At 40.3% G+C, this 206,321-nt stretch overlaps 3 protein-coding genes across 3 annotated transcripts; 1 reads left to right on the forward strand and 2 right to left on the reverse strand.

Annotated features, from left to right (window-relative positions):
- Positions 1-18,109: 18,109 nt before the first annotated feature.
- ARSB (arylsulfatase B) lies at positions 18,110-93,642 on the reverse strand. Its single transcript, XM_063295557.1, has 8 exons — positions 93,331-93,642; positions 86,332-86,518; positions 84,633-84,823; positions 83,788-83,995; positions 63,967-64,210; positions 62,083-62,153; positions 21,522-21,647; positions 18,110-19,078 (listed from the first exon to the last, which is right to left on the reverse strand). The coding sequence occupies exons 1-8, from the start codon at positions 93,589-93,591 to the stop codon at positions 18,813-18,815; spliced, it is 1,554 nt and encodes a 517-aa protein (XP_063151627.1). The 5' UTR covers positions 93,592-93,642; the 3' UTR covers positions 18,110-18,812.
- A 2,830-nt stretch (positions 93,643-96,472) lies between these two features.
- DMGDH (dimethylglycine dehydrogenase) lies at positions 96,473-149,323 on the reverse strand. Its single transcript, XM_063295561.1, has 16 exons — positions 149,055-149,323; positions 145,760-145,931; positions 138,168-138,266; positions 136,701-136,865; positions 135,529-135,733; positions 127,193-127,441; positions 126,702-126,900; positions 124,834-125,003; positions 122,636-122,789; positions 121,522-121,687; positions 119,903-120,033; positions 118,631-118,848; positions 118,285-118,442; positions 115,244-115,303; positions 100,987-101,121; positions 96,473-99,140 (listed from the first exon to the last, which is right to left on the reverse strand). Exons 1-16 carry the CDS (start codon positions 149,162-149,164, stop codon positions 98,925-98,927), a joined length of 2,607 nt encoding a protein of 868 aa, XP_063151631.1. The 5' UTR covers positions 149,165-149,323; the 3' UTR covers positions 96,473-98,924.
- Positions 149,324-150,238: 915 nt separating this feature from the next.
- Positions 150,239-182,629, forward strand: LOC134491661 (betaine--homocysteine S-methyltransferase 1-like). The gene is made up of 8 exons (XM_063295558.1): positions 150,239-150,407; positions 157,609-157,741; positions 160,443-160,561; positions 168,582-168,773; positions 169,445-169,592; positions 170,451-170,633; positions 172,787-173,015; positions 181,270-182,629. Exons 1-8 carry the CDS (start codon positions 150,372-150,374, stop codon positions 181,454-181,456), a joined length of 1,227 nt encoding a protein of 408 aa, XP_063151628.1. The 5' UTR covers positions 150,239-150,371; the 3' UTR covers positions 181,457-182,629.
- The last annotated feature ends 23,692 nt before the right edge of the window (positions 182,630-206,321 follow it).

Here is a 206,321-nt window from a genome sequence, read left to right on the forward strand (position 1 = left end):
GGGGGGGTTTGGTTTGCTGACCTTGGTTGTGGTTTGTCGGGGTATGCCCGGTGAAATGCTCTGGTCAGGTCAGGCGCGTTAACGTTGTGCGCCGCCACCCATTCCGGGTGGGGGAAGTGTTTCCACCTGACCAGATAGTGTAGAGTTCCTCGTTGCTTGCGGGAGTCGAGAATGTCCCTTATCTCGAAGTGGTGTTGCCCGTCGATCATCACCGGTGCGGGCTGTGGCGTGCTTGGGTGCCATCGGGAGGTGGTTGCCGGTTTCAGGAGGCTGGTGTGGAACACCGGGTGGAGTCTCCGGAGGTTGTGTGGCAGGTCCAAGCGTATTGCTACCGGGTTCACTATTTGCGTGACTCGGAACGGCCCGATGTACTTAGGCCCCAGTTTTTTCGAGGGTTGGGTTGACTTTAGGAACTTGGTGGATAGATAGGCCATATCCCCCGCCTGGAACGTCGGTTGTTGGCGCCGGTGCTTGTCGGCCTGCTCTTTGTAGGCTGCCTGTGCATCCTTCAGCGCCGCCGTGATTACTGGCCATGCTTCCGCGATCTTCCGTCCCCAGTCGCTAGCGTCCACCTGGGGTTCCGGGGGTTGAGGTAGCTCCGGTATGGGGACGAAGTCGCGCCCCGAGACTACTTCGAACGGAGTTTTCCCCGTGCTCGTGTGGACGGCGTTGTTGTATGCGACTTCGGCGAACGGGAGCAGTTCAGCCCAGTCGTCTTGGTGGTAGTTAGTATATGATCGTATGAATTGCTCTAAGGTGGCATTAAGAACCTCTGTGGCTCCGTCCGTCTGGGGGTGCCAAGCTGTAGATAGGGCCTGTTGGGTCCCCGTCAGCTTCAGGAAGGCCCGCCAGAATTTGGAGGTGAACTGTGTGCCCCTGTCGGTCACCACACGTGCGGGACATCCGTGTAGCCTGTACACGTGGATGAGGAAGAGTTTGGCTAGCTGTTGTGAGGATGGGACCGACGTGCAGGGGATGAAGTGGGCCTGCTTTGAGAAGTAGTCCTTCACCACCCAAATGGCCGTTTTCTTCTGGCTGGGTGGGAGGTCCACTATGAAATCCATAGAGATTTCCTCCCATGGGCGGGAGGGTTCTGCCACCCGTTGCAATAGCCCCGCGGGTTTGCCTGGTGCCCGTTTGGCCCTAGCGCACGTTGGGCAGGACGCTACGTAGGTTTTTACGTCTCGCCTGAGCGCGGGCCACCAGAATTGACGCCGTGTTAGGTGTAGGGTCTTGAGGAACCCAAAGTGTCCCGCTTGCTTGGCGTCGTGTGACCTATGCAAGATCGCCTGGCGTTGCGAGTCCGGGACGTAGATTCTGCCTTCCCCCCATGCCAGGTCCTGTGCCATCGTTACCTTGTCGGGGTTTGCCAGGAACCAGGGGTCGGTTTTGAGGGCGGCGGCGAGGTCCGTGCGCATTCCCCCTGGTAGTTGCGGTTGGCTTCTTCCAGTCGCCGGTTGTCCCACCGTCGGCTGCGCCGTAGAGTCGAGCTGCCTCCGCGCGCCGCTTCGGGTGGTCACGGCCATCCCCAGTTGCGAGGCGGATAGGACCGTCCCAATGGTGTCTGGGGCGGGCTCTTCGTCTTGGGGCAGTCGGGAGAGGGCGTCGGCCAGGAAGTTCTTTTTGCCCGGCATGAACTTCAGCTGGAAATTAAAGCGGCTGAAGAATTGGGCCCATCGGACCTGTTTTGGGCTAAGGCGTCTAGGCGTTCGTAGGGCCTCGAGGTTCCGGTGGTCAGTCCAGACCTCGAATGGTTGGGTGGCTCCCTCGAGTAGGTGTCGCCATGTCTCTAGTGCCGATTTCACCGCGAAGGCTTCTTTCTCCCAGACGTGCCATCGCCTCTCTGTCTCGGAGAACTTCCTTGACAGGTAGGCGCATGGTTTCAGGAGTCCCGTGGGGTCTTTCTGTAGCAGGATGGCTCCCAGGGAGAAGTCTGAGGCGTCGGCTTGGACCACGAACGGCCGTTCTGGGTCCGGGTGCGCGAGGATTGGCTCCGTAGTGAACAGCGCTTTCAGCTTGTCGAATGCGGTCTGGCACGCGGGAGTCCAATTCAGCACTGTGCCTGGGTTCTTGGCGCGTCGGGTGTCCCCCACCCCTTTGGTTTTAAGGAGGTCCGTTAAGGGGAGGGCTATCTCAGCGAACCCCCGGGCGAATGACCTGTAAAAATTCGCGAATCCGAGGAAGCTCTGTAGTTGGCGTCTGTTGCGGGGCCGCTCCCAGTTTAGCACCGCTTCGACTTTTGCGGGGTCCATTTCGATGCCGTCCCCGGAGATTCGGTACCCCAGATAGTCTAGGCGCTCTTTGTGAAACTCGCACTTTGTAGGCTTGGCATAGAGCTGCGCCCTTCTGAGCTTGTCGAGGACTTGCCTGACTAGGGTCACATGTTCCTCGTGCGTTTTTGTGTAAATAAGGACGTCGTCGATGTAGACCAGGACCCCTTTGAACAGATGTTCATGCAGTACCTCATTGATGAGCTGCATGAACACCCCAGGGGCCCCCGCGAGTCCGAAGGGCAGTACTTTGTACTGGAAGGCGCCTAGGGGGCAGTTGAACGCCGTCTTCCATTCGTCCCCCTCCCTGATTCGGATGCGATAGTACGCCTCGCGAAGGTCCAGTTTGGAAAAGACTTTGCCCGTGGACAGGTGGGCGAGCATGTCCTTCACCAGGGGTAAGGGGTATTTGTTGGACAGGGAAGCCGCGTTTAGGCCCCGGTAGTCGGTGCAGAGCCGTAGGGTCCCGTCTTTCTTCTCCCGGAATAAGACGGGGGCTCCGACCGGTGAGCATGCTGGCTCTATGAATCCCCTGTCTAGGTTTTTATCGATGAACTCCCGGAGGGTTGCCATCTCCTTCGGGGTCATCGAATAGATCTTTGGTCTAGGTAAGGGGACGTCGGGCAGTAGGTCGATCCGGCAATCCGTCTTGCGGTGGGGGGGTAGTTGGTCAGCTTCTGCCTCTCCGAAGACCTCGGAGAAGTCGGCGTATTGTTCTGGTAGGTCTGCTGTGGTAGCGGCGTTGTCTTGTGTGGTCGCCTCCGCTCGTCCTACCGTGGGGTTGGTTCTGCCCGCTGGAACTGGTGCTCGATACTCGCCGTCGCCGAATGTGAAGGTGCGGGTCTCCCAGTTGATCCGCGGGTTGTTTGTCGCGAGCCATGGCATCCCCAGGACTGCAATGGGCCGTCCGATGTGCGTGACTACGAACGATGTGCGCTCGGTGTGAGTGCCCATTTGCAGGGTGACCGGCTCGGTTTGTAGCGTGGCTGGTTTCCCTCCCGCTGTAGAGCCGTCCAGCTGGTGGAATGCCAGCGGCGTGGGGAGGGGGAAGCAGCGGAGGTCGAGTTTGGCGACTAGGTCGGGGTGGATGAGGTTTTTTGAGCACCCAGAGTCCACTAGTGCCGCGGCCGTGGTGGCTCCGTTGCTGGCAGAGAGTTTAATTGCTGCCATTATTACGGGGCTTTCGTCGTTTCGTCGAGGTGGTCCGCGCTGTTGTCCCACCGCCTGCCTCGCCACGCGTTTCAGGGCAGGCGGTGAGCATTTCCCGCCGGCTGGTCGGGGTCTGCGTTGTCCTCTTCCCCCCAGTAAGCGTCCCAGCCCTCCTCTGGTGTCGCTGTGGCCACGGTCATTCGGCGGTGAGGGGGCGGCCCCAGGTTGGGTGGTTTGGGGCTAATTTTCGGGGTGGGTTTGGGCGCGCTGGTCGGCGGTCGGTTGGCGAAGCAATCCACCGTCTTGTGCCCTAATTTGCCACACCTCCCGCAGGGCTCCCGGTTGAACTTCTTTTTTGGGTATATGGGGCCGCCCATGCCCCCGTGTGGTGCGGGTACCTTTTTCCCGGCATAGTTTGTGTCTTCCGTGGTTGTCATGAGGAAGGTGCGGTGCGCGTGTTCGGCTTTCCCCGCGAGGTGGATCCACCCGTGTAGCGTTTCTGGGTCGTCGCGGTAGAGGGCCCATTGGAGAACGTCGCGGTTGAGCCCCCTTTTGAACATTTCCAGCAGGGTGGTCTCGGACCAGTCGCTGACCTTCCCCGCGAGGGCTTTGAACTCCAGGGCGTAGTCAGGGACCGTGCGTGTGCCCTGTTTAAGTCTTTGGAGTGCGCTTTTCGCCCTTACTTTGGCTAGGGGGTCTTCGAAGTAGTTTTTCATCTCATTGATGAAAGCAGGGAAGGTGGCGAGGGCGGGGGAGCTGGACTCGTACAGTTGGACGTACCAGTCCGCCGCCCTGTCTTGGAGTTTGATCGCCACGGCGGCGATCTTGTCGGCCTCGGAGTCATAGGAGTGTCCGTGCCTCCCCATGAACTCCCTAGCGTTCGTAACGAAAAACGAGAGTTTTGTGGGGGTCCCATCGAAGAAGATGGGGAAGTCCTTTGGGGCCCGGGCGTTTTGTGCGGCCCCGCCTCTCGCTTCCCGGGGTGTGGTGTCGGCCGCCTGTGCCGTCTGCTGACCCTCCGCTGGCCCGTGTGGGTTCGGTGCTTCGCTCGGGGTGTGGGCCTGTGCGGGGACGTCGTTGGGTGGCGCGGGGGGCATAAGCGACTGGGGCATGGTCCGGAGTTCCGTCAGTTGAGCCCGCATGGCCGCGAGTTCAGCTCGTGCCTCCTCGTCCACAGCCCGCGCCGCCGCTGGGGCCGGTTCCGTTGGCGCGTCCTCGGGGGTGGGTTGCCGGCGGGGTTCATCGTCCCTCTGCCGCAGGTCCGCTTCCTCCGCCGTCTGCTGGGTGTCTCCGTCGTCCTCCTCCGTGTTGACCGCCGTTGGGCTGTCGCTCCACGCCCGTTGCTGGGGTGCGATGTGGGGCGCGGGGTCCTCCGCTGGTTTCGGAAGTCGTGCTGCTCCCTCCCGCGGTCGGGTTGCCTCCGTCGCCATCTCCCCTTGGGGTTGGAGCTGAGGCTCGGGTCGGGTGGGGTGGGCGTCCATGGCTCCGGGAGTCCGCGGTGCCTCTGGCCTTGGTCGGTCCTCCTCTGTCTCTTGCCGCGCGGCTCGCCCTCCTTGCCCGCGCCGCTCCGGCCTCATCTTGCTGGTCTTCTCGCCGTCTACTCCTCCCGCGGCTCGTTGTCGTCCGGTGGGGCTCGGCGAGGCTGAGTTTATGACTCTCAGCTTTATGTCATGCGCTGCCTGCCTCTGAATAACACTCAGACACTGGTTCGTGGATCAGGCTCTGATTTATTTGCAGGGCAGGTACAGCGTTGGTAGAAAAAAGCTGAGAGTGACAGGAGCGCGCCGGTGCGGGGTTTAAATACCCCGCGCCGGTCAGCGCCCCCTCGCTCGCGGTCACGTCACCCCCCTTTGTCCAATACGTTGCCCTGCCGGTGGGTGAGGGTTTCCGGGATCGCCCATCATCAGGTTTTCCATTCCTCTGCTGATTGCTTTCAGCTGGGCGATCCCCGTTGTATTGGCGCTGATGGCTTGGGTGTGCTCCGTGATCCGTTTAGTTATTGTTTGTTGGCCGTTAGTCGTTGTGGGTTGATGGCTACTTATCTTGCACCCCTTCACCTATTTCCTTGCCATTGTCATGTGTGCCATTGCACTGATGACTTTAGCTCAACGGCACTCATGACATACTATTACAAACATTGGCTTTAGACTCATTATATGAATAAACTGTGATGGAAACTTGTAACTCTGCAAGGCAGCTTTAAGATGGGTAGACTTAACTCCACAGAATTCCCCAGCCAGAATTCTGGGAATTGAGGTCCACGCATCTTAAAGTTGCCAAGGGTGAGAAACACTGATCTGCACAGTAGTGGGAATTGGACCCAGCAGAAGATTGGGTGGTGGAGAGAGACGGTGGAGGCATTCTCTCTGATTTTCTCACCCCACCCCAAACATGACACTGGTTTTCAGACAGGACCAGCCCAAGGTACTTTTCAAAGAGAAAAACAGTATCTCTATAGCAATTTCATGCTATAGTGGCTGGACTGGTAGCTGAATTTTAGATCAACAGAGATGGCAAGCAGCATCTTCCACTACACAAGGAATGCATCTTAGTGCAGAGCAGGTTCCATGATGTACAACTCTCCTGCAGCATTGTGTATTGTTTCCTTACATTCACTGTCTAATTGTCTCCCTCTGCCTAAAGATGGGGATAACTGTTTCAGATTTTTCTCTGCAAGTATTAAATCCCTCTCAAATGAAGTATTAAAATAGCATGTGGACCAATTCTATTCTTGTTTTCTGAAGTATAAGTTCTGATTAAATGGGAATTAGCTCCAGGTACACTTGCACAGGATTTCAGGGTAAGTTTCTTGATTTCATTGGATGAGAACAATGTATTTTGTTTTGATGATGCAGAGGTACAGTGCCTACACACTGTATAAATTCACTGCCAAAAGAAATTATTAATTTATAACCTTCACCTAATGTAAACCATTACAAAGAAGAAATTCAGGCTGAATTACTTATCCAAAGGTCAGGATGTTAAACAAAATCAGCTTTTGGATAACACTACAATGCAGTTGATCCAGGAATATAATTATCAATATAGTAAGAACTGCATTTTTTTTCAGTTTTAATCACTATTTAATTGATTTGACATAATTTTCAACTCTGATAATTTTGATACTTTTACACCCACTTTTTGCTTACAGAGATTTTCTCTCCCTCTGCCCCCAGCCCACACGTTCTAGACATTAATCAGAACAAAAGTATAAGCAGGACGTACAGCCTAGAACTCAAAGATGCAGAATCTGTGATTGGGGTGGCATATACATTTTGTAAAATTAATAGATAAATACATGTATTAACAGTCACTGCAGAATGTCACATTGTACAGTAAAAATCCAAAATTCAAATAATGACGCAACACGTAGTATGTCAGACTTACCCAAAATTATTTGGCTGATTGAAAGGACTGAAATGGAAAAAAGAACAATGTTTGGAAACTAGTTTAGATTCTTTGGAGGAGGCACAATATCTATACAATGCTTAGGCATGCTTTCAAAAGGCTTGCACACAAGTTGTAAAATATTACTTTGGAAGTGGTTTTACTGAGAACATTTTCCATTCCTAAATTTATTAACATGATACAGTATGAGGAAACTTGGATAATCTTCAAAATGTGAAATCAGCTTAACCAGCTGATTCAAAATTGTGTATCTTTCCATATAAACCACCCATTTGGTCAAGAAAAACAATAATGGTAAAATTAGGAGTCATAGGTGGCCTGTGTGGAAAAAAAAATGAATCAGGAAATGCCTATAAATGCACATCAAGTAAAAGATTTTTAAAAATTATGCAAATGCTGATTTCTGCAAACATTTTATAACAAGGGTTTTATCTTTTTTTCTTCTAATGGTTCCACAATAATGTTTGGCATCAAGGTCAAACCTAAAAGAAAGAGATTAGGAAGCCCATACGCAGGGGTCAAGATGGTGCAACATCCATACAAAACAAGTGGAGTTTTGATTATACCATCATGGCCACCATCTTGACTTTTCTTAACCACACCCTGCAAACACTATGCTTCCTTTATCTCAAAGGTGAGATATCTTAAACCCAAATAAGATCTTGAATTGAGAAGGTAAGCAACCAAAGCAGCAGCATCTCTCTCAAGAGCGGTGTTTCTCAACTTTGATAACTTTCAGATGTGTGGACTTTCTGGGAGTTGAAGTCCACACGTCTTAAAGACAACTGTAGAGGAAGGAGACCAATAGGTCAGGACCAAGGGAGGGCGGGACTAAGCAACTTTTCTCCTTGCTTTTTCTTCTCTGCACACTTGCAGCTTGAGTGGAACGTCAACTAGGAGTGTGTAATACTTGCTGAAGTTCTTGTAAAATTTGTATAGCTCTTTTATGCATGTCTGATACAAGTTTTCAAAACTGTTAAAAGACAATGACAATCCCCCATAGTATTTAAGGTGGATAAAGTAGAATAATCCTAAAATAAGCAATTCCTAAAAACAATACTAGACCATTTCCTTTTACACATTTAGTAACACAGCCAATAAGACAGAAAACAATTTGGAATTATTCCTAGCAAATGACTCATTCATGAGAAAGAATAATAGCTATTATAATAACTAATAATAGTTGGATGATACATTGGAATTGAAGTTTGGATTGTGCACATGTAATGATGGCATGCTTTGTTTAGGTATTTCTCTGCCTAAGTAGGTCATAACCTTGTTCAGGCAATAACACATTCTCTTTGTTGTAGAGATGTTCTCAATATGCAATTACAGAATTGTATAAATCTCAAGTTTTTGTTTTCTTGATATCAGCATTTCAAGCTGAAATGTTTCACTGATATCATTCACCGGGTATCACATTGGATGCCACATTGTCACGTAATGGTAATAGGTTGAAAACTTATTCACGTATTTGAACAATATAGTCAATTCCATGCCCCTCAGTGTTACAACATTTTGTCATTGGAAGAATGCATATGGCTCAGTGACTGACACAGTTACTTTCCATGCTAGCATTATCTTGCAAAAAAGGAAGTAATGCGGTTGGTACGGGAATGACCTACTGCAGACTAGATTTCAGAATAGCCATTGCTGTAGAGACCAAAGAGTCAAGATTAAAGCTTTTGAAGGTTTTCTTTGCAGGGCTGAATACTGTTTCCCATCAAGTGTTGCAGTTTTTCTAACTGGTGGAGACTGTTAACAGAGATCTCCATTGTTTGGAGCATCTACTAATATGTCTACTAACCAACTGTAATTAAATGCACAAGTACCTCATTTTGAGTAGGATAAATTATTATAATCCCAGATAATTGTCAACTCTGTAAAGACTGCCCATTGCTAAAAACTGCATATTGGAATTCTGGTTAATAAGCCCATCTGACTATCCGGCTATCAGAGAAGAAACAAATCAAAGAGGAAAGAAGAATCTAGATAATCTTAGCTGTGAATGGACAAAGGGGAGTCATAGCAGTGAAGCTTAGTGATAGCAACAGGTAGGAGTCACATTTGATAGGAAACCAGGCTCTAGAAGAATGGAAAAAAGGGTATGATCTGACCTTGAGGCTTTACAAAAAGCAAGATAGAAAGGACAAATATGATAAAAATCAGGATTGGCAATAACAATGGCAATAAATAAAATATAAAATCACAACATTAAAGTTCTGGGAAGCTCAAGAGTTGCACGTTATTTTGTCACTTCGCGGTTGGATTTATTTCTGGGGAAAATCTATGTGGTGGCTAAGAGTTAACACTGACTTGATGGCACATAATCAAAAAGTTGGATTTATAAAATTATGACTGTAATATGGGTTGCTTTTATTTCATCCAGAATGCAGTTGTTTTTAACATAAGTTTCTTACTCATGAAAATTATTGGCTTTCAGGAATTTATATAGGGATGGAGATAGGAAGTTTTGTCACATCTAAGGAGCAAAGTAAGTTGTAATGTCCTGTTACTATCTATGTTATAGTTTGTTGTATAAACAGAATGTTTCAATTTGCACTCATATGCTCTGCAGCCCTCCTTATGCATAAATAGGCGGCAAAATCTGGTTGACTGTGTGTCAATCATGGTTATCTCTTGGATGGGAGACTTCCAGAGAACATCAGGGTTGTAGTTTAGGTTGGGAAGTAAAAAATAAAATTACAGAAGATAGAAATAGCAACCACAACAAAAAATACTAAGCTGAAGGACTCCTTTTAAACAATAACTTGCTGTTTATGTGGATGAACTAGATGAAATGATGATCATTAATTTAATTAAGAGAGCCAGTCTGGTGTAGTGGTTAAGGCATCAGGCTAGACACCAGGAGGCCATGAATTCTAGTCCCACCTTAGGCACAAAGCCAGTTGGGTGACCTTGGGCCAGTCACTTTCTGTCAGCCCTAGGAAGGAGGCAATGGCAAACCACTTCTGAAAAACCTGCCAAGAAAACTGCAAGGACTTATCTAGGCAGTCTCTGAGAATCAGACATGATTGAACGGATTAAAAAAAAAACTAATCAAGGCTAAATTATATGTGTACCTGGATTGAGAAGGGCAGCTGGAAAGTAAGATGTAGCAATCTGGATAGATTCTCAAATCAATGCCATCAGTATACTGAGCAAGGAGACAGACTGGGAACAGGGTGTCAAAATTACACAGATATTTGCACCCCACTTGTAAGTAGAACAGTATTGTGATCTAAAGTTGTATTTGTACCAGCTAATGATAATTAAAATTTATCATGAGTTTATCAATCTGGTGGGTATGGGTGGGAGCTGGGGAAAATTTGCTGGACTGATTCAACTGGGTATGTGAAAGCTTCAGCAGCAAGAACTAAATCTGTTTCTGACTTTGTGAGCCATTTAGAATGCCAAAGGCTGATACTTCAACACAACTGCTTTGAGCTGTTTCCACACAAAAAATGGGAGCGAATCCTGGCCTTCAAACAACAGACTTTTATGCACACAGATGGCCAATGATGTAACTGGGAACAATTCACAAAATCCCAAGCTTCTGTTTGAGACAATGAAAGCTTTCATGTTAGTTCTTCATTTAGCATGCAAGAGCCATTCTGGAAGATCATGTAATTTTGGACTATGTAAATCTTTATTTCTACTAAACAGTATTCCAAAGGATTGTTTAAAAGCTTTTACCCTAAAGCAAACATTAATGTGTTTCCTTTGCAATATATCCTTTTAAAAATAAGGAATGTGCTCCCTCTGCCAATAGTAAGCCATAACTGACTTCAACTACATTCTTAATACACTTAAAAGGAGTCATTCCAATTTAGCAAGTCTTCTGTATCAGAAGGGGATTTCTACATACATGGTGGATAAGAACTGAGACTGCAAAGACCATCCTTTGTTTTTTGAAGAGCATAAGCACAAGCTAAGGAGCAATACTGTAATCACATCTATATATGTGGGAGGGAGAGATAACCAGAACATTAGCTCAAGTGTGCCACTTATCTTACATTAAGCCAGTGTTTCTCAACCTTGGCAACTTGAAGATGTGTGGAGTTCAACTCCCAGAATTCCCCAGCCACACATCTTCAAGTTGTCAAAGTTGAGAAACACTGCATTAAGTGATAAGGAGGGCAGAACTCACAGTGAAACCCCTTCCAGGTATGAGACAACAATGGTGGTGTCATTCCAAACTCAAGTTACTTCTCACCAGGTGTATGACACACAGTACAACGCAATAATTAGAATGCAAGTACAACATGCACACTTCGTACATTTGGGAGAAGTAGGACATGCTGGAAGTTTTTGTACAGTTTTTGAGGAGCAACATCAGCAGTTTTCAGATGTTTTGAAAATAAAAATCTTTTCTTACAATCCCTCAGAGGATGTAGAGATTGGGGTGCCGCTGCCCCCCCATCAACCTCTTACCAATTTGACTAATGCATTTCAGAAGTTTATTTTATCAGCTAACCCAAAGTTACCCCCCCCCCCAACACACACAATAGTTAATGCCAACAGATGATTCCCTGGCCTAATTTTCACACCTTACGCAAGAATGTATCTTCACCAAGCTCCATCTGACAAGTAATGCAGCTGTTATAGTAACATAGTTCTGAAATTAACTGAACTCAGCAACTCATGGAAATTCGCGATTGAGCTGAATCCATTATAGAAAAAGGGGAGGAAAAATCCTACAGTTTTGAGGGATAGTAACATCCCAAGGTGTGTCTATGAGTTTCTTGAGTGAGAAAATTGACACTCTGATGGGATCTAATGCATCAGTCCACATGATACTGTGTTCCCCTTTAGTGTGCCAGAATGGTACTGCCTGCAGTAGAAATTTTGCAAAGAAACTGTTTGCACTTCTTAATAATATCTGAATGTGGAGATATGGCTGGATGGGGAAGTTGTTCAGGGAAAGCAGTAGGCAAGGAAATGGCCAAACATTTCATTTAGCACCGTAGCACAGGAAACTGTCATTCTGAGTCGGACAATTAATCTGTCTCAGGGCTTTGCACCTTTCTTGTGGCTGGGAGACTGCACTTTTAATTTTGCTCCAAAACTGCAGGGAGTGGAGTTGATGACATAATTGGACTTGAGGGATTAACATTTTTGGCCTTTTTCATATTACTAGTGGATTTGGGGATGATGTTGTTTATTCGTTCAGTTGCTTCTGACTCTTCGTGACTTCATGGACCAGCCCACGCCAGAGCTTCCTGTCAGTCGTCAACACCCCCAGCTCCCCCAGGGACAAGTCCGTCACCTCTAGAATATCATCCATCCATCTTGCCCTTGGTCGGCCCCTCTTCCTTTTGCCTTCCACTCTCCCTAGCATCAGCATCTTCTCCAGGGTGTCCTGTCTTCTCATGATGTGGCCAAAGTATTTCAGTTTTGCCTTTAATATCATTCCCTCAAGTGAGCAGTCTGGCTTTATTTCCTGGAGGATGGACTGGTTTGATCTTCTGGCAGTCCAAGGCACTCTCAGAATTTTCCTCCAATGCTACAGTTCAAAAGCATCTATCTTCCTTCTCTCAGCCTTCCTTATGGTCCAGCTCTCGCAGCCATATGTTACTACGGGGAACACCATTGCTTTAACTATGCAGGCCTTTGTTGTCAGTGTGATGTCTCTGCTCTTAACTATTTTATCGAGATTTGTCATTGCTCTTCTCCCAAGGATTAAACGTCTTCTGATTTCCTGACTGCATAGAATGGGTATAATCTGCAAAGCTTTAAGGTACCCTTTAAGATTTGCCCAACCCAACCTCTCCCTAAAAATGAGCTGAATTTGGTCCTGCCAAGTCTGGAAATGCTATTGTCCTAACAGCCAGGAACCACGCTGAGACAAGGAATAGGTCTCTAGTGTTTATTACTGCTACTTTAGACAGAAAATCCTAACAAACTGAAGAAGCGTGGGAAAAACCCAGACAGATAAACCCCAAAGGTCAAGCAGGTCTGATCTGTGTCTCTTTGAATGGCTGCTTAACTCCTCAGTACTACGCATGCGTTTCCCCCCCTGGATAGGGGCCCCCTCCTGCTCACCTTCAGTACTCATGACAGCTATGGTGTTGATGACTGGGGCTGCAGGTTCCCTACCCTTGGTCTTTCTGGTACAGGATGGTCAACACTGAGTGGCAGTGGCTTTTCCTGAGTTCGGGCAGGATTCTTCCAGCCCTGCCTAGAGATGCCAAAGATAGAACTGAGAGCAATTCCTCTTCTGCCTCCTTTTCCTGGAGCTCAGAATGGCTTACATGGGGATTTCCTTTCATTTTATCCCCACAAGAATTCTTTTAAGATACTGTAGATTGGGCAGAGATGTTGGCCCAAAATCACTCAGTGAGTTTCTATGGCTGAGAATGCTGAAATGTTGTTTATTTACTAAGGGTTTACTGAGTTTTGGCCCAAGGATCAAGGGAGACACTGAAGATTTCCGGATCTCAAGCAGCCTGCACTGTATGAAATGCTACCTCCATCAGTAAATCTTTCGCTTTTTAGCAGCACCTCGAGGTGGTGGTGGAGTGTTTGCCTAGAAACAGTCTGCTGGCAGTTTAATAACCACACAGTAGCATAGTACTAGCAATTCCTGTCTGTATCTAAACTTTTATCCATAATAATTCAGGTGGACTTCTTTTTTCTCTCTGTTGGATTTTGTCTGCTTTTTTTCACAGTCCCACCAAGCATCAAAGCAATCAAAGTGTCAGCAATACTGAATTATGTATGATGAATTGATACATGGCCCACACTATACAGCTGAAACACGAATCAGGTTTTCTGTTAACATAGTTAAACTGATGCTATTGATCTCAGTGAGATACCCAACATTTCTGCAGTTATGATGGATTCCTCCATGGGGTTGCCATAGGTGAAGCAAATGCTAGAGGCAATTTTAGTGTTCAGTCAGAAGGAATTCATAAGAGACTGATTTTCAAAAACTACGAAGTCAGTGGTGTTTGGGAGAAAATTAGACTGTGTACACTAGCTCTTAATAGTAATTCTGGGCCAAATGTTTCGATAGAAAGCTAACTTTTGCATATTTAAGCCATCATCATCATCTAACTAACCTTGGGAAAACAATATTTGGAAAGGATACCTTTCATTTTGTCTCCACCACTGTCAACAGTGCAATTTTAAGTCATGAGGGGGAGTCAGGAAGGTGTTGGATTCTCTGTGCACCCAATCTGCTAGGGTTTTCTGAAGTAGGATGTTGCAACCTTAGAAATTACCATGTGGATTAATTGATGTTGAATTCTGGACTCCAAGTTTGCAATCCTACCTTTGATGTTGGAGGGGGTATCCAAGGAGGAAACACAGGACCATACCTAAGTTAAGTGTAGAGTAGAAGAATACATTTAATATTTAAATACTAACAGCACAATCCTATGTACATTTCTGCAGAAGTAGATGTACATAAATGCAGTACATTTATACATGTAAAGCTAACTTTATTCTCAAGTGATTATGCACTGGGCTATTTCAATGGTTAATTGAAAACCTAGTTGGAGCAGTAGTAGAATGGAATGAATTAGGCACGTTTTACTAGATTACACTTTTCTGTCTAGAAGAATGTACTTGTGAGCTGGCAAGAAATCAGCATGTGAAATAAAGGGAAACCATGAAGCCACACCGCATTTCTCGTTTGCTTTTGAATCTGATTCTTCCCTTGTTGCTTGGGTAAGTTTGTACATAACCTTTACCTCGTGTAATTTATCTCTAGCTGCTGTGTTTTAAAGGGCTGATAGAGAAAAATCCTGTGATGCAGAATGGCTTCCCAGGGATTGTGCTACAACTCTTAACTTTTTGTTTGATTCAATAACATTTGGGAATTGAAGTCAGATACCCTTGGACAGCCACATATGGTGTTGGTGTTAATGTTGCACTAGGACAAGAAAAAATTTGGTTCAAATTCCTGTTAAGCCATGAAATGTCCTGACCATCTTAGCCTAAACCACCTGATGTGGCTGTTAAGAGAATAAAATTGGAGGAGGAATACTATGAATAGTGAAAGCCAGCTTGGTGTAGTGGCTAAAGCATCAGGCTAGAAACCGGGAGACTGTGAGTTCTAGTTTTGCCTTAGGCACAAAGCCAGCTGGGTGACCTTGGGCCAGTCACTCTCTCTTAGCCCTAGGAAGGAGGCAATGGCAAACCACTTCTGAAAAAACCTTGCCAAGAAAAATTGCAGGGACTTGTCCAGGCAGTTGCTAGGAGTTAACACTGACTCAAAGGCAGCCCCCCACCCCGAACATTATCTTGAGTTCCCAAAGGAAAGATACGAAGGCAACAACAAATAAAATTTACTGAATAACCATGCATGAGGTCTGGTTATTAAGCACAAACTTAAACCTTTAGGCTTACAGATATATCAAGTGTTCATCATACCAGTTACTTCCTGCATGGATGTAATGTATAAATGCAAGAATTTCAAAACAAAGCAAAAAAATGACAACTTCTACTAGAAGAAATAAAACAAAATACTAAACATCTGCTGCAATTTTTTTTTAAAAAAGGAAACCCTCCCATCTGCTTCTTATCTTTTCTTCTGTTTGGACCTGTGGTATAAAAAGCGGTGTGTTTTGTCTGCATAGCTATAGTTAGAGTAAGTACAGTCAAGAAGAAACACTAGATTTAGATATATAGAACATACTCTTCAAAAGCCACAACCAGCGACCCTAGCAAAGCCACAGTTCACTGTGGACACATGTTGGCATCTAAAGCAATGACAAAAATATGGGGTTGATTTTTATGAAGGGCCTTTAATTCTTAAAATATCTGAAGGTTCTGTATAAAGTTATGACTTATATTACAGTCCTCTGTGCAATGCTGAGTCTCTCTGATGGGGCCGAGTGCATATTTTGACTTCAGTACATTTTACTTTGCTTCCTGTATTCTATTTTAGCAATCAGCTCTGACCTTCAGTATGACGACAAGTAAGTTATACTTTAAAAAAACTAGATACCTGTTTTAAAAACTACACCAGTTAAACTGAACATACAAACATATATAAGCATAATCCACCTTGATTCCTCTCTCTATACGCTACCTCAGGTTCTACTGATGAAATACTGTAAAGGTATAAAGGACCTGAATAAATAAAATAACTGAACATAAATGATAATAATTTAATTATTTATAATAAAATCTAAGACTTTAACCCTAGGCTTTAAGAGACAAAAGTTGAGGAAAAAGAGTTTCACCATCTATCTATCTATCTATCTATCATCTTTGAAATCTATTAGAACTTTGACAAGACGTTTGTTTGGAACTACCACCACAAAAGTAGAATCTGTGGAAATAAGGTTTATTTATCAAATATCACTAGACCATGAAAACAATGCAAGAATCATTTTGGGCCTGTAGGTATAAATATATTCACTCCTGATGCTTTCAGAGCAGTGCATTGTGGTATATAGCTTTGATATAATGCTGAATTCTAACAAAAGAGCTGATAAAAACATTTACCTGTTTTCAATGTGCCTTTTGCCTTTGTTTCCAGTTAAAAATTATGTTCACATTTCTAAAGAAATTACATCAGCAGAAATGTAAGAATTAAAAATATAGGTTTAAGTTGTTTTCAAGATATTTGATTGCTACTGTTTCCAGACAGATCACATTATTGGCAAGATGCTGAATCCGAGAAAGCTTTCAGAGCTTCACAAGAAGTCAGAAACTTAGCTGAGAAATGTATTAGTTAATAAAAATATCACTACTTTTTGACAATATGCAATTTTAATGTTGGGGTAATTATTCTGTTGGGGTGGGGCTATGAACAGCACCGAATATCTTATCTGAAGCCTAAGAAGGAAGTAAAGTAATTTAAAAAAAAATTACGTTGCCAAGCACCATTTGAAAACCCAATACCTACATTCCAGAGAACCCTCAAAGATTCCATTTCTTTTCTGGACCATGCTGATCTGGCCAGAACTAGGGGTGGTCCATAGGAGTAATGGAACATTCCAGAATTCTCCAATACATTCCATTTCTTGGAGTAGGTTTTATATATCCCTAGTTAGAATTATTTACTGTAATAAGAGTCTAATTGATCAGGCAGATAAAAGCCAAATTTAGTTCTGTGTTTTATTCCCAGAGTGGCCAACCTAATGATAACAGGAAGCCCTCAACAAGACATTCTCACTCTCCTAATTTCAGATGCATATTACTTAAGACAGGCTGTTATTTTGTTTCATATGCCATGAAATCTCATAGGTGCATGTCATTGGTTGTAAAAACAACGTAATTACTAAGAACTTCATTGCCTTTTTATGACATCCAAAATTAATTGCCTGAGATAGCTACCTTCACTGCTTAATGGGAGTAGCAGCCTTGGCCCTCAAGTATTGGTCTGCCAGATCTGAATTTCCTGTATCACTTTGCTGCTACCTACTGGTCATCCAGATTTTTGTAGCCCACATCTGATAGCCTGACTCGAGTAAGACACAGGGCAACAGCTCTTCCAATTAATATCCTCATCAACTGGAATTCAGAGATACAGGATCTTACCTGTAATCATCTTAAGTATCCTTGGAAAGCTTTAACTTCTATGAATTCAACTAATCCCCTTTTGAAAGCTGACCAACTTGGGGATTTACACTATCCTAACTGGTTGTAATTTCCACTGTTTAACTAGATGCTGTGTGAAAAACCATTCCTTTTGTCCTGAAATTCCGATTATTCCATTTAATTCAAGAACTTAGGTCTTGGTATTTTATTTAATAATCGTATTGACCATTGCATCCACTGCATACTTTTTAAGACTCACGGTGGTTTATAATAAAAACAAGCAATTAAAAATAACAGTAACAGTATCACCTACCTAATGGAGAGAGACCCTTCAGGGTGCCCTCTTAAAGAATGCATGTGTTGCGCCGAATCTATCTGGGAAAAGTATAGGTACCTCTACTAATAGGCAACTGTGTGCCAAGCCACAAAGGACCTTGAAGATAAACATCAGCACTTTGAACTGGATCCAGAAGTTGACCAAGAACCAATGCAGTGACCACAGCATATATGTAAACATTGCTAAATCTTCTATTTCCAGTTAGCAGGTAGGACACAGTATTTTGGTTCAACTGAAGCTTCTGAATTGTCTTCAAAGGCAGCCCCATGTACAGTGTGTTGCAATGTAGTGATGGGGGCATGGGTCATTACTGTCAGGGTCCCCTGGTCCAAAAAGGCCTACAACTGCTGAACCAACAGCAACTGGGCAAAATCCTCCTTACCCATACCCATGTCATATTCTAAAAAGTTAATAAGGCCAGGGTTAAAACATGAAATCAGAAAGAAGGTTATTGAAATTAAAATATTATTTAATAATTTTCTACAGTTTGGCAGCAATTTTTAAAGAGGTTCTGTGGGTTTCCAGGATAAGAAGTTGTACTCATGGGGAAGTTGAAATGCTCTTCTGACTGGAAGTGTGGGAAGATAAAGTGAATAAAAAAAAATACCAAGACAATGCAACAATCTGCTTCTTTCACTTTTTCTTCTCAATTTCTTCAGCATCCCCCCCACCCCCCTAATGCTGACTGCTTCAGGCAAATACCGAAATCCAGGATCTGACTTCAAATGTGAAAGAATTTAGAAGCCCATACCTGCCCCCCCGCCACCCATGACTCAGAGCTTTCCAAATGAAATAATGTTTCCCAGCTGCTGCCCAGCAATTTTGGAAAGGCAGCATCACTTTATCCTCTGCTTTGAACAAAAACTAACTTCCAAATGACATACTTATGATTTCAATAGAACTTAAAGACCAATCAGATATGAAATTAAATTGCTCAGATTCATTGAGTAAGAAATAAATCCAAGTGACTGAAATTGAAGCTTCCAAGATAAAATAAAATGATCCCAGAGTCCTTTACCTGTATCCCTGAGTCTATGGAATGGTTAGTGTATCGTTATGCAAGAACACATGCATCTTATGTACACAAATGTAGCATGGCAAACCATTTTTCAAGTCCACTGCATATATAATAACTCTTGCTGTGCAAGTTCCTACAACCAAGGCCCCCAAGCAGCCGATGCAGATGGATCACAGCGTGGATCCTCATCTGGGAAGAACACAGGGACAGAGTTCTTATAGTAGTGCTGAAGTCGCAACAGCAGTTTTTTCACAATGTCAGGATATTGTTCTGACAAGTCATTCCTTTCTTCAGCATCATGAACAATATCATACAGCCAAAGCTTCTTTGTGGGTGGATCCAATGACAAAGTGTTTGACTCATTGAATAAAGATGGTGGTGGAAACCAGTGGCTGCAGCCTATAAACAGGGAAAGAGAAGATCAAAGGTTAGTTGGGAAAGTATTAGCCCCATAACTGGAATCCAACATGTTTGCAGATCTGGGTTCTTCAATTTCATTGACATGGAATTGAATTTGTCACCTAGAATGTGGTTCTGTTGTGGTGGTAATGGGTCAGTTCAGATCTGCCAAATGAACAAGAGAATATCAGGTACTATGAAGAGAAATTAAACATTAATATGAATAAGGATTCCTGATATAAAATGTATGAAAATGTGTGTGTGACAAAGCCACTTGGCTGCAGTTCATTACTTTTTGGCTTGTTTTGATATTTTCCTTTATATCTCACTATACCTCATTAATTCCCGTGTGTGTGTGCACAGGAAAAAGCAAGTCACACGATAGAGATAAGCAATGTTTTTCAAGATACAAGAAAAGGAACTTAAGTGCCACCAAGTGCACAGTCTCCACATTAAACTGCATAGTAATTTAGCTCTTCCCTTTTTCAGAGTGCTACCATCATCAACATTCAAAAGAGATGGCTTTTCCATTGATATGTTCCAGGTTATGTTTGTCTTTTCCACTTGATACTATTTCTTCAAATCTTGAGCATTTTAGAGGAAAATATTTTTAGATCTGATGGAAACAGAAGATACATTTAAACACTGGAACAAGAGCCCTTCTATTTGGCTATCTGGACTGGTTTTGAAACTTTGGTGAATTTTGAAATGAAGACAGCCTTTTAATCATATAGTTGTATTTTACTGTGAATGACATCCTGGAGTATATTACACTGAAGAGTAACATATTAATGCTTTAAGTCAGTGTTTCTCAACCTTGGCAACTTGTAAATCCATACATCTTAAAGTTGCCAAGGTTGAGAAACAATGCTTTAAGTAAAGTAGGCTGAATCCTGCATTTTTGTTCTCCTGTTTCTTTCAACTCTATGCATCTGCAGGGGAATTGATTGGGAAAGAAGAGGTTGACTTACCTTTTTATTGTGGCTGAAAATGTGTCCTTCAATTTTTCTTGTGTTTTTTAAAAAAGACACCCATGTGAACACTCATATTGGCTTTCATTCATCCTATATTTCCATTCACTCCAGTAATTATGGTCTCACAAAGCATAGCTACTGTGTGATCAGATACTCTTTGAAAATACAGGACGAAGGAGAACCCTGCACTGCTACAACTGTGCATGCACAGCTGTTGGGGTTGTTTTGTTTGTTGTGTTTTCTGAGTAAAGGCAAGAATGAAAGATGAATTAAAAGAGAGCAAAGAGTTTCAAAACAACACTGACATAAATAAGACACTTTTCTGCAAGTATATTTACTTATAGGTAATTACAGTTCAAACTTGGTGCTTGAACTACAAAGAAGTGGTTGCTACTATTGAGCAAACTTGCTTACAATAATAACCTCCTGCAGTTTCAATGGATACATTTGAAGAAACTGTTCCATATTTTCTTCAGTCAAGAGCTTATTAGCAGGTTGATAGGTAGATAAAAATTCAAGTTGAATATATGCTATATTCACCTCCAGAGTATATTGTGTAATGTGTCACAGGAAATATAGATGATGAAACCATATGCTTATGGTGATGGAACACTGATTATCTTATCCAGTCAATTAGTTGCTTCTTTACCCAGTTTTTTGGGCTGGTGGGCATATAAGAGTCTCCCTTTTGGGGGGAGATGGGCGGTGATAAAATTTGATAGACAGAAAGACAGATATCTGGGATAACGCAAGCACTGCTGTCTTCACACAACAGGTGAAGTTATAATGTTGTTGCTCTGGTTTATGGCAATGAATGTTGTATGATCCTAATCAGCTGTATAAATACAGTCCAGGTTGTGAATGCTCTTTTAAAATGATGGGTATGGCTAGTCACAAAAAATGTTATTATCAGAAAGCAAATGGCCCCTACCCTCACCTTCCCAGATGCTCTGTTCCATTCCAGCTAGCTTTGTCTTTTAGTCAAGGCGTGTGGTCACGCCTTCTGAAAGAGTGGTTGGCTACAAGAATGGTTGTGAGGCCTATACAGGGCCCAGATGCATTTTTGCAAACAAAGACCATGCTAAGGGCAGGTACTTTGTTCTGGTCAACTTCCCCTTTAATTTTGTTTAATTAATTAATAGAACGTAAAAATAATTCAACTCAGGGAAGGCAGAGAATCCAGCAGGAGCAACACAGGCTCTCAAAGGAATCCACATTGCCAAGTCCTGCTCTGAAGCATCGACTGCTGTCAAAATGAGTATTGTCAAGCAGGGCCGCAACTAGGGGGGGGCAACCGGGGCATGTGCCCCGGGTGCTGTGCTGGGGGGACGCCAAAATGAGCGCTGCGGGGGGCACCAAAATGGGCGTGGAATCCATATTTGCCCCAGGTGACACAGACCCTAGTTGTGGCCCTGTTGTCAAGTTCCCAGTGTTCAGCAAACATTTTTCAAGTACTGCTAAAAATTTACCTGGATTGCCTGTGAGTAGTTTCCATTTTCCATGTCGAATTGCAGCATGTATGGAGGTATTGAAAATCGAATCTTCCCATGAAAAATAATTATTCTGTGATGAAGTTCTGTGGCTGCTGCCAGTACCTAAAAGGACATGGGAAGCTAGGTGAGGATAATTCTGCAAAGGTGTTGTGTGAATTCAGATTAAAATTAGGTGGCAATCAGTATTAAGTACTTCAATTCTATGTGTATTTTGAAGGAAATACTACGAAGTGTTTACAGATATATTTTGTCTAAGGACAGAAGAAACAATTGTACAATGTTCAAATTAAGCCTTCCCTAACCTTTTTTTTAGATTTTTTTATCCCTTTATTATTTTTATAAATAACTCAAAGCAGGGAACATATGTAATACTCCTTGGCACCTTTCAGAGGATTAACAGTACCAGAATTCCCAACCAGCATGTCCCTGGTCACCCTGATGGTGGTTAACTATATTCTTAATATTTAGTCAACTAGCATCATCTTGAAGCCTAAACACTTGGAAAAGCTGTCATATGTACAAATGTATATGCAAATGTGAGAGGTGGACGCACCCTCTCAAGGATCTAGTTTACAGAGTTCATAGAGAAAATATGTCCATTAATAAGCAGCAGTGTGGGAGGCTTGAGAATATATTTCAGCCTTCAATCTGGCCCTGCCAATAATGTAAATATTATAATGAACCTATGTTCCAAACCTTGCAGACTAAGGAGATGGATGCAGCCTGGGCTAACCACAATCCAATGAATGCTAGAAAAATGTACACACAAACCAAAGTTTAAACAATTCTCAGCAACCCTATTCTTTCCCAGTTTTACAAAGGGCTACTCAAAGCAGCTTGCAGTTTATCATTATAGTAATTATTATTCTGCCCTACTTTTCAAAATTCCAAAAATGAACCACAAATGTGTAACTACCAAACAGTAATGTAAAAGGCAGAAGACTAAATCTTAAGAAAATAATGCATCTTTGAATTCTAAGATTAGCACCTGTAACTAACATTTGGACAAAGGTAATGTATCAATTGGTAATGAGTGAGCCTGGGTTCTCCAGATAAAGATTTTTGCTGCAGGTGAATTGGAGGAGATACATCATGCTTAATCAGGTTTTGAACTCATCAATCATGCTATTCTCTTGGTCAACTCTGGATTACTAGGTAGGGTTATAGTAAGAGATACTGAAGAATTCCTGCATATCCAAGCCATCAGAGGATTTGGGGTGAGATGACACCAAGGTAGATAAATCCATCTATCTTGTCAAATGAGTCAGGTAAGGCCATGCAGATGCTATGTAAGTGCCTAAAGGTAATAATGAGTTGTATCATGGTCAATAGACTGGCTGCATCACAGCAAAATATACAACCCCATAAAACAGTATTTTGTAGGGGCAGATAACTAGAGGGGCAGAATTGGGTTATGGTGCCTCTGAAGGAGCAGAGGCGAAATTAATTAAGGTTAATAATGGAGGCTCTGTGGCACAGAGTCCACTGGTGTTGGGCAGCCAATAAATTTATATAAATAAATATTTATTTATATAAATTTTATTTATTTATATAAATTTATCAGCTTTGGCAGGTGGTAGATAAGCTACACCTTATAGCATAGTCTCAGTGAACTGTGCTCCGGTAAACTTTCATTTAGATTATTTTAGGGCATCCTACAGAAAACTCTGAAGACAATCTGAAAACCACATTTGGAGCAAAATGCAAGGCTACTAGGATGCTGAGAGGAGAAGTACACAGGGATGATATATTAAAGTGATCCTGAAAAAGCTGCATTCATTTTTGGGGCCAACTTTAAGATGGTTGTATTGAATGGTAATCTCTACATGGTAGTCTATGTTCTTAAATCTTGGAGTATGTGATATTCTTCCAGACTCCAAAATCAAAGTACATCATACCCAAACTAACCTAATTTTTTGGGTATGTGAAACAGAAGATTCCATCAGTGTGATTTTCATCCTCGGTAGTAAGATAGATGCACAAATAACAAATGAAACATGATTTGTTGCATTTTCATGATACTCAAAACTTGTTCCATTAACCCCACTGACATTTTATCACCTGGATAGATCTTCTTACTTCCTTCATGTATTCATCAACGTAATCAATATGATGGAATCTTGTTTACTTTGATGTTGGATGTATAGGGATTAGTTGGTTTTTAAGTAATGTTCTATATTTAAGTGGTTTTATATTATTGTTACGTCCTGTTTTTAAGGAAAGATGGACTGCAAATAGTAACATAAATGAATACAAAACAAATCATACTATAAAAATACAGAGAAGCCAGCTGAAAAAAAATATCCAGCATTTAAACCAAAACAAAAGCTAAATAAAAATGACTTCAACAGCAGGCAGTGATCAGCAAAGCAGGAACAGTTTTCAATTCCCCCAGGAAATTGCTCTGCAGAGTGGAAATTCTTGTGTCTGATCACCCTTAAAATTAAGAATCTAGGTTCAGGCTATATTTTGTAAATGTAGAGTTTTGTTTAAGTTCCTTTTTTGCATACAGCTAAAGACATGTTGCTGTTCTTCCTTCTGAATTTCACTTGTCATTATCACTGTATTATGCATCCTGGAGCAGAAGAGTCCTATGCTTAGCCCAAGATATTCTTAAATCTTGTCCAAGATCAAAGAATGGAACTGTGGTAACATTAGATATATCACAACTGAGATGTCTGTTAGATTCTCAAAAACCACATCATGATTAAGGCAAGATACATAAAGGAGCTAGTCTAAATAACTTTTGAGAACTGTTAGGCAAGGAATGAGACACTATTGATTCCTTAAATGCCATAGAACTACAACTCCCAGCATCACCAGCCAGTATGGCTAAAGATGGGAGAAGCTATAGTTCATAGAGTCCTCTAGCTAGCTAGCATTAGCCTTGCTGGTGTGATCAATGGTGCAGCACGACATGAGCTCAAGTCTAGTAATATCTGGAAGACCACGTATTGCTCTCCCTCATGCACCCTTGTAAGCATATATACTTTACAAGCCAAGACTTTTTACAGGCTAGTAACTTTTTACTATCTTATTCTGAGAAGGCAAACACTTCTCTCTCTCCTGAAATAGCTCATTTCATTTCCTCCTCCTCACAACCTGTGTGTGGAAGCATAACAGGGATGGAATGCCTGTGGGCAGTTTTTTGTCACTTAGACTTAACAAGCCCAAGCTTAATTATAAGGCTATGTTAAAGTTATATAATATGATCTTAGCAATTATGGAACATTACATTACCTTCAAAACATTTCCCATGTGTGCTGTTACTAACACACAGAACAGATTTGTGATGTGGGTTACTATTATCACCCAATATTATAGCTTTCCCCAACTTGCTGGACCTCCCAAGATGTGCTGCTCTACAACTACGACAATTCACAGCCAACAACTGTGCTTGCCGGGAATTATGGAGGTGGTAGTCCAGTATATCTGGAAGGCCACCATATTAACATTGGAGAGTTGAATTGGAGAGGTCACTTGCCTCAGGCTAGTTCAGGAGGGGGTCAGATTTTCTCCTTTCTGACTAAAAGCAATCTATCTGTATCTTTATATATAGTGCTTTATTAAGGTGGTATGTGAAATCATTGGTGAAGAAGTTCCTTTTCTGAGGAGTACTGGCAATTAAACAATTCCAGGAGATTTGACATGTTCTTTTAGAACAGGCACTTTCCCACACAGTTTATAAATGTAACATAAAGGCAGTCCAGCCCATCCTAAAGTTCCAAGATAGATTATGCTAGTTTGTGCCTTTTTCTTGATCTCTAAATTTCATTATACTTTTAACAGTCTTCTTGCTCCTCTTTTAACACAGAACAGGAATGAAGGGAAAAGAGTGCCAGATACCAGCTGACTGAGAAAAATCAGCAACAGTAAAATAGCACATGGTATTTATTAGCAGAGCTGGAAAAGTCAGATCCTCTTTGCATCCATTCCATGTGACTTGTTGCAAAGCAATTGAAACTTTCTTATTTGCAGTGTAGAGAAGCAAACATCATAAACACTAAACTGTGATCACACTTCAGATTTAAAAGATTTCAAGATTGTCAATATCTATTCTGGGCGGGGGGGGGGGGAGTTTCAGGGCAGAGAAAAAAAAAGATACAAGCTAAAACCTCAACTTACGTTATCTAGAAACAACGGAACTACAGTCAGACAGTAGTTCATCCTTAGCCATAACAAATTTGTTATTTTCCCATATTTTTTTAAAGACCCACTCAGAATCACTCTTTAGATGGCAGTCTTCTTTAATCTGGCACCCTCCAAACTACTATGCTATTGTCCAGGAACTGTAAACACTTCCTATTTATTTACTTAGGTGTTGGAGGGCCTCAACGGGGGGGATAGAGACAAACTTTGGGCCTTTTTTTTTTTTTTTTACTTTACAGGAACTGGAAAATTAAGGCAAATAAGTAAATTAAGCAAGTAAGCGTATGATATACCTATTTTCTTTAGAGTGCATTTTTTTGTGGAAACCAAGGCAAACTGGTGTTTGATGCTGAATTTTAGTGATACGATCTGCAGAGTTCCAGAGGTCAAAACGATATGTCCAGAACTTTCCAGATTAGGAATGGCTATTTTAGGGATAGAAATTAGTTGTAGCGTTGCGTTACAGCTTTCATTTGTCTTATTAACATACTTACCCACCATGTGAAATCCAGCAATACTGAACAATCTGTTTCCCCTGCCTCTTCCCCTTCATTGCTTCTTACAATACATTCAAAAGCTGGGGATCTGGTGGGGGGGTAGGGGGTGGGATTTTCTGCCTCCCATTTTAAAGCTACCTAAGTACGGAACTATTATCCCATCCTAAGGTGGTTCTGGAGAGACATACTTCCTAAGACTATGCAGTGATCCAGATACAAAGGGAAAAATGTGATTCAGAGCATGTGTGGGCACGCAGGTTGCACCTGTCGGCAAAGCGAAGCCATGTTTTTCCTAGGTTCATCTTTGAACTGCACAACGCTAATCCTTCCTTTTGTCTGTTCTGCACCAACTGCCATCAATTTCATTCGTGGGCCCAAATATTAGTGTCATGCAGAAGGGGAAAATCCTTTCTCCCAATACCATGCATAATCATGTAGACATCTTCCAAGTTTCAGAATTTGTATTAAGTTTTTTACACACATATACCCAATTCTGATTATTTTGTAGATTTTAAAAATTTTATTGTTTGGGCATCTTGATCCAGCTGCCGCTTTTTCAACAAGTTACTCAGCTTATGCTTCTATTATATGAAGAATCAACAAAACTCTCCCTTTGGATATCCAGGTTATCCAGGACTGGTGTATACTGATCCCACCAAATTACAATATAATGAAATGTATTGTAAAGAAAGATTGTAAGAACATCAAATATCATGAACATTAGCATTCTCACTTTAGACTTTGTAAGCTACCATCATGCAAGGATATTTAAACATCCCATTCATAATGTGAGATTGTGTGATGGAAGTCAAAACCAAATTAGATTGCTGACCTCTGTATTATAGTGTACTCTATACTCTATGAATAAATTTATTTATTTGTCACATTTCTTTACCACCCAATTCTCATATATGACGACTCTGGGTGGTTAAATAAATACTCTATGAGTAAATAATTAATGACAAATTTTAAAAACTCTTTTATTGCATCTTGTAGCCTTTAATAATTAAAGATGGAGATTTTAATCTTATACACTCTTATTTGGGGATAAATACAATTGAAATCGGTGATGGTTAATTCTGAGTACACCTACACAAATTTACACCTGAACTGTGTATGGAATTAGTAGATTTAGAAATGTTAATAGCCCTGCTTCGGGCAACTATGCAGGTTATAGCAGCCATTCCCAGTCTGGCATTCTTCAAGTTTTGTCGGACTACAACTTGCAAGACCAAAAGCCCTTGGCCATGATAGCTGGAAATTTTGGGAGTTGAAGTCCCAAATGCAGGAGTGCCAGCTTGGCAAAGATTAAGTTACAGTTTCACAGTTGCAGCATTTACTGCACCTTAAAAGCTCATTATTTATTTTACTCACATTCACTCAAAACTCCAACAATATTATTGGTACAACCAATAAAAGAGACGATATATAAATATTCAGTATATAAAGAAAAGAAAAAGAAGGGAAGATAACCAATACATTCTTTAGTCTGTGATTAAAATGATGAGAGAGAACCAGGCGAAGAGGGATTTTTTTTCTCCTCCTATATGGCATCTGATCAAAGGGCACATGATTTTGGTGTAATTTAGTGAAAACTCAACCACAAAGCTAAGGCATTCTGTATTGCAGGAGATTTGTAATCTCTTCTGCCAATGAGTGGACAGTATATTTTGGGGCCTGCAAAGAACACTGAAACCATATAAATGTAATACTTAGTTTGGAAGGCAGAGCTATGCCCAATCATCTTTCCATAATGCATTTCATATGAGCAGAGTTTCCATAATATATATTTTTCTTTTTAGACTTGCTTGCTGCCCCCACCCCCAAACTTCATGGAAAGGATGGTAAGGAAAGACATTGCTAACAGTATAGATTATTACATGATTGCAACTGCCAAAGTATTATGACTAACAAAATGGGGCAATTCATCTGCAAAATTTAAGTAGCAAATAGTTTATTCTGCAGTCTTGAAGATAGAATTGGTCCAAGCTTGTCATAATAGTTCACAGTACAATCCTTTTGGTTGCTTTTGGTGGAGAACGTTTGTGTGTTATTGTTGTTTATTTGTTTAGTCGCTTCTGACTCTTCGTGACTTCATGGACCAGCCCACGCCAGAGCTTCCTGTCGGTCGTCAACACCCCCAGCTCCCCCAGGGACAAGTCCGTCACCTCTAGAATATCATCCATCTTGCCCTTGGTCGGCCCCTCTTCCTTTTGCCTTCCACTCTCCCTAGCATCAGCATCTTCTCCAGGGTGTCCTGTCTTCTCATGATGTGGCCAAAGTATTTCAGTTTTGCCTTTAATATCATTCCCTCAAGTGAGCAGTCTGGCTTTATTTCCTGGAGGATGGACTGGTTGGATCTTCTTGCAGTCCAAGGCACTCTCAGAATTTTCCTCCAACACCACAGTGCAAAAGCATCGATCTTCCTTCACTCAGCCTTCCTTATGGTCCAGCTCTCGCAGCCATATGTTACTACAGGGAACACCATTGCTTTAACTATGCGGGCCTGTGTTGTCAGTGTGATGTCTCTGCTCTTAACTATTTTATCGAGATTTGTCATTGCTCTTCTTCCAAGGATTAAGCGTCTTCTGATTTCCTGACTGCAGTCAGCATCTGCAGTAATCTTTGCACCTAGGAATACAAAGTCTTTCACTGCTTCTACATTTTCTCCCTCTATTTGGCAGTTATCAATCAAGCTGGTTGCCATAATCTTGGTTTTTTTGAGGTTTAGCTGCAAGCCAGCTTTTGCACTTTCTTCTTTCACCTTCATCATAAGGCTCCTCAGTTCCTCTTCACTTTCAGCCATCAAAGTGGTATCATCTGCATATCTGAGATTGTTAATGTTTCTTCCAGAGATTTTAACTCCAGCCTTGGATTCCTCAAGGCCAGCTTGTCGCATGATGTGTTCTGCATACAAGTTGAATAGGTAGGGTGAGAGTATACAGCCCTGCCGTACTCCTTTCCCAATCTTAAACCAGTCTGTTGTTCCGTGGTCTGTTCTTACTGTTGCTACTTGGTCGTTATACAGATTCTTCAGGAGGCAGACAAGATGACTTGGTATCCCCATACCACTAAGAACTTGCCACAATTTGTTATGGTCCACACAGTCAAAGGCTTTAGAATAGTCAATAAAACAGAAATAGATGTTTTTCTGAAACTCCCTGGCTTTTTCCATTATCCAGCGGATATTGGCAATTTGGTCTCTAGTTCCTCTGCCTTTTCTAAACCCAGCTTGTACGTCTGGCAATTCTCGCTCCATGAACTGCTGAAGTCTACCTTGCAGGATCTTGAGCATTACCTTACTGGCATGTGAAATGAGTGCCACTGTTCGATAGTTTGAACATTCTTTAGTGTTTCCCTTTTTTGGTATGGGGATATAAGTTGATTTTTTCCAGTCTGATGGCCATTCTTGTGTTTTCCAAATTTGCTGGCATATAGCATGCATTACCTTGACAGCATCATCTTGCAAGATTTTGAACAGTTCAGCTGGGATGCCGTCGTCTCCTGTTGCCTTGTTATTAGCAATGCTTCTTAAGGCCCACTCAACCTCACTCTTCAGGATGTCTGGCTCTAGCTCACCGACCACACCGTCAAAGCTATCCCCGATATTGTTATCCTTCCTATACAGGTTTTCTGTATATTCTTGCCACCTTTTCTTGATCTCTTCTTCTTCTGTTAGGTCCTTGCCATCTTTGTTTTTGACCATACCCATTTTTGCCTGGAATTTACCTCCAATGTTTCTAATTTTCTGGAAGAGGTCTCTTGTCCTTCCTATTCTATTGTCTTCTTCCACTTCCGCGCATTGCTTGTTTAAAAATAATTCCTTATCTCTTCTGGCTAACCTCTGGAATTTTGCATTTAATTGGGCATATCTCCCCCTATCGCTGTTGCCTTTTGCTTTCCTTCTTTCTTGGGCTACTTCTAGTGTCTCAGCAGACAGCCATTTTGCCTTCTTGGTTTTCTCTTTCTTTGGGATGTATTTTGTTGCCGCCTCCTGAACAATGCTGCCAACTTCTGTCCAGAGTTCTTCCGGGACCCTATCTACTAAGTCCAGTCCCTTAAATCTATTCTTCACCTCCACTGCATATTCCTTAGGAATATTAGTGAGCTCATATCTAGCTGATCTGTGGGTCTTCCCTAATCTCTTTAGTCTGATCCTAAATTGTGCAAGAAGTAGTTCGTGATCTGAACTACAGTCAGCTCCAGGCCTTGTTTTTACCGACTGTACAGATGTCCGCCACCTTTGGCTGCAAAGGATGTAATCAAACTGATTTCGGTGTTGTCCATCTGGTGAAGTCCATGTATAAAGCCGTCTCTTAGGTTGTTGGAAGAGAGTGTTTGTTATGCAGAGTGAATTGTCTTGGCAAAATTCTATCAGCCTGTGTCCTGCTTCGTTTTGTTCTCCCAGGCCATACTTACCTGTAATTCGAGGTGTCATTTGACTGCCCACCTTAGCATTCCAGTCTCCCGTGATGAAAATAACATCTCTTTTAGGCGTGTTGTCCAGTAGGTGCTGCAGATCCTCATAGAACTGCTCTACTTCAGCTTCTTCAGCATTTGTGGTTGGGGCGTATATTTGGATCACTGTGATGTTAGATGGCTTGCCCTGAATTCGAATTGAGATCATTCTGTTGTTTTTTGGGTTGTATCCAAGCACTGCTTTAGCCACTTTACTATTAATTATGCAGGCTACTCCATTTCTTCTGTGGTCCTCTTGTCCGCAGTAGTAGATCTGGTGGTCATTTGATGTGAAGTGGCCCATTCCAGTCCATTTCAGTTCACTGACGCCCAGAATGTCTATCTTTAATCTTGACATCTCACCAATAACCACATCCAATTTGCCCTGGCTCATAGATCTTACATTCCAGGTCCCAATGGTGTGTTGATCCTTAGAACATCGGATCGCCGTTCACCACCAGCACCGTCGGCCACTAGCCGTCCTTTCGGCTTTGAGCTAGCTGCGTCATCACGTCTGGGGCTAGTTGAGCTCATCCTCTGTTCCTCCCCAGTAGCATTTTGACCATCTTCCGACCTGGGGGTCTCATCTTCCGATGGTATACCGACATATCTCTGGTTGTACTGATCCATTTAGTTTTCACGGCAAGAATACTGAGGTGGGTTGCCATTACCTTCCCCAGGGATCGCATTTAGTCTGACCTCTCTGTCATGACCTTCCCGTCTTGGGTGGCCCTTCACGGTTTAGCTCATGGCATCATTGAGGTGCTCAAGCTCCAGCACCACGACAAGGTAACGATCCTTTGTGTGTTATAGGTTAGGATTATAAGGGAACAATTTTGTAATTTCTGGACATGTCTACACGTGGCAAACAGGTGTGCTATCCCATGCTAGCAGAGATTTAAGGGATTCTATCAAAAACAAATGTATTAATGCTTTCTAGCTTACCTGTACATCATCTCTAATGTTTGTGTACCTATCAGGACTGTTAAATCCATCCAAAATTGTAGGTGGCTTATCTAAGTAATTATCCAGTTAACTAATGGATTTATACACTGAAACATGCCTCACTTTCAAAGAATTACATTTTTTTGTCACCACTGTACATTTTATTTATTTAGTTTATTTTCTATCCCGCCTTTATTATTTTTATAAATAACTCAAGGCAGCAAACATACCAAATACTCCTTCCTCCTCCTATTTTCCCCACAACCACCACCCTGTGAGGTGGGCTGGGCTGTGTGTGTGTGACTGGCCCAAGGTCACCCAATCAGCTTTCATGCCTAAGGCGGGACTAGAACACTCAGCCTCCTGGTTTCTAGCCTGTTGCCTTAACCACTGGACCAAACTGGCTCTTCGTGCTGTTTATTTTAATTATCCTAACTTGCTCAGACTTCACTGAAAGTAGTCAAAGTGAAGCTCTATTCCTTTCCTTAAGTTTCTTAGGTTTCATTGATTCTATGCCCCACGTAGTCTGATGGTATACTGTATATTCATACCAGGGCTTCCATAGCATTCTTCCTGTTCCTTATTTAACAAAAACAAATTCTATCCCATCTTATTCTCTGACTCTCATCCAAGAGTCTCTAGTGGCCTTCAGGGGTGCTGCTCTACAAGTCGCCAGTTGTGAGACCCTGTTTTTCAAGTTGGGTTCCCGAGAACAGTTGGGAGTGTTGCTACTGTACCAGCCTCCCTGCTGTGTAGCAACCTCCCTGCCTGAGCTGCTGGAGACCATCTCAGGGTTGGTGGAGTTGCCCAGACTTATGGTTTTGGGGGATTTCAACCTGCCATCCCTGGGGTGTGCCTCGGAGACAGCTCGGGAGTTCATAGCCATGGGCCTGTCCCAGATTCGGGACCTGACTCAAGACAATGGTCTCACCCTGGACATGGTTTTCTTGTTGGAGCACTGGCAATGTGACCTGAGGGGAGAGTTACAGCTGTCCCCATTGTCATGGTCAGATCATGCCCTGGTAGCCTTGAGATTCTCCTATGCTGCCCCCCTCTGCAGGGAGGCAGGATCCATTCTATTGGTTTGCCCCTGGTGACTGATGGACCCGGTAGGGTTCCAGAGGGAGCTGGGGGTTATACCTGAGAGTCTGCTGCACGGTCCAGGAGAGGCCCTGGCTGTCATGAGCACTGATGGTGAGCAGGAGGGGGCCCCTATCCAGGGGGGAAAATGCATGTGTAGTAGCGAGGAATTGAGCAGTCATTCAAAGAGACACAGAACAGACCTGCCTTGACTTTTGGGGTTTATCTGTATGGGTTTTCTCACACTTCTTCAGTTTGTTAGGATTTTCTGTCTAACGTAGCAGCAATAAAACACTAGAGATTTATTCCTCGTCTCAGCGTGGTTCCTGAATGTTAGGACACTGGCTGCTGCCTGGCTGGGGCCTTGGACAGGATCGCGCCTGTGCAGCCTCTCTTGTCTCATCGAGCCTGACACTCCCCATGCTTTACGGAAGAGCTGAGGGTTCTAAAGAGGGTTAAGAGACGTCCAGAGCACTGCTGGAGGAAGATGAAGACTGAATCCGACCGAACACTGGTTAGAGCCACTATTAAGACCTACCTTGTGGCGATAAGAGCGGTGAAGCGTCAATGCTTCTCCACTCTTATCGCATCTGCAGAATGCCACCCCATGGCCCTGTTTAAAATTACTCGATCCCTTTTGGGGAAGGTGGGCCCAGTGACCCACCTACAGGGCTGTGCAGAGGTTTTCTGAGCACCTGCAGGATAAAATCGCTCGGATCCATTCCAAGTTAGACTCCAAGCATGAGGCATGGTCCGTGGAGGTACCAAGGGAGCATACTTACCCAGTTATCTGAGAACAGTTTGATCCTGTTGGACCCGAGGAAGTGGACAGGATCCTCTGGACAGTAAATGTCTCCACTTGCCATCTAGACCCATGTCCCTCCTGGCTGGTGAAAGCAGCCTGGGAGGTGACATGTGGTTGGGTCCAGGCAATGGTTAGTACATCCTTGAGAGGGGTGTGTGTTTCTGGCTGCCTTTGAGGAGGCACTGGTGCACCCCCTCCTCAAGAAACCATTGCTGAACCCTACTGTACTGGACAATTTTCAACCAGTCTCCCACCTCCCCTTTTTTGGGGAAGGTGGTTGAGAAAATGGTGGTGTCGCAGTTCCAGAGGGTTCTGGATGAAACAGATTATCTAGACCTCTTTCAGTCAGGTTTCAGGCCCGGATATGGGAAGGAAATGGCATTGGTCGCACTTATGGATGATCTCTGGCAGGAGCAGGATGGAGGTAGTGCATCCATCCTTGCTCTTCTTGACCTCTCAGCAGCTTTCAATACCATCGACCATGGTATCCTTTTGGGGTGGCTCAGGGAGTTGTGGGTGGGCGGCATGGTTTTGTGCTGGTTCACCTCCTTCCTCCAGGGCAGTCCCAATCGGTGGTGATAGGGAGTGAGAGATCTGACCCTTGACCCCTCCTTTGTGGGCTGCAGGGTTCGGTGCTCTCTCCGCTCCTTTTTAACATCTACATGAAACTGCTGGGCGAGATCATCCATCATCACGGGATGAAGTATCATCAGTATGCTGTACATCTCCATCCCGGGTGAGATAGGTGATGCTGTGACCACCCTCTCTCGTTGCCTGGGGGCTGTTGGGGTCTGGATGAGGAACAACAGGCTTCAGCTGAACCCTGGTAAGACAGAGTGACTGTAGGTTAAGGGCTCTTCCGTATCCAGGACTTTGTCATCTTTGGTTCTGGATGGGGTTGCACTGCCCCAAACAGACCTGGTGCATAATCTGGGGGTCCTCCTGGACTCACGGCTCCTGCTCAAAGAGCAGATGGTAGCCGTGGCCAGGAGAGCCTTTGCGCAGCTTTGTGTTGTGCACCAGTTATGCCCTTTCCTGGATCGGGAGGCCCTTCAAATGGTCACTCATGCCCTTGTTATCTCCCACATAGACTATTGCAATGTGCTCTACATGGGGCTACTCTTGAAGAGTATCCGGAAGCTACAGCTGGTCCAGAATGCGGCCGCATGGGCTATCTTTGGTGCCCCTAGAAGGACACATATAACACCTCTGCTACGCAAGCTGCACTGGGTACCAGTTTGCTTCCGGGTCCAATTCAAGGTGTTGGTTATCACCTTTAAAGCCCTACATGGCATGGGGCCAGGCTACCTGAAGGACCGCCTCTTTCCCGTTATGTCAACACATCCCACCCAATCGTGCAAACAGGGCATGTTGCGGACCCTGTCGGTAAGAGAATTCCATCTGGCAGGGTCCAGGAGGCGGGCCTTCTCTGCAGTAGCTCCCACCCTCTGGAATATCTTACCCCTGGAAGTGAGGTTAGCCCCATTGCTCCTAGCCTTCCTGGCTTGAGGTGGGGCAGGGAACAGTCATGCCTGGGGATGGCTAGTGCCCTAAAATGCTCCTCTAAAGCAAGGACTGAATTGGATCATGGCCATCCAGACTTCATTTTTATCTATATTTATTAGTTATTGTAATTGTATTTTATATAGAGTATTTTTATTTATTGTAATTATGTATTGTTTTATTGACCAATTTGTTGTAAACCGCCCAGAGTCCCTCTGGTGGGAGGAGATGGGCGGTGACAAATTAGATAAATAAATAAAATAAGATAAAATAAAATAAATATTAGGAAGAGTGTGCCAGACCATGTGCAATGAGGCTGGCATATTAAGCATCCTTCTTTTCTGTAAAATACCTCCTAGTAAAATATTATGCTACTTTAACCTTTGTAATTGTATTGATTTCCCCCTTTTTGTCTCTTTTCTAGACTAAAATGCATGCATTATGTGCTGGGGATTATCTATAATTTCAAGTGTACACAGATCAGTTCATGTAAGTCTTAATGAAGATGGACAGTAGCAGCAAGCAACAGCATTAAATATGCAAGAGATATTTGATTTAAATGTCAATTATCTGAACAAAAAGGACCTGCTAACACTTACCAGTTCAATATTTAATAAATGAAGGACATTCTTCAAATACCTTATTTCTTTTTTTCACAATAATCGTATGTATTTATAAAAAAAATAACGGTGAAACAAACAAACAAACAAATGAATGAATGAATAAATAAATGTATTCTTTTAGCCATTTATTCCATACTTCTTAAATAATCTCTCTATCCCAAATCGCTCTTATTGTTTCTAGTTTATCATTCAAAATCTATTATTAGAAAATGTCTTTTTAAGGCAAGTTTCTAATTCTTCTTTATAGGAATTAATATACTAAAAAGTTTCTAAAAGATTTAATGGGAACTTGTGGTCAACTACATTGAATTAATTAATTCATTCATTCAATTTATATAGCTGCTCTACCCAGCACACGACTATGGGTGGCATTAATTTGATAATACCTTTCAATATTTCAGAAGGAATTAGCAGTCCCACCACATATTATCTTGCTGATCAGTGGATAGCAAAATGAGGAAAAAGCCAGACTCTGCTCCATGCTTCTTCTCCCTTCTTTCCCTCAACCAGCAACCTGATCCCCCTCAGGGGCTAGATTAGATAGGTGAGCAAAGATCAGAGTGCTTGCCTGACTGCCTTTAATGGCAGCAACTTGCTCCCTACTAGCCAGCTAACCCCGTAGTCAGTGGGAAGGGCTCTCCACAGTTCTTCAGGTCACCTTATCTGTGGCTGGGAGGCATATGTAACCCTAAGAGCTGACTGCTCATCTACACCCTACTGTAACTGAGCCTGTAAGCCAACTCAAGTCTACCTGGAACAACTGTATATTGCTTCCCTGAGTTTATATAGCTGGTTCTTGGTCTTCTGTAAGTTATCCTGAGTCAAAATTTAGACTGTAAACTCCTGGAGAGAATGGTCCCTGATACTGGAAAGAAAGCTTAAGCAAACCGACACAGTTTCTTAAAAAGTTCCCAAGACTTTGGAAAGACAATAAATTAAATGTATTGAAATTTTCATGAAAAATAAATGAAAACACACTATGTGCACATACACACATAATATAGATACACAAACACACAGGATTTCTATCAAAACTGGGAAACACAATATCTACTTTGCAGATTCTTAATGTAACAAATGGAAGACAACTGTTTAACCATACTCTAATCCAAAACAAAGGAAAAGTGCTTCAAGCTCAAAAGATGGTAAAGCTATGTTTGAATGGTGCTTTACAGAAGTATGCATGTTCCACACTCTCAGACATAGCCTTGATGTTATGCGACCCCCTTTCCCATTTTTTTTAAACTTCAGGAATTCATGAAGTTCCGTTGTATAAGACAATATAATTGAGAGCAGGAGGTATGAATGGTCTAAAAAAAATTAAGTACATTCTTCCATTGGCTAATTAAAAACATTCGAATGTATTACAGTACTTAAGCCAAAGATAATGTACACAAAATGCCTTGTGTGTACAAAGACCAGAATAGTGGGACAATTAGTTCAGGCTGGTTAATTGTACTTTATTGAATAGATGCTCATTAACAAATAAAGGCAAGTTTCTTATTTACCCTGTCATACCTTACCCTACCCCAAGACTATAAATTCTGTGCAGTAGTAGTAGTACATCAGAGGCATTCAGCCTTCCTTTATGTGACCCACTGTACCATACTATTGAATCCCAGCAAAAGCAAATGTCACACTCTATCATTACCACCATAAAATGCCACAGACCAATGCTGCCACTTCTTGAGCTATAGCCATAGACTGGTATTATCAGAGACTCCATAATCACAAGTTGTAACAGTCTTCCTCAAATTAGTGTTCTCACTATGCATGGGGGCTGCTGGCCTGATGACATGGCTAACAAGTCTGTAGCTGTCTAGCCTATGGCATGCCCTCCTAACCCCTGCCCATCTTGGCTTATCTGAACTAACCAGAAGGGATTGACAGCATGAATGGTGAATGCCTCCTTGTGTAACGAAATGGTTCCACCAGCCCTATGGAGGTGGTAGTCTAATCACTCCTAAATAATCCTTCCCTGACTCAAGAAGATTACACCAGTGTAATTAGCATTACTTTTTCCGCAGTGCTGCTTAACAATGCTTTTTATGAAGCCACTGGGGAGAGTCATCAGAAATGTTGGGCAAAGTATTATCAAGATGTGATAACATTCAGCTCTAGTTCTCTATAATATCTGAATCAGGAAAGGCTGTGTGCGTTATTAACTTGTGTCTAGATGCAGTGATGGAATGGATGATGGCCAATAAACTGAAACTGAATCCTTGCCAGAGCCCCTAAGTTTGGAACTGGGGGATTTGCCAGTCTTGAATGAGGACTGCTTTCCTCAAAAAGACTATAGATAGTTTGGGGGTGTTCCTAGAGTCTTCAGTGTGGGGGGGGAGGGAGATCCAAGTGGCCTCTGTGATCACCTTTATCACCTTTAATAGCTTCTCTGTTATGCCTTTTCCTAGACAGGAACAACCTAGCTATCTTGTTAATACAGAGCCAAACCCATAATAAGGTAATTTGCTGTATGTAACTGATTACCCTTGCCCTTGGTCTGGAAGCTGCAACTAGTGTAGAATGTGGTGGCCAGGTTGCTGGGGGTGGGTGGGTGGTACTTGGCCATACACATGTCACACTTCTGCCAATTAGCTACCAGGCCAGGTTCGAGGTATTGTTTCTGAAATATAAAGCCTTAATCAATAACCAGATTATTTGACCAACTGATTTCATTCTTACAGATCTGGTTGGTCATTAAGATCATCAAAGGAGGTCCTACTGTGTGTGCCAAGGTTGGCAAACACCTTATGGTTATTCAAATGACAGCTTTCTCTAATGCTGTCTGCCACCTCTAATGCCTTCCACCCTGAAATTCATATGGAATTGTATTGTATAAACAATATTGTATCTTGTAGGTGTCTCTTCACTTTCTTTGTACACCTACTGAATGAAATGGTTGTTTTGCTTTTGCTTTTGCTTTCCTTCCTTTCCCATCTTTAAAATATATTGTTTGCTTTTATTTGTTGTTTTCATTATTTTTTATTGTAAAACATTTCAATATGGGATTGTATCTGAAGTAGTATATAATCATATAATATAGAATGTATTAAATAAATATCAAATAAACAAATATATCTTGTTAATCTTTGCCTAACATGGGCTCTTCTGCATATAAAATGTGTTAGGTAAACTGTGAGTCACATAAAACTTCCAATTTCTTATTTTCATCCTCTGGAGTTCTTCAAAATTATACTGGTGAAATTCACCAGCAATCATTAAGTTATGGTGCATGCCATTTATCACCAATATTCTGTAGGAAATTAAACGAAGTATGTGTGTTTGGCTAACACTTCAATAAGTTTAATGAACCTATTAATGTTAGAAATAGCATTCCCCCACAAACACCAAAAAAACAGACTACCCATATAAAATGGGTCCAAAATACCTGTCCTGTCCTGTATGGTGATCTGCATCACCACCACGAGTTTTACAAATCTAAGCCACCCCAAAAAATGAATCACGAAAAAGTATTGTGGCCCCTCGACACAAAAAGGTTGAGTGGTCCTTAGTACGAGCCACATATTCGACCAAAGTCATTTATTTATTCATTCATTCATTCATTCTTCAAATTTCTATCACCACCCATCTCTCCCAAAAAGGGGACTCTTTTCTTGTACTTCTGCATAGGCTGAGACATGCAGACTTCTCTTTCAGTCTTCCTCAGTTTGGGCTGCTCCAGCTATGCGGTCATACTTGCTGGGGATTCTGGAAGCTCAAGTCTCAGCACACTTGGAAGGCATGAAATTGGGGAAAACCTCTCTATTATTTGTTGGAAGGCTCTGTTTCTGCTGGTTACCAAACCATTTAGGGCACTTCATATAGTTTGTATTGATAAGGAAGGCACACAGACACTATAGCTGAAAACAGTTGGCTTGGGGGTGAAATGAGCCTATGCAGCTCAGCTTTTAAATATTTGCCAATATGGCCTATTATTTTTCTAAAGGGCAAAATTAAATTGGATATGGTAGTGTTCTAAACTTTGCCACTACTGAATTTTCCACCATGAACATTTTCTGCCGTTGTTGTTGTTGTTTACTTTACATACTGCTGATCTACAGTTCCCAGCAATTCTGACCACCATAGCCAATGGGGAGTTTTAATTCAACAACATCTGGAACACTATAGGTTCTCCTGCTGTGTTTTATTCAATAAAGTTTTAAACTTTACCCTTGTGTTAAAGTTACACCATAATTTAGCAGTTACTGTAAACTAAGATTACCCTTCAAAGATTACAATAGCTTTTCCCACCTGGTGCACACCAAATGTTTTTGACTACAATTTCCATCATCTCAATCCTGGTATTAGGGAAGGTTACATTTGCATGACACAGTTGCTGTCTTCAGCTTAACAGATCTCAAATGGTGTATGATGCAGAATTGCAAGGATTAGTTTGTTTCAATGTTAGCTTTACATCAGATATGCATAATTTAAGGCACATCACATATGCATAATTTAAATTTAAAAAATGGGGGGGGGGAGAGAGAAGGAATAAGCTCGCAATCAGACAAGTGTTGCAGTCCCAGACAGATATTAAAAGACGTTTTATGAAGCTCTGCATGGACTGCCATATACTATTCGTGGATTAATTTTTCCTAGATTATTTAAACAGATCTACCTACTTGCCGATTTGGTTTTCTTATTTTTTCCAGCCTTAAATATGGTTCATTCTATTTCCCCATCTGAGATTTAAAACAAAAATTACATTCATACATGTTTTTATATGCATTTTCCCCAATATAAGCAACTTCACATATTATTCTCTCAAGTATAAGAGTAATTTCAAGGGATGACAGTGTTTTTCTTTGCAGCATTGTTCGAAAGAGCTGAACCAAACCAAAAAAGGTGAGCATGAGGCATTCTTTGAACACAGTCACATGAACACACAAGCACACACACAAATAACTAAATGATACCATTTCCTAACTTATATTTTCTACATAGGAACAGAGGTTCGGGTTGGGGAAAGGCCAGGAAAATGATGTTCCCTCTGGAAACTACTGCATCAATTAACTGTACTGCCTTTTCTCCAGGGATGAATGGCCTGACAGTGTTTGCATCAACAGTTTTTTATGTCTTCAAAGGAATAAACTCTACAACCAATTTAAAAACAACAAAAATTAAACCAATCTCAGAAACTTCATACAAGCACTGTCCTTTCCATTGTACTGTATACCCTTCCTAAATACTGGTGACCCAAAAGAATGCTTAAAACTAATGATTCCATGGACATCTGAGTTCTAAGATGTGTTGCTGCTTCAGATATCCTGAACAGACATTTGGAAACTAAGAGGAAAATAAAAAACAAAACAAAAAAAACTTTGCAAAATAATTGCTTCCAGAATGTTTCCACTCATTACTTCAAGATTTCAGTTGTACTCTGCCAACAGTTTTCCTGTTCCAGTTACATTTGTATAAAAGGATGAAATATTCATCCTTTATTCCTCCTTTTCATACATCTAATAATAAACTCCTGAAAAAGAAACTTGAGAAGACCGAGATCATACTATAACATGCTATTTCACATGAAATATTGTCCTTCACTGGGATTTTACAACTTCAAAGATCAGACTATAAAGTGATATACTGTCACAGGATGGCAAATCAAAGAACTGCTTATTTAAAAGAAGCATCAAGCAAAAATTTTCCTCCAAGTGTAAAATGAACAATCCACAGAGAAAGTTCTTTTACTCACCTTTACTTAAAAGTATTTGTTTTCATACTTTGGAAAGATTACTTTTGAATGTTGGTATGAACTCTAAGGAGAGATAACTTTTGTGGCAGGATGGCGTTACCACTTTGATTGTGCTTTTGAAGTGCATCTCAGATTACATCAGAATTTACATGTGGATTTCTATACTCTCCAGAAAATTTCAGAATTAGTATCTGGAACTGAGGGTAATTATACTGTCTGTGGCACAAACAAATAGTCATAAACAAACAAACAAACAAACAAACAATAGGCATAAATAAATAGTCAACCCTGGCCCTGGGAATTTTTACTGAGACTGTTGTTTCACCATCTTGGATTTTATATTTATATTTTTATAATGAATCTGTTTTTATGATATTTTAATCTTTTATTATCTTAATTTGACTGTAAACCACCCAGAGTCGCTTGCTGAGATGGGCAGTGAAGAAATGTGATAAACAAACCAACAAACAAACATTACAGCAGCAGAAACACCATGGCACTCTCTTTCTTGCTAGCACGAGGAGGCTGTTCGCTGTACTAACAATCTAAAGCAGAGGAAGTGCATTGAAAGTATCACTATGTCTGCTGATGGTCTCTTTCCACATGCTGGCACCCTGATAGTGCCATCACTGTGCTTTCTTCATGGCAGGTTTCCCAAGAAGACAGATCTGCAGATACCAACGTGTGAGAAATTACAGGTGTAATTCCTGCCCTTTCATAGGAAAAAGGAGAGAGTGTGGCAAAAGAATTATTTCTTTATCCACAGTTGATTGAAAATAGATGTCTCTGTCCTAACAGCCAGGAACCACGCTGAGACAAGGAATAGGTCTCTAGTGTTTTATTACTGCTACATAAACAGAAAATCCTAACAAACTGAAGAAGCGTGGGAAGAACCCCGACAGATAAACCCCAAAGGCTAAGGCGGGCCCGATCTGCGTCTCTTTGAATGGCTACCTAATTCCTCAGTGCTACGCATGCGCTTTACAGCCTGGATGGGAGCCCCCTGCTTGCCATCCTTACTCATGACAGTCTCTCTCTTTTTACTTGGACAGTACTAGCATACAGTAAGGACAATAAAATAGAAAAAAAGCCAAGCAAAATGGCAAGTCATTAAATGAAAATAATCAGACAAAGCAGCAATAAAACTACAGCAGAAACAGAAAGATTTTACACCAGCAATGGGAACTCATGCAGTTGAGAAAGCAGCTTCTAGAGGCCCAAAACTGTCCTAAGAGAAGGTCTTAATGCTGAGCCAAAGGCCAACAAGCAGAAAGCTAAATGAATCACCTTAGCCAATGCATCTGGGTACAACAGAAAAGCCACAGACCTAGATCCTTCTCAAATACTCTAAGCCACAGTTTCCCAAACTGTGAGGTGCACCTCCCTTGGGGAGGTGCAGACAGAGTCCAGGGGAGGTGTGAAAAACCTTTTAGTGAGATTGTTACAATAAATCCACCTTTCCCAAAGCTTCATTGTATTGTATTGTCTTGTTTGTGGTGTTCATTTTGGTGTTGGGATTTTTAGGGAGATATGTACATTAAGGTTACACTAAAGGGAGGTATGATGGCAAAAGATTTAGGAAGTCCTGCTCTAGGCATACAAGTAGTCCTCGCTTAATGACCACAATTGAGACTGCAATTTCAGTTGCTAAGCAAAGTGGTCACTGAGTGAATCTGACCTGATTTCACAACTTTTGTGGCAGTCATTAGGCGAATCACTGTGGGTGTTAAGCGAACCAAGTGGTTGTTCAGTGAATCATGCAGTTCCCAATTGGTTTTGCTTGCCAGAAGCCAGCTGGGAAGGTTGAAAATGGCGATCATGTGACCATGGGACGCTGCAATGTGAATCAGTTGCCAAGAGCCCAAATTGTGATCATGTGACAGCGGGGATGCTGTGACAGTCATAAATGTGAGGACAGATCGTAAGCCAGTTTTTCCAGCACTGTCCTAAGTCTGAACAGTCACTAAATGAACGGTTGTTAAGCCAAGGACCTGTAACAACATGCAGTTTTACAGATATTCTTGAGTGAGCATCCTAGATTAGAGAAGATCAGACCAGTTTATACTCAAGCATATCACAAGGGTGGCCTGCTGTATGTCAACAGGAAAATTTGAAGTCCAATATATCTTGAGGCCACAGGCTAGAGAAAGCTTTGTTAAAACATCAGCAATAATAGATAAGACTAAATGGACAATTTTTGCAATAAATACTATGATCCCTTTAAAAAAATTGCATGAATAAATGTTAACGGAACAAGTAATAGATGAGATAGCCAGGTTTGCAGATTGCATCAAATTATTCACAACTGCGAAGTGTAAAGTAAATCCAAATTGATAGAAAAATGCCATGCATGTAGTCAAAAATATTTAGAAGCTTTCAGTCTCCAAGCACTGTAACCTGCAATAAACATTCTGACCTTCATATATATTGTAATGGGATTGAAAACAGCTGTAATTTCCAAGCAAGATCTCAGATCTATGATGCAAAGTGATTATGAAGTAAACTGCAGCAGGATAAATGGCAAATCCAATGGCTTGACTGGAAAAGAAATTTAGAATACAGCAACTGGTATTAGCCAGTGTGCTGGATAGAGTAAGTTATCTGTATTTAGTCACATTAAAATTGGTGTGAAAAGTCAGGTACAATTTAAGTCCTACTGATTCCAGTAGGAACTATGCAACTATATTAACTGTTCTAGATGCAACGTAATATAATTATATAAATAAACAGTAAACAAATTGAGAAATCATATATAGTTCTCACCATCTCATCTTCCAAAACATTACCATAAAGCTATGAACATCTGACTACATTCTCAGAAATTCTGGCAATTTTCTTTATAAAATAAAAGTCTGCCATTTTTAAAGTTTACATTAATAACAATAAAAGAGAAATGGAAAGCGTGAGCTAGTATTAAGAACAATATAATACTCATTGGTAATTGATGATCTGAAGAACAATCGTATCTTCATGTAAAAGCCTCATTGGGAGTCACGTAGCAAATAAATTTAAATAAATATTATTTATTTACAGCCCAAGACCAAGTCACAGAATTTAAAAAGACAGCACACCATTAATACATACATAAGTGCAATAACTACATATAGTACATACATATGTAAAAGGAAGAAACTCTATAAAGTTGACATTTCATTGAAGAGACCAAATAGTTTCTATAAGCCAGTATTTTTCTTTTAAAAATCATGGAAGACCCCAAAAGAGCTTTTGTCTGTATGGGTTATATTTACTGAAATTTACTGTATTAAAAATTAAAATGGACACATTTGCTGCTGCTACCACTTCTCACAATTGTTTGATGGGATTTTAATATTGTCTTATTTTTCAACATAGACTGGCAAATAATTTTGATTTCACATACCCTTGAGAGGGTTCTGGGGGACCCCCAGGGGTCCTAGGACCACACTTTAAGAAACACTGCTATAAGCTAAGGCTATAAATAAAGAATTCACTACTGCCTTCAGAACACCTGGACATTGGTCATTTAATAAGATTTGAATTGGAATATTAGCTTCAAAGACTTTCATAATCATGAAAATAAGGTTATCAATAACTTAGGTTTATGCTCAGAGATAAAATACAGGGAACTACTAAGTTCATCTAGATCAGTACTGTCTGGAAATGATGCTTCAAGATGTCAAACAGAGGCCTCCTACAACACATTCTATTTGAAAAAGGCAGGTATCGTATTGAACATGGAATTCTGTATGCAACACATGTGTTGTGTAGTCATTCCTCAAGAACTTACCCAAATATTGAGTAGTGTGACTACATAATTTGAAAGTAATGGTGAGCAAGCTACAAGCACACGTTGCCCCATTGACATTTCTGCTGCCTCTAGAGTTTAAAACCGTGCTTTTGAAATGTGGAAAATAATGGCAATGTTTTGAGGGTACAATGTTTTATTTCTCTCTCCTCCCTCCTGCAAGTATACCCTAAACTAGATAGGTTAAATCTCTGCTCACTTAGTACAGTTATTTTGATCGGTGTCCCACAATCCAGCCCCACCCTCTTCAGACACATCACCACCACACTGCTTGCAACCTTTGTTGGCTAGAATAGAATAAAATAGAACAGAACAGAACAAAAAATAGTAAAATAAAAATAATAAAAATGTGTTGTGAATGACTAGAGAAAAATTCCCCACCTCACCACAGATAGCCTACTAATGTATTTCCAGAAGCCCTTGGTTGTCCTATACTGGAGGCAAAATGCTGGCATAGCTAAATGTTGGTTCTGTTCCAGAAAGGAAAATACTATATTCTGTGGACCAGAAAGTTATTCCAAGTGTCTTGCATACTGCAAGGTCTGAATATACACTGGGAGAGATCTCATAGACACAGCTTCCAATTTTGCACGAGGAGATGCAGAAGGCATCCATGACAGCATTGGGGGTGGGGAGCTTAAGAACAAAAGGTAATACAGATGGTTCTTAGACCAGAAAGGTTTGTGTTTGTTTTTCACTAATTTTTCTGTCATTTTCTAAATCATGATATATGAAAACAATTATTTCCCTTGAAAAAGGAGGATGCTGAAATGTCAAAAGCTCCTTTAGGCTCTACTGTGATAATGAAGTATTGGAGAAATAAAAAAAATTTTTTGCTACTTCAGTGAAGAAAGACATTTTGTGACCTTTTGCAGCTTTATGGAGATAATGAATTTTCTGCAGGACTCAGACAATTTCAGTTACTCTATTAAAATAAGAATGCTTGAGGAATAGCTGTGACCTTGACCTTTGAAAAATTAATGGAAAACTGATTTTGAAGGAACTGATAAAAATCTAGTTATTATCTAGACTCTGATTCATTACTGTTATGGCGATAATGCACAGATAATATATGATAAATATTTTTATAATAACCAAACAATGTTATTCAACCTTCTTCACTCATCAGTTGAACTATTAACACCTGATATTTAGATATAAATCCTCTACTCACTTCTTTTCGTGGTGACAGTTATCAGTTTTATATAAAGATCTTTTCTTTCAAGTTGAAAGACTTTGCAAGTCAGTAAAGTAACAGTAGCAAGGTGAACAGGATTAGCTTCAGGCCTTATCTTCTAATGTTAAGTGAACTATAAAATAACCAAGATTTGTCCTGAGCTCAAGCTTATCTAATTCAAGTTTTCAAGTAGCCTTTTGTTATTATTTTAAGAGATCAGGTTTAAAAAAATATTGTTGAGGGGGCTGCTGTGCTGTGTTTTAATGCGATTTTTAGTCAGGGCTGTTTTGTTTTGTCTATGCTTTTAATTGTTTTAATTATCATTAGATTTTGTAAGCCCCTCCCCCCGTCTGCTGGAGCGGGCGGCTATAATAAATGTAATGAAATACATAAATAAACAAATACATTTATATTTCAGGAAGATCACAATGGGCTATTTTCCAAACCCCAAATTTTATTAGTAATGTTTCTAAAAGAGAAAATCAGAAAAAACACCACCAATTTATCAGTTTCTGGCAATGCCACATAGAAACCTGAAGGAAACTTACAGTGAAGGAAATTATACATAAAAATCAAAGCAGAAAGTTAGGCCCCGGACTAATTTGGAACATCATTCCCCCTAAGGTGAGATTTGCCCAGACCCTATTGGCCTTCTGGAAATTTCTTCAAATGTGATTTTTCCAGCAGGCTTGGGGATCCCAGGGAAACAGAGAGCCTGTGAGACGGTTACATTGTGTGTAGGATGTTGGTCCGTTCTCCGGCAGTCTTATTTATACTTATGTTTAATTGCTTTTAATGGTTGTTTTTAACTGTTTCTTTTACAGTATTGTATGCCACCTACAGTCACGCGTGAGATGGACAGCTATATAAATTTAATAAATAAAGGAAAAGGGATGCCTTTGTCCATCTAACTCAGGCCAGTCTAATTCTTGAGAAGACTCTGGGAACAATATCTAAATTAATTTTATTTGATTTAATGAGTCTGTAGTCATTCATAAACACATCTGTACTAGTGGAGAAAAATCTCTCTCCCCATTATTCCTATGTTTTCCAAATCTGCTGTGGAGGCTTGGGGTACATTCGGAAAATATTTGGTAGCTTCAGGAGGAAAAATGCAAAGACTTTGGCAAGGCCAATGAAATTTTATTGACCGTCCCTCATTCTGTATTTATTTTCTGCCCAAGACGAATGGGTAAGCAAAGTACACCAAATATGGTAAATAAAAGAAAAAATAAAACAACACAAAAAACTGAAGCAGTTAATAATGTGGAGCTACCAATAGGTTCCTAAAAGACATGGCTATCAATAGGAATTTTGCCACCTTCTTAGAAGTTTCTCAGAATTGATGATGTACAACAAGAACAGTAATCTCATAATGATAGGAGCAATTAATGTTACTGACAAATGGACCTATGAGTTTAGATCGCTGCTTGTTATGTAATTGGCATTTTAATAGCACACGTGATGAAAATTCATCCTCTGTATCTGAGCACAGGCAAGTGTGACTTTTGTGTAGAAGGTTAGCATTTATTGATGGCTATCCTAATTGGAAGTTCCCCAATTTATGCCAGAGTTTCCTGTGAGGAGCATGTAGGATATTTAAAAAAATATTTAGGCTAAGTCCCAGGAGGAGAGGGGGCAATTATGCTGTAGAAAGGATGGGAAACATAGCCTCTCGTAAAATCTTGTATATCCACAAAGTTGCAAGCAGAAGTCTTCCCACAGCTCTTAGGTTAGTGGAGCTTTTTAAATGGAACCTGAGAGCTCACACCTATGAGTATCACTCATATATAGTATCACTATATATGGTATAGTATATATAGTATCACTCTCCTTTCCAAGCTTATATTTTGTAATGAGCAAATGGGAAAAAGAAAAGGTGGTTTATTAAGTTTACTTGATTCTCAGGAAAGTAGGAGTGAACACCCTGGGGTTTCAGGACCATAGGAGACACCCAAGTGTGAATACCTTCCAACTGCACTGATGATTTTGGTTTCTCACCACTTTGCTATAATTACAACTTAAATACTATTTCCCAGTATTTGTATAATAAATTTAATAACATTTGAACAATCTGAGAAGAACTCCAACCCAACTCCCTCTCCTCCCAAAACACTCAGAGGGTGAGGGGAAGAGGAAAATTGGGCCTCTCCTATGGGTATGATATGGCCATGCCCACTTTCCACCACTGTCTCACCCTCTGCAGTCCTCAGCCTTTCACCATTAAGTGCTCTCTCTGTCACCAAAATGTTGGATGCTCTGCAATAAACATTTAATATAACATTAATACACTGCCATTTATGAAAAAAGAGGTGGGAATTATATTTGTTCTTCTGCAAAGACAAATATAGGGCATTTATAAGGAATAATTATATTTTGTTCATTCTCATTTAAAGTATGTCGCCTACACTGTTTGACTGGGCTATCTTTCCTTTTTATTGATGTTCCAGACTAAATATAGTCCACCACCAAGAAATGATGACCTCTTTAGAGTTTGATATTCATCCAAACTCTGCAGTTCCAGAAAAGAAACAAAAACCTGTGATCTGAGGGACCGCCATTTATGGCTGCAAGTCTTAATTTGGCATGATCTGCTACAACATCTGTAGACATAACCTATTTCTGGGATCTCTACTCTTCTGGAGCTGTTGAGAATATCTGCTGTAATGAGAATGTCCACCATGAGGCAGAGCCTTGCCCATCCACAAAGTGGCTGCCACAGGAGACAGAACCAAACACAGATACCGATCTACTAGAACAAGTCAACACCTGCTCTATCCCAAAGGCCAGAGCACTATCCCCTACCTCTGCTTATCTTTTTCCGGAGATACTTTAAAACAAAATACTGGGCTGCAGGCACCCATTATTTTTATTTTCTAAAAGAAATGTTATGAGGTGATTTGGAACCCAGAGGCATTTTTGGAAATAAAGATGAAACTGGAATTTGATACTCTGTTTTGCAGCATACCACCGCCTCATTTTTAACATTAAAGTATTTTTAATCATGTAAAAGTAAAGTCTTGGAGGGAGCTGTGTGGACACATTGGTTTAGGCAGCAGAATGTAAGGAGAGTTACTTCCTTCAGGTTCCTTAACACCAGAACACACACCAAATGATACTGGTAACCTATCTATCACTGACACTATGATCCTGCTACCAAGTATGGCTCTGGGGGAGTATTTAGAATTTTGTGCTTATATATTAGAACCCACTGCTACCATGGAAGAATATTAAAAACTATTTCTTCATCACACATGGCTTGGTAAAGTTGTAGTTTATTGAACTCTTTCTCAATAGGATATCATGATCAAGTGTAAGGATAAACAATTTTCTTTTGAGAGTTTTGGATTAGATAACCTGTGTGTACTTGACATTTCCAAAGTTTAAATGCACTAAGTTAATAGCAGGAGATCACATGGGACTTATGAGTTTTGTTAACATTTTTTTCCTCAAATGATGTCATTATCTACATGGGTGTAAAGAAAAACAAGTTTGCTTCTTTATAAGAGGCTGTATAAATGCACCCAACCCAAAAGCAGTTCATGCCATTTCCTTACACTGCATGTTTGTTCTCTTTACATAATTTTATATTCCCCTAATATTGAAAAAGAAGTATGAATGGCACAAATCAACTTGGCTGTACAATAACTCATAGAATCATTTCTAGCTCCTGTGCACTGGATGAAAAATGGAGCCCAAAGGAGATAAGTGTCCTGTAATCAAGACAAATTCTTCTGGTATTCTTGCAGATGCAATATATAATGTCACTAGAATTCAAATGTGATTTATTATAAACTAAATACAGTACCCACATATTATAAAATATTACTTCAAAAGGTAATGGGCAATTCCATAATAAAGAAAGGTACTGATTCAACAGAATATAGATATGCATAAATACTGTATCACATAAACTATATTCAGATATTATTAGAAGTGTTTACCCCAGAACATGAATATAATTGTTAAATATAGTATTTGTTAAATTGTTCCTTTGGGCAGCTCCACAGACCTTTGATTTAATTCCTGCTGTATCTTCAGTAGAGGGTGTGCTGTCTCCCTCTTTCTCTCTGAATACTGGTCAGTGGTAGTCACCAGCATCTCATAATCAGTTAGGGGTGCCAAAATCCTCATAAAGTGAATGCAAACACAAGCAAATAACTGAAAATAAAATTGTAGCCAATGCATTCTGCACTTTACCACATAAACACTATACAACTATGCATGCATGTGTGCAAAAAAACCCCTACCATGCAATTATTTATTTTGGAATAATAAATACTACAAAATTTATGAAGAGCTAACCTTCATGACGGCTCTGGGGAGCTCACAAGAAAGTAATTAATAACATCAATAGAAATAAAAAACAAAGGTATAAGATATAAGCTAGCAGTGATGGAATTTAAATTAAATTAGTTTATATTAAAAAAGAGCTTATTCTACAGTGTCTCCTTTACAACTGTGTCATAGATCTATGGCTTAAAAAAAAAATTGTCCAAGTTGCTATCGGTAGACATACAAATACAACATATCTGATTTTTCATGTAGCATCTTTTTTATTTTTATTGACTTTATTACTTACTTACTTTGATTGTTGTGAGCTGCCAGAGTCACTGAGAGTCAGCATACAAGGTTAATAAATTATTATTAGTAGTAGCAGTACAGAATTTAGATTGGAGAATGTTTCTTCCGCAGAAACATGCATGTAGCACATCTATTCTGAGTTCAGTACTCAACTTTAGACATACTTGATAAAATCCTGTTTTAAAAATTCTTCTTAAAATTTTTTAAAAGCTTTTAAAGTACTAAGTATATAGACAAATTCAGATTAACAACTATGAGTGCCAAGCATTCAATTATTTTCATCATCATTCAATTCAGATTATGAAAAATAAAACTGGCTACAGTAGAACACAAAGTTCTAGTGCTTGTATGTGACAGGCCACCTAGCAATGTCTGTGTGGTTAGGCATATGTTTGGTTTAGCAGTTAAGGGAATTTTGATTCAAAGCCAGCTGGTTTTTAATTCAGCTGAATCACTGAAACTTGATGAAATGCCATAAGACAATCTAAAAGAAAGCAGATCCTTCACAATGGAAGAGCTGACGTCACCCTCAAAGCTGCCAAGCCATCAATAACTTGGAGAGCTGTACTTTCAAAAGGAAAGATGCAAAGTTATAACAAATGTGTATATGTACATTTTGAAATATTGTTCCAATGCATGTAAGTGCACTTAATTTAAAGCATATATTATGTGAGTCCTTAATACGGTTAATTCGGTTAGCGTATTCATCAGGGAATAGTTAGTCTTTTCTTTAATTTGGTGTTCTGTTTGAAATTCTGAATCAACAGAAGGTCAAGAGAATCTGCAAATGTAGATTATTGATCAAGAAAAAGGGAATTCAGTAATTGACGTGAGTAACTAATAGAACTTTCATAAACTTGATTGCTTCCAGATATTTTAGATTTCTTTTTTTATAGTAAATTTTATTAGGTTTCAAGAGAAGAATAAAAACTACAAAAAAACAAAAAACTACAAAGAAATTTTAAAAAACTAAAAAACTGCAGAAACACAAGAGAAAAAAATTTCAAATTTACAAAAAGATGTGGCTTCTGACTTTTAACAGCAAGAATATTCAAAAATTTCCATAATCAATCTCTTACTCTATATTAAACCAAAACACCACATTATTTCTATAAGTCATTCCACTTTAACACATAATAAAAATCACTCAGTACAGTTACTCCTCCCCCTTAAATTAAAATAAAGAAAACAAAGTTCATATAAACCTCCTAAACATCTTTCTCCCCTCCAAAAGATAAAACATATTTAATTATCCCCTTCCTACCACTATTCTATACATTTCTGTCTACTATAAGAATCAAATTAAAAAGCACACAAGTTCTCTATTATACTTAATCATACAACAATAATCCCAATCTTAATATACCCAAAAAACAATGACAATTCAAAACAGTAATTCCATATCTTTAAAAGGGAATAACATCAATCAAATCCTTAAAGCAAACGAGATAAACATTCTTTAACCCTAATATAACAGTTCTCATAATTTTCATCTTAATAAACCCAAAAAACAAAGCCAATTCAAAACAGTAAATCCAAATCTTTAAAGCCAAACAGCATCAATCAAATCCTTAAAGCAAACCAGATGAACATTCTTAACCCTTATCCCACTTCAGAATAATCCAAAGCAGTTACACATCCCCACAATGTGCACAGAGCTTTCCTCTTGAAAGAATCAAACAGCCCAACTGCCCCCCTCAAAGATTTCAGGTTCTTTTCATGGCATTCCACCAGAAAGTCAACTTCACTTGTGGCTTGCAGATCACTCTCTCCCTTAGATTTCTCCAACTCCATTACCCAATCTTCATCCAGCATCTCGATAAAAATCCCAATCTCAGTCTTAAAAAAAACCTTTCTGTCACTCTTAAATTCCTCAATTTCATCCACCACATCCCCAACCTGATAGCACATTTTAGATCTCATATATTCCACAATGTCCTGGATATCTTGCATAAAAGCTTGATAGAAGTCAGGAGAAATCTGTTTAAAATCCGGGTGAAAGTCAGAAAGAATCTATTTGAAATCCTCCATGTCTCACGCAGTAGATTATGGCACCCCCTAGGAGCTTAACCGGCAAGAGTCGAAGATATGGAAGAGTTTCAAAGTGTGTTTACATAAAGTGAGAGTGAGATAGCAGACAGTTCTCAAGGGAGAGTGAAAACAGAAAGCTGAAGGTTCAAATCAGCCTATTGAACGTGTAGGAAAATGCTAATATCTTCAAATTTAATACAAAAATAATAACAGGAAGACAATTGTTTACTCTCAATCTTTGGAATTTCCTTTGGAAGGAAAACAAAATCCAAAACTTAAAAGAATTCTTTTAAAAAGAAGTAATCCTAAAAATAATGTTAAGTACCAAGAGAACCAGCTTCTCCTCGCTGTAGAAAGCCTCTCTTGGGGTATATATACTTAAAAAAAAATACAAATTGGTGATTTAGAAATGGGGTGGCTGGTCTTAGTGTCCCTTTAAGGCTACAGCACGGCTTGGAAAGTGATGAAGTCCCTGCCTCCCAGCTGGCTCTTACCAGTCAAACGTGAAATGCTGTTTGCAATCTTCTGGCTGCAAGCAGCCGTCCAGAGGACAGATGGGATGATTCCAGGTATTCTCCTTGACCCGGAGAACGTTTCTGGGCTTCAGAAAAAACTGCCTCAGCCCAAAAAGTGTTACCATGTTGTCAGCTCTGCCCGCTGAACCAGCGGGCACAGCCATTCAGTCCGCCATTCCCACCAGAAGCCCAGACATTTTAGATTTCAATTGTAATGCTGACCGGGAGAATAAATGTGAGTTGTTAAATTTTGATTTCTCTGTTTCTCGTTATTGCAAATAAATGAAATTCAGTTTTTCTTACCTGTAAATCTGTGAAGTTTGTTGAATATGAGAATTTTTTTCTGTCAGGTCCACATTAAAATTTGGATGTATATTTTTCAAATATATTTATTTACAATTTGCCAATCAACAAACTTTTTAAAAATATTTTTCTCTAATATGATGGATATGAGACAGTGCCAAAGATGTGCTGTGTTGCAGAAATGGAGTTATTTTCTGTTTTTTGTACTCAATGTACTATCATCTCTCTGAAATGTCCTGCCCTAGATCCTTTATCTTTGATGTTTTGCTGCTCCATTATTCACTATTACCCACTGTTGTATTTATTGTTTTTATTACTGTAAGATACTTTGGATGCAATTGCTGGAAAACCAAGTCTGTATTTCTAGGTTGCAACCTTATGTATGTCATCTGGATGAGAATAGTTTCCACTGAATTCCAAGTAACTTAATTCTGAACAGACATACAAAGGATTGTAGCTTAAGTGTAGGTGTGTGAAATTCTTAAGTCTGTTTTATATATAATGTAAATATGCAAATGGTCAGCATTCCAATATTTTTATTAAATTTTGCTAGCTTATTAGAACTTTGAGGAAAAAAAATCCAAAAACAGCAGATCATCTGCTAAAATCAAGATAGCTATTAGACTAAGAACTTTTCTCTATCTCTTTGCTGTTATCTAGCCATCATCCATTTAACTGCTTGACATGCTAAGGAGACAACTCTGATTCATCAATTAAATAGTTACAGTATATGTGAACCCCTCATTTCCAGTTTGATTCAGTACTGAGTCCAGTTATATATTGCAGAACACACCAGGAACACATATGCAGCTTTCACTAGACCTGATGCTCCTACTAAGGGGGCAGGTGTCTGTGATGTTGTCCTTACTTTATTAAAGATACAAACAGGGAAGAAGGAAAATATCCCAGTTTAAATTATGAGCCAAAAAGGGTTAGGGGAAAATTTGTCCACGATACTAAGCATTACGGATGGACCACTTCATATAATATGTCCGTGTGTATGTGTGTGGCTGTGAATGAAGGACTTTTTAGAATTCCAAGTTGGAAAAGGGTAGTTTAGAACTGAGTTTTTCAGACTGGGTGCTGCAGAATCTTAAGAGTTCCACAAGAACCTAAATGGGTTCCATGGGAGAATGGAAACAATAGACCAGTGTTTCTCAACCTTGGCAACTATAAGATGTGTGGTTGGTTGGGGAATTCTGGTAGTTGAAGTCCACACTTCTTAAAGTTGCCAAGGTTGAGAAACACTGAAAAAGACTCTTCTTAAGTGACTAAGACTTAGTCCTTTACAGAGGAACTAATATTTTTCCCCCTTAGTCCCTCATGCAATTGTTTTTCCCTCAGTCTAGTGTTTCTTAAACTTCTTGTTCTCAGGACCCCTTCCCATTTTAAAAAATTATGAAGAACCCCAAAAGAGCTTTTATTTGTATGGGTTATATTTATCGATATTTACTGTATTAAAAATTGAAATTGATGCATTCATAGAATATTTATTTATTGAAGAATCATGTAAAAATAATAATTATTAAACCCATTAGATATGAACATGTTTTTATGAAAAAAGCACTATATTTTGTTAACAAGAACAACAAAAGATAATGAGAAGAGTGACATTGTTTTTAAAGATACAGCAGAAAGGCTGGAGCTTTTCAGCTGACATTCAAAGCCCTGTTCAGGAGTTATGGGAATTATTATTTTTTGAAACAGTTTTGGCAGCTGGAAAGTTTGAAACCCACTGGTTTAAAGCATCATGACTCTTTCAAAATTTGGTCTGAACAGAAAGTCAAAAGAGGGTACAAAAAAGTATTGCACCCTACAAGCAGACCCTTTCCTTTGTTCCCTTCATGTGAATAATCCTCTGCTTTTAAATTAGGAAGGAGAAGGAAGAGATTGCTACGGAATCCATGTGTTACTACTCAAATCATTTTGCCAAACTTCAAGCTTGATTACAAAACTAGAAAAGATGAAGAAAAAATGTCACAGTGATTTGTGTCTAATGATAGTTGGGGATGGGACAAATACAGCCAGGGTTCCAATAGCTCTGAAGGCCACATCAAGATCAGTGGGAGATGCACATGGTCCACTGGTTGCCTAAACAAGAAAGTAGGAGCTGGCAAAGGGGAGAGTCGAATCAACAGTTTTAATTGCAATTATTAAAGTAAGCTAAAGCCGATGAAAAAACAAAACATAATAGCAATTTAACATTACATTAATGAAATGGAGACAGCAATGAATAGTAAAAGAAGGAATTTTGCAATCCTATATGCTTAGCAAAATATAGAACCTTTCATCAAAGGCCAAGCACTTTGAGAGATAAAACTTAAATGGGAATGTGAAAATATGCTGCTCTTCACTACAACAGCAAAAGAATAAGAATATTTGTTTTTAATTGCTGCATTGAGCTACAGTAAGCTACAATGTGGTTGATTCGGGCTTAGTGTGTTTCATGAACACAACTGTGATTTGCAAACAATAGTTTATGACATCATACAAAGAGTGAACAGGGCCATTAAGCAAACCATGGTGATGCATAAACCTTATCAGTGTTTTAAATATTTAAAATAATAGCACAATAAATTGGAACGGAGGAATAATAGAATAATTTTTTGCAGTGGATTACACATTTGCAGTGAAAACAGCAAAAATCTTGTGGCACCTTAAAAGCTAAGTTTAGATCCGCAAATAATTATAAAAAATAAATCTGATACTCTTTAAGTTAACACAAAACTATTGTTTTTACTGGTAGAAACATTCAACTGTGAGGAAAACATTACTTAATGGGGAAGCACTTTAGAAAATTAATCTGTAATACTAAAAGTAATGCAATTTCTTGCATTGTGATTGCTGAAACAGCATCCATGCCATCATTTTTATTATCATTATAAAACTGACATCTCTAAGCTGTTTTTTTCATCCATGCAAAGGGGAGAAATGGGGATCCCATCTCTTTTTTCCTTTTCTTTTTTGCAGCTTAAAAACAGTGCTTTTTTAACTAAAAAAGACAGAAGCAGCCTTCTTCATGTCCTCCCATCAGTCATAGTTTTCCCAGGCTATAAAAAAATATTAAGTGTGTAAAATCATACCAACCCTGAATTTGTAGCTTGAACATCTGTTTTAAAGGAAAAGGTTTGGCAATATGTGTCTGTAACGCTTCAAGTACTGACATTCTTTCCAAGGGAAATTATCTTGAATGAATCACCAGTGGAAGACCCTCTAATCTGAAGATGTGTTTCGGAAATAATGATTATTTTAGCAATGTTTAAAACTCAGCATTTGAAAGATACTTAACCTTTCAGACAAACACTTCCCATTCTCAGCACTCAAAGATAATCAGCCCATTTGCATATAAAACAGGGTGAGTGGGAGTACTTCCAGACAAATGCTTTTGTATCACTTCAGGATTGGCTCCAGTCCTAATTGTTCTCATGACATTATCTGTTTTGAAGCTGAGTTTATTTATTCCTTACTCTGCTCTGGTTTATTGGAAATTACAGCAACAAGGGCTTTGAATTCATTTGTCCTTTGAAGTTTCCAGGGAACCTTTCCTACAGTTCTGCAGAACGTGTGGGTGGTCCATCTTCCACTGCAGGGAATTCTCACCTCACCCTGCTTTTGGGGCTCAAATCAACCAATGCACATCAGTCCCCCACCACAGAGGTTCAATATCCTGTTCCTGAAGCCTGTTTCTATATGCATAGTTGAGAATTTATCTTTTCACCCCACCTCCCCTAATTCAGTCAACACAGTAATATGCAATCATAGTAATACCCTAACAGAGAAATTGCCAAGTTGCAAAATTGCAACTATCATGCCACTTTCACAAATTTCAGGGGATTTTAAAACAGCAATCAACCAGCACCAGACAAACAAGATACCTGAGTGGCTTTCAATAAATCTATTGGCTTTTAATAAGCTACCTTATCCTGCATGGGCTCTCTTCACTGTAATCTCTCAAATGCTTTTGCAAAACATAGACAAATCTATGAAAGTAAGATAAAGTCTCAGTTTGATTCTTGGCAACTTCGTGGCACATTCATGTTGCTTTCTCAACAGCAACACAAAAATGGTTTGGCACTACCTTCTTCCAGAATGTTTTATCAGTTAAAATGTCTACCACTCTGGCATTTCCTGGTGGTCTCCTGTGAAAGTATTATCCTATCTGATTCTGCTTAGCTTTTTTAATACAGAAATTTTGTAACACTGGTGGTACTACTAGCAATTTATTTTATTTCTTTTTCTGTTTACTCCATGATCAATAACATATCAGGAAGCAGGGCATTATTTGAGACCACAACCCTGGGGGTGGTTGAACAGCCTAAAAGTTCTAGTACAACCTACTCTTGGCCTGTAATGGCATAGCCTCAGAAGAAAGAGACTTACTCTTGTACAGGCAATTATGAACACAGGTATTTAAATGCACAGATACAAATCATCAGGGTCCAGTGCATTTTAAATAATGTTACTTTGCATACCTTTGACCCAATCTAATAGGAAAAAATACAGTGGTGCTTAAAAGTTTGTGAACTCTTTTGAATTTTCAATATTTCTGCATAAATATGACCTAAAACATGTTCTGTTCTCCACACAAATCCTACAACTAGATAAAGATAACCCAATTAAACAAACGAATCAACAACATTATAGTTGTTCATTTATTTATTGAGGAAAATGACCCTGGAGAAAGATAAATGATGAAGTCCTTTTGTAACAATGAGGTGGACTTTGTTTTCAAGTGACAGTATGTCTGGGAAGACATGAATATATTCTTTCTGCAGCAGCATTACAGTGGCTTGATATGTATTCTATTGATCAAAATTAAAGTAGAAAGAGTATTTCTTTCCAGTTATCTCTATCTAGAAATGTTTAAGAAATAGAGGTATCTTGGAGTAAATGTACTGAAAAAAGCCTCACCAGCTTGAGCACAGCTGAATAAATGGCAGAAGCAAATGTTGCAACACCTGGTCTTCATATCCACCAGCTCTGAGCTTCCTGTCTTTCATAATGGAGTATGTACTCAGTACTGAGAAACAGCCATTCTGTGCCAATAGGGTTTTTCTTTTTTTGTTTTTGCTTTTGTTTTAATTGTGGCTAATACCTAAAAGAGTGACAGTTTGTTGTAGTGGTTAAGGCACCAGGCTAAAAACCAGGAGACTGAGAGTTCTAGTCCTGTCTTAGGCACAACTCTCTGAGCCCTAGGAAGAAATGGCAAACTACTTCCAAAATCTTGCCAAGAAAACTGCTGTGACTAGTCCAGACAGCTGCCAAGAGCCAAGACTGACTTGAAAGCACAAATAAAATAAAATAAAATCTAAAAAAACTAGCAGTCACAGTAAGATTATGATGGTTTGAGAAAACCTAAGTCAAATCCCCACTCAAATATAAAACTCACTGGATAACCAGCCACTACTTCTCAGCCTAACCTCATCCATAGAATTGTTGTGAGATAAATGTAGATGGGTAAGAAAACCACATACACCTCACTGAGCTCCTAGAAGAAAGCTGAAATAAATGCAATTACTAATAACTAAATTCCTATGGCTCATACCTTCTAGTTTAGGAACAGCTCAATCCTAGGGGCATGAGTTTGTTGTAGAAGTCAGTTGTGAATGAAATGTACTTTATATACTTAGGATTAAGAAGCCACAGCACTAAAAACTGGTTCTCGAGCCAAGGCTGATCAAATCTGGCTCATATTAGACTCTGCATAAAGAATCTCATGTGTTTTCCATAATGACCTCCAAGTTATGAATCAGCTACAAAGGAGGTCCTTTATCTAAACTAACTATTCTCTGTGGAGTAGCTATGTTCAAAGAACTAATGTACAAGATGAGTGGGAAAACTGCCATCCACATGAGCCACATTACTGAAAGCTGCTTCATTGTCAACATGGGTCAGTATGCCTTATTACAATATATCTAAGTTCAGAACTGGATGGTCCACAGCACTTTATGTAAGGTGATTCTTGCTCCCAAAACAGCACTTATGTGTCCCCCCTTCCATTAAAATAACAAATTAAAAATGATTCATACAAGCTCACTAAATCTTGGGAGATCTTTATGATCTTATACCTATGATCTTATCATACTGTATCTTTAAAGAGAATGCCAAAGTCTCACAAACCTCAGGATCTCATGTGAGAACCCAGTGAGATCATCAGAATCTAGGAATATTTGACAATCCTATGAAATAGTAGGTGATTGCACATGGTGTACAAACCTTGCTGAAAATGCAAGTAGGGCCATGCTAGTCAGGGACTAGGCATAGAAATCCTATATATGCCACCTTTAGTTACAGTTACTGGAAACAAAACAGATATGTTTGGAGAAAATCAAAACCTTAATTCATCTTGCAGCTGTCTTTATCTCCTCCAGAGCAACTGCTTTCCTTGATTTTAGAGGCCCTGTGCACCATTTGGCCTATACAGAATTCAGAGCAACCGATTTATCTAGCACGTGGCTCCCAGGTAATATACAGCACATTAACTAGCTAACCTAATATTTCATAAAACTTTTTTCGACTCCCAGGAAGACCAAAATATATGCCTGGAATGCTCAGTATGACCTTGATAGTGATCTGCTTCTTGTTCTTCCAACCCTTTATCCACTTTCCTTCTCTCATGCATGCACAATTATTCTTCTCCTACCCAGCTTGTACAGTTGCATTGGGAAGAAGGAAAAAAGGCAGAGCCCAGGCTGCCATATAGCGCAGTCCCGATTCTGCCTCCCAACCTTTGTTTCTTGCACTTCCAATCAGGAGCGCTGCTGACCTGTAAGGCACCTCTGTGCACCACATGGCAGCTGCACTTTCCCACTGCTTTATTCTCCCTTTTCTTCTATAGCACATGTGCAGATGCACAGAATAGTAGCTGGGTGGGCTTCTTCCCCTACCGTTCCCATCATTTGATGCCCCCCATGCCATGGCACCTTTGTGCAGTGCACAACTTGCACACCTGCTTGCATCACCTTGCACACCTGCTTGCACACCTGCTTGCACACCTTGCAGTGCACAACTTGCACACCTGCTTGCACACCTGCTTGCACACCTGCTTGCACACCTACTTCGTTTTGTAGAAGTGGGAGGTGAAAAAATAGCACAAACCCACAACCCTGCAAGGAGAACTGCCCTCTGTAGTTTGGGACACCATTCTCTTATTCCATAGCAATTTTATTAAGAAATTTAGAGAGAGTGCAAAACTGACATGTTCCAATGAATTTTTTCTTTAAACCATCCCCATATTGAAAAGCTTAGTTTCTGGCAAAGAAAAAAAAAGCTGAAAAGAGTTGTAGAATAGACAAAAGTTTACTGGAGAAGAAATCTGGTGGAATCTCCAAGTCGTATTATTACAGTTCAAAAGCAACCAGAGGACTTGGAACTTCAGAGGTACGGATGGGCTCAGGCTTCCCTCCGACCCCCCCCCCCACTTTCTAAGAGGTCAACGAAGGAACTTGATTACATATGAAACAGCCTATGCTTATACATACACAGCTATCAGAACAAAACCTCTTCATTTCATTTCATTTCATTTCATTTCATTTCATGGGTTTATGGGCCACCCCAATCTGTTACAATTCTGGGCAGCTTATAAAAATACAATAAAAACAGAAGTAAAAACAAGAAATTACATAATTAAAATGAGAAAGTCCATAAAAAGACTCCTACCATTCAAAATACCACATCACACAAGGTGTCCATCACCCACTCTGACTCAGGCCTGAAGATAGAGCCAGGTTTTAAGGGGTTGTTTAAATAGGGCTGGGGGTGGGGGCAGCCATGTGAATCTCAGGGAATGGTATTCCAAGGGATAGGTGCCATGACAGAGAAGGGCCATTTCCAGGGTTCTGCCAGCTAACATTATTTGATAGATGGAGTATACTGACTCTGTCAGATCATGTGGGGTAGGCAGAAACTACAAGGGATAGGCAGTCCCCCAAATAACCAGGCCTAATGCTATACTCTTCAGGGCTGGAGGTGGTTATACCTTTGGCCTGAAATCTCACTGTGTACCTGGGACATGTGTTTATCTATCAACAGCTGTTCCACATTCTGGTCTATATTGTTTTACAATTGAGTAACTTGAGAGCATTGGTGAGGACAATCATTCTGGGAATGATTTAGAGTGGTTAACTGTGCTATGTAGATACAATCACTGTAACACTTTTATGGCAAAGAGGTAGAATGGCTAGTACTCATCCATACTTATGGGTTCTTCCCAGTGGAGAGGGGAATCCTACCTTGAGGGGGAATCCTCACTTGGTCTTCAGGAGGACTCCAAGATTGCTATTATATACACTCTTACCTGGGAATAAGTCCCACTGAACTCAACAGGATTCATTTTTTAGTACATCTGCAAATGTTTGTAAAAGATCCAGTAATTTATGTCAGACTTACATGGAGATGGATCCATGAAAATTGGATCTATGTTATGAAGCAGCTCCTTCCTGGGTGATGGCTTTCCTTCACTGAAACAAAGTTTATTATAAAAGGATTCAATCTCCTTCCATAGTTCAACAGAAATTTATTCCTCCTATTTCAATGTTTGCTTTTGTGCACATTTGAAGAAACAAAGGAATTCATGATAACCAATTACATTTGCAAAGTTGCCCCAAAACAAGTTTAAAATAATGTGTGTCCCTTTCATTGCATTGGGAAAACAGTACCTACTTTATTTCTTTATTTTAGGGAGTATGTCTGGTTTTCCTTCCATAAAATGAAAATCACAGAGATTTGTACCAATCTTTTAAAATACAATAAGCCAATTCAAGAAATTTAAAAAAGCAGTCCTGGTTCATATCTCTCACTAAGTCATAGTTGGATTTAAACAAGGTTTGTTCAATAAGATAAAATACCAGGGTTTGCATTTTGTGCTAAACCCTAATTCATGGTTTATAAACCACAATGGCTAGCTTCCTACAGCATGGTAATCTAAAATAAGAAACTATATTATGGCTTAATACAATACACCCGTTCATTTAGGAGAACTACAAGATGAAATTAAGAACACCAAACCATAAAATCTGTAAAACAAGCAAACAAACACCTTGCTTCATCTTTAAACACTGTTTTCTAAATAGCTAAAGGAAGAATCTTAGACCACCTTTTCTGGGAAAAAGTTCCAAAGCTGCTGTGCCACTTACTGAAAAGGCTCCTGTCTATGTTCTGCCTCCCTGACTAGAGCTCTCTTTCTGAACCGCAATCCACAGCAATCCTTCATGCAAAAGAAGATGTTCTGGAAAGTACCCAGCGTGCTCGTTTTCTCTCTCTCTTCCAAACACTGCTCAAGGAGCGCGTCACAAGACTGTGGCTCAGCAAATCTCTGTGAGATTTAGTTTTACTCGGTTTATACAACATTGGTTGCTATGGTGTCATTTTATTTAGACAGCCTTGTCAGATCAGAATCTTAGTTGGTCTGCTGCACTTAGAAAAGTTCAGGGACACCAGCTGCCAGAGAATGCCCAATCATTCATAAAATACCACCCTTGTTTCAGATACTCAGTACCTAAAAAATCTCCAGAGATGCTTGTCTGACCAGAGAGAATAATAAAAACATTACCCCAGCAGGCAAAATAGTTTAAATAGCTCTAATAGAAAGCTGTTGTAAGTAACTGATGCATGACAGAATCAAGCAGGGAGGAGAGTGGGGTCAATTTCATGTATTCTGCCTTACTGCAAAACTGTAAATGCAAGAAATTTTTTCCCATGGAGGGGGGTCTCCCAATACAGTAATCCCATACCCAAAATACATGTATCATACTTTAAAAACCAATCAATTAAAACCTAGCCATTATATTTTTCAGTGAGAAGTTTTTGCTGGAACAATTTTAGCAAGTCAATTTATACTGCTGATAGCTTATTAAGCAATTATCATCCCTCCACATTTACTTCCTGATTCTGAAAACCAGTTACTTTTCTACTACGACAAAATTAACCTGGTTACATTTTTAAAACTACCAGCTTTCTGGAGAAATCTGTTTGTACTGTGAAGTGCTATAAGAGGAAATGTAGAAGTGAACTCCTCCTCCATCCCATTTTCAACATACTTCATTTCCCCGTCTGCTGTCTAAAAGTGCTCATGAACATAGCTTCCCTCCATCTCCCACCCAATTTTGTTCAATATCTCTTCTTTGCTTTAACAATACATTAACATTTTCAGAGTTGAACAAACCTTTTAACAAATTCATTTTTTTAAAAAAAGTCCTGTCGTATTAATTATATATATTTTAGAAGCATACTTTGCTTCTTGGGCTTCATCAAATTCTGCTTCAAGCGTGTTACCTGAGTGTTTTCCAGATATCAAAGCCATCTAGAGGCTTTGTGCCGTTGGTATGTCCTCCAGCAAGCTTCACCAAAGTTGGCAGCCAATCAGAAATGTGGATCAGGTCATGGCTTTCTACTCCCTTCTGTTTCAGTAAAGGACTGGCAACAAATCCAACTCCTCTCACTCCTCCTTCCCATAAAGTCCACTTTCTTCCTCTTAAGGGCCAGTTGTTTCCACCTCCCAGAGTTTGGCCTCCGTTATCTGAAATACATTTAACAATATATGCAACTGATTCTTATAACATCTTCTTATATACATTTATGTAATACTTTATGCATGAAACAGTAGGTTGGACTTGACAACCAACTCACTCCATCCCATTTATGATTCTATGTAAATTTTATTGATCAGTAGATTAGATCAACCTTTTCAATAGGAAAGCAGAAGGCAGTATTAAACAGGGAGGGCCTACAATTCAACACATGGGATCACATATTGCTGTATGCCAAAATGTGTTACTTCTAGCTTCTTCTGATAGTCTGAACCCAGCAGCTATGGTTTGTACATCAGGGTTTAAGGCTTAATTTTATAACAGCCCACTGTTATTTAGTCAACAAACCATGGCTAAACAAATAATAGTTTAGCACAATATGTGAGTCAAACTTATAACAAGGAATAGTAAAGAAAGGGTCAGTCCCCAGCATCTCCAATGAAAGACTCTGGAAGTGTACAACAGCAAAAATCCCTGCCTTCAATTTCAGAAACATAATCAATGAGAATAACAGTATTGGGCTGGATTGATCAATAGTCCAAGTCATTAAAAAGCAGCATCATTTATGATATGAAATATGAGTTACATCCAATAATTCGGTTTCAGAATATATAACTACAGACAGGGTTCCTCACAGAATGCTCCAGAAAACATTGTAATTTACTACATAATTAGATAGGCATACATGTTCATATCTTCATACAGCACTGATAAGTTTTTAAGATATTTGCAGAGTAAAACCAGTTTTTTTCATTAGTGGAAAAAACAGTATAATTAATTTTCTTCTTGCAATCTAATATTCATTAAAACAAATATTTTGTGCTGGTGCAGGTGGATCATTGGTAGGGCTACAAAATTTAATCAAGTACCTGGTTGAATAAATCATTTTTAAAATACTTTAATTGATTATATAATAGTAATTGACTAAAAATTTTCCCAATTAATTGGGAATCAGATTTCCAAAAATACAAAGTATTTATAAAACTGGCAAGGACAATTTAAAAGAGCCTACTCTGTGTCTTATACATCAATGCCCAGTGTGACAAACACAGTAGATGCATATATCAAGAGCAGGCCTGCAAATGGCAAATGGTACATCTTCTCTGGGATAACTACTTCTATGGAGAAAGCAGCAAATCAGGAGAAGGGATTTTAGTAATTCCTCCTACCTTCTGAAGCTTCTGCCTTTCTGAACTGCTTTGAAATATCCTACAAGCCTATGTGCCTATGCTCATGTGCAAGGGGCTACAGAAGAGAAAATAATTATGAATTATTGCTGTAAGCAGCCCAGAGTCACTTTCTGTGAGATGGGCGGCTATATAAATTTGAGTAATAAACAAACAAATAAGCAAAACTCTCCCTTCCACACCCATATGTGACATTAACACTTATAAAAATGTAGTGAATAAATTAATCAATTAATTTTTGAAAGAAATGCATGATGTCCCTAGTTGATGAAGTCAAATTACAATGACTAGGATCTACATTGCCTTTCTTTTACTGAAAATATACTTTTTTTAAAGTTGTGGCTCATAGCAAGTTGTTATATAGTCTAAAAAACTACAACAAAATAGGCATTTCTTTCTTAATTTGGGATTCTTTCTTTAGAGACCATAAGGTAAGTAATTATACCGCAATACACTGATACCTGTGGTATCAGCAGATGATACTGAATTGTGCATATCTATTCCAGGCTGAGAAAGAGATATGGTAGATGTCTTGACTTGGGGCTTGGATTAGATGTATCCCAACAATGTGGAAGTGCTGTATGCTCAGAAATCTTCCTGTTCCATGGAGTTTCACTTCTAAACGAGGTGGCAATATACCTGAAGGAGCATGTGCACTACCTGGAAATCCTTCTGGACTTGCAGCTTTTGCTAGATCAGCAGGTGGAGGTCATATCCAGGAAGTCTTTGCCTGGTTTCAGCTGGTGCTCCAAATGCAACCTTTCCTGGCTCAGTTGGTTGGCAATGTTACTGATACCCTTATTACCTCATGGCTGGAGCACTACAACTCACTCAAATACAGCTGTCCTTGAAGACAATTTGGAAGTATAAGTAGTCCTCAGTTAACAACCACTTGTTCAGTGACTGTTTGAAGTTACAAAGGTGCTGAACGAGTGGTACTTACAATGGTCCTGATAGAAAATGTGAGAAGTTACATATCCTCTAAATCCCACTGATTTCAATGTGAGTCAAGCACAATGATTTCACTGGGAAGAAACTGAAAATATTTCTGTGTGAATCCATAAGTTTATTTGAAAGTGTTAACATCAAAATAAACAGTTCGAACTCTTGGGATTATAAGGTAGGGAAGATGACTAAAACCTTGGCTAGCTGCTCCTTGTCTATGTACAGACAAGGAGCAATATAATATAAACAATATAATATAAACTAGAGGGACTAATGGCCTGACTGGATAAGGGCTGTGTCCCCAGGCACTGGTGTGGAAATATAGAAACCGGTGGACATGGTAGGGAGGTGTCCACAGGCGCCAGTGTGTTGATAGACACCTCCCTACCATGTCCGCCAGTTTCCATATTTCACTTTTATTCTATGCTTACATTCTTTTAATTTAAAACAAAAATTGTATTTAAGGATGGTGTGTCTTTTGATTCAGACTCAAACACCCAAAACTAGTTATTCTGTTCTGGAAATTAGATTGGCCCTGACCCTGCTGGCCTTTCATAAGACCTTAAAGACATGGTTGTGACATCAAGCCTGGGGAACTGGATGTGTGGCGGAACCCATGCAATGCTTATGTTGATTAGTTAGTTGTTTTGTTTTTCACCTCTGCTGCTGATTGTGTTTGTTGTGTTTTTATTGCTATGTGTTTGATGATGTTTTTAATGTTGTTAGCCACCAAGTCATAAATTAAAATGTACAGCCATATAAACTGAAATAATAAATGAATTTCAGTCCACAAAACCAAGCCAGCTTCTTTAAGATTTATATTGTTCCCTTTTCCCCTTAGTTTCACAAACACTCAATGCATTCATAGTTTCCTTCATTTCATACATTAACTAATGCTTTTTACCACTTACTCCTCTTATATTCCAATACACAATACTCCATATGTTGTGGTTGTCAACAGATGAGCCTGCAAGGCTTTGGTCAATTGAGGCTTGCAAAAAATGTTTTTTAGTAAGTTAAATGGGGGAAGAGTCTAAGATATTAGCTTCAGTACTACTCATGATGCCCACATTCCCTGCTAATGCTAGGGATACAATGCCAGTCAGTTCTGGCATACTTTTGCCATTATACCACAACTGCAACCCAAGCGTTCTCACAATTTTTTAAGCAAGCTAGAGTCTTTGATCTAAAGACTTTCTTGCAAGCCAACCTCATATTGTCCACATCTCATCAACTAGGAGCTATATGCAGTGTACTAACATACACAGGGTGAAGTACGCACACATACACACAGAAAAATAAACTCACTAAAAACAAGACTGATTTCTGATGACAAGGGCAAATTCTTATAGTTTGTTTGCCATAACAGAGCTACCAAACATGAACAATTTCATTTTGCTTTGTTATTTGACTGTCATAATTCTTTTATAATCTGGTCTTTGGATTGATAGGATGTTAACCAATTTGTTAATTCACTCATGGGAATCCTGTCCTTCTGATTATTTTCAAAACAATTCACTAACATGTCCAGACAGACATAGCTCAACATTTCAATCATGCAGGAGTTCAAGGAAAACTGAGATTTCTGTATCTTTAATTACACTAAATGCAAATGTGTAGATAAATATGTATTAAATATACAGGCACAATATCATTAAAAAGAAAAATACCCCGAACCCTCCCCCACCACAAACTCTGAATTTTGAATGTCAGTGTCTCTGATACTTTGTACCATCTTCTGCCCACTAAGATACTTATCCTTCCCCTCCCCCCATGCTAAATATGATTTATAGCAGTGAGAGGTTTGTTCACAACAATCAAGTTTCTCCCATTTCAATGTCCTTCTCTAGTTCTTTCCATTTCTTCCAAATTTAGAGAACAGAGATTAAGTCCCAGATATTTGGACATTGGTTGGGAAAGGGAGATCAAATGTCATACTTACATATCAACAGATACAAGTATTAAGATAAAAGATAAATATCCAATAATCTGTTCCAAGTCAGGCACCTTGAAAACCATAAACAGGCATTTTAAATCTTTTTCTAAGGTAGCCTACACAATTTTATTATTCTTTGGCACAGCACAACTGAAGAATTAGAAAAAAAAATATGCAAAGAATAATGGAGGTGATATGAGGTGTCAAAATGCCATTCCCTGCATAAACATCTTGATAGTCTGTTCATGGTTCAAGATGATAAGCTGTAATAAAATGACAATTTTAGCAGGTAAGAAAGCTCCAAAGGCCTCTTAAAGAATTTGAAGTATATCTACTTTTATTAGGAAAATAAACCAAGTTAGCTTTTTTAATGTTTTGTGCATATCGAATGATTCTTGTGAAATAATTGGATTTGTAAACCCATAAGATTACTCTGATGACCAACACTGCACTTTGGCTGTGGCATTATCTAGAAACATTGTTCCACTGAACTACCAGTGAACATAGTCATGGCTTGAGTTAGTACTCTTTTTAAAATTCATCTAACTAACTGGTTTGCCTGAGCTTGTGTACGGCACTAAGTCATACACCGTTTGCCTGAGCTATATAGAATGTGTGATAATTAAACTGTGGGTTGAATGAGGATACCTGCACATTTTGGTTGAATGTGGCAATTTCAGAGTTTCTGTTTCAATATGGAGCCTTTTATTTTAATATCCAGGAACAGAAGTAATAAAAATCATTCTTTCTTTGGCTATTGCAGGAATAAGAATTGCTGATGCATTAGCTTTGTCAGCTGAGTATAATTCAGTACAGACTATGTGCACACAATGTACTGAGGAACACTGGATGAATAATAATCACACTGGCTTGGAGAGCCAACTTTCATAGCTAGGATAACTGCTGTTGTAAGTTTACTGTACTTTATGAAATTATTGAGAAATAACTTGTAAATCTCTCAAGCAGAAAGTCTCCTCTAAATTACTCCTAAATATTATCTGGTGATGGAAAGGCAGTAGCTTAACATGAGAGAAAAATTATACTCATGTCTTAATCCTAAACACATTAGTTGGTACAAGAAAAAGAAACATCCACTGATGACATTCTAGTGAAAAAACAGCAACGTTCATATGCACTGTGGGTGACTAGTTCTGTGTAAAAAAAAAAAGCGCTTCTGCATGCAGAAAAAAAAAATCTGAATGCAACTTGATTTTCTCATGCCATGTTCTTCTGCAAAGTACTTGTGTGAGGCAAATTTATTTATCTGATCAATTTATATTGCTGTTCTACATATATAACTCTTTTTTGAGTGTAGAAGTACATGCCAACCAGATTTTTGGAAGGAAGGTCCACTGATTTCAATGGAATTTACTATCGCACATTTACTTAGAAATGGAGCCAAAGTCTTGTATCTGTTGCCAAAACCTTGTATCTACTGAATGAATACTCAAATGCTGCAAAATTGTGATTGGAGAGAGGGAGAGGGAGAGGGAGAGGGAGAGGGAGAGTGAGTTTAGCCACTAAAGGAAGTTTATTTTGAATACGCTGTTTGGGCATTCCCCAAAGCCTTTTGAAACACTATGTTCTTTTACAACAGGATCTACTCATCTGATTTTTTTTAAGTTAAGGATCAAATTGAGATGTATATTTATAATGTCTTCAAAAGGGCCAAGGAGGAAATGAGGCCACTCTTATGTACTTTTGCAGATGTTGGGTAGGAACTTCAAACAAACAAACCTCACTATCTTACACTCCTAGCAACATGAGAAAAAAAATCTTGTATAGTCACAAGTAAAAAGTCTGCTGGAGAGATACGATTTTTTGTCAAGGCTGAGGAAAATCCAGGATCTCTTGCTGTAATTGTTCTGACTACCTTTGTGTCTTTCCTGTTTGTGGATCAATGTCACTATTGTCACTTTCATTTTACACATGAGAAATCAGGGATATCTGGGTGGTGGGTAGGTTAAAAAGTCAAGCTGGTGGCCACAACTGCATATTTGAAGCTCTGTCCCTTTTTATGTGCATCACATACACAACACATGTTTAAAAAAAAAAAGTGTGCAGTCATGGCCACCAGCTTGATTTCCTGTGAGAAAAGTTACCTTTTAACATTGGGATGTGCAACAGAAGGTTCCCTTCCAACTGCAGCCAAACAGGCCCTTCAGGAAATGAGCCAGATTCCTAGCAAGGTAGCCCTGCAGGAGAGCAGCTTCCTTTAAAATAAATAAATAAAAGCTAAACCCCACTCTCTGTTCCTTCCTTCCAAATATACTTTGGGCGGGGGAGGCTTGACAAGGCGGGGCGGGGGGGTAGGGAGAAGAGAGATGGAGAAGGGACCGTCTCTATGGTTGTACTTTTGGGGCTTGGGAATGTCGACCCGCCCCTCCCCAATTCACTTGAGGCTGCAGGCGAGGGCTGCAGGTTGTCACTTATCCGACACAAAATAAACAGAACAATCTGGAGCAAATTCGAGCTGGATCACGATATGCCTGGGAAAGGCTTCAAGGGGGTGGGGAGCGAAAGGGGGGAGGAGGCGCAGGGGGCGAACAATGGCTCTGTGAAGCCGAACAGCAGCTTGGACAGGAAGGCTCTGCAGACAGGCTGGCAGACAGCTGTCAGCCATTCCAACAACATTTCCTGCAGCCAATGAAAACTGGCCAGCACCTAACCTCCCGAGCCAGCCCAGGAACACCAACAAAGGATTAAACATTTCAGCATTGGCGGCCTGAGCGTCACGGACATATTTCAGTGTCAGGGATATTCCAACTGCACGTGGCTTCTTTTTCCCCTTCCTCTCTCCCCCTCCCCATTCACAAATAAAGAGCAGCTGCAATTAAAGTACCGTGTCTGCAAACCACAGGCCAAAAGCCAATAAACTGGCTTTATTTAGTGTGAACTATAACTGGGTTCAGGCAGTCAGACACACAGCATGGACATCTGTTTTGCAAGTCAGTGCTCTCCCCAGAGTGACATGTATTTTTAGCTATTAAAGAAGCAATAATGGAACACCAAGCAAAAGAAATTAAAACCTTGCATTTAAATGTTCTACAACAGACCTAAGAATTACTCTAAAATAAATAATTCATACCTAAATACCGGGAATACTCATTCTTTACATGACTTCAAATAACATTTAATGTTGATCAGCACTTTGCACTTTTAAACATTACACAAATGACTTCTCAGTGAAATAATTATTTGTCCACCTAATTTTTTCCCTGTTAAAGCTAAATTGGTCATACTGTGTCTTTGTCTCTTAAAAACCAGCCTAAGGGAAGTACATTTATTTTACTTTTCCACTATAGTTTATGGACATCTGCATTGCTCTTAAGAGATGGATAGTAATTTCCATATATTTAGGAAGAAACTAACAGCAAATTCTACAGATGTCATATAACAGACCGATATAAGGTACAGATTCAGTGGCAAACTATAGGTTATCATGTCTCTGATTTCTTAAAGAACTGAATTCCAAAAATTTAGTATCTTAGGACTGGTTCCAAAAAACTGATAGGTATTTACCTTGAAATAAACAGCAGAAATAATCAACATTTCTATTAGTTTGGCTTAGCTGAAGATCAGATATCGCTTTAATAACATCTGATACAAATTCTATTTAATATTCACATGTTATCTGAAGCAGACAGCAGAACTGAGCCCTCGTTGACTCTTTAGAAGTTTCTCATCCCACTTGAAACATATATTCCAAGACCAATCTTGAAATATTCTCAAACATTTCTTTTCATCTGGACTACGGTCTCACATGTCTACTTGTTCAAAGTAAAGCTGACCTAATTCTGCTTTTTGAAAAGCATGCTTAATGTAACAAGTACTTTGGCTGTTTCTGATTTTCAAGAATTCCTCATTTGGTTCAGAGCAACAAAGAAGCAAAGACACTTTGTCTCTAGAACTTTTTCCTAACATTTTTTTTCTAGCAGCCACTGCAGCATATAGCACAAAGGCACTAGGGACCATGTTAGGAGGACTTTCAGAGTAACTTAGCATCATACAAAAACGTATCAGTACCCATGGAAATAACATTCGCTTCCTCCCACCCCATCTCCATAATGTAAATATTTTTAAGTACTCTCTTAAGTGTACTTTTAGCTGACTCTTTCCTGATTTGGAAGCCACAGGCTAAAAAGCCATACAAGAACTTTCCCTAATCTGATGGTCTCCAGATGTACTGTGAGTATATCATCCAGAATTCCCAGCCAACATGGCCAAAATTGTGTCACCAAACACCTGATGCATTTAAGCCTGGAAATGGCTGCTCATAGTAAGGCTATTTCCATCCTAGTGAGTTCAGACATCTGTTTCCCACATTATTATTAAAGTCCCAGACATAATATAGGAAGGTACAGAGGAAAATAATGAGGGATGTAAGGAAGGAGATAAAGGGGGTTTAAGAGAGAGGGGTTATGGAAAATAAAGCAGCAGCAAAATGGGAAGGAAGCGATACAGACAAAATAGGATCAGGACAGATCCCTGAGTAGGAAACTTATGAGTTTCACTAAAACTTTTAATTCCTCTGTCAATGATCTTAATGCACGTTAGGGAGAAAGTATTTTTTTAGATAGCTTCATGGCCATTTTTACAGGGACACAATCCATGCAAAATATAGTATTTGAAATGATCAGATGGACCCATATTGTTCATTCATGACTGAAAAACTAATAATTATAATGTTATAGTAAAGTCCGTATTTTGCATTTCTCTATTTACTCATTTTCTGGGCCAGGGACCTAAATGGACAAAAAACAAGGGACAGAAATAATTGGATGCAGTTAGGAGAGGGGATCAAATGAACTTAAAAAGGCCCTGGACCTTTTTATCTTAAAGCAGAGAGGTTTGGGGCACTGGTGATCCTCAGCTTAATTTAATGTCATCCTCAGCTTGATTTTAAAGGCTGTTTGTAATTCAGACCTCTGTAAAGAGTGAACTGTTCCTGTGCTGACAACCTACAATAGGAAGAAGAAGAGCAAGGAAAATGTATATACAGAAAAAGAATGGAAAGCAATATAAACAAGAGTTAATGCCAACAAGAGAGTTTGGCCTGCTTTGTCCTGGTTCAGCCCCATCTACTGTCGGCATACACTCCAGCTCCCAACAGATTATTCCCGCAGGAATGTGGTCCTTGAAAATAAATTATATATGGTCTTAACAAGAGGGCTTTAAATTGGTCCCCCAAAAGATGAAGAACCCATGTAATTATTTCAGCAGGGGCATGTTGACATGAATTATATCCCACTGAAATAAATCATGATTCAAGCATACAGGGAATGAAACTTAATGACCCACGATACATGGAACTTCGTGCTTTCAAACCTTCATTAAAGTGCTAAGCATTTTAACTTCCAATTAAGCACAAGAGAGAAAATAAAAATCATTTTTTTCTTAAAGTCACACAAACCTGTAACTTAGTTATAATATTTTCTTGCAATTTATTCAACCTGTTAAACAAAACCAGCAGTATCCAGACAAATAAAATTGACTAGAATATTCTGCGAGAAAGAAGACATTTGTAGTACTCTCCAAAATGTTTTGTTTACATATTATCATCTTACCCAAATAACTGAAGATTTGTACCCTTGGATTTTCTCCTTATTTATCCAAAACATGTTATCTGAAACTGACCCATTTTGACAGTACATAAAGATGGTTATGGTTGAAATGTCATTGCTAAATGTTGAAATCATTAGAAAATGCAAGACTTCCAGAAATCACCTAAATGACCGTTTGTAAATCATATGAGTTACAGTATATTTTTTCCTGCCTAATATTCAGATTTTATATTCAAAATTATACAGGGATGAGCCATTAGCAAGTAAGAACTATTCTCGTTGCAAATAAAAAAGGATACAACTTTCCAACAGACACAGCTGTTGTTGAGAATTCTAGGAAGTTCAGACACCTGGAAAGCATCTGCAGAAATGAAAATTCTATTCATAGTGAAACATTTTGGTTCAGTTGGTTACCTATGAAGGAAATCTCTAGTAATATAAACCTCGATCTTAAACAATTGTGATGCTGCTTGAATACTAGTGAACAATTTCCAGAATGGCATTTATTGTCTCAGAGTGAGCTATCACATTGATAAAGGAAGCGTTTTGAAAGATGAGACAGCAACTTTCCTTGGTTGAAACCAAATGTTGCTTGGTATCTCACTTTTTCCAGAATTCTCTCCACAAACTATCTAACCATTAAAAAAAGAATGAACAAGCTGAATGTGCATTTTGTATCTTAGATGGCAAGTCACTGTAAGGTATCAAATGTTGTGATAGGAAAGTGATACATAAATGCAGTCAATAATGGATGAAAACAATTGCTTAGTATTTATGCATTTGTCTCTAAAGCAAATACAGATTCTGCAACCTGATCTGCTTCGTATATGTAAGAGCGCACCACAATAGATAGGTAATTCAGGCAGACAGGTAGATAAACATCTATGCTGTCTGGTCTACCATGGAAAAGTAAATACAAAGCTGTTTATATTTAAGTTGCTTTGAAGATCATGCTCCTTCTTTATTTAGCCAACTTTTCTAGAATATATTAACTGTTGGCTGCTATTTAAGGAAAGAAAAAAATGGCTTAATGCTCTGAGAGGATCATACTGTACATGCACAGCTCAGGAATATGCAAAAATTGTGGGAAATTATCTTTCCGAATTTCAAATCAAATCTGGATTGGATTTAATATTGTACATTTCTTAAGTGAATTAGTAAACTACTTTGAAAGGGCTTGGAAATAATCTTTCTAGCTTGTCAAATCTTCAAAAGTTTAGAGAGCTGTGTGGGACAGATGAGTAAGAACAAAACAGAAAGAAAAGTATCCACAGAGCAAAGCCTGTTTTATTTATTTTCTCAGGTATTATTCATGTTCGGCTGCCACATATTTAGAATACCTGTCTGAAAAAGAGCTTATGCCATCTGGATCCAAATAATTGCCGGGTACTATATGCATCTTAGTAAATTTAATTCAGATAATTATAATTTAATAATTATAATCTCAAATCTGTGGCCTATGCAAAACATATTTTTAATGTGGCTTTGGTAGTAGAAAAGCTCCATGTATCTGCAGAACCTCAGTATCTTAGCTTTCTGACAAATTGTGATAATATTGATGTCAGGTTATCTTATCTGGCCACTGATGTACTGGGGTTCTTAAAAAAGAAGTAATAAATTTCTTATCCTACCTTTTGGGATGGGGACATTATATATTTATATTTTATGTATTATTGTGGTTTTATTGTATTTTGATTTTTTAGCTTTGTTGTAAACCGCCCAGAGTCCCTTTTTGGGGGGGGGAGATGGGCAGTGGCGAAATTTGATAAATAAATAAAATAAATATTATGGTTTTTCCCCCCCACCATCTTCCTATCAACATTTTTTCAAAGGCTGGTCATGTTTCAAAATAGGATCATGTTGCAAGGCTTTGGCTTGTTGCCAATGCAAGTCAAAATCCAATATGTTAGGCACAAAGTTGGAAAAAGATGCTCTAACCCATCTAAAATTAAGTAGAATGTCTCTGTCAATGCTACCCTAGTTTAGAAGTATAACAGCATTGTCTTCATTAGCGCACACCAAAGGAGGTTGCTATATGAGAGAGGGAATGAATATTTGGCTTATTTATCGTAAGCAATTTGTAGCATTAAATGCAGTGAAGCACCCAATGGTAAAATCTGACATAAACTTGAGGCCTAACTAATCAAATAGTGACACAATCAAAGTTTCAATAGTGATGACAGATCGGCTTGTTACCTGTCAAGAAAAAGACAACCCATTAATTAACTAGAAAATCATTTGCAGGTTTAAAATCTCTGCAAGTTTGTAGCAAGCCTCAACATTTCACTGTCTTCTTCCACACCACTTACAATATCTAAAAAATTATAAACACCCAAAGGTTGGGTTGCTTTTTACATGGGGAAAACAAAATAATACCTTGAAGTATTATAAATCCCAGAAACATTAGCACAGTGAAAATAAGTTATTTTTACAGAACATGCCACATTTAATATTTATCAGCAAAACTGTGTCATGGGGCATTCTGTACTGTACACTGTATTCCATATTTAATTCTAGCAACGTTTGTATTAAAATACTGTATTAGTGATCATATTTGCCTCAATATTTATTGGCAAGGAATTCACCTTTTTCTCTTGAGAAGTGATTTCTCACTTTTTAACTCAACATTGAGCTAAGCATTCTCCCCTTTCAGATCATTTTATTGATCTAAAAAAGGGAGGCTTAGAAAAATACCTCTCCTCATCCTTGTTTCTGGATTTTATCAGCCACTCAGAGGAAAAGAGCAAAATCCTTTCCAAAAATCTTCCCAAGTGCTCTTGCTACATTGTGCTGCTGTTCTTTTGCTGAAAAGGGGAAATATTTTAAGGGAAATGATGCAAGTGAAGAGAGACTGACAGGAGATGGTTATTAAGTTCATGTCCCCTTGGAATAAAATTTATCCAGCCTCCCAACCACTTTTAGACTTATGCACAGTGAAGCCCACCAACTTCTTAGCTGGCTCCTCCAACCTCAAGATTTTCATAAATACACAGTTAAATTGGATTCCATTACTGCTCGCCTACATCCCCTGCTATATTCAGTGGAGCTGGAATATTAAATCCTGCTTCCAAACCTCAGAGTGCCTCTTCCAATGAGTATTTTGCCAACCATATAATGTGTCTCATTGCCAAGCCATTTTCATGCATGTTGATGTAAGAATCTCAAATGCCATCTGCCAGTGCAAAATAATTCTTTCTCATGTTGAACTTAGACTGCCAAGTCAGGGTATTGGAGGCGTTATTACCAAGCAATCCTCTAAAGCTAGCAAATTGTTCAGACTTCCTATATTCTCTGTTGTTTTATGCAATCTACAATCTTTTGCATCTTATGATAGATTGGAATGCTATATAGCATAGCTGTGCACACAGTGCTCAGACATGGTTTGTTTCAATCAATCTGCTGAATAATAAACCACAACTGACATGTTTTACACACACACTGGTTGGATTTGCACAACATGCAAAGTATAAATCATGGTTTACAAGTTTTAATGGCTGGAACTGTGCAACATGCTAAGCCTTAGATAACAAAGCACATTTTAGCTTAGTGGGATGTGTGATCCCAGCCAATTTCCTATGTGCACATCTTCCTTAGTCTGTTTCTTCTCTACATTCCAGGGGACATCTTGTGATGGATATGAATGGATGAATACTGTTCCAGCTTCAACCAGAAAATGTATAAAATAAAATAAAATCATCATATGGAAGATAAGAGTGTTGAGTCTCATAATTTGGGTTGGTAGTATGGGATCCTACTAATATTTTTAACTACATCTCCCAGAGTTTCCTACCATTGGCCTTGGTGGCTGGGCCTGAGAGCAATTGGGGTCTACAACCTTTGGAAGACACTCAGATGCCTTTTCTTGGATCAAAAGAAAGAGGAAAATCTTGGGGAATTGACAGTACTGCTTTAGGAGGATTGATGATATGCTTATCTTTTTAAAGCAATTTCACATTAACATAAATTTAGTTCCTTAGTAAGAGCTAAATAAGCTAAGAAATCAACAGCAAGCAGCACACTGTAATTGTATGAAAAGAGGAAATCTGCTGAGCCTGGAGTTTGGCTATATATATATATAAGGAGCAATAAAAGGGATAGTAATATGTCAAGAATTATATGGGATGGTACCAATATGGAAGGTCTGAAACATGTACTTATTTAAAAGGCATGAGGCTGTGAACTGAGATTAAGCAAGGGGCAAGCCTACCAACAATTCAAGTTGTTCTTCTGCTCACATCAACTTGGAGCATTTAGAAATGATTGCCAAAAACAGCAATGGAAGCCTGCCATTTCGATTTCATTATAAATTTTTAAACTGTGAGAGTGAATTCTTCCAGAACTTATAAAAGGGAAGGATTAGTAATATTTACTATATTTACGAGTTATGCAGCCTCTATGAAAGCTTTAATTCAGAGCTTGACTGAGCCACTTCCTTTCTAACTTCGGGCATTCCCACTGAACTGGACTCTTGAACTTCTGTACTTCAAGGATTAAGCACTTCCCTCCTCTCTCCCTTTTGCTCTTTATGTGTGGTGTGTTTCAGTGTTGTCCATAAAGAGTAATTTATTTGATAAGTATATTCTTCTCTGAGCAAGATTAGCTCCTTCCCACTCATCCTACTGAACGTAATGCATCAGAAACCTATACAAACTTCTACAGTATACATTAGACAAATTCTGCTCCCAGACTGAACTCCAAAACCATCCATACATCATGTATTTTAAAACTTTAATTTTAAAGCTTACTTGTGATACATTTGAAGAGTATCTCCTTGTCTCTCAACAGTTTTCAGAAAAATCTTAATATGATGCCAATGTATGACTTGACCATTGCAGATACAGTATTTTAAGCATTTAATTTATACCCAATCCAAACCTGAGTACATGGACACATAACAACAGAAAAAGTGTTAATCTTCTTTGAAAAATTAACCAGTTCATTGAAATTCCTCTATTTTCAGATTCATCTCCAAACAGGTGGGACTAATTTTTTTCAAAAGAGGCCCAAAGATTATAAGAGACCTGTAGGGGAGAGATGTTCTCTACTGCTGGGATGAAGAAGGTTGAGAAGCTATCAAAAATACCTTTCTTCACATTCTTGCTCTCTTTGAACTTTATTACAAAGCCAGTAATAAGCTCTCTGACCTCAAATATCACATTGGGGAAAGCAGGAACTATGGATCCAGCAAACTCTAGCTCACATCTTACCCCATCAATTATAAGTTGCCCATTTGAACAAGTGAGGTGATAATGCTGACTTTGATTACTGTCACCACTGCCCTATAACTTTGGGAGACTCCAGTATTAATAACTATACCCAAGATCCATGTGGATGTGTTGCTCTCTGTGTACAATAGTGGTGGCCAGCCTGACAGCACCTGTGCTATTTATAACTTCAAATACAGTCAACAAAGAGATAAAGCATCTTGGGAGGGAAGGAGGGCAGGGACCTGTGAAATAATCAGATCATAGGCTAATCAAAATGGAACTCCTTTATCTCTAGCTGAAAAAACAAGGCTTATGGACTGGAACAAGAAAGCAGATCGCAAGAATGGAAAACTGGGGACAACATACAAAGCAAATACTTAGTAAACAACTGCACTTGTAGTAATATATCTCAACTGGAGACAGGCACACAAATAGTGTGTTAAGGAGGACAAGTTCTGGGGGGGGAAAACTGTTTTCTTGCCATCAGGCAGACCAACTGTTTGGGTTTTTTTAAACTGCCTATTCTCACTGGTAAGTTAGAATGAATTCTTTCTCCTTCCATTTTCTGATTCTATTAGATCAGTGTTTTTCAAACTTGGCAACTTTAAGGTGTGTGGACTTCAACTCCTAGAATTTCCCAGCCAGCATGAGGTTGAAGTCCACACACCTTAAAGTTGTCAAGTTTGAAAAACACTGTATTAGATAGAAGGAAATTCATTCCTAACAGCAGTTCTTCAAACTTGCTACCATCACTCCAGTTTCTTACACTGGCTTGCCATAGAAGATTATGGAAATGAGATAGCATGTAATACATTTGTATGTATTATATTCATTATTATATATATTATGTACATATTATATTTCAAGCATCTGAAGGATAAGTGTTAAATTACATGTAAGTAAAGAGTAAAAATAAATTTAATTCTTGATATGGGGATGTATTCTTTTGCCATTTTATTTTCATAACAGTGCTGCAAGGTAGATTAAGTTGAGAGAGTACCCGTGAAAATCTGAACCTTGGATTTTTCAGTCCTGTTTGAGCGATGTAGTAACCATACAACTGGATTCATGATTTCAACTAGACTTACTCACTCACTGGCACTACTGAAACAAAAAGGGGGAACTTACGTCTCCAGATGTTGTCGAATTACAATTCCCAGCAACTCCAGCTAACATGGCTATATAAGGGATGTTGAAAGCTACAGTTCGGCAACATCTGGACGGCAATGTGTTTTTCACCCATGCACCAGAAAGCCTAACCCAGACTACAGACAGCATGCTAAAGAGGAATGGGATGTTTACTAAATTGTACTAGCTGCTGATGGAAGAGAACGTACTCAGATTTATTTCACTTCATTGTTTTTGTGAGGAATATTGTAACAGCAGCGAAGCAATAAAGACGAAAAGGTTACACTTAAAAACAAAGAAAAATTTAAATGAAATGAATTTCTGGCCGTGGAAATAAATAAATCTTGTATCTTGTAGCACCCTCTTCTGGAAATTATCAGATATAGTGTGTACAGCCTTCTCCATAGTTTTATGTTTGGACTTAGAACACAGAATGTGCTGAATTTCAACATTTCACATGGTTGCTAAAGATACAGCATCTGTCAAGTCGCCACCTTATTTATGGGTTTCCATTCTTTTGGTTAGGATGAGCACTAAAACAGAAATTGGTCTTTTTTCAATAGCAGAATCCTTTTTCTATATGCAAAAAGCCCCAGGTTCAATCCTTGGTATCTCCTATCTGGAACTCAGGAGAGCTGCTGAGTTGACAATATTGAGGTAGATTATCTAACTCGGTGCAAGGCAGCTTCCTATGAAAAAGGAACAAATCTATGTAAAGATTTGTACAATGATCTCCTGTTGGAACTGTGAAAATTTTCCTGTTAATACTAAGAGTGCTCTATGAGGGTTAGTATGATGCTACATTTAACAAGTTATTTTTCCTTAAAAAGAGGGATTCTTAAAAACACCAGGACTACTTCAAAAAATCCTTAAAAACTATACAAAAATGTACTAATGAATAGATAATCTTCTGGTAGAATCCTGGCAGATTTATTAATACTTTACCTGAAGATGCTGTTAATGTATTTTAAAGTGTACCTGGACTCCTTTTGCCTTTTTTACAGTACTTTTAAAACTGGAATAAGTCAAGGCATAAACTGGAATGTTCTCAACATATTATTAGGCCAGACATTTCTTCCTTCTTTACTATTCTCCCTGCTTGAGAGGTGGGGTATATGTGTCTCAGAAGTAAGTCTGGCTCAATTTCATTGGGCTTACTGCAAGGTAAGGTCTAGGTTTTTGTAACCACGTCTGTCATGGTTCCTGTTCCAATGTTCTTGTGAATATCGTAACCAGTTCCCATGCCATGCTGGTGCTGACACATGTCACTGTTCGGGAGGGCGCTGCTCTTGTTCTTTTGTACCAGGCACTGATGTAGAGACTTTGGAATGTCTATGTGGGCTATCTCACCTGTTCAAGGACACTTCCCTGAAGACCGGCAGCAACAGTTAGGAACACCTGCAGGCTGCGGGGAGTGGACTCTTACTGACTCTGGGGGGAGGGATTGGAACTGTCTAAGCTTTAATTGTTTGAAAGACCCGTGCTTTTGCCATTCTCAGCTTTGCTCTTGAACTTGCATACTATCCAGTAATAAATCAGATATCCATAAGCTTTTTGTGTGAGTCTGGTTGGAAACTTGGGTAGGTGTTCATCACAATGTCTCACTCACTCTGATGCAAGAGAACTTGCTTTTGAAACTTCTATGAGAGAGAGGAGAATTCTGGTGAAATTCTCATTAGTGCTGTTCTTGCATGTCTTAGAGGCCCTGTGTGGGGGTCTATATGTATGTCCTGTCTTTTTCTTGTATAATCATCTCTCCAGAATCATAATGGGTAGGTTGGTCTTTGATGTGGTTCCCTTGATTTCTCCTGTTTCAAGAAGCACAGAGTGACATGCAACAGAAAACTACAACTCAGCAATAACACTCTCCATTACTTTCAATAATAAGGTAATCTCAAAAATGCCACTAAGAGAAATTAAAAAGCAAATCCTCAAAGACGCTTAAATATGGAAGAAAAACAGAAGCCCATTTCACAATGGAAGACATCTTTTGAGAAACTGCATGGCAAAATTGAGAAAGTGTTACATAAAATGAACTGTTCATCCATGTAGTAAAAAAAACTGGATAGCGATATTGTACTGTATTTAAGAAATTACCTCACAATGTCAGTTTTGTAAAGAACATGCCAAGATGATATTTCAAACTTTCCATGTATACTTTTCCAGCACCTGTATACAGCAAAGCTGGGCAAAACTAATGCATGCCCTAAAAACAATATTTAGTCAGCTGTATTTTAGTTTATTATAAGTACACACATTAAAAAGGCATGCTAGAGAACAAGTCCTCAATACATCCATATGCAGTAAACAAACAAGCTTTGCAATGTGTATGTTGCACAACTGCATCAATTGTTTGCATGTATTGCATCACTTCCAGGTGTTCGGGGAAGGGTGAAACATGTTTCTTAATATTTGTAAAGAAAAACGGAATGCGTGAAAGGTAGCCCAGAAAATTTCCAAACTAAAAAATCATTTCAGCTACAAGTAGGATTAATGACAATCATATTTATCCATGTAAGTATATTAAATGTTGCAAATTGCCTTATCATATCAGGACTGCAGCAAAGCAAAGCAAGGAAGAATTCTGCTGTTGATATCATACTCCAATTATCCACTTATGGTGCCTCATTTCCTATAGATTTAATTAACTTCCTTATTTATTTTGATTATTTCTATACCACCTGATCATGTCAACAATAAGGTGATGTACAGAAAATGTACAGAAAAAGTAACGCACAACATCCAAAACTATCAGGAACACACAACATCTCCTCTGGAGGGAGATGGGCAGTGGCAAAATTTGATAGATAGATAAATGTACCACTCCCAACTCACATTAAATAAATTAAACAATCTCCCGCCCCAGTAAATAATATGAAAAAGTCACTGGATATTCCTTGGTAGGAGCTAAAAGCCTGTTGAAAAAATAAAGTTTTTAATGCCTTCTGAAACCTCAGAAGGAGCCAAAGGTACCTGGGGGGTCAGCAACATGTTCCACAAAGGGGGAACTACCACCAAGAAGACCTTCCTTGTGGTCCATACCCCTTATATCTCATTTGAGGTTTGGACGTGGAGCAGGCCTTGTCTGATCATTTATATAGGATGGTCAGTATCATAATCAGTAGGGTGGTCTTTGATGTAATCTAGTGCCATGCCATATAGGGCTTTACAGGTAATGACTAGTACCCTGAATTGGGCCCAGAAGCCAACTGGTAACCAGTGCAGTCATTATTCTGCAATAGCCATTTTCACAGCAATCTGGCCTCTGAATTCTGTACGAGAAGAACATATGAATATTGGCCAAGTCATGGTTAAAAAAAAAAATCCTAGTGTAACTGTAAACATGCAAAAAATCCTTTTTCACTTCATGACTTTACCTGTCATGTATATGTGCTGGCAACACATCAGTAACCTGAACAGAGAGAGAGTAAACACACACTGAACTACCCCTTAAACTGCATTTACACCAAGTCCAAAGTTAATGTTAAAAACCTTCTAGATTAATCTAGAAAGCAGAAAGAGCAAAACGGGCCAGAGTAACTTAAAGGTAAGAGAAAACTGCCAGTGTGTGGAGCTATATGTTTAATTATTCATTCTTACCTGTAGAAAAGACGAGAATGGTATTATCCCAAAGGCCGTATCTCTTCAAGGCTGAAGTGATATTTCCCACAGCTTCATCCATTATGGAAACCATTCCAGCATATTTGCGTCTCTTTTCATCTTTGATAAAAGAATATGGTTCTATGTATTTTTCAGGCACTTGAAGAGGCTCATGGACAGATTGCAGGGCAAAGTAAAGAAAGAATGGCTATAACACAAACATACACATGACCAAAAAAAGGAAAGATACCATAGCATTAAATGAAACCATCAGAAGAACAGATGAAAACATTTTCATCTATGTCTACTGCCTTCCTTATGTTTTCAGTTGTCTAGGGTAAGAAATACTTCAGAAAAGAATTTTCATTTCCATTTTTGTGAAGTTCTGATAATGAGCATAATCTCTGAACAGAACTTTTGTTTAGTTTAAAAAACTCTGGAAATATTTAGAACATAGACCACTGGCAGCTGAGTCAGAGGAACATATCTGCTGGAGAAACAAATATTCATGGTCTTCCGTTAAGGAGACAAAGGCAGTAACAAACATTTACAATAAGGTGTGAATAGATGAAATCATGTTTTGGGGGATTTCTTGACCCTCTGAAAAAATACTTAGAGGGCACGCTGAAGGCAACAGACAGCAAGAGAAAGTCCTGTTGGATGAGTGCAATCGCATGGTTGCATCTATTAATTGCTAAGGGAACACAAATGGTAATTTTTAAAATAAAATAAAATAAAATAAAATAAAATACAGTAAGCCGATGTTTGATCCTATGTTTGATTTTTAAAAAGCATCAATTATATTTCATGTAATTTTTTAAGAAAGAGAAAAAAAACAATTATACCTTCTCAGTCTGATGACTTGCTATAAGATCAAGAGCTCTTTTCGTAAATATATTAGTAGAATACATAGCTTTAAATCCATCTGCAATTTTTTCCCCATCTCGAAAATCAAGGGCACATTGGGTCACATTTTTAGATACAATAAGCACACAGCGCTCATGAGAATAATAATCTTCACTTCCAAGAAGGTAGCCTAAAACAAGGAGGGGAAAAAAAGAAGCAATCAATTATGGTATAATTTCAGGAGGAGAAATTGCAGAGACGCCCTATGCAACCTGAAAAACTTCTCAAACAGATTTTTTAAAATAAACAAACTACCACTTATTTGGCAATGTATTCCATCTGCTATTTAAAGAAGAAAAGGTATAAGTAGATGCATACTCTAAAATTATTAAAAGCAGTCCAGTGATATTTTAAGTGGTTTAATATATCAGAAATACTGACGGTGAAATTATAGAATACTGTAGACAAGAATAGCAGTTTTTGTTTTCAGATTTGCATTGCAGCAAATTTGCTTGCAGCAACAGCTGCTGATAAAGCTGTTGTGCTACTTATATTCACAGGTATTCTTCATGCAAAGTATAAGAAAATCTGATCTACTGCTGACACCAGCTGGTGAGTCAGAGACTCTCCCATCAGAATAAAAAATGTCCATTATCAAGCAAGGAAAATGTCTTTTTCCTTATTACTGCTGGAATATTATGAATCATTGAAAGTAAATCAATACACAAATGATTAGCAATTTCTGCACAGAATAATAAGTACTGTCTCCCAGAATATTTTCCATGGACTCCTCCAACTTTAACTCAGAAGAAATTAAGGTAATTTATAGGATGCATTTAGTTTTCACTCCCAGTGCTTGCTCTGAACGTGCCCTTAACAAAGCTGAAGATTATGGTCATGGAGTGAACTTACACTGTGTCAGAAACAGACATCTCTACAGAGGCAACTAATACAATATTACCTAGTTTTCTCAACTTACTGTGCTTCAAATGTTTTGAAGGTGGAACTCCCAGAAGTGCAAAGTATCTGGAGAGTTTCAGGATGGAGAATGCGGATACAGCTCTTCATAAATACACAAGTGTTCAACATGCCCATCATATCAGTTATGATATGCCCAAGTCAGTTCATTTATGCTTACTGACATCTAGCAAAGAATACATGTGAACAACAGGTAGAAAGTGAAAGAAATCCATTCTCTAAGCCAGTGTTTCTCAACCTTGGCAACTTTAAGATGTGTGGACTTCAACTCCCAGAATTCCCCAGCCAGTATGTTGGCTGGGGAATTCTGTGAGTTGAAGTCCACACGTCTTAAAGTTGCCAAGGTTGAAAAACACTGCTCTATGCATACATAGAGTATATCTGTTTCATTGTTGTGCACTCAATTACACATTTAAAATTTGAAGGATTTCATTCCGTGTGTCTAGATTACCCAATTCAAGAGAATCCTCTGGCTGGGTTCACTCATCACTAAGTTCCTATTTGGTTTGCTTGGTTTTGGCTTAATGCATTCAGTGAACCTGGACATGAGAATTTGTAAACTGTGGGTTTTAGCTTAGCCTATAATGAGATTTCAGCCAACTGCAATTTTTCAATTAAAAATAGTTAAAGAAATCATGGCTTACCATAACTGGGCTGCTGGAAATGATAGAACGTTCTTAGCATTCAGCATAAAAAAAGGATGAAAATAATTTTGCTTACCAAAGTAAGTATCAAACCCTCTACGGGTTGGAAGGCATTCTTTTCTGTACATCCCTAGATGCCACTTCCCCACCATGTGAGTAACATAGCCTGCTTCTTTAAGTAGCTCAGGCAGGAGTTTTTCATCCAGCGGGACACAGCTGGGCTGACAAGGCCAAATTATTTCATGCTGTAAACCTGTATGGATCTAATGAAAACAAGTGTATTTCACATATTGGTTCCCACATAATGTTAGGATGCTTAACCAGTTCTGTCTACAGTGACATATTTATCTTTACCAGAACACAAATCTGAACATTCTAAAAATCAATCATGACAACTTCAAATGTACTGAATCAAAGAAACATATGATGTTAAAGAGCAGTCTGTGTAATATATCTGTGAGAGATCACTTAAAAATAGCTAGCTTGCATTTACAGGGCATCTGTGTTTTGATTCTAAATAAAAGGAACCCAAATCCAGAACTGCCACTTCAGTTACTTTAGACTAGACATAGATATCTTATTACAGAAAATATCTGAAATTGACTTGCCAACTCCATCTTCTTCCTCTTAATAACTCCCTACCTTTCTTTTTTAAAATTGAGGGGCAGAAGGGAAGTAAAATGAATACTCAGCTACTGGATCTTACATTATATTCTACTACTACAGATATAAATAGCAGACCTTCACTGGGCCCACAAGAAATTGCTCCCCCAAATTGCTGAAATCTCAAGAAATCACAAGGTATCTCACCAATGAATGCTGGGATTGTGAGATCCTATGAGAGAATAAAAATATCCTCCAGAATTTCGGCAGCCTCACAAAAGATTTTGGTGTTCTCTTAGGAGATATTGCAGAAATCTGACAAGGTTTGGGCAATTTTGGGAGGGGAGGGTATACATAAACCATTACATAAAAGTGCAGTATGTATTGGGATGGGACAATTGCCAATCCCTATACTTTACTCTCAACTTTTTCCTCCCAAATATTATACACCTAAGGTTACATTTTCACAAAGTCACTGTTATTGCCAAAAAGACAATACATGTCCTTTCATTTCCAGGTAACCTACCAATCATTTAGTGACAGCCAAGCTGTCTTTTAGGAAAAGACAGACGATCATGATGATTTATTAAATGTATTATGGCTGCTCACTCCAGAAGACTTTCTATATTCTATATAGAATACTCAACTGTATATAAAATAGCCTCAAATTCCATCATCTAGCATGCTTCATTGAAAGAAAAATTAATATTTTGTTTATTTATTAATCAAATTTATCACCGCCCATCTCCCAAAAGGGACTCTGGGCGGTTTACAATAAAAGATAGATAAAAATATAAAACTATAAAACCCTATAATACAGATACAATAAATATAATAAAAACCTCGATGGTTAAAAGTTCTTTATGATTTGCAGGCAGAACTGGGTCCTTCTAAGAAACTAACCATCCCCAGAAATGGCTACTCTCCCACCCGCCCCAGGCATAATTACAGAACCAGGTCTTTAGCTGTTTCCTAAAGTCCAGGAGGGAGGGAGCTAATCTCACTTCCAGGGGAAGGATATTCCAAAGGGCGGGTGCTATTGCAGAGAAGGCCTGCCTCCTGGACCCTGCCAGATGGAATTCTCTTGCAGTCCCTACATTCATCTTATATAAAAGCTACTGTTTTTGTGAGAAGTTTAATTGGTAAATCTTCAAAATTATCAAACAACTCTGCAGAGTGACATGACAAACAGGGCTTATAATCAATCATAAATCAGTTATTAATTGGAAACACAGCTACATGGATGACACTCAAGATAGTGCAGGAAGATTTCCACAATTTGATCATCTCCTGTTTCCCCACCCCCCTGCAGCCCTCTTCCCAGATTAGATCTGGAAAGTCTCATGACTTCCAGATCAAATGTTGAGGTGAATAAAGGACTACAAGAGGAGGACCATTTATTTCCTTAGCATTCTGCAGATGAAAGCTGTTATTTTGGTGGAAACATTTTACTGAAGATTATTCCGCATGTTCCCAGTAGTCCATCAAATTGCCATATGTCCAAAACAAATCCCGAAGAGCTTAATTTTCAATGGCTAGCTTCACAGGTTTCATAGAAGGCAGGCTGCAAGTGAAGTTTGCATCCCAATCATATTCCTGAGTACATTCCTTTTTTCCCATATCATCCATTCATTCTTGGTGTAAAAACTGGGAACACTATGGTGATAAAAGTATGATTTTGCCCATGAAGCCTACAAAAATCAAGCAATATGACATCTTCTGTCTCCAGTATTCCTTCAATCATCCAAGCCTGACCTGTATATGCTGCTTGAAATTACAATGAAAAGCACTGACCATTCCGTTACAACCGATTGCTTCATCATGACTAGATGAGAATCAAATCAGAGTCAGACATGGTGCAGGAAACAACTTTTTCAGATCATGGGCACTATCATGAAACTTTCTGTGAAATCATGAGTGACAAAAAGTAAGAGATCATTCTGAATCAATCCACTGCAGGATGAAAGCCTCTTCACTGAAGATTATGGACCATAATCTACTAAACTGGTCTAGTGCAGATTTGTAGATAGATGTTTTTCAATTTCCCGGTCTTGGGCTGAGAGTGAGTTACTGGCCCAAAGTTGCCCAGACAGCTTCCATACCTGGGTGTCTTTGCGCCTAGTTCTGCACCTTAAGTGCTATCCCATACTGGCCCTTGTGTGTATATAAAATCTCACCATACTTCATGCATTTTTGCCTGAAATCTCATGCGAGCTCACCTAAGGATGCAGAGATTTCACAGGATTTGACTATCTCACAAGGTGTCAGCCATTTTTGATGCCAACTACATTAACTGTTACATATTACTGTACTATATCTGTGTTGGACCTATGAAATAACAAAAGGAGTAAAGATTTTTTTTAACGATTATGAATTAAGAAAAGGAGCAGCACCCCTACTCCAAAAGAACATACAAGCAGTAATTTATTTATTTATTTAATTTTGCCACTGCCCATCTCCCCACCAAAGGGGGGACTCTGGGCGGTTTACAATAAACATTAAAATACCATAAACATAGATATTGGATACAAATGTAAAGCATAAATACAGTATAAAATCCAGATGACGATGATAGTTGTGGTACTGCTCATGTATATCTAAAGGGCCATTTTAGGGCACCAGCCATCTCCAGGAGTGATTACTCCCCTTTCCATCCCAAGCAAGGTGACAAAACCAGGTCTTCAGTTGTTTTCAAAAGGCCACAAGAGATGGAATCTATCTTATCTCTGGGGGAAGGATGTTCTAGAGGGCAGGAGCCACAGCTGTAATGTAATGGCTGTGTTTGTATTTATTAAACAGGTATGTATTAGATTTTAAAATACTGACCATTCCTGGATGTTGGGGGAGTGGGGGAAGAAAAAGATTAGTTTACATCCATTCTCAAATTAGTAATAGGTTCAAATATCTGATAAATAAATAGGATATATAACCCTAGTATTTACAACTCTATTTTGATAAAAACATCTTTACTGCAAATCTAGCTCTCTGGGTGGTGGACCTTAGTTGGCTCCATGTGTTGATTTGACGTCAAGGGAGCCAAACCTCTCCCTGCTCACTTTTCCCAACAGGAAAGATAAGAGGTGAATGGTATCCAGGAAAAGTGCTGTGCCAAGGAGCTGGGAACACCTTGAAGTGACTTCTTGGCCTCCCTCTCAACTTTTGCAATGAGGAAGGTAAGGGACACAATTCTCTCTGACTCTTGAAGCAAAGGCTTCCACGTGAAAGGATAGTAGTTGCTGGATCTCAGTTGCAACCAACCTTGTAAAGGTCTACTTGAGTCAAAAACTAAAATACATTAATAGTGGCCAACATTATGCAAGATCAGGCATTCCCCCATGAGAATGCTTAAGTGACAATGGCAACTCAAGAGATTTCTCCATTCTTACCCAAAATCTCTGAGATTTCAGGCAAGAACATTGAAACATGGCCATTTTAAATTAAATCATAGTAATTTTGGGTTCCATAGATGCCATCTAGAGATGCTGGAGGTAGCTCAGGGCCATTAAGGTTGGCCACAGATTTCATATTGCCCAACCCCATTTTAATATATATTTAATATGATACCTTAAGTAACATGAGACCCATTACTCAGGCATGCCTATATCTTTAAGATAAGACATAGGAACCTATATTAACAGGCCAGAGTATTTGTCCATATATACCAGTCTTCCCCCAAAATGCTGTCCCCACAGATACGTTGGGACTCTACCTCTCAGAATTCTCTAGCCAGCACAGCTGGAATTCACTCTGACCGGCAATGGTTCTCCACAGTCCTAGGTGCAGGTTAGAGTAATGTTTTTTCTACCATGTGTTGCCAGATCCTGGAATTGCTAAGAACTGAACTTGAAACCTTCTTGATTCAAACATGCTCACTATCACTTAGCAATGTTTTCACCTCACTTCTATGCTATGGCTGCTTAATACTTTTAAAAACTGACTGCCCAAGATGACATCCATGGGCAATACTGGGCCTGCATTCCTTCTCCATAGTATGTGTCAAATTCCCTGCCTTACCTTAACTTTTAAAATTGTTTTAATTAAAAATAAATAAAAAGCTGGCATGCTACAAAGCAGTGTATTTTACTTCCAAGAATGGCCCTAGGTCCTTTTTATTTACTAAGAATCTACAAGCTTTCTTAGCAAATAAAAATAATGGGTATCTGCAGCCCTATGCTTTGTCTGGAAGTTTACCTGCTTCCTGAAGTAGTAGGAACATCCTAAGGAGCTGGAATAAATAGAAGGGAGAACCTTACCAGGTTGCCTTCTAGAAAATGGATGGTTTATGACTGGTCACATTTATTATATTAACTACCGTGTAAGAACACCCATGATGCATTCTCAGTATCCCAAAGGTTCCATCATGGCCAAATATGTTTGAGAACCCAATTTATAGAACCTAGTTTATCTTGCTCAACAGTTACCTGCATCGGGAATAATCCAGCCACATGTTATCTATGCATGCATTTCCCCCTGCAAAATTGTTCCTGAAGAAAGGTTAAACACAGTGATATCTTAGAGAAACCAATCAGTGTGTTGCAATTTGGGATTTTGTAAGTAACAGAAATTTCTTACAAGTCCCTTCAGAATTGCAGAAATTATTTTGCTTCTGCTTAGTCTATTTCCAAACCGATAACCTCAGACTTCCTAGGTGCAACACATTCACTCTAGAAGAAAAAAGGGGAAGTCATCTCAGAATCTTGTGTAATAAGAAGCACCTATACACAGAAGGTTACTTATGTCAGAGGTGCTAATTGAAAAAAAACTACAGTAATTAGTTTTTCTTAGTTGGTTTCTTCCCACAGTTCTACTATTAACATATTTTGGGCATAATACTGACATGAAAGTGGAAAAGGCTTTGTGGTTTTCTACTCCCCCACCTATCTTTGAAGGCACATGCTGCAAAAGGAATTTATTACTAAACATGGAAAAAATACTTGGTGCTCCCATTTATAAGTTATTTTCCATAGCTGATTAGAGAAGTTTAAGAATGCACAGTGTCATTTTTTGAAAAAAAAATTAAAAGCAGAAGATTATCCATGCTGACTGTATTTTAAGAGCAGAAAACAATTTCTTATATTTCCTTTAAGACTGATTTAAGTAACAAAGTGAACACACTGAACAATACATAACCATACTGACTGGCTTTGTACAAAGTTAGGCTAAACCCTGTTGGCTGGAGTAATTATGGTTCAGTGTGTCATCATAACTAGCAGTCATCAAGAGCATTATCCTTCACAAATGTTTCTCATCCTCATTTAAGACTGTTCAAGTCACCTTTCTATTTTGTTGGAGGAATTCCAGTTTAAATTTGCCCTGTATAAAATGCATTCTTTCATTTGATCTGAATCTGCTGTAATTCAGCTTTACTGGATGACTTATTTTTTCCACACTAACTATACCCACATGTCTATTATGCTTTATTTGTTTTTTTTAAAAAAGCCAAAATATCCCAAATGTTGTAATATTTCCTCAGAAGAGAACTGATTGTTGCTCTTCTCTGCGCCTTTTCCAGCTCTATAATATTCTCCTTGAACTGTGGTGCACAGAATTTTATACAGTATTTTAGGACTGATTGCTTTCTCTATTAACTTCAATCCCAGAGTTTTATTTTTAATTCATTCCTTAATAACCTCCAACACAGAACTTGCCTTTTTCATAGCAGCCAGGCTCACCTGATATTTCTACCATATTCTTGCAAACCCCCAGCCCAAACTCCAACATATTAATAAAAATTTAAAAGGGTTGCCCCCATGTATTCAGTTCATTAGTTTCCTCCAGGAGCTCAAAGTGACATACACCCCCTTGCTTCAACTTTCCTTGTAACAACATCCCTGTGAAGTAGGTTGGGCTGAGAGGGAGTGATGGACTTCTATGGGTGACACTTGACCTGAACATGGGTCTCCACTACCACACTTTACATTTGTACAGTGTGAAATTATAAATTTAATAAATTATTATTATATTTGCCTTCAATACCTGCTCCCCAGTTTGGAGAGATTCTCTTCTTCAAACTCTTTAATGTCCTTTTTGGTTTTATGCAACCTAAACCAGCAAATTTGGCTACTTCCTTACTCACCTTTAACATCAGGTAAAACAGCACTGGGCCTGAAGAGATTTCTGAGAGCCTACACTTTACATCCCACCCCTGCGGAACTGTTTAATTCCGATTTTCCACATCCTGTTGTCCTGTAATATATCGTCACGACCTGTGAATGATATTGCTTTGTCGGAGAAAATAATCGCGCCTGATTGAAAAGCAAGGTGGGCTCTAATGTGTCTCGACGTTTCTGATTCAAGTTTAGTTCTTTATAAAACGCTCTCGCCTACTCGGGTACGTTAATAACCACTTCTTCAAAGCACGAGCACCAGAGTCTTGCCTCCTTCCGCAAGAGGAGCGGAGCGAGAAAAGACCCGGCCAACGCAGTTACAGATCTCACTTTCCTGGGATGAGTCCAACTCCCTTCCCCCCTACCTGGTACCTGCCGGTGAGCAGCTGACTACGAGAGGGAGTACACAGGGGCTGCGTATAGTAGCGCTCCAGGCGCACTCCGCCGGCCCCCAGCGCGTCCAAGTTCGGGGTCCGGATCTGTGAGCCGTGCCAGCCCACGTCGTGCCAGCCCAGATCGTCGGCCAGGATGAAGACAAAATGCGGCGGCGAGCCTGGAGACGCGGCGCCCAGGCGACACAGCTGCAGTAAAAGCAGCGACCCCAGGAACCGGAGCCGCCGGTCCATCGCTCGACGTCCGACCGAGAAGGAAGAGTCAACCGCCCGCCTTAAAGGAAGAACTAGGGGCCGAGAGGCGGGAGTGCCGTCAAAGTCGACGTATCCGCCCAATCCGGACAAAGCGGCTCCGCCCCGCGCAATGGAAGAAGGCGGGACTCGAAGCCGGCTGGTTCGCTTGAGGCACTTTTTCCTGGTAAACTCGCTCGAGGGTGGGGAGGTGGAGTTGATGGAATTGTGCTAGTAACCGAGGCGTGAGGAACTGAATGCTGGGTGGATAGTGTAACCTCGGGAGCCTGTTGGCCTGTTTTGGGCCCCTTAAGCTGTGCCCAGAAACGCTTCCCCCCACCCCGTTCCCCATTCCCCATTCAGAGAGCAGGCCGCTCCGGTGGCAATCTTGCTGGAAGACGACTTCTAGTAGCCCTCGTCCTCCGCTTTGCTGAGAGGGGCTGCGGCTGTAGCGAACAACTGGAGGGACACAGCCTCGCGCCTTAAAGATAGAAAGGTGGGACTGGGTCAGCTGCGATCGTGTAAGTGAGCAAGAAGAGGCTGGTGGTTCATCTCCCTCGGAAGGGTAGAGCCGCTTTCCTATTTGTAGGCTGAACTGAACTGTATGATACCTATCAAATGGAGTTTTGTTTGTTTGGAAATATGGAAGTGCCCCCCTCCCCCCAATTCGGTCAGCTGCATGGAGGATGGTCCAACTCCACCAAGTCTTACAAAACTGAAAGCCCAGCTTGCCCTTCAATCTGATTTACATGAATCCCGCTGAAATAGTTTCCTAACTATCCAGTCTTGATTTCTGTTACCAGAATCTGGTCTCTGCATTGGGGGAGGGGGGGTTAAAAAAAAATGGAAATGATGGATAAGAGGAGACATATAACATCATGCATGGTGTACAAAATATACACTTTCTTTTTCTCCTTCCCACAGTTAGAACTTCAGGGTCCATGAAAGGATCTATTTTATAATAATGCCTAGTTGGAATTCAGATCCATCAGGCCCACATTTTTTTAAAGAAATTAAGGTGAAAGGTCCCCTGTGCAAGCACCGTCATGCTTTCGTGACGTTTTCTTGGCAGACTATAGAGCGGGGTGGTTTGCCATTGCCTTCGCCAGTCGTCACCTTCCCCAGCAAGCTGGGTACTCATTTTACCTACCTTGGACGGATGGAAGGCTGAGTCGACCTGAGCTGGCTACCCTAGAATCCAGCAGAAGAAATTAAATGGAGAAGAAAAACATTGCAAAGATGCCTGGGATACTTTCAAGATGGCTGCTCTAGTGTAAGTGGACAGACCTTGGTTCTTTCAGTTGTTTAGTGCCTGCTCACTGGGTTAAGAAAGTCCTACTACTTGTGGTTCATGCCAGACTGGAGTCAGGTATATTGTGAGCACATACAGTGCTACACTAGGACCTCTGGACTGATCCAGTAAAGCTTTTCATGTGCTTAAAGATTAGATTAATTCCACTTATTATATACCTACATATATGCATAATATGCTTCATGGAATTAGCCATGTTATACAGAATAAAGATTTTAACTGAAATATTTGCATAAACTTAAAGAGAATTATGATGTGTACTTTGTGGCAGAATTCTACCAAACAACTTACTTATTTCCTGCTGTAACATATTTCAGTTAGTGGTCAGGAAGTATAATAATCTGTCAACATTATTTCATCCACAGAATCTTAACTGCTAAATGAAATAAGTGAAACAAATTATTTTTTTATAAAAACTTAATTGTTGAAATAAAACATGGAAATAGCAATGTCTATTGTGTTGTTTCTTTATCAGAGAAAATATATAAATGTTAACCTAAATATTAAAGAGTTGTCATTTAGGAGAGTATTCACAGCTGATCTATGATTATCCAGCCAATGAAATCAGTCACTAAATAGTGAAGATGTATGTTATCCATTTCACACGTTATCTTATATGCTGTATTTTTTAAAAGGAATATTAATTTTGAGCTACTTTGGAGCTCCAGAAAACCAAAGTTTAAATATGCTAAGTAATTTATAAAGAACACTATGACCTTTATGACGCATAAGCTGAAACTGGATAAGGTGTTCATGTGTATCATGTATTAATACCTAACTGTGGACAGGCTACTTTCACTCTAAGTTCAAATGGCCTACCCATGTAGTGAGAGGTATACTGTAGCAGTTAAAGTAGGATCGGGAGTCCAGTCCATCCTCATCTATGGAAACTCACTGGTCCTCTCTCAGCCCAATTTATTTTATTTAATTAGAAAAAATATTGACAAAAATAATATATATAGAGTACTTAATTGCAATAATGTCATCTTGAAGAATAACCTGATTTTTTTTAGTTGTACCAACTAGATTGTCACTTAAAAGTACAAGAATGTACTAACAAATGGATTTTTCCACTCCAGATAGCACTATAGACAATTCTGCCAAGTTCTATATTTTATTGTGCCCTGCTTTGTAAGTGGATATCTGGTATGATGTCAGCATGCATTAAATTATTAGCAGTAATGGGTCTTGATTATTCAAACTGTGTTTGTATAAGCCTAACTTAAGCTTCTTTACAGTATTCAGGGTTTAGACATACCAATTCCTTTAGAAGCTTCTGCTGATTTGAGCAATTTTTATCTAAATGACCTTTTAAAAAGTCAATGCAAATTTAGTGTTGAATAGTAAGAGAACAGGCATAGCATTATTGTATAAGTTAGTATTAAGATTCACATGGCTTATGGAAATGAAATGTTATGGGTATCAAATAAACCCACTCTTAATGCATTTGCAATCTATCACTGACAATATGCACATGATGAATTTCATGTATAGTTAGGCCTAGTGCCTGCCAGATATATTAGACTACAACTCCTAAAATTCCCATCTAGTGGATTGCCATAAGCTAAGATTTTTCTTGGACAACTAGGAAATAGGAAAAAATAAAAATAGTCATGCTGAATTAGACTAAAGATACATTTGAGTTGTAGAATCCAACTGCATGTATGCTTACAATGCCTCATCATTTTCTGTTTTTTAAAAAATTATTATATATAATAAAAGGGTGGTAGTTCTGTCTGGTACTTGACATCAATAGCTGGTTTTCACCTGTAAAAAGTAGTTTTATTTGTTGACAGCACAACTCGTGGGCCCTATCTTGTAATAATCCTGCGTTACGTATGCATTTAACCTTCTTTTTTGCTATCTTAAGCATTCTCCCAACTATGTTCAGAGAGAACAGAATTGTTTAGTACCATAACAAATTTAGAAATAGGTTACGCGATACATTTATTAGATCAATTATATAGACATTCAAAGGAAAACAGCAGCAAAATATTTCATACTACGTAAGCCAAAGAAGGTATCCTACAAAATACATCTGCTCTTTTTAAAAAGGAGTAGGAAGCCTTGTATAAGGTTAACTTTCTAAATTATAAACCTTGATGCAGGGATCAGGTTACACAACTTCCTTTCCACAATATCAAACAGATAAAAATTCAACCTTTTATGAGATTATACCTGGAAAGGATCAGAGGGCAATGAAGAAGATACCAGTTATCAGGGCACAGGAAGAAAGCAGGAACAATACAGTACAGGAAACTCCATAGAGCAAAAGACTCAAGGATAATGTGTGAAATTTAAAGAGAGATAAAGGAAACAGGCAAGATCATGAAGGTGTTAAGTGCCCATAGTCTTCTTGGAAGAGCCCTTTCATTGACGATATGTTGGCTAAGCACAAATCAATAGATATACAGGTGGTCCTTGCTTAACAACCACTTGTTCAGTGATCATTCAAACTTACAACAGTGCTGAATGAGTGATACTTACAACTGGTCCTCAAAGTTGCAGCTGTCGCAGCATCCCTGCAGTAACATTGGAATCTGAGTGCTTGGTGACTGGCTCGCAATTACATCACAGTATCCTGGGGTCACGTGATCACCATTTGCGACCTTCACTGCTGGCTTCCCACAAGCAAAGTCAATGGGGAAGCTGGCAGGAAGTTGCAAATGGCACCCATGTGATGTTACACTTAACGTTGCAGGATTTGCTTAACAGCAACCAGAAGTGCCAGAACTGCCATCACTAAGTGGCACGGCCATGTGATGTCACATTTTATGACCACATTGCTTAGCGATGGAAATTCCAGTCCCAATTGCTGTAATTAACCAAGGACTACTGTAGTCCTAATAGAATATTCTCAATGTTCACACATAATTTTCTGCTTCACAAAATTTTACTGAAATTGCCTTTTCAGATTGAATCAAATATATTGTGTAAATGTGTATTTACACATTTGTGTATTTATACAGTTTACAAAATGTGTAAAATTGTGTAAATGTGATTTACATTTTAACCTGATTCAGGTGCTTCACAGGAGCAGAGCATAAATGAAAAATTATGCTTAAATTTATTTGATATGCATTTGTTACCCATTTTTGTGGTACATCCAGATGTCAGTATTCACATTTTCTCAACACTCAAACCACAATATTTTGTTGCTCAGAAAAGGGCTTTTTCTTTCTGTAGTAGTTCTATTACTTTTAGTGCAACATTCTCTGCTAATGTAAAACATTCCTAGTGTGAATATAAGCAATAAAGCCCACTGCCATGCTATTTTGTTATCTTAAAAAAAGTCTTATTAGGAGTTGATCACCCTCTTAATGTTCAGGTTGCAGATGGAAGCACTTTTGAAGCGTTTTCAAAACTACAGGTAAGAAAGCCAGAAACTGGCTTCTTCATTATCCTACTTCTATCACTTCTAGAAGCACACAAAAGGTTGAATTTTTATGTTTGTTATTGTGGAAAGGAAGTTGTGTAACCTGATCTTTTGTTCCAGCAATAAAAATACAGCAGCTTTGCAAACACCTTGTTTTCTTTTTACTGTATAGTTTTGCAAGTTGTATTCTCTTCCTTTTTCCCTTGATTTTTAAAGGTATCAATGGACAGTAATTTCCACCTTAGATCAGAATCACTCACCAGTTATTTAGAGATGGGCTATTATGTTACTGGCACATAATCAATCACTTAACACAATTAAGGTAATTTGGATATAGACCTATAGATAAAATCAGTGTTCTTAATGTCTGGAGGAGCCTCCTAATCACTACTGAATGTCTCAAAGTGTGTACACATGGATTTTTCTCTTGAATATTTCTTTGTGGATAAATTATTGTTGTTACATTTTCCCCCCAGATGAAATACAAATCATCAATGTCTTTTTACTCCAGACAAGCCCTTTCAAATGAACTTTCATGTTTTCTATCTTATATGATTCAAATCACATGGAATTTCAAATATAGCAATATTTCTAATCAAGTTAATCCCATCTTAATTGTCAATCATGAAGAATTATGTGATCCTTTATTTATATTTTAGAACTTCCGCCTTTCTTTTGAAGCCGTGTTCTTGTTGGTTCAGTCATTACCAGTGGTTCTTGAATAACAGTTGCTGGATAATTTTTGTCTAGCAGCTCAACCTCCAGTTTCTGTCCAACTTTGCTGAGTTCCACAGGAACATATGCAAAAGCCAGACTTCGCTGAGTACTATAGCTGTAACATCCAGATGTGGTGTTGCCAATAACCTGAAAAGTTAAAATTAATCAGTATAAATTTATAGTATAAACTACACAGTTGGTGCAATTTGTGTTTATAAATATTTAACTTCTAACATATACAGTATGCAATAAAATCAAACATATGACTGCATCGATCCTATTGGTTTAAACACAGCAGCAAAAGATGAGACTATATTAATACACGGGTGATATAATTCTGTTTCACTGGGCGATCTTTGCCTGGGGGAGGAAATATTGCAGATTATTTCCTACGCTTGAGGACCAATCTACTAGAGACTTCCATTATTAGAATTTTTATTAACAGAGGTTTGGAATTTCCCTCATATCAAATAAATATTCTAGGTCTCAACCTGTCCCACTTGAGTTAATTAGGATATTCTGTAAAAAATATTTTTAATAGTATCCCTAGGCTAGCCACTAGCAATTGATGCCCTGGGCAGACCATGCAGTTGATACGTCCATTCCCCACAAAATAATTGTATTTTTGTAATTGATTTTTTTCCCACAAAATTTGGTGCCTTACTTAAGTCTTAGACAACCACCTACTCACCTAGGTTCTAGCTATCTAAAATGTGACATTCTTGCAGATTAACACATAGGAACATGGTACAATCTGTTAGAAAAATAAATTTCAATTTAGTTCACATTAGGCCTAAATATAAATACAAGGAAGATACTCTTAAGTCTTATCATATATCCATATGGCACTACAGGTAATGCTGCATCCCAGCAGTGAATCCTGATCCATTTCATGAAAACTAGTATTTTAGAAAACTGAAGATAGTATCATGCAATTGAAACATATTAAAATGGCAAAATGAAAATTTTGACCACGCCACAAAGTCCTTCCTACAATTTTTTTCTTGTGGGCCTTTTTTCTTCCCCTTGTGAAGCCCTATCAAGAGAAAAGAGGCCATGTGCCACAAGGCAAGTTATCAATATAGGAAACTGTTGCTCAAAATGCCAACCAGCTAGTATCAGTAAGGATATGTTGCATCATTCTAGCCAAGCAGGATTATTCAGTCTAAACAACCAATAAAGTCACATCAAAAATATGTAAACTCTAACATGCCTGTTCAGCCTGAACAATGTGCTATGTAAGATTAGCCTCCATAAGCTCAGATCTAAAGGTAGCTTGTTCTTTTTCTGTTATGAATTTGTCTAAGACTACAGTTCTGTACATATTTACCTGACAGTAAGTTTCATTGAGTGTGATGGAATGTACTGTAGCATACGTAAGAGTGAAGTGCATAATGAATTATTCAGTAGTGAAAGAAAGGGCTGACTCTTTCTTTTAGATTATATATTGATACCTGTTCTTTCTGCCAAAAACAGTGATCAAGGCAGAACCTTGGACACAAAGACTCACATTACAGATCTTTGCTCATATTTCAGAAAATGCTTGTATTTTGTTTAAAACAATATTTGATTTTGCGGAAAAGAACCAAGAAATTGGGTGAAAATGATGGCCCCAAGTGATATGGTGGGAATTTTGTCCCTTTTTTTCATATGAAGCCTCACAGAGCATTTCATAAGTTTGTCAGATGAATTCCAAGGCAGTAAAGTTTTTACATGTTTATCAGCCTCCATGAATCTGGTGCCTTCCTTATGTTGTGGGACAAGATAAATATTGTTTGACTCCTGTAAGTGCTACAATCCAACCCAATGGGAGGGATTTACAGCAAATAGAGTATACATGCACCCACACATACCCACCCACCTACTTTCTGGAATGCATATTAGCTTTTGCAACTAAGTCTACTAAAAATTACAGCCATTTTAAAAATAGAAGTAAATAAAAAATAGATTCCAGAAAAATGTTCTTCAATTATTTGAAATAAAATCTACTTGCCTTGTTATTATACCAGACACTTTCATTTCCCTCAGGATCAACATCATCTGTTTTCAAAGTGACACACACAAGTTGTCGTTCAAGCCCCTTTTGTTTAATCTGCTTCAGTGCTTTCTTTCCTATGAAGTCTGCTGGCTGGGGAAAAAATGATAGTAAATGATTAGTAGAGTCTGACAAGGTTATTAATGTACATTTTTGTGAATTAACTGGAAGTTTTCAGTCAGGTTTCAGGTCTGGACATAATGCGGAAATAGCATTGGTTGTGCTTGTTGATGATCCACTGCAGAGCCAGGATGGTGGGGATGTCCAATGGCTGGAGGCTGTTGGGGTCTTGATGGAGAAGTCTGGTCTAGTGGTTAAGGTTCCTGTCATGAGTACTGATGGCAAGCAGGAGGGGGCCTCTATCCAGGGGGGAAAACGCATGTGTAGTACTGAGGAATTAAGCAGCCATTCAAAGAGACACAGATCAGACCCACCTTAACTTTTGGGGTTTATCTGTCTGGGTTTTTCCCACGCTTCTTCAGTTTGTTAGGATTTTCTGTCTTATGTAGCAGTGATAAACACTAGAGACCTATTCCTCGTCTCAGCGTGATTCCTGACTGTTAGGATAGCTCCAGGCTAGAAACCAGGAGTCTGTGAGTTCTAGTCCCGCCTTAGGCATGAACGCTGGCTGGGTGACTTTGGGCCAGCCACTCTCCCTTAGCCCAACTCACCTCACAGGGTGGTGGTTGTGAGGAAAATATGAGGAGGAAGGAGTATTAGGTATGTTCGCCACCTTGAATTATTTATAAAAATAATAAAGGCGTGATAAAAATACCTTAAAAAAAAAAAGAACAGGCTCAGGTTGAATCGCAGCAAAACTGAGTGGCTCTTGGTGCTTGGTCCTCCTGGTGCTGGGGACCTTCCATCTTTGGTCTAAACGGGGTGGCAGTGCCTCACTTGGGACTGGGCCTTGAGTCTTCCTAGACTCTCAGCTCCTTTTCAAGGAACAGGTGGCAGCTGGGGCTAGGAAGTCCTTTGTGTAAGTACAGCTTGTGCACCAATTATGCCCGTTCCTGGATCAAGAGGCCCTCCTCACACTCATTCATGCCTTGGTGACCTTACAGGTGGGACTGCATTTGTTTTTTTTTTATTGAAGCTTAATTATTTCAAAGCATAATTAAAATACAAAATATAGAATATAGAACAGATAGAATACAAGAATAAAAAGAAACAAGGAGAACTAAAACAGTGCAGAAATAGATAGAAAAACTTAAGTGACTTCCAACCTTCTTCAACACAGATATAAAAGCATAGAAAAGTTAATCCCTTACTATTAAACGTTTAGTAACATTATTTCTCCAAAATCCAAAACGGTTTGCTTCAGATCCCATCAATTAAACAAATCATTCAGAAGGACCCAGAAGCAGGTGTCCTGTTCAGACTAAGCACCAGACAGGTTCTCAAAGAATATTCTTTATTAAATAACTATTTACAGTAAGTAAGTCCTTGATATGTGAGGCTGGGTTAAACAAGCCCAACTGGCCCGACTGGATCCAACTGGAACATGAAGGCTGGAGGCAACAGTTCTTGAACTGGAACAGTACTGGAACGACACTGATGCTGAATCTCTGACTCACTGGATCTGGGATCAGGACTATGAACAGGGATGAACTGAAGACTTGGAGCAGGACTTGAACTCAGAGCAAGGTTAGACTCGGCTGGGGGTTCTAGACTAGGCTGGGTACTCTGAACTGAAGACTTGAAGACAAAGCTTGAAACTGGAGCAAGGCGGACTCGGCTGGAAGCCCCAGACTAGGCTGGATTCTCTGGACTGGAGACTTGGAGCAAGGCTTGGGACTTGGAACTAGGCTGGACTTGGCTGGAAGCCCTGGACTAAGCTGGCAACCAGTTCCTGAACACGATAGGTGTGAAATTCCTGAACAGAATGGAGCATGCTAAGCGCGGGTGCGCAGGACTGAAGGCAAATGGCAGCGCTGGAACATCAAGGCTCGCCCACGCTGCTGAGGAGATTGCGGAGTTTCACGGCTGGAAGCAAAGCAAAGGCTGCTGGGCATGGCTGATGCTGATTCCTCGCTGGCAGCAGATGCAGGATTCGTCTTTGGAGTGGAGCTCGAATGCTGGTTCCTCTTCGGCCACAGACGTTGACTCCGACACTGGTAAGAACTCTTCTCCCGAAGCTGCAGGCTTAGAGGATCAGTTGTCTCTGGCAACTCGCTCTCTGCATGGCTGCCTTTTATCCCGATCTTTGGCGCGCTTGGAGTCTCCTGCAGCCAATCAGGCTGCCTTCTCCTTTGCACGCTTTTCAGCCCATCTCTGGTGTGCACTAACTGGAGTATTCAAATCCTCCTCCGGATCTTGCCCAATCAGCATTGTGGATTCTTCCTACTCTGCTGAGTCATGCTGGAGTTTTGTTTCTCCGATTCCAGCCTGGTAAGTTTCCAATTCCTCCTCTGACTCAGAAATAGTTTCACTTTCCGAGTCAGAGGCAAGCTTGGTTCTGACAGCAGGCCTTCTCTGTTGCAGCACCTGTCCTTTGGAAAAGCATCCTCCCAGAGAGCTGTATGGTCCCCACCTTGCCTGCTTTCAAATGTTCTTAAAAACCTGATTTTTTTCTCCCCAAGCCGTGGGTTAAGATGGATGGACAGGCTGCTTTGAGCTGAAGGGAGATGTGGAAGGATGGTTTTGTTCTCTTGGGTGATTGTTGTTCTGTGGATGTTTGTTGTTTTTATGGAATTGTTCTCTGTGAAGCTGCCCAGTCATTTGGAGTTGGGCAGCCTGGAAATTTGATAAGAAAATGTAAACACTTATCAATGAAGCTTTACACAAAAGTGCAAACTCAAACAGTGAATGTTACTTCATCCTGTCAATTATTTTACCTCTTGGGTTTTGGTTTTTGGTTTTTGTATTTTTGACCTTTAAGATCTGTACATTCTATTTTATTCTTTTAAAAGATCATACTGAAAAGAGATTTATGGTTTTCTCTTACCTTCTTCTTTGGAGAAATTGCAGAAGACTAGCCTAGACAAAATTATTGCAAGAAAACAAATAATCAGTTCTTTAAAAACTTTCCAAAAAGATAGAGGTAGCAGATACAGAGGCAACTGTTTTGTTCAGTCCGTAACAACTGAAAACTGGCAGAGCTTAGGAAATGCCTCATTCCAGGTTTTGCTCCTCCTGCCCTGACCACTTAAAAATAAGTTGCCAACTCCTGGCACATAGGTAGGCCCCAAGGCTGCTTTTTTGTGGCTTTTGGATCATGCTGCTAAGTTACCAAACTACTTAAATCTGTATGATCAATGATGAGGAATCCTGGGAGTTGTAGTTTAGCAATATATTGAAGGCCATAATGTTCTCAGCCTGCTTTCTTGCCATAAGATGTAGGGATGGAAGCATTGACTTAAAGAGGAGTCAACAGTTCCATGACAGATAGGTCTGTCTACAGTTAGAAGCCTTGACTGCTAAGTGAAACTTCAGTACTTCTGAATAGTTACTGGAACACAGAGCAACTGGAAGTCTTCCCAGAAGCATTTAATTGGCTTCTTATTCTTATCCATTAGGACTTTTTATGGAATAGTGAGTTCAACAGGAATAATTTTATCAAGAGATGGCACTTCCACCAGTTATTGGAATAAAATAGAGATGGATGTCTATGCTCCTGCCTCCAGAATTGCAGTTTGAATTGGTTAGGTTTCAAAGAAGTGCCTGTGCCAGATTCTCATTATGAAGCAATTATATATTCAACACAGTGGGGAAAACCTTGCAGCAGTTCCATAGCAGTTGGGTATTTTGAATCACAGACCAAGCAACAAATTCAGAGGAGCAGCTTTCCAACCAGACTTCTTCTTTCAACGGAAAAAATATGTAGTACCTTCTCCTCAAGAAGTCAGAATGAAAAGGAAGAGAGAAAACTTGTCTATGATTTCTTTTCCTTTCCATAGGAACCTAATGCTCTGAAAAGGAAAGGCTGTCATGATTCATTCATTCTTTATTCCTTGAGATCTATCCCTCCCTTCCCATTTATTTTAGCTTTTCTCTGTACCAGTCAGAGGTGAGGGTTATGCTATGAAAATTGTGACTGTGCAATTTGTTGATAAAGAAAACAGTGACAATAGCATCATATGTCACCCAAGAATTATTAATCTGAATAAATATTCCAGGCCAGAAAAGAGAAGCATTTTTTTAAAAAGTGAGAGCAAACCACCACGAGAGATGAAAACAATAAAATCTGCTTAAGTACCCAGTCAATAGCGAGGTCTGCGGTAAGCATGGCCAATTCCCACAGCTCACTTTAATAAGCTGGTGGCTGAGAAGATAATGAGAGATGCCTAGAAATGCTGCTGGAGGAGAATGGTGAACCTGACCTAACATGGTTAAGAGCTTTTTTTAGGGATTACCTCGTGGCAATAAGGGCAGCACAACGTAGTTATCTCTCTGCCCTTATTGTATCCACAGAGTGCCAACTGGTGGCCCTGTTCAGAGTAACCAGGTCCCTCCTGGGTTAAGAGGCACCACAGAAATGCCTGCAGGGCTGCTGTGAGGAATATTCTAGGCATCTGTTGAATCAAGTCACTTGGATTCATTTCGAGTTGGACACTGGCTATACAGGTCCTTTGGAGTTGCCCAAGGCACAGTATGCCCAGTTATTTGGGAAGAGTTCAAACTTTGCCTAGGGGTGCACTTCCCCAATCAGAATTGATGCGCAACATGGGGGTCAACTTGGTCATCCTTGCCATCTTTACTCTTCATTTTTGTCTCTTATTTTTTACTAATTTTTTTTAATAAATCCCTTGCTGGAGTTTGGGCAGCTTATACATTTAATGTATTATTATAAATTTAATAAAGTATTATAATATAAATTTAATACATTATCATCATCATCATCATCATCTGTGAGCCACCAAGGGTTATGTTGCATAAGATGGGTGACTATATAAAAAATTTAAATAAATAAGGCCGTAACTATCAAAATTAGCTATCTATGGGAGGCCTGATGATATAAACTGAGCATACTATTGCTTTTGGTTGATTCTAGTACCTGCAGCAGATGAAAAGGGGAAAAATGTAGGCAGTGTAAATACAAGTGTAGGTTCTAAATGTGACTTGGTCAGTTGCCCTCATCTGTAAGCAGTAATTCCATATTTTGCCTCTACAAATCCTAATTAAACCCTGCTATAAAAGAAACACATGCATCTAAATACATCTAATCTCCCCAGTGCTTATCTTCAACATTATTCATCTGATACCCATAAATCCATAATTTATAAATGGAACAAACAGTTTGCATGAAGGTTAATGCAGCAGTCATAATTAGAGCCTTGAGTATGACCTGGCAGCAGATGTGAATTGTTTTAATGGTGACTTCTACATTAATTCCATAGAAGACACTTCACTCCTCTGAATATATAAAGAAGGAGACAGCTAAAGTTATTCTGACATGCTCAGCCTTTTAAAAAAACATTTTACAATGTATATATGCACAAAAGTCTTCACTTCTGGGTTTCAGAAGAGCTGTTAAAACCTGGTAATTCCATCAAGTACAGGCAAAAGGCCTGCTGTAACTGAAGATCTGTTGGCTGACGTGATATTGTACATTTTCTTTTATATGAGTGTAATACTGTATTGGGTTTATTTTATTGGGGATACTTGGCAAAAAATGGATTATATAAATATTGAATGAATTTAATCTTAAAAATAAAGAAAAAAATGTTGGCAGAGGTCTGCTTCAGGCATAGCCTCCAGGGTACAAATCAGCGTGTCCCACGTTTCATTCAGTGAGGACAGGAGGATATAGGATTTTGTGAGAGGTGTAAATTCCATTCCTCTCTCCTGCAACTCAACAAACAGCTGCCGAATATAATGCAGGTGCTCAGGAAGGCTAGGGGGACGCGGTGGCGCTGCGGGTTAAACCGCTGAGCTGTCGATCGGAAGGTCGGCGGTTCGAAACCGCGCGGCGGGGTGAGCTCCCGTTGTTAATCCCAGCTCCTGCTCACCTAGCAGTTCGAAAACATGCAAATGTGAGTAGATCAATAGGTACCGCTTCGGCGGGAAGGTAACGGCGTTCCGAGTCGTCATGCTGGCCACATGACCCGGAAGTGTCTATGACAACGCCGGCTCCAAGGCTTTGAAACGGAGATGAGCACCGCCCCCTAGAGTCGGATTCGACTGGACTTTACGTCAAGGGAAACCTTTACCTTTACCCAGGAAGGCTATCTCTTTCTGCAAGGTAGGCTTTGTACAGCTTTTTTGTCAGGGTAACTTTACTCCCTGCTGTTGCCTTTACATACAAGTCTCTCAAAGCGTCCCAAAGTTGCTTTGCAGACTGCATATCTCGCAAGTGGACTAGCTGATTGTCCTCAACTCCCAGGATAATGGTGGCTCTAGCCCGCTCATCCTGTCTAAGCCATTCAGCACTGGGATTTTGGGGGGTTTGCTCACCAATTGGCAGCCAAAGATTCTCTCTGCGAAGATACATCTCCATCTTCAGGGCCCAATTCAAATAGTTGGTCTCTGATAGGTGCTCCAGAGGCATCGCTGAGGGCTGGGAGGTAGCCACGGCTGCTTCTTTCTTTTGCAAGTCACCTCAGCTGGCTTCTTTGTCCTGTAGACCGGCAGTTGCTGGAAAATCTCCAGGTGGCTCCAAAGAAAATCTTCACAGGCCTTTGCTACCTGCCTTTAAATTGTGCATAAGGTGTGGAGCTGATCTCTCTATTCTCTCTGGGTTTTACTGGGCGTACTGGGTTTACTGGGCTGCTTACTGGGCCCATAACCTGTTGGCAGAGTGCTAGAAAGCATTTGGCCCAGGAGAGATCAGAAAAGACACACACCAGGCATTTTGATAAAAATTATTTTATTTACAGAAAACAAACATATTTAAAGGCTGTTTGCTGAGAGATTTCTCTCAGCTGCATATCCTCTGCAAGCCTACACAGAAGGGAAACTGAAACTAAAACAAGTTCAGGCAAGTTCCTCCCTTAGGCAATGCAACCATTAACATGTGAAAAGGAGACAATTAAATTCAACCTCTTCACTGGGCCAGAATGATTAGTTACCATAGTAACCTTAATCTGTAGTAGAAAACATATTAACAAAAAATACTTTAACTCATATAATCCAATGTTATACAAGTACATTTTGAAACATGCAATTGGACTTCCTCTCTTTTTATAGCCATCATGCTCCCATCTGAAGAGTAACTTTGATGGCCAAGTGGAAGAAGAAGGAGAGGGAGTGTGTTCTATAAATGGTAGCCATTTAATTGGTAGAAAGAGTAAATTAGAAGCCTAGGTTTATAGAAGAACTAGGTTTGTTCTTCAGTGTAAAGAACAATTGCTTCTTGATAACACAATCAACTGTAGCAGGTACACTAGCGATATATAAGAAGAAAATGCAAGAATTTAAACAAGCATATTGTTTGTGTGTGTGTTTGTGTATGTATGCCTGACAGAAGTTTAAACAGATTTCTGCAATTATGCTCATGAATTCTCAGCTCTGTGGATTTTCTGCTATACTTCATAGACCTATAAATGCCATGAAAAGAAACAAAGAAACAAAGCATGGGTACATATATAAAGAAAACACCATAGGCAATAACCCTAGATGTGGTTATATTGATTTATTTATTAACTCAATTTATATGGCCTCCCATCTTGTGAATCTGACTCTGGGCAACTAACAACACATTAAGTAAAGGTAAAGGTTTCCCTTGACATTAAGTCCAGTCGTGTCCGACTCTAGGGGGAGGTGCTCATCTCCATTTCAAAGCCGAAGAGCCGGCGTTTGTCCGTAGACACTTCCGTGGTCATGTGGCCGGCATGACTACACGGAACGCCGTTACCTGCCCGCCAAAGCGGTACCTATTAATCTACTCACATTTGCATGTTTTCGAACTGCTAGGTTGGCAGGAGCTGGGATTAGCTACAGGAGCTCACCCAGTCACACGGATTCGAACCGCCGACCTTCCGATGAATAACAATGGTCACAACAAATGAAGGGATGAACACAACAAAATAGAAACTTTTCAACAGGCTATCTAACCTCCCAACCCCCCAGAGCCTGGAAGACATCCAGGTCTTCAATGTTTTATGAAAGTCCAGCAGGGCCAATCTGATCTTGGGGGGTATGGTGTTCCAGAAGGCAGGCGCTACAACAGAAAAGGCACACTTCAGATGACATTATTTAATTGAAGGGACTTGGAGTGTACCCTCTTGTCGGATCCGGTATGTAGATGACACTTTTGTCATAATACAAAAGAAACAACTGGAAGAAACCCACAAAACCATCAGTAACATCTTTAATGGAATAAAATTCACAAGGGAGGAAGGAAACAACAAATCACTACCATTCCTAGACATCCTCATCAGTAGAAGAAATGATGGTAAGTTAGAAACCCAAGTCTACAGGAAAGCTACCCACACCAACCAAGTGCTCCATTACCAAAATAACAATCCAGCCTTCCACAAGAGAAGCTGTGTAAGAACATTATTCAGACGAGCACTTAGACACTGCAGCAGCCCAGAACACTAGAAAAAAGAAAAAGATCATCTGTACAGCATCTTCCAACAAAATGGATACCCACTCAACTTTATCAAAAAGTGCCTCACAACCCAACCCACTACAACCCAGCCAATGGAAACTATGAAAAAGATAAGACTGCCATACATCAGAAACATCTCAGAAACCACCAACAGACTGTTACAACCACATGGCATCATCGTAGCACATAAACCAACTAAAACCAAAAGACCCAATAGCCCAAGAAGAAAAAACAGGAGTTATTTACAACATACAGTGCAAAGACTGTAACAGCCACTATGTAGGACAGACAGGCAGAAGACTAGCAGAGTGCATCCATGAACACCAACTAGCAGTCAGAAGACACGATGAGAACTCCTTAATCTCACAACACATGGACAGACTCAACCATAGTTTCAACTGGGAAACGGTGAGCATCCTAAACCAAGCCAAATCCAAAAACACCAGAGAATTCCTGGAAGCCTGGCACTCAGACAAAGCAGCCATCAACAGACACATAGAGGTAAACAACATTTACATACCATTCAAAAGAGACAATAGAAAAACCAAAAGACCAGTACACTCCCTGGCCAGCAATCAACACCCAGATATGCAAAAATCAACACTAGGATTAACACCAGATGACAACATCAAACAGCACAATACACCCTAATCAAGGAACTATTAACTCAGGCAATCAACCAAGCAGCAAACAACAGCCCAATCAAAGAAGTCCCAAGGAGAGAACAACACCCCTACCAACACAAGCAGGGCAAGCCATGGTATATAAACTGAGAGCAAGGCCCTCCCTCTTTGCACTGAAGATGTTGCCTAGTTGGGCAATGAAACGTCTGCAAGAAAACAACAAGGCTCAGAGAGCACCAAGGACTCCACAGACCAGCAGGAAGTTGGATAGACTCAGTTACAATGGTGATGGAGGAGCCATTGGAATAGCTGAAGATCATCATGGAGAAAGTCTGTTTATGTGGTCATTAAGAGTCAACAACGACTTGATGGCACGTAAAACAAAACAATTAGGAAAAAACTGAACTCTGGATGTAGTACAAACTCATTTATAAGATTATAGTCCAAAAATGGTTTCCATATTGAATTAAATCCTGTACCAGATGTGTTTTTCAAATACGAAGTTAATTTTGACATTGATTCATACTACCATAACTTAAATAATCATTCTTCTACGGAAGGGATTGTTTGTAATTTTCAGCGAGAAACGTAAAGAATCCTAGCAGCTGTTACAATGTACAAAGCCAGTTCAGTATACTTTGTGGGAATATAAGGTTTAGTAATATTTAGAAAAAAAATAGGCTGGAAAGAAAAATCCACCTTGATGAATTTAACAGATCATAAAGAGATTCAACATTATAGTTTCATATTAGGAAATGATGCTGGGAAAGCTGGAAGGAAAGACAAGGGGATGACCAGCAGCAAGGTCAGTTGTTTCATTCTATTATAAACCATTTTCCAGAATTGTTAGGCTTTATAACATTGCCATCAAATATGGAAAAATGACCCAATCTGATTATTGTATCAGCAACAATTTTTAGAGAACAAATTGTTTATTTTGGCATTCAATACTAGAACATCATACCATTGATATAACACCTTATATAAATTTTATCTAAGGGTAATATTGACCATAAATGTCATATTTTTCTTCCATTGATTCTCTCTGTCCTGCATATCAATTGTTCTATTTAAATTCTGCACCCATTTAATCATACCATCTTTGACTTGTTCAGTTTCTGAATTATACTTGACCAGCTACTTATAAATGAGCCCCAACAGGTTATCTAAAATTTGCATAATAATTTTTTAAATTCAGTTAAAACTCTTTAAGAGTTCTTTGTTTTTGTAATTCCTTTAAAACTATACTGCTTATTTGTAGATACTGAAACCAATGAGGTGATTCTGGCTATTTGGAAGAGAGGATCTCAAAAGGAGTTCATCTTTGTCTTATTAATAATTATTGCAATTTGTATGGATTATTTTTCCATTGATAAAATACCTTTGTACATTCTCATTCATGAAAATAAGTATTTAATACTGAAGCAACAGGCAATAAATCTGGACTATTTTTTTTTCTGTATTTATCCTATAAAATCTATTCCTTATATATCCAATCTGTTCTTCAAATTAAGCAAGTCTTGGTCACACAATTTAAAATTTGGTACTGCCAGTCTACCTCATTCTTTCAATTCTTATAAAATCTTAAGCTTTACCCTGAGTGTTTTATTAGACCATATAAAATAGGTTGTTTTGTCTCTGCTAGTTACATACTATCTTATTTTCAATTCTTAATGGAATTATTTGTACAAAATAACAGAACCTTGGCAAAATGTCCATTTTTACTATTGCAGTTCTTCTCAATCAGGGCACTTACAGCTTTATCTATCTTGAAATTTCTATCATCATACCTTTCCAAGTCTTGGAGTAATTGTTCTTAAATATAGTTACTATTTTTATTAAACAAATTCCTAAATACCTAATCTATTTAGCTCATTGTTTGCTGTAAATACTGTTTTTCTTCCACAGACAAGTTTCATGTCATAATTTGAATCTTTTTTCTTATTGACCCAATATCCTGATAATGAACTATACTGCTCCATATATTCCATTGTTAGTTCTAAAAAGTTCTTTGGAATTGTAAATATAACATCATCTGCAAATAATTTTAATTTATGTTCTTGATTTGATAATTTAATTCCTGAAAATTGATTTTTTGGTATTTCTTTGCTAATGGTTCTAATGCCAATAGAAATAAAGAAGGCAAGAGGGGAATAGTCTTGTTTCCTTCATTATAGTACATTTTTGTGAAAGAAGTCTGTCTATACTGGTGATGATGATGGAACTTGCTGGGATGGCCAAATTGACATCTTTGATCAGAGAAAAGACATTAAGATTAATCCTGACTGGAAGCCCCTTATACACTTTTTGCGTGAAACAGAAAAAATGATCTTATGATATATGGTTTTGATGATTAGGAAAAAAAATTGATTATGGAAAAAATGAAAGTCATGCTGTAAGAGGTTAATTTATACTTATACTTACAACTGCTGTAAAAGAAAATCAGAAGTTACTTCTTTATATTTTCTTTCTTTCCTTTTTTTCTGCACTTTTGGCTTTATCTTTTCCTTCCTTCCTTCCTTCCTTCCTTCCTTCCTCCCTTCCTTCCTCCCTTCCTTCCTTCCTTCCATCCATTAGTCTTTGTTAGTTTTTATCTTCCTTGTTTAAAACCTTAATAAGGTTATTTAAAAATAATAATAAAAGTCTCTTTATTCTATGTGGTGCATTCTCAAAGATAATTCCCAAAGATCATAAGGACTAGCCCAGTAGCTGTAGCAATTACAAAAATTGAAGTATGCAAAGCTGAGTAGAATATGGATGGAAACCCCCAGATTACAAGCTTATTATTTTATCTGGTGAGGAAAATAAAAGGAGGCAATTAAGGACAATGATGCTTAGAAAAGAGATATTACAGTTCAGTGTACAGAAAGCTGTCAAAAGATACGTGTAATCTTTTAATAGCATGATTTATTTGCTAAATCTCTTGTGAATGATGGAATAGATCCAAATTATACAAACAAAACTACTCAGCTGTATATGAGAGCACCAGCATCTGCTGCAATCTGCTTTAACCACCACCTTAAAACCCACAGGAGGCCATGCTTGTGCAGTATTTTCAAATTAATTATTCTTCACTGGCCGTTCTTGAGTAATTGGAGGACAGCCTTCTAAAGTAAATTCCTTTCATAGTTAAACAAAGATATGACTTTTTACCCCTAAAGGCAATCAATATTTGACAGATTCATGTTCTAAACAGTTGTGCCAAATGTATTTTCCGAAGGATATATAGTAAAGAAAATATTTTCAAACTGTTTCTTGCAATAAATGCATTTAATTAATTAAGGGCACAACCATATAATTAGCAGATTACAAACTGGCATTTTATTGCTCTGGATTTGGGGTGAGCTATAAAAACTCTTGGATGAAAAACTTACATTAGAATTGTGAATTTTAGCATGCCTGTTTGTTTCTTAAAGGTCAAATTGGAGCTTAATTTAAATTAAAATCACTTATTTTTCATCAACCCTCACATTTTAAATCCAAATACAGTTGTAAATGATAAATTCATCTCAAATACTTCTTTCACACTTTCTATTCAGTTTCTGCTGGTGCTGCTCCAGACATATACTGTATGCTTTCTTTCCATCCTTGAGAAAGGAGGAAAGGCTGTTATTTAAAAACTGTTAAACTATACCTTTAACCGCATCTGCAATTGATTCTGTATATATGGAGAGCATATATAGAGAATCAATTGCAGGTGTGGTTAAAGGTATAGTTTAACAGTTTTTAAATAACAGCCTTTGCTCCTTTTTCAAGGATGGGAAGACACCACTTCAGTATGGGCATGAGAGGGAGCCCTATGTCAAGATAGATTTAGAAGTCATGCAGTCAGTGTCATTTTGGACTCTCTTAAATGATTCAAGAAGAATATTGTCAGAATGCAAAACCTCTGAAGCCTTTTTTGATATTTTGTTCTAAGCAAGTGGTGAAAAACTTCCACTTGTTAAATACTTAATATTTTGCTATTTCAATGTTATTTCTCTTGCTTTTCATTAAATTTATAATTTGCTTATGTTTTATGAGAGACTGCTGCTTAATGTTTAAAAGGAAAAGTTCTTAATTTTAACAAATGCAATCCTGAATCTTGGCTGGCAAAGGCAAAATACTAGGCCCAAATTCCAAGTCCTTGAATCCAGTTAGTTCTCCCTAATAATTTCTTCCTTTTAAGTTTTTCTTTTAAATCTCTTTCAGGACTTAGAACATGTACACTTCTGCAAATGCACTTAAAATTGCAAATACAGTAAAATATTTAGGAAGGCCAAGTTTACATTAGGAAATATCTTTCAGAGAATGGTTTCATTACTAGTATAGAATACTGAACTACTGCAAATATTAATTGCATTAAAAATAAGCCCAACTCATATTTCTAATTTACTCACTGGTATAGGGTTCCAAAGCTTCTACCATCATACTGAACATCCCTAAGTATGTAAGAAGTAAGAAAGCTCTGAGTAATATGCTGTGTAAAGTAACATTCTTCAAACTGGCCTCCTCCAGATATGCTTAACTTTAGTTCTCCTAATATTCAGACAGCATAGCTGAAAGCTACTTTGCTGGGATATTTCCCAGATAACATTTATTTATACACACACACACACACACACACAGAGAGAGAGAGGGGGGGGATTTAAAAATGAGAAATAGTAGGAAGAAATTTCTCATGCTCTACCAAGGAAATTATCCAGTTTGCATGGTAAAACTGTAAATTTCTAACCTGAACATAACAAAAAGGCTGATATACTGTATGCTTAGATAATTAATGCATAGATAATTAATCTGCAGCAAAACTGAGCTGTGATCAATTAGCAATTCTTGTTATTTCATACTAAATTAGAATTGTGCAATGGAATTGTTCTGATCCCCAAATTATTTGAAAAGTGCCAAAAATGAGGCTGATTTGTGGATCACATTACAGCTTGAGCTATCTATCAAAACAGCAGCAGGGACTGGGAAATGAGAAGGATATGCACCAAGGAACACTGCTGCTGAAGTGTATGATTATCTAGGGTAGTTTTGCAGAGTTCAAATATAACAACTATTTGCAAACAAAGGAAAAAATAATAAGTATTTATAATGCGCTGGAAAAAATTAAACCTACCTTATTTAATTTGATAAAATATTTCAGTCCAGCTTCCAGAGGATTGGTGTCACAATTCATCTGTTCAAAAAAAAGGTGCAATAAATAACCACTAGGTGGCATATTTCTTCTCATTTCTTTTGCTATCCATCAAATGAAATCTCTATTTTATATTAATAAAATATTTATTTTATTAAATTAGCATAGTTCTTAATAACATTTATATACTATTCCTGTACTATTCCTATTAAAAACAAAAGTGCAAGCTTCACTATCCACTGGAAAATCAGCAGTGTGTAAGTGATAAAAGTGCTATCATCATAATGATAAAAGCACATTTTTTAAGCAACACAAATCAGGAAACCCATAAAGCTATCTTAACTGAATCAGACCACTGAAACTTGTTTCTATGTGAACAGCAGCTCCTTCTAGGACTTTGAAGTTTCTGCAGGTCTAGCTACAAATGCTAGTGATTAAACCTAAGGGCAAAACTTGATGCAGAGCATGCATAAGCATGCAAGCAGTACCTGTTGAGACCATCTTAAACCAAATATCTGGGATTGTGTTACTGCTGATAAACAAGCCCAGGAAAATATGCATCTGCTTTAAGTTTTTTTCAATGAGGGCTCCGGGTCACATTTTTGCCTTTGAAACCACTATCTCTGTACAGCATTGTTACAGTTCAATATTTTTTTACAAATTCTGTCTGGGTTTCTGATGTTCTAAGCTGCATCTTGGCTCACCAGGCACTGGAAAATTCTTATTCAGGAACTGTTTACTCAGCAAAAGGCTCTCAGCCACAAATTAGCTAGACTGGTGACTTTATTTTAGACTAGAATGAAGTCATATAAAATAGATCTTCCTATTATGGTTCACAGCAATCAAAGCCTATATATACTGTATACTTTATGCGTATGCATGTCTATGTCTCCTCTCTCTCTCTCTGAGTGTGTATGTGTGTCCCAGGGCTTAAATCCGAGGCTTTTTCCTCCTGCCAACAGATACTTTGCTACTCTCTTCAAGAGCATAGGAGGCAAGGAGATGTGTTGACATAATACTTCTCTTGAGCTTATCAACCATTGTTTTCTGTCTTGCCACCTTCATTCTTAACCAGAAGTGCCATTTACTTATGAAGCCAAAAGGGTACCATCTTTCAGAAGAAGAAAATTCTAAGGATTGCAGAAGTACTTTTATATGTATATAGTCTGTGCAACAATTTGGATTAAAGAGGCGAAGGTAATTCTGAGTGTGTGTGCGTCCATGCACATTACATGTCAGTATCTCCTTAAATTAAATGGGGGGTTTGTGCTGCATGAGCGCAGACAAAGACACAGCTTCTTTAAGGAGTTGCTGACAGGTGTAATGGGATTCATATTTTACTTCAAATCCAGACAACTTGCACAACCCAATCAGGTAAAATACATACCTGCAAAGATGTGTTTTATAGAAAGCACCACAGTGTAGTTATCCAAATTCATAGAGGAAAAGGTGATTGGAGCAGACGGAGCACCCACATTGAACCTGTCAACTACTTCTGATTTACTTGTCCTAGGTTTCCATTCAATCCTCATTTTGTTTCACCAATTTTTGGAACTTTGTTTTTTAAGTGGCAAGCAGCACTGAACTGACCTGTATTTTGTTTAATTTTTGAAGACAGTGAGCTGTAACGTCTTTAAAGAGATAGAGTATCATTAACACTCATATGTACGGGTAGTCCTCACTTACTGACTGCCTTGTGCAGCGACCATTCAAACTTACAATGGTTGAAAAAAACCCAAAACTTTGAGACCAATCCTCACATTTATGGCCGTTGCAGCGCTCACAAAAACAAAATATCTTAAGGTTTGGGAGACTTCTCCCTCTACCCCCTGTAAGGGAAACCTTCCCAGAGAAAGATTTCATATGGTTCTCTTTTTATGTATCTCTGCCTCCTTTGGGGGATGGGGAGAAATATTTAAGTTTAGGCTTTATTATTTGTGCCTTCCCCTCCTTGATTTTTCACTAGATTCAGTATGTCGGGGTTTGTGTACATGTGTGAGGAACAGGGAGGGAAGGTGTGTATATGTGTGTATAAGTGAGGAAGAGGGAGGAAGGATGCGTGTGTGTGAGGAAGAGCGGGCAAGTGCGTGTGTGAGGAAGAGGGAGGAGCATGCATGTATCTGAGGAAAAGGGAGGGAGATAAGATAAAACTATAGAAGGCAAAAGTAAAACTTACAAGTTGTGGTCACATAATTTTTTGCTTAGCAACTGTGGTGCTTTGCTTAACGATTGTAAGGGAAGTAGTAAGTCTGTTGCGGTCATGTGATTTTCCACTTTAGCTAAGCGACTGAGTTGTGGGTCCCAATTGTGGTTGCTAAACGAGAACTATTGTATCCAGTGCACATTTGACTGATGGACAAAAACGCCTTAAGACAAATGAGGATGTTTGAATAAGTGTTTCAGAAAGCATAGAAATGTATTAGGAGTGCTTCAAAAATAAAAGCTATAATATGCACAGATACTAATCTTACTGATTAAACTGTGCATGTTTTTTCTTCTATTTTGTGTTCTTCAAGTAGCTTGCTAAAATGAAATTTGCACACAAATTTAGGAGCTGAAAACTCTTTGCATTAGAAAATCAGAGTTTAATACTAAGAATACTTTTAGATAAGTCCATTCATTCTGCTATAACTTCTTAATGAAATTAAATATTTAATTTAAATATACTTAATTATTACTGTACAAAGTTTTGATTTTTTTTTCACAAAATTAAAATTATTATTATTAGATTTTTATCCCGCCTTTATATCTATATATCTATATTTACAGGTCAACTCAAGGCAACAAACATAGCTAATACTCCTGCCTCCTGTTTTCCCCACAACAACAACACAGTGAAGTGGACTGGGTAGAGAGAGGGTGACTGGCCCAAAGTCACCCCACCAGTTTTCATGCCTAAGGTGGGACTAGAACTCTCAGTCTCCTGGTTTCTAGGCCAGCACATTCACCACTACACCAGACTGGCAGATGTGCGTGTGTGCACACACACATACACACACACACAAATATATAAAAAGACAAACCTCTGCTCCCCAAGCACGAAAAGCCTTTTCTAGCCGTAATGTGTTCATCGCATAAGTTCCAAAGTTGTCAATTCCTTCTTCACAGCCAGCTTCCATGATTGTAGAATATAAAGCTACAGTATCTTCTCGTCTGTGGTACAGTTCCCACCCTAGTTCACCTATAATACACCAAAGACTAATACCTTTACCAAATCTAGGATTAAACTATAGCCATCAAAACTTTAACCGAAAAAGAAAGTTGGAATGATCTTTTTTTATAGCTAGGCTATTTGATAGCACTGTTACATTTTTTTAGAAAAAACAACTATTCTGTTTATGAGACTAATAATAATTTCCTTCCACTTACCCGTGTAAGATATTCTAATTGCTGTAACAGGAATGTTAACAATGTTTAAATGCTTGGACTGCAGAAAACTAAATGCAGCATCACTAAGATCTTCAGATGTTAGCTTCTGGAGAACTTTCCGTGCATATGGACCTGCTACACCCAATACTCCAATTTCATCTGTAATATTTTTGATATCAACATTATATTGTCCTCTAAGCGCCTCCTCTTCAATCCATCTGAATATAAAATAGAATTGTTATTAGATCAGACAAACAAAATATTAGATAGAGAACTAGAAATTATATAGAAAGTAAGAATAATACTGACAGACCCCAGTCTTTTAGAATCACCAAAGATTCAATGGTGCTAAAAAGGCTGTTAGGATAGGGACCACCAATTAATATTAGTTTTAAATAGCTCAGAAGGAATGTGATCTCTTCCTTCTGCTCTACCTGTTTTGTTTTGTTTTTATGCTACTAGTGTTTTTTTTAATTTCTGTCCTTCTAATCAGTAGCCAGGCTGGGAGATTCAATTGCGAGAGTTCATAGGGCAGGGCAGAATTTATATCTGCTTCTTAGGCAGAAAGAGCTCAGAAATGCAATTCCTAGCTAACTTCAGAGATATAACAGGTTAGCCCAAGGCCTTGTCTTTTCAGCTACAGCTAGCCAGTAGATCAAGAAATATGATGATTGCGGGGGAGCCTAAAGCATGATACAACTCCAGCAATCACTTCCAGGAAAAAAATTCCTTGGGCTTCTTGGACAAGATTAGCACACCCAATACTTGCTTGCTGCCATAAGGTTCAACAAGCAAAAATGCTCCAAAAATACTCCAATGAGCCCATAAGGTTTTTTAAAATCTATAACTTAACTGAGGCTATTGCAAAATTTTCCATTGCTAATATTTTGTCAATGGGCAGCCCATTAAAACTACTTCTTATTGTAATCATTCAACGTATTTACTCAAATGTGTCAGAGTCCAGTGCAGTATCCTTTTATCCACATATGACTTTCTCACACATTAGTTAACAAGACTTTTGCATTTTATGAACCTTATGAACAAGTTACTCGCAAGATTTTATATATGCACATACTATATATACTGAACCATTCACAAATTGTCTCTGATAAAGATTATTATTATTATTTCAAGTTCTAACCCACTTTTAAATGTAAAATGCAGACTATACACATACATAGCCTTTTTTGATTATCCTGAACTGCAGTTCATCTCACATTCTTTGGACCACAGGTTACTTTTAAAACTTCAGTAGTTAAAATGTACACTGACCTCAAGTCATGAAGCTCTGATCCAGAACCAGTAATTAATAAAAATTCCCCTGGATTCAGATGAGAGACTGTGAGTTCAGCATAGACTTTGCCTTTTGGGGTTAACATATGACTTATATTTGTGAAACCCATCTATGTAGAAAGAAAGCCAAAACTGTAATTAAAATTGTCAATTATATAGTAGCTTATAAACATGTAATACAAATTAAGTTTTTATAGCATAGCCTGCAAATATTACTGAATTAAGTATACAGGTAGTCCTCGCTTAACAACCACAATTGAGACTGGAATTTTGGTTGGTAAGTGAAGCAGTCATTAAGCAAATCTGACCCAGTTTTATGACCTTTTTTGCAGTGGTCATTAAGTGAATCACCACAGTTGTTAAGTGAACCACATGATCATAGAGCAAATCATGTGGTTGCCCATTGATTTTGCTTGCCAGAAGCCAGCTGGGAAGATTGAAAATGGCAATCACATGGCCATAGGATGCTGTGATGGTCATAAATATGAACCGGTTGCCAAGTGCCCAAATTGTGATCATGTGACCGTGGGGACACTGTGATGGTTGAAAGTGTGAGCACTGGTTGTAAGTTGTTTATTTTTCAGCACTGTCATAAGCCTGAGCCATCACTAAATGAATGGTCATTAAGTGAGGACTACCTGTATTTATTCCTCTTCTGAGTTTATACGTTCCTCTCTTTTTTTGCCCCCAATAGAAACATTTTCTATCCAGAATTATTGGAAAACATTTATTCCATGTAAGTCTGTAAACTCCTCCCCTGTTCTTGCATTCTTTGGCAACTCGTTATATTTTCTTTTTGAGAACACAACAATAATAACTACAACAATTTTATGTTTTCTTTTTACTTGTTTGAGAGTTTTATGGTTTTAATTGTTATTATGTTTGTATGCTGCCCAGAGTCATATTTTGTGGGATGGGTGGCTACATAGATCTGCTAAATAAATAAACAAATAATAAAGCATCTTACTCTGCTCTTCTTCCCAGCATATATTCACAACTAATAGGATTAGGTCTACATTTGTTTAAATTGGAATGGATTAACTAACTATACATTGGAAGTATTCTTTACATGATACCTATATGCAGTGAGTGTCTCATTTAATAGATCTGATCCATACAACCACTACCCCATTCCATAGTAGAGTAAACGCAACTGTTCCATAATGTGGAAATGAGATGAGCCAACTGCATCTAAGTAGTGGAGAGATTATGACCCCATTAGTTTACCACACCTGGAACCAAACTACAGAAATTATAATTGCATTACTGGCTTTTTAAAAATGCAAGGGGAGCCTATTCTAGATCATTTTGTATTCAACTACACCCTGTCATTTAAAACAGGGAAGGCAATGGCAATTAGGAAATGTGGTAGAAAATGTCAACAGAGTTGGGAAGGCAATGTGACACATGGTATACTGACCTCCATGGCCCCTTGCAGCTCCAGAATAGTTCATTTTTAAACGCCAACTCTACAGTCAATCCTAATTGGATGGTAGGGTGCTTATCTAGTTGGGACCTTTGATTCAACCCCTCTGGGTACAAAGTTATGAAATGAATGGAATCAATAGTAGACTACTTACAATTACTACATCATTTACCTTTGGGACCACATTTGCAAACAGATGATCCAAAAGTTTAACTGAATCACTGCCTTTGATGCTAAACTTGCCAAAAGGAGTGAGGTCAATCACACCCACTTTTTCCATCACTTGTTTGTATTCCCGACCTACAGGTTCAAACCAGTTTGTACGTTGAAAACTAGGTCTGGAAAAGCAATGTTTCAATGAATTTGAAAACAATCAAGGATATGACTACTATTTCTAAGTTAGCATATAGCAACTTGTTCAAAAACATAGACTTGGTGTTATTTTTCTTCCTTTCTTTTCAAATAAACGTTAATACATGTATCCTGATTAATGTATTAACTACTTTTCAAAATGCTGACATCGCTAGTATTGAATTACAATGAATAATGGAGATAAAATATATTTTATACTGAAAGCAAAATGCTTGATTTGCCTCCAACAAAATATGGCATAAAAATACATGAAAAATATATTCTTAAAGGTACTTTTCAGATTTAAACAGAAACAAAGAAGTTCATGTACATATCCTAGATTAGCAGTGAAAACTGGTGGATCAGTTATTCTTTCTTAGTCTGTCCTACTTCTTAAGGTTACAGTAAAGATAAAATGAGGAGGGAAAATATTTAGGCTATTCTGAACATTTTAGAGGATATAAATGTAACTGATTTAGAGGAGGATATAAATGTAATTTAATTATTGTATGCCACCCAGAGTCACTTCCTATGAGATGGGCAGCCATATAAATTTGATAGATAAATAAATAAATATTAACATGCTACTTATTGAATAACATAAAATACAGTAAACCCTTGATTTAATTAACATATAGGACAAAAGAGGTGTCTATTAAACCAGAATGTCCATTAAATATGGGATATTGTGCATATATATTTTACTTATTTTACTCATGTGTAAAATGGGAATGGGTTTTGATATATCCATGGAAGTATATGGTATAGGGCCAGATTTTGTCTGTTGCATCTGAAGTCCCCTATACCAAGGTCCACACTAATTCAAAGGTTTACTGTATGTAGAAAAAGCTACCTAGCACAAATGGACAACATGATATATTTCCATTGAATTCTTAAAGATAAATCAGCAGTGCAAATATTTAATTTTCATTTACTTGTATCCAATTTCATCACCATGTTTGTAGAACCAATGAGGTTGTTCCCAGCCTGCATGAAATCCCATGGAGCATTTAGACTTAAGGATTTCATAAAGCCCACTGACTCTTTCTGTAGGTCTCCCAGCAAACCTTTCTTCTTTAGGAAACACAACTGCAAAAATAGGAAAACAACACATTAAACTAAACCACATGAAAAACAATAAATTAAATCACATATACAAAGAAAAGGCTTGCCTCCAAACCTCGCAAGAAGGCTGCACGCGATTTGGACAAGGCCGGGCGTGATTTGAGTAGGGGTGGGTGTAGCCTCAGGAAGAAGGCCTGGTGGAGCAGCTGCCTCACGAAGGACCAGGCTGGGTCTGCCTTGTCAGCAGCAGCAGGAAGAAGACAGCGAAGGTCAGCTGGGGGCAGCAGGGCCAGCGAGCATAGGACAGCAGGGCAGGCAGGCTGGCAGGGCCAGCAGGGTGAGTGGAATGCAAGGCAGCCAAAAGGGCAGAAAAGGTGGTGAGATAGGTAGGGGAAGTTGAAAAGGCGGGGGTCCCTTACCTTACCAAGGCTCGGGGCTAGGAGGGACCAAGCAGGGAATGGCCTGGATCGGGGTGGGTCCTCAGCTAACGACCAGTGAGATTCGGTTAACAACAGCACCAGGACTGCCGGGATTGCTGTCGCTAAGCGATGCAGTCACGCAACGTCACACTTCACGACCGTATCACTTAGTGATGGGAATTCCGGCCCCAATTGCTGTTGTAACTCAAGGACTACCAGTAGTTGACACTGACACTATTCACCATACCACTCCATACCTTTCCATCATCACTTCACTACACCCATATACTAGTTAATATATTTATCTTTTGTTCCTTAAGCTTCTCACTGCTCTCTTTTTGAGGAAAGTTTCTCAGTCTTTCCTTTCTCTGGACTTATTCTCTCTTCCTTCATATATTTGATCTGTAATTCAGTTCTTACTCATTCTCTCTATGCGACCAAACTATGTCAAGACCCTTTTTTTGTACTGGTCAATCACTTTTGTATTTAATCCACATTCTTTCAGCACCCATTCATTCTTGACCCCATTTCTTCTTGTGTTACTACATACCCTTCTTAAGTATCCCACATTGACTGCATGTAACCTGTTAAATTTATTCAGAGCTACCCACTGGTTATACACATATAACAAGTGGTCAGAAGTAAACAACAATTCACAGCAATATACACTTATTTCACAGCAATTTGTGACAAGCGTTTGTTCCTCACAACACATCCCAAATCACCGACTACCTTTCTACCACCATTTGTACATCCTAAGATTTTTTCATCCGTTTTCCTACTACTTGCTCTTGTTTTTTTTTTTTTGCCATTTATTTACAATTTACAAACATTAACTCCATTCATTCACTTTAATTTTCAAATCCATACACCTTGCACAATTGAGCTAATCATTGGAATCCACTTCTTATTCATGCTGTTTCCATCATATACTGCTCTTATCACATTCACCACCCAACTTTCAACATCATATTTGCCAAATCATTCCATAATTCAAGCCCATAAGCTTTATCATAGGCTTTCTTTACATAAACAAATGTACACTAAACACTGGATATAAATAGAAAGGTAGTATGCAATGTTCTCTATGTATAGTACTAGAGAACTCCAAAAACGACATGGTGTAAGGATTGCCTATTCTAAAACACCATCAGATTCATAAGCAGGATCACAAAGATATCTGATTTATTAAAGAATAGTATGCAGAATCACAAAGAAAGCTGAGAATGGAAAAAGCGCGCCAAATGCAAACTAAAAACCCTCCATACAAACGAGATCCCTCCCCCTGTAGAATCTTCCCAGGCTCACAATCCCAGGTGCTCCTAACGGCTTCTGATGGTCCGCGGGAAAAGTCCTTGAGCAGAGCACATAACCGAAACACATTCCATTGAAATGAACATAGATACAGAGCTTGGCACAAGGTTTCACAGCAGCTCCCTCCCAACAGAAACGCGCATCAGCACCATGGCATGTGAAACGTTACGATGTACAGTGCACATTGAAACAGTGAACATGACACATAGCAGTAAATAACTGACTCCTGTTCCTATTAGTCCAGATAATTATATTAAAAAAAGTCAGTACAAATACTGTATGTTTAAGCGTTAATATTATATATAATATGGAAAAATTATAAGCAAATATCTTACTAATATTATTGAATCCATAAGATTCTCTTGCTTTTGCTTCTGTGTATTTTGTGGTTGTCCACCTTCCATACCTATTTGGATCTACTTCTATTAGGTCAAAAGGAGGCTCTCCACTGAGTATCCAGTCACTGAGATACTTCCCTATACCACCAGCATGGATGATTCCATACCTGGGAGGGGAGGGGAGATGAAAGAGGGAAAAATATAAGTATTTAATTTACTACAGTAATATATTTCATCAACCATCTCAATAAAGGCTCGGTAAACTCACATTCTCCTAGTTTTACAGGAATTCTGTGTTTTATCTCCCTGATATTTGGTTAGTGCAAGGCTTAGCAAGGGAGAGGAAGTCAGCTCCAGGTAGAAGGATTAGATCTGAAAGTCTGGGTATAATTCCCAAGTAAGGCATTGATTCAGATCTACTTGACACAGGATGAAATCTCCTACAAAGAAGTCAAACTTCCACATAGGAAACAGCATTAGTCTAGTTGTAGTCTGTGATAAAAAATTATGTATCTATGATACCATGTGCTCATATCATAGGAAGGTGCTGCTAATTGCATTTTCCTACTGTGTAGACACATGATAAATAGACACATATGCATATATATAACATGCTGATACCTGCAGCTTCCTCCAAAGAAGTGCCCTCTGTGTAGGAAATACATCTGTCATGGAGCAGTCTTCACAGGATAGTCCCTTGTCATTTACTATCTCTCTATTTCTTTGTTTAGCTGATCACCTGTAAAATGGGGAAATCAGCAACCTCCTCTGTGAAGGCAAATGAATTATAAAAATTGATAATTATTCTGATTCATAACTTAATGTTAAACTATATTTTGTTTACTAAAGAAATTGCAACAAATGAGATTCAAACCATGTTAGATATATCTATTCATAGCTATATCTAGCTAAATTTATTTATATCTATAATATTGTATAATTACATTGGTTTTATAAGATGCAAATGGATTATTGCCTTGCAATAATTCATTCTTTATTAAATTTTATTATAGATGTTGAGAAGAATATTCAAATCATTACCAGATTGTTAGTGAAATCAATAGAAGAGATATTTGCTACCATTGAAGCAATGTAAGTTCAAAGTACCATGGGATAAATCTCTGAGATCCAAAAACTTAGGTAACATCACCAGCAATATTTCATAATTTTGTCCAGATCACAAAAGAAAAATATTTGCAATACTAATTGCAAATTAGTATTAATTTAATACTAATTAAATATGAAATTATTATTTTTTCTAACTTAAATTTGGTTGGACTCAATTCATCTTGAAGGGTTTTTTTTACTATTTTTTACTTATAACCACTATAAGCTAAGGTTGGCTTTGAAGTGAGTAAACTGAGTATTAATTTACTCATTAAAAAGAACAGATTGATTTAAAAAAATATTAGCACCATAAAAATGCTAGCCATAATTCCAAAAGATGACTTGGTGCCACATAGGAAAGCCCCTGAAATAGCATAAAATTATTTCACCAAAAGTAAAATTAAGGCACCTAGCTTCTTGTTTTCTAGAACTTTTTAAAATGAAGTTTTAAGTCCTCTGATATTAGAGACAAACTGCATATTTTTCTTAACAAATAAGAAATGTCACACCAGAGTTCTTCAAGAACTCTCAGTGGATACTATCTCTACTTGGTGGTTTTTAATTTTTAGTAAGTCCCAGCCACAATCTCTTATCACTACCTGTAGCAAATCTTCAGACTCCTTTTCTGAAAAATGAAAATCAGGCAGTTATTTGTGATTTTTATTTTTATTTTATTTTTGCAGTAAAGATTAAAGTAATTTAACAAACTTTTTCAGTAATGACTAATACCCAAAACATTAAAGGATCAATTTACTTACCCAAAACCAATGGCCACCCAGTAATTATGAACGCTCTGATGTGGTCCCACCATTGGCAAAATATCTGGAGAATATGTTATAGGGCCTGCAACTGTATTGATAATATCTGCTTCTCTCAGGACAGGGATCATTTCCATAGCAGCCTCAATGTGGTCAATTATTCGATCCAAATCAGATTCAAAAAGCTCCTTTCCAAAACCTTAAAAAAAGGTTTGATATGTTATGTATGTGTTGTCGTCCCACTTTAAAATATTTTCTATTTTATCCATAGCAAACAAAGTGCTCCTTTTCTCAGTAGGACTCAAATATTTTAATATTGGATGTACAAGCAAAAGATACTAACTTGGTGTCTGAAGAAAAGCAATGACTAACATACATTCAGAAGCAAGATTGCCAAAAAGTCTTTTTGTCTTCATGGATATATATGTATAACTAACAAGTCTAAGCACCAGCATGTACAACTAAAGTCTTTTTTTTCCAAACAAAATTACCTGGTGGGACTCCATGTTCCACCCAAGATTTCTGTAGTTTCATTTTTTCTTGACTTTCATATGGGCCTAATAAAAGCCCATCTCTTTCCTGTCTTAAATAATATGAACCTTCTAAATCACGAAGAACAGCCAATTCCTTTTTTAGGACTTTCACTTCAGGGATAGTTCCAGTAACAATATATTGGTGATGAACTGGTATGAGTGGATGATGCAAGCCAATCATTCTACCTATTTCACGAGCCCAGAAACCTAAAAACATAATGTCCATAAATACAAATATTAGAATGACAAGATCCTGACCAACAAATAGCACAATCTTTTTTTAAAAGTATTTTAAAAGTATACTTCAATGTTTTTAAATAGGGCAGAGGCTCTGAGAGTGATTCAAGGAAACCACAACCAATATCCTTATGCCTGGGCTGTGGCTATCTATTGCAATGTATCTGGCTAATACCAATAAAAGTCTACAGGAAGGAAAGCCCAAAGATGAACAGGAAAACTTCAGGTTCATAAACTGTGTTAGGCACTCAGTAGAGACGATCATTAGCAGAGATTTATTTATAAAATGCGTTGCTTGCTTTTTATTATTAAAAAATAATGAAAGTAGGGCAAACACGTGAATATCCTCAAGAAATACCAAACTGGAATACCAAAATTTTAAAATAAAAAGCTTATTCTTGCAGATAGATAGATACTGTAGATAGACAAATAGACAGAGACAGACAATCCAGTATATGCATCCCAACCTAGCTCTGTCAGATGAGCTGACAGGGCCCCAAACAATGGTTTTTCATTGCAGACCCTGTATTCTGGAATAGCTTCCCTCCTGAGGCCAGGTTAGCACCCCTGGCCTTTTAAATGCTGGTAAAAAAAGCAGAATTGTTCTGGAGCACATTTTGGGGACTAAGGAGAAGCTACCATCTGTATTTTTATTTTCTGGTTGTTATTTTTGTTTCTTTTGTAGGTTTGTACTGTATTTGGTTGGCATTAATGTGTTTTATATGTTTACACTGAATGGGTGTAATCTGTTGTAACCCAGTTTACAGTATACAGTGTATACAGTATACTGTATAAATACAATAAACAAAATAAACAAACAAAAATATTTTATTTATCTAATTTGTCACCGCCCATCTCCTCCCACCAGAGGGATTCAAATAATGCCCCCACTCCAGCTTTCCTGATGTTCCCTTGCTATCTATTGTTGCATATGCAACATACAAAATTTAGCTGGATGATCTGGAAATTCTTCCAAGAAGGGCAGAGTAAACTTTCTAAGAAGATATCTGTAAAACTCACAGTAAAGCAAGACATACCCAACTGTTTTGACTGCTCCTGAGCAACATGAGTGGGTTTCCTAGTAAGGAATCCTAGCAGTAGAGCAGATGGAAAGATGTTGAAGTGATTCTGGGATAGGTTTCTACAATGGTTGGGCAGTTCTAAGATATTTAGCCAGCTGCAGACTCAAATTCAGGCTCTAAGATCTAATGTGGTTAGAGACTAGATTCAACTCATTTTGTAGTTCAAAGTCCAGGGCTTGCTATTTTAAAAGTACCCTTCTTTTTTAATTGTATGGCATAGCAGTTCAGTGTTCATGCTGCTTTTTCTTGCTGGGAAATCCTTGTGAGGTCCAGCAGCCAGACAGCATAAATCTTGAGGAAAGGTTGCAGGATGGCAGTTTATCCAATAAGGTCATATTCCAGGCTGAAAGAAATTTATCATGAATTTGTTGTTTGTTGTTGTTTATTCATTTAGTCGCTTCCGACTCTTTGTGACTTCATGGACCAGCCCACACCAGAGCTTCCTGTCGGTCGTCAACACCCCCAGCTCCCCCAGGGACGAGTCCGTCACCTCTAGAATATCATCCATCCATCTTGCCCTTGGTCGGCCCCTCTTCCTTTTGCCCTCCACTCTCCCTAGAATCAGCATCTTCTCCAGGGTGTCCTGTCTTCTCATTATGTGGCCAAAGTATTTCAGTTTTGCCTTTAATATCATTCCCTCAAGTGATCAGTCTGGCTTTATTTCCTGGAGGATGGACTGGTTTGATCTTCTTGCAGTCCAAGGCATTCTCAGAATATTCCTCCAACACCACAGTTCAAAAGCATCGATCTTCCTTCTCTCAGCCTTCCTTATGGTCCAGCTCTCGCAGTCATATGTTACTACGGGGATCACCATTGCTTTAACTATGCGGGCCTTTGTTGTCAGTGTGAGGTCTCTGCTCTTAACTATTTTATCGAGATTGGTCATTGCTCTTCTCCCAAGGATTAAGCGTCTTCTGATTTCCTGACTGCAGTCAGCAACTGCAGTAATCTTCGCACCTAGAAATGCAAAGTCTTTCACTGCTTCTACATTTTCTCCCTCTATTTGCCAGTTATCAATCAAGCTGGTTGCCATCATCTTGGTTTTTTTGAGGTTTAGCTGCAAGCCAGCTTTTGCGCTTTCTTCTTTCACCTTCATCATAAGGCTCCTCAGTTCCTCTTCGCTTTCAGCCATCAAAGTGGTATCATCTGCATATCTGTGATTGTTAATGTTTCTTCCAGCAATTTTAACTCCAGCCTTGGATTCCTCAAGCCCAGCATGTCGCATGATGTGTTCTGCATACAAGTTGAATAGGTAGGGTGAGAGTATACAGCCCTGCTGTACTCCTTTCCCAATCTTAAACCAGTCCGTTGTTCCGTGGTCTGTTCTTACTGTTGCTACTTGGTCGTTATACAGATTCTTCAGGAGGCAGACAAGATGACTTGGTATCCCCATACCACTAAGAACTTGCCACAATTTGTTATGGTCCACACAGTCAAAGGCTTTAGAATAGTCAATAAAACAGAAATAGATGTTTTTCTGAAACTCCCTGGCTTTTTCCATTATCCAGCGGATATTGGCAATTTAGTCCCTAGTTCCTCTGCCTTTTCTAAACCCAGCTTGTAATCTGGCAATTCTCGCTCCATGAATTGCTGAAGTCTACCTTGCAGGATCTTGAGCGTTACCTTACTGGCATGTGAAATGAGTGCCACTGTTCGATAGTTTGAACATTCTTTAGTGTTTCCCTTTTTTGGTATGGGGATATAAGTTGATTTTTTCCAATCTGATGGCCATTCCTGTGTTTTCCAAATTTGCTGGCATATAGCATGCATTACCATCATCTTGCAAGATTTTGAACAGTTCAGCTGGGATGCCATCATCTCCTGCTGCCTTGTTATTAGCAATGCTTCTTAAGGCCCATTCAACCTCACTCTTCAGGATGTCTGGCTCTAGCTCACTGACCACACCGTCAAAGCTATCCCCGATATTGTTATCCTTCCTATACAGGTCTTCCGTATATTCTTGCCACCTTTTCTTGATCTCTTCTTCTTCTGTTAGGTCCTTGCCATCTTTGTTTTTGATCATACCCATTTTGGCCTGGAATTTACCTCCAATGTTTCTAATTTTCTGGAAGAGGTCTCTTGTCCTTCCTATTCTATTGTCTTCTTCCACTTCCACGCATTGCTTGTTTAAAAATAATTCCTTATCTCTTCTGGCTAACCTCTGGAATTTTGCATTTAATTGGGCATATCTCCCCCTATCGTTGTTGCCTTTTGCTTTCCTTCTTTCTTGGGCTACTTCTAGTGTCTCAGCAGACAGCCATTTTGCCTTCTTGGTTTTCTCTTTCTTTGGGATGTATTTTGTTGCCGCCTCTTGAACAATGTTGCGGACTTCTGTCCATAGTTCTTCCGAGACCCTATCTACTAAGTCCAGTCCCTTCAATCTATTCTTCACCTCCACTGCATATTCCTTAGGAATATTAGTGAGCTCATATCTAGCTGATCTGTGGGTCTTCCCTAATCTCTTTAGTCTGATCCTAAATTGTGCAAGAAGAAGTTCGTGATCTGAACTACAGTCAGCTCCAGGTCTTGTTTTTACCGACTGTATAGATGTTCGCCACCTTTGGCTGCAAAGGATGTAGTCAGTCTGGTTTCAGTGTTGTCCATCTGGTGAAGTCCATGTATAAAGCCGTCTCTTAGGTTGCTGGAAGAGAGTGTTTGTTATGCACATTGAGTTGTCTTGGCAAAATTCTATCAGCCTATGTCCTGCTTCGTTTTGTTCACCCAGGCCATGCTTACCTGTAATTCCAGGTGTCATTTGACTGCCCACCTTAGCATTCCAGTCTCCCGTGATGAAAATAACATCTCTTTTAGGCGTGTTGTCCAGTAGGTGCTGCAGATCCTCATAGAACTGCTCTACTTCAGCTTCTTCAGCATCTGTGGTTGGGGCGTATATTTGGATCACTGTGATGTTAGATGGCTTGCCCTGAATTCGAATTGAGATCATTCTGTCGTTTTTTGAATTGTATCCAAGCACTGCTTTAGCCACTTTACTATTAATTATGAAGGCTACTCCATTTCTTCTGTGGTCCTCTTGTCCACAGTAGTAGATCTGGTGGTCATTTGATGTGAAGTGGCCCATTCCAGTCCATTTCAGTTCACTGACGCCCAGAATGTCTATCTTTAATCTTGACATCTCACCAATAACCACATCCAATTTGCCCTGGCTCATAGATCTTACATTCCAGGTTCCAATGGTGTGTTGATCCTTAGAACATCGGATTCGCCGTTCACCACCAGCACCGTCGGCCGCTAGCCGTCCTTTCGGCTTTGAGCTAGCTGCGTCATCACGTCTGGGGCTAGTTGAACTCATCCTCTGTTCCTCCCCAGTAGCATTTTGACCATCTTCCGACCTGGGGGTCTCATCTTCCGATGGTATACCGACATATCTCTGGTTGTACTGATCCATTTAGTTTTCACGGCAAGAATACTGGGGTGGGTTGCCATTACCTTCCCCAGGGATCGCATTTAGTCTGACCTCTCTGTCATGACCTTCCCGTCTTGGGTGGCCCTTCACGGTTTAGCTCATGGCATCATTGAGGTGCTCAAGCTCCAGCACCACGACAAGGTAACGATCCTTTGCTGAAGATCATGAATTACAAGAACCAAATTGACTGGACAAAAGTTAAACTTTAGTCAGAGATTAAAGATCTCCAGCCAAGCACAAGTTTCAACTCAGGCAGACGACCTTCTAGCCATGAAGCAGCCTTAGGAATCTGAAACACTGCCCTATCGAACTTAGACTGCACTACTTTTAGGGAGAGTAATTGGGGTATAGTCCTAACTGAATTCTGTATAGAAGTTGAGCCAATAACTTAGGTTCAAATAGTTTAATAGAGCAGGCACAAAATTATCTCCTTTTAAAAATATAATAATTGGAAAACTGCAGCTCATCTCTGTACTACCCATGCTGCATTTTCAGCTGGGACCCCTTCCTATTTAAACCCTTCCTACCTAAACACTAATACAACACCCAGATACTTAAATCCATCAAACCTCTTGGATTAATCTTGGAACTTTTTGCATATTTGTACTTAAACAGAAATAAAATTGTTTTAACACATGTGGTTTTAATTTGGATGCTGCTTTCTATGAAGACCAAGTCATGTTATGGAGACTGGAAACAAAGCAAAGGTTAACCTTCTCTTTCCTTCCAATACCTTCCTTATGTGTAAATGAGCCTCTCTACTTGCCATTTTACTACCAAGAGTTTGCCACTATCTTCAAATTAAAGAGTTGTTGTCTGCAAACAACAAAAACCACATCTTTGCAAACAGTCTGAACGTTAACACAGCACATAATTTTTCTCTGTTAAATACTGCAAGGTGGAAGAGAGAAAATATTTGTGAGAATGTATTTACTGTATGTATGTATTTAAATTTTTGTTTGTCAAATTTAAAAGGCCACCCGACCTCATAAAGATTTTGGCAGCAGCAGAAGCAATGATGTAACTGTGAAAAAGCAGGCAAGCAAACTGCTGAATATTCTGAACTACGCTTTGGAAATTGAGTAACATATTCTCTGAAATTGAGCAATGGATGAGAAGTAAAGGCAAGGTGTTCTCTATGAAATCCACTCTGAACTTAGCACACTGAGCCTAGCATGAACATGCAGAGCAAATTATTTGTTTTGAAAAGGAGGATATGGAACAAAGAAAGAAGATTGGCTCCAACAGTTTTAGGAAAATACATTCATCATAGTTTTGTTTATCTACAGCATCCCATGTCGGTAATCAGTATTAACTCCAAATGGTCCTTCGGCTAAACATTGAATCCAGGCCTACTTCAGTTTAATAACTTAATGAGAGAATGAAAAAAACCTGTGTAGACTGGTCTACCAGTGTCTGCCTTTTCCTTTTAAGGGATGTTTTCTTCTTCCTAGTCCCCACACCTTACCTTTGCTTTCCCAGATATTCCCTGTCAGCCCGCAGAGGTAAGTCAGATCAAGAAACAGAGAATGCAGGGATTCCACAAAAGCTACGTTATTGTTGTATGGCAGTGTTTCTCAACCTCAGCAACTGAGCATGCTGGCTGGGGAATTCTGGAAGTTGAAGCCCACACTTCTTAAAGTTGCTGAAGTTGAGAAACACTGTTGTAGGAATAGTAAAAGAATCTTGAAAGCCTGTCAGAGTTCTCTCTGCCCTATCTTATACTAAACAAACTCAAGGCAGGTTGTTTTAAGCCTTTTTTCCAGTTTCCTCTTTCTCAGGACTGAGTAATATTTTCTGAAAGTAGTTCCTTAATGGTTTGCTCATTTGTTCCCTACCTTCAAGGCCAAGTCTACATTCCTTCATGCTGGGATACCCTTTCCTTTGAAGTCCACATGGCTGTGAGCCTGCTGCCCTTCAGGAAGGTCATCAAGACCTGACTCTTCCAGCAAGCCCTGGGCCAGGGGGATATGGGAACTCACTGATACAATACAAGTTTTATTTTGGGGGGTATCCTATGAGATGCTGTTTGTTATTTCTGTTCTTTTATGTGCTTTTAACTTTTCGGTACACTGCTTCAAGTTACATGAAAATTAGGTGGCGAAAATCTCATAAGTAAGGCAGCTTCCCATGTTAGGCAACCCCATGGATTTATTTTAACACCATGGCTATTGTTAAGTTTTAACAATAATATACTAAAGATGAGGGGCTGTATTTGGTGGTAAGGAGCTTTACCATGCACAGGGGCAGCTGAAGAGATGCTTTCACCCAACCTCTTTTACCGCCATGGGAAAGAAAGTTATAAAGGATACATGGAAACTGAGGGTTTGGTGTCAGTTCTGATTTCATGGACTGATCCATGGGATGAGAACTGGCAACAAGCCCGTCCTCAGCTGCCTCTTTTCTTTGCCACAGGTGGCAGAAGCAGAGAAGGAGATATGCCAGGGGAATGGCTATTTTGATGCCAGTTCACTCTACAATGTAGGGCGCGTGTGGAAGTAGCTTTAGATGCTGCAGCCAGAGTTGGCAATCTGCTCAGCTCTGGTTGGTCTGGCAGGTTTGCTATGGACTTGCCAAAAAGCACCATGAAACCCAAAGCACTCAAAAGACATTTCACTCCTGCTCTTGAGCACCAGTTCTATTCATGTCATGCCGTGGAGCAAGTGGTCCCGAGGGCCTTCTGAGAGTGGAGAGTGGACAAGGGGACTTTTTCTAATGTTATTATTGCTCTGGCTATGCGGGAGTCTGGGAGACGATAACCCTGGCTTCTGCAGTTGCTTTATTGGCTGTTTTTTGATGGATAAGCTGACATTTCAACCTACACATATGTAACAAAACCATTTCTCAAACACTAGCTCTTCAACAACACTTATCCATTGGCTGCATCTCATTTGTATGGTTCCAGCTCACCGCTGGATGGCATCCAAGAGATATAAAAATTCTAACTCTTTGCTGCCAGCTAATGGTCGTTAGGTCAACTAGTTGATAACCATTTTGATAACATTTTGTGGATGTACCCTAGAGCACTCCACAGCTTAACACACCTCTTACACACCCCAAAACCCCAAGAACTTGCAGTTGCATGTTCTTAGCAATACCTACTGAGCAATCATGAGACTCAACTCTTTCCTGTCATCAAGTTCCTCCTGGCTGATAAGAAAGCATAGCCAAAACGACCATGGGGATGAGCCTTTAGTTCTATCTATACCTCAGAAATCTGGCATTGTATCTTGATCCTATATATTTGTGTGAAAATTAGATCCACTGATTTATGTAAGGTAGCTGAGGATAAATTAACTTGGTTTCTTTATTATTGTATAATTTAACCTTGAAAGGTGAATAAGGAAACATTTCTGTCCTATAAACTACAAAACCAAATATTCCATGAGATCATCTAATATGGAGTGAAAAGCAAATACTACTTTCTTTTGTAAGGTATTTCCTAAATCATCAATGCTTTGATATGTGAGTTACCTCTTCCTCCCCAGATGGGAAGTTTTTATAGTTGTTGTTAAACTTATAAAGGCAGGAAAATATAATTCATCACTTACCAGCTGTATTCACAATTCTGTTTGTTTTAATTATTCCATGTGGAGTTTCAACTTCCCATGTTCCATCTAGTCTAGATTTTAAATTAGTTACTTGAACTGGATAATTTAACTGTGCTCCATATTTCCTGGCTCCTGCAGCCAAGGCCATAGTAAGAGAATAAGGATCTATATGACCATCTCCAGGATTGTACAGACCAGCTAAAACCTGTACAGTATCAAACAGAATTAATTTATATTACTTACATTAGTTTTACTTTTTCTACCTGCTTCCACAATCAGTAGAAAGGAGGAAAGATTTGGATACAAAACTTGGCAGCAGTATATAGCTTCTAGAAATTCAGAATCTAACCATGTGGAATAACAAAATAAGCAAATACTTCATGTTAATTCAATTTGTTCTAGTGTTAATCAGGAGTTACAATCAGGTTATTCACATTTATCTGTCTTATTCTACTATTCACAGCCTGCTTTGTTTCACTTATCAGGTATCAATATGTATGTCATAATAGATTGCAAACAAAAATTGACCTTTACAGTATTTCCAGGTTCTTTTATAAATATTAGTATTGAAGACTTCTTTCTGCTTCTGCACCCAGCACAGCCTACAGAATAAAGTAATAAATTTGTATATGTAGCTTATAGATGACATGATCTCCTTTCCCCACTCCAGACTGAACCTCAATTGTTTAAATCAGTCTGATCCAAGGGATGCATTGTAAACAACAGACAGAAAGTTTAGGATAAAATTAAATTAAATTTTACTTGCGTTTAAATGTAAATAAAATTGACTATAGTTAGTACAAATATTCTCCGGTCGTGTGTCTAATAATTTTCCCTTTCTCTCACTCAAACAAACACCACTTGCTAACAAGTGTTAGAGATGTCTCACGGCTACATCCATGTGCAGACACAGTGATTTTGGAAGCAGAAAAAGGATGTCTCCTTTAAAACTGGTTTCTTGAAAAAATAGCTTCAAATTGCTTTATTGAGATTGACTCTAATCTTGCATGTTTCATTGTTGTTCATTATTCTGCATTCTCTTCATTGCTGGCAAAACTTCCAGTGAAAACACTGCTGATTAAGATATTTAAAAAATGATTTTGCATTTTAGACATGTTCCTTTGCATTTGTTAAATATTTTACAGGTTTTGTAAATAAGTAAGTTGGTATACCTTCTCCATGTTTAATAAAGGAAATAATTCTTGCACTTTTTCTGGATCAATAAGATATTGCTCTGTGGAGTGCCAGCCTGCTCGAGTCATTTGGTATTTAAATTCATCCACTCTTGTTGGAGTTGATGCAATTCTAACACTTCCTGGGCAATGAAACCCCACAGCCTGAGAGAAACAGAACAAAACAATAACAACCCATCATCTTCCAAGATAGAACATTTATGAGCACTTATGCATAATCCAATGAAGTTCAAAATAATCATCATAAAATCTATCTTGATCTAGGTTCCTTTTTAAGAAATTGAATAAAATAGTTGCCAATATTAGAAAACTTAGCTCACAAATGTTTCAATGTGTACTTTATACTTTAATATGTCTTCCATCTGAGCAGTGTTTTTCTCTTATTATGAACTGTGGGATTGTATTTTTCCATTTGTTTTAAAAAACTCTTGTTCCCACTGGATTTTGATCTCTTGCTCAAAGTGTTTGTGAAAGAGGCTTCAGGTTTTTTTAAATCATATTTTAATATTCAGGGTGCTTTAGAATTTATTTGGATACTATTTTTGAATTTATTTTATGACTGCCAGGTGGCAGATGATGCAGTGTTGTCAGTTTTTTTTTTAATTAGGCATTCCTCCAACATTCCACAATCGTCTGGCTCCTCTAAGTAATGAATCTGAAAAAGCCCCATGGAAGATGCTCCTTCATAATATATTCAGTGGGGTTTAACTGGAGTGTGGGAAGCCAGAAACTGCAGATCACTAGAGAGATGATTATGTTGAAATAAGTAAGTGGCATCCCATTCAGGAGAATTTCACCAAAACTTTCCATCCTTTGGGGGAAAAACTGAAAGCTAGCGAGAGAGAGAGATAGAGAGATAGAGATAGATAGATAAGATATAATTCCTGACTTTCACAAGGGATACAACATAGTGACATTAGCAGAATTTCCATCATGATGCCAAAGATCATTTGGTTTTTCATTTTGCTTCACTGATGTGGTAATTACATCAGTGAACTTTGCCATTAAGCTTTTTATTGTATTTATCTGTTCTCCCTTAAAGATGTGAACAATTTAATATGCACCACTTTCAAAATTTAAAAATTAATTATTAATCAATGTGTGCCACAGATAAATGGATTCAAAATGAATTCACATGTAATATAATTTCCAGAGACTTTGTAAATAAACAAGGATGCCTGAATGTAAGAAAATGCTTATCATCTACAGATAACTTTGGGACATTAAAACATATTATATACAAACATAATAATCATATACAGACTATACATGAATAATCTTTCTGCTTAATATTTGTTTCATTAATTAAAAAATGCTATTCTCATATAGCTTGTAAACAGAAACATGCTAAAGCTGCTAAACAGCTCCAGCCAATTAAATCATTCTAAAATTGTATATTTTACATAATTAATATTCTTTGTATTCAATATATTTAAAGTTTCTTACCTGCCCAGTCTCCTCCTCTAATTTTTCATAAAGCTTGATGCTGTAATGATGGATTTTCTTCAGATTTATTCCAGGATGAAAATACGTTGTCAAACCTGCCTTTAAAAAGGACCAACATAAAGTTAATATAAAGACAATGATTTGTTCCCAGATTAAGATAGTGTGAAAATTTAGCCATTATTAACAAGTTCTTGATTTTAAAAGTATTTAACTATGAATAATTTGTTTTGGATCCAGTCCTAACTCTTTTGATCACAATTACATCAAAGACCTTTCTAGTCATGCTTAACACTAACCCTCCTGCCCTTTTTGCATACAATCTTACTAGCTGTCCCTTCGTACAAGAGAACAATAACAGCATTCTTCCAATTGCTAGGCATAAATACTGCTTTCATATACATGTTAAATAAGTTGCACAGCCTCTCCATAAGCAAACCATATCCACATTTTAGCATTTCCCCAGGTTCATGTCTGCACTTACAGTCCTATCATTTTTTAACATTCTTAACGGCAGTTATCATTTCCTTTTCATCAACTTTTTCTTGGACACTAACGTTTAAAGCATTTGCTTCAGTTTCTCTCTTCAACATATCACTATCATTTCCATTAAAATCTCTAATATATTCTTTCCGACATTCCCTCACTTCTGTTTTATCTCAAATGAATTCCTAACTTTTATTTTTAATTTCATTTACTCTGCTGCAAGTTCTTCAGTTAACCCTCTTCACCCACTTCCAAAACTATTTTTAATTTCCATCAAATTTGCTCTCAAGTCTTTATTTGAGTAAACACTTTGCAATTATTTTTTTTCCTCTATACACACGATACAAAAATGAGGATTAGAGAAAGAAACTGTAACAACCATTCTCTTACATGTATTGTTTCTTGTCCACCGCCTCCTTCACTTCACTCACCAAGCAATTTTTTTCTTAATTCTTATTACCACACCTTCACATACTATAATGCATCCAATATATTTCTGTTCAAAATTAAGTTTGACTTCAGACTTCCGGGTGAGAAATGGCAAACTAGCATGTCTCCAAATGAAGAGAGATGACGTCATGGCCATGACTGAAGGACCACCGAGTAGACTGATTCCTTGGAACCTCTCTGGATAAGGAGAGGATGGGAGATTGCCCACTTGTATTCATGAGGAGACCACAGGACAGCGGTTTCCAGCAGGTTTGAGTGCCAGGAGACGAAGGGAAGCCAACATGCTCTCAACCGAGGTGGAGCCTTTTTAAGGATATTGGGTCCGCTAACCACACTTTCAATCACTTTTGGAAATTACCTATTTAACTATCTCTAACCACTACATCTCAATGACTCCCAGTAGTGTACAAAGCATCAATTTTATAAAATCCACAAAAGTACTAACAATAGCCTAATAATAAGTAAAGGTAAAGGTTTCCCTTGACATAAAGTCCAGTCGAATCCGACTCTAGGGGGCGGTGCTCATCTCCGTTTCTAAGCCTTGGAGCCGGCGTTGTCATAGACACTTCCGGGTCATGTGGCCAGCATGACGACTCGGAACGCCGTTACCTTCCCGCCAAAGCGGTACCTATTGATCTACTCACATTTGCATGTTTTCGAACTGCTAGGTGAGCAGGAGCTGGGACGAGCAACGGGAGCTCACCCCGCCGCGCGGTTTCGAACCGCCGACCTTCTGATCAGCAGCTCAGCAGTTTAACCCGCAGCGCCACCGCGTCCCTCTAATAATAATAAAAATAATAGAAAATAATAAAATAATTCATTCTTCCAAAGCCCTCCAGAAGATCTTCATCTTAACTAGCTACAGGTAGCCAATCTCACTATTAGGGGGAGGCTGTTCTAAAGCACTGGGACTATCACTTAAAATGCTTTCTGGCCTCATCTCCCCAAAAAGAAATTACTAGAATAATGAATGCTTATCCAGAATTCAGGATCATGTGGGGAAAGGAAATCCAAATGCTATTATAGGTCTAAAGATATTTTTGCAAAATAATCTTTCAAACACAGTTAAATATGAAGGGTCTAGAAGAGAGACAACAGAAAGAAGACCCTGATGAATTTGTATATAAGGTAAAGGTAAAGGTTTCCCTTGACGTAAAGTCCAGTCGTGTCCGACTCTAGGGGGCGGTGCTCATCTCCGTTTCAAAGCCTTGGAGCCGGCGTTGTCCATAGGACACTTCCGGGTCATGTGGCCAGCATGACTCACGGAACGCCGTTACCTTCCCGCCGAAGCGGTACCAATTAATCTACTCACATTTGCATGTTTTCGAACTGCTTGGTGTGCAGGAGCTGGGACGAGCAATGGGAGCTCACCCCGCCGCGCGGTTTCGAACCGCCGACCTTCCGATCGACAGCTCAGCGGTTTAACCCACAGCGCCAATAATTTCCCTTATTCCAACTGATGTGTAGAATAGAGCCATATCTTGATGCAAGAGACCTGGAACTCTTATCTGCTGTAATACATCCTTGGACCACAGATTGGCTTAAAGGAGTGTTAGGACGATCAGAAAGACCAGTAACAGGTTGGTTAGGGAAGATACCTAATAACTATCCAAGAACTTTGGATGTTCTTACTGAGGATTTACAGAATGCCAAACAGTACCGGGGGGGATTGAGCGAATGGTACTGAGAAAGAGAAGATGAGAAAGGATGTGGGAGAGGTGAGAACAAATATTAAAGGAAAGTAAGTTAGGTAAAAGGATGACACCTTGGTCAAACAGGGACCAGCTCTCCTCCAGTAATATAACTGAAAAGAAATTGTTGTGGAAACAACTGAAAAATGCAGAAGAGGACATGACCAAATGGGACAAGAAATCCAATCATCATAATCATCTAATTTATATTCTGCCTCCATTCTGTGCAACTCAAAGTGGCCTACACCGTGCTCCCACCTCCTATTTTCCCCACATCAGCCACAATGACATAGGTTGGGCTGAGAAGGACTGGCCCAAAATCACCCAGCTGGCTTTCATGGTTTAAGGCAAGGGATTGCATGGGGAAGAAGATTAAGGCAAGGGATTGCATGGGGAAGAAAGTTAGTTAAAGATGACTGGACAGGGGACCCAAGGACAAGAGAGAGCTCAGGACTTCTGGTGAGGAGTTATGGCAAACTAGACATCCCTGAAGGAGTGGGGACAGCATTGTGGCGGAGATCGGCAGCCAGATGGTGAATTCTAGTTGGCGAAGTCTCTCCGGAAAAAGGAGAGATCGTGAGATCACCTGCTTGTACTCCAGACAGCCGCTCCTTGTGAGTAGACTGCAGGAATTGAGATTTTTGTGGTCGTCTTGTGAGTTGAGCAGCTGGGAATTGAGGGATTTCAACCAAGTTCACAGCTGTAATGCAGCCTATATGGATGTAAGGTTCGCCAAGCCTCATTTCTTAATCACTTTCAGAAATTGCTTCTTAACTGCTTTTCAGCTATTAGGAACGTTTGCATTGACAAGTTTTTAATAGTACCAGGTGAGTTTCCTTCAATCCTTAGCAAAAGAAGTTTTAATTTCATGTCTTGGCTTTCTTAGCACCCCTTCAGGAGCTAAATAAGAGTTCATAGGCACACGCAGTGTTAAGGGGGAGACTTGTTTATGCAAGTTCCAGCAGCAAGGCAGCAGAAAGTAGCAGAGCAAAAGGAAAAAAGCAGGAAAGCAGCAATTGACCACAGATAAGAACTTAGCTGGGCAAAGATGAAATTCCAGGTCGAGCAGTCCAAAGTCAAGCTGAAGATTTAGGAAGCCACACCAAGGGGGAGATGAGGTCTTAGTCAATGAACAAGCCGGGGTCATAAATAACTGGATTCCAACCAGAGTCATGGTACATGAAGCCAGATGCCTAAGTTGCTTCTAGCAACTGAAGGCTGTTTTTATGAGGCTTAAGTCCCCCCTTGCCCCTGCCAAGTGTGCACAGCTGTTGCCAATCTTTTTAAGTTTCGCTGGTTAGTTCAGCGTCTTGCTGCTTGCTCGCAAGTCACACACTTCAACAGGGTGCAGAGATTCCTAGAGGAATTGCTACAGGTGAGTGCCTGAAGCAGTCTGTGTTGCAGCTGAATCCAACCTCAAGGGCATGACATTTAAATACAAGTTTAAGGACTTTAAAAAAATTCTTTTTTTGGAATAAACAGCAAAAGGGTGATTAGAACATTGATTTTGGAAAGTTACAAATGGACTAAGGGTCCAGATGAATTTGAAATAAGATTTTGAAATTAACTATAAGAATTCTTCCCATGGGAAAATGCTGTTATTTTAAATTTGTTAAAAAAAACATGATGGGATGAGACTTTGAAGGTTGGATACTAGAGGGAACCAGAAGGAACTAAAGACTACAATTAAAGGAAAGGAACACTTACATTTGACTAATACAGGATGGAGCAAAATGCTTTAACATTGGACATATTGAATGATATTTGTGAACAATGGATCTAGAAGTTAACTTTAAGAATGTCTGCCATTATAGATAGTCTATGTTTAAAAGATGCTATGGAAGAGGAACAGCCTTTACCAGATAAGACTGGGACTGAGTTGAAAGTGGATTTAAAAATGACAGGCTACAAGAATGATATGGAAAAAGATGCTACACTGGTTATACAAATGAAATTGGCTGATGTCTTAATAATTAAAAGGGATGTACAAATAACAAACCAAAAGACTGACCTGGATAACTTTCTTACATTGGATTTACAAAAGAAATTTGTTAAAGCTTTGAAGGATTTTGTGAGAAGGCACAAAGAAAACATGAAAAGAAATCAAGTTCCAGGACATTAATTGAAGAGATTAAAGAACAAGACTGTTAAAAGTAAAAGGAAGGAATATAAAGTTGGTTAATTTGATCAAGGTTAAACTAAATGTTGTTATCTCTGGTAACTCTTAATGGACTTTTGCTGACACCAGGACTTTAAGGATTTATTTATAGATAAGAGATGAGATATGGGGAGAAGAGATCATTTATTGTATTTTAAGAGAAGGTGGTAAGTTACTAAAATTGTTTATACTTGTGATGAAGGGGGAAGTCATTTTTTTATATATTTTATTTTTCTTTACTATATTCTTATTCTTTCTTTTCTATTTTTCTTTCTGGTTTTTTTCTGTTTCTTCTTTTCTGTACTTTCTAAATTTTTACATATACCTTAGAGACAAAGGATCATTGTAGCAAATAATTCCTGCTTCCTTTCGCGGCATCTACATGGCAAACAAATGATGAAATATGTATCATGAAATCATGGTATGTGAATTTGAGAATATCTCAGCTTTCTGCAAATGTCCTTGCTTGCTTCTTCTGGATTTTCCCAGATGCTTGTAGATTATAACCTTAAAGCAGAGGTTTAGGAGGAAAAAGTTACTTCTTTCCTTTATCATACCCTTCATTTCTACATCCTGGCCTAGATTTAAATGATTTTTTTTCTCTCCAGCAGAAATGGGCAGGGTTGGGTAATCTTCCTGCATATGTATTCCTAACCTTGTCTCAGTCTACAGAAGGTATGTATTCAGTATATTTAAACTGGCAACTTGAGGTCTTGTCTGAGGAATGGCAGGCAGGCTACTGAGCATATGGGTTGTAGCACTACATACAGTTAAATATAGTAAGCAAATTATGGAAGTTTTAAGACTTCTTAGGTTTAGACCCACTTACTATACTTTAGCAATCTAAAATTACATTTTAATTCTAGCTAACACTTGGTATGCAGTTGTGTTGCATGTTTCACAGAGGAGTAAAAAGTCCCTGCATTAATCATTTCTATGTATATTCACAGTTAACAGTTAATAGTACAAGACAATAATATGGTTCCTTATCTGTCTAAAAAACTGATTCTGTCCTTTGGTAGAAGTTATGAATGGGAGAGAATGGCTTACAATTACATTTCTCCAAGCACAGCATAGTCACTGTGTTCTACCCGTGTAGCTGCCTGAATCCAACTTCGCAAAGCTACAAGAAACTTGAGTGGAAACATATTTGTTTTGCATATAAAAGGTTAGCTACACCAGTTAAAGGGATCAGCTACTGCCAGAGAATAGGAAAGGAAAAAGGACAGATGCATCTCTTATTACACAATCACCCTCTCTCATTGATGAATATTAAATGCAGTCCAGATTATGCTGTCTAGGTATTTCCAAATACTGGAATATCCAACAGTACCAGATACTTCCAAGGGATAGTTTTCGGAACCTAAGAGTGCAGCATCCAATTTTGTCAGCATTCCTCTCTGCCAGGGCAAGTTTGGAAAAGAGATTTAGTGAAATAAAAGAAATGGTGGAAAGTTTTCCAATGTTCAGATTCTTCTAAACATTGTCTGAGAACTCTTGGAAACACCATGATATTACTTTAGAAATTATCCAAGAAAGCTTGGTACACAAGGCAAATAGATCCAACCATTAATCCTATCTTAGTTCCAGGAGGTATAATTCAAGGACAGGATTTTTAATGATTAAACTGTACATCTTAATGCATGCCTAAATCAATGTAGCAATCATACTTGCAGACGTAAGCAGTCAAAAGTTTGGAAGATAAGCAGTTAAAGATTTTCAGACTGAGAATATTAAATGTTTTAGCTTCTACTAACAAAACAGTTTGTTTTGTTAGTAGAAGCTAAAACATTTAATATTTTAAATAGAAGAATAAATTTCTTCTATTTAGAAGAATAAATTTCTTCTATTTTCTTAATAGAAGAAAATATTTTTCTTCTAATATGGGATTAAAATCACCTTTACAATTCAGTTTATGAACTGAATTGTAAAGGTGATTTTAATCCCATATTAGAAGAAAAATATTTTATTTGTGATAAAGCTTATTAGAAGTTAAGGTTATTATTAATGATTAATTAGATATGAATGTATATGATGACCACAAATGTTTTCCATCTCAGACATTATGGTACATACTAGTTATGCCTAGCTTGGCATAACATACTGACACATAATCTGGTATCTAGGATTACCCCGTGCCTGCAAACTACTGAAAACAACTTCTTTGTAACTAGCAATGACACTTGGACCTACTACTGAGCCAGGAACCCTTATGATGTTCCAGAGCAAGAGGACTTGACTACTAACTGAATATAAATAGACTGTTTTTCTATGACTATAACCTTTCTCATCCTATTACATCAGAGTGTTTTGCTCCTTAGACTGCAAGCCTGAACATTCACAAAACAGAATTGATGCCTCCTAATTTAAATGCATCAGTAGGTCCTTACCATTTTTATCTCCACAAGTATTTGTTTCTTATTGTTGAAGCTCTGTACATCTGCTTCCAAATATATCATGTCCCACAAAACCTAAGTAATATTGTAGTTATTGAACACTGTTTCTGCCTCTCTGGGTTCCATATTACAGTGGTAATCCAGGAACATTCCCTTCAATCTGAGCATGCAATTGGTTGCCAGAACAACAGCTGCAAGTGGACAAGCAATTCTTTCACACTTGTATTAAGCATCAGTAATCAATGAGTTTCACCTGGATGGCATTTTCCACTGCATTGCACAGTAATTTAAAAATGGCTCACCAAAGTCTGTTTCAGGTCTTTTAATAACAACAGTTCACTAAAATGAATTGTGGCCTAAGCAAAGAAAAATTACGTTTTGTTTCATGTTTCAAACATTGGAAATTTCACTTACTGCATGCCAAGTAGATCCAGCAGTGAGCTCAGATTTTTCCAACAAAAGTACATCCTTCATGCCAGCCTTGGCCAAGTGATAGGCAAGACTGACACCAACACACCCACCTCCAATAATTACAGTTTCTGCTGCATCTTTCCATTTTGCTTCTACAGAAGATGGCTTTTGTTCCCTGGGGAATGAACAAATATGATGAACAAATATGATTGATGCTTCTCATTCCTGCATATTTTATATAAAACTTAATATCAACTGTTCTTCATATACTGTGTCAATATTAACAATTAAGTTGTAGGACATTAACAGAATTTCGAGCTACTATGAGCTCTAACCAGCAGAGTTTTAGATTGGGCGTTGTCACTCATTGTCTTGTTAGTGGTATCAAGTGATCTGTTGTGGATATGATCACAGATGTAAATGCAGGTTTATCCCCAGCCTTTGCCACAGCCATTTCTATTCCAGCATTTCCTGGCCTCATTCAAACCCGTCATCTTTCCCATTCTCTGTTTTTTTACTCCAGTGTATCTCCAGATTTCCAACGAAGTAGAACAGATGAGAACTCTTATTATATTTAGGAAAGAATCAGAGTTGCACTGTGTCTATTCCATTTTAACAGTGTAGTGAAGCCCCAATTCACTAGACTTCAATGTAGCAGACCCAGTTCTGTTATGTGTCATTTGGGTAATGCCATCTCTTCCATTCAATTGACATCCTGAATAACACCCATCTCCCCTATTAAACCTTTAAAATAAGATTTCACTGTATTCTGAAATCACCAACTGATTTTGAACTATTCTGCTTTAACATTATTTTGAAATGTATCTTTACCTTTAGGTGTTAACAGCCCCCCTTTTCCACATTGCAATGTCCAGAAATAGTGAGGTTGTTTACTAGCTTCCTTATGTTTGTCACTTTCAATTAATTCCCACTTCCTGGGAAGTAGCAGATCTGGTTGTTTAACAGTCAGTCAAATTCAGTTCTCTCAGTGTACAGGGTCTAACAATTTGCACAGTCATAGCAGGTTCTTCTTCAGGATTATTTCTGCCGTGTGTGTGTGTGTGTGTGTCTATCTATCTATCTATCTATCTATCTATCTATTTTTCCTGGTATGGGAGGAGAGCCAGGCAAATCAGCATAAATTAGAGTCATTAAGTCAACCCTCCTCCTTTGCTGCAGTTCTCTGATTGGTAGATGTTTTCTCTGATGGCTGGTTATGTGCTGAAAAGGGAAGTGTGATGGAATGTTGGTTTGATTCAAAAAAAGGACAGAAGAATACCAAGCTGTTCCAGAAAAGGTACTGTATTTGTGTCCTGGGAAAGTAGAAAGCATAAGAAAGAAACTCAAAACAATTATGCCTTGATTGTATTAGATACCGTATAAGTTGAAGTAGAGATTCTGTTATAATACCCTAACTGCACTGAAATACATTCCAATACTCCTAGCAAGTCCTGTTTCCTGGCCTACCCCAAAGAGCTGTCAGGAGCGCGGCAAAAGTGGTGGAGAAAATCAGTCACCTTGCCTGTAACAATTGGTACACTTGCAAAGCAGAACAGTAACATCTGCAGTGACTCAGAACAAATGCAACAGAGACATGATAGAGACTGGCAATGGGAACAACAATTTTTGCCAGTATTCTTTTGTGGAGGTTAAAAAATGGGCATTTCAGTAGTGATTCTAGATTCTATCTCCCAATCTACTGAGAAAGCTCATGCAACTTGAGAACTCTGATACTAAGTCAATGTGCACTAGTTTAATGAAATCTGATTTTATGACATTTGAACATCTTTTACTGTGCCAACATCTCTCAATGTCTAATGATAATATGCCAAAGAAGCTTCCAAGGCATAGTGTAATAATTCTTCTTTAATGGATTTTCTGTAATAAGAACAAAAATGGAAGAACAAGTGGAAAAACACGAAAAAGTTACAAATGATAGACTATATAATCCCCCGCCCATTAAAAAAAAATCTTTAAGGCAAATCATGCACATGAGGCAAAACCTAATCTGGAGGCATCCCAAATGCGAACTACCCTGGAGGGCTCGTTCATTTTCTATTGAATTCTAAACATAAATTATGGATGAGAGAGGAAGGAGAATTATCTCATTTTCATCAACTTACCCAAATAATTGTTGGTTTATCCAAGAGGCCAATTAATCTATTCTAAAATGCTGCAAAGAGTAGTTTATAAACAGACTGTTGATTTCTTGTTAAAGAAATGAACTGTTGATTTCTTGTTAAATGTGCCAGAAATACAGGTTTATGAACTGTGTTTCCATAACATTCAGCCAGTCAGTCAAAGTCTAATGCTTGCATTTGCACAGCATGCTAAGTTTAATAAGTTTTAACTTTGCTTCTTTTTATGATTTACCCTGTTAGGCAACAACAACCTGTCTGGTTGGTTAACTTATAATTTAATGTATTGTGCAATCCAAGGTTACAGTAATTCCGTAACCAAGTTAAGTGTGCTGTGGAAGCACACCAATAAAATTCAAGGGTATTTCCAGATAAATCTTTTATTGTGCAATTATTTTGTCATTTTACTGAATATCCAGATTTCATCATACTCAACTCACTGACCCATATTTTCTTCTTCTTCATTTTTTTCTACAATAATCCATTGAAGAATAAAAGGTGAAACAGCTGCACTGTGGCTTTGACTGACAGCATTAGACACAGTTCCTTTGGAAGGATCCATACATGCATGCATTAGGAATGAAATACAGTATATACAGGCCTAAATATTTTGGGGGGGGTAATCCTGTCATTAGATCAAGGAGAGCTTAGTTCAACACTGTGCTTAGCTGCAAAGCCTCTTGAGTAGCTTCCGTGTACGCTATTCTACCTCACAGGATTTTTTTTGAAGATTAAAGTGGGATCCAGGATGCCACTCCAAGCTCTTTGGAGGAAGGGTGGAATAAAATGCAATCAATCAATCAATCAATCAATCAATTAATTAATGGGTTTGCAGTTAACTAGACTCTACTACCTTTGCCCAGATATATGCAATCCCCCCTCCCTGTGTCTATCAATATCACGAACATTTAAGGTATTTAATATCCTGGAATATCTCGCCAATTTTAGGAGATTTAATCGCCTCACTCTATGGGCAGAGTACAGCAGCGGAGCGGGTGCGTACCCGCGCAAACCACGCCGCACACTACACTGCCCGCACAGAGGCCAAAGCTTTATTCGTGTGAGGTATCTTCCGGACTACTCCTGCCTTTGTATCTTCTGAAAAAGAGACGCAAGAATACACCGCCGACAATACTAGGGAAAGCTGAAGCCGGACTCACCACCTGTCAGTGGTCGGGCTGCAAGCAAAAGGTCGAGAGGAAGGTACGGAAAGGCCAGGCTCTCCAGCTCGCAGTTTTCCGGAGAGCAGCCTCTGCGCTCCCCGGAGCATTGCTTTCCCCTCGAAGACGGTGGTACTGGATGGCGGCGGACAAAAAGATCTCCCGATCTCCCCTCCAACCCAGGCAGTTCAGCTGAGTAAATTTCGAGGTCCCCTAGTTGGCAGCGCGAGCCCTGCAGAGTCCGCGGCGGAGGGAACTGGATCCGCCCATCGCAGGCCAAAGGCGGAATCAGTCTCCTTGGCGACCCTTCTGGGAGGGAGGAGACAGTTTCCGAATAGTCTCGCCTCGCGGCGCTCCTGGGGCCCCGTCCAAGTGGTTGCACTGGGAAACCGGGGGGGTGGGGAGAGGGGGGGCGAGAAGAAAGAGGGTCTGGGTGACTTTAGAGGCTGAGGGTGGATCGGGAAGCAGAAATGCAGCGGGAAAGTTGGGCCAGCAGGAACGTTGGGATCGTCTGATATTCACGCTGACAACGGTGCACGTACGCGATTGTATGTTACCGGCTGGGTTAGAAAAATCCTTTAATTTGGCTTTCCATGAAAGTTTAGAGAAAAAGGTTGCAGCCAAACAAGACGGAGTCTTCAGTCTTTCTTATTAATAGGCGCACTGTTTTCAAATCCCGGTACTTCGCAGAGTACAAAGAAACATTGAGCATTAGGGATATCTGTATCTCCACCAGGACGTACACACATGCACACATGTCCACGTACGGGTCTGTGGTGGAAATCATAGCAAATTAAATGGCGGTGTCCCGATGGAAGTGATGCTATTTGGCATCGTCCGAAAGTTTGGAGTACGATTCCAGTGGCCCCGAACATCAACTTGGGACAAGGTGTAGTTGCGAAGGATGGGAGTTGGGCTCAACACTTTTGGAGAATATTAGATTTAGGGAAGGCTGCCCTAAATGATGCCTCCGTTTAAGGATTTCTTGAGTACACGTTATGGGTATGCGTGTGCAGACAAGCGGCTTCATTCAGTTCTTGGGGGGGTCCTCTGCTTTACAGGAGCGGCTGCCCATTCAACCGGCGGATATTTCGTGCCTCGCAGCCAGGAAGAAACAGAAGGGGGCATTTACCGTACAGAAATCGCCGGGTGCCCAACGAGGCCTCTCCCAATCTGCACCCGGCTCCGAATCCGCCCACCTCAGCCTCGAGCCTATAAAATGCGAGGTCGGCGGGTTGTGCTTACCCTGCTTTGTTACGGGAGGGTTGTGGACTGGAGGCGGACGAGGAGAAGTGCGGCCAGCGAGGATAGCTCGTCATGGCACCTATTGGAGGGAGCCCTGAAGGAAAGAAGGTAGAAAGAGCAACCAGCCGTTCGGGACACATTTCCTGTTCTCTTTTGCAGGAAAAACGAAAGCGCCCCTTCTTGGCGAGGCTGCCCGTTAATTACCCAGTGTATTCCTCTCCTGCGAGGCCTGTTGGGGGGCTCTTTCAGACTTGGTGGAATTACAAGAGTAGAAGCGGTGGGGGGAAATGGCTGTAGTTTAGGGTTTCCTGCTGGTTACGAGAGGAAAGCACTCACCACGAGTTTAGGCACAGAAATTAATGCCAGCTATCTGGTCTCACTTGGCTCTTTGAGCAAGTTTTACTGCTACGTTGGATATAGTAAACAACCAGGGAACATAAACTGAAATAGGATATGCCTTGTTCTGATTATTTTTTATATTCTTCGTTTTGTGATATATATAAAGTTGTGTATGTTTTCTTGTACACTGTTTATACAGATTAATATGGGTTTATTTAATTCATGGCAGAAATAGCTGCCCAATTGTATTTCCTGCATTTGGAAAACGGTACAGTTATATAAACTTTCCATATTTCTAACATGCAGGCATATGCATCCACAGACACATACAGACACAAACCCATGGACTGCAGTCAGGATTCTGGATAAACCTGGGTTGGGTCAAGACCAACTGCTGAGGCACTTCATTTCCACATACTGAAATACAGATTTGTAAACACAAATTGGAATTTTTGTCAGTTTTACAGAGTTTCACCAGAAGATGCATTTTTGACTGCTTTAAAATTCCACAGCATGTGAATAAATATTACTTAATTAGTGTGGAAATATTTTCTATTACGATTGTGAGTAGAACTAAAAAGTTATATGAGGAGAGAATAGACATCATTTAGAGGACAGAAGTATGCCTCTGAGAGTAAGTGATTACTCTTTGTGAGGTGATAAATTTAAATGAAAGTCACTAAAGAAAAGTTGAATGTTAATAAAAGCAGAGGGCTAATGATTAGCATTAATAAAAAGAGATTCTTCCTGAGAAATAATCACGTTGCTTCACAAAACTTTTCAGAGTGTTTCTTACATCCTGCATCAGAATAGTCATTTCATCATAAATCATCTGAAATATTTAGTCACTTTTTGATTAATTTTAAGTTTTACTAATTTCATTAGGAAATCAACTTCCTGAAAATGTATTTCCATGGTGTTAGGGTGAGATCCAATTCATATTGTCTTCATTTGGGGAACAGAGTTTTATGAGTCTGATCTGATAAAGTAATCCTCTGAAAAAAGAAGCTAAAAAGTTGGAGTGGGGGAAAGAAACATTCAAAAACAACTGAGTTTGATAGCAAACAGCAAATTTCTGCAGCTATGAAAAGTAACATGGGACAGCTGTCATACCTTACTCGTGAGTATGATTCTAATTCATAATACAGAGGGATAAATAATCCCAATGGCATTCAGACATTCTTTTGAGAATAATTTCATATAAAATGTTTTAGGAAAATACAACTTGAGAAGGCAGACCAGATACTGTCTTACTAAGGTTCTGAAGAACATTAAGAAGCAATTTCAACCTACTAGTGATAGGTAGATCATGCGATTTTAGATTCCATTCCTAGCATCTTCAGGAACAGTTAGAAAAGGGCCCTGGCTGAAATCTACTGCTGTAGAGTAGGCATTCCTGACCTAAATGTACCTGTGTCTGATTCAGTATAGAAACCAAAACAGGCTTCAGATAAGTTCCTCTGTCTGTTTACATCTGTATTTAAAGAAAACTTGTAAACAGTCCACCTAGTTGCCTAGGCTAAGAATCTGCTGTTTCTGCAAAAGAAACTGTTTCTCCTTTTAGAAAATAATGACTCACATAAATGTTTGGCAGACAGAGTAGTAAATATGTTTGTACTGGAATGGTTCCTCAAATTCTGATGGAAGATTCCAAGAAGCCTTGGAAGCCCTAACTAAAATACAATATGTTAGCACTTACCAGAGTTCCAATAATCCTATTAGACAAAGTCTTTTTTTTCCTGTACTACCCACATTCTGTTGTTAAGAGGGTGATACAGCTTTTAAACTACCATAGTTAGGACAAACTCTGAAATCACATTATCAGTTTCCTTCAGTGTGATTCTATCTCCTTTTTTTATCTAATTCCATGCTTTCATTTTTTGCAGACATGGTAAACGTTTCTTACAGTCACATTGAAATTTATGTGACTATAAAAATTTAAGGTCCAGAACAAGTTCAAATTCTGACTCCAGATGTGGGCTGTTAAAGCCTTCTCCAAATATTCTGGAATTGTATATTGCAAAATGGAGTACAAAGTTTACTTTAAAAAGACACATATTCCTGTAGTCCCTTTAGTTTTCACTATGCAGTAATAGCTAATTTACTCTTCAGTAATGCCTTTGAACTAGCACAAAACTAGTGGATATTTTAGTTTTGTAACCTTGCACAGATAAATCAATGGTAAATGGTAAAGATAAATAAATGGTAATATGATAGTGATAGAACAATGTTCCTATTATGTAACACCAGGAATGGCAATTAATTAAAGAATATATTATTAATATGCCATCTTGATCTTTTGATTGTAAACTAGTGGTTTTGTAACCTTGCACAGAAGGGGAAAATTGATGTATGAATTTTGGTGGAATACAGTTGACAGGTCATAGCAGTTGACACCCAGTAACTGGCTGAAGCACAAAGAGAGATTTAAATGGATATGTTGGAAAGATGTTAGTGGATATTTTCTATTTAACAAGTTTATTCATAAAATTGCTAAATATGTCAGAATATTGAATGTCAACACTTAATAAGTATTAACATCTGATACTTCTGCATTGGTGATAATGATCCACTTATCCATGGACAGTTTGGAGAGGTATATGTTAGTTATGATATGAATTTAGTTTGTCTGTATAGCAGATATATACTATTGTTTGATAATGTTCAGTGTTTCAATATTATATGCAGAAATCAAACCTGAGTAAGGCTTTCCATCAGGTTCAAATTCTTTTCGAAGTTTACAGGGATGCATTGCAGTTCCAAAGGCACATATTCTTGTCAGAGTTTGTGAAGAGCTGAAAAATTTTGCCGTGTTGCCAATAAAGCTTTGTTATGTTATTGTAAAGATATTTTCAGAACTGTATCTTTTTCTTTGGACATAGGAAGAAGTATATACTGTACTTTTGGAAGAATGATGACCTCACATAGCAGTTCCATGTAAATTTTAAAAGGAGCGAGGAGAGAGTTTTGCCCTGTGGAATCCCACAAAGCAGAGGCCTAGTGCTAGACCTCGTGCCCCTGCCCCCCAGCAACTGGAACCAACCTCAGAGGAGGGAGAACCACCAAAGAACCGTGCCCCCCACTCCCAGCCTTCTCACCTAGTCCAGAAGGATACCATAACTGATGGTACTGAAAGCCAATGAGAGGTCAAGGAGGGCAAGGATGGATAAACTATTCCATCCCTGGTGCATCAGAAGTCATCCATAAGTGTGATCAGTGCTGTCCTGGTTCTGTATTCTGGCCTGAAACCAACTGCAGTGGTCCAGATAACCCACTTCGTTCTGAGCCCTACAGTGGTTAGACCTACCAGCTTTTCAACAAAAAAGAGATGTTGGAGACTGGGCAAAAATTGTCCAGTGCTGCTGGGTCCAAGAAAGGCCTCTTGAGGGGTTAGACCACTGCTTCCTTTAAGACAAGTGGAAATAACCCCTCTTGCAAGGAAACATTCACTACCCTTGGACCCAGCTGCATATCACTTCTCTGGAGGCCTTGACCAGCCAGGAAGGGTATGAGTCTAATACACCAGTTGCAGAGCTCACAGTCCTAGGGACTCTGTCTAATTCCTTGGAAGTCATTGGATCAAACTCAGTTCAGATAACTGGACAACACTGAGACCCAGTCATCTCCATAGAACCAGCACAGCTAGAGGTCAGCTCCAAATGAATCCTAGTGACTTTATCCAACAGATGCTTGGTATAATCCTGAGAGTGACCTTACAAGGGTTCCTCTGACTCTGTCAGGCCCAGCCCAAGAACAACAAAGAACCAGTCCAGTCAAAGCTCAGTTCTTTATTTGCTCACACCATATATAAACACAATCTTGCCAGACTAAAGCTACTCTACCTAACCTAAGGGGAAATAACCTAGGAGAGCTCTAGGGCAGGGCTATTCTGAACCTCTTAGTTTTCCCACCATTGCTTCCTGGACTGTGCCTCCTCTTATCTCTTCCACCTTCTTGGAATGTGCTCCCTTCCTGAGAACCAGTGGCACCGCCTAAATCCACCACAGATCCCTTCTTAAGGGGGTTTAACTCATTATAGTCTATTATTTCAAAATATATGATTTTTCCATCTTTCTGGGGCATTTTGAGTTGCCTCAGTTTCAGAATATATGTATATTTCAACTAATTGAAACTTCACATTTATGATATTTTTAAAGCAGTAACCTCATGAGAAGCCCAAAGATAAAACAATTAGCAAGTCTGATATTTAAAGTTCCAGATAACTGATTTTAAACAATAACATTCATTTAAAACATAAATTACTTAAATTCTCCGTAATTGCTCAAAATAATATATAGTATACAGGTAAGGCTGAAAGTGTGTAACTGAATTAATGACTCATTATGTGTCCCATAATGAATACAATAGTTGAGGGAGAACTTGGACTGGGGTTCCCCTAATCCTAATTTAACCTACTTCTGACAAGGTAGTAGCCATTGTGATTAATAACTGCATGTGTTCCTATGTGACAATGCCTGTAGTTGTAATAGGTAGCTACCTGAGAAATTTAACTCTATGGCACATTTCTCTGATTGCTATTGGAATATGGGAAAAAGGTACTTTCAGTTGTGCTCTTCAGAATGACAACATAGTAATTAAATCAAAAGAATAAACTGCCATCTACAAAATGACATTTGGGAGTATTTGACTATTTATTCATTCATTCATTCATTCATTCATTCATTCATTTGTTCAAGTTATGACTGCTGCTTCGCTACTATATTGAATGAACTCCCCATGATATTGATTCTGTGCTAAAGGGTAAATTTTAGGTCAGTTTTATTTCTAAATTATGTTTTAAGGGTAGTGCAAATATTAAGGATGATCTTTCCTTCTAACTGTTTCATGAGGAGGGGGTGATGGTATTTTTCTTCTTTTCCTTTACAATTATCAAATGTACCTGCTATGGAATCTAAACAGCCTCATGTGGCGCAGAGTGGTAGGCGGCAGTATTACTCTGAACAAATGGGGCTATCCGGTGGCCTCTGCCCTTTGTGACTGTGGAGACATGCAGACAACAAGACATATGTACACTTGTTCTTTGTGCCCTGATCAATGCACATTTGAGGACCTCATGACAGCACAACAGAATGCAATTAATGTTGCCAGTTTCTGGGCAAGATCTGTTTAACTTTTATATATTTTAACTTTTATATTTTATATTTTAAATTCTGTATTTACAGTATGCCTTATTTTAATTGTGATGCTTCTGACACGAATAAATAAATAAACTCTCCCCACGACCAGAGTTCCATCCCAGTGGAAGCTGGATTCTTGGGTAGTCAGCATAGGTTGACTCAGCCTTCCATCCTTCCGAGGTCGGTAAAATGAGCACCCAGCTTGCTGGGGAAGGTGGTGACTGGGGAAGGCATGGCAAACCACCCCGATACAGTCTGCCAAGAAAACGTCATGAAAGCAGTGTCCCCTCAAAGGGTCAGACATGACTCGGTGCTTGCACAGGGGACCTTTCACTTTTTTTTCTGTGGAATTTTGGTGATACTGTATGAAGATTTCTTTATCCTGATTCTTTAGGTAATTCTAACATTTTAAATCTCCGATCAGGTTCACATCTGTTGTAGTGTTATAGCTATAGCCCCCCGCCCCCAATATGCGGCACTGGATGGGATTGGGACTGTAGCATTCTGTCCATGAGATCATCAGGTTATTGCATCTCTTCTTCTACAGCTGCCCATCTACTTCCTGCTCAGCTGCAGCACAAGAGGAAAGGCTGCAATAACTGGGTGGGAGGTTTTCCATTAGTGAGAAATATGTATCCTGTCTCCCAGCTCTCCACCTTCTGGGCTGAGGTCCTAGTGCAGTGCTTCCCAACTTTTCCTTCATTACCCTTAACTGCTTATCAGAAAGTCCTTTTTACCCAATGTATCCCACTCATATAACACTTTAAGTTGATTTAAATGTTGTGATTGGGTAATGGGTTCATGTGTTGTTACCCAAAGAAAACCACTTTTACCCAATTTTGGATAATTTGTCCAGGTTTGGGAAGAATTGTCCTGGTGCCTAGCCATCAGGTACATGTGCTATGAAAAAGTAAATGGCTGGTTGCTGTTGTTTTTCTTCACTGTGAAAACATACACAGAAGGCAGCAGTGAAAATTGAGACGTGGGACACTAGCAGGAAGTTGATTTTTCTGCTCCCTGGGTCAACTCATGTGGAATACTGAGGGTGTTGAGAACAGCATAAATGATGCAATTTGTGGGGCTATGGAAAAATGCTTCTGAGGGTGAAGCTGGTAACTATTTGAAATAACTTCTTGGATTCCCAGACCATGCAGTGAGCAGCTGACATGTTTACAATCCACTGATCAAGATGGTGTATTAATAATATATTCTTTAATTAATTGCCATTCCTGGTGCTACATAATAGGAACATTGTTCTATCACTATCATATTACCATTTATTCTTCATATTACCATGTATTTATTTATTCATTCATCTTTCTCCTCCTCCTCCTTCCTAGCATTTTCCTGCTATCGCGGAGTCTGCTTTTCGGATCCTGTAACGCCACTTTTTATTTTTATTTTTCATTCATTCATTCATTCATTCCTCATATTTATATAGCCGCATATCTCACAGAATGTGACTGGGTGGTGTATAATAAAAACAAACCATAAGACAAATATTAAAAAATCCATCATAAGTACTATTATAATCTGCCTATAGAATATATTGGGCCTTTGAAATAGGCATGTTAATAAATATTTTTTCCTTAAAAATGTGTAATACAGCAATACGTTTCCCTTACTTGAACCTGTAGCATAGCAACAAATAGAGCAAGTTACAAAAAGCAAAACCTTTTAATTTTTGCCATGAATTCAGCAACCTGTAGGGAAAATTCAAATATATACTTCCCATTTGCACTAATAATGATGATCTGCTTTACAGAATTGTACTTGAGAGAATTTTAAACCTTCTAAAACACTATACAAATGCTAAGTTTTTGTTATTTTAGGGTATTTTAGAACGCCTAGATGCTGGAGAAATTGTGATTGGTGATGGAGGATTTGTCATTGCTCTTGAAAAGAGAGGTTACGTAAAAGCTGGACCTTGGACTCCTGAAGCTACAGTAGAACACCCAGAAGCTGGTAAAGTTTGTTTGTTTGTTTGTTTATCAAATCAAATATTGTGAGTTGGATAGTTAACCAGTTGTAAAATAAACAAATTGCTCCAAGCCAGTAAAATTAGATATTATTAAAGCTGCTAATTTCATTTGCTAAGGAGTTAACCACATTCAGCTTAATTTCTTTCAGTGACTCAGTCATAATTTGTTAGGTAGACACTGTTGGGCATATTTTGTGTGTACTACTGAAAATAGTTCTATCAGTCCCATATTCTGTATTTACTTTTCTGATTTATACCTATCTTTATTTTGTGATTATGGTTTAAACAAAAGAATGGCTTTATTTTCAAATATGCAGTCTTCCAGATTTTTAGTTTTCCCAGTTTCAAAAATACAATCTTGTTTAATCTAGTCAATAGCAGTGTTTCTTAAACTTTTTTGCTCTCAGGACCTCTTCCCACTTTTAAAAATTACGGAGAAGCCCAAAAGAGCTTTTGTTTGTATGGGTTATATTTATCAATATTTACCATATTAAAAATTAAAATTTATGCATTCATAGAATATTTATTGAATCATGTAAAAATAACAATATTAAACTCATTAGATATTAACATAACTAAAATATTTTTCATGAAAAAACCTTATATTTTTTAACAAATAAAAAATAATAATGACCAGAGTGACATGGTTTTACATTTTTGCCAATATCTTCAATATCTGGCAAACAATTTTGATTTCATGGACCCCATGAGAGGGTCTTGAGGAACTGCCACACTTTAGGAAACATGCAGTAGTCTATAACATTCAAACACAATATCGTCACTTCCTCCTCCTTTCTCAACACAGCATCCTGGATTATAAAGAGAAGAAAGGGAAGAAGGAGGGGGGGTAGAATAGATTGTTATACCACCACCACCAGAAGTTACTTGAATTCAGTGGTTTCTTAGGTGCCCTCTATTGCTTATGCTGTCAGAAGTTATATACTGTATTTCAGCAATTTTCAACAACTCTGCATCCAAAATCATTTGGCAAATTATTCCTCTTCCCTTTAAGAACATCCAAAGAGTTCTGCTGGATCATGTCAAAGGCCCATATAGTCTAACATTTGGTGCCACACAGTGGCCAAGCAGTTGTGTTCAGGAAGCTGATAGTCATGGGTAGGAGGGTGATACCCTCTTCCACTGTTGCTTCATTTCAACTGAGTTTTAAGATATGTGTATGTGGAGATAGTAAATCAAGACCAGTAGCTATTGATAGCCAGAGGCAAAACTGTCCCTGCCATGGCTTGAACTGAAATCAAGGGTGGCACTACTAGTTTTGCCATTTATTTTGTTCCCTGTATTTTACTCAGACTCACTGAAAGTAAAATAGAGTTTTTAAAAAGTAATAAACATGTGAGTGGGATACGCTGAGTAAAGCTCATAAATCAATCAGATATGGATTACTCTCAAGAATAAAACAGGTGGGTTTTTAAATATTTAAATGGGTCAAGATTTGAGGAGGACTGAGTGTATGAGAGAAGCAGAGCAGTAATGTCAGCAGCAATATCAGATCATCAGAACTGAATAGGAAATTAAATATTTCAGTTGAACAGTATCCTGTACTGTATTCTTGACTTTGCATGGAATGAAATATGTGCTGCCCTAATTTTGTTGTGAAATTAAGGAAAATATTTTGGAAACCCATTTTTTGGAATTAAGAACGTTTTACTTAATTCAGTAGATACTGCTTCCTAAATACCACCTTTACTGAAATTCTATTTGTGCATGCAGTAGTGCCCCCTCCCAGTTTCAAAAAGTATGCAAACAACGCAGTAGTGCTGTTGCTAGCTGAGAGTGTTATAATAATATACCTCATAGAAAACTCTAACTGACACAGAGTTGGTGGATAGAGAAAACGATGCCTCATTTTTATGTCATAGTGGAGGCCAGGCCTGCATAACATACAGCCTGTGGGCTGCATGTAGCCCACCCAGCAGCCTTGTGCAGTGAATTGGCGTTTTCTAGAAAATAGCTAATCCAGTGCTGCCAAACATTGCTGCCGCCAGGAAGGATTTGCTGTTGCTGCTTAGGTTTCCACAGTCACTTCTGCCCCAAAAGACACACTGCCTCACTGACACTGCCAGCTCCACTGCTGCCAATACGCTGCTAACTGCCAAACAGCTGACTGGCACACCAGCTATTCCTTTGTAGCCTGTGATTATTTTTACGGTATTAATCTGGCCTTTTCCCTTCTACGAGTTGTGCAGGCCTTGTGGAAGCTTTTAATTAGATATTACCATTTTTAAGCCTGTGTATGTAGAAGTTTTCCTAGTTGATGTAAATCACCATTATTACTATTTTACAAGCAGGGGGAAAAAAGTTAGAAGCAGGTATGTGTTTGCCCAAATCAACATCTGTGAGGAGAGCCTGGAGTTCCTCCTAATTTAAATGTCTTGCTTATCTGTGTAGATTTACATGTGGAATAATTTAATAATAATTCATCATTTACAATTTACAAGCTAAGGTATGCAGGATTTCTAAGACCTAAAGTAACAGTTTTTCTAAACAAATCAGTTACGGTTTTTAAACAGTAACATTGAGTCTCATTTAAAAACATTAAATCAAGATACTTTGGACACAAAATGGGACATGGAATCATAAAGAGACAATATGTTTGTTAAAAGATGTTGCTGCCATAGTGCTAACAGTATGTTTAATTCTTTATTTTGCTTAAACATTTTGTAGTTCGTCAGCTTCATCGAGAATTCCTCAGGGCTGGATCAAATGTTTTACAGACATTCACCTTTTATGCCAGTGATGATAAATTAGAGAACAGAGGAAACTATGTAGCTGATAAATTTTCTGTAAGTAGTTTCAACCACGTTTTATTAGTAGTTTTGACAAGTAAGCAGAGTCTTAAAATCTGTGTATTTAATCATACCTTTTTTGTGGTTGTGGATCAAGCAAAAGTATAGCTTCCTTGTTAAATTTGCAGTATTCCAGATTTTTACATTTTCCCAGTTTCAGGAATACTTTAACATTAGGAGTTAATGTACAAGTACCTTAAAAGAACAAATGTTTGGTGCAACTTTTTATATATACTGAGATGAGTCTATAAAAAGTGCTTAATTCTTCTCTACTTGTTTTATAGGATGTAATTGCACCAACACGCAGTACAAACTTCAAACGTTCTTGCCTCAAAATAATTTTAGAAACAATATTATAAATATGTATGTAAGTAATACCTAGTATGAGTTTCCTAACTTCAATGATAGTCCATTTATATTTCACTTAAAGATGCTTGTATAGTAATAGCTGGACATTGGCATGCAAAACTTTAGTTTTTATGTATTACAGACTCAAATAATTTTCAGCTAAAATGGTCTTCATTTTTATGTTAATTGTAATAAGTGTACAGAAATTATACATAACAGTTATTGTGACATGAGAAAATTACTTTAAGGAAGAACTCAGGTCAGTCTAAAATAGAACAGCTCTTGTCATCAATGATGAGCCAATTTGGTCTAGTGGTTAAGGCAACGGGCTAGAAAGGAGGAGTCTGTGAGTTCTAGACCTGCCTTAGGCATGAAAGCCGGCTGGGTGACCACAGGCCAGTCACTCTCTCTCAGCCCAACTCACCTCACAGGGTGGTGGTTGTGGCGAAAAGAGGAAGGAATATTGGGTATGTTCGCTGCCTTGAGATATTTATAAAAATAATAATAAAGGCGGGATATAAACAAACAAACAAAATCTTATTGTGAATGAAGGAGCTAGCGTGGTGCATATAAGAAAGATCTGGTTGAGTGAACTGGGAGGAGCTAACCTCTCCCACTTGTGCCTACCTGGGTACTCTCTTCATCATTAGTATAAACTTGAGGATTGGGAAGGGAGAGTTGTTCCAGTCTATAAGGATTCCATCTTCTTCTCCAGGTTTCCTGTTCAGTTGAGTATCAGTCTTGAATGTCTGTACCTTGTATTGGGCAATTGTGACAGATTGAGGATTCTGTTGGTGTACCATTTACCCCTCCACCCATCAGTCTCCCAGTCTGGGCTGATTGACTTGATCGCAGACCTCCAGATCTCTCATCATGGGGGACTTCTTCTGGAGCAGCACTTCATGGCTGCCATGACAATCCTGGGGCTGTCCCAATATGTCATTGGCCCAAAATATATTGCAGGGCATACTTTAGATGTGGTTTTGTGGAGTCCTTGGTGCTCTCTGAGCCTTGTTGTTTTCTGGCAGATGTTTCATTGCCAGACTAGCCAGACTAGGCAACATCTTCAGTGCTGAAGATGTTGTCTAGTCTGGCAATGAAACATCTGCCAGAAAACAACAAGGCTCAGAGAGCACCAAGGACTCCACAGTTCAACCCTGAGCTACAAACATTCTCTTAGATGCGGTTTTCTCAGCTGATCAGGAGGAAGGTGATCTGAACATGGGAAACCTAATAATCATCCCCCTGTCATTGTCAGATAATTTCCTGGTGAAGTTTACACTGTCAGGGATTTTCCCCTTCTGAAAGTTTGAGGGATCTATTAAGTTGATCTGCCCTCAAAGACTAATAAATTCTTCTAGATTCCAGAGGGCTCTGGGGGAATTTCCTATTAGTATGGCTGCTGTTTTTGTCTTTGCCCTGATTGCTCTGTGGAATACTGAGTTGTCCTGGGTGGTTGACACAGTTGCTTCTAAGCACCTTCTCCCTGCCCACAGAGCCCAGGCAGCACCTTGGTATACATCTGAGCTGAGGGCAAATGAGGTGATGTCTAAAATGCAAGTGGAGTAAAACTTGTGCTGAACACAATCAAATGCAGTTTAGAGCCCATTACTGGGTGGGGTGAGGTTGACAAAGAAATGTTTCTTTTCTGTCTCCATTGTGCCATCTCAGTATCATCCAACCAAGCTTTTTTAAATGGTAGAGGCCTGTTGCAACCTAGCTCAAAGAAAGAGGTGCTGTAGCTTGGTAGCCCATTGTGAGAAATTTGCAAGATGCTTTGAAGATAAAGCTGTTCACATTCACCATGAGTCTCTGCAGTTAATGGAACCCCAGAAGTGGAAGTGTCCAGAGCATCCTCCTGTCCTGTTTTATTGGATGGGTTTCAGTTGTTGAAGCCTGAGGAGGTAGACAAGATACTTGGATGTATGCAGTCTATCACTTCTGTGCTCAACCCTTGCCCTTCTTGGCTTACTAAATCTGGTAGGGAGGGGCAGTCTGGCTGGGTCCAGGAAGTTGTAAATGCCTCATTGAGAGAGGGTGGTTCTAGCCTCTTTAAAAGAGGCAGTGATCAGGCTACTTCGGAAAAAACCAAATCTGGGCCCAGATGATGACAATAACTTTAGGCTACTGGCCAATATTCTCTTCCTTGGCAAGGTGCTTGAGTGGGTGATGGCTAATCAGCTCCAAGCTCTCTAGGATGCAACTGATTTTCTAGATCCATTTCAATCTACTTTCTGGCCTGGCTATGGAAAGACACTGCCTTGGTTGTCCTGTGGGATGACCTGTGCCAGGAAAAAAGATGGGAAGTGGGAGCATGTTGGTTGTCCTAGACCTTTCAGTGGCTTTCGAGACCACTGGTTATGGTATCCTCCTGGACAAGTTGTCAGAGTTGGGATGTGGAGCCACTGTACTACAGGGTTCCGCTCCAACTTGGATGGCTATTTCCAGGAGGTGGTGCGGGGGGGTTGCTTTTCTGCCTCATGGGAGTTGGATTGTGGAGTCCCTCAGGGCTCCATAACGAGAAGACAGGACACCTGTCCTAACAGTCAGGAATCACGCTGAGACGAGGAATAGGTCTCTAGTGTTTATTGCTGCTACATAAGACAGAAAATCCTAACAAACTGAAGAAGCGTGGGAAAAACCCAGACAGATAAACCCCAAAAGTTAAGGCGGGTCTGATCTGTGTCTCTTTGAATGGCTGCTTAATTCCTCAGTACTACGCATGCGTTTTCCCCCCTGGATAGAGGCCCCCTCCTGCTTGCCATCAGTACTCATGACATCACCCTGGAGAAGATGCTGACGCTAGGGAAAGTGGAAGGCAAAAGGAAGGGGGCCAACCAAGGGCAAGATGGTTGGATGATATTCTAGAGGTGACGGACTTGTCCTTGGGGGAGCTGGGGGTGGCGATGACCGAAAGGAAGCTCTGGCGTGGGCTGGTCCATGAAGTCACAAAGAGTTGGAAGCGACTGAACAAATAAACAACAGGGCCCCATTTTATCCCCTATGCTCTTTAACATCTATATGAAACTGCTGGGAAATGTCATCAGAGGATGTGGGCTTAAATGCCATCAATATACGGATGACACCCACCTCTACCTCTCCTTTTCATCTATCACGGGTGAAGTGGTTGTTCTGAACCAGTATTTGGGCATAGTAATGGACTGGATGAAGGCCAATAAACTGAAACTCAGTCCAGATAGGATGGAGATACTATTTCTAGGTAGTGCATTGACTGGTACCACACTAACATCATTTTGGCACCTTTCTGTTTTCCAAAGGTTTTGAATTGGCTGTTAATTATATTTTAATTCATATTGTTATAGATTTTGAACGAGTGCCTTGCAGCTACCTAGTTTATATGCTGTTTTTATTTTGCATGTTACTGTAAATATTTTTATTTAGATTATATTTTTAGTGTTTTATTATAAACTACCCAGATAGCTTCAGCTATTGGGTAGATTAAATTTTTAATTAACTAATTATGTGATACAACATTTACTACCTGCAAAGTTTCAGAAAATAAAACGTTATAAAATTAAAATGGTCCAAAATTCTCAAGACCTCAAGAAAGGGCATTTCAGCCATGTTCTCAATTTTTTTTAATACTGTCTCCTATTCAAGTAGAATAGGATCGTTCAAGTAGAATAGGATCAGCAAAGGATCGTTACCTTGTCATGGTGCTGGAGCTTGAGTACCTCAGTGATGCCATGAGCTAAACCGTGAAGGGCTACCCAAGATAGGAAGATCATGACAGAGAGGTCAGACTAAATGCGATCCCTGGGGAAGGTAATGGCAACCCACCCCAGTATTCTTGCCATGAAAACTAAATGGATCAGTACAACCAGAGATATGTCGGTATACCATAGGAAGATGAGACCCCCAGGTCGGAAGATGGTCAAAATGCTACTGGGGAGGAACAGAGGATGAGTTCAACTAGCCCCAGACGTGATGACGCAGCTAGCTCAAAGCCGAAAGGACGGCTAGCGGCCGACGGTGCTGGTGGTGAACGGCGAATCCGATGTTCTAAGGATCAACACGCCATTGGAACCTGGAATGTAAGATCGATGAGCCAGGGCAAATTGGATGTGGTTATTGGTGAGATGTCAAGATTAAAGATAGACATTTTGGGCATCAGTGAACTGAAATGGACTGGAATGGGCCACTTCACATCAGATGACCACCAGATCTACTACTGTGGACAAGAGGACCACAGAAGAAATGGAGTAGCCTTCATAATTAATAGTAAAGTGGCTAAAGCAGTGCTTGGATACAATCCAAAAAACGATAGAATGATCTCAATTCGAATTCAGGGCAAGCCATCTAACATCACAGTGATCCAAATATACACCCCAACCACAGATGCTGAAGAAGCTGAAGTAGAGCAGTTCTATGAGGATCTGCAGCACCTACTGGACAACACGCCTAAAAGAGATGTTATTTTCATCACGGGAGACTGGAATGCTAAGGTGGGCAGTCAAATGACACCTGGAATTACAGGTAAGTATGGCCTGGGAGAACAAAACGAAGCAGGACATAGGCTGATAGAATTTTGTCAAGACAATTCACTCTGCATAACAAACACTCTCTTCCAATAACCTAAGAGACGGCTTTATACATGGAATTCACCAGATAGACAACACCGAAATCAGATTGACTACATCCTTTGCAGCCAAAGGTGGCGGACATCTATACAGTCAGTAAAAACAAGACCTGGAGCTGACTGTAGTTCAGATCACGAACTTCTTCTTGCACAATTTAGGATCAGACTAAAGAGATTAGGGAAGACCCACAGATCAGCTAGATATGAGCTCACTAATATTCCTAAGGAATATGCAGTGGAGGTGAAGAATCGATTTAAGGGACTGGACTTAGTAGATAGGGTCCCGGAAGAACTCTGGACAGAAGTTCGCAACATTGTTCAGGAGGCAGCAACAAAATACATCCCAAAGAAAGAGAAAACCAAGAAGGCAAAATGGCTGTCTGCTGAGACACTAGAAGTAGCCCAAGAAAGAAGGAAAGCAAAAGGCAACAGTGATAGGGGGAGATATGCCCAATTAAATGCAAAATTCCAGAGGTTAGCCAGAAGAGATAAGGAATTATTTTTAAACAAGCAATGCGCGGAAGTGGAAGAAGACAATAGAATAGGAAGGACAAGAGACCTCTTCCAGAAAATTAGAAACATCGGAGGTAAGTTCCAGGCCAAAATGGGTATGGTCAAAAACAAAGATGGCAAGGACCTAACAGAAGAAGAAGAGATCAAGAAAAGGTGGCAAGAATATACAGAAGACCTGTATAGGAAGGATAAGAATATCGGGGATAGCTTTGACGGTGTGGTCAGTGAGCTAGAGCCAGACATCCTGAAGAGTGAGGTTGAATGGGCCTTAAGAAGCATTGCTAATAACAAGGCAGCAGGAGACGACAGCATCCCAGCTGAACTGTTCAAAATCTTGCAAGATGATGCTGTCAAGGTAATGCATGCTATACGCCAGCAAATTTGGAAAACACAAGAATGGCCATCAGATTGGAAAAAATCAACTTATATCCCCATACCAAAAAAGGGAAACACTAAAGAATGTTCAAACTATCGAACAGTGGCACTCATCTCACATGCCAGTAAGGCAAGGCTCAAGATCCTGCAAGGTAGACTTCAGCAATTCATGGAGCGAGAATTGCCAGATGTACAAGCTGGGTTTAGAAAAGGCAGAGGAACTAGGGACCAAATTGCCAATATCCGCTGGATAATGGAAAAAGCCAGGGAGTTTCAGAAAAACATCTATTTCTGTTTTATTGACTATTCTAAAGCCTTTGACTTTGTGGACCATAACAAATTGTGGCAAGTTCTTAGCGGTATGGGGATGCCAAGTCATCTTGTACGCCTCCTGAAGAATCTGTATAACGACCAAGTAGCAACAGTAAGAACAGACCACGGAACAACGGACTGGTTTAAGATTGGGAAAGGAGTACGGCAGGGCTGTATACTCTCACCCTACCTATTCAACTTGTATGCAGAACACATCATGCAACATGCTGGGCTTGAGGAATCCAAGGCTGGAGTTAAAATTGCTGGAAGAAACATTAACAATCTCAGATATGCAGATGATACCACTTTGATGGCTGAAAGCGAAGAGGAACTGAGGAGCCTTATGATGAAGGTGAAAGAAGAAAGTGCAAAAGCTGGCTTGCAAGATTATGGCAACCAGCTTGATTGATAACTGGCAAATAGAGGGAGAAAATGTAGAAGCAGTGAAAGACTTTGTATTTCTAGGTGCAAAGATTACTGCGGATGCTGACTGCAGTCAGGAAATCAGAAGATGCTTAATCCTTGGGAGAAGAACAATGACAAATCTCGATAAAATAGTTAAGAGCAGAGATATCACACTGACAACAAAGGTCCGCATAGTTAATAGTTAAAGCAATGGTGTTCCCCGTAGTAACATATGGCTGTGAGAGCTGGACCATAAGGAAGTCTGAGAGAAGGAAGATCAATGCTTTTGAACTGTGGTGTTGGAGGAAAATCCTGAGAGTGCCTTGGACTGCAAGATCAAACCAGTCCATCCTCCAGGAAATAAAGCCAGACTGATCACTTGAGGGAATGATATTAAAGGCAAAACTGAAATACTTTGGCCACATAATGAGAAGACAGGACACCCTGGAGAAGATGCTGATGCTAGGGAGAGTGGAAGGCAAAAGGAAGAGGGGCCAACCAAGGGCAAGGTGGATGGATGATATTCTAGAGGTGACGGACTTGTCCCTGGGGAAGCTGGGGGTGTTGACGACCGACAGGAAGCTCTGGCGTGGGCTGGTCCATGAAGTCACGAAGAGTCGGAAGTAACTAAACGAATAAACAACAAGAAATTCAAGTAGAGGCTTATTGATCTCTGACATTGGGGTCACTGATGAAAGGTTGACAAAGAAATGTTTCATTGAAACTGGGGCATATAATGAGATCCAGGTATGTCTGAATTCATGCTGATCTGCCATCGTGGGCTCAAACTCCTTACTCCAAAATGGGATATTAATACTACCTACATTAAATTGGTCATAGTCATCTTCACTCTTAATAAGACTTTCACAAACTCTGTATCCATTTGATCAGTTTTCCTTGGTTAGATATTACTAACCAGGTTGGGCAAAGGTCAAGTGTAAAGGGGTAGGCTGCACTTCTCCAATACTTATATATTTTCGTAGGCTACAGAAACTGGAAATGATTGAAGTGTTGCTACATTCTTGTGGATAAATCAAAAGCATTCTCATGCAAGTTAACAATTGACAGCAGTTGCTTGCTTTGTGGAATTGCCGATTGATAAAATGTACAACTCTTTAACTGTATAATATATGCAACTTTTTTTTTCTTACAATATTTTGTATATTATTTAATACCCTGGTGGTGTTTTGAAGAGTCCTGAAGAGTTGGCTTTTTACCCAGGCCTTTGGTGAGGATAACTGAAGCCTCCTTTTTACCTGGGTTGTTGTCTTTTGTATCCAGCCAGTTTGTTATTCTGCCATCTCTACCCTTCTTTGATTGTTGTTGTTTTTATTGCCTTGTTTTCATGTTTTAAATCATTTGTAAACTGCCCAGAGTTACTGGGAGTCGGGCACACATAAATAATAATAATAATAATAATAATAATAAATAAAAAGTTAGCACTTCAACTTTTCATACCATTAGGGCCAGAGAATAAATGAAGCTGCTTGTGACATTGCAAAAGAAGTTGCTCAAGAAGGAGATGCTTTGGTGGCTGGAGGCGTTAGTCAAACACCTTCATACTTGAGCAAGAAGAGTGAAGCTGAAGTGAAAGCAATCTTTCGAAAGCAGTTGGAAGTTTTTATCAAAAAAGAGGTGGACTTCCTAATTGCAGAGGTAAATGAATTCACTGACAAATGTTCAGTATTGCCTATCTGAGGACAAAGGCTTTGTTGCTTTATAATGGAAATATCAATGATTTGGAGCATCAAGTTACCATCTGTATTTTATTTTTAATGATGGAAGGAGGACAGAAGAGGTAAAGGAGATTGCAGTGAGGAAGAGGCTTGGAAAAGCTTCATTGTGCAAGAAGGCTTTAATTTGTACGAAGTCTGTGTATAGCCCCTAGTTGGATTGTATCTGCATCCTTCAAATTTTAAGACCTTTCTCAATATGATGCACAGAGAGAGAGAGAGAGAGAGAGAGAGAGAGAGAGTTAAATATATGCATATTTGCCTTCCTTTAGCATAGTAACACAGGCCCCAAACTAAAGCAAGCATTGAGTCCATGTGTTAATTTTGTGGTTAGAAACCAGTATATTCAACTACTGTTCTTTGCATTAAATTAAAAAAAATAATTTAAGACTAATTCTAAGATTTAAAGTAAGTTACTGTGTGGTTAAAGATACCTTTGGTAATGAATGTTTGGCGCCATCCTTTAGAAACAGCCTGCTTCTTATTTTTGCCTTGATATACTGCATTTTTACAGTAAAAGCAAACAAATGCTCCTGAACTTATTTTCACTTTACTTCTTTTTAATTTTCTTTTCATTGTTATTGTTGTGGCTAGTATTTTGAACACGTTGAAGAAGCCATGTGGGCAGTTGAAATTTTAAAGGAATCTGGGCTGCCAGTTGCAGTTACTCTGTGCATCAGCCCAGAAGGAGACATGGATGGTATAACACCAGGAGAATGTGCTGTTCAACTTGTTAATGCTGGTAAGATGTCATTATCTTCATTATCAACTTTGGTTCAGGCTTGACTCCTGGCAGTTTCACGGACATGTCCATGTAATTTTTCTTGGCAATAATATAGAAGTGACTTGCTGTTGCCTTCTGGGATGCTTTTTCCACTTCCCAGGGTAGCCTACAGTTTTGATGTTCCCATCCAAGTACCAGTCAAGCCTGCCCTGCTTAGTTTATTAAGCCAGATAGTCATACCAAGTGGTGCCACCAACTGAGTAATGGTGATAATTCATGCCAAAAAATAAACCTTTCTTAGAGTATTTTCATATAAAACATTAGGCCCAACATGACCTGACAAAGTTATGGTTTAGTGTAGGGGTCCCCAACCTTTTTGGATCAATGGGCATATTTGAAATTTTAAGAGCAGGTCATGGGTTTTCACACAAAATGGTGACCACAGAGAGTTTGGACATTCAAGAAATGGCTGCCAGGGTTGGCATGGCATTCATAAAACATTTCTCAGCTGAGATTGCTCCCCCAATACACCATCTAGCTCTTTAAGACATTGTACACCATTATCTAAGACTACTGTATTCCATTCTACATTAGTGTTAGGAGGGGGGCAGGTAGGCGCATTCTAAATGAAGTACAACTTTTTATTTTCTGCATGTTATATGAGTTGATTTGGGAGATATTTCTGAAAATAAAATTATACTGGAGGATAGAGCTTTGCTTTGCAGTGTGATGACTACCCAATAAGTATTTTTAGTAAAAGGGTATTTTGAAATGTCAGATTTTACCTAATATTTAAAGAGGTGTGTATGCTGGGCATTATCTTTAAAAATCTTGACCCTGAAAAGTATAAAATAAATGTTCTTTCTTGCTCCTTAGGGGCTTCCATTGTTGGAGTAAACTGCCACTTTGATCCAGCTACTTGTCTCAAAACTATTAAACTCATGAAGGAAGGTTTGGCATCTGCTAAACTAAAAGCACATCTGATGTCACAGCCACTTGCTTTTCATACTCCTGACTGTGGGAAGCAGGGTTTTATTGATCTACCAGAATTTCCTTTTGGTAAGATTTCACTGCTCTTTTCTTCGTAGTTATCAAGGTGAAAGAAAAATAATGCAAAAACATTAAGATCAAATACATGCTGGGATTAAATCACATATCACTTAAATTTATTTTAGAGAAGACTTGTGTATGGTTGATCTGAAACTGAATCTATAGTCTTGCTTAAAATGTAGGTAAAGGTAATTTATATTGTTAACTTAAAGCAAAATGGGTATTTTTCAAGGGCAACACTAAGGTGCAGGAGTGTATAATTCAGATTAGATTGTGATGATTTCTTCACAAATATTTTAACTAGAGCTGGCATAGTTAAATTAAAAAATGTTTGTTTTCCTTTTAAATAACTGAAGTGTTATATACTGAAATACGAAGTGTAAACTGGGCTCCAGTTTTTTTTTTCTTTTACAAAATATAATGCAGAAAGTTGCAATCCACAGATTCTGTGGTTTCACCCATAAAGAGAATATAGGCAATTCTAACTGGAAAAACTACTGAATAGGAGAAGATGAAGATGCTGTTCACTCAGGGATGTGTACTCAGCTGATGTATATTTTTAGGCGTTGTTACTGGAATTGAAATCCGAAACATCCATACTTAGGAAGGCTATTAATTGGGTTAAATGCAATAGGGCAGATCCAGTTTTAAAAAATGAGCATAAGAGTGATGGAAACACAAGACTGTGAAATGCAGACTGATTGGAGCACAGTATTTATTTCCTCTAAATAACAGAGAAAAGGCTCATCATGGGGAAACATTTCAGAATCAGGAAGTCTTCCTTGGTTCCAGGCCTCTTTGGTGGTATCAGTGGGGGATGTAGGGACAAATGAAAGCTCTAGAACCCCCAGAGCTACAGTGAGGGAAATAGAAAAATTGGAAGGCTCCAGTAGACCCCAAATTCAAGGATGTTTCCCTGAATCTCATGCTTAACTATCTACCCCCCCAAAAAAACCCAAAATTTAAAAACCAAAAGAAGGAAGACAAGTAGGTGAAGGAAGCAAAGCTAGCAAGCAAAAATTGCTCTTTGTCGTATCTTTTTGAAAGATTTTGACTGCAAGGATTTATTCCTGATATAGAGATAGATTCAGGTTAGTTCTGTTTGACAGCATTGGCACTATCAAGTGATTTCTGGCATAGTGCTTTAATTTTCAAGACTTTGGCCTATTCCAACAGATGCGAGATGGTTGTCTACAGAAGGAGTAAGGTTTAGTGTAAAGCATTTTCTATTGTTGGATTTCTCATACTTCTCCGTAAGATGAGAGTAACAGCTGCTCCTTGTGAACACCCTGAAAGAGGACAACAAATACATGCTACATCTGTTTTTGGCCTCCAAGGCTTTACTTAATTCACCTTCTCGAGACATGTTTTAAAATAAAATGCAAGCAATATAAATGATACTGAGGCTGACATTTGAAACTTCTCCCCATACCTCTTCTGTTTTGAGATTGCAACTTTTTTTCACTGCATTTTGTTATTTTTTAAAAAGATGCTGAGAACAAATTACATCTGAGTTGCATGTAATTCAAACTTGAGAGCCAATGCATCAAAGTGAATGGCGTTGGATCTGTCAACTGGAAGCGGAGTTTGGAAAAGTTTACCTCTGGCCCCGTACTGCTGCTTGCTCAGGATGGGAGTAGGGAAAAAAGAGGGACTTTACATTGTTTGAACTTGCCCAAGGACAGAAAGCAGTTGAATTTGCTGTTTTCTCTTCCCACAACTGTTCCAGTTACTTTTACATATTTTCTTGGGCAGGTTGGGCCTGTATTCAGTAAATAAATATAGGGATTGGGAAGAGAGTAAAAGAAAATGCTGTTAAATCGGGGGGGGGGGGGCTTACCAGCAACAAACTGTTTAGAGAAACTGGAAGCCGACTGGAAAGGAATATCAGTTTGTAAATGGAGGACTACTCCTCCAAGAGTGATTTTAAGTAATTTTAAGATTAGGTCACCTGTGTGGCAGGAGACAATTCCCAAAGATGGAGTCCCCTCATGCCAGTCCCTGGAAATTATGTAGAAGCTAAAATAGAGTGAATAAATGCATACTTTTCTAACCTGGTTTGTGGAGGTTAAAGGAAATCTTGAGGATGCTAAATTTTTATCAGATCTGTGCATAATACTAACTGAATATTACAGCAAATGTTCAAAAACTCATTATTACAGCTTTGGAACCAAGAATTTTAACCAGATGGGACGTTCACAAATATGCAAGAGAAGCTTACAATTTAGGGATCAGATATATTGGAGGATGCTGTGGATTTGAACCGTATCATATCAGAGCAATTGCTGAGGAGCTGGCCCCGGAAAGGGGCTTTTTACCCTGTGCATCTGAAAAACATGGTAGCTGGGGGAGCGATTTGTGTATGCATACTAAACCATGGGTTAGAGCAAGGTAAGTATACTTTTAATTTTGATAGTAAAGTAATTCATTTAAAATAATTTATTTTAGAAATTTATAGTCTTGGCAGTTGATTTCAGTGTAGCATAATTTCATCATACAAAATCAAAATCCTGTATGCTAACAGTTTTGAAGAGGAAAATATACAGAAAAAAGAACAAGAGAGACAAAGAGTGCAAAACCGACTACTTGTAAAGTAAAACAAATATACTATTTTAAGTAAACATCTTTAGCACGCTCCCGTTTATGGTAAAGATGGTGTCATGGTCGTAACATGTTCCCATGCCCTGTTTTGCTGACACGGGTTGCTGTACGGGAGTGGGCTGCTTCTGTTCCCTTGTACCAGGCTGTGATGCGAGGAGTGAAGAATGCATGTTTGGGTTATCTTGACTGGTCAAGGACATTTCCCGAAGACCGGCAGAAACTGTTCAGGGCACCTGCAGGAAATGGAATTGTACTGACTCTCGGAGGAGGGACTGGACACTGCCTGGGTTTTTACTGGGAGAAATCCCGCGCTTCTACTATTCGCAGCTTTGCTTGTGATCCTGCATACTATTCATTATTAAATCAGATATCCATGAAAGCAAGTGGAGGTGATCCACACAGATCTGTAATATATGATCAGAGCTCTTGAAATTTCACTTCACTTCAGTATTGATTTAACTTTTTAGAGTCAAGAATATGTTTGCCTCAAGTTTATAGTGTTCAGTGTTTTTGTCATGTGCGCCGTTTCAATGTCTTTGATGCATCGTAACGTTTCGCATGTCATTAATTGGATGCGTGTTTCAGTTGTCTAGGAAGGATGGGAACGATTATCTTTTGGCTTTGCTTTGGAATGTATTTGTATTATCTACTGCGCTCAAGGTTACTTTCCCAGGCTAGCAACTCTGACGATTGCTAGCACCTGTGCCGGGCGGGGCTGTTACGAGGGAGGCGGGATACGTTTGAAGCAAGGGTTTAAGTTTGTATTTGGCGCGCTTTTGCTCATTCTCAGCTTTCTCTGTATTTGTCTCTAGTACTTTAATAAATCAGATTTCATTCAGCATCCTCTTGTGAGTCTGAGTATTTGGGGCTAGGGCAATCATTACATAAAGCTGAGAATCTAAGTTCCTAAATCCGCTGGCCCCTGTCCAGGAAAGACAAGCGTCTAACCCTGTGAGGGAGAGAGCCCGCGATGACTGAACCCGACATCATGATGATGGAGGAAGGGGAACCGGACTCGACCGTGAGGCAGTCCGGCCGACCGTCCCAGGGTGGGGAGCTGTCAGCCATCCGAGAGGAGGCGAGCTCCGAGTCGGAGAGTGAAGCCGGGGGGCTGAAAACGGCCCCAGAGACCACCGTAACTTCGCCGGGCGAGCTGCTCACCTGGGATGAGACACAAGGAGATGCCACGGCAACGGGGGGTCCCTCCTGGAGGCAGAGATACCCATTATCCCCCAACGTGGTGCAGGTGCAGCCAACGGAGGGCTCACCCACTCCGGATCGGATCCGAGTGTTGGAGTCCAAAATGGATTCGTTGGAAGCTATATTGAAACAGCTGAGCTTGGATGTGACCTCGTTGCGAGAGGTCCGAGAAGAATCAAGCCAAAGGCATTCAACCCCCTCTTCCCAGGGGCTGTCCCCGGAACGGCGACGGGTGGTGCGGAGGCGCGAAGGGGACCAGTCGGTCCAGATGGAAATCGCAGCATCGCCAGGGCGATCGCCCCGGGGCCCCGTACCGCCCCGAGCCAGGGAAACACGAGCCGCGGCAGCACCGGTGGTGGGGCGCAGCGCGGCGGGAGGCGGCATGCGAGACTTCCCTGTCAAGTTTGATGGGGATCCGACCAAACTCTCGTTCTTCCTGACGAACGCGAAAGCCTACATGGAAGAATGGGGGGCGTTTTTCCAATCGGAAAAGGCAAGGATCATCACCATTGCCACCAAACTGAAGGGGAGGGCGGCAGACTGGTATGTCCAGATGTGCCAGTCGGAGGCGCCTGAACTGGAAAGTCTCGAGGAGTTCCTCGGGGCGTTGAAGCAACACTTCGAGGACCCCTTAGCAAAGGAGAGAGCAAAGCGAGCCCTGAAGGAACTCAAGCAGGGGTTCAGATCAGTGGCCGATTATGCTTTGGAGTTTAAAGCGCTAGCTGGGAAGGTGGATGACTGGTCCCAAGCAACCATTATCGAGCTCTTCAAGGATGGCTTGAATACAGAAGTGCTACGCTGGTCCCTGGGGAGGGACGACCCATACACGCTGTATGAGTGGATCCTGCTGGCGGGGAGGGCTGAACATGCCCAGGAGATCTTTGCCCAGCGGAAGACCGCCAAGTCGGGGCGGGAGGTGAAGCCCAGCCGCCCATCGACCACCGGGGGGAAACCGGGACAACGACCCTGGGACGAGGAGCGGGAGAAGCGATACGCAAAAGGCTTGTGTCTGAGATGTGGTAAGGAGGGGCATCGAGTGGCAGCATGCCCAAAAGCGAAGGTAGAGGAACGGCCCGGAAAACCGCCAGGAAAGTCCCCTGCATTGCCGAGGAAACAGAAAGCTGCGGTGGCTGAAACCGAGGGAGACGATGTGATGTTCTTCGAAATTGAGGGGGAGACCGAAATCCCGCAGCCGGCGGGAAACGCCAGCCACCTGCTCTAAAGGGCGCCGCTGGGCAGGTGGTAGAGGACGGGCGCGAGCCTCCATCGGTGAGTGGCACTTACCGCATACTCATGGTGAAATTGAAATTGGGCTCCCAATCCAAGACTGTGGAAGTATGGGCCATGATTGATTCGGGGTGTTCCCGGTGTCTTATGCACCCCGACGTGGTGGCAGCTTTGGAGCTCCCCACGTTCCCTTTACAGCGACCCATCGCTTTTACTCAATTGGATGGGTCCGTGGCAGGGGGCAAACCGGTCACCCATTTTACAGGGCATGTAGCCTTGCAACTGGGCAGTCACCAGGAAGGGTTATCTTTTGTAGTGGCTCCGGTTGGGGGACCATTGGTGGTGTTGGGGGTACCCTGGTTGGTGCAGCAAAATCCCCAAATAAACTGGGTCTACCGAACTATCACGTTTAGGGATGGATTTTATCAAGCGGCAGAGGGGAAGGGTGCCCCAGAGGAGATGGTGGGGGTTGCGGCAGCTGCGACTCCGCCTTACCCGGCCTCTCCTCTGGAAGGCTTGCCGGCTGAGTACAGGATATTTGCTGATGTATTTGGTGAAAAGGAAGCTGACCAGTTGCCTCCCCATCGAAAAACGGACTGTGCCATAGAACTGCTACCCAACACTCAATTGCCTAAACCAAAAATTTATTCCATGACGCAAAAGGAACTGACCCTGTTGAGGGAATTTGTGGACAAAAATTTGGAGCGCGGATTTATTGAGCCGGCGAATTCACCCGTGGGGGCGCCGGTTCTTTTTCGCCCAAAAAAGGACGGCACATTGAGACTTTGTACGGATTTCCGCGGATTAAATGCCGTCTCAATTTCCAACAAATATCCCTTGCCATTGATAAAGGACATGTTGTCACATCTGGCCAAGGGCAAGATCTTCTCTAAACTGGATTTAAGAGAAGCCTACTATCGTGTACGAATCAAGGAGGGTGATGAGTGGAAAACTGCATTCAATTGCCCGTTGGGAGCCTTCCAGTATAAGGTGTTGCCGTTTGGGTTGGCTGGGGCCCCTGGGGTATTTATGCAATTAATCAATGAAGTTTTGCATGAACATCTGTTTAAAGGTGTATTGGTGTATTTGGATGATGTATTGATTTATACGGAAACCATGAAAGAGCATGTAGCTCTGGTAAAGAAAGTCTTGTGTAAACTCAGATCTGCTGAATTGTATGCAAAGCTATCAAAATGTGCCTTTCATCAGACCCAAATTGACTACTTGGGGTATAGGATTTCTGATAAAGGTATAGAAATGGACCCTGCCAAGGTGCAGGCTATCATGGACTGGGAGAGTCCCCGCACCCGCAGGCAACTTCAAAGTTTCTTGGGGTTCAGCAACTACTACAGATTGTTCATCAGGGGGTTCGCTGAGATTGCCTTGCCCCTAACGGAGCTGCTTCGAACAAAAGGGGTGGGAGATACTAGGAGAGTCAAAAATCCCGGAGCGCTGTTGAGGTGGACGCCCGCTTGTCAAACGGCGTTTGAGCGGCTGAAAGCAGCGTTCGTCAAAGAGCCCATTCTACAACATCCTGATCCCTCCAAGCCTTTCGTGGTACAGGCAGATGCCTCCGATTATTCTATTGGGGCATTATTGATGCAAAAAGATGAGGCAGGATGCCTCAAACCCTGTGCCTATCTATCCCGCAAATTCTCCGAGACTGAGAGACGCTGGCATGTTTGGGAAAAGGAGGCATTTGCAGTGAAAGCTGCATTAGAAGCTTGGCGGCATCTATTGGAAGGGGCAAATCATCCCTTCGAGGTCTGGACTGATCATAAAAACTTGGAGGCTCTTAGTACCCCTCGAAAACTGAGCCCTAAACAGGTTCGTTGGGCTCAATTTTTCAATCGCTTCAACTTTCAGTTCAAATTTATTCCAGGGAAAAAGAACTTCTTGGCTGATGCCTTGTCCCGGCAACCTCAGGATTCTGGGGCGGCGCCAGATGTGGTGAGCACCCTCTGGACGGCGCCCCAATTGGGCATGCAGGCTGTGACGCGAAGCCAAACACGCGCACAGCAACCGCCTACCACAAGCGCTGCTCAGCCAAGCACTTTGTCAATTCCCTCCCAATTGCAACAAAAGTTTCTAAAAGAGCTAAAAACTGATACTTGGTTGCTTGCGAATAAAGATACTGTTACTTTTGACAGAGGCTTCGCTTGGAAATCCGACCGCCTCTACGTTCCTGAAACCCTCAGGAAAGATGTGTTAACACGTTCCCACGATGACAAACTCGCAGGTCACTTTGGGTTTGTGAAAACCCTGCACCTCGTTCGGAGGCAATTCTGGTGGCCCACATTACGCAAAGATGTCAAAGACTACATTGCTTCATGCACTGTCTGTGCAATGTCCAAGCGCAAGGTGGGCAAACCCCAGGGACTGCTGCAGCCGGTAGCAACCCCCTCTTCCCCTTGGGAAGAAATTTCCATGGACTTTATTGTAGAGCTTCCACCCAGCCAACGCAAAACGGTCATTTGGGTGGTCAAAGACTATTTTTCCAAACAAGCTCACTTTATTCCTTGCGTGTCCATTCCGTCAGCACGTCAATTGGCCCGCCTGTTCCTTGTACACGTGTACAGGCTACACGGATGTCCCTCCCGCTTGATTTCGGACAGGGGTACACAATTTACCTCACAGTTTTGGCGGGCTTTTCTCAAGCTGTTAGGCACGAAGCAAGCCCTGTCCACGGCTTGGCATCCTCAGACGGACGGGGCCACTGAGGCTGTTAACTCTACTCTGGAGCAATACCTGCGCGCTTTTGTGAATTATCAGCAGGACAATTGGGTAGACCTCTTACCATTTGCTGAAGTGGCTTACAACAATGCAGTGCATCAAAGCACTGGACAAACTCCGTTTCGAGTGGCTCTGGGTAAAGACTTTGTACCTATCACTGATCTCCCACAACCTCCTGCCAGTGCAGTCACTACAGATGATTGGTCAACACAACTCGCTGACTCTTGGCCAGTGATTCAACAGGCATTGGCTGATGCACAAGCAGATTATAAACTCTATGCTGATCGGAAGCGTGCCCCACACCCTGCATTCCAAGTTGGGGACTCGGTTTACCTTTCTACCAAGTTTATCAAATCTGCACAACCTTCAAAGAAACTGGCACCTAAGTTTGTGGGTCCTTTCCCGATCGTTGCTCAGATTAACCCTGTGACTTTTAAACTTGACTTGCCTCATAACCTGAAACGCTTACACCCTGTTTTTCATTGCAGCTTACTCAAACCGACTATTCCTTCTGATCGCTGGCATCGGCAACCTCCACCCCCCACCCCCATCATGATTGATGGTCAGCAACACTTCGAAGTTAAAGAAATCCTCGACTCTAGACGCCTTCGCAATACTTTGCAATATTTAGTTCGTTGGAAACATTTCCCTCATCCTGAGTGGGTCGCTGCACCAGATGTGGCTTCCCCGGTTCTACTGGCCCGTTTCCACTCCGCTTATCCCTCGAAACCTGGTCCCTAGGGGTATTTTTAGGGAGGCGGTATGTCATGTGCGCCGTTTCAATGTCTTTGATGCATCGTAACGTTTCGCATGTCATTAATTGGATGCGTGTTTCAGTTGTCTAGGAAGGATGGGAACGATTATCTTTTGGCTTTGCTTTGGAATGTATTTGTATTATCTACTGCGCTCAAGGTTACTTTCCCAGGCTAGCAACTCTGACGATTGCTAGCACCTGTGCCGGGCGGGGCTGTTACGAGGGAGGCGGGATACGTTTGAAGCAAGGGTTTAAGTTTGTATTTGGCGCGCTTTTGCTCATTCTCAGCTTTCTCTGTATTTGTCTCTAGTACTTTAATAAATCAGATTTCATTCAGCATCCTCTTGTGAGTCTGAGTATTTGGGGCTAGGGCAATCATTACAGTTTTCAGTTATATGGGATTTCTAATACATGCATCCCAAAAACAAATATTCAGAATTTGTTTTTGGCCTGGTACAGCTTAGGACTACCACATATGGGCTGCAAAAATCCAGGCAGTCAATAGATATAAGCAAAGAATTAGTCTATATGGGATATGATCAGGGCATGAGTAACTGTTTGGAGGGCATCTCGATCCAGGAAAGGATGTAACTGGTGCACAACACAAAGAATTAGTTATCTCTCTGCTGCCATCCAGTGGTTGCCTGGATTTTTGCAGCTCGGATATTGAAGCCCCAGTAGAGCCAGAACATACAGAATCATAGATTGATAGAAAGTAAGGTTTTGAAAAGGCCATGGAAGTCATTTGTTCCAACCACTTGCCATATCCTAGAACCCATTATTAAAGCATCCCTCACAGAAAGCTATCCAGCCTCTATTTAAATACTTCTAGCAAAAGAGAGTCCAGTATCTCATGATTCAGTCTGTTCCATTGTTGAACTGTCCAGAGTTGTTGGGAGCTGAGTGGCATATAAATTTTAATAATAATAACTCAGTAACAACAACAACAACTCATTAAAAGATTCTTTGGATGTCCAATTAAAATTTGCTTCCTCATAATTTAAATCATTGTTTTTGCTTTTGGTAACCACACTGAACAAGTCTGGCCCATCTTCTTCCTGATGGCCTTTCAGAGACAGCTAAAATGTCTTTGCACTGTCTTTTCTTCTCCAGGCTAATCATGCCCCCAAGAGTTCCTTTTCTTCCAGCTCATTTATTTTTTGGTTGCTTTCCTCTGGATATGTTCCTCTTTGTTAATGTCCTTCATAAAATGTAATTCATAGAACTAACTATAGCCCATATTTTGTCATCTTCTCTGCTAGAATCTTACAGAAGACTTCATCAAATGTTTTGCAAAATCAGAATGCACTATGTCTACTGCAGTCCCACAGTCATAATCAAAACTGCTCATAATCAAAGGAGATTGGGATAGTTTGGCATGATTTATTCTGCCAAGTAATGCATTATTTTCTACATGCTCACAGATTGCTTAATTATTTGTTATTAGTTATAACAACATAAATAATAGTTATTTAGGTCCTCTTTTTCCCCTTTTTCCCTCTTTAATCCTCTGCCACTAAACCCATCCTCCATGATTTCTCACAGATCATACAAAGGGTTCCAGGATGATATTCACAGGCTCCTTCAAGTCTCTTGGATATAACTGTACTGGTCCTGGAGACTTAAACTCATTCATAGTAGCGAGGTGCTGCTAACTTTTGATTACCTCTTCCTCCACGTGTTAATTGATCTGCTTAGGCCTATTTGAAGACAGTTCCCCTGAAGCAAAGTAGGAGTTAAGGAACTCTGCCTTTCCCCTGTCACCTTTTATGATCCTCCTTTCTTTACCAAGCAGTGGGTTTCCCCCCACCTTTTTTCTTCTTACTATTGAATTGGAGAATTGTTTTTAGCTTCCCTTGTGAGCCTATTTTTACGCCTTAACTTTTCTTTTTTCCTGCAGGTATTAACTACTAGTTGGAATGTTTCCTTGGTTATTATGCTCATACATGCTCCTTTTAACTCTTAACTCAGTCAAGAGCTCACTGTGCATCCATAATGGTTTTCTAAGCTGTTTCCCATTTTTCTTAGTTTTTATAATGACGTCAGTCATGATGAAATATGTTAGAAATATGGCATTATTCTGTTTCCTCATAGCCACTAATTGGCTTTGTTTGGTTGCTTTGTATTTAGGGCTAGAAAAGAATACTGGGAGAATGTATTACCTGCTTCAGGTCGGCCATATTGTCCCTCACTGTCAAAACCAGATGATTGGGAAGTGACCAAGGGAGATCTGATACAGCAGAAAGAAGCAACAACTGAACAACAGCTGGAAGAACTTTTCAAGAAACAGTCATTCAAATCCAAAATTGTATCTTAAATTAGCAACAATTTTATATTGATTAAAAATTACAATCAATATCAAATGAGCAGAAGATACAGGCAAATCTGTTTCATATTCATTAAAATATAACCTCAAACATCATCTACTTTCTTCCAACTTGTTTATATGCACACAGCAAAAGATTCCTCATCTTTGATCCTATTGAAATAATTTTATTGAATAGGGCAGTCCAGCTGAAGGAAGACAGATAGACATTCTGTACAAAGACAGTTTTTTTTCTCTCTCTCTTTCCTTTGGTTCCAATGTTGCAGTTTTGAGATTTCCATAGAAGCACAACACAGTCTGGCAGATTCTTGGCTACTCTGACATACCCCTGAAACACCCAGCTTTGGCCCCTGCTGCCAGCATTCCACAGATGAGTCACGTCTGGGGAACCTTTAGCTGCGCAAATTCGACAATATAAACAGGCTTATGTCTTTAGTAACAATTGTTGCCTCCAGATTTGTACTTTAGGTCACACTGCATTCAGTCACATTTTCTTCTCAGCGCCTGGGTGTAAGATTGCAGGCAAAGTATGAGTGCCTTTTAGCTTAGATATATTTTAGCTTCATCTGGGTTGCTAATACAGATTGGGAGGTCTTTCATGTGGAGCAATGTTTAACAAACTTAAAAGCTATTAATACTTTGTGATTTTTTTTTTGCTCTGGGTAAGAATTTAAACTATATAATTTCATTACAATTATATAACTTTAAAATATTCTGGAGAATTGAATACTTAGAATAAGCTGCATTGGTTTACAAGATGCTACTCAGTAAGCATCTACTCAGCAGCTACTGTAAATGTGTATTCAAGAAAAATACCAAGCTACTAGGCACTTACAAAAGCAGGTACATTTTCAGTCTCAGACGCTTTCAGTCAACCATCCTCTGACAATTAAACATCTGTTGCCCATCCAGGAAGACAATAGGAAGACCTATTCCTACAAGATTTTTTTTTAAGCTTATTTGTTCACTTTACATCTAGGTGGAACAATATTAAGCTTTGCATCAGTTCCCTCTTGGTTGGGCAGAGGATTCCTATACTATAATGTATTCTAGGCAAATGCACAAATACACATTCTAGATTTAGAAGATATGTTCTTAAAGTTACGTGTTTATAGTTTAAGCAGTTCCCTATTTTAAGATGGACAAGTAGAATTAATGAGACAAAATTGTCAGTTGTGCTCCCTCCTCATTAGCTTCTCTGCGCAAGAATAGTTAAGAATGTTTAGGTTTAATTAAAATAACCCCAGTGACATAATTAAAGTACTTGTTAATACACAGCACGGCTGGCTATTTTGTTAAGGCTGTTTATTCAGTAACTCAGTTGAATCCAGCACTACAGAGAACAGTGCTACAATTCATAGCAACCTGAGAATTCTTTCAACTGAACTGCAGTATAACTGACAAGCAATAACACACACACACACACACACTCACACTCACACTCACTCACTCAGTTCTTTACCCATGTTTAATAAGTGCAATGTGATAGTTTTGTGAGAAAGGAAACGTTCTATTCCTCACTTTATATTGCAATTTTAGTGTTATGTCTCTTGCCATTGGTTGTAATAATAGCATTTGAATGCACCAATGTCATCCTATGTCCGTTACATAATTTTTCAAAAAAAAAACAAAACTTGGAATGCAAGTATAGATTACTGAAGCCCCTTTGGAACATTGGCCTTGAGATCAGGTCCAGAGGCTCAGGTAAGATTCCGATGGGTAATAGGGTAGCTGGTAAACAAGAAGGTTCCCCCAACTTGTCCCAACAGCTCAACTTAACATACAAGCACTCATACCCCAGTATCTTACAAGCATAGGTCCTGGTCACATGCAAATTTTTTCTATAGCTCACACTTCCACCCTTCAAACTGCAACAAGGTTGTTGCAGAACCCAAAATCCCAAAGGGCAGTATTGTCACTCACCAACCAAATTTCATTACTATACTTCAAATCTATTTCTTCATCCACTATTAAACCATGGATAAAAAAAGTCATTACAGATCAGCCTATCATTTACCATCAGCAGCTTGAAGCCAAGGGTCACCAGTCCTGCCAACAGGAACCAGAATCAGGGCTGGAAATGGGAACTTGCACCAAGCTGCTAGTCACCCTTCTCCTGAAACAGCCTGCCCTGTGATCCTGCCAAATCTCCAACCTGTCACCACCAGGATTGACTCACCTTGCCCAACAACATGGAATCTACCCCACAACATGGGTTTCTAGATTCTTATAGAAACTATACGCCATCCTGCTCTTATGCTTAGAGTCCTATCACTCACTTTCCACTCAAGGTCAGTAATCTGGTGATCACACCCACTCTTCCCTACATCAAACACTGTCCAATTCCTCACTTTATCAACTTCTACCCATATCCTTGGGTACTCTTCCACTGGCTCAAGGGAATAGTCTTCGTCTCCAAGACTTCTGACTTCCCCACTGATTTTGCTTGTGGGAAGCTGGCAGAGAGGGTAGGAAATCACGATCACGTGACCATGGGGACACTGCAGTGGTCACAAATTTGCAAATAAAACTGGTCTGAACAGTGAAAATTTCAATTCCACAGGAGTAATGGGTCCCGGGTTTTTTTACACATTTTTTAATTTAGTGGATTTTAGATACCTTGATTCAAAAATTGTTGCGGTATAATGCACTGTTTGGACTAACTTGAGGGTACAAACAGATAAACACAATGAAAGGTTTAGATGGATAGATCATCTTTCAACCTAACAGTAAAATCCATAGAGGATAATCATCCTGTCAGCAGGTTTTATCCATTACATCTTGTATATTTTGCACCCTTGTGCTGCATAACAAAGATACTCGTGTGTGAATATATTTGATGTGTCTGGCAAGTAAGAATAAAGAATTGTCAAGTCAGTAAAGAAATGAACCAACAGCTCCAGAAATAAATAAGGGTGTGTGTTACTGATGTACAGTATTTCTAATAGTTCTGCTGGACTACTAAATTTAGATTCAGCTGAGAAGTATGTCTTATTGTTTGGCAATGATATATCCCTTATTTAATTAGTATGGTGGGCTAATAATATAAAGCATGAATATACACATTTTCCTATTTTATATAAACCGAGTTACAATATAGAGTATCAAACTTGCCACATTTGGGTATTTTAAATATAATGTGTATAGGGTTTTAGAAGCACAATTTATCACATAATATATGTGTATATTTTTAAAGACTTTTATATTATAAAAATTATTATATATAAAAGCTAATACGCTAGGTAGCCATAAGAAAAACCCTCCAAATTAGGGCAGTATCTTTATTAGGTTAATTCAAGTTAAAAACTAGTGTACAATTTTTCATGGTCATGGAAACTTTTATTTAGGCAAGCTTAGCAGAGGCAGAGATTGAACTCTAAGATTTGCACACTATTTTATAACTAAATACAGATATGAACTGTTCTTATTTATAAATTGTCTAATCAACCATGAACCCTAAAATTATTGAATTAAAAAGAAGAAATCTGCATATGTGAAGAAAAAAATAAGATCATAGCAGAAAAGAAACAGGTAGAAAAGGGTTTAAGGAATTGAAATACATGTATGAATAAGGAAATGATATAGGCATCATAATTATGAATAATACTATTTTACTGTAACAAACAAGTAATATGGTACATAAGGAACTCAGTTTTACAAGACTGTTAACACTGTAATTCTGAATGCAGATTACTTCTAACAGGAAGTTCTGGAGAAAGCTAATGAACGTTTCCAGGGAGCCAGTGAATGGCCTCCTCCAGATAGCATAAAGTTTATGCAGAAAATCATTTTCTGTCCTACTGTCTTCATTTACTAAACCTAAATATTCATCTCTGCTAAACATAACTGATAAGGATTGTGTATTTCTTTTGAATCAAGCCTGTACCATTATCGAAACTGTGTCAAAGTTTTCAAGCTAAAGTAATCAGACTTGTTCTGTTATTAGATGTATTAATAATTACCAGTGGATAGTGAGGAAAATATATCAGATTCAGAATTTAGTATCTGGGACAGAGAGATAACTGTTGCACAAGTAAGTTAGTCAACTCAGAACAAAATTAGAGCTCTTTAACATAAATGCATCACTTTTAAAGATATTTTTTAATATTACTGTTGCATAATTTCATGAAATTTAATACAACACATTCAAACGTTCATATTCTGGCAACCTTAGCCAAAAATAGAACAAAACCTGTTCATGCTAAATCACCAGAAGCCAAAAAGTTCTTGAATACAGTTTGCCTACAAGAATCTAAAACCAGTTTTCCTGTAAAAAAAAAACCTGCCATTGTGTGTACATTTCTTCATACCTTGTAAAGAGAAAGTTAGTAAATATTAATAGAAAAAAGGGCAGGCTAATACCTCTTATCAGCCCAATGTAATTATATCTTCAGGAAATTTTGTCATAAGGATTTCTTAATTACATTAGCCAGCCAGAGGCACTTCCAGATGACTCAATGCACCCAGGATCTGGTGTCCACAAATTGATACATAAAATGGCAGAATCAACATTGGTAGCTAGAAAATGATTGTCTCAGTTGGGTCAGTAGCAATTGTGTTTGGAATCCTGTGTAAATTGCAGCTATTTTTAGCGTTTACTCCCCACCCTTCCTATTTGTTGCTACTGCTATTGAAAGCTGTTTGGACACTCATAACCAGTTAAAGATGACAGCTACATTTCAAAATAGTTTACTGCATTTGTACCTCTTAGCCCTTTGTGCCATATTTTTTTTACTTAAGAGGTTCCCTGAGCATCTGGGGGAGGAGTTGACTGATGCAGTTGTTACCAGAAAATGACCTTGTGTGACGATTGCCTTACTCTAAATAAAACTTACAGACTCAGAATCTTCAGGTTCTTGATTTATTTAGAAAAGAGTGCAAACATGTAAAAAGCTGAGAATGAGAAAAGCGCGCCCAAACTCAAACTAAATAGCGTCTTTGCAAACATCACTCCACCCCCTCCCTCACAAGCAGCCCTCCCCACATTTCCAGGTGCTCCTAACGAGCACCGCTGATCAACGGGCTAAACGACCTTGACATTTAGGAGATAGCTGAAACATATTCCTCCCTGGCACCATCCAGCCTGTTTATTGTACAAGGTTCCCAGCAGCACCCTCCCAGCCAGTACATGTGTCAGCACCATGGCAAGCGAACCATTACGATGTAATTCCATTGGAACGGTGAACATGACATACCGCCCCCCCCAAAACAAATTTCAAGCAGCGGGCTTGGAAGGATAAGCAGCATGAAAAGCCCTAAGCAAATCGGGAGCAAGAACATCGCGTGCAGCAACCCATTCCGGATGAGGAAAATGCTTCCACCGGACGAAGTATTGAAGAAACCCCCGCAGCCGCCGGGAGTCAAGGACTTCTTTAACCTCGAAATGCTGTTGCCCATCAATCATGATCGGCAGCGGGGCTGGTGCGCGGGGATGCCAACGGGAAGAATCCTGAGCAGGTTTCAGCAAGCTGCAGTGAAAAACAGGGTGTAAACGCTTCAAATTGTGAGGCAAATCCAAGCGAACAGTCACAGGATTAATTACAGCAATGACAGGAAAGGGTCCAATAAACTTAGGAGCCAACTTTTTCGAAGGCTGAGGTGACTTCAGAAACTTCGTGGAGAGGTAGACTAGATCTCCAACTCGAAAAGCCGGTTGCTGACGCCGGTGGCAGTCAGCGTGTTTTTTATAGGCAGTTTGAGTGTCACGAAGAGCGGTTCGAATAACCGGCCATGAAGCAGAAAGCCTAGAGCCCCAATCGGAGGCGTCGACGGCGGGCGTGGGTGGTTGAGGAAATTCCGGGATGGGAACAAAATCTCGACCAGACACAATCCAAAATGGGGTCTGCCCAGTGCTTTGGTGAACCGCATTATTGTAAGCCACCTCAGCGAATGGAAGCAAGTCAACCCAGTCATCTTGATGATAATTTATGTAAGATCCAAGAAACTGCTCCAAAGTGGCATTGAGGACCTCAGTGGATCCGTCAGTCTGGGGATGCCAAGCAGTAGACAGCGCTTGCTCCGTGCCAATGAGCTTTAAAAAAGCCTGCCAAAACTTAGAGATAAATTGTGTGCCCCTATCGGTCACCAAACGAGAGGGGCATCCATGGGGTCTGTACACGTGTACCAGGAAAAGCTTTGCCAGCTGTTGTGCCAAAGGTATGGAAGCACAAGGCACAAAGTGAGCCTGCTTAGAGAAGTAGTCCTTGACCACCCAAATGACAGTTTTCTTCTGACTCAGAGGCAGGTCAACAATGAAATCCATGGAAATCACATCCCATGGGTGTGCAGGGTCAGCCACTGGTTGTAGGAGCCCTTGTGGCTTACCCACCGCCCACTTAGACATAGCACAAACAGGACAAGAAGCCACATATGCATTGACATCCTTACGCAGAGTGGGCCACCAGAATTGCCGCCGCACCAAGTGGAGGGACTTCAGGAACCCAAAATGCCCCGCCTGCTTACTGTCATGGGAACGTGCCAGTATAGCAGAACGTTGAGAGTCTGGGACATATAGATGGCCCTTGACCCAAGCAAGAACATGCTCAAGGGACACTTTGTCAGGATTAGCCAGAAGCCAGGGATCGGACTTCAGCGCAGCCACAAAAGTAGCGCAGAGCGCCGATGGCAGCGGCGGCTGTTTGTGCACAGGCGGGGAGGGAGGTGATTGGCGGCTCCGAGCGTGGCTACGCGTAACAGCCACCAAACCTAATTGGGGTCTGGACAAGACGGTGCTGACCACATCAGGCACCCGACCCTCGTCCTGTGGCAATCTAGACAGGGCATCAGCCAAAAAATTCTTTTTTCCTGGGATGAATTTAAGATGGAAATTGAAGTGACTGAAAAACTGAGCCCAGCAAATTTGCTTCGGACTGAGGTGCCTAGGAGTACGGAGCGCCTCGAGGTTGCGGTGATCAGTCCAAACTTCAAAAGGGGAAGAAGCCCCCTCCAATAAATGCCTCCAAGCCTCTAAGGCTGCTTTGACAGCAAAAGCCTCCTTCTCCCAAACGTGCCAGCGTCTCTCCGATTCAGAGAACTTGCGAGAGAGATAGGCACAAGGCTTGAGAATCCCAGAGGGATCCTTTTGCAACAAAATAGCTCCAATAGAAAAATCCGAAGCGTCCACCTGCACTACGAAGGGAAGGTCCGGGTCAGGGTGAGCAAGGACCGGCTCTTCGGTAAAAAGAGCCTTGAGCCGATCAAAGGCAGTCTGACAATCAGGAGTCCAGTTGAGCACAGCCCCCGGGTTTTTTACTTTACGGGTCTCCCCTGAACCTTTAGTTTTTAACAAATCAGTGAGGGGGAGGGCAATCTCCGTGAACCCCTGGACAAAGGAGCGGTAAAAATTGGCGAAACCGAGGAAACTTTGAAGTTGCCGCCTGGTCCTGGGGCGTTCCCAATTACGCACCGCCTGAACCTTAACAGGATCCATCTCAACGCCTTTATCGGAGATCCGATAGCCGAGATAATCCAAGGAAGATTTGTGGAACTCACACTTAGAAAGCTTCGCATACAGTTTGGCGTGCCAAAGCTTTGTGAGAACCTGCTTAAGAAGCTGCTCATGTTGCTCCAATGAGTCAGTATAAATGAGAACATCATCCAAATAAACCAAGACCCCCTTAAATAAATGTTCATGTAAAACCTCATTAATCAGTTGCATGAAAACACCCGGAGCCCCTGCCAGACCAAACGGGAGAACCTTATATTGGAAAGACCCCAAAGGGCAATTAAAAGCCGTTTTCCACTCATCCCCCTCCCTAATGCGAATAAGATAGTAGGCTTCGCGAAGATCCAATTTAGAAAACACTCTGCCTGTGGACAGATGAGCAAGCATGTCCTTGATGAGGGGCAGAGGGTATTTGTTGTAAAGGGACGTGGAATTCAATCCCCGGTAATCCGTACAAAGTCTCAGGGTGCCATCCTTCTTTTCACGAAACAGTACGGGAGCCCCCACTGGTGAATTAGCCAGTTCAATGAAGCCCCGAGCCAAGTTTTTGTCAATGAAGTCTCGTAAGGCAGACAGTTCTTTCTTAGTCATGGGATAAAACTTTGGTTTGGGTAAAGGGACGTCTGGGAGTAGTTCAATGGAACAATCAGTTTTGCGATGGGGGGGTAACTGGTTGGCCTCCTCCTCCCCAAACACATCTGCAAACTCAGAATATACAGCCAGAAGACCCTCCAAGAAGGGTGAAGGCGTCGCAGCGGGCACTAATTCAGCCCGTCCAGCAGTTGGAGGCCCCGCACGACTCAGAAAAGGCGCTTGATAGAATCCATCCTCGAAAGTAACGGAGCGGGAGCGCCAGTTGATATAGGGATTATGAGCGGCAAACCAGGGAACACCCAAAACCACCAAAGGGTTACCAACTGGGGAAACGAACTGAATGAGTTCATAATGGGATCCCATTCGCAAAGCCACTTCACCCGAAAAATGGGTAGCTGGCCCTCCCCCCGCAGTGGAGCCATCCAGCTGCTGGAAAACCAGCGGCTTAGGGAGGGGAAATGTCATGAGTAAGGATGGCGAGCAGGGGGCTCCCACCCAGACTGTCAAGCGCATGCGTAGCACTGAGGAACTGTTCAGCCATTCAAAGAGACACAGATCGGGACCGCCTTAACCTTTGGGGGTTATATGGCTGGGTTTTCCCACGCTTCCTCAGTTTGTTAGGATTCTTGTTAAGTACTACTAATAAATATTAGAGACCAAGTCATTGTCTCAGTGTGTTTCCTGGTAATCAGGACAGGAAAGCATGGTAAATCCAATTCCCTGACCACGTCAGGATGGATCAAGCATCTGGAACAACCAGAGTCCAGCAAAGCCCAGACTTCAATGGACTTGGATTGAAAGCCCAGGTCGATTTTGACAGCGAGGATGGGGCAATCAGCACTCACCATGTTAGAGATGCGCCCGGATTCCACCACCTGTCCTGCGGCGCCGCTTAAGACAGGTGGAAATCGTTTCCCGCTGGTTGCTCAAAGTCTCCCAATACGTCACCCGGAGTGTAGATGTCCTCATCCTCTGCGGTCACCAGCGCTCCTGTCGGCCGCCTTGGGGGGTTAGTCGGTTTCCTTGGCGGCTTTTGTGGTGCCTTGCTGGAGCATTCCGGAGGCTTGCTCTTAGTACAGTCGATGGCACGGTGACCAGGCTTCCCACAAGTGATACACTGCCCCTGAGCAAAACGGCGCCGCTGCTCCGCATCCCATTGTGCTGACGGCAGTGGCCCTGGAGCACGGGCAGTTGTGACGGGTCGGTCTTCCTTGGTGGCCATCATGAACGTGCGTTGGGCATGTTTGGCTTTTCCCGCAAGGCAAATCCAGTCATGCAATGAGGTGGGATCATCACGTCCAAGCGCCCAGCGCAAGACCTCACGATTGAGGCCATCCTTAAAACGATCAATTAGGGTGGCCTCCGACCATTCGGGTACTTTACCCACCAAAACTTTAAACTCAAGAGCATAATCCGCAACAGTCTGCTGCCCTTGCACAAGTAACTTCAATGCATCCTTAGCCCTTTCTTTGGCCAAGGGGTCTTCAAAGTAGCGTTTAAGCGCAGCCAAAAAAGTATCAAATGTGGCTAGCGCTGGTGCCCCAATCTCCGAGAGCTGCACATACCAGTCCGCAGCTCTGCCCTTCAGCTTCGTCGCCATGGCAGCTATTTTCTCCTCCTCCGACGGGAAAAGGTGCCCATGGCGTCTCATGAAACTGGCGGCATTAGTAAGAAAAAAGGACAGGTTAGCAGGGTCGCCGTCGAACTTGACCGGAAAGTCCCGGGGGGGACCCCCAGCCTGAGAAACTCCAAGGGACGGCCGGCTCGGTGTCACCCCGATAGGAGTGGATCCTCGGGGCCCTGAGTCCCGTGGTGGAGCGTGGCCATCACCTCCTGGCGACGGGGAAGGCGGGAGGCTAGGTTGCCTAATCTGCGCGGGACCACGGACGATTCTCACGACGTCCCCCAAGGCAGTAGACATGGAACGAAGAACGTGTTCCATTGACTCTATCTTGGACTCCAGGACCCTGATTCTGTCCGGGGTAGCGGAATCCTCGAGCGCCGTCCCCTCTGGCTGCGGGCTTCGTGCCACCCCGGGTTGCTTGGACGGAGTGTCTGGCCAGCGGAGCTTCCATGTGGTACGGGACGTGCCGGCTCGGGGGTCCATCAAGGCATCCCACAGGAATTGCTCCTGCCCCGTTATGTCGTCTGGAAGCGGGGGAATTCGCTTCTTAGATCCAGCGGTCGAAGAAGAATCGCCCGACGGCGGTGTAGTTTGGGCAGGAACGGGGCTTGGGTCCCGGCTCGGGAATGTTGACTCTGGGAGTTGTTCGGTCTCCTCCTCAAACTCCACAGGATCCTTTCCACCTTCAGCCATCACTAAATCCTCTTTCGCAAGAAAATTTTCGGGTAAAGAGTAGTGAAGTGGGTGGATACTATGATTCTCAGCTTTATGTGACGATTGCCTTACTCTAAATAAAACTTACAGACTCAGAATCTTGATTCAGGTTCTTGATTTATTTAGAAAAGAGTGCAAACATGTAAAAAGCTAAGAATGAGAAAAGCGCGCCCAAACTCAAACTAAATAGCGTCTTTGCAAACATCACTCCACCCCCTCCCTCACAAGCAGCCCTCCCCACATTCCCAGGTGCTCCTAACGAGCACCGCTGATCAACGGGCTAAATGACCTTGACATTTAGGAGATAGCCGAAACACATTCCTCCCTGGCACCATCCAGCCTGTTTATTGTACAAGGTTCCCAGCAGCACCCTCCCAGCCAGTACACGTGTCAGCACCATGGCAAGCGAACCGTTACAATGTAATTCCATCGGAATGGTGAACATGACACCTTGTAGGTTTGCTGTATCTGAATTATAAAAACTTGGGTGACTTATTTGTCTGTAACTCTTTGCTGCCATCTCATGGTTGCCTATCCCAGTTATGGCAACTCTGCCTTTTTGTTACTCCCTTCACCCAGTATTTCTTTGGGCATATCTGCATGTCCCCCTAACTTCAGTTTGAACCTAACAGTTCTTGCATGACAATGCCTTCCTCTTAATCCCAGCTCACAGCCAATATCAGCCAACTTCATGATTTTCTGAAGTTAAAGTGGCATTTTCTGATTTTTCCGAACATAAGCTTTCCAATTTGCAGCATGCATGGTGCCTTAGTGGTGACTGATTTAATAATTCAACAAGGGGTGGGATCCATTCACCTCCTGTGACTGTTTTTTGGCTGATGCAGCCCCCTCCCCTTTGGTCACCTGCGGTGGATAGTGGTTGACAGGCAGCTCATATAGTGGGGAATAATATGACTTTCCCCTTCCAGATGCCCGTGCTGCATGTCAGCAGCTCTCCCCAGCACCTGATCCATAGGAGAGAGCACTGAGGTTGATTGATGAGGTGGACAGGGACTTCCTGGTTCTCACAGTCAGCTAAAGCCCCTGCTCTACCCTGTCTGAACTCATCTCTTTTCCCAGACCCATCCACATCAGAGAAAATGCTGGTTTGCTGTTTTACCCACCAGCAGGGAAATCTATCGATTGCTGCACCTTAACTTGCCCTGCAGTAAACTTGTTAATGAGGCAGAGTAGAACTCTGCAGTGGGGACAGAGCAAATTTATGCTGGCATATTTTGTGGCAGCTCAGAGAGAGAGAAACAGCACATTAAACTGGTTGTCCAGATGTGCTCTTTGAATTCAAGCCTTTATCTTAGCAAGAATAACTCCTCCTGAGGCAAGATCAGTATTTATTTCCCTTAGTCAAAGCAAACGAAAATCTTTGCATGACTTAGCTGTCAAATGTTTTTGATTAAAAATGATCAAACATACTGTAGCTTTAAGAGAAGTAAACTGATGGGATTAATTAGTTCCAAAGATGTAGCCATATAACTCTGTTACAACCAACACACAAAACACACGCATTCATCTTAAAAAAGAGGTGGGCAATGTACATATGCAATCCTGCCCATTATAATGTATGCACATTATTAAAAGTAGGAAAGGTAAAATAGAAATATATATCCTACCTTTTAAATATTTACTTATTTTTAAAAAAGGATAAAAATTGAAAAATGGGACTTCTGTATTTTCACAGGATTTGAAACAAGACACAGCACAAAACAGTTCTTGTGACTTTTTTCACCTTTTTATTAAGAAATCAAACAGTAGTGAATTTTGGATTTGCAGCCTTTCTTCACAAGAATTATTTACAGCTAGATAACCATGTTCCATTCTCTACTGGGCAGATAACCTCCCAGGCTTGAATTTTAAAAAGAATTGTTAAGTAAACTTCTTTTTTCTCTACTGAATATTTTCGCTACCTAAGTATTTGTGCATTCTAGAATATTGGCTTAACATATATGCATACATCTCTTAATTCATAGTATCTTCTATTTCAAGTAAGTTAAACATACTGGCCAGTATCCCCTCTTTTGGGCTGACACAGGCATTCTCTCTGCCTGGTAGAACTTAGTATGTTCCATCACATCTCATCCACTTCAGGTCTTCAGCAACTCTTCTCCACATCTTACTCAGCTCCACTTCAGGAGCAATCAGGCTCTACTGGAACCAACAATCATTCAGCAGTGTAACATAGCCGAGTCCACCTCAAGACCACTACTCAATACTGCTCAGTGTTAAAACCAACCATTAATCTTCAATAAACAAAGCTATTTACCTTCATGCTAGGTTGCCAGCCATCATACCTCCTCCAAGATTTAAAACTTCTTCTTCCAAACAGATTTGTTTAAAGTCTTCTTTGCTAGCCTATCAGCTGTCCTTCCCTTCTCCTATTGAAAAAAATCTTTCTAAGCTATCTCTCACGTTCTCAGGCTATATTAATCAATATCCAAAAGAACAGAATGATTGTTTGGGTGCTTGTGTGGATTCATGACAGATTCACAGGAAGGCATGGATTCCAGTAGGCAGTGATGAACGGTATACACACATACCTGAACATACAAGAATCTAAAGCTATCTCCTTGTCTCCCAAGTGATCTGGACAGAGCTGAGATTATTGAAGAAGGAACATTAAAACAATTTGCTTTCCCTCTCCTGATTTATAGACATTCCTGCAGCTGCTGCAGGATTTCCTAAAGGACTTTTTTTAATAAGGCCCAGCAACATCTGTCATTTTGGCACTGACACCATGATCTCTTCGATACTGTCATGACCCCGTTGCAAGGCACACAAGAGCCTCACAACGTGGATCATGATCATCAGGAAAAAGAGGAAGGATATAATCAAATCAATGCTCAACTAATCACCCAAGCACCCACACCCATGAACTGATCTACAGCTTCATAGAAGGACATCACAAGGTAATTCAGATAAGCATCGAAGACGCAGAAGGACTCACGCCTTGTGCCCCGGAGGACGCACCTGCACCAATAGGACAAAGACGGCAGCCGGGAAAACGCCCAAACAACCATCACAAATCCCATCAACATCTAAATCTCCCGTCCGGTCAGGGGAATGGGGACAATAGAGGGCGGAGGAGCACGGGGTCCGGCAAGGGGGTATAAACAGGACACCATGCCACCACGCCTCCATTCCCGTTTTTCGTTCTGTCAAGCATTCCGTTCCAATAAACCGGAAATCCTTAATCCCTATTAAGTGAGTCCGTGACTTATTCGGAGCGAGGCTGACCCTGACACAAAAACGGGAATCGAGGATTTTTTTTCACCTAGCACCTATCCAGCCAGCTTGTGAGGGACCCAGCTAGGCATGGAGAACAATGGAGTGCGGCGACGTGACCACCCGGCAACCAGCGGCGAAGCTCCCCCCCCCTCGGGCGGGATGTGCCTGAGGTCCCGGTGGCACGACACCCAGGTAAGCGTGGGATCCAGCTCGGAGGAAGAGGAAAGGGGGGGAAGCACCCAGGCGTCCTGTGGCCCACCGCGGACGAGACGGGGGGATCCTCTCTAGGTTCGCCTGGCACCCCGGAGGAACCAAGGGACGGACCGTCATCCACGGTGGCCGGAGTCGAGAGTGAGCGGAGAGTCGAGCGTACCCGAAGGAGTTCGCGGACAGCGGCGAGGCTAAGCGTGCTGGAGGAGGGGCTGGAGGCGGTACAGCTGCTGCTCCAGAAGCTGATGATGGTGCAAGAATCCCGCGGTGGCAGCATCGAGGAGGGCACCGGAGGTCCGAAGGCGCACCCGGCGGAGAGACGTAGGGGCGACCTAGAGGACGGCGCAGACCGCGGCAGAGTCCGGTGCCAGGAGCCCACCCAATGGCCGGAGTCGCACCCGGAGGAAAGACGGAGAAACGACCCAGCGGACGGCGGCGACTACGGCAAAGCCCGGTCCCAGGAGCCCACCCGACGGTTGGAGGCGCACCCGGAGGAGAGACGGAGGGACGACCCAGAGGACAGCGGCGACTACGGGAGAGCCCGGTTCCAGGAGCCCACCAGATGGGCGACATCCCACCCTCCCACCCTGTCGATGGGACGACCTGCTCACGAAGGGACCCGGCGAGAGAGGACATCGACACCGCCAGACACCAGGAGACGAGATGACCCACGCCAGCCCCCGCGACGCACGCTGCACAGCCCAGATGTGACCTGGAGCCTGACCAGAATGGCAGCCAAGGACTTTGGCATAAAGTTCGACGGGGACCCCTCGAAACTCTCCTTTTTCCTGACTAATGCCAGGTACTACCTTGAAGAGTGAGGCCCCTGTTTCAGGACAGAAAAGGGCAAAGTTAATGCCCTGGCCATAAAATTGAAAGGACGGGCCGCGGATTGGTACGTCCAACTGTGCCAATCAGGCGCCCGGGAGCTGCAGGACAACAATGAGTTCCTTCGGGCAATGGAACTACACTTCAGGGACCCCCTGAAGAAAGAAAGGGCAAAACGGACTTTGAAAGCACTCTGGCAAGGACAGCGCCCCGTGGCAGAGTATGCCATGGAGTTTCAAGCCCTGACCGGAAAAGTGGAAGTCTGGTCTCAATCAACTCTGATCGAGAAATTTAAAGAAGGACTCAACCTGAACGTACTCAGGTGGGCACTCTGCCGCAACAACCCCAACTCCCTGGCCGAGTGGATCCGTCTGGCGGGGGAAGCAGAGGATGCCCAAGACTTTCCTCCAAGCCAAGAGGGAAGTGCAGCAGGCGGAGGCAACGAGAACATCACGCACAGCTGCGGGGCCGGGGAAGGCGAGACCCCACCCGCGGAAGGAGGAACGGGACCGGCGATTCGCAAAGGGCCAGTGCCTCAAGTGCGACAAGGACGATCACAAGGCAGTGGCTTGCCCCAAAACTAAACCCAGAGAGAGCACGTGGAGGGCACCAGCCACGCCAAGCCCAGCGCCAAGAAAACTGCCAGTGGCGACAGGGGAGAACAGAGCCAAACAGCTCAGAGGAGGAGGGAAGCAACTCCGACGAGCCGACGGGAAACGCCAGCCACCTGGCTTAATGGGCGCCAGAGGACAGGTGGAAAAAGGCAATAGGTGCACCGACGGAGGGGTGAGTGAAAAATGCCCCACCCTCTATGTCCGTGTTACCCTCACCCATGGGGAAAGGACAGAAAAGGTCTGGGCACTGATTGATTCAGCCTGCTCTAAGTGCTTAATGCACCCAGACCTGGTAGCCGCACTTAACCTCCGCTGCTATCCACTTCAGCACCATTTGGTGTTTACGCAGCTTGATGGATCAGCAGCGGGAGGGGGCCCGGTCACCCAATACACCAGCGAGATCGCGCTACGGCTCGGCAGCCACGAGGAAAAATTGGCTTTCATCGTGGCACCAGTGTGGCAACCCCTACTTATACTAGGGATCCCATGGCTCGTGCAGCATAACCCAGTCATCAACTGGAAAACTAGAGAGATCAAGTTTTCTGACGGGCGCTACCAAGCACCCACAGGGAACAGGGTTCCCCGGGCAGCAATGGGAAGGGCAATGACGACCTCGGAGCACAGAGAGGCAGCATTGCCAGACGGCCTGCCAACCAACTACGTGGACTTCGCAGACGTCTTCTGCGAGAAGGAGGTGGACAGACTCCCCCCGCACAGGAAAACAGACTGCACCATCGAACTGGTCCCGGGGGTGCCCCTACCCAAACCCAAAATATATGCAATGACCCAGAGGGAGCTGGCAGCATTAAGGGAGTTTGTGGATAAGAACTTGACGAGGGGTTTTATCGAGCCTGCAAACTCTCCAGTAGGAGCTCCAGTCCTCTTTCGTGAGAAAAAGGACGGGTCACTGCGGCTCTGTACAGATTACCGGGGCCTGAACGCCGCATCTGTATCCAATAAATACCCACTGCCCCTAATAAAGGACATCTTGTCCCACCTGGCAAAGGGTAAGGTATTCTCTAAACTAGATCTAAGGGAAGCCTATTACCGCATAAGAATAAGGGAGGGGGATGAGTGGAAAACGGCCTTCAACTGCCCATTGGGGTCATTTCAATACAAGGTGCTACCATTCGGACTGGCAGGGGCACCGGGTGTATTTATGCAATTAATCAATGAGGTCCTGTGTGACCACCTTTTTAAGGGGGTGCTGGTTTACCTCGATGATGTATTAATTTACACAGAAACCAAGCGTGAGCACGAACGGTTGTTAAAGGAAGTGCTCAGGAAACTTCGCAAGGCAGAGCTGTTTGCCAAGCTCTCCAAGTGCGAGTTTCATAAACAACAAATTGACTATCTAGGGTATAGGATTTCGAAAAAAGGAATAGAAATGGACCCAAGCAAGGTCCAAGCTATACTGGCGTGGGAACGCCCACGCATGAGGAGACAACTACAAAGTTTCCTCGGATTCACGAATTTCTATAGGGGGTTTATCCCGGGGCTGGCGGAGATTGTATTACCCCTGACTAACCTACTAAGGACCAAGGGCTTGGGGGACACTCGCAAATCAAGAAACCCGGGGGCGCTACTAAACTGGACAGCTGACTGCCAAACAGAGTTCAAGAGACTAAAAAACCTATTTATAGCAGAGCCAGTATTACAACACCCCAACCCCACCAGGCCTTTCGTGGTGCAGGTAGACGCCTCCGATTTCTCCATCGGAGCTCTCCTGCTCCAAAAGGACTCTGACAACCAGCTGAAACCCTGCGCGTACCTTTCCCGCAAATTCTCCGAAATGGAGCGGAGATGGCACGTATGGGAAAAGGAGGCGTTTGCAGCAAAAGCAGCCCTGGAAACGTGGAGGCACCTACTGGAAGGGGCCTCCTGCCCCTTTGAGGTTTGGACTGACCACAAGAACCTGGAGGCTCTCAGCACACCTAAACGCCTCAGCCCCAAGCAGGTGCGCTGGGCACAGTTCTTCAGCCGGTTCAATTTCACGTTAAAATTTATACCAGGAAGGAAGAACTTCCTGGCGGATGCCCTCTCCCGACAGCCACAGGACGCCACGCAAGCCTCAGACATCGTGGGGACAGTATGGACCGACAAACAACTGGGCTGCCCAGCTGTCATGCGCAGCCAGACGAGGAATCAGCGCACGCCAGCAGGAACGCCAGAAAACGAACGGAGCCGCCGTTCAATTCCGCTCGACTGGCAACAAAGACTCGCTCAAGCACTACAAACGGATACATGGTTGCAAGACAACCGACACCATGTATCTCTCAAAGACAACCTAGCCTGGAAAGAGAAAGTTTTGTACGTGCCAGAGGGGGGAAGTTTTAAACCGCTCACACAACGATAAAACTGCGGGGCATTTTGGGTTCGTAAAAACCCTACATTTAACGAGACGGCAATTTTGGTGGCCAACTCTTAGAAAAGACATCAAAGACTATGTCGCCGCCTGCCCCACATGTGCCACCTCCAAACGGAAGGGGGGAAACCCCAAGGGCTGTTGCAGGCAGTAGCCAGCCCCTCTCGCCCCTGGGAAGAAATTTCCATGGATTTTATAGTAGACCTACCACCCAGCCAAAGGAAAACAGTCATCTGGGTGGTAAAAGACTACTTTTCAAAACAGGCACACTTTATCCCTTGCGCGACCATCCCCACCACGCAACAACTGGCACGTCTGTTCCTCACACACATATACAGGCTCCACGGCGCCCCCTCTCATTTGGTGACCGATAGGGGCACACAGTTCACGTCCAAATTTTGGAGGGAATATTTAAAACTCATTGGCACCAAACAGGCACTGTCCACTGCGTGGCATCCACACACAGACGGATCTACAGAGATCCTAAACTCAACCCTTGAACAGTTCCTAAGGGCATTCATAAACTACCAACAGGACAACTGGGTGGACCTACTACCTTTTGCAGAGGTAGCCTAAAACAATGCAGTACATCAGAGCACTGGCCACACCCCATTTAAGGTGGTCTATGGAAGGGGCTTTGTACCAATACCAGAACTACCTCAACCGGACACCCCACCCTGCTCACCAGACTGGGCGGCACAACTGGCAACAACCTGGCCAATCATCCAAACAGCCCTAGCGGACGTACAAACCACGTACAAGAAATTTGCGGACAATCACAGGGCGGAGGCACCGAACTACAAAGTGGGAGATAGGGTCTACCTCTCCACTAAGTTCATAAAGACCCCACAACCCTCGAAGAAACTGGCACCGAAATTCATCGGACCCTTTAAAATCTCAGAAGTAATCAATCCGGTCACATTCAAACTGGAACTACCCCACAATTTACGACGGATCCATCCGGTATTCCACTGTGCCCTGCTGAAACCAACAAGCCCTTCCAAATGGCACACGGAAAACCCCCCGCCCCCACCCATCATGATAGACAAACAACAGCATTTTGAGGTACAGGAGATACTGGACTCAAGAAAGCAAAGGGGCACACTACAATACCTCATCAAATGGAAGCATTTCCCACACCCAGAGTGGGTCCAGGCACAACACGTCTTAGCAAAACAACTGACTAAATGCTTCCACGAGGCATACCCAGGGAAACCAGCACCCTAAAGACATCTTAGGGGGGCAGCATGTCATGACCCCGTTGCAAGGCACACAAGAGCCTCACAACATGGATCATGATCATCAGGAAAAAGAGGAAGGATATAATCAAATCAATGCTCAACTAATCACCCAAGCACCCACACCCATGAACTGATCTACAGCTTCATAGAAGGACATCACAAGGTAATTCAGATAAGCATCGAAGACGCAGAAGGACTCACGCCTTGTGCCCCGGAGGACGCACCTGCACCAATAGGACAAAGACGGCAGCCGGGAAAACGCCCAAACAACCATCACAAATCCCATCAACATCTAAATCTCCCGTCCGGTCAGGGGAATGGGGACAATAGAGGGCGGAGGAGCACGGGGTCCGGCAAGGGGGTATAAACAGGACACCATGCCATGCCTCCATTCCCGTTTTTCGTTCTGTCAAGCATTCCGTTCCAATAAACCGGAAATCCTTAATCCCTATTGAGTCTGTGACTTATTCGGAGCGAGGCTGACCCTGACAGATACACAGGAAAAGAATTTTCTAGTAAAACTGGCAGGAGCTGCCACAGCAGTTAATCAAAAATGTAGGAAAACAAATCAGAGGAAGGATCATGGGCACCAGGTTGCATGCAGCTTTCCAGGTTCTGGAATCCTACATGAGAAGTAAAGGCTGCTGTTTAAGTATCCCTGTCTTCAAAATAAACAGAACAATCCTGCTCCTACTCAAAAGTAATTTCTAGTAAGTTTAGAGCTTACTTCTAAGTAAGTATACCTATTTACTTGGCAGTAAGCCATTAAGCATTATTAAACTAATTTTCAAATAGACAGAAGATTCCACTGAAAACCTGTAAATCCTTATAAAAAGGAATTTTATTCAATTCAAAGAAACAATTGTTATAAGTAATAGACCATATAATTACTATTTTGACAGTCTATAAAAGAAACCACACAATTAATTTAAAAAGGCTATCAAATATACAGTATAAAATGAAAATTTTATAAGATCAGTTTGAGGACAAAGAAACTATACTGCAGTTAAGAAATGTTATAACATGCATCTGGGTTACATTCCTGCTAAGAATGTTTTCAACAAACAATGTAAGTTTGAGGTGACAAATTGATGTACAGAGCTCCCTGCATTCAAACAACTCTAAGTCATCAAACGAGAATGTATGACAACTCACACATCATTTATATGGCAGCTCATATGAAAAAGAATGCAATTCTGACATACCTCTGGAAGCAAAGCTTCTGCAGAACAAGTTATTGAACCAGCTTTTTAAAAAAGGAGAGGAATTCAGATTTAGTAACAGGGAACAGGTTACTAAAAATAAGTACTCCATTACTATCTTAGGGCATAAAAATGCAGAAATGAAGCCATATTAAAATTTGACATGTCCCACATATATGTCATAGTTTTTCTAGATGGCTTTAAAATTCTCTAGGCATCATACATTTTAAAGTAAAGCAATAATTAAATGTGTTTATTGTTCTGAAAAAACATATTAAAATCTACTTTGTCATTTCTCCATTATACTATGTTAAACTGTCATCTTGATCCAAATGTATCGTCAAGCAATGACCCCATTGGTATAGTTCTATGAGATACCACATGTGAGACTTAATAAACCTGTGAGATTTAATAAACTATGAATGATGGTCTACCATTAGTGTGTCTTGTTTGCTTCTCTGAAATAGATACTTCTAAACCTTTTTGCAATGGAAAGATTGATCACGAGACACAATATGTCAGGCAAGTAGTAATTCAAACTATTTGAAAATCTAAGATCAACAAGACAAAACAATAAAATTTAAATGTTAAAAGAAATAAAATGTACCTGCCTACCATCTTTGGTCAATAATTTCTAACAAGAATGAGATGCATTTCTGTTTTAAAAGAATTGCACCAGCAGCTATTATATATGATTGATCTATTATGTGGCTCGTGGTTTCTCCCACAGTTCCTCATTTACTATTTTGGGGTTTAACTTCTAGTTGTAGTTAAAAAGCTAAAGTGTTTGTTTTTCTTTGCTTTTTTGGGCTAGATATTGTGTGTCTAGTCTATCAAATTTATATATTACACATTATATAAACTGCACTATCCAATTTTACACTAAGGAGCCTCACAACTTCAAGGCTCTTCTATTTTCTTCTTTATCACAAATATTGCTTCATGTGTGGACCATAACAAATTGTGGCAAGTTCTTAGTGGTATGGGGATACCAAGTCATCTTGTACGCCTCCTGAAGAATCTGTATAACGACCAAGTAGCAACAGTAAGAACAGACCACGGAACAACGGACTGGTTTAAGATTGGGAAAGGAGTACGGCAGGGCTGTATACTCTCACCCTACCTATTCAACTTTTACGCAGAACACATCATGCAACGTGCTGGGCTTGAGGAATCCAAGGCTGGAGTTAAAATCGCTGGAAGAAACATTAACAATCTCAGATATGCAGATGATACCACCTTGATGGCTGAAAGCGAAGAGGAACTGAGGAGCCTTATGATGAAGGTGAAAGAAGAAAGTGCAAAAGCTGGTTTGCAGCTAAACCTCAAAAAAAACAAGATTATGGCAACCAGCTTGATTGATAACTGGCAAATAGAGGAAGAAAATGTAGAAGCAGTGAAAGACTTTGTATTTCTAGGTGCAAAGATTGCTGCAGATGCTGACTGCAGTCAGGAAATCAGAAGATGCTTAATCCTTGGGAGAAGAGCAATGACAAATCTCGATAAAAGAGTTAAGAGCAGAGACATCACACTGACAACAAAGGTCCGCATAGTTAAAGCAATGGTGTTCCCCGTAGTAACATATTGTCATGTTCCTCGTTTCAATGGTTTGAATCCATCGTAACATTTCCCATGTCACTTGCTTGTTCCGTGTTTGTCATTTGCGGGGAGGGGAATTTCAGCCGTGCCGGGCTGCAATCTCTATGCTGCTCTGCTGGAATGTGTGTTTGGGTTATGACATGTATTCAAGATCACTTTCCCAGGCCGATGTGGGACGGTTGCTAACACCTGGGAGGGGGTGGTTGCCATGGTGGGGCGAGGGGCGGGATTGGGTTTGAAGCGAGAGTATTTGGTTTGTATTTCGCACACTTTTGCTCATTCTCAGCTTTCTCTGTATTTGCATAATATTCCTTTAATAAATCAGTTATCTTTAAGCTCGGGCTTGTGAGATTGAGTATTTTGGAGTAAGCAACCATTACACATATGGCTGCGAGAGCTGGACCATAAGGAAGGCTGAGAGAAGGAAGATCGATGCTTTGGAACTGTGGTGTTGGAGGAAAATTCTGAGAGTGCCTTGGACTGCAAGATCAAACCAGTCCATCCTCCAGGAAATAAAGCCAGACTGCTCACTTGAGGGAATGATATTAAAGGCAACACTGAAATACTTTGGCCACACAATGAGAAGACAGGACACCCTGGAGAAGGTGCTGATGCTAGGGAGAGTGGAGGGCAAAAGGAAGAGGGGCCGACCAAGGGCAAGACAGATGATATACTAGAGGTGACGGACTCGTCCCTGGGGGAGCTGGGGGTGTTGACGACCGACAGGAAGCTCTGGCGTGGGCTGGTCCATGAAGTCACGAAGAGTCGGAAGCGACTAAATGAATAAACAACAACAACAACTTTTCCAGCCACCTTGTACATTTAATAGTTTTATTGACTTATTTTATGCTACTCTCCTTTGAAATTTAGTGAAAATTGAAAAAATAAATTTGTAAATTATGAAACACTCATCTAATAGAAAAAAGAATACACATGCATAAATGAAGGGGACGACAAAGAAAGGATATAGTGATGGTCCTATTCATATTTGGTCTGGGCCTAACTAGAGAAACATAGGCTCTATTTAGTCAACCTTCAACAAAAAAAATATTCCCCACTCAGAACGTAACTTGCTATCATTGGAATCTTAACCGATGGGAATCTTCCATTATTCAAGCTCATTTTGCCAGAGTAATACTTGCTACTAATTAATTCCACTAATTCTATCTTTGGAACTTGCATAAATAAATATAAATATTAAACAGCTAAGGAGAATCTGCCAGAAAACATTTGTCTTTGGGTATTTTTTAAACAATTCATATTTCTAAAACTACCAAGATAACATCACAAAATTCAAACACATGTACACTACAGGAGAGTCCACTACTTTAGGTATATTTTACCAATAGCTATTTTAATTGTAGAGACTAATGCCCTTTATGTCTCAAGAACTATATTTAGGTTCATTTCAGTTGTATAGTTTTCAGAGAAATAGTCTTTGAAGGAATTCTACTGATTGGTGGGGGGAGGTATTTGTTTTGGTGCCTTCGCATCTGTGTTGACTCCTGGCAACTGCCTGAACAAGCCCCTGAAGTTTTCTTGGCAAGATCTTAGAAGTAGTTTGCCACTGCCTGTTTCTAGGGCTGAGAAAGAGTAACTGGCCCAGTCACCCAGCTGGCTTTGTGCCTAAGGTGGGACTAGAAGTCAAGGTCTCCCATTTTCCATCCAGGTGCTTTAACCATTATACCAAACTGGCTCTCATTTTATTTTAATGCTAGCAGCACAAATGGACACATTATGCAAGGACCTAGCTGTTTAGAGAAGGCTCTAATGCTGGGAAAGGTGGAAGGAAAGAGAAGGGTACCAGCATCAGCAAGGTGATAGGTTCAGTTACAGTAGTGATGGGTGCACCACTGGAAGACTTGATTGACCAGGTTAGGGATAGATCATCATGGACAAATCTATCTATGTGGTTACTAAGAGTCAACAATGACTCGACAGCACATAATCAATAGCTAGCTTTGCTTTTTCCAACTGATACTTGAAATTCACAACATTTTAAAGGAGGATACATTCTGGACTGCTGATAAGCCAAGATACCTCGTGTAAAATGTCTGGATCTTAACTGTACAAAGGGCTTTGGATCCAGCCTCAGCACCTTTACTAATCCTGTTGGCAGCTCCTTAAAGGCTGCTGGCTCTGACAGATACACAGAAGGTGTCTATGCCAGATCCAAAGCATCTTTGTACTAAAACATATTGCAACACTACATCATTATGCACTACAATACAGTATTTTGAAAACTTCAGTCAATAAAGTTCTGCTTATGGGTTATAACCTAGTAAGGTCCTCGGGTTTTAAAGTGTTGGAGAAAAACATCTGCATCATGACAGAAACTATAACGTATCAGTTTATTACTTTGAGTGACAGGCATATGTGCTCTAACCCAGCCGTTACATCCTAATTACAACCATCATCATCCCTGATCATTACTTGTTGACCAAAACGTCAGGAATGGTAGCCCCAAATACAGTTACTTACACTTCTCAGTCAACCTGAACCCTTTAGTCTACATTTTTCAGGTTCATAAATAGCCAGCTGCCTAATCAGATACCAGACAATGATTAGGCAAGAAATAATTTGTCACTTAAAAGGTCAGTTGTTCTTTCCTTCCTTTTTGAAACATATTAAAAGGAATTGCCAAACGCTCAGGTTGTGATATATTTGGATATACAGTATACTGTAAGGATTTCTTTCTGAATTTGTAGGGTATATTTTCTTGTCTATACAGAGTAATGAAATTTAGAAAAGTATAAAAGCCGTATTGGATACCTACATACCTTAGAAATAGCTTCTAAAAATAAGCCTTTGGGAAGACACTCCTACGAATCAGGTCTATGTTTTCCGACCATCTCAAGCTGCTACGACTGATACAGGTTTCCACTTAGGGCTCACATACGTTTTCACTGGTACACATCTTCTTTCCACAATACCCGAGGCGTGAGGACTCACTTCAAAGGCAAGACACGGTTTTTATACGGAGCTGAGGATGACACCACCCATCTCACCCCAGAAGCCCGCCATGAACTTCAGCGGTCACTCTCCGTAAGGAGGTCTTACGAGGCCCTCAGCAGGGACGCTAAAGCGCTGCCCTATTCGGCGCTGGGCGAGCGTTCAAGGCGCCTTTCTGGCAGGATCCTGCCCTTCCCCTACTCTGCCGGAGAGCGCTTGGATCCGAACC

This window comes from Candoia aspera, chromosome 2 (assembly GCF_035149785.1).
Source record: "Candoia aspera isolate rCanAsp1 chromosome 2, rCanAsp1.hap2, whole genome shotgun sequence".
Classification (NCBI taxonomy): Eukaryota; Metazoa; Chordata; class Lepidosauria; order Squamata; family Boidae; genus Candoia; species Candoia aspera.

Excerpts from the sequence above, each read along its gene's own strand:
- DMGDH (XM_063295561.1), bottom strand. The coding sequence starts at position 149,164 with ATGCTCCGGGGAGCGCAGAGGCTGCTCTCCGGAAAACTGCGAGCTGGA. Across the intron at positions 138,267-145,759 it reads CTGGATCTACTTGGCATGCA|GCAGGTTTGACAACGTATTT; the intron begins GTAAGTGAAATT and ends TCCTTTTTAAAG. Across the intron at positions 118,849-119,902 it reads TCAGAGCTTCATGACTTGAG|ATGGATTGAAGAGGAGGCGC; the intron begins GTCAGTGTACAT and ends TTTTATATTCAG.
- ARSB (XM_063295557.1), bottom strand. The coding sequence starts at position 93,591 with ATGGACCGGCGGCTCCGGTTCCTGGGGTCGCTGCTTTTACTGCAGCTG. Across the intron at positions 86,519-93,330 it reads TGCTCACCGGCAGGTACCAG|ATCCATACAGGTTTACAGCA; the intron begins GTAGGGGGGAAG and ends TGTTTTCATTAG. Across the intron at positions 19,079-21,521 it reads ACTACTCACAGGCAATCCAG|GCTGCAGCCACTGGTTTCCA; the intron begins GTAAATTTTTAG and ends CCCTGTTTATAG.
- LOC134491661 (XM_063295558.1), top strand. The coding sequence starts at position 150,372 with ATGGCACCTATTGGAGGGAGCCCTGAAGGAAAGAAG. Across the intron at positions 168,774-169,444 it reads TGGACTTCCTAATTGCAGAG|TATTTTGAACACGTTGAAGA; the intron begins GTAAATGAATTC and ends TGTTGTGGCTAG. Across the intron at positions 170,634-172,786 it reads TCTACCAGAATTTCCTTTTG|CTTTGGAACCAAGAATTTTA; the intron begins GTAAGATTTCAC and ends TCATTATTACAG.